General features: G+C 40.1%; 8 protein-coding genes across 23 annotated transcripts; 4 read left to right on the forward strand and 4 right to left on the reverse strand.

The window, feature by feature from the left end:
• Positions 1–16,263: 16,263 nt before the first annotated feature.
• On the forward strand, positions 16,264–20,920 carry MPEG1 (macrophage expressed 1). The gene has a single exon (XM_077116162.1). It carries the CDS (start codon positions 16,661–16,663, stop codon positions 18,815–18,817), a length of 2,157 nt encoding a protein of 718 aa, XP_076972277.1. The 5' UTR covers positions 16,264–16,660; the 3' UTR covers positions 18,818–20,920.
• On the reverse strand, positions 20,302–51,803 carry DTX4 (deltex E3 ubiquitin ligase 4). The gene is made up of 9 exons (XM_077116163.1): positions 51,585–51,803; positions 42,862–43,585; positions 36,709–36,770; positions 36,210–36,371; positions 34,516–34,577; positions 33,311–33,463; positions 31,705–31,866; positions 27,671–27,760; positions 20,302–24,970 (listed from the first exon to the last, which is right to left on the reverse strand). The coding sequence occupies exons 1-9, from the start codon at positions 51,793–51,795 to the stop codon at positions 24,737–24,739; spliced, it is 1,860 nt and encodes a 619-aa protein (XP_076972278.1). The 5' UTR covers positions 51,796–51,803; the 3' UTR covers positions 20,302–24,736.
• Positions 51,804–83,995: 32,192 nt separating this feature from the next.
• FAM111A (FAM111 trypsin like peptidase A) lies at positions 83,996–96,729 on the reverse strand. 5 transcript variants are annotated; one of them, XM_077116165.1, is made up of 5 exons: positions 96,581–96,729; positions 94,522–94,651; positions 90,797–90,826; positions 88,508–88,615; positions 83,996–86,303 (listed from the first exon to the last, which is right to left on the reverse strand). In XM_077116165.1, exons 4-5 carry the CDS (start codon positions 88,586–88,588, stop codon positions 84,561–84,563), a joined length of 1,824 nt encoding a protein of 607 aa, XP_076972280.1. In that variant the 5' UTR covers positions 88,589–88,615; positions 90,797–90,826; positions 94,522–94,651; positions 96,581–96,729; the 3' UTR covers positions 83,996–84,560. The 5 variants fall into 5 exon arrangements, with proteins under 5 accessions (XP_076972280.1, XP_076972281.1, XP_076972284.1 ...); XM_077116166.1 differs by lacking the exon at positions 90,797–90,826; XM_077116169.1 differs by lacking the exons at positions 94,522–94,651; positions 96,581–96,729 and adding an exon at positions 91,555–94,515.
• Positions 91,497–179,422, forward strand: LOC143646813 (uncharacterized). Of its 6 annotated transcripts, none has more exons than XR_013157651.1 (3): positions 91,497–93,221; positions 94,601–94,691; positions 178,990–179,422. XR_013157651.1 is itself a non-coding variant. In XM_077116181.1 (3 exons), exons 1-3 carry the CDS (start codon positions 93,126–93,128, stop codon positions 96,733–96,735), a joined length of 372 nt encoding a protein of 123 aa, XP_076972296.1. In that variant the 5' UTR covers positions 91,497–93,125; the 3' UTR covers positions 96,736–98,926. The 6 variants fall into 6 exon arrangements, 1 of the variants encoding a protein (XP_076972296.1); XR_013157650.1 differs by lacking the exon at positions 178,990–179,422 and adding an exon at positions 175,371–177,450; XR_013157652.1 differs by lacking the exon at positions 178,990–179,422 and adding an exon at positions 112,716–114,188.
• On the reverse strand, positions 138,248–156,881 carry LOC143646811 (glycine N-acyltransferase-like). The gene is made up of 5 exons (XM_077116179.1): positions 156,606–156,881; positions 151,105–151,212; positions 144,192–144,318; positions 142,218–142,389; positions 138,248–141,764 (listed from the first exon to the last, which is right to left on the reverse strand). Exons 1-5 carry the CDS (start codon positions 156,681–156,683, stop codon positions 141,362–141,364), a joined length of 888 nt encoding a protein of 295 aa, XP_076972294.1. The 5' UTR covers positions 156,684–156,881; the 3' UTR covers positions 138,248–141,361.
• LOC143646809 (glycine N-phenylacetyltransferase-like) lies at positions 163,878–200,785 on the reverse strand. Of its 6 annotated transcripts, none has more exons than XM_077116170.1 (6): positions 200,589–200,785; positions 179,033–179,128; positions 174,402–174,509; positions 168,816–168,951; positions 167,810–167,981; positions 163,878–164,895 (listed from the first exon to the last, which is right to left on the reverse strand). In XM_077116170.1, exons 2-6 carry the CDS (start codon positions 179,108–179,110, stop codon positions 164,493–164,495), a joined length of 897 nt encoding a protein of 298 aa, XP_076972285.1. In that variant the 5' UTR covers positions 179,111–179,128; positions 200,589–200,785; the 3' UTR covers positions 163,878–164,492. The 6 variants fall into 6 exon arrangements, with proteins under 6 accessions (XP_076972285.1, XP_076972287.1, XP_076972286.1 ...); XM_077116172.1 differs by lacking the exon at positions 200,589–200,785 and adding an exon at positions 199,271–199,499; XM_077116171.1 differs by lacking the exon at positions 200,589–200,785 and adding an exon at positions 184,537–184,873.
• A 21,165-nt stretch (positions 200,786–221,950) lies between these two features.
• Positions 221,951–242,177, forward strand: LOC143646810 (glycine N-phenylacetyltransferase-like). 2 transcript variants are annotated; one of them, XM_077116177.1, is made up of 6 exons: positions 221,951–222,007; positions 227,429–227,524; positions 232,050–232,157; positions 237,602–237,737; positions 238,572–238,743; positions 241,590–242,176. In XM_077116177.1, the coding sequence occupies exons 2-6, from the start codon at positions 227,447–227,449 to the stop codon at positions 241,990–241,992; spliced, it is 897 nt and encodes a 298-aa protein (XP_076972292.1). In that variant the 5' UTR covers positions 221,951–222,007; positions 227,429–227,446; the 3' UTR covers positions 241,993–242,176. The 2 variants fall into 2 exon arrangements, with proteins under 2 accessions (XP_076972292.1, XP_076972293.1); XM_077116178.1 differs by lacking the exon at positions 221,951–222,007 and having other exon boundaries at positions 227,466–227,578; positions 241,590–242,177.
• Positions 242,178–249,428: 7,251 nt separating this feature from the next.
• LOC143646812 (glycine N-acyltransferase-like) lies at positions 249,429–266,427 on the forward strand. Its single transcript, XM_077116180.1, has 5 exons — positions 249,429–249,678; positions 254,942–255,049; positions 260,961–261,087; positions 262,890–263,061; positions 263,516–266,427. The coding sequence occupies exons 1-5, from the start codon at positions 249,601–249,603 to the stop codon at positions 263,916–263,918; spliced, it is 888 nt and encodes a 295-aa protein (XP_076972295.1). The 5' UTR covers positions 249,429–249,600; the 3' UTR covers positions 263,919–266,427.
• The last annotated feature ends 21,931 nt before the right edge of the window (positions 266,428–288,358 follow it).

A 288,358-nucleotide genomic window follows, 5' to 3' on the forward strand; every position in this document is an offset into this window, starting at 1 on the left:
TCCATGGAGATGTGTCTCCACCCATTCGAGGTGGGATTGCTTACCAAAGCCCTTTTAGAGGGAACCATTGTGGTGCATGGGTAGCTCAGTGTTAGAATGCTCACCTTCCATGCAGGAGACCTGAATTCAATTCCCAGACCGTGCACCTACCCACCCCCACCCCCCAAAAATAGTGTCCCAGAACTTTTAAACCTTGCCAACACGGAATCCCCTGATACTGTGTCAAACTTTAAGGACACTCAAATCAATAGGCCAAAACCTTGATCTTGAGGCTTACTCTTGTGAAGCTTATGTAGGAACTGGAGAAGCTTAGCTTATGTATAGGAATGCTTAAGAGTTACTTCTGGAGGACCTCTTTTGTTGCTCAGATGTGGCCTCACTCTCTGTAAGCCCAACTATACAAGGGAAATCATTGTCCTCACCCGTATGTGGGACATGACATCCAAGGGTGAAAATCTCCATGGCAGCATGGGAGATGACTTCTAGAGATGAGCCCGGCCTTGACACCATGGGGTCAACAATTCCATCCTGACCAAAAGGAGAAAAAGAAGTGTAACTAATAAATTATCAGTGGCAAAGAGTTCAAATACTCTACTCTGGAGGTTGCTCTTACAAAAGCTTCAGGTAGACATTACTACCTATTGTAACCTGCTAAACCCCAACCAGAACCATTCCAGCCAATCCTAAAGAACTCATAAGGCAATATATAAGATTCCACAAGGGTTCCATGTACTAGAGTAACTTTCCAGAAACCTGAAACCTCCAGATGGGTCCCTGGACAAGATAAGTCCTGAAATCTAGATAGCCCACCCTCTCCAGAGCATCAGCTAGTTCCATCCCCCTACTCCATGTTATTGACAGCCCCTTCCAACATGAAAAAGTTAGAAATGCCATAGCCCAAACACTCCTAAAGAGAGGGATATAAAGATCAAAGGTGATGGTGGAGTTACACAGAGGAGATAGTATTTAACAAATGAATGTGATTACTGAATCATTAAATTGAGACATCTTTTAGTCTCTAGTATCTTAGAGCAGATAGAAATAAAAACCTAAAACTGTGGAATTATAGCCCATGCCAAACTCTGAAATATGTTCTACAACTAATTGTGGTGCTGTGCTTTGAAATTTGTTGCTGTTTTGTATATATGTCTTTTCTCACAATAAAGAAAAAAAAGTTGATTGTGATGATAAAAAATGTGTGTTCCTTCTAGCCTCCTGTATTCTGGAGCAGCTAGACAGAAAAATCTGAGGGGATTGTATGGTAGTTCATGACAAACTCTGGGATCTGTCCTGTGACTACTTATTGAAGAGTGCTTTGAAAACTACTGCTGTTTTCTTTCTTTGCTTTGTATATATGTTATATTATACAATTAAAAAGCTAAAAATAAAAAGAGGGTACCATTTTGGAAAAAGTTTTAGTGCCTACGCAGCCAGAGACTCTTGGAGATGAAGAAGGAAAATGCCCCCGGGGAGAGCTTCATAAACGAGAAGCTGGAAGAGAAAGCTAGCAGACATTGCCATGTGCCTTTCCACCCTGAATTCCATTAGCTTCTCTTGAGTTAAGGTAACCTCTTATTGGTGCCTTGATTTGAACATTTTCATGGGTTTAGAAGTGAAAACTTGCAACTCAATAAATTTATCTTTTTAAAAGCCATTCTGTTTCTGGTATAACACATTCCAGCAGCTAGCAAACTAGAACAACAGGGTAATGGTCTTCCAAAGATGCTCACATCCTAATCCTTGGAACCTGTGATTTTCTGACTATGCAGATGTGATTAAAGTATCTTGAGATAGAGAGATTATCCTAGATTATCCAGGTGGGCCCAGTGTAACCACAAGGGAGGCAGTAGGATCAGAATAAGTAGTAGGAGATGTGATGATGGAAGCAAGAGGATGGAGTGAGGCAAATAGAAGCGGCTTCTAGAGGCTAAAAAAAAAAACAGGAAATGGATTCACCCTCAAACCCTTAGAAGGAACACAGTCCTACTAACATCTTGATTTTAGACTTTTTGAATTTTAGATACTTTAAAATGTTAGATTTTAGAACTCTAAGACAATAAATCTTTATGGTTTTAAGCTACTAAATTTGTGTTCATTTGTTATAGCAGCTGCAGGAAACTAATACAATGGCATACACAATGACCCCGAGCCATTCCCCATGGATCAACGTGAAGGATCTTTAAAAACAGAAATTGTATCATTTACTCCTGAAGGTAAAGTCCTTCGTTAATGTACCATTTTCCTTAGGATGAAGTTTACAACCCTTATCATAGGTCATACATCATTTCTGACCTCACTAACCTCTGCTCATGCCACACCCACCACCCTAATCTATAATCAACCTAGGCTTCTCCAGTCTCGTTCTTATTCTCTTTCTTTTGGTTTCTCTTCCTCTGGATAGATGACTCTGACCCCTAGACAAAATTAAGGCCCTCCTTCATATTTTCATAGAACCCTGTACTTCCCTTTTCACATAATGCATCGTAGTTCAATATCTGTCTCCCATTAAACTACAATCTCCATGAGAAGCAAAGTAAGTGGTGACTGACACAAAGCATTTGCTCAATAAATACTTGTTGAGTTAATTAATAATTTACTTATATCTCAGAACGTTTTTTACAAAAGAAATATAAATTATTTTATGCTTAACGTTTGCATATGGAGACACCATATACACAATACCATGTGTTTTTTTTTCTTCGATTGATCCAACTCTAATTTTTATTGTAACTGGAAGACAATACATTACAGAAACTTTATAGCAGGTCTGGGGGAAAAGTGTTATTTACACTAAATAATTAAATAGTTTGACTTTGGCAATATGATTATGTGTGAAGAATGCAGAATGCAAGTTTGGATATCACCAAAGCAACACTATCAAGTCCCTAAAGTTCAGCCAATTACACCTGTCCTCACACTGCTTCTTTAGGTAACACAAACACAACTGGGCAGCAATTTCCTTCTCCTTTATAGTTATCTCAGAACGTTCTTAGAGCTGTAAGTGATTTTCTAGAGATTAGTCTACTCCACTCCCCTCATTTTACAAATAAAGAGTTAAGACGCCAAGTGGTGAAATAATTTGCTAATGACTCACAGCTGGCTAAAGAAAACTCCTCTAACTCAACCCAACACTCTTCCCAACAGCTGGCCATTGTATAGCAACAACTTATCCAAAAGGAGGTGAAAGATTCTAGAAGTAAAAATGCAGCACAGTCTGAAAACTCTTGCTTCACAGTTCAGCAAATCTGGTTTCCTGTTTTGGGGGAAATCATGCACCTCTAGCTCTGCCCTATGAATTTGATGTCTGAGAAACTTTTCTCCTTCTCATCATAATTATATTGCCTCAACTGGAAGAAACTGTTGAGAATATAAATGGACTGGCAGTTTCAAACAGCATTCCAGGAGTGTCCATGGTTCTGTGTAGGCCTCCTGCAGAGGATGTGATGCAGTCATCCTTTATATGTTTTATATATTTGTTTCATGTAAGTTTATATTTGAAAATAAAGATTCTACTTCTAAATAATGCTTATAATCCACAAACTTAATACAATTCTCTAATTTTATGAATGAGGAAATTAAAATCCAGAGAAGGTAAGCATTTTGCAAAGAAGTGGCAAAAATAGGATTAAACTGGGTTCTGCAGACTCCCAGCATCCTGGCCATGCACTTTACTCTTCATTCATTCATTCATTCATTCATACCATACACACACTCATATACACCATGAAAATGAAGGAGGAGGGGAGAAGAATCGACTCTTGTTAGCATCTGACTGCCAGTAAAGTTAGTCTCTAGACCTTTCTCCAACCCAAGACCTTAGTTTTCTTTATCTTTCTGTCTCTCCATCTCACTTATTTAGTAACCACCTACTCTCTTTCCCTCATCTTGCTATCAGGAAAATTTCGGTTCTTGTCACTCATTGAGAATAGCTGTTCTTCACCTCCTTCTTTGGGGTGCAGGGAGAGGGAAAGAGATTATGTTTGAAGTCTGAGCCCTCCCTGTGGAAAGAGAGTTGTTACCTCTGGAAAAAGGATTTTGAACTTCAGTGAAGGGGATGCTTTATTTGGGGGAGAGTTAGGGGAGGGCTGATAGCAGGAAAGTTTATTTCCCAAAGACCTGATACTATACTACCTATGTGACCACCCATAATGAAGCAGATAAATAGAGAAGGAGGTGGGGGAAGTGATCCCAATCCCTGTAATAAAAAGTTCCTTTTGCACACCCAGCCCCCACACACCCAGCCTTTATACACTCAGCCCCACACACTTAGCCCTCACTCAGATCGACACCTGAAAATAACCAGTGAAAAGTGTAGCTCATCAGTCCCTTAATAGCATAGCCAGAGGGGGGGAGTGCCCTGCAAGTCCTTACAATACAAGGATCCTGACCTAAGACTGTTTCTCTTCCTTTGGAGAATACCTACACACCCACACTCATCTTGGAACATGTACTTCACTGCGCATTGAACTTTTGAACTGTACACATTGGCTAGTCTTTGGATTCTTCAGCTGCCACACTGACTACTCCTCAAGTTGTTTCCTACAGCTGAAGTTCCTACGACTGAGCCAAGAACTTTCACAGCATCAGCCCCTGGTCAGGGTCTAGACTTTGAGAATTCCCACAGCTCTCTGGCATCCAACCTAGAACTCCTAGGATTCTCGGGCATTGAACTTATTAAACTGCTTGGCTGTATACACTGACTAGTCCTTGAATTCTTTCTTGAGGCTGAGTCAAGAACACTCATGGGGTCAGCCCTTGGTTGAGGTCTCAATTTCTCCAAGAACTCCCAGTGCTGTCCAGCTTCAGTTAGAGTTATTAAGAAGTTAACACAACAAAATAAATGGCTGAAGAGAATTTGGCTGGCTGAGCTGACACATGGAAGCTGCACCCCTTAGACAGATAGGAACAGACACATTTATCCAAATGCAGTGATTCAAGCCCAAAAATCAGAAAAGGGAAATTTGAGTGCTGGAGGAAAGAAAGGAAAGCTCAAAATCAGGGCAGTGAGTGGGAGCTGAAGGGGTTTTCTGAGTCAGCTATAGACCTAACAACAGGGTACTGGGGCTTTAAGGGATGTGGGAGGGGATCCATGTCTTCCCACTCTCCCATTATCCTGTGTGCGAAGTGTAAAGATAGTTAGAACTGGGCTGGAAGTCAGGAAGGGCTTGCCTCAGTCATGAGTTGGAATTGAGAAAGTGTCCACCCACTTGACTGTGGAAAATCTCTAGGATGATTGCCGTCTTTCAAGAAATATCAGACATATGTTCATATAGGTGTGAAGTCTTAGTTCAGAAAAATTATGATAACCAAAAAATTATCCTAAATACAGGTTCAATCTGAGCGTAATCAGCAGAGGCAAAGCTAAAACCACCCTGGAGGGACAATTTCACAAACCAGAAAAAAGAAGCCTCCCACAGCAAATAATCCCAGGAGAAAGGCGCTCAAGAGTCATAAATTACAAACCACAATAAGAAAACAAATCTTCAAGAGGAAGTTTCAGCAGGAAGAACAAACGGGAACAGTTGCACATGACCTGCATATAACAGAATATTTTTTAGAAATGTAGCCAAAGACCACAGTCATAGCTTTCAGTTGAAGCAGGCAGTTGCAACTGCATTGCAGACTCATGAACCATGCCTCACGCTGGAAAGAACCATGACAAACCCTCTCATTTTTGAGATAGGGAAACAGAGACTGAGAGAGGGAAGTGACTTGCCCAATGCCACCAGGAAGTTAGTGGCAGAATTAGGAATAGAATCTAGGTCTCCAGATTCTCTGGGCTACTTTTACTATCCCATGATGCATTAACTTTTCATGGTAGAAACTAAAGATCTAGCTTCAAGGGAGGACCAGGAGAAACAAAAGCAGAAAGACCTCTCTAGGACTTGGGAAAACGTCTCTGGTTTTTATAAACAAAGCTCAGATTTAGCTCTCTAATAACTGGGAATTGTAAATACCCCCCTCCCATCTTTGTTTTGCATTTTGCTAGCCTGTTCATCTTTCCTATTCTCCCTACACTTTTCTTAGTCTTTCTCCTGACTGTCACAATGATGGAAGTGTCATCCAAATTGGGGCAGGTCTGGTAATGTCATAGTTGCTTCTTCTTCTTCAACCTCTGTCCCACCCTCCAGTTAAGCCTTGCTTGTCCACCTGTGTAAAAGGGTTGGGAAGAGGGAAAGCAGAAGGGATAAGAGTGGGTGGGAGGGGGCAGCTGTAGGCGAGCCTCATTAGCTGCACATATCTGGCAAGGACAGGAATCAAGGTAGAGGACAGAAGTGCATATGAGTTTAATACTGTTGGCCAGAGCCTGATTTCAGATCACCCAGAGGGGAAAAGACAGGGCAAAATCTCTTGGTATTTAATAGCACTTCCTCTGGGCTTTTTTATTTATTTTTTATGTAAGACAGTAGATTCATATCAACCCAATGTCATCAAGGATACAATTATAAACCAGAAAGTCATATTTCTTTTGCAATATGAAATAAAAATAGTAAAACATAGACTGAGGATAAATGTTCAAAAATATCGAAGTAAATTAAAATGAAATTCCCATAATAATGTTGCTTAGGCTTGACTATTCACTCTCAACCAGCCATGGCCAGCTTTTCCAGGGAAGCATTTGGGAAATATTTATCTACATGCTTACTCACTCAATATTAAACATTGATTGAAAATCGACTCTGTACCATACACTGTGCAAGATCCCAGGAATACAATGATGAACCATAAAGACACAGTCCTCACTTTAAGAATTGGGGAGTTTACTAGAGGAAGGAGTCAAAGAAAAAGTCAGTATACAGAGTAATAAATTCAAATAACACATAAGAGGGGGATTATAATTTATATTATATATGCTCTACATTAATTAAGTCTTCTCTGAGAAATGCAATACCAAGGCAGCAAAATGTGAGGCAGAGAAGGAGACAAAGCAAACTCAAAAGGTGTATTGCCGAAGTGATCACAGCCTAACGAAAAGACACAGGAACTTGCTTGGTCATGCAGATGTCTCCATTCAGACCACATGAAACCTTCAGGTCTCAGAGGAGCCCACTGCTCTGAAAGGATAAGAAGATTATCTGCCAGATCCTTCCTATCTTCGTCTCTCATTCATTAATATTCATCACTATGTGGCATTAAGACCTCAACACTTCGGGATTGTGAAATCCAACTCCTCCATCCAGCCACTGGAGAAGCCATATCAGCATCTTGTGCCCCAGAGCTTCATCTGAGCCTACAAGTGCAGGTGGAGCCAGAGTCTCCTTGGGTCCAATCGAGTTTAGGGTCATGAGATAAAATATATGGTGCCCAGTTACATTTGAATTTTAGATGAATAATGTGGTAGTCAGATTCATTTGTCAACTTGGCCAGGTGAAGGTGCCTAGTTCTGTTGCTGCAGACATGACCAATGGTGTGTGAACCTTATCTGTTGCTCATTACATCTGCAGCCGGCTAGGAGGTATGCCTGCTGCAATGAATGATGTTTGACTTAATTGGCTGGTGCTTAAATGAGAGAGCACAACGTAGCACAGCCCAAGCAGCTTGGCATTCCTCATCCCAGCACTCGCAGCTCAGCCCAGGCCTTTGGAGATGCAGAAAGGAATCACCCCAGGGAAAGTTGTTGGAACCCAGAGGCCTGGAGAGAAGGCCAGCAGAGATTGTTCTGTGCCTTCCCACGTAAGAAAGAACCTCAGATGAAAGTTAGCTGCCTTTCCTCTGAAGAACTAATGAAATAATCCCCTTTTATTGAAAGCCAATTCGTCTCTGATGTGTTGCATTCCAGCAGCTAGCAAACGAGAACAAATAACAAATACTATTTTAGTATAAGTATGTCCCAAATATGTCCCAAATATTTGGGGCAAACTTATACTAAAAATATATATATATTCATTGTTTATCTGAAATGCAAATTTAACTGGGTATCCTATATTAGTATTTGCTAAATCTGGAAACCCTACTCATGTTGGGCCTGGGTACTGGAGCTACTAGGAACTCGGAGCCTATGCCAGAACACAGGCTTCTTCCTGGGGGCAGCCAAGTGGTGCTTGGACATGAGGGGATGTGGGCAGCACACAGGGGTCTTCACTGAAGAAGCAGGGCAGGGCTTGGGAGGCACGTGTCACTGCAGGTTTCTAGGGAGACACAGAAATTGGTCTGATACGGTCACCAAACCTAGACTTGTGGGCTCAGGTCCAAGGTAGAAATAATATTTAAACAGAAATATGAAGGACAAGAAGGAATTAGCCTGGAGAATTTGGGGACTGGCCCAATAGGAACAACCAACATACACTGACCAGTACCTTGAGAAAGCACTACAGGTTCAAGTAACTGCCTGCTACTATCTTTTTGCCTCCATCTCACAAGGCAACTTTTGTATTTGAATTTTCCTCTGCCATGCCCCCTAATGCACATTGTCAAATTTTTCTTATATGCAACACAATCCCCAAGGTTGTAAATATTTCCTACTCATATTGGGTTGAAATTGAGGAAAGTCCAATAATTATCCCCATAACTATCCCAGGAGGCTAGGAGTTTCCTGCCCCGTGTTACCATATTGAATGGGATTCTTCTGCTTTTATTTATTTATTTATTTATTTACTTTATTTTGATTCTTCTGCTTTTATAAGAACTCTCCAGAAAAAATCCCCACACATGGGGCCTGAAAAACAGTGACAACTTCTTACAACCATTTCTTTACAAGAAGCGGGTGGGATATACTATCTATTAAATACTGTTCTTAGTCAAGGTAGCCAGAGGTGCGTGTGCCCCTTCCCAGAAGAGAGGCTGCAGAGCTGCAACAAAGAAAGAGAATCTGTAATGACTCCAAAGGTCCTGCTCAAAGTTCCTATTAGTTTAGAAAGTTTTCCAAGCTGTCTACTTTTATATATCTGCCCATTCATTAAAAATAGAAAAAAATATTACCCCTCATTATCACCAAAGAGGTAAGTAATCAGCAAGGTCAGAATATCTGCCCTCTTGGATGACGGCCCAGTTGTGCCCGCAGAAACTCAGCAGCTCTGGCTGGATGGCCAGAGAATCCCAGCTACTCTGAGAGAGCAGCACTTTTTAAGCAATTTAGGGAGTCTATTCTAGGAAAAGGGCTGGAGAAGCTAGGGAGAGCAGAGATGAGGGCCCTTAACATCACTTGACTTCACATTTGGTGGGGAGTAAAGGAAGGCCTAAACTCTTCAAAGGGTCCCTGGCTCCTTGTGTCTCACAATTTCTATCTCATTGTAATAATTTTAACAAGCCTGAGATTACTGGCATAAAATAATTTCTGGGATGTGGATCCTGTCAAACAAAAACCAACGCCCCTCTTAAATGAAATGTCATGTCCTTTTGCTCTTATCACCTTATGCCTGTAAGTCTCTGCTATGACTATTTCAGAATCTCATTAATAGAGTTCAAATATGGTAAAGTTCTTACATTCATTCCTTTGATCGATCCAACAAACATGTATGATCACCCACTGTGTGTTAAGCTGTCTACTAGGGAAGACTGGTATTCAGTCAATTCACCCTAGCCCATGTAGAGATTTTTAAAGTATTGAAATATTTTCTTCTTGTAGGCTAACATGTGCTTCTGTACCCTGCCGTATCTACTCTGGCCCTTTCATTGGAGACCTCTGGATCTCCCCATGATTCGGTAATAAAGGGTTAATTGATCCAGCAGGAAGCTTCTGTGACCCTGTTTCACACTATTATTATTGTTCTTTTAAGTCAGTGAACAAGATTGACATAGTCACATCTTCATAGGACTTGTAGGCTGGTGAATGTCTTAGCCAGCCACTTTCTCTGGCTTCGACTATAGAATCACTGGCAAGATGGCCAACAATACAGAAGAGTCTTATCGATCTCCAGAGGATCAAACAGATGATTTAGGCTCCACAGAAAGCAAGAATGTTTTAAGGATTAGAACTTCCCCAGATAGGAGAGAGGGAGCCACCCATCACTGGAGGCATACAAGCAGAGGCTAGTGACCACTTTGTTAGACAGTATTAGAAGAGGCTCATGCAATGGCTAGGAGGGGTGTGTCCTTTCCCAATATGGGATTTTAGAATTCTATTATTCTTAATTGAGGACCAGCAAACTATAGTCCCAACACCAAATCCAGACCACCCACTCCTGACTTTGTAAATAAAGTTTTATTGGAACACAGCCATGTCCATTAATTTGCATTTCATCTACTTTTGCACTGCAGTGGCAGAGTCAAGTGGTCATGACAGAGACCACCGTTTGGACACAAAGTCTAAAATGTAAATAGCCAGCCATTTAGAGAAAAAAACGTTTGATGACCCATTCTAAAGAAATCTAGGACGAATTCTTTGAGAAAGCAAACAATTGCTCCTAATTTACCTATGTCATTAATCCAGATGATATTATTACCAGAATTTTTTCTTAAAGAGATGCATGTCTTTGCTTAGGATATTAGAACATAATACTCTGATAGTCCTTTTGAATCAATATGTCTTCCCACTCTGCCAAATGAACTATCAGGGGGAAATCCTGAGATCTCTAAACTACCCTTTCTCTTTTCATCATTCCCATACTGAAAGGGTTAAACTACAGAGTTATTCTGAAGCCTGCAGCCATAAGTTTAGAAATCCCTATGTTTTCTTTTAGGAGTTTTATTCATCATGGGATCCTCAGATGAATTTTGAGCTAAGACAAACGAAAAATTATCCCTGTTTTTCTTTGTACTTGACATAACCATAAATAAGTTAAGGTGAAAGCAAGTTTATCAGGTGAAGTGGTTCTCCCCTCACAAAATTATGTGGACTAGGTAGCTTCCTGGCCTCCACTGAGATGTTGCTATTGTCTCTTCTTTTTCTTGGTGATATGACTATGAGATTAAGTGCAAATTTGTAGACCTAGAATTTCTGAAACATGCATTGGGTTGTATGTCTATTCCATCTCTAGACTTTGGTTTTGCTTTATGCAGAATAACCCAAAATATCTCAACTACTAGACTGATGCAAATGGACGTGAGATAGAGATCTCAGAATTGAAATATAGGGAACTCCTTGCCTCTATATTGGATTTCAAGCAAGTTCTGATGCCAGCCTGAGTCTCCATCTCTTCAACCAAGAAACATGTATAATAACAAATACTTCTATGTAGCAGATGAGGTTGTTAAGAGGGTTGATTGTACTCATCCATGTAAAGGTCTACAGGAGAGTTCAATGCCCCTCAGTCACTTCTTTTGGTCATATCCTCCTCAAAAAGGAAGCCACACAGCAAGAAAGAAGAGGTGGGTTATGAGAAATTAGGGCATAAGAGAAATTTCAGTGTTTCCCCATCCTGTTGTGTACAAAACCCTCTGTGTTAACCCATTTTCAGCAGAAGGAGCATGCAAGAGGCACTTTTCATAGCTGGCTGATATAACTGGGAAACTTGAAGAAAGATGAGGAGAGAGAATGAGTCATTCCCTACTCTTCAGTCCTTGTGAGTTTAGTTTGGTGAGTAAATGAGAAAAAAAGGCAGGGGAGCTACCTTGAGGGCTAGCTCTGTCTCCCAGGGCCTCTTGAAACACCATTAAAGTTGACAGCTGACTCCTTCAAAAATGACATGTATAACTGTGCCTGCAAATAATAGATGCTCGATCAATGGATGGATGAAATGGGTTTCAATTAGAATGTTTTAGAGAACTGTGTTGTGAGAGATACTGAGGCAGCTTCAGAGCTCAGTGATTGATTAGTAATGTCTACCATAGCATGGAATGGGAGAAGGTTGTCTAAATACTGTCTTTCCTTCAGGGATTTCCTTCTTTAGTGTAGGGGAAGCAGCACCTTAAATAGCAGATTTGTGCACCCCAAAGTAAATATGGAAATGGATTAAAAAGGAAAAAAAGAGAACAAAAAAGCAATAGTTGGTGAAGAGAAAACAGTAGAGGAAAATTGGGAGGGAAGAGAGGAAGGAAAAAAAGTGCTGCTAGAGAAAAGAAAACGGCTTAGGGCTGCCAAACTCTGGCCTAGTTTTCAATGAGAATATATAGCACTTCACAAGGGATTTCTGTATTTGCCCTCAAGGTTAACAGGAATCAAGAAACCACTATGTTCTTATTTTGTGGCCAGGACACAAACATTCCTGATGGGAAGAATAGTCTCTGAGTGGAAGGAGCTTCTGACAAAGCAACTCTCAAAGCATCATGTTATGAATCAAGTGTTCAGAAACGAACCTAATATTCCATCATTAACTGATATCTTCTAGTTTTACACAGTAAAGTTTGTTCCCAAGCCCATAAAAGTCATAGTTCTCTGAACCATTAATCACTTATGTGTCAGTTTTCACACTGGGTCTCCTGGATTCCCCTGAAACAGCAGCCAGACTTTCCTCTCCTTTTTAGGCTGCAGGTGAAATGTAGAAACAGGAAACACCTGGGCTAACTCCAAGTCTACACAGAACTAAATCTCAGCCATTAATCATGGTCTGTTCTGGCTCTGCATGATTTGGTGTCAGAAGGTGACATATGCTCAAACTGAGAAAGCAAGCTGGCACGTGACTTCCCTCTCGCCTCTTTTTTGAGGAAGTGAGATTGCTTTCTGCAATGCAATGCATACCTTTCTGGAAAAGTGGTTTTTCTTTTTGAGACCGATAGTTTAATTTCTATATTCTGGGCCTTGCTTGTCGAGTTTGGCCATCTAGAGAGTTTATGTGCTTGCATAAGTATTTCAGTTAAACATAATAATAGACAAAATTACTGGTGAGCAGCATAAAGTGGGAACGGTGAAGGTGAAGTGCACCGGTCAACCTCTTGCCATGACTTCCTCCTGCTTGACCTTTAGGAGCAGCTTTTCCTGCTCTTGGCATGCAAATTTAAGTTGAGCCAGAATTCCTATTGCTCGTACTTCTCGTTTCATTGTTTCCCTGTGAACTGAAAAGAGAACTTTCTTGAGCACAGCAATCTCAAAAGTGTACAGAATTGGTTTTGGCATGTGAAAATGTGTTTCTTTAGTTTTACTAAGTGTATATCTGCTGGTTATATTCTGTCGTTCAAAAGTGATGATTACCCTGTACCTGTCCCTATTAAGAATATAGGAGACTACCAATAAAACTCTGTTAAATAAATAAAGACATGCTCCTTATTGAAAATCCAGAAAAAAATGTAAATGATTCATAAAACAACTACCGAGATATAAACACTGCCAATGTGTAGGAGTATATTCCTCTAGACATATATATTTGTACATAGTTGAGGTCATGTTGAATATATGTCTTGCTTTTTTCACTTTATGACATGAGAATTTTTCATGTTATTAAAGTTATTTGAAAATATAATGGCTGTAAAATATTTTGTTATATGGATACAGTATAGTTTTACTATTGTTGGGTCTTTAGGTGTTTTCAATTTTTCACTTTGATGAAATTGAAGATGAAGGCCATAGCAAACATGAAAACTAAACAAACAAAAGAGATGTTCTGGGATACAGGAACACCCTATGTCTGTATTCACCTTTCTTGTATCCTCACTGCAAAAGGTGAGGTCTCAACAGGGTCTAGTGAGGGAAAAGTAAAAAGTTAGAAATTGTCAGTATGTCTTCAAAATAGTGCAGTTAAGAGAATGTTCTTATTCTGATGAACCAGCGCTGAAAAGGTTTAAAGAGAATAATGTGGATATTTCAACAGGCTCATTGGAAGTACTCAAGGGCATTTCAACTTCAATTTTTCTAATTCTGGGCCCACTCTACTGAGCTATAAATTTATAATCAACTGATTTATAAATTAACCAGAAGTTAATTTCCTGGGCAGAAGTTTGGTTCTTGATCCAAGTATAGCCTCCATTGTGAATTAATAATTTGAACACGTGGCTCATAAATTAATCCCTCTCGGCTGTATGGTGTATATCAGTTCCTTGAAGCATGATAACTGTGGCATGAATAGACAAATTTTACAGAATACCCTGAAAGTTTTAATAATAACCAGTGAAGCTAGGCAACTGGCCCCATTCTTTCTAATGACACTCTTCAGCTGCATCAGTGACAGAGGTAATTCAATTCCCTGGAACCTTTTTCCAGGATGTATCTAGGTGTTGTGATACCTGTGAAATGAAACGTGACACTTTTTAGTCTCAGCATCCAATTGGTTTATAAAATGATCTTGGGAGCCATTAGAGTACAATTCGAAGCTTCCTAACTTCTCTGGATTCTATAGCTACCACTAAACATATTAAGATGCATTCTAATTGTCCCAAAGAATTAGAAGAGCTAAACTTCAGTTAATTTTGGCACTAGACCAACGGACCTGGAATTATTTCTAAAGTATAGGATCTAACACACTTGGAATTGGCACCAGAAGGAAATTCATGAAATTATCTTTTCCTAGAGATATAAAATAAATGAATTTTCATTAGAAAAAAAATTGAGTTATGAAGAGCCCAGCCACATTCTTTTTTCTGCAGCTGTACTGATTGCGACACTTGACCATGCAATGAAAAATTAAACATATAACAGCAAATCGATTGACAGCTATACACGCAAGTATATTATTTATATAAACAGACTAATCTATCGTCTTTGTCTTTTGACAATCAATTTTTCTTAACTTTTTTTATTGTATCAATATAACATATATACAAAGCAAAGAAAGAAAAAAGCAATAGTTTTCAAAGTACTCTTCAGCAAGTATTACAGGATAGATCCCAGAGTTTGTCATGGGGTACCATACCATCCTCTCAGATGCTCCAAAATATAGAAGGCTAGAAGGAATGAATATTTTTTTATCATCACAATTGACCTTTTCTTCTTTTTTATGAAAAATAACATATACACAAAAAAGCAATACATTTCAAAGCACAGCACAATAATTAGTTGTAGAACAGATTTTTGAGAATTTGGTATGGATTACAATTCCACAATTTTAACTCTTTACTTCTAGATGCTCTAAGATACTAGAGACTGAAAGAAATCGCAATTTCATGATTCAGCAGTCATATTCATTTGTTAAGACCTACCTTCTCTGCATAACTCTACCATCATCTTTGATCTTTCTATCCCTCTCTTTAGGGGTATTTGGGTTATGCCATTCTAACTTTTTCATGTTAGAAGGGGCTGTCAGTAATATGGGAGATGGAACTAGCTGATGTTCTGGAGAAGCTGGACCCTCTAGGTTTCAGGACTTATCTGGTCCAGGGACCCATCTGGAGGTTGTAGGTTTCTGGAAAGTTACAGTAGTGCGTGGAACCTTTGTAGATTCTTATATATTGCCCTAGGTGTTCTTTAGGATCTGCTGGAACGGTTCTGCTTGGGGTTTGGCAAATTATGATAGGTAGCAATGTCTAACTGAAGCTTGCATAATAGTGACCTCCAGAGTAGCCTCTTAACTCTATACTTTATTAGTTACACTTCTTTTCCCCCTTTTGGTCAGGATGGAATTGCTGATCCCACGGTGCCAGGGCTGGCTTGATCCCTGGGAGTCATCTCCCATGTTTGGCAACTAATTTTGATAACTCAAAATCTAGATTATAAATTAGGTAGATGGAAATACTAGTGGTCAATGAGAGTATGCTATGTATGAGTTTTTTTCTTTTCTCTTGTTGTTTCTTTTTCTAGAATGAGGCAAATGTTCTAAAAAGTGATCATGGTGGTGATACATAACTATGTGATGATATTGTGAGCCACTGATTGCACACCAAGTATAGAATGCTTGTGTGTTAAGATTTATCAATAAAAATATATATTTTGCTTTGTTTTTTTTTGCATGGGCAGGCACCAGGAATCGAACCCGGGTCTCCGGCATAGAAGGCAAGAACTTTGCCACTGAGCCACCGTGGCCCATCCTATATTTTTTTAATGTGGATTATAGCATGGGCTTTCTCCTTGCTTGAACAGTTTAATTTTAAAGTAAGCAATGGCACAGGATGGGGGCACCTTGCCCTCATTTTGAATAATAAGAATATAACAAACAGAATCCTCCAGGTCCTACCAGCTCTGCCCCAGATAACAAATCTCCAAAGTCATGACTAGTAGGACTTAGTAATGAAATCCAAGAGGACTCACGCACAAAATTTTCACCCTTTTCTTATGTGGGAACAACCTTCACTTCAGATGAACGGGAAATCCAAGCCCTTGGCCTGCATCTACAGTTAGCCTCGTGAGGCAGGGGCAGCAGTGAATCAGCCAGGGAGACTGGCATTCAACCCTGAGCTTCCAGTAAAAGGGAACTGATACCCGAGCCCCAGGCTAGAACACTCAGGCAAATTTTGAAATCATCAAGGCAGCAAACAAAAAGCAAAACAAGAGTGCACAGAGGTGAAGTTGTCAGGGTTTAGGCAGCCCAGAGCAGCTGAAGTTGCTTCAGCTGGTGGAAATCAGAGAGCTCCCATGGGGTGAATGGTAAGGTATGTGATAGCACGTTTTTGATTGTCCACCACTGCTGCAGAGTGACTGGCATGGGGCTGGGGCAATGGCAGTTAAGGTTTATTAACGATTCAGGGCATAGGGTTGTTTGCATATTGAATATGCAAACATTCAATGGACCTTGGATCCTAATGGACCTTGAAATTCCAACTGACTCTTACTTCCCCATTTTGCAATAGCCTATAAAGAGGAACTGGTGGCTGTAGGAGAACTGATGAATTTTCTGTGTCAGCAGCTGCTTTCTTTCCTGCCCATTCAGTTTGCACCCAGTTCACTTGGCATTGGTGTGTGACTGGGAGCGTCTGAGCCATGAGCAGTTTCAGGGGTGCCCTCCTCTTCTGGGCAGTGGCAGCATGTGCTACAATGGACAAGTTTCTGGACGTGAAGACAGATGAGACTGGATTTCAAAAATGCAAAAGTGCCTTGACCGTACCTGTTCTGGAAGTCTTACCTGGAGGAGGCTGGGATAATCTGCGGAATGTGGACATGGGAAGGGTGATGGCCATGACCTACACCAACTGCAGGACCACAGAGGATGGACAGTACATCATCCCTGATGCCATCTTCACCATTCCTCAGAAACAGAGTAACCTGGAGATGAACTCAGAAATCATAGAATCCTGGGAGAACTACCAGAGCAGCAGCTCCAACTCCATCAACATGGAGCTCACCCTTTTTTCCAAGGTCAATGGCAAGTTCTCCTCTGAATTCCAGAGGATGAAGACCCTTCAAGTGAAGGACCAAGCTATAACTACCCGGGCTCAGGTAAGAAACCTGGTCTACACAGTTAAACTCAACCCAACTTCAGAACTAAGCTCAGGGTTCAGGAAGGAGCTCATGGACATCTCTGAACGCCTGGAGAACAACCAGACACACATGGCCACCTACCTAGCAGAACTTCTGGTCCTCAACTATGGCACCCACGTCATTACCAGTGTGGACGCTGGGGCTGCTCTCATTCAGGAGGACCACATCAGAGCCTCCTTCCTGCAGGACAGTGAGAGCAGCCACAGTGCTGTGACAGCATCCGCTGGACTTGCCTTCCTAAACATCATCAACTTCAAATTGGAGGATCACTATACCTCACAGAATGCTCTTACCAAAAGCTACCTCTCAAACCGAACCAACTCCAGGGTGCAAAGCCTGGGAGGGCTTCCTTTTTACCCAGGTATCACCCTCCAAACCTGGCAGCAGGGCATCACCAACCAACTCGTGGCTATAGACCGAGCTGGCCTGCCTCTCCATTTCTTTATTAATCCAGACATGCTGCCTGGTTTGCCAGGGCCCTTGGTGAAGAAGCTGTCTAAGACGGTAGAAGCAGCTGTGAGGCGTTATTACACCTTCAACACCTATCCTGGATGCACGGACCTCAGTTCCCCCAACTTCAATTTTCAGGCCAACACCGATGATGGCTCCTGTGAGGGGAAAATGACCAACTTCTCCTTTGGAGGGGTTTACCAGGAATGTACTCAGTTCTCAGGGAATGGGGTTATTCTCCTCTGCCAAAACCTGGAACAGAGGAATCCGCTCACTGGAGACTTTTCCTGCCCCTCTGGCTACTCCCCCATCCACCTGCTCTCCCAGATCCACGAGGAGGGATACAACCACCTGGAATGCCTTCGGAAGTGCACCCTCCTTATCTTCTGCAAGACAGTGTGCGAAGATGTGTTCCGGGTGGCAAAGGCTGAATTTAGGGCTTTTTGGTGTGCGGCCAGCAGTCAAGTACCCAAAAACTCAGGAATGCTTTTTGGAGGCCTCTTCAGTGGGAAAAGCATAAACCCTTTGACAAATGCACAGTCATGCCCGGCCGGCTATTTTCCATTGAGACTCTTTGAAACCCTTAAGGTATGTGCCTCTCAGGACTATGAGTTGGGGTACAGGTTTTCAGTCCCCTTCGGTGGGTTCTTCAGCTGTGTGGTTGGGAACCCACTGGTGGATCCTGCCATATCCAAAGATATAGGGGCACCTTCCCTGAAAAAGTGTCCCGGGGGCTTCAGCCAACACCTAGCACTCATCAGTGATGGGTGCCTAGTATCCTACTGTGTCAAAGCCGGGCTCTTCACTGGAGGGTCTCTGCCCCCTGTCAGGCTCCCGCCTTACACTCGACCACCCCTCATGAGTCAGGCTGCCACCAACACTGTCATGGTGACCAACACTGAGACCACCAGCTCCTGGATTAAAGACTACAAGACCCACCAGTGGAGGCTGGGAGAGCCCTTGGAGCTACGCAGAGCCATGAAGGACATTCACGGGGACAGTGGTGGTCTGTCAGGAGGGGCAGCAGCTGGGGTCACATTGGGCGTCACCGCTCTCCTGGTAGCTGTCACCGCCCTGGCCATGTATGGCAGACGAAAGTACAGGAAGAGAGAATACCAAGCGTTAGAAGACGATACGCAGAGTTTGCCTCCAGGCATTGCAGTGGCAGGGGACATCCCTGACGGAGAGCAGGTCCAGAGTCCAGCCTAAATCTCTGTTGGGAAGCCGTTTTCTCCCACCTCTGACCAGGACTGCAAGTGTGTCTTTCATTTCTCCATTCTCTACTTGCGCCTTCCTAATTTCTGAAGCAGCAAGCGCGGCAGAAAGCAGGTATAACATTGGGACTTCTTTAGGTCTCTAGCCCAGGAAATTACTGGAGCTACACAGACCAGGTTGGGCGTGCTGGGAAGCAACTGTGACTATTTAAGCAAAAATCAGCACAGGTGCTAAACCATAAAGGGGGAAGTGTCTTTTCTCTGTGTTCATCACAAGCTGTGTTCACCTGACTGGGACATCCATGTAATGAGAGGGGGGAGAATGTTGACGTTTTGATTTGGAGACTAGGCATTTAATAATCAGGTCTGGAGTGGTCCGTGAGCTGTGTTCATTCATGAGCTGTAAGAAATTTTGCCTTTAAGCATTACTCCCTCACTGTTTTGTTTAAAAAGCTGTGAGGGACCTGGAGGCTGACAGAGCCTCCCAAAGACCGGGGCAGTCCTGCACTACTTATGAAGCATTTTCGTTTTCAGAGCCTCATGCTGATGGACTGTGTCATCTGCTCTGGATCATCTCAGGGTCTCCTATCTGAAAAAAAGATGCTGTCTATACCAAGTCCACTTCTTCCAACTTCCCCACAGTTAAGAATTACTTAGTAGGTCAAACCACTCCTGGATTCCTAACCATTGTCACAAGTGCCCTGAAAAATATTTTAACTCAAAAATTTCCATTAGGAGGTTAGGGGAGGAGGGACAGTTGGGAGACAAGGAGTAAGTGAAGAAAAGATTCAGATGCTCGGGGAAAGGAAGGGCAGTAGAGGGGAGGGGATTGGGATTTTTAGCCCCAACTAACCACATGGTTTATTTTTCTCAGCTCAATATGAATAGGAAACCTAGATTTGGATAGATCAAGTATTACAGTTTCATGTGCTAATGTATGAAAGCACAACCCCTTCCTCTTAGACAAAAGGCCTGTGATCTTCCTGTCCTCTCATAGCATGCACATCCACACATCCACACCCACCATAACAAACATGCACCTCACATGCACACATCAACACACATGTACTTATTTGCACACACTAATACACACACACACACACCATGAACAACACACACCCCTCCCATGCACACATACATAACCCCACCCACTAATGCACATACATCTCACATGCATACACTAACACATCCATACTCCATAGTCCCCCAAGAAATTTGCATTTTCCAGCAGGAGGAGGCAAGAAGTCAGAGTAGACCCCCCAGCTAAGCATTACTTCCTCTCCAAAATCAAAATAGTAGAAAGCATCAGTTATGCACCCTACCTTTTTTTTCTGCCCAGCAGAAAGGGGGCCAACAGCATCAGTTAATTCCTTCTTTTTAAATGAAATGAAAAGGCATCCAGCACCACTTATAAAGCATTTATTTCAGTTCTAGGCTGACTTCCCTGGGGCACCCAGCAGGAGGCCTGATACTACTCACCTGGCAGTGTTTTAGGCGTTGCCTTAGTTTAATACCATCTCACCTAATTGTAATTACCAAGGCAAATCTATTAACATCGCACCACAGCATTTTTTAAAATTGCACCTTTCCTCCCCAAATCAAAGGCCATTAGCGAGTTATTTTCTATGTAGGATAACTTGTTCTTTTCTCATTAATATTCACAATCAAGAGCTTATGCTTACAGCAGCCCCTTCTTCTGAGCAGCCCTTGGGAAGATGGGATGAAGGGTCCTCATTCACCTCCTAGCGAGAGGCAGAGAGAAGTGAGTAAAAGAACGTGAGGCCCTTTTCCCCTGAGTACCCAGCCAGAGACACTGATTTCTACAGCCTCAGCACTTAACCCTGCCTCTTCTAAAGCTTTCGAGAAAGGCACCAAATCACTCTCCAAAGCCTCTGGGTGTCTTGTGATTTAAGCTTTAGCCAGGCTAACCACTGTTCTGCAAATACCAAGTTTCCCGTGAATTCTTTGAAAAGTTAACAAGTGAGGCCCCCAGACTTTGAATGCACTAACTGCCTACTGAAATAAAAGTTCTCTGTAAACCTATGTATCTACTAACAAAATTGCACCTAAATATGTATTAAAATATGTACTAAAGAAACCCTCTGCCCAACTGCTCATCCATATGACATCAGAATGGGGGTGTGTACTTTACATTCAGCCAGTCATTTTTGCAGAGTCTGAACCTCGAAGGGGGAATACACAGGCTTTTTGCTTCCCGAGGCTGGTACCTGAGTCTGTGCCTTCCCAGTTCCGTAATTGGGGATCTTAGGTTGGGATCTGTGGAAAATGAATCCTGGCTTCCAAGAAAACCATATTCCGTGAACTATCAGAAAAAGTGAAGGATTTGAGTGATGGGCACTGCTCTGCATTGGCACTTTATTTAGTGATCTCATTTGTACTGGGATGCTTAAAGCTAAGCATTTATTTGCAAAACCAGCAACCTGTTAACTACTAAAATATATACTATATTGGAGTCAGGTGAAAGGACCTTTAAGATGTGACCATTCACTTCTCCCACAGGTAGCTTTGCTTCTCCCACGGGTTCTGCTAAAGAAACAAACAAGTCAAGTCAGGTCCTTTGGTCAAATATGTGGGTGGTCAAGATGGGATAAAAAGAGAGAAGGGATTTTCCCCTCACCCAGTGCAACGGCTTGTGGTTGCTTGGAAGCTCACCCAAATGCCTAAAGTCAGGTGCATGATCGACCAAAAAGCAGAAGTTGAACAAAAATTTGTGGTTGTTCATTTGCCATTTATTGTTCTGCACATACACGTCATAAGCACCAGGTGGCGATATCCTCTCACTGAGCAAGACTAAGGACTTGAGAACGCACCAGCTACAGAGAACAGTTTACATTAGGACATCCACCTGCCCTCTCCCCAAAGCCCCTATTCATATGCCAGTGCCCACAGACAAGGAAAGGGGGAAAGGGCCCCTTCCTGTACAAGACAGGTTTTCCTCAACTATTTCATGCACATGTCAGTGCGATACCAGGACGAGTACTTTTGACCAAGTAATAAAACCACAGAGAAGTCCAAATTTTACAAAAAAGCGAAGAATGAAAAACACAAAGGCACACGCAACCACATATACACAAGTCACCTCTTACACAGGATGAGCTTCCGACAAGGTTTGTCTCTAATCTCATCTGTCATGCCTGGAGACTCGGGAAGGGAGAAACAAGGCTGCTGGTGCTGAGACGATGGAAAGAAAGGCATGTCACTCCCTCAAGGGCCAGGGGAACGCGGCAGGGCATCTGTCAGGGACAATGCTCCCGGCATGCAAGCAGGCAGCCCACAAAGTCTCTGCTTGCCCGGTCCCTGCTCAACCCGAGACTGAACCTTTCCAGGTTGGCTGGAGAGAAAGGAAAGAAAAAAAAATGCACCGCTTTGGCTGGCACAGTGTTAGAGGAAAAATTCAACATCCCTTCCGGCCAGAAAGTTCTACAAGAGCAGCGTGAGAATGAGATGGCCCCTTCCGAACATCCTCAGAGAAGAGGAGAAATTGAGCAAAGACACCATTGAAATCCTACCAGGGGAAGGCTGTGGAGACTAACGCTCAGAGTGGTAAATTGTTCCTGGTGTCCAGCCCCCCTTAAACAGTCTCAGGGTCCTCCTTTTCTGTGCTGGTCCTTTCCCTCCCCCAGCTCCACTTTCTCCCAGCTCATGCAGAAAAATCACTCTCTCCTACACTGCCCATTTCCAGTGCCAGTGCCCTACCCACTGACCCTCAGTCTGTCTCCTTGTCCCTGTGGTTGAGAAGCCCAGGAGGATGCTGAAGGCAGAGATGGTACGAGTCCTCCGATGAGGTCCAAAGGACTCCAAGGAAACTCCTGACTCCCCTGGATTATGGTAGCCCAGCAAAGGGAATGGGACACAGCATTAAACACTGTAGAGATGTCTCCTCCATCTAGTTCAGATGCTGAACCTGGTGCTAGAAACTGCCCCATTGTTCAGTGAACTCAGGACAAATCTCTTGGTCTGCTGGTGAGCTGAGATGGCTGCCCAGTGATAGGAGAAACTGGAACTAATGTCCTTATAGCCATTTGGAAAGTGAGAAAAAGCTCAGCACCAGCATATCACAAGGGACTAGGTGATACTCATCAGGAGAACCCAATGACCACACCAATATCAAAAAAGGCTGCAGGCTTAACAAGTAACTCTGGGGCTGGCTATCATGAAAGTCTGGCCTCCAGTTCTAACTTAAGTACCATTTTTGAAGATTCTTTTGTTTCCTTTTTTCTAGCATCAAAGACCTTCCAAATATTATGAAACATATATGCATATATTATGACATGTATATATGTATATACATGTCAAACCCCCCAAACTTGAGGTATACAAATTCAAATTAGAATCCAGAGGAACTTCCCCCAAACATACAGTTCGAAGAACCCACTTTCAAAGGGGGAAGTGGGTTTCCCTTTTTGATCCCCATTCTCTCCTCCCTGACACCAATTCATTCCTTAATGGGAGCCAAAGGCAAGAATATTGGGGAGGAGATAGAAGGGGTCTTAAGACATAACCCAGAAGCAGGTTGGACCTGACCATAATGTGGTCCCAACCCTACTTGAAATGAATTAAAGGCGCTCCATCCATGTTCTCAGCCGATCTGTATTAGATGAGGGGGATGAAGGGCCCTACACCTTCTCTGGGCTCTGATTAGCATAGAAACAGGTTAAATCCCTCATAAAAACAAGACTGGATGGCGATGGGCTCTGATCTGATCTTGAAAGAGCTATGAAAAAGGGACAATCCAGCCCTGACTTCATCACATCTCCCCAGGCACAGTTCTCTCTACTTCACGGTCCAAGTTTGCTACAAGATGGATTGGCAAAGGAAATGTGGCAAACCACAGTCTAGATGTTTGATTCCCCATCAGAACCAGGGTTTGACATCTTGTGAAACAGAGCACAGGAACATAGGACTTCCCACCAGCCTTGTCCAGTGGTACACACACACACACACACACACACGCGCACTCACGCACACACGCACGCACACACGCACATACACAGATGCACAGAGCCTGGAGGTGGCTCTACTCACAGTGATGTAATGATAGTCATGGAATCTTTGAGCTGGTCTGGGATGAGTCTGGAAGAAGGCTATAGGCTCCTCTCCCTGAGGACAGTTCAGATGCTAAGTGGGATGCAGACTCTGGTTTGATCAGAGAGCAGCTGGAAACAGCATCACGGGATGCCACCTCAGAGAGGAATCCCAGAGTCCACCCATTGGCACAACAGGGCCAGGTGTCTCTTTGGGACAGGTCAAAAGTGTGAGGAGCAAGGGAGGTTCCTCGAGAAGCTAAGGCCTACTAGGAGAGCTGAATGTGCTCCCAGAGACCTTTGTCTCCCTGGCCCTCTCAGCAAGAAATGCTTCCTTACCATACACAAAGGCATCTTATTATTGATGTCACAGCAGTTGAGCGGTTCTTCCCTTTTGTCCCCCAACCTTGCACAGTGAGAGCTCCCTGCCTCCAGCGGAGGAGAGAAAAGTGGAAACTCCACTCTCAAAGCAGAGTGGAAGCAGCAAGAAGCCAGCTGAGGCAATGAACCTCAGGCTTCATAAGGTCAGGGTATGGAGTGCCCATGCACCATCCGTACCCCAAGTGTGCTAACCCCCTGCTCTGGGGGTAGAGCGGGGGTTCCTGCCTACCCAGCACCGAAAACTCCATGCGAACAGACCAAGGACGGCCCTCAGCTCACATCCCCGTTCTGTTGGATGAGGTTTATGAATGATGTCATCTTATGCTATCTGGCTCCTTATGTGATTGGGAGAGATAGTGGGAAATGGAGATAGGAAAAGAGGGAAGATGACGGAGTCAGGAAGGCATGGCATGAACTTCCACCTTGACTCTTCCCACTTCCCACCTTGTGGTCCCCTCAGTCTCTCCCACTCCAAAGCTTCTTGAGCCTCAGTCCTTCTCCTGGGCAGCACTTTCCTCAGAGATGCCCTGGGCGGCCAGTTCAGCTAGCACGTTATCCAGGTAATTGGCATCTGGGTAGCCATGGCCAGTGAGATTGGAGCCAAACTCTGTCTTGTGATGGACCTCATTCCAGATGACCGTGTCTGACTCGCCTGTGGTGCTGGAAGTACCAATGGCAAAGATGAGACGGCGATCCCAGGCCACAAGCAGGAGCTTCAGAACCTAGGAGAGCAAATGTAGGAGAACAAAGACACAATCAATGCTGGCCAAAGACTATTCATTAGATAGTAAAAAGACGAAGAGTCTTCCCAAGTCTCCCACTCCGTCTTGAATCACGATGCCTGTGATGGTGTCCAGTTGCTTGGGCAAACACTGACCTAGTTGATACTGTAAAAGTCTTTTGAAGATGGGATTCACACCTACAACCAGTTGCCGCATCTACAATCAGTTGTCTGCATCTACAATCAACAACAGACACTGCCCTCAGCAATGTGGGCAAACTCCTCATCCAATCAGTTAGAGTCTTAAAAGTAAAAGCTTAGGGTTTCAGGGGGTCAAAGAATTTCTGTCCCAACTTCAATATTGGCTGTGGCCAGAATTTCCAGCCAGCCAGCTTCCCTGGGGGAATATGGAATAAGCATGTCAGCATCCGTTCATAGGAGTTTCCAGCCTACGGGCCTGCCCTACGAAATTTGGACTTTTTAGCCCTCCCATATGGGAGCCAATTCACTAGATAGATAGACAGACAGATACACAGATAGATAGGTAGAAAGATAGATATAGATATAGATAGATGATAAGATAAATGGATAGATAATAGAAATAGATATATACATATACACATACATATATGCATATACCCATATACATATCCTATTGGTTTTGTTTCTCTAGAGAACACTTACTCTAATATAATACCCTAAGTAGCACAGTAGAATAGAAAGAGAATTGGATTTGGAGATAGGCACCTTAAAGGTTGAGTTTTGGCTCTGTCAGTACCTGTGTTACCTTAGACACGTTATTTCACCTCTCTGAGTTTCAACTCCCTTATTTATAAAATGGCAATGGTATAATCTGCCTCTAAAGGCTGTAAGCATTTTATGGGATACTTTCAAAACGGTGCCTGGGACACACTATGCAATAAGTGCTAGCTGCCAACATAATACCTGCATTGTCAAAGATATGATCTAGGAGATCAAAGTGTGTAAAATCTGAAGTATTATGATGCTATAACCCCCTATCAACCACCACTTGAATGTGCTATTAATTTACCAACAGCTGAAGTTGTGGAATATTTCTCCAGTGACACAGATGAAGTGCTTTGATCTCTTTTAAACTCATATTTCATATTTATTTGCTCATCTGGTCCTCACAACCACACTTTGAGCCAGGTATGGCAGGTGCTATTATTGTCCCTATTTCATAGAGGAGGAAACTGAGGCCCAGAGAGATGTTGTAGTTTGAAGAATGTTTTGTCTGATTCAGCTAAATTAAAAAAAAAAATCTTTGTTGAACTAAACTATTGCCTGAGCTGCTGTTACAGCCTTTGGTTAGCACAAGGTCTAGCATGAAATAGACGCTTGATAAAAATGCGCTGGCTTAATAAACGAGTCAAAGGTGAAACTGTAAAAATGACATGGTCTGAAACTAGGGAATTATAGTAGTAGCAGTTGTAATATAAAGGCAGAAGTTAAAAATATGAGCTGCCATTTCTTGAGTGTACGCGAAGTGCCAGGCACTGGGCCAGGTAATGATTGCAATAATCAGAGGCAGGTGCTCTCATCATCCTCTTTTGGCTGATGAAGAAACAGAAACTCAGAGGATAGAAAACTCGCCTTGGTCATACAGCCTTGTAATTGGCAGGAGTATGAGACTGGACTTCAGGGGGTCCTGATGCAAAGCCCATGGACTGCATCGTGACTCTGCTAAGTCTCACACGGGGTTCAGAAAAGATCTCATGAGAAGGCTGCCTTGGGGCTGAGTCTTGAAGAAAGGGGAGCATTTGAGGTGTATCAACAGGGAAACACTTTCAGACACAGGAACTAACTATGAGCCAAAACATGGGTAATTACGATAGTTGCCACCACACCGGGCATTTCAAACACTACCTTCACTGGATATGGAGTCAGGCACCTACAGATTGATGGTGAGGTCGGTTGTTATGACGCATGACTTGAGAAGCTGATTAAAACAGGTCTCTGGTCCAACATTTTCCCTGGCATCCCCATAGGAAAGGGGGAAAACACTCTTCTTACGTCAACAGTCCCAATGGTCTTATTCTCTACATCAGAGAAGATTTTGAAAATCTAGTGATTTTTCTGGTCTAATCCCCAGAAAAATGAATGTACAATTTTTATTCTAAGTTTAGAAAGTTCATAGAACTACTGAAGCCTGACCGTGAATCATCAGGAGTCCAGAAACCCTATGATTGCTCCCCTCTGCCCTTTTGGGAAAAGTCAAAGATGACAACGATACATAAATAAAGAATGAAGAACAGCACCCCAGAGTAGAATTTCTCAAGCTTTCCTGTGCTCTCAGATCACCTAGGGATTCTACTGAAATAAAAGAGGTCTGAGGGTCTGCATTTCTAATTAGCTGCTAGATGATACCGCTGACATTAGTCCCAGGACCAGGCTGTAAGCAGAAGACATAGAGGAAGGATGCTGAAACCGACAGATTACTGCCAGTAATATCCTAGGAAAGGGAAAATTCAAAAGCAACTCCTTTCACCAAACTAAAAAATGATCATTTCCATCACATCCACCACAACCTATGGTTGGCGCATTATGGCCTCGTTACCATGTGCATCTAGAATTAAGGGAAACCCAGTTCTCTGTGGCCCACGCATCACAGGGAGCAAAACCTTGGGCCCTAAGAAAAGAAGAAAGTTCTCTGGCCCCACCCTGATGCCCCCTCTCTTACTTTTCTCCCTTTCTCACTGTCTGGAAGATAACAGTGTCGCGGGAAGCCACGGGCGCTGAAACTCTTCCCAGGATTTGGGTGTTCTGGCCCCTGAAAGCAGAAAGAAAGAAAGTTCAGGGTATTCTTTCAAAATATTCCGGCCACAGAGCCTAGACCAAGGACAGATCCAAAAAGAAAAAGCAGTGTATTTTCAACACACGAGCTTTGTGAAGTCCTTAGACCTAGTCTGGATGCAGAGCTGCCTCCTCCCAGCTGTTTTAGCTGGAATCTTCTCTTGGGACTTTGGTTTCCCCTCTGTTAAGTGGGGACAAGTTGCAATGCTTACCTTGTATTGCACAGTGAGAGAGCATGATGCACGGGGAGAGCTCAGTATATTTTTACCATTCTCCTTCTAGCTGTATTCTGTCTCTTATGTTTTAGAAAAGAAGAAAACTGCAGCCCAGAGATGTTAAACGACTTCTGCATTAATGGCTTTGCAGAACTGGAGCCCAGGCTTCACTCAGGACTATTTATCTCTAAACCTTTGGGAGGGACTAAAGGGTCTCCAACTAAGGGCTAGGCAATCAGAATTTTCTGAATGATTCCTGGGGCACCTCTCCTTTATCCTCATGGGTTTTTTGATTGTTTTCTTGCTTAACAATACGAATTGTGATATTCTCAATTCAAAATCTCCTCACAACATGTAAACTGCTATCATCCAACCCCCCTATCAAGCAAGTAGTCTCAGGCCACTGCGTAAGAAAGAAACTGAGGTGGAATTTAGCCAGAAACCAGTCTTCCCAATCAGCATGCTGAAAGGATTCCCCAGTCCCTTTGAAAATCTGATGAAAACAAAGGATTTTCTTCCGGTAACAATGTGCACATGCTCCCCTCCACTGCCCAGAAAAATGTTTGCCTACAATTTCTGAGCATCTGTGTCCTTTCCAGGATCAGTGGAATCCTGATTTAAGCCCCCTTCTAGATGAAACCAATACAATATTGACAATTCCAGGCATCTGCTGACACAGGTTCTCACAAAGATGATCAGTGAAGCTGTCCGGGCTGAATAAATGAATGAGTGAAAAAAAATGAATGAATGATAAAACTACAAGAGAACACAGATTTTTCATACGATGATGGACAATGGTTCCAAATGATGAAAAGCTCAGTTATTTTTATTTAAAAAATTATGATCCGAGATCCCCTATAGGCAGCAAATTGAACAGCATGAGAAATGGAATGGAATGGGATCTCAGAAGGGAAAGATCATGGCGAGGTAGAAGAAGCAACATCTTCTTGGAGACGGAGGACATGAAAATTCTGAATTTCATACTCATATGAAATCAGTACAAATTTACAACATCTCCATGGCCATGGCTGTATCTAAGCCAGGCTGCTTGACTGGAGGGCCAGTTCCAACCACGGAATTGCTGACTGCTCCTCTTCTGCCAACTCAGATGTCTGCCTGGCAATGACCCAGCGAAGCTGTGTGCTTCCTCCTGGGACATCACTGAGCAGAGCTGTCACGACTCTGCCTCAGCCCAGCTCGGAGCTTCTTCCCCAGGCATTTTGTTTTCTGCAGTGACGGCAGAGCTTAAAGGTCTCAACTCATCATGGAGCTCAAGGAATGTGGCATTGAGTGTCCCGCTACTAACACTTGGGAGTCAGTCTACGGAGTAACTGTGCTGGTCCTAGAGCAAAGAGGTGCATGCCCCTTAATGCGAGTCAGTTTTCCTGTAGAAGCTGTGGCATCCTCAGAGGCAGATGAAGAAATGGAGGGGAGAATTTTTAATTGGAGGAGACAGCAGAGTTGTAGGTTCCGTACCCTACTGCAGGCTAGAAAATTAACCTACTGCAAACTGGTTGCCCCACCAAGATTTTTGCACACTTCAGGCTGTTCTATTTCCCGCCAATGCCATCGTCTCTTCTTCTGATGCCTATATTTTAATTCACGTTCCTATTGTCCCAACTGGCTGCCACAGGATCACTCCAGATGTCTCAGCTGCTCCCATCCAACTAAATCCCCACCCACCCCCTCTTTAGCTCTTTTCTCATTCAGGCCCCATTACATGAGCCTGGACCAATGCAATTGTCTCCTAGTTGGTCTTCTTTCCTTTTGCCAGACCGGCCTTCCTGAAACATAATCCTAATCACATATCCAGCAACCTTCAGGGAGTCCACACAGCACAAGAAGTAAAGTCCATGCTTCTGGCCCTAGCATCCAAGGCTCTCTATGACCTGGCTACAACCCTCCTCCAAACCTTGTCTTCTACATCTCCCTCACATTCCCTTGCACCCACCTTTTGTAAGTCCCAGGTCCCAAGTTAAACTCTTCCTAATTGCCCTTCACCATCCTCATTTTCCTCTACAACTCTGCTGTGTTCTCCAATTAAAAAATCCCCCCTCCATTTCTTCATGTCTTTCAAAGCTCAACTAGGGAGCCCCCTGTGTGCAAAAATCGCAGTGGGGCAACCAGTTTGTAGGAGATGAATTTTCCAGCTTGCAGGATTGGAGAGCCTACAGTAGGGTATAGAGGTGCCTGAATATTGTGTGTGAGGATGCCACAGATCCCACAGGAAAATGGACTCACATCAAAGGGCATGCGTCTTTCTGCTCTAGAGTCAACACAAGAACTCCACAGACTGACCCCCAAGTGTCAAAGTTTCTTCTGACCCTCCTACACAGACCAATATAAGTCCTCCTTATTTTTCCCCAGCAATAAGATACTCAAATAATGATGGCAACCAAGTATTGAGCAACTTGGGAGACACTTAAAATTTATCTCCCATCCTAACAAAACCCCTCCTGTTTGGTGTTCAGCTCTACAGATGAAGAAATTGAGCTCAGAAAGGTTGAGTGATCATCCAAAATCACGGGCAAAAAAGTAGTCAACCTGGCTTGGCATCCAGTGCCATCAGACTCTGAAGACCATGCGTTGCCCATTTTTGTCCATCCTGCCTCTCACTGTTCTTTATCAACACCACTGTTGGTGCACACTATTTTTTGCTCTGTAGCTTAATGAATGATGTCAATTTACTTTTTTGACTGATTAGTAAGTCCCTAGAGGAATGGCAATGTTTTATTCAATTATTTTGAAGGCTATCAACACTTCCCTGTTTTATTTCTTCCAAAGCACTTATCTCTATTTGGAATTACGTGTTTATTTGCTTTCTTTATTATCATCCTGCTCCCACTAGAATAGGGACTCCAGAGAAAGGAGGACTTTGTTTCGCTCACCAGCAAAATGTCTCTCTAACACCTCCAATATGCCTGGCTTGTAACTCATACTCAAACGTTTGTTAAATAAAAGACAATGGAAGAAGGAAAGGAGCGAGGTGTGAACTAATAAATACAATTTAAAAAAATGAATCCAGTAAGCGCCCTAGAACTTGAGACTATAGAAAAAGCTTATATGTGTGAAGGAAGGGTCACATTTGCATTTACTATCAGAGACATTGTTCAACTTTGTTTCTTGGGCCTGTTTCTCCAAGAATCCTCAGAGGAAAGAAATGGCCCCAGAAATCAAAGCCAAGGAGTATCCATCAAACTACAAATGCAAATAACCATTGGACCAAGAAATTCACTTCTAGAAAATTATTCTATGGATCTGCTCACATCAATACAAGGTTATTCATTACAGCATTATTTTTTGTAACAAAAGACTGGAAACAATCCATATGCCCATCAGAGACCGCTGCACATAAATTATGGTCCATTTATACAATGACAGATATAAGAAAGAATGAGGAAGCTCTCTATATTGACATGGAGAGATCTATTAGGCTATATTGTTAATCGAAAAATGCAGGGTACAGTACAGAACAATGTATCTAGTGTGTCACCCTTTGTGCAAAAATAGGAGGGCAGATGTAATCGTTATGTGGTATATGCACAAAGATTCTTGGAAAGATATATAAGAAAGTTAGAACAGTGGCAGTGGTGGGGAGGGTAAGAGTGCAAAGATGTGGACAAGAGTGGGAAGATTTTCCATAGCAGAGCATTTCACTCGCACACATTTAAACTTCATCCCAGCCAGAGGTCAAGGGGAGGTTCACCTGAATCCCAGGGGGGATGCTGTAGATGATGCGAATGGTTTTGCAATCTGGATGGCCAGGCAAGGAGTGGGGGATGAGATGGTACTCCATCTTCCCCGGAGGCTGGGTGCCCGTCTTCACCCCATAAATGGTCTTACAGGTAGGACACTGCAAACTCCCATCCTGAGGAGACAAAGCCAGAAAAGCTGGTTTGAGGAACAGTTTTGGTAATGACCTCCCCACCCGGCCCCCAAAGCTACCAAAGACAAAGGGGGTCAAAATGTACCCAAACCACAGACAGTTATTGGGGCCTTCCTGCTCAACTCCCTAGCTCATTTCTGCATTCTCCAAAGTAGCAGGAGGTAAATTCCACAGACTGTAGGTAAATTCCACAGACTGTACTGTGGGGGCTTGGAGTTAGGTACCCCAGAAAAACATGTTCTAGAGTTTAATTCATTCCTGCGGCTGTGAACCCACTGTTAAGAAGATCTTTTGATGAGGTGACTTCAGCTAAGGTGTGGTGCAACTGAGATCAGGATGGGCCTTAATCCTATTACTGGAGTCTTTAAGGAGAAGGCCACAGAGAGAGAAGCCATAGGAAGCAACCAGAAGCTGGAAGCCAATAGAACCCAAAGGAGGAAGAAAAGAATGACATCATTGTCACATTGCCAAGTAACAGAAAAGCCAAGGAACCCCAAAGCTTGTCCGCCAGCCAGAAGATATGGGCCCCAGGATGCCACAAGCCTTCTAACCTCTGAAACTGTGAGCAAATAAGTTCCTCTTGTTAAAGTGACCATTATATGGCATTTGTTTTAGCTGCTGGAAAATTAAAGCATGTCCCCAAGGTCCATGCTAAGGGGGATATGAGAGAGAAGAGAGTCCCTGTCCCTTGACAAGAAAACCATCTCATCAGGGCAGGGGTACATAAGGAGTCATAATTTAACCACTAAGTACTAAATGAGTGGAACGGAAAGCAAGCACTCTAGAGCAGTGATTTCCCAAACTGACTGAGCATCACAATTCCCTGGAGAGCCTGTTAAAACGAAAAGGGCTGGGTCCCACACTGGACCTATTAAGCTACAATTGAGAGGTTGCAAAGCAGAGTAGTAAAGAATGTGAACTCTAAAATTAAACTGGATTTGATTCCCAGCTCTGGCACTCACCTTGGCTAACTGTGTGACTTTAGGACAGGGATTCCCTGTCCTTTGCTTTGGCAACAGCGTCTGATGCCCCTGAAAGGTTAATCATGGGTGTTTTGAAATTGTCTAAAGAAAATTATAACTGAAAATCGCTGGATACCAGGAAACCCTGGAGACAGGGTGATTGAGGAATTCATCTATGGTGGTATGAGTGCGTGCTCACCAGGGGCCCGACACCAGGCACGTCCTTCGCCATCATTGATGGGGACCCACCAGCAGTAGTCCATGACAAATGGACAAATCCCTTCAGAATCATCATGAGCCAAAGTCTGTACTCCTCAGACCACCCATGCAGGATGGAGATCGGGGGCTTGGGTAGCCTCTTGGACCCCCCCAGATTTCCTGGACGCAGCCCTTCAAGGCCCTCATGCTCACCCCCTCCAGACCCAGAGGGGGAGGCAGCGGCAGCCCCAGGACCTGGCACTTACCTTGTTCCCATTGTTATACATGGCAACCAGGCAGTAGATGTGGTAGATGTGGCCACACCTGGACAGCTTTCCCACCAGGTCAGGCTTGACCGTGGGCTGTGGGCCCTTGTAGCCCGACGGGGCCATAAGACGTTCCATACAGATAGTGCAGTCCTAGGGGTGAGAGCGGACAAAGCAGAGAGGTCTTCAGATCTCACCAAGCCATAGAGGGCTGGGACATCTCCATGATGATTTCCCACACGGTCTCAGCAGTCGAAAGAGCTGTTGTCACGCCTCTTCTCAAAAGCCCACAAATCATGTGTCCTTGAGAGTCTAAATACAGCTTTGTCTCACTTTACACAACACAGAAATTCCTAAATTATTCCTGGAAGTTTTCCACGTTAACTTGGGCTTGCCAACTAAATCATAATCTCCTTGAAGGCTGTGACAATGCATTGTCCTTCCTTTGTTGTTCTCCAAGGACTAGTGGAGGACATAAATGATTATTGATAGACCACTGACAAGTTTTATTTAAACTGAACTTTTATTAAGGGAATTGTACTTTGAATGTACTGAAGAGGCTGCTATTTAAATAAATCTAAGATGGTGTTTTCTCAACCTCAGCACTATTGACATTTGGGGCAGGATAATTCTTTGCTCCGGGGAGCTGTCCGGCGCACTTAGGATATTTAGAAGCATCCCTGTCTTTACCTGGTAGATGTACCCCCCCCACACACACACAGCTCTAACAACCAAAAATATCTGCAGACATTGCCAAATGAACCTTAGGGGCAAAATCGCCCCACGTTGAGAACCACTGATAGACATCACAACCATTTTTTTTTTTTTTTTTTTTTTTTTGCACGGGCAGGCACTGGGAACTGAACCTGGGTCTCCAGCATAGCAGGCAAGAATTCCGCCACTAAGCCACTGTCACACTGCCCCATCAAACCCATTTTAAAGTGAGCCTCTTTGGCTCATCATACTATTTTTCTTAAATCCAGACCATCACGTCAAGGTACCTAAGAACCAATGAATGGCATGCTGAACCGGGAGCAGGAGGTTAAGTCACAGCAGCAACTCAGGAGGCACGTACGTCAGCTCTGTCAGTTCTGTCTCAGCCAGGACTTAGAAGGCAGTTCCTGCCATGTCCTGGAAACTATGGCAGAGGAAATGTTCATAGGAGAAGGAGAAACTCAACCGTGCCCTGCCTCCTCCACACTTACCTCATCTGGAGGGTGCCGAACTTTCTGCAGATACTTCTTTAGCACTTCTTCTGGGGTCTTGTCTGTAGGGATGAGAGGATCCATGAGCCACCAGAGCAGAGATAAGGGATCAAGCAGCCTCACCAAGGGAGGCATGCCGGAGAGGGGAGTGAGAGCCAAACTCAAGGCAGGAGAGGGGAGAACCCTGAATTCAAAGACACTTAGGAATTCATTCTTCAGATTTAAGAATTTGAATGGGCATACAGAGAATGGAAGAGCAGCAGAGGTAGTCTGAGTGGGTACAAGGTGTTCAGATCTGTCCTTCCCGCCTGCAGCCACTTTCCTGGCATATCCCTCTTTGGTCAACAAACTTTTTAACTAAAATAGGCTGAGAGGGGTTCCCTCCTTCTAATCAAGGAGGCTGGACTAGCCCAGAAGACCCAATAAGATGTCAGAAATGAAAGCACCTTGTCAACTGTGAAATGTAAAATAAACATTAGGTATTCTCACTGCACTCCTTAACAATCTCTTAGGTACTGTCTCAATCTATAATGTGACATTAGACACGAGTTGTTTATTTTTAATGGGAAACCAGGAAGTTAGGATCCACAGTTTCAGGACAGTCTTCCTTGGCTTACCTGGGGCCATGCTCTAAACCTCTCTAGGCCTCAGTTTTCTCATCTGTAAAATGGGGAATAATAGCATCACATGCCTCAAGGGTTGCTGTGATGACTACATGAGTCAACGGACGTACAGCCCTTTAGCAATTTGCCAGATAAGGGACCAATAGGTGCTATTAATACTAATATAACAATGAGGGTGGGAAGGCAATTTCCTACCAGACTATGAGCCAGGCAATCTAGTTCATTATAAGCAGGGACATTTCAGTAGATGAGAAAAGCAGGACAAGCATTTGGGGAAATAGATCATGCAGTATCTGAAAGATGGGATGCAGGCTCTCCTTCCACTGTCCCACGTCTAAAAAGGAAGCTTCTATTAATTGAGGGACTATTACCTGTCTGGACCCAGGCGAAGGAGACTAGACATATGATCGGATTTAAACATCACAATAAGCTTGCAAAGTTGGGGTTTTAGGGTTGATGGTCAAAACATTTACCCACAAATACCAGTGATTAGAAGGAAGAGAGGCAGTGCTGAGGGGTTCTGCAATGCTAGGGAAGATTCAGGCACTGACCCCTCAGCGGTTGGATCTTGGAGAGGTATGGCGGAGTTCCTGAAAGATGGTTCTATGGGCAGGGGGTCTGGAGGCTTTAGAAGGGCACAAGGCAGTGGCTATTTCCCAACTGTCATGGAAGCATTCCGAGACATACCTACAGGATACTGGTCATAACCCATTTTAACCCCATTGCAAAGATGAGAAAACAGAGGCTCCATGAAGTTCCACAAACTGTAAGTGACAAAGTCGAGACCCGAATCCAGTCTCTCTGGGTTCCAAAGCCAAAGGGATCTTTCTCTCCTAACATGTGTTTACATGTGTGCTACATTTTACATTTTTATGTGTTTCGGTATTTTTGCATTACATATTCTTATCTCTTAAAGTGTTTCCATTCAATCCATACACAACCCACTTCGGTATAATCATCAGAACAGGTGTTAGTACGAGGCTCACATGCACAGTTTAAGGCACTGGGTGGGAGAGGCAGGGCCAAAGCTGAGAGCAGGTCTTTACTTCCTTAAGTGAGGGGGGCCGATACCTTTCTTGGCTTGTTTTTTGGTAGTCTTGCGGCTTGTGTTGGAAACTCCTGGGATGGATTTTATTTCACTCTTGCTGACAGGGGGCGGGTGTAGGACCAGCTTTGGCGGCCTGGTGAGACACACAGGCAATCCGGCTGCGCTCATGAGGATCCCAGTGATTCCTGGAAGGGGCAGAGTGGCGTGAGCAAGGACTGAAGAATTAGCTCCCCACTGCCCAGATTCTTCCCTCCTCATCATCCCACTCTCCATTCCAGCAGAGTTCTCGTACCCTCTACATTTCCCAGAGATTTACCCATCCAATCACCTTCAACAGCATGCTTGGCTTTATGCCATCAGTTCTCCCCAAACTTCTTCTCTTGCCCTTCCAAGGCAGCTCCTGAAATCCCCATTTGTTCTCATTAATGTCCAAATTCTCTTGCTTTGACGCATACCATCACCTATTTTATGACTTTCACTTTTATTACAACTGCAGCAAGTCTAGCCCTGTGTTTCTCTTACCTGCCAAGGCAGGATTGACAGGACTGGATCCATTTAAGTTCTTCACTGGGACAGTGGGGACCCTGTAAAAGGAAATAGCAGCTATATTATGGTTTTGACAGGCAGGGGGAAACGGGCCAGTGTTGGACTCTCAAACTTAACCCATGAAGAAATTTCATCTTTCTTACAGAAACTACTTAAGGAAGTAGTAAGTTCTTATCACAGCAGTCAGCAGTGATACCTTCAAAACCTAAGTTAGACCGTGTCACTCTCCCACTCTGAAACCTTCTATGGTTCCCTAGTTCGCTTAGAGTCAACTCAGAGTCCTAAGTAAGACCTACACAGCCCTATACCACCGACCTTCCACTCCAGTCTCCTTAGCTCTCTGGCTCCCTCTTATAACTTGCCCCAGCTCTTCCTCATTCACATCGAGCATGTTCCTGCCACAGAGCCTTTGCATATGCTGTTCCCTTTGCCTGAAATTCTTTTCCAGCTGGTACCTGCTTGACTCCTTCCTCAACTCCTTCAGTCTTGGCTCACATCTTACCTACATATTGCTACCTACTCCTCCACCCCACCCTTTTACTCTGCTCTATTTTAATTTCTCCCCCCACGGATCTGATGGTTTTGCAGCCATAAGTTGTTTATTCTCTCACCTTCTAGCATTTCAGCTCTACAAGAGTATATATTTTTGTCTGTCTTGTTCTTAGCCTGGCACTATGAGGCACTCAATAAATATTTGTTGAGTGAATGAAAAAAAAGAAGCAGGTCCAAACTTGCATGTCCAGGACAAGCATCTAAGCAACTTCTAAAAAGACACAGTACTCAGTGTGTGCCACAACTTCCACTGGTGGCGCGTAAGAATTTGTATTTTTACACAAAAAGGACAATGCTGTGTTAAGCCTCTGTCCAACATTTGGAAACCACTGCTCTACCAGCTGTCATTTCTTTTCATTGAGAAATATGATATCAAGAAAAGCTGCTTCTACTTTCACCCCTCTCTCAGCAACTTAGGCCAGGCTGCAGAGGTGTGGGGTGGGGCTGGGGGGTCAACACAGCTGCCTGGGAGAGGCGAAGCCTAACTAGAGAAACTATGGGAGGTGTAGAGCTGGGCCTTGCACCATCCCCTCTGCAACACTGATTCCCACAGTTGGGCTTGGAGTGGATACATGGGCATGGAAAGATCAATGGACTGGGTCAAAGAGGACTCTGGAGTCCAGACAGCTTGAGAAGCCAGCAGGTCAGCTAAAGGGGGTGGCATTGCACTGTAGAAAGCAGGAAGAGAGCAAAAGGTCATTTATTTATTTATTTGCTTTGTGTGTCATTCCGAAAAGTTTTTATCGATCCCTAGTTTGGATTGGACACTATGCTAGATGGTAGGAAAACAACAATGAATAAGAAAGACCCAAGCCAGGGCCTCAAAGAACTTTGCCACGTGAAAATCATTATAATCATTCACACAGAACTCCCCTTGTGTGAGGCACCGGTAGAACTGTTCACAACACACCAACCCATCCACTCCTCTCAGCACCATGCGCAGTAGATATGAATGACTGCGAACCCTATTTCCTAGACAAGGAAGCCGAGGCACAGAAAGGTTAAGCAAACTTGTCAAGGTCACACAGCAATGTATCTGAACCCAGAAAATATGGCTCTGGAGTCCACTGCCATAACCAGCACGAGGGTGGCACTCTTAAGGTTTTATGCAATACCTGTAACATCGTAGGTGGCTGAACATGAAGCTCAGAGAGTGCAACGGATAAACCTCGTACAGGGAAGAGCTGCACTGGAAACCCGTATCAGTCTCTGTGAAATGAACTTGGCACCTCTCGAGGATGAACAGGAGGGACAACCAGAGGCTAATTTTCTTCAGGAACTGCAGAAGTCAAACCCAGATGAGGTGAAAGGGCAGCTGAATTCAAAACAAGGAAACCTGGACCAAGAAAAGGGGTATGGACACGAATCTGGGCTCAGTGACCTGCCCCATGCAGCCAGGCATGGCAGGATGGATGGCAAGTTAGGAAAACCAGGTTCGCTTCCCAACGCTAGCTGTAACTCCTCACTTAGTCAGCGGACTCTTCTGAGCCTCCATTTCCTTATCGGTGAAACTGTGAAGGAGCTGGGTTAGAAGGCACCAGGGAGATTCCTTGATGAACTCCCACCCCAGTATCTAAGAATGAGGAGGTGGCAGCCATAGCCCTGCTGGACACAGCACCTTTGTCCCCCAACTCAACCCCGAGAAGCTGGGAAGGAGGCGTTTCCTCCAATCGCCACCAGGGGGGGCAGTGTACCCGGTCAGCCCTGCACCTGCATTTTCCCCCCCCCCCCGCCCCCCCCCCCACACCAACTCCAAGGCCCCCCACTTCAGCTGATAAGTAGCTGTGATCTGGATGACAAAAGCTACCTTTGTTCTCACAAACAGGACTGGCAGGTTTCCACACCCACCCAATCTGGTCAACCAGGAAATAATCCAATCCCCAGAGCATGCTTCCCAGGCAGCCTGCCATCCAAGACAAGTGGGCCCTGCAAACCCATAACTATTGGGGTGCCAACACAAGGGAGAGGTGCCTGGCCCTTGCATCTCAGCAAAGAGACAATGTGGTGAACGCTGGTCATTAGGATCTGGGTGGCAGCAGGTGTTGGGGAAGGGGGTACTATTCATTTGAGAAACACAGAAGGACATAGTGGAAGGAGAACTGAGCAGGGAGTCAGGGAATCTGCAGTGGAGCCCAGTTCAGTAGCCTCTGACTTGCCTTGTGCCTTTGGGAGAGCCAGGCAGCCAACCTTCATCAAAAAAACAAAAACGGGGCAGGCCACGGTGGCTCAGCAGGCAAGAATGCTGCTTGCCTGCCATGCCAGAGGACCCGGGTTCGATTCACGGTGCCTGCCTATGTAAAAAGAAAAAAAAAAATGTTTGCATTGCGGGACCCCTGAGAGGATTTAGGATCTAGGTTAAATACTTTGTAAGTAGTCCAGCCTTGTGAAATTTGGGTGACTGTTTACCTCTTCACTTTCCTACTATAAGAGAAGGCTGAGTTTGATAAAGCCTTTTTCTGCTTTAATGTTCCATCTTCTCAGATTCTTGCAGATACGGGAATCAAGTGTCCAGTCGAGTGCCAGGCAGTACTTAGAATTCTTGAGTTCACAATATCTGAAGCCCCACCATTACCAACTAAAATGAAAAATCCTTAAAGAGCAAGCCACACTGTCTACACTGGCCACACAGTGTCGGGACTCAGCAAACCATGCACGAGCCCTCCTTCTAGAAGACACCAAATCTAGTAACATGCTTGCCTCTCACTTCCTCCAGGCAGCTCAACTCAGCCAAAGCTGTCTGGCCAATCCGAAGACCCCCCTCCTCTATTCCAGTGGGCTGTTCCCATTCCAGCTGGCGTGGAGAAGCCAAATTTTCATTTTCATCCCTAAAATATAAAACTAAAAAAAAAAGAGAAGAGCTGACAAGATGGCAGGGAAAGCGGGTCGGGGGGGGGGGGGGGTGGGAACTGCAGAGAGAATATCTCGGGAGACACCACAGCGAGAAGCAGTGCTTTTGTGGGAGTTCAGTGCTGCCAACCCATGAATCCTCAGGCCGTACAATGGTCTTGTCTGTAAAATAACTAAGGCTGAGCTGAAGATAGAGAAGCCTCTACTCTAAAGAAGAGGGACAGAGGGGTAACTCCTGTCCTGCAAGGCATAGCCCCTCCTTTGGCTTCACTTTAGCAACCCCCTGCTCCTGTCTCTGAATAAGTCACAGGATCTTTTGTCCTTCCCCACCCCCAAACCGTTCTCTTCATCCCACTTGTACCGCCCTCCCTGGTCTTCCTTTTTTCCGTGGGAAAGTTGCTTGAAGAGGTCATGGGCAGAGAGAGGAGGGGGAAGGGGGCATGCAACCACAGAAGGTCGATGGCAGTGCCAGACAAAAGGAATAAACACGCTAATTAAATGTCCAAGAAAGGCTCCAGAAGATGGGAGTAGGGGTGAGGGAGGTGGTAAGAGGTGAAAAGGAATGGGCTGGAAGATACAGAGGGGTGGGGAGGGGCCTCCCTTGTCAGGAAAACAGAGCAGGGCGGGGGGGGGGAAAGACTTTGTTTCTATAGCCCTTTTGAAACTGCACTGCTCAGACCTCCAGTCCATTCTCTAGCTCCAATTCTATCGGCAGGCAGAGGGAATAAAGAGAGATAAAGAGCTGCTGACTCCCTCACTGAGATTCAAAGTGATCTGAGGTGTCTCTCTCCCTTGATTATGGCACGGGGTCACTTGGCATTTGTCAAGAGCCCCAGAAATGAGGTGGGGTATTTGACCCTACTCAGCTTGGACTTCAGTTCAACAGCTACACAGTGTGTTTATTCAGTAGATAACTGTTAATAATAAAAAGAAGAACAGCAGTTCAGACTCACTGAAGTCTTATTGTGCAGCCAAGCATTGGGCTAAATCTCTACACTGACTATCTATCTCATTTAATCCTTACAACAGCCCTTTAAGGGAGGTACTATTAGCACCCTCATTTTACAGATGAGGAAACTGAAGGCAGAGTTTGCAAAACTGGCCCCTAGTCTCAGAGCAAAGAACTTGGACTCAAGCCCAGGCAGTCAAATTCTGAAGGCTGAGTTCTCATCACCATAGGAGCCTCCTTTTTTCTCCCAGCAACCACTCTGGGAGCTGTTAGAGACCCCAGAATGCTGCTGCATGACAGCATGGACAAAGGAGAGCTGCTCCCCTAAACACTCCTGCCAGCTGATATAAAATCTCGCACATCTGTCCAGCCTTTTACCATGATAAATTATCTTGACAAGGAAGGAGCTAGCTGGGCTTTGGCCAAAAAGTCTGGGCAAGGAGACCAAAACTCGGGTTCCAGCCCCCACTTGGTAGCACACAAACCAAGTGGCTCTCAATGCGAAGTAAATTCTGAGCTTAACTAGCCCAGGCTTAAAATTTAGATCACAGGATAAGGATGGGACAATGCAGGCAAGCACATCTGGTTCCCTCAGTGGATACCGCAGGGTAGGGAAGACAAGTTCTATGAGTGCCATCTCACAAACAGGGAAGTCAAATGTGGTAAAGACACTGTGGCAGAGGGAGGAGAAGTGGGACCTCCAGACACTCGGTCTAGTCCTCTCCCTGCTAAGCTCTGGCCCCACTCTGCTCTACCCTGCCTTCGTCTCCCCTCATGGACAGATCTTCCTACATTCCAAGATTAAGCTAAGTACTATCACACCTCCGCTGGGCAGCCTGGATTTTCAAACTCGGGTGCCTGTTCTAACCATAAATTCATCCTTTCCATTTGGGGTTTGGGGGTGCAGACAGGGCCAGGTCCTGCTAGAGAAAGGGATGACTGGGCAAATGTCAGAGGTAGACAAGAAAGAGACTGGTAGGCAAAGGAAAATGTGTGGCCGTCATGTGGATCTGGGTCTCTCCCACTTTATGGTAAAAAAATCTAGAAAATCATAAAATGCAATCATCACTGAGCTCACCAAATTACCAGGGTGTCATAGGAACACTCACTAAATTTGAGCTGCTATTCCAATCTGGAGTCACCTCTCCAGCTTCCAAAGAAAAGACCAGAAAAAAAGAGACTAACCCTCATTTGGCGCCTACTGCATGCTGGGCACTGTGACATGTGTTTGTCTAAGGAAGCTGACAGGTAGAGTCGGAGAGAGCATGGGCTCTAGAGTCACACTTCCTAAAATTTGAATCCCAGTCTGCCAATACTTAGTGATGTGGCCCTTGGGCGAGTGAACCTCTATTTTCCTCATTTGTAAAATGGGATAAAAATGTCTATTTCATAGACTTATAAGGATTAAAAAAGACTACAACATAGCAGGAGCCCAATTCATGCCGCCTACAATTACTTAGTATTTATAAACTTCTCTATTCTTTGCAGCCACCCAAACAGGCATATTATTGTTAACATTTTAAGAAACTGGGACTCTAAGGTGCTAAGAAACTGGGTCTCTAAGTGTCCCAGATCACTTCACTACTAAGAGGCTAAGTCTCAGGTTGGCTCCATACCTGCTGGACCCCAAAGATCAAATCCTCCTTCATCTACCACCCCATGGTGCCTTCCACTTGCAGCCAGGTGTCAGGACGAGATGAGCAGCTCAAACCCTGGCAGACCCTCCTTAACCTTTGACCCAGGCAGACACTTGGCTCTGAGGCAGCCACCGAAGCACCTACCCAGAGGCGATCAGCACCCGGGACTGGGCGATGGCCAGTCGCTGCAGGCTGGTACGATTCAAGGTTGCCAGGGCCACCCTTCCCGTCTTGCCATTGACTCCTGGGGGGCTGGCAGGAGAACCCACAGTAGCACCAGCCGGTATACTGGAGGCTGGTCGCCGACTCGTCTGTGATGGGACAATTTTCACCGGGCCCCGAACGGCGCCCGTGCTGTCCAGTGGCTTGGTCCCCGGGCCCGGCGGTAGGGGCAGCTTGACCGCTCCGGATGGAGGCACGTTCTTGCGGGCCACTGGCGGCTGCAGGGGCCCAGTGCTCCCGTTGACCACGGCTGCCTTAACACTCATCACCAGGACACACTGTGGGCAGGAGCAGGGTGGGGCGGGGGGCGAGGCAGCGGACCCGGGGCTGGCCGGCCAGGACTGAGCCTTGGGCAAGGTGCTGGTGACCATGGGGTAGACGAGGTCAAGACGCCGGCGGACGCGGCGCTGGCGCTGGGTCTGCCGGTTGATCTGGCCCATCGTGCTGAAGTCAATGATGTAGCTGAAGCCGATGGAGGTGAGGTCGATCCAGGGGTGCTGCTTCTCATAGGCATGCTGGATGGTGATACCCACTTCCATGTCATACGGTGTCCAAAAGCCATTGTCGTTCTCCCACTCCCACACCACGCCTTTCCCGGGGGCTGAGGATGGGTCATAGTAGTTGCGTCGAACTGGACGGAGAGTCCCTGACAGAGTGGGTCAGAAGAGAGGGTCTGGGTTAGCATAGAAAGAAATGTAACTGTGTTCCAAAAATAGGCAAACATCCAGCAAGCCCTACTGTGTGCTAGGTACTGCGCTGCCTTTTGAGGGATCAGCTTTGAAGGGGACTCGGTTCAGCACTTAAGGAGTCTATAGCCAAACAAGGGTGGAAGCGGATGAGTTACAGGGTGAAGGCTACAGGGGAAAAGTGTCTCCTGGTTTGGACTCAGGAGACTTTGGTCTCCAGCCAAACCAGTTTATTTATTAGCTAATATAGAATGTCCTGGTCTCCTCTACTTCCCTGGGAAATGGGATAATGACTGCTTAACAGGGTTTCTGTGAAGATTAAATGTGCCTCCCTTATTCATTCAACTAATACATAAGCAACAACGTGTAAACCAGGTCCCAGATTTCGTGTATACCTGTAACTTGCACTAAGAGGTGTATATAAAGTCCCTGACACATACTATGTGGTCTTAAATATATTCCTTTCACCCTGCCCCTTCTAAATGCAGCTCCCCCCCTGCCCTGAAGGACCCATAGACGTGTAGGGGAAGTCAAGGAAAATTTTGCTTCCATTCGGGATGACTTCCCAGAGACAGCAGCCAGGGGTAGCTTTATAGGTGAAGGAAACATGATACTTTACTATGAAGGGACAAAGGGACACTGGGCTTGAGAAAAACCCTCTCATTTTCCCCAGCAATGAATCCTATATTCACAACAAGATTTATATCATGATGACAATTTCATTTTTATATAACATCTTTCAAGAAGCTCAAAGCCTCCTTACTTTTTCTAGTTTTTTATAAGTAGCCTGGGTTGTTATAGGAGGTGGGTGTGAAGAAATGAATGAGCAGCACTGTTGCCTCTTTCTCCTCCCACCCCCACAGAACCTGAATCCAGCCCCCTCCCCAACCAGAGCCCATTTCCTGGGCATCAACATTAAGGCTAAAAATGCTTGGCTCAAAGGACGAGGCAGGAGGCTGGGGAGGGTTCCAAGGATGCTGGAATGCCTGCATCAGTAGATTGAAGCTTCATCCAGCAAAATGGTGGGAAAAGGCTTCCTTCCCCCGGCCTCTGACCCACCCTTTCCTCCAACCCAGAGGGAGACACCAAGACTGGGGACAGAATCCTATTCAAGAAGGGAAAAAAGGAAACAATGGCCATTCAAGCTTTTGCCAGGGTCATAACCCACCCCTCACTCCATCTCCAAGCCCCTTAATGACCCAAAACATCAACTTTAGGAGGCACAGAGGGAGAAGCAGAACAATCTCCTTTTCAACACCAGGACTTCTGCTGGGGGGGCATGGGGTGGTGGCATGGGAGGAGGGGAGAAAGAAGAAGGGGGGTGGGTTGCGGCTGCCTCCTCCTTTGCATCCATTTCCTTTCCAAGTAGCCAGTCTTCTGAGGAACAAAGAGCAGGGGCTTTCAGTTCCAGGGCGGAGGTGCTGCCCCTTCCAGCTGTGTGATGAAGCCTCAGTTTGCTCATCTGCTTCACAGGGTGGATATAAGGAGTGAACGCATGCACAAATATAAAGCATTAAAAAAACATCTGTTTTATACGCAGTCTTGTTCATAATCATCAAACAACCCAGGTGCCTTCACCGACAATTGTATGAATAAACTGTTGTACCTTTACATAGTAGAATACTGATTTAAATAAAAATAAACTGATAGATACATATGAACGAAAAAGCACCTGTTACATGACAACAGCTCAGTAATAACAAAGATTATTAATATAATTTGTTTTCTATTATATGTCTAATCAGGATTGAGAGGTCATGGGGAAAGTTTAGGATGTGTGTGTGATTGTGTGTGTGTGCCATTTTCACAATCTTTATTACTTAGAAAGGACATTCGCATATCCCATCACATATGATTGTCACCTTTTACAGATGAGAAAATTAGGTTTAGAGGGGCCTAAGTGACACTACTTGACCAATTCTCAGAAGTGTGATTAAAAAGGGATTTTTTCCAATAGTGATAGTCAATCCTGGGGATGCCCAAGAATGCCCCAGGAGTCTCCACAAGCTGTGCCCTGACTCTCATACACCTTTCCAATTTATCTTCCTGGGTCCCCTGTAATTTCTTCTATTTCTGGCAGAGAACCCTTTTATCCTCCTGCATTCCCTCATTCTCCTCTGAGCCCCAACCCCAGACACTATTCATCAGGTCCCTTTTACCGAATGCCGTCCTTTGCCTCTTTTGCCTATTGACATGCTCCTAGGCATTCAAGTTCTACGCCATTTGTCATCCATTCCTTGCACCCCCAGCAGGTTTAATTTGCTGAGTCTGGAGTGCATATCTTGACTATACAGTACCTGACCTGAGAAGCACCCTCTCTGCACTCCTGTTTCTGCACTTTGGGTGCCGCCCATGGGGGCAGGGATACCACTGTATTCCTCTTTATATTCATTCTAGTGCCTCACACAGAATCTGGTAGTGATGAGACAATGTGCTATGACTGATTGAAAACATCCTGCTACTCTGCCACGTAATCATCTATCCCATACTGTTGAGAACCCTTTTGCTGCTAGGACGAAAGCTAGAATCCACTCATTCCTTGAGTAGACTAGAAGGGAGCCAGAAGGTAAGTGTGCAAATATCTATTTATGGGGCATGGCATGAAGAAGGATGCCACACAAAATGATATGGGGGCTCGGTTGGCTGGAAACTGACCACATAGCCTCTCTGCTCACATATCATCCATGGCTCACCCTTAAGACCAAATTATTTCCCATACACCAGCCTCTGAAGCCCCCTCACCTGCATCACAGTCCCCCCTCACCCTCGCAATGCACTCTGCCCTCATTTCTACTACGCACGCCTTCTTCAGTCTCTCCCCTTTGCCTGTTTCTCCAGGGCTAGGTCTTTTCACAGTGCTGGTGGAACACTTGGGTATCCTCTTCACTGAGCAACTTCAGATACCAGCTCATTTCTCAAGAAAGCGTCCCATTCCTGTTCTTTATGGCACATATCTCAATGTGCGGCTACATATTTATTTATGTGGCTAGTTCCACGAATGTCTGTCTTTCTCACTAGCTTCCTAAAACCCCTGAGAGCAGGCATCGATGCTTTGCCTCCGCTATACCCCCTGTACCTGGTGTGTCTACAGGCTCAATAAACATCAAATGAACAAATAAAGTAATGAAGATTTGGAGAACATCTCAAGGAACAGATGACAAATGGCATAGAACTTGAATGCTCACGAGAATGCTAATAGGCAAAAATGTCAAGGGAAGGCATTTAGTAGAAGGACCTGGTGAGAACTGGGGGTGTGGGTGGGGTGGGAAGAAAAGAAAACTATGAGGGAAGGCAGGAGGATAAAAGGGTTATCTGTTTGGCAGGAGGAGAGGTAATTACAGGTGTGGGAGAAGATAAAACTAGGAAGGTATGTGAGAACTAGGGTGTGGAAGGTCTGGAAAGCCAGGCTGTAGGGGGTTTGATTTATAGGCAATGAGGAGCTGATAAAGTTTGTTAAGCAGAGATGCAATGGACCAGAGCTATCCCGTTAATTGTTCCCAGGTGATAAGCAATGAAGGTGCTGGCAGTGCAAATGGAAAGGTGAGAGAATGGAGAGACTTGACTGAGAGGAAACGGGTAGGGCCTTGACAAAGAGTAGCTGAGGGCTTTCCATGTGAGGTTCGAGGTTCCATCCTGCTTCAGAATCTTCTCAGATATGGGTCAGCAAAACCCCTCAGTGGGTCAGAGCTCCAGGACCTGGGACTGTCAGTAACACTTCTGGGTTTTTATCACCCATGCTTACGTTTGAACTACTGGGACACATGGTCTACGTGCCTGGAAATATTAGGCCAATTAAGACTCTGCATGGTGGAATGGGTCAAAGAATTCTGAAACTTTGACCATGAACAAGCAGGAAAGCAGAGGCGCCATGAGCAGGCAGAGGGGTATCAGGAAGAAGAACTGGTTTGAGGAGGGAAAGCTGCTGAGTTCAGTTCAGCCCTACCGGAGCTGGAGCATGCTCAGAAGGGAGGTAGAGACAGTGGGCGGACGTCAGGACCAAAGTTTCGGGACAAAGAGGAACGATGGGATTTCCTTCTCTGATTATTTCCAGGAACCTATTTGAATAGGCTAGTTTCAGCCCTTTCTAGAATCAGGATTATGAACTAGATGATCTAAGGAAATCCCATCTGATCCCAGGGTACAGTGACCCAAGGAAAGGCCTCTAAAAGGACAAGGGAAGAGGATGTTTACAAACCAAGGAGAAAGAAAGTAAAAGAAAATCTTCCCAACTCACGCCTGGAACCCCCAAGCACCCAGGATGTTTTGGTCCCTGGGAACCCAGAGGTAATATCTGAGGTTGCTAAGGGCATCTCTCCCACACCTGCCCATGTGACTCACCGCTTTTAAGCTTCCATGCAGAAAATCACATGCCTCTCTCACCTCACCCCCACTCCCACCTCAACTAGCGTGTTCCACAAGGGCAAAAACTTGGATGTTTTATTATTGCTATAGCCCATGTGCCTGGAGCAGTGCCTCCAGAAACAGAGTCTCTACCAGCCTTAAACAAGTGAATAAAGGAGTAGAGCTCCAGGCATTCGATTTTGAACTCAGGTCTATCATTTACTAGCTGTAAAACCTTGAGCCACTTAAGTTTCCTTTCCCATAAAATGGAAATAACTCTAGGTTCTTCCTAAGGTTGTTGTACAGATGAAACACGTGTGCAGCGTGCTTGGGACGAGGGCACCGGGCACCTCCCTGGGGACTGTAATTCTCTGTGCCCATCATGACACCTGCCTCCTCTACTCCTGTGCTCAGACCGCAGAGGGTAATCTATGAGGAGCCTGAAAATCAGCTCAGTCAAATTCTTTAAATCAGACCCACTCTCTCTCCATTAGACCCTTCTCACCACATAAAAGCAGCAAAACTTGCACAGAAAACTCTGGAATGGATCCTTCCTTTCCCTCACACCATGATGCTTCTTATCAACAACAACGCTGGTACAGGGCCAAATCCATTCACCTGCTGATCTGCAGGATGGGAAGGGAAGCCTGAACAGCTAAAGGACTTGTTCAGGGTCACAACGACGAGACAGTGAATACAAGAGGAGAGTCCAAGCCATGCCTCCCAACTCCCAGCCTTATGCATCCCCTATTCTGCAGCTGTGGCCTTGGAAATGTCAGCGATCAGGCACACTGGAAGCTGCAAGGTAAGTGAGGCTAAAGTAAAACTTCTCAGCCACCACCACCCTACGAGAGAAAAAGGGCAGCCCAGTCAAGGTAAGTGACTATGGGCAGACAGGACCTGAGCAAGGTTTTTGGAAGCAGCCAAGACCCTGTCTCCTCTAACCCACCTTATTCCTTTCCTTTTTCCAGACCCTCAGATCCCAATTGCCTAGAGACCAGCATAAGAATGCAAATGAGCTCAGACCCTGAGATGATCTAGGAAGGCTCAAGGCATACAGGGGTGGGCAGACACGGTGCCTGCAGCATCCCAGCCATCTCCCAGGAGACTGGCTGGATGAGGTCAGGAGCCCAGGGTAGTAGAGGGACTGAGAACTCTGCAGTCAGGCGGGCAAGACAAAGCTCCCATGTCAGGAAACGTCCCCAGATAGACAAGGCAACAAAAAGAGAGAGGAATCGCCTCTGGGCAGGGGACTTCCAGCTCTCCTTTGTTTATGGGGACGTTTCTGGTTCCCAGCTTTAAATTGTGGCTTGGGACGGCGGGTAATTTAATTAAACATTGCCAGGGCTTGGCGGAGGTTGCCTGGGAGCTGGTGGGTTTAAAGTTCCTAGCCTGTCACGGCCTCCTCAATTGAACTATATTGAGAGGAACTGAGGAGAGGAGGGGGTTCAGAGCCCAGTAATCTAGAGATAGGCCTATTTTAATGTGACAAGCTCCGACAGACCCAGCATTCCTGGGAATTCAGGACAGGGCCCGGCACCCAGCGGGGAGGTGCCAGCTCGGTACCCATACATACCAGCCAACCCACCAATGGAGGGGGTGAATGAAACCAAAGCAGCCTGAACCACACACACCTCAAGGAAAGACAGAAAAGCAAAGCACACCCTGAGGCAGTCTTTAAAACGTTGATGGGGAGGCTTTCTGCCTCAATTTTAAAATCTAAGGCTCCCCTAGCCTCTAAACTGTTAACCACCAGAGAGTGGTCAGCCTGCCAGGAAGCTAGCTTCTATGTCCTTCAGCCCAGGGTTCTCCAGAACTTCACTTCCTTGAAAAGGGACCTTTGGAGGATGGCCCTTTTTGGTGCCCTCAAGCAAAAGGCTGAAAAAATCCAGTCCTTGCTTTTCCCAAATGTGGGAGAGGAGCACACACCTTTACGTCAGTCAGGTGGGTCTCCATATGCTGCCCAGGTAATATCTGAAATAGAAAAGCTAACACCCGCCTATTTTGGGCAGAACTGGAATTCCCTATCAGATGTCCTAACTGCTGGCCTGGGTGCCAGGGCTGCACCTTACACACATACACACACACACACACCAGCACACCCTCCCCCATCCGACACCCCCTCCCTTCCCCAACCTCTATCCCAATTGCACAATTCTACTCTCCTCCTCTCTTTTCAGCCACACTTAATCCTCTTTCTCACCCTCCCCCACTCCTCCTTATTCTCTCCTCCTCCCAGTCTCTCTCTCTCAGTCCCACCTCCCTCCCTTTTCCCACCAAGCTTTAAGCCCCTCCGGATGCTTACACTTCTGGAATCCTTTCCCCAGAAAGCCCTTGACAAAGGAAGAGGTTATTGGGAGTTATGACTAAAGGATGGGACATGACGGGGTTGGGGGGAGAGATACTCCTTTCCCATGACAATCCCAATTAGCACACAGGATGTGGGGGCTTTCCAAGGAATCTGAGATGCCTGCTCAAACAGCTGTTCTCCAACCCGCTGGGACTCTGCCCCCTCCCCTCCCCAGGAGCCTGTCCAGGCTCCTCAGCTGCGTTCTGCCTCCGCTTAGAGCTAGCTGGAATTCCAGAATTCTCCTTCCCTGCTCTCCTCACCCCTCACTGGAGAGAGGGAGACAGTGGACCCTTGTCCCAGGTCGCCAATTACCCCTCCATATACCGGGCCAAGCAAAGACATGCAGCTCTGCCCTGCTCCTTCCTCTGAGGACCCGTGTGACCAGCACCCCCACCCTCTAACCCCCACCCTTCCCCCCCTCAGGCCTGGAAAAGCTGGTCAGCTGGGAGATGGGGTTGCGGTGTCCACAGTGGTAACTTGATTCTCAAGATAGTTTAGCTCTCTGGGAGGCCAAGATGCCCGTCCCTCATGGGCTGTGGTTTCAGGGGGAAGCTCAGGGACAGTTTCTGCTCAGGAATCTGCCTCCTTCGTGGACAAAGGGAGCGGCTTCCCCGCCTGGCATTCCCCAGCCCCTCCCTCCCTTGCCTCTCCCCATCTGCTGGGGCCTGTTGCTTCAGCACTGGAGAACACACAGCAGCACTCACCAGTGCCACGGCATCCAGGGGGTTTCATCCCCTGGAATCCCAGGACTCCAGCCTCTGCTCCCAGGGGCGGCCCTTCACCTGCTAAACTACAAGTACGGCCTCCAGGGATGGCGTGGGAAGGCAGGAGAGGGGACAGAGGTAGTAAGATCGAGAGCAGCGGCAGGCCTGACCGTGCCTGTGGCAAAAGTAGGGTCAGTGGAGGTGTAAGGGATGACACAAGGAAGCCTTTGCTGGCAGGTGTGACAGGCTGGGATTGTTCGTGGGCTGGAGCTTGAGTTTGTACAGGGGAGAATATAGGGCCAGTAAGCATTGAAAAGGGGGTGTGGAAAAGGGTTTCTTAGGGACCGGATTGCACCTGGGTTTGTATAGTCAGAACGCTGATACTACTTGGATGGACCTTTATTGGGGGGAAAGGGTCTTAAGATCACGGGGGAGTAAAGGAGCCCACCACCAAGACCTCCTGGTGACACCACTGCATGGCGTTAGTCAGTGGGCAAGTGAGGCGAGAAATCCCGGGGCAGGGAGAAGACACGGTCGCGAGCGGGGCAGGGGTGGCCAGCTCACCGGTGTCCTGGCGGAACTGGTTCATGGACTGCAGGTCGATGATGTAGGGCGCGAGACGGCTGTCCACCTGGCCCAGCACCACGCTGCCCCCCGCGCGGGGGCCGGCGCGGACCACCGCCTCGATGTGGTGGCTCACGGCCGGGCTGTAGGGTCGCCAGCGGCCGTGCTCGTTCAGCCATTCCCAGACAACCACGGCCGAGGCCAGGAGCATGGCGAGCCCGGGGCTGTGGCGGCGGCGCTGCGCTGCCTGCCTCCGGGGCCGGGCGCGTCCGCCCTCCTCCGCTTCCTCCTGCGCCGCCGCCTCCGGGCCTCGACCGCGCCCCCCGCCCCGCGCCTGGACGCCCAGGGCAGCCTCAGCTCCGGCCCATCGGCCCCTCCCCAGCCGCGCATCCAAGGGGGCCCGGAGACCCGGGCCGCCCGGTTCGGACTGCGAGCCGCCGCCGCCGCCGCCGCTGCCGCCGGGGTCCGCCGCTGCTGCCGCTGCTCCGTGGGGTCGAGTCGCTTCATGCAAATGTCCGGCTCTCGGCAAACAGACCCCCGCCTTGCAAAGCCACCCGGCGGGCGCGCGGCCGGATGCCCGGCGGCCGCGAGCTCGGGCTGACCACGCGGCTAGGACCGAGCCCTCGCACCAGTTGCGCCTCGGGCTCTGCAGAAGCCGGGGTGGGATCTCGCTGCACAATCGCGCTCAGAATGGCCCGCTCGGTTCTCCTCCCCTCCCTTCCCTCCTCCCCTCCCTCCCCACCCTCTCCCCGCACGAAATGCAGTCGCCGCCTCGGCGAGGGCGCCCCCTCCCGGTGGCTCTGCTCAGTCGCTTCCAGAATGAGTCGCCCCTCCCAAACGCGGCGCTAAGGCAAACCCGCGCCGCGGGGATTTCCCCGGTCCGGGGCTGCTGCAAAACCACCCGCCGCGGCTCGGTCTCGCCGAGCCCGGCTCAGCAGGCGGCAATTTCACAGCTCCCTCCCAGGAAAAAATATATATATATATTTTAATACATCGCGATCAGCGTCCGCAGCGCGAGCTCCAAGACACGCAGTGCCTCCGCTGACGTGCACGCACTTGCACACTCACACCCGCACACACGCGCGCGCACACGCCTACGCCCCCCACGCTCGGGCTCTCTTTAGCTTACCCCCGCGGGCATCCTTAGCTGTCCGTCAAGGATGCAGAAGCCACGCCCCCTTGCTCCTCCTGCGGGCGCCCTGGAACTCATACGCCCCCTACTGGTGCAAAGCGGCTCAGGCCCGCCGAGGGCTGAACATAAATTTCTGCTCTTCACTAACCTCTGCTGAGACCAGTACAAAGGGACGCAGCAATTTGGAGAATGGTGAATTTATGTCATCTATTTAGAGAGCAAAGTGTTCTGACCTGCTTGACGCAAACTAGACTGAAGAAGACGCATGCCGAACGCATTTATTCTGCAACCTTTTTACGTCCCAAAGTACTGGGACGCTAGGATAGACACGGACTACTCTTGGTTATTTTGGTCATTCGTACTTATTGTCGAGGGTGAATCTAAATGGGTGATTGAAATCAGGTTTACAGGTTGATCAGCCAGAAAACACAAACGTTGTTTGGCGGAGGCTGCAAACACATTACTTACCCCCGACCCCCACCCCCTTTAATTCATACGGTATAGATACAGGAGATAATGTAGAAAAATAAATAGAGTATGTGTTAGAGAGGGGGGTTGTGATTCTTATTAAAATAATCGTTTTCTTTCATAATGTCATGCGATCTTTTTCATGTTTTGGAAGATTCGGTTTCTTCATTGATTTAAATTCTTCATTCCTTGTTCCCAGATGTTCCTTCTATCATCATAAGTATCTTCCAACCCTTTTTCATCCTTTTATCCTTACTGCTCCTCCACTGAAGAGTGTTAAATACGAACAAATGAAAGCATAATCGTTCTGCTCTTCTTCAAGCCTCCCATGGCTACCTCTGAGCTTTCTCCTTACTGGTCCCGGTGCCTCAAGACCTCCTCTGCATTAACTCCAGAATCTCAAATCAGCCACTCCCTTAAGGCCAATCTCCCAATCGAACTCAATCAACAGCATTCATTAAAATGCTGGAGTTTGATGGATGAAAGAAAAAGGAGACATGGATACCTCAATTAACCCAACCCTAAGCCATTATTATTCCCATTTTGGAAATGACAAGACTTAGGGAATTTAAGCGATTTGTCCAAGTTGCACATCTAGTCGTAGGGGGAGCTTAGTTGGGCTGGCTCCAGTAAAATGTTTAATCCATTACACATATCATATGACTCAGAAGTGGAATGATAGGAGGCAAGGAATGTGGCAATATAAAAAGTGCCTCGGGATGAAAGAAAGAAAAGGAGAACATGAGAATATAGTTCTGGAAGAGAAATGAGAGTAGAACTGATGAAAAGGCCATCTAAAATTTTAGTGAGCAACTTTCTACTTCAAATCATGCAACCAAGAGTATGAAGATTAGAAAAATTTCCTATGGTTTTGGTAAGTGTGCCAGTTTACAAGGATTATGTACCCTAGAAAAGCCATATTTAAATCCTGATCCATCTTGTGAAGGCAGCCCTTTCTTTTAATCCCCTTCTTTTTTTTTTTTTTTTTTTTTTTTTAATATGCAATTATGTGATGATATTGTGAATTGCTGAGTGTATGTATTGGGAATGTTTGTGTTTCTTTCTTGTAATTTTTAAAATTAATACAATTAATTAATAAAAAATTAAAAATATATATCTGGAAATCATGCATTGGAAAAAAAAAAGTAGCAGAAACCTACTTTTGTTCTTAATCCCCTTCTTAACACTATAGGTTGGGCTATTGTTAGGTTATCTCCACAGAGATGTGACACACCCAATTGTGGGTATTAACCTTTGATTAGAGGGAGATGTAACTACAGGAGGTGCATCTGGATTAGTTTACTGGAATACTTTTAAAAAGGAAACATTTTGGAAAAAGCTTCAGAGCTACAAGAACCACGAGAGCTGGTGCAGTCAGAGACCTTAGGAGATGAAGAAGGAAAATGCCTCTGGAAGAGCTTCACGAAACAAGAAGCCTGGAGAAAAAGCTAGCAGATCTCACCATGTCCACCCTGTGCCTCTCCAGTTAAGAGAGAAACCTTGACTGTCATCGGCCTTCCTGAAGCAAGGTATCTTTTCCTGGATGCCTTAGATTGGACATTTCTATATCCTTGCTTTAATTTGGCCATTTTCATGACTTTAGAACTGTAAACTTGCAATTTAATAAATTGCCGTTTTAAAAAGCCATTCTGTTTCTGGTATATTACATTCTGGCAGCTAGCAAACTAGAGCAGTAAGCATACCTGCAGAAACTAAGAAGTGATTGAGAAAGATACTAAAAGTAGTTGGGAGAAGACAGCACTGACCAGCTAAACCAGGAATTCCCAGGTGGAAAAAGCCGAAGCCAGATAAGAGGGCTTTTAACAAATGCTAGATGGGCTGTCTGAAAGACAAGTGGGAAGCAGAAGAAGCTGGTACCTATCTGTTTCCAGCCTGATTTTGAATCTGGTCTCCTTGTACCTGCCACGTTGAATATGGCAGAGTATCACAGGAGAACAAAAATGCCTGATGACACATGATATGGTTTGAATATAGTCTGATTTATTTGCAAGAAAAAGTGAATATATCGATGACATTAGTAATCAAGTATAGTCATAAAATATGTATTTTGGTAAACATTTGTCTGCGATAATTTATAATTCATCAAAACTCATTTGGCAATAATTACTTATGATTATATATTAATAATAATTATTATATATACATATACATAAATTTCTTAGCTTTCCCAAGACCATCCTAATTTCAAATAATCTGCATCGTACACCCTTGAAAAATTCAGAGATTCAATTTGTCTCATGTACCCATAAGTGGCATGAAAATCTTTGATCAAATGATGTGCCCTGATTTGTAATGTGAACCATGTGGCAGCCATAACAAAATCTCAATAATTAAGACAAATTGAAAGAGGCCAGTGTGAATTGTTCAAAAGATAATTGGATAATGCTCTATAAAAATGTACTTATTGCTTCAAAAGTATATAAGGTAACTACACAATTACAAAATACTGCTTAATAGAGGCCCATGGGAGTCATTCTTTCTGTTTACCAAAGCAGATTTTTTTAAATTATAATTTTCGATGTGGATTAGTTATCTACTGCTGCCTAACAAATTACCCCAAACTTTGGGCTTAACACAGCAAACATTTACCATCTTACAGTTTCTGTGGGTCAGGAAGCCTCTGCCTTGAGGTCTCTCATCTCAAGGTGACAGGGCTGTGATCTCACCTGAGGACAACTAAGAGAGAATGAGGGTCCAAGCTCACTCAAGAAGTGAAATTGTCGACAGGATTCAAGGTCTTATGGGCTGAGGGCTTAGGTGCTTACTGACTGCTGCCCAGAAACATCAGTTCCTTGCCACATGGCCTCTCCATGGACTAGCTCATAATATGGCAGCTGGCTTCCATCAGAGCAAGCAGGCAAGACAGCAAAAGAAGGCAAAAAAGACAGAAGCCAGTGCCTTTTTGTAATCTAATCTTACACATGACATCCATCACTTTTGCTGGAGAAGTTACACAAGCACACAAACACTAGGAGACTCTAGATACTGCCCACGATAGAACAGTAATGAACTTTTGAAATAAGTCGCTCTATTAGATAGCTCAAACACTTGCTTTCAATTGCGTGACCTATGCATTTAGCAAATTGCCATTTTTTAACTTTTTATATATTTTTATTAGGAATGCATGGCATATAACTAATGAAAAAGCTATTAAAAAGATAGAAAGATTCTTAACTTGAATCAGTTTAGCAGTATAGCCTGTAAATAAATGACACAAAGTTAACAGATAAGGAGAAACTCACGCAATCTCGTGGAAGATTTTTAAACACATATCAGATACTGATAAAGCATGTCTCCAATCAATAAGGGTATATTATCTGAAACTTACAAATTAACAAATCTAATTTTATGAAAATAAATAGCACCTGCATTTATAATAAGAGAAGACATGATCTTCTCAAGCACATATAGTACATTTAACACCACAGAATCAATATCTTACAAAACTCTGATTAAATCCACTGAAATTGAAAATCAACAACTAAAGGGTAACCAAAAAGCCCAATATGTTCGGAAATTCAAAAGCAAATGTGCATTTCTAAAGAATTTTTACGTCAAAGAAAGAAATGTCTTATGGCATTCAGAATATATAACCTATCACCAGTGATTTTGGGGTAATATAACTTCGGCTTGAGGTCATGTCAAACTAAGCATTTGGCTTGCCAGTAAAGAGTCACTTTACTCTGTGGCTTTTTTAATAGACTTTTTGTTCTTTTAGCAGTTTTAGGTTCACAGAAAAATTGCACAACAAATACACAGGGTTCCCATATAACTCATACACCCTCACTCATATCTTCCCTATTACTAACATCTTGCATGAATAATATGGTACATTTATTAAAATTGATTTACCAAGATTAATAAATTATTAATTTATACAGTTGACAATAGGGTTCACTCTTTGTGTTGTATCCTTCTAGGAGTTTTGACAAATGCTTAATGTCATATAATCACCATTACAGTATCAGACAGAATAGTTTTACTGCCCTAAAAATGCCCTGTGCTCCACCTGAACCCCTGGCAACTACTGATTTTTGTACTGTCTTATAGTTTTGCCTTTTCCAGAAAGTCACATAGTTGGATCTATGATACGTAGCCTTTTCAGACTGGCTTCTTTCATGTAACAATATGTATTTAGGGTTTCTCCATGTCCTTTCCTGGTTTGATAACTCATTTCTTTTTATACATGAATTATTCTATTATAGTGGTGTACACACACAGTTAGCTTATCCACTCACCAATTGAAGGATATCATGTTTGCTTCCAATTAAGCAGAATTATGAGTAAAGCTGCTATAAGCATTTGAATAGGTTTTAGTATGGACACAAGTTTTAACTTATTTGGGTAAATATTTTGGAGTACAATTGCTGGATTGTCTTGCAAACCTGTTTAGCCCTCTAAGAAATCGCCAAACGGATTTCCAAAGTATCTTCTCATCAGCAATGAATGGAAATCCCTGTTTCTCTACATCCTCACCAGCATTTGGTTTTGTCATTATTTTGGATTGGAGCCATTCTAATAGATGTGCAGTGGTCTCATATTGTTTAATTGTTCTAATTTGCAATTCCACAATGACCTATGATGTGGAGCATATTTTTATAAGCTTATTTGCTATCTGTATATCTTCGTTAATGAGGGGTCTATTCATATCTTTCATCCATTTTTAAATTTGGTTGTTTTTATTATTTTGAGTTGTACGAATTCATATATTTTGGATACAAATCCATTGTCAGATAGAGGTTTTGCACATATTTTCTTCCAGTCGGTGGTCTGTCTTTCCACTCTCCTAGCAAAGTCTTTAGCAGAGCAGAAGTTTTTGATTTTAATGACGTCCAATTTATCAGTTTTTCTTTCACAGATCATGCTTTTGGTGTTGTATTTAAAAATACATTGCCAAGTGCAAAGTCACCTAGATGTTCTCCTATGTAGTCTTGTAGAAATTTTATAGTTTTGCCTTTTACACTTCGGTCTAATAACACTTTGAGTTAATTTTATTAAAAATGTAAGGTCTGTGCCTAGGTTCTTTTTTTGTTTCATGTGGATGTCCAGCTGTTTCAACATCATTTGTTGCAAGACTATCCTTTCTCTGTTGAGTTGCCTTTGCTTCATTGTCAAAAGTCAGTTGAATGTATTTTATGTGGATCTGTTTCTGGTATATCCATTCTGTTCCATTGATCTATTTGTCTATTTTTTTGCTAATATCACACTGCTTTCCTCACTGTAGCTTTATTATAAGTCTTGAAATCAGGTAGTGTCAGTCCTGTCACTTTGTCCTTTAGCATTGTGTAGGTTATCCTGGCTCTTTTCCTTTTCTATAAAAACTTTAGCATCGGTCTGTCAATATCCACAAAACATCTTGCTGTGATTTAATTGGGGAATAAATGACATCTTAATTATATTGAGTTTTCCTATCTGTGAACATAAATATCTCCTCATTTATTTAGATCTTTTATTTCATCATTAGAGTTTTGTAATTTTCTTCATATAGGTTTTTTTTTTTTTCATGGGTAGGCACCAGGAAACGAACCCAAGTCTCCAGCCTGGCACGCAAGAGCTCTACCTGCTGAGCCACGGTGAACTGCCACCTATAGATTTTTAATATATGATTTATACCTAAATATTTCTTTCTCTTTCTCTGGTGCTGATGTAAATCGTGGTGTGCTTTTAATTTCATATCCCAATCGTTCATTGCTTGACAACCGGAAAGCTATTAGTGTTTGTATATGAACTATATCCTGCAACCTTGCTATAATCACTTATTACTTCCAGGAGTTGTAATTTTGTGTGTGTGTGTCAATTCTTTGTGATTACATAGACAATCATGCATCTATAAACAAAGGCAGTTTTATTTCTTCCTTTGCAATTTGTATCTTTCCTTTTTTTGTTTTATTGCAGTTGAGAGGACTTCCAGTAAGAGTGGTACAAGGGGGCAGCCTAGTCTTGCTCCCAATCGTAGCATCAGTTTTTACTCCATTAAGTATGAAGCTGGCTGTAGGGTTTTTGAAGATGTTCTCTGCCAAGTTAAGGAAGTTCCCTTCTATTCGTAGTTTGCTGAGAGTTTTTGTTATGAATGAATCATTGGATTTTGTCAAATGCTTTTCCTGAATATTTTGATAAGAATATGATTTTTCTTCTTTAGCCTCTTGGGCATTTTCCCCAAAATTTGCTCACATATTTTCCAAGTCCCTGCTCTCTGTGTATCGGACACCTGAGATAACAAGGTGGAACCAGCAGGCCCTTTTCTTGAGGAACTCAACTTGCTTGGAAGGGTTGGGAAACAAAACCCTAGATGGTAGATGGTGAAAAAGAGAAAGAGAGACAAAGAAAGAGAGAAAGAAAGGTGGATAGAAAGAAAGAAAGGAAGAAAGATGGATAGATATATATAGATAGATGAAAGAAAGAAGGAAGGCAGGAAGAAAGGAAGGAAGAAAAGAGAAAAGAAAGCAAGCAAATCTTGCTCCTTATTGATAAAAAGGTTATAGTTCCCATTAGGAACGGAAACCACTTAGAACATTATGAGAAACAGAGGAGCTCAACAAACATGAGCTAAGTTGTCAAATTTATGTTCATAGAGTTGTTCATTGCCTTCCCTTATTATCCTTCTGGCATTTGCAACAGCATTGAAATCCCCTGTTTCATCCCTGATATTGGTCATTCATGTCTCATCCCTCCCCTTCTCATCATTGGTATGTATGTGTGTATCTGTGTGTGCCTCATTCTCTCTGTCAGTTGTGCTAGAGGTTGGTCAATTTTATTGATTTTTTCAAAGAACCAGGTCTTCCTTTCATTGATTTTTCTCTGTTGTTTTTTGTTTTATTTATTTCTGCTCTCATCCTTATTATTTCCTCAGCTATCTTTCAGTTTATTTTGTGCTTCTTTTTTCTAGATTCTTGAGTGGGTGCTTAGAAGGTTGAGTTGAGGCTTTCCTCCTTCTTCTTGTAAGCACTTGCTATAAATTTCACTCTCAGCACCACTTTACCATTTTCCTCCAAATTTTGATATGTTTGCTTTCATTTTTATTCAATTAAGGTACTTTTTATTTGCCTGGAGATTTTCTCTTTGACACATGAATTGTTTAGTTTCCAAATGTTTGGAGATTGTTATTTTTCTGTTATTGATTTCTAATTTGATTCCATTGTGGTCAGAGAACACATTCTTTACAATTTCAATTACTTTAAACTTGTTGAGGTTTATTTTATGGCCCAGGATATGGTCTAATCTTGGGACATATTCTGTGGGTTCTTGTTGGGTAGAATTTTCTATAAATGTCAAGTAAAACCTACTGACTCATGCTATTGCTTAGTTCTATATCCCTGCTGATTTTCTGTATATTTGTTCTATAAATTGTTTGAGAGAGGGGTGCTAAAGTCTCCAACTACAATTGTGGATTGGCCTACTTCTCTTTTTATTTCTATCAGTTTTTGCTCAAATAGTATAGCACTCTGTTTGGTACATACATCCTCAAGATTGCTATGCCTTCTTTGTGTATTGACCCTTTTGTAATTATATGATATCTCTCTCTGTCTCTGGTAATTTTCTTTGCTCTGAAGCCTATTTTATCTCGTATCAATGTAGCCACTTCCATGTCCCTTTCATTGTTTGCATGATATGTCTCTTTTCTATTTTTCTACTTCCAACCAATTATTATTCCTATAATAATAAAGGACTATTACAACTGAGTTTCTTGTAGACAACAAATATTGGGTCATGTTTTTCATCTACCCTGCCAACTCAATCTCTTAATTGGTATATTTAGACCATTTACATTTAATATAATTATTCATATGTTATGTTTTATTGCAGGTTTGAGAGTATTATGAACCCAGAAAAGCCATGCTTTAATCCTGATCTTGTGGAGACAGCCATATCTTTTAATCCTAATGCAATATTGTAGGGCAGAAACTTCTGATTAGATTATCTCCACAGAGATGTGACATGCCCAATTTTGGGTGTGTCCTTTTGATTAGACAGAGCTGTGATTCCACACATTCCAAGTGGGTCTTGATTAGTTTCCTGGAGTCCTTTAAAAGAGGAAACATTTTGGAGAGAGCTCAGAGCAGAACCAATGTAGACATCTGGAGATTGAGACAGAAATAGCTTGGGTGCTAAACAAAGACTGACAGAAATAGCCAGAATCTGAAGAAAAGAAATCTCTGGCCCCAGCAGATGCTATGTTAAGAGATAAAACCCAGAGATGTGTCCTGGAGACACTAAGTGAATGACCATAGACACTTAAGGAGGAAACCACTGGCATCAGAAGCTGGGAGCAATCGAACCAAGGAACAAAAACCAGCAAATGCCAACACATACCTTCCCATATCATCCTTCCTTGAGCCAAAGTTTTTTTCCCTGGATGCATTCGTTAGGACATATTTATGGCCTTAGAACTGAAAAACTTGCAACTTGTTAAATTCCCTTTTTAAAAGCCATTCCTTTTCTAGTATATTGCATCCTGACACTTAAACAAACTAATACAACTTAAGTTTGCCATTTTATATTTTCTGTTTGTTTTCCCTTTCCTGCCTTTATGTGGGTTACTTGCATCTTTTTTAACAAAAAAAATCCATTTTGATTTATCTATAGTTTTAATTTTTTCCTTTATTAGAGATGTTGTAGGTTTATAGAAAAATCGTGCAGAAAATGCTGAGCTCCCATATACCCCTCAAACACACACACACACACACACACACACACACACACACGCTAATTTTTCCCTATATTAACACTTTGAACCAGTGTGGTGGTAACTTTGTTACAATTGATGAAACAATATTGTTATAACTAAGCTATTAACTATAGTCTATAGTTTACATTTGGGTTCACTGTTTGTATTGTACATTCCTATGTGGGTTTTTTTTGGAATTTTTATTCTAGTAACATATATAAAACCTAAAATTTCCCCCTTTTAACCACATTCATTCAAATGTATAATTCTGTGTTGTTAATTACATTTATAGTGTTGTGCTAACATCACCATTATCTGTCACCAAAACTTTTCCATCAACCCAAACAGAAACTCTGTACCACTTGAGCATTAACTCTCCATTCCCTACCCACACCTCAGCTCCTGATAACTTGTATTCTAGTTTCTGACTCCATGAAATTGCTTATTCTAATTATTTCATACCAGTGAAATCATACAATAATTGTCCTTTTGTATTTGGCTTATTTTGGTTCTTATATAGATTTTTTTTACTAGTTCCTCTAAATATTATATTATATATATTTAACATCACAGTCTATAGTGTTACCATTTTACTAATTCAAGTGAGGTATTGAAACCTTACCTCCTTTTAATCCCTTTACTCTTCCCAATTTATAATTGTTCTAGTTTTCTAGCTGCTGGAATGCTTCATACCAGAAATGGATTGACTTGTAATAAAAGGGGATTTATTGTGTTAGTTCTTCAGAAGAAAGGCAGCTAACTTTCATCTGAGGTTCTTTCTTACATGGGAAGGCACAGGATGGTCTCTGCTGGCCTTCTCTCCAGGCCTCTGGGTTCCAACAACTTTCCCAGGGGTGATTTCTTTCTGCATCTCCAAAGGCCTGGGCTGAGCTGTGAGTGCTGAAATGAGGTATACCAAGCTGCTTGGGCTGTGCTAAGTTGCGCTCTCTCATTTAAGCACTAGTCAATTAAGTCAAAGATCATTCATTGCAGCAGGCACGCCTCCTAGCGGACTGCAGATATAATTAGCAACAGATGAGGTTCAGGTTCCATTGGCTCATGTCCACAGCAACAAAACAAGGAGCTTTCCCCTGGCCAAGTTGACAACTACATCTAACTACCACAGTAATATTAATTGTCTTAAATATTACCTCTATATGCATTCAGAACCACATCAGACAATGTTATAACATTTGTTTTAACCATTAAACATAATTTATAAACTCAAGGGTAGAAAGAAAGTCTATTGGCACTTATCCATATTTTTGCTTACCATGTTCTTTCTTCCTTTCTGATGTTCCAAGTTTCCTTCTCTTATCATTTTTCTTTCTGTTTAGAGAACCTCCTTTAGTCATTCTTTAGGATAGATGTGCTGGAAAAAAATTTCTTTTATAAGTTTTTTTTTTTCATCTGAGAAGGCCTTGATTTCCTTTGCATTCCAGAAGAATGATTTTACTGGATATAGAATTTTGGGTTCCCATTTCTTTTCTTTCAGCACTTGAAAATTTTTGGTCCATTTTCTCCTGTCCTCCATGGTTTTTTGGTGAGAAATTCACTATCATTTGAATTGCTTTTAGTCTATAGGTAAAGTTCCTTTTCTTCCTTGCTGCTCTTAAGACTTTCCTTTATCTTTGGTTTTCAGAAGTTAGTATTTTAATTGGTCTTTTCTTGTCTGTACCCACTGGTGTTTCCGAGTTGCAATCTCTTTCAGATCCCATCTCTGGGATATTTGAAGCAAAAACAAACAAACAATAAAACTAAAGAACTCCCTGCCATGCTATTTCTTAGGTCTTGTGGTCCCTAGCAGGTCTGCCTTCTTTGGTCTGCCTTTCAGAGTTTCCTTAACATTTGTCCAGAAGTCTTAGCAACTTGGAGGAATAAGTTAAAGTATGTCTACTCCCTTGCAAAAGTGGAAGCCCTGTATTGATTTCCTGCTGTACGGCCTCTTATGACATAGCCTGAAAAGTCACATAGTGTTATTTCCATAGCACTCCATCAGGCAAGGCAGCTATACACCCTACAGATTGCACTTCTTCATGGGGGAGTGATAACATCTGTGTTCTAGTTTGCTGGCTGCAGAATGCAATGTGCCAAAAACAGAACAGCTTTTTTTAAAAAAGAGAATTTATCAAGTTGCAAGTTTACTGTTCTAATGCCATGAAAATTTCCAAATTAAAGCAAGTCTATAAAAATGTCCAAATTAAGGCACCAACAAGAGGTTATCTTCACTTGGAAAAGGCCGATGAAGTTCAGGGTTTCTCTCTCAACTAGGAAGGTACATGGCAAACGTGGCGACATCTGCTAGCTTTCTCTCCAAGCTCCCCCTAGGGTGTTTTCCTTCTTCATCTCCAAGGGTCTCTGGCTGCATGGCCTCTCATGGTTCTCATGGTTCTGTTGCTTTCTCCAAAATGCTTCCTTTTTCAAAGGATTCCAGGTGGGTCTATCATTCCAGACCCACCTGGAATGGGTAGAGTCACATCTCCCGCTCACCAAAGGGTAATACCCACAGTTGGAGTTGTCACATCATCCTGGAAATATTCTAATCAAGTTTCCAACCTACAGGGAGTGCTGAATAAGGATTGAAAAAATGGCTGCCTTACAAAATGGATCAGGATTAAAATATAGCTTTCTTAGGGTACATAATCTTTTCAAACCAGCACAATCTGGAACAGCACATGGGACCAGAAAATGTCAAGGCCATCTTTTAAAAATGTAATCATCTGTCATATCTTTGCATGTTGACTAACCATTTCTTTCCAGTTACTTGGCTCTATTTCTTATCCTAAAATATTATTTATTATATGCCGACAGTGATAATCCCCTACACTTAGAGGAAATCAGATGGAAGAGCCCCTGTTTGATTGCTTTCCCAAAACATGTACTCAGCTGAATCACTGAGTTGAGAAAGAAGTTTGTGTAAGTTAACTATAGTACAGATTTTTGTCAGTTTCTTGGAATTTTTTTTGTGTTAGTTAAGCAGCCAAGATATTGTTTTTCCTTGTTTTGAAATTCTTTGATCTTTCCAATTTTCACATAAGACTACTGATCCAAGAGGAGCTTTGTCAAGCCGTAAATTTTTTTCCTCTCCCCTAGTATTTTCTTCCTCTGATTCAGAACACTGAGAGACCATTGCTTTAGGGTATCCTTTCCCTTATATTTTATTCAAAGAGGTTGCCCTCCAAATCATCAATAGGCTGTGTGCTTTCTAAACTGGAGGCCAAGTTTCTTATGAGTTTTCAATCATCATTTACCAAAAAGGGAAGAGTGCCACCACCCTTACATAAAGCATCTTTGACAGCTTCTCCTTTGAAAGCAGCAATTCAAAGTTTGCATCTCTCTTTGTCAAGTTCCTTGCATTTAACATTTTTTTTCTTCTCAATTTCATGAAGATAAAAGTTGGCATAGTCAGTGGCTGTCTTGTCATACAGGCCAGATACCTAATTACCGTTTTTTTCTGGTTACCTTTTTATCGTGCTTACTCTGAGACTGAGAAATTCAGGCAACTACCTGAGAGGTATTCTGAGGTTTAACATATTCCTTAATTCCTTCTTTCTTACTTGACTTGCTGATTTTCTTTCTGTGTTTTGAGAGCTGTGACAGAGTTGAGTACCATTTACACGTTTTAACTTTCCTCACTTTCAAGCTTGTGTTCATTTTCCTGCATTTGTTGTGACTTTCATCCAAAGTAATGGTAAATTTCTCATTTTAAGAACTTGTCTAGCATTTGGGATGTTCCTCAGATGAATATAGTCCTTGAAACTGGGTGCCAGTCATCTTTATTAGGCTCTTCCTAAAGTCTCTCTGACCAGAAGATGATTTATTTTTCATATTCATCCTAATTGTCTTTGGGGTCTTGAAAATAAATAATTTACAGATCTAAAAATTCCTAAAGCAACTTAAAATGTTTGCTTTCCCTTTGTTGCATCATTTGCAATTTTTCGATAGAAATTCCAGAATAAATCTCAAAAGCCTTTTGAATCAAGTCTGATCAGAATTGAGCTTGGGAGCTATGCTAATTTGAAAGTATTATGCACCCCAGAAAAGCCATGCTTTAGTCCTAATCCAGTCTTGTGGAGGCAACCATTTCTTTTAATTCCTATTCAGCACTGGAAATTGGAAACTTGATCACATCATCTCTGCAGAGATGTGACACGCCCAATCGAAGGTGTGACATTTTGATTACATGGAGCTGTGACTCCACCCTTTCCAGGTGGATCTTGATAATTTTACTGGAATCCTTTAAAGAGGAAACATTTTGGAGAGAGTCAGAAATGAAAGCGCCTACAGAAGCGACAGAAGCCTCAGAGCTGACAGAAAGTTTATAGCAGAGCTGACAGAGATCCGGACATGTGGAGAACAGACACACAGATGTTTGTAGAAGCCTGGCGCCCACCAGATACTGTCATAAGATGTTAAGCAAACCAGAATCTGGAGAGAAGCAAGAGAGCTCATGAGATGAAAGCCAGCCCTGGAGAAGTAAAGTGAGGTACCCTTATAGGACAGAAGCTGCAAGCACGAACCCCAGGGGCAAGAGACCAGCATGCCTTCCCAGCTGACAGAAGTTTCCAGAAGCATCAGCCTTCTTTAATTAAAGTATCTTTCCCTGGATGCCTTAGTTCGTACGTTTCCATAGGCTTCAAACTGGAAACTTATAATTTATTAAGTTCCCCTTTATAAAAGCTGTTCCAGTTCTGGTATATTGCATCTGGTATTCCAGCAGCTTACAGACTAGCACAAACTACAGACTGATCATATCAGTCATTTCAAGAGGCAGAGATTCAAACCAAGTAATCCTGAGGATTTTAGCCAGTCAGCACCAGGATGCTGCCACTTCAGGGTGAAAGCATGGTCTTGTCAATACCTTGACTTGGGTCTCTAAAACTGTGAGCCAATAAATTATTTGTGTTTAAGTCACATTGTATGGTATTTGTCATAGCAGTGTAGTGAACATGATTTTGTGAAACTCAAGAAGCAAGTTACCTGCCAACAAAATACAATGATGGGACAGGCTGGGCGAACTTCTTTTGCTTTAAAAGCCTGATAAGAATCCTCTGGGGCTCAAAGCTCTGCCCTCTGGGCTTGAGGAGGTTCCAACTTCCAGACTTGAGGCTCTGTCACCTGGGTCATCTTTTCTTTTTCGTGGATGGTTTGCAGCTGAGCAGTTTTGTCAGCCTGTATCCTACCTGCAGAGTTTTGGAGGTTTGGCAGACTTTTTTCATTTTCATATCTTCTCTGCCCTTTTCGGTCCACGCTGGCAGTGACTCTGCTGATACAAAATGTCTTCAAGTGTGTCATGGGGATTTACCCCTTTAAAAACAAAAAGCTCCTTTACAGATCTTTCCCAGATAACTTCATCTCTATTTTGGGCTTCTGTTGACATGGCTGAGGATATATGTGAGTCACATATTTAATCACTTAAAAGAGCTCTTTGTGTGACTGAACATTCTGAGATTTTGATCATTTTGAGGTTTTAGCAAAAGGTTGTCCAGCCACCCCTTTGGCCCTTTCTCTACAGTGTGTTTTCCTAACAGTGATTATCTTAATTTTAGTGTCTTTTGCAATCTGGATAGGCTGAGATTTTCTAAATTATTAAGTTATGGTTCATTTTGGTAAAACAGTTCTTCCCTCAATGTATCTCTTTCCTCTCAGATGTTCCTACAAGCAGCAAGAAGACATGAAACCACATCCTCAGCACTTTGCTTGGATACATCCTCAACTAAATATCCAACTTCGTTGCTTACAAATTCCGCTTTCCACAGGAATGCAGGAGACAATTCTGCAAAGCTTTCTGCAATGATATAACAAGAATCCCCTTTCTTCTACTTCAATAACATCTTCCTCATTTCCTTCTGAGCCTCCTCTAGCAGCACTTTTAGTGTTTATATTCCTACCAACAGTCTGTTTGTGGATTTTAGATATTCTTTAGGTAATATATCCTTTATCTGCCATGCTTCTCACTACCTTCTGAGTCTTCATAGACAGATTTTTTAATATTCTTGTGTTTTAGGCAGAATGCAATATACCAGAAATGAAATGGCTTTTAAAAAGGAATTTACTGTTACAAGTTTACAGTTTTAAGGTCATAAAAATGTCCAAACTAAGGCATCCAGAGAAAGATACTTTGACTAAAGAAAAGCCAATGTCTACCACAAAGCACAATACTGGTATCTGCTGGTCCTTGTTCCAGGATCTGTTGCTTCCTGTCTCTGATGCCAGTGGGTTTCCTCTCTAAGCATCTGTGGGCTTTCACTTAGCTCCTCCAGGATCCAGCTCTGGGTTCTGACTTGCTTAACATCTCAAGGCAACATCTGCTGGGCTCTGTATCTGCAAATGCCCTTGTCTAGCTGTTTGCTTTCTTTGTCATCACTCCAAGCATCTCCAAATATCTGCAGCTCTGTTGGCTTTGAAGCAACTCTGTTTGCTCCAAAATGTCTCCCCTTTTAAAGGACTCCAGTGAACTTATCAAAACCAACCTTGAATTGACAGAGTCACATCTCCATCTAATCAAAATGTCACACCCACAGCTGGTGTGTCATATCTCCATGGAAACAATCCAGTCGAAGTTTCCATCCTAAGTAATAGGTCTGCCTGCACAAGATTGAATTAAGAAAGAAAACACAGCTTTTCTGGGTTATGTAACACTTTCAAACCAGCATACCACATTTCTACCAATAGTTGGTTCAAGACAATCTAGTTTTTTTCTATCACGGTCCTCAAAAGTCTTCCAGCCTCTACTCACTGATCTATTCCAAAGCCACTTTACATTTTTTAGGTATTTATTGCAGCCACCCCCTTCTTCCTGGTCTTAATTTTTCTTGCTCCTGCAACAAATTAACAGAAACTTAAAACAACACAAATTTAGGGTCTTGCAATTCTGTAAGTCAGAAGTCCAATATGGGTCTCGATTGTTTAAACCTCAAGGTGTCATTATGGCTGAGCTCCCTTCTGGAAGCTCTAGAGGAAAATCCATTTCCTTGTGCCTTGTTAAATCCTGTGTCTCAGGAAGTTGCTCCCAAATCAACCGTTTCTTCCTTATTCCATATTATAATCCGCACCCACTCCCCTTTATCAAATGCCCTCAAAATCCAGCACCATTCCTGTTTCATGAAGCTCCCCAGGAGACATTTTCCTTCTTCATCTCCAAAGGTCGCTGGCTGATGGACTCTGCTTCTCATGGCTATGCCATTCTGCTCTGCTGTCTCTGAATCTCTTTCTCCAAGATGTTTCCTCTTTATAAGACTCCAGAAACTTCTCAAGACCCACCCAAATTAGTGGAGACATGTCGTCACCTAATCCATCTTAACAACCACTCTTGATTAAATCACATCTCCAGGGAGATGATTTGATTACAGATTCAAACATACAGTATTGAATAGGGATTATTCTGCCTTTACAAAATGGGATTTTGATTAAAACATGGCTTTTCTAGGGGACATACATCCTTTCAAACCAGCACAGAGGTTAAAACATGGGAATGCATAACACAGTGAATCTTGTGGTGGTCAATGCTCATGATTAACTGTACAATATAAAAAAAATTATTTCATAAACTGGAACAAATATATGACACTATTAGGAGTTAATAATAGAGAGGTAGATAGGAAAAAATGTACCTATTGCAAACTATAGACTACAGTCAGCAGTAATACTTCAATACTCTTATCAACAGTAACAAATGTACCACATCAATACTATGGGTCAACAATAGGAGGAGCTAAGGGGTATGGGAGGTGTTCTAATTTGCTAGCTGCCAGAATGCAATATACCAGAAATGGAATGGCTTTTTAAAAAGGAGAATTTAATAAGTTATAAAATTTCAGTTCTAAAGCTATGAAAATGTCCCAATTAAAGCAAGTCTATAGAAATACCCAATCTAAGGCATCCAGGGAAAGATACCTTGATTCAAGAAAGCCAATGAAAAAACTCAACTTCCCCAAGTTGAATTCTTGATATTCTCACAAGCAGTGTGGACAACCAAAGCTATAGGCTGAGCCCCCAGTCTTGGGGTTTGTTCATATGAAACTTAACCCCGCAAAGGATAGGTCAAGTCTACTTAAAATTTAGGCCTAAGAGTCACCCCCAAGAGAGCCTCTTTTGTTGCTCAGATGTGGCCTCTTTCTCCAGCCAACATGACGAACAGTCTCACCACCCTACCCCTCTCTGCGTGGGACATGACTCCCAGGGGTGTGGACCTTCCTGGCAACGTGGGACAGAGATCCTGGAATGAGCTGAGACTCAGCATCAAGGGACTGAGAAAAACCCTAGAATGAGCTGAGAATTAACGTCAAGGGATTGAGAGAACCTTCTCGACCAAAGGGGGAAGAGGGAAATGAGACTAAGTGTCAATGCCTGAGAAATTCCAAACAGAGTCAAGAGGTTATCCTGGAGGTTATTCTTATGCATTAAGTAGATATCACTTGTTCAAGATGTAGCGGAGAGGCTGAAGGGAATTACCTGAAAATGTAGAGCTGTGTTCCAGTAGCCATGTTTCTTGATGATGATTGAACAATGATATAGCTTTCACAATGAGACTCTGTGAATCTGAAAACCTTGTGTCTGATGCTCCTTTTAGTTACTATATCAGCAGAAGAGTAGAGAACATATGGAATAAAAATAAATAATAGGGGGAAAAATGTTAAAATAAATTTAGTTTGAAATGCTAGTGGTAAATGAAAGTGAGGGATAAGGGGTATGGTATGTATAATCTTTTTTTCTCTATTATCGTTTTATTTCTTTTTCTGTTGTCTTTTTATTTCTTTTTCTAAATCGATGCAAATGTTCTAAGAAATGATGAATATGCAACTATGTGATGATATTAAGAATTACTGATTGTATATGTAGAATGGAATGATATCTTAATGTTTTGTTTGTTAATTTTTTTTTAATTAATTAAAAAAAAAAGAAAAAAAAATCCAGCACCATGCATAATCCCCTGGATTTGGTCAGGGAATGCTGGCTAAATTTTGCAGTTCCTTCCCTTCTGTATCAAGCCCAACCCATCATCAACTGGGCTATGCTGTGATTAAGCCCTAAGTATAGGCATTGTGACTAAGAGGAGTGGTGGAAGCACCTGTTGTCTTGTGATCTAGAAGTCACTCTATTCTCAACAAGCAAAGAGAGAGTGCTAACTCTTAATGGGGAAAGGGTAAGGTGGACCACTTCTGCAGTTTCAAAGAATTTGAGGAAAACTGGGAATTCAAGATATCCAGTGACATCAAGCCAAATGTTCCTATCCTGTATTTCAGAGCCCTATTCTTTCCCAGTCATGGCCAAGACCTGCCTGTGTTGAAAATTTAGCCTTGTATGGCTGGAGCTCAGCTACACTGACAATTGACTCCTCTTCCTACATCTCAATTTTCTCTGCCTTCTGGTTTGGGGAGAGGTGAGCCTATTTTCAGCTACCAAAGAATCCTCTGGCTTTCACTTTGTTTTCAGTGGCCTGTTAACTGCTGTCAGCACTTATTCATCCTGGTCTAAAACCTCACTCAAGTTTAGCAATAACAACCCAATTTGTTGTTTTTGTTTTTGGATGCATTGTCTGGGAATTGAACCTGAGTCTCCTACATGGAAGGTGACGATTCTACCACTGAACCCAATTTTTTTTTTTTGGTATGCTGTATGACGGGATCACATTTCATTATTTGTCCATGTGAGTATCCCATTATTACAGCACCATTTGTTGAATTTTTGTTTGTTTGCTTATTTTTGTTTGTTTGTTTTGCTTATTTGTTTGTTTTTAGGGGAAGTGCATGGACCAGGAATTGAACCTGCCTTTCTATTTTATTTTATTTATTTTGCATGGGCGGGCACCGTGAATTGAACCCAGGTCCCTGGCATGGCAGGCAAGAACTCAGCCTGCTGGGCCACTATGGCCAGCCCACAATTTGTTTTTAAAATTACTTTTTCCCCATAGTTTTAAAGCAGCAGATGCATCACATCAGCTAGTGTATGTCCTTCTACTGGTATACCATCCCAATTTACCACTGGTGAATGTTTTCATAATTGGACTGCAATATTGTGGCCAGAGGCAGTCTGTGTACCATCAGCCACCAATGATGGGGTCCTTACTGCCAGCTGAGTAGTGCTGGTCTAGCTCCAAATCCCCATCTTATAACTTGCTTTCCTAGACCACTCCTGGAATCAGCTGTAACCATTTGGGTCCTCATGGAAGAAGACTCTAAGATAAAGCTTCCTGCGCAAACATGTATTCAGGGGTCTGGGAGCGCTTGTGGCGTTAACACTGGTAGAAGGGAGAAGTAGTAGGATTGGGCAAAGGGAGAAATCAAACTGACAGTCAGATGCAAGACAGCCTTGGAGGACTAGGGAATGGAGAAGCTCAAATGGCCCATCAAAACCTAATTCCAATTTAAAACAAAATGGCCAGGGCTTTATAAAGTAATCACCGGGTGTGGACTGCCATGGAAAAGATGTAACCTTGGGTGAGGCAACTTTCCATCTCTGGGACAATCCCTAAAAGGCCTGGGAGCTAAAGCATGGGTTCTGACAGCACACCCAGCGTCTGGGGAAACAAGCTCTCCTTCGAGGGGGACACCAGGGGTTCATTCCCATGCTTACCACAGCAATCATAGCAAGTTAATCCTTGACATATCTACCATGTGACAGTTGGGGTAAGGGAGGAATACAACTCTTTTCCAAGTCACGAAAAAATAAATAAATAAAAATGCCTAAGAATCTACCAGTTCTCCTGTGCTGCTTTCTCATTTTATATCTCTTTTACTGTTTTCACTTAATAATTAATATTTGCTTTTCATGGCATAATGTTGGTCCCCAGCTGAGTTTTTTAATCTTAAAATGCATTTCAGCAAGAAAAATATATTATGATGTGTTATCAGTCACTAAATCATTATAGTTAAAAATTACTTAGCTAGAGGGCGTGCAAACTTAGTTCAGAGGTAGAATTCTCACCTGCTCTGCGGGAGACCCGGGTCCATGTGGGATACTCACATCGAAAAATAGGGAAATGTGACCCTGCCACACAGCATGCAAAAACAAAATTTACTTCACTAGGGCTTCAAATTCAAGCTATGATTGACCACTTTCTACAGAACAAAGTTCCCGAGGGAAACTAGAATATCCAGGTAAAATACAAAACAACACCCTTGAAGAAATATGAATGCTGCTAAGACAATGACTCACGTAGATGAGATATCAGAGAGAAAGCAACTGCAGCGAGGTGAGCTGACAGTTTAAAGCCACTGATACCCACGGGGCATTTGCTATTTCTTGACACAGAGGCCAAGAATCCGAGTAATGGCATGGGATGATGGCTTCTGTTACAGGACAAAGAGGCCAGAAGAACTTTTGGCAATCTCCTGGGGCTGGAAATTTGTGTCCAGATCTGGGGAGAAATTTGAAACTTAAATTCTCAATGAAAAGAAAGGTTCAGAAAAGTGAGCTTAATACTGGGATGGTCTCCTCTGAAATTGCTTGGTGCCAGAGGCTAGGAACTAGGTAGTAGGTCAAAGAAAAGTGGAGCAGAGTTTCCCCATAGACTCACAGTGCTGAAGACATAAAAGTTGGAGGTCAATATTTGATATAGTAGGTGTGGTAGTTAGATTCAGTTGTCAACTTGGCCAGGTGAAGGCACCTGGTTCTGTTGCTGTGGACATGAGCCAATGGTACGTGAACCTCCTCTGTTGCTCATTACATCTGCAGTCAGCTAGGAGGCGTGCCTGCTGCAATGAATGACGTTTGACTTAATTGGCTGGTGCTTAAATGAGAGAGCACAACGTAGCACAGCCTAAGCAGATCGGCATTCCTCATTTCAGCACTAGCAGCTCAGCCCAGGCCTTTGGAGATGCAGAAAGAAGTCACCCCAGGGAAAGTTGTTGCAACTCAGGGGCCTCGAGAGAAAGCCAGCAGAGACCATCCTGTGCCTTTCCTCAGTGGAAAGTTAGCTGCCTTTCCTCTGAAGAACTAACAAAATAAATCCCCTTTATTAAAAGCCAGTCCATCTCTGGTGTGTTGCATTCTGGCAGCTAGCAAACTAGAACAGTAGGGATCCCTAATAATCACCCCAATGACTCAGCTGGGTTCCCAGAGGACACTTTACAAGGGAAAATAACAAGAGGCATTCAGAGCCTTAAAATTCTTCCATCTGTTTCAAATCAATTTAGTTCCTGCCTGGATTAAGTGATCTGATTTCACACGTTCTGACTTTCAGAGGATAGGGTGAGCCCTCCTTGGAGAAAAATAATAAAATCCTTTTCCCGAGAAAAGCAGCTGCCCCCTTTTCATATAAAACTAAGTTGATGCCAGGGCCAAGCTCGCTGAGTTGTCATACCATTTGTATTTGAACATGGATGCCTCTGGGGCCCTTCCTTTAGTAGTCAATGAATCTGAATTTAAACACCCCACGATGGGGATGCGCCCGGCCAAAGAGGTAACAAGAGCTTGGTAACAGGTGCTGCTTTGGAGGGGAGTGTGCTCAGATGCTGCATCCGGCAGGTGGCGCTGAAGTTCTAGGAAATAGCCTAAGTACACCGGCAGCCCTGGAGGCTTCCATCAAAGCTGGGATTTCCCTTGTCCTTTTGGAACTGTATATTGTTTCTGCTGGACAACCCAGAGGGGACAGGGAAGTGGGTTGGGGAATACGATCCAGGTCCCACATGAAGCAGTACCCAAAAAACAGAATCCCCTCTGACACTCCGGAGATGGGGAAATGCAGGCAGATAGCACAAAAGTACATTGAATCTGCCCAAAAGGCCCCATCCACACTTTCGCTTTTTTTCCCTCTGCAAATCTTGCCTAAACCCCATCAATTAAATTTGGGTGTCTTTCCTCCTACAAGAGCACAGGACACATCAAGGACTGCAGCAGCTCCTGCAGGCCAGTGCCACTGGAAGTTCAGGGTGAGAGGGGAGTCTAGCAAGGGTAGAGAGGAAGGACAGTAGAGGCAGAGGGGAGAAAACTTAAATGACAGCCTCTTTCCCTCTTTCAGCCCCTTGCTCCAGGCCAGCGCTTGTCCCTGTTCTATATATTTATCAGTGTCTGGTGAGCACCTAGGTTGATTCCCCTTGTGCCGGTTTGAATCTGTTGTGTACCCCAGAAAAGCCAAGTTCTTTAAATCCTCGTTCAGTATTGCTGGGTGAGCTCTTTTTGACTGTTTCCATGAAGATGTGACCTACCCATTCAAGGTGGGGTTGATTACTGGAGCCCTTTAAGAGGGAACATTTTGGAACAAGCTTTAGAGCCACCAGAACCGACAGAGCCAACAGAATGGACAGAGCCCCAGGGAAGCAGTGGAAAATTCCGTGAGAGATAGTGAGCAGACGTCACCATGTGCCTCTCCAGCTGAGAGAGAGAAACCCTGAATATCATCGGCCTTTTTGAACATAGGCATCTTTCCCTAGATGCCTTAATTTGGACATTTCTATAGCCTTGCCTTAGAACTGTAAACTTGCAATTTAATAAATTCCCCTAATACCTCTCTATAATCTACACACACCTCCTCAGCTGCAACCCACTGTCTTTGGTGTCTTGGCCATGCCTTGCCAGGTAGTTTGCAGGGTAAGGTAGGATAGTGATTTTGGTGCTTGTATCCAACACAGCCATAACAGTTTGAACCCTCCCTTCCCTGAAGTTCACCACCAATCACACATAGGTGCATATGGCTTTTGACCTCCCACCCCCCACCCCCAGTTTGAGGGCAGGAAGGTCTCAGCCCCACCCATACTCATCTTTCTCCTAAAGATTTGGGAAGAAGGGATTAGTGGTTTCAGAGGGAGATGGCTTCATGTGTTTATTTTCAGTTTTGAGTGTCCTGTGATGATTTGGCTTCAACCAAATGGATATCTAATGTTTTTATTCCACCCAGAGCTATATATCAAATAGCAAGGTCCTTATCACTGGCACCATTTATTTCAGCTTTGGGAATTCCTTTACTGAGTAGATGCATGCTCCATTGCTTTTCTGCATTGTTTGTACAACCATCAAAACGTGTTGGCACACAAGAGACCCTGCGAGGACTTTCTCCTCCAACAATGACTAGATAGTCATAATATTTTATGATACTTGCTGCCCCATTGGCAGGACAGCATTTCTTCTTGTTCATGCCCTAAGGAGCGTGAGTAGCAAGGAACCATTTGGGTAGCTGGTTTCAATCTTACCTTTGAATGGCTTCTTTCAATTCTGTCTCTTGCCACTCAGCTTCATGAACAGAGAGGCAAATTGAGAGTATTTGCTGTGGGATCCCAGGGAATCTCCTAGACTGAACCTGTCCCACTCGGTCCTTGTCCTTCCTATTCCATAAAGCCACATCTCTGTCAGTATCCCATACTCATTGTCTAAACTGCCATGTCTGTTATTAGATTTTACTCTGCTTACTAGCTAACAAGTCAGCCTTGTTATTGCTTCATGGATGCCAGTAGAAAGCATGGACCTGGGTCACAAACATTCATTCAGCATGAGCATCCTTAATTTTGCATTGCTTCCTTTTGCAGCCTAAGTCCCAGGGATGACATGGACAGGTCAAACGGTTGCCTAAACATGCATGGGGTTGTATTACAGAAGAGGAATACTGACCGTAGAGAATCTACCTTTCTTATAATGAGCAGTGTATACTCTTCTTCATTTCTGAGAAGCATTACCACATCCCCACTGGTTACTCACTGCAAATGCCACCCTGGGGAATGGCCCAGGTTAAGAAAAGTCAGAGCTCTGCATTCTTTTTTATTATTATTTTTTTTTTGAGGGAGGTGTGTGCAGTGCATGGTCTGGGAATTGAACCCGGGTCTCCGGCATAGCTCTGCATTGTTTATACAACCATCAAAACATGTCAGCACTCAAGAAACCCTGCGAGGACTTTCTCCTCCAACAATGACTAGATAGTCATAACATTTTATAATACTACAATAATTAAGATGGAGTGTGTTGGCGCAAGGATAGAGAAACTTACCAATGCATTAAGAACGTTCATAAATATTATCTACTCATATCCAGTTAATATCTAGAAAAAATGATACAGGAGTGCTGTGGAAAAAAGATAGTCTTTTAAAATAAGTTGTGCCAAGTCATTTGGATATACTTACAGAAAAAAAAATTTTACTCCCTAGTCCAAACCATATGCAAAAATCTACTCCATATGAAACAGGAATTAGTATACGTAAAATATAAAATAGCGAAGAGTCTAGAAGAAAACACTGGATAAAATATTTATGACTTTGGAGTTGCCAAAGATTTCTTAGAAAGGACACACAAAAAATTAATCATGAATGAAAAAAAAGATAAATTGGAATACATTTTAAAAACATGAACTTATTAAAAGAGTAAAAAGGCAAGGGGAAGAAGATAATCTGCACTATTTATGTCTGAAAAAGAACTTGTGTCCAAATAATCACAACTCAATAACAAAAAAAAGCATTCAAGGCATTTAAAAAATAGGTAAACATTTGAAGAAGCACTTCACAAAAGAGATATCCCAATGGTAAACATACAAAATGATGATTGATTTTATTAGTCATCAGGAAAATGCAGATTAAAGCCACTAAGAGATACCACTATTCACCCACAAAATTTGCTAACTTTTTCTTCTTTAAATAAATAAGTTTTTTTTTTTTTTTTTTTTTTTAAAGGAAAGACAGAAGGAAGGAAGGATAGAAGGAAGGAAGGAAGGAAGAAAGGGAAACATTTTTAAACATTTTCTTGTTTTATTGTATTCTGTTTCTCCGTTTTTGTTACATGGGCTGGGGCCGGGAATCGAACCGAGGTCCTCCGGCATAGCAGGCAAGCACTTTGCCCGCTGAGCCACCGCGGCCCGCCCCTAAATAAATAAGTTTTAGGAGCAACTCCTGGTGACAGTGTAAGATAGTATACAAATACTTTTGAAAACTTGTTTGGCAGTACCTATTAAGGATAATTGTATAGACACACTATAACCAGCAATTCCATTCCCAGCAGGAATACATACAAATGTCCATCAAAAATAATGTACAAAAAATGTTCTTAGCACTATTTGTAATAGTCAAAAACGAGAAATAATCCAAATGTCTATCAATATCAGAATAGATAAATCAATAGTGTATTCATGTAATGGAATTCTTTCCAGCGGTGAGAGAATGAACTATTGCTACATGCAATCACATGGGGGAATCACACAAACATAAAGATCAGCAAATGAAGCTAGACACTAGAGAGTATGTACGTTATGATTTCATTTTTTTTTTTTTAAAGGTCACAAACAGGCAAAACAATCTATGGTGTTAAAAGTTAGAATGTTAGTTATCTGAGGGGTGGGTAGTGACTACAAAGAGATACCAGGTGGCTTCAGTGAACTGGCAACATTTAGTTTACTAATCTAGGTGCTAAACAGATGGGTTCATTCTTTGAAAGCCTATCAGACTGCACACCTAAGATTTGTGCAGACTTCTATGTGTTTATTATATATTAATAAAACATTTACTGTGAAAAAGTACTTAGCTAGTCATTAAGCATTATATTGTGTTATTTCTAATAATAAATAACTTGAATTTACCTAGCACTTTTCATTCTCATAACGCAGTAGAAAGAAGACAGACAAATATGGCTTCTACTGGTTGAAGGGGAAACTGAGGCATGAAAGGTTTTTCTTGTACTGAGGTTACTTATTGTCAATGAGTTAAGTGAGAAACAAAACTCAAATGCTTTATTTATTTAATTTTCCCATTGCGTTATGTGATTTTGTTTGGATTTTGTCTTAATATTCCCATTTGTGAAAAAAATTAACTAGGGGAGGAAGTTTAAACAATGGAAACCAAAGGAAGAGAGAACATCTTATCCCTGAATCTGGAAGGTATATTTTCCTAGGTTTTCCTCATCATCGTATGTGTGGTAGGCTAAATAATGGCCCACAAAGATATATCCACATCATAATCCTCAGAACCTTTGAATGTTATCTTATATGGAAAAGACCTTACAGATGTAATTAAATTAAGGATCTCGAGATAAGGAGATTATCCTGGATGATATGGGTGTGCCTTAAAAGCAATCATAAGCGATCTTATAAGAGAGAGGCAGAGAAAGACAAAAGAGAAGAAGGCAATGTGACCCCGGAGTCAGAGACGAGAGTGATGTGGCCACAAGCCAAGGAATGCAGGCCATCAGCAGCTAGAAGATGTAACCAGTTCTCTCCTAGAGCTTCTGAATGGAGCACGGCCCTACTGACTTCTTGATCTAGTCTCAGTGATACTGACTTTGGACTTCTGGCCTCCAAATCTGTGAAAGAATAAACTCCTATTGTTTTAAGCCACAAAGTTTGTGGCAATTTGTTTCAGCGGCTGTAGGAAACTAACACAGTATGGAAGTCACACAAATATGCTTCATATTTTAGCTCTGCCACCTTCTGGTTGTATTACCTTGGACAACTTATTTAAATGCCTAAAGCTCTTCTAAAAGACAAAGTGCCAGGATTGTTGTGAACATTACATAAAATAATATATGTGATTTCGCCTGACACAGCAAATGGCACCTGATAGGTGCTTAATGCCCCCCCCCTTTATAAATATAGAATTGGAAAAGTAAAAGTAAATAGAATTAATGCAAAATAAAACAAAGCAAATTTATTCTTGACCTTTACACAAAATCTCTCACAGAACACTCCTTTCCACCTACTAATCCAGAAACATCTTTATCATTTCAAAGAGAGAGCTGGAGAGATGTGAGATTGTAGGTTGGCTCAATAATGGGAGGGGATGGAGACATGCAAAAAAAAATGGTGCCAGGACCAGCTTGGATTTTCTAGCTAGGTTTTCAGAGCTAGGACAAAATAAAATCAGAAAAGGGGATTTGTCACATTCTTATAAGTTTACAATGGGCGGGCCACAGTGGCTCAGCAGGCAAGAATGCTTGCCTGCCATGCCAGAGGACCCGGGTTCGATTCCCGTTGCATGCCCATGTTAAAAAAAAAAAAAATTTACAATGCTTTTCCTTAAGTGGTCTGAGATACATGAATTTAGATGCAGGAATGGACACAGCAGTGTCTTGGTCTGCTGAACCAACTAAGCAAACTATTTATCAGGACCTTGGTTTAAGTCATGCCAAAATCTACCAGGAATTTGAGCATCCACTCAGTTATCCTCCTTTCTCCTCACTCAGGAGACAGGAATAATAAAATGTGCCCGAGCCTATCTAATAGGATTGTGTTGCGATAATACATCAGAACTTATGTAATAAGCAGTAAAGCCTACATAAATGCAAGTGACCATGCTGAGAGATGACATTCGTTTTGTTCCATTTTATATACCATAACTTACTTCAACGATCACACTCTATTTGAATTTTTTTTTGCAAAGCTCAAATGTGATATCGTATTCAAAATTTCACCACGGTACCTGGCAAATATGAAGCACCACATAAATGTCAGCTACAGTGATAATACTGCTGATGGAAGAGATGAAAGAGAAAGGAAGGAAAATGAAGAGCTGGAGAACAGGTATCATGTTTAAGGAAAGCCAAGGATTCAGAAAGGCTTGCTGGCAGTGTCGATATAGGATAAGAGTGAAAATGAGTGATCACAAGTGCTTCCAAAGATTTTGGGCTGGAAGGCTGCGTAGCTGGTGAGGCTGCGAAAAGAATGAGGAAGCCAGGAAAGGGGCAGATCTGGATTGGAGATTGGGAGAGAAGTCACAATGTTTTGGTTTTTAACAAATTGGGTTTGAGGGGACGGTGTCAAGCAATTTGACTCGGAGATTTGTGCTCCAGAGAGATGCTACAGCTAGAAAGAATAATCATGGAATGGTCCAGAAAGAGGAAACGGGGATACTTAAACAATGGTTGGGAAGAGTAGAGTAAGCGGAGGGGGTTGAAGAGGTCAGAAGATGGAGTTCTAAAAGAACTTTGACATTTAGATAGTAAGCAAAGAAAGGGGTAAGAGGGGTGTGGTCTGAGTTGTGGAAAAAGAATCAGGATGTCACTAAAAAAGCTAAGAAAAAGAAAGACTTTTTAGGACAGATCAACTAGTTGTCAAAGATTAAGGGCATGAGAAGGGTACAACTGCAAAGGGTTAGCATGAGGGGATTCTTTGGAGATGTTTCAATTGCTCTGTAACCTATTAGTGGTGGTGGTGACAAGAATGGATGCGTGTGTTAAAACTGCATAGGAAAGGAGAAGCTAAACCTACTCATAAACATGCCCAAGAACCTCTTCTGTTGCTCAGAGGTGGCCTTTAAGCCAACTCTGCAAATAAACTGACTATTCTACCCATCCCCCCACCCAACATGAGACATGACACCCAGAGGTGTAAGTTTTCCTGGCAACGTGGGGCGTGACTCCAGGGGATGAGCCTGACCTTGGCATTGTGGGATTGAGACAGGCTTCTTGACAAAAAAAGAGGGGAAAGAAATGAAACAAAGTTTCAAATAGAATCAAGAGGTCATTCTGGATGTTATTCTTATGCATTAAATAGATACCTCTTTTTAGTTTCTAGAATATTAGAATAGCTAGAAGGAGAGACCAGAAACTGTTCCACTGTAATCCCATAGCCTTGATTCTTTCTTTTACATTTATTTATGAAATATAATCACATACAAATACAAACATTCTTACCCTATGATCATTCCATTCTTGTTATTTAATCAATAACTCACAATATCATCACATAGTTGTATATTCATCATCATGGTCATTTCTGTTTGCATCAACTCAGAAAAAGAAATAAAAAGAAAACATAAAAAAATTCATACATACCATACCCCTTACCCCTCCTTTTCATTGATCACTAGCATTTCAATCTACTCAATTTATTTTCACATTTGTTCCACTTATTATTTATTTATTTTAAATCCACGTTTTACTCGTCTGTCGATAATGTAGATAAAAGGAGCATCAGACATAAGGTTTTCACAACCACACAGTCACATTGTGAGAGCTGTATCATTAGTAAACTTGATTCTTGATGATTTTACAACCATATAACTTTTCTGATGTGACCACGTGGTTGCAAACACCCTGTGAAGCTTTTGTGAGCTCACTTGGAATTCCCATGCAGAAAATAGAGAATGCAGAAAAGAAGTGGCTGGATGAAAGATCAACAGGAACAAGAAGAAACTGTTTTTTCTTACCCGAACCTGATTTCACCCTAATTTCTAACCTGATTCTTCCCTATAATGGCATCAGATAGTAAACATGGCAAACTATATCAGCTATAAATAAAACACCCGATGATAAGATTTGCTTACAACAATTTATTTTTAGGGCAAAGTGAATGGACAGACAGCAATATCGGTAGTCAAAGTTGCAAGATACATACATTGTGCATTACAAGCTAGCATTATTATATTATTATAGGTGTGTGAGTATAGCGTGTGTGCACACGTCAATTTATTAGCAATACCACTTACTTATAGAGCTAGTAGACATTTCTACAGGACCCTTCTACATTCTGGGCTAGCATTTGCCAATAAGAAAACCACTTAAGAAACTGGAAGGTGGAAATAAAGCACAGTATAGTCATTCTATCTTGGACGGTCATGACAGTCAGACAGGACTTCGTAATATCTCTGCAAGCTTCCCCTTGTAGGTCTGCATCCTAATGCAGCAATTTTGCAACCTTTTGGTAAGTACTATTCACCTTCACGCTGACAAGACATGGAGGCTTCTCAGACTTCCCCACACTCAACTAGAACTTTCCTCCCCCTTCCAATATTTTAGGCTGACGATAAATCTAGGAAGGGTGGAAATGGCCCTCTGAATCTCAGAACACATATACCCTGATTGTTTTAGCAATACGAAGATTTTTGAAAATACTAAAAGATATTATTTGAGATCATTTTCAACCAAGTATTCTAACTGGAGCCCTGAAGTTTTGCTACCCATCAACCTTCACTATCTAAGCACTTCCTTTCTATGTGTTAGACATTGGGGAAAATAAGGTGAACAAAGTGTTGGATCCTGCCCTCCAGGAACCGAATTTAGGGGATGTTTTGGTTTGCTGATACTGCCGAAATGCATTATACCAAAATCATACTGACTTTTACAAAGGGGATTTAATACATTGCAAATTTACAGTTCTAAGGCCATGAAAATGTCCAAATTCAGGAATCCGGAGAAAGATGCCTTAACTTTGAAGAAAGGCCACCAGGATCCGAACACCTCTGTCAGCTGGGAAAGCACCTGGCTGGTGTCTGCTGGTCCTTGTTCCTGATTCATTTTTTTCAGCTTCTGATTCCAATGGCTCTCTCTCTAAGCACCTGTAGTTCCTCACTTAGCGTCTCAGGAGCAAACTTTGGATTTCATCTTTTAGCTTAGCATCTCCAAACATCTGTGTCTGGTTTCATCTCTCTGCTCTTTGGGTATGCTCTCAGCTTTCCAGGTCAGCTCTTCTAAGGATTCCAGTAAACTAATGAAAATCCACCTCGGATGGCGGTGTCACCTGTGGGCAGTGTCACATTTCCATGGAAATAACATAATCAAAAGGTCCCACCCAAACAATAGGGGTGCCCCCACAAGATTGCATTAGGAGTAAAAGAACATGGCTTTTCTGGGGTTATGTAACAGTTTCAAACCAGCACATTCCACCCTTTAGACCCCACCAAAGGCATGTTCTTTCCGTATACAAAATACATTCATTGCATTAAAATATCACCAAAGCCTTAATCCATTTCAATAGCAATACAAATACAATACAAATTCAAAAACAGTACAAAGTCTCATCAAAGTGAGTCAGTTGGGCGTGGTCTATCTACTAAGGTAAAATTCTCTGACTCTGGACCTGTAAAACTCAGAACAAGTTATCTGTTGCCAATAAACAATGGAAGGACAGTCATAGGATAAACATTCCCATCGCCATAGGAAGAAATTGAAAACCAGCAGGGCAAACACCATTAGATTTTAAGATCTGAGAATCATTTACAGAATGACAGTTCATCTTTGGGGCTTGTGAAAGCAGTAGTCCTACCCTCCGGAGGGGCTTACATAGTAGGTCCTTCTCTCCAAACGCTGGGGTGGGGGTTTTAACATATCCAAGCATGGGGGAAACCCCCTTATTCTCAGCTCCACGCTCTCCAAGCATCGGGGCAGCACCCAGGCTCTGCCATCTTCAGGGCACACCCGCAACCTCTTCAGAACAATGGGGTGGTCACCAGGCTCCCCTCAATTCCCAAGGAATGTGCCTCACTCTCTCTGAGGCCTGAGGCCTTAAAACTTCATGAACAACAAAGCGGATGGCCTTCTCTCTGCTTCTGGGCCAAACTCATCCTCTCCATATGCATGGGAAGACCTGCTCTCCTGGCCCAAGATTTCCTGGTTCCAAACTTTAGTTTCCATGGTTCTGCCTTTGAAGTCATTTTTCCTTCAATTTGCCCCTTTTCTGTCCTCTTTAGTTCATACTGGCAGTGGTTCCGTTCATACAGATCTTGCAAAAAAAATTTATTGACGTGGCATGCTGCTTACAGGGGATATACTACTTTTTAACGCCATAGAATAGATTATTTCTTAGTCTTACTCCTCATATTACTTGACTTTAAAATGGAAAGAGAAATCAACCTCATGGAATTGTTAGGAGGATTAGATTAGTATCACCATGTACTTAGAAAAATACTTGGCACGTTGGAAGCGACCAATAATGTTAACCATTATTATTTTCATTGATGCTAACCATTTTGGATTAAAACCAAAAAAATCATCATGGCCTATGGAATAGCAACACCTAAGGCAATTCCCCCTTAAAGCCATTACATAGACTGACTCTCACTAGTCTTCAATATTCTTCACTCAACATTTCTACATCCTGCTGGTTTACACATACTTCGTTATACCACGTTCCATATCTTTGTTTAATATCATTGAGGATGGCTTCCATGGACGAACCAAACTCAATGATGTTGTGAAACTTTCTGTAGTTATAAGTGAAGCCAGCAGTATGCATAGCCACCAAGTGACCTTTTGAATCAAACACTGGGGAGCCAGAGGCCCCAAAGAAAAACGTGGTATCATAGGTGATCACACTAGGGTTAAGAACTATTTCCTGGAAACTTCTTTGTGTGTACATATGGAGATACGGCGTAAAACCATGGCCGATCTCTGCTTCTGCAGCCTGAAGAAACTGCTGGTATTTATCTTCTCGCTGGCCCTGAGCGATAACAGTACAAGCATCAGTAGACTTTGCCTCTCCATCTGGATGGCCAATAATGTATATCAACCCACTAAGTGGTATAGGAGTGATGCTGTAATAGAGTCCCAAAGGCACTGGTTGCTCCTTTTCTTTCAGTTTCAGAACAGCATAATCAAGAGCGGTATCAGCTATCTCAAACCAAGGTTCAATGAAAAAGCAGTTTTCTTCTTTTCCTGCAGACTCTTCATAAACAAATGTCACTTTTGCACACTGACTGATTATGTCTGCCCACTTACTTGGCTCTATTCCTTCACCCACAATATGACTTATTACATGCCGACAAGTAAAGATGAATAACCCTCTAAAAACGAAGCAGGTGGCAGAACCCACTGCACCGTTGTTGTCCCAGGATATGTACCCAACTGAGTCACTCAGATGAGAAAGAAGCTTGTGCACTATAACCCGAGTAGAGTTTTTTGTCAGTTTTCCAAAGTCCGTTTTATGCAACTCAAACATTGACTTGTGCATTTCCTTCTGGAAGTATTCTTTGATTTTTTCCGTTTCTATTTTCAAACTGGGGTACTGGTCTACAATATATGTGTTCATCAGTTGCTTTTCTCTTTCTCCTGATTCTGAATTCTGAGGGGGTGCGGCCACGGAGCTACCTTTTTTCTCAACCTGTACCTCAAAGAGCTTTCCCTCCAAGTCATCAACCGGCAGTGTGCTTTCTAAGGTGGTGTCCAAGTTTTTAATAAGTTTCCAATCAGTAGTCTCCAGAAAAGGAAGAAATCTGCCATCCTTGCACAGTGCATCCTTGATAGTTTCTCCTTTGAAAGCATAGACACAGAGTTTGGACCCTGGTCGGTGAAATGTCAGATATTTAACAATTCTTTTTCCCCTCTTCCCAATTGCATTAATATAAAATTTGACATAGTCAGTAGATGTCACATCATGCTGGCGAAATACCTGGTTATATTCTTTTTGCTCACTTTTACGTTGGACAAATGTAATTTCCAGGTGGGATTTCTCAGGAAGACAACTCAGCGGCATTCCGAGGTTTATGTACCCTTGAATTCCTTCCACCTCTTGCACCAGCATTTCTTTGCCTTGTTGATTTTGAATCTCTTTTTTGACAACTGTAAGAGTGTTGAGCGCCCCGTATAAACTATCCCTCTCATTATGTGCTAGCTCATGTTTCATGTTTTTGCCTTTCCTTTTTAACTGTAAGGAAATATAAATTATCTTTTTGGGGGGTATAGTCTCCTCTTTTTTATTTTTCTTGGGTAAAGGAGATCCTTGAGCCCCAGTGTTAGTTATATTTCTTGCACGTTTTCTAGATCTTGACTTCATTTTGGGAGTATCAGAATTATTCTCTCCTCCTCCAGGGATCTAAAAATTCAAAACATTGAATACTTTAAAACTCTGACTGAAATTCTAGTCTTTTGCTTCCCTTTTAGTATCCAATTCACAAAATTCCTATGGGAAACTCATTACCAATCTCAAAAGGTCAGTGAATGGAATCTGAGCAGAATTTAACTTGAAATCTAAAATACAAACAGAGCTTCCTGTCACATCAGTCAGAAAACATGTATATACTACTACACTGGTTCATTTTTATGAGAAATATGGGGAAAGAAACACAACTCCTTTTCCAAGTTCATCAAAAACAGAGATGTTTAAATGTCTATCAGCTCTCTTATAACGCTATTTCAGGTATTGTTTACTACTGTCAGCTATGTAATAGTTACTTTGGCTATAGTGATGGATCACACCAAAAATTTTGGTCTTAAAATACTGAATTCAGTGTTCTCAGAGCTTGCCCATGCATTAAAAAAAAATACTGAATTCAGTAAGAATAATATCACAGTTTGTTATTAGGCATTAAATGTTTAATAAAACAATCATTAGCTAACTAAATCATGTATTCATCATAATATATTTATTTCTAATAATAAATTCCTCAATACAGCCATCATCATTCTGCAAAGAACTCACATTCTTTCCTCAATTACATCAGTCAATCATGAAATCTTATGAAATGGGGAGGAACAAATGGGGTGCCTCTATGTTTTTGGTGGAGAAAATGAGGCACAGAAAGTTTTTCTTGTGAGTGCCTTTTCTAAGTCACTTAGCAACCAATAAATGAAGCATCAGAACTCCAATACCTAGTCCAATATTTTCCCCAGTAATCTACATATTCTTTTTTGTAAATTCTGTATCCAACATCCTCATTTTTATAAGGCATTGCCTTAAACATCAGGGTGCAGGAGGACAGAGGAATTAAATAAAAAGGATTAATCAAACAGCAGAAACTCAATGAAAATGAAGAGCACCTGATTCCTATTTCTAAAAGATTCATTTTACAAAAATGATATTTATTATGGTGTGAATGTCAACAGATTTGGGTTCATATGGCAGCAATGGCACTTACTGAGAAGAGACATAACAATGCCAAGATGGCCAGAAAGAGAAAATGGAGTTTCACGTGTGATGATGCTTTTAGCACAATAATGGGCATATATTAAGTTAATATTTTCTTTTCTTCTTTGTAACAGTACTAATATTTTGGATCCAACAAACAAGAGGAACACAAGTAATATCAACTTACTCTGGGCATATATACAAACTCTCAAAAAGTATCTGCTCAGCTTATTGCTGCCAGGGACATCCTTGTCATACCCCATAGGAGTGGCAAAATGTACTTCCAACCATGCAAAGGATTCTTGGACAGATCTAGAACCTTTCCAAAGGGGATGTGAGAGTACTACATGCTTAGTAGTTCACTCTGCCGTGGAGTAAAACAGAGAGAAACAGAACCAGTCCTGCCTTGGATTATCTAGATACTTAGATGTTCTAGTTTTCTAGGACAAGAACAAAAGAAAATGAGTTAAAGGCTTTTAGGTTGCATTTTCAAATGCTTATTATTTCTCAGCCTTCTTTGTGATAAATCCAAGGAAGGTTTTAGACTCAGGAAAGGACGTGATGAGGGAGTCCAGTTAGTAGAATGAGCCCTGACTTAATGTCCATACATGTAAGTCCAAGCTTTCATTCCACTCCTGCTTTAAGCAACAACTTATCTACCCTCTCTCCTCCTCATTAATGAATTTGGGAGGGTAAACTCTGCCCTGCCGACTTGAAAAGTCTGCAGTAGGAGTTAATATATCAAAAATTGTCTTATAAACTGTGAAGCACTATATAAATATAGGTTATTATTATGATTGAATAGATCTATCACATTTGGAATGACGCATTTTCCATACTATGAATCAATGTTTCACACTATGAAATTAATTTTATTGATTAATACTTACCTATAGAGTAATAACTGTATTTACATTGTGTTTCTTATTTTCTTCAGGAAGTGTTACAATAGTTTGGCTAAAAGCTGGTTTGACATGGCCAAGATTTGAATTACAACTCCACTCAACCACTCCCTCCAAAATAAATAATAAAATTCATGAGAAAGTTTTTGACATTTAATATTCCCAACATACAACAAAGTGATTTCTTGGCAAGAAGAGCTAGGAAACCCAGTGGCAAGGATGGGTAAGTCTGTTAATAGCATATTTCATAAGTAGCATTTATAAGCATACCTGAGGGAAATAGTGATAAATTTTCAAGTTCTTCTTTTCATCCAATAAGATCTTTTGCGACCTGCGATTCTTAGAGCTCATGATGGCTTGAGGATGACTACAGTTCAGCTGAAACACCAGTTTCAAAAAAATTAGAGTCAAAGCAGTATCTTTATGGTTACAATTAATAATATAGACAGTAAGATTAGCCAGAGTCCCATGTCACACCTGTCCTTTCCAGCTCTAGTCTTGCTCTAACCTCACTGTACCCAGTGAGGCTATTTTAGCAGGTGGGTATTTATCTACCAACTATAATCACCCCAACAAAAAATTTCTCTTTACTGAGCACTGCATGTCTATACTAAACACCTTACAAATACTTACCCCTAGTTGCCAATCCCCACAGCTACCATACAAGTAGATTTATCTGCATTTTGCAGATGGGGAAAACAAAACTCAGATGGTGCCTGGTGACCTGCCCAAGGCCAGAGCTATGTGGCAAAGATGAGATTGCAATGCGGGTATAAATACTCTACATCTGAAATCTGTTCTATGACTAATACTTTCAGTGTGCTTGGAACTGTATTGCTTTTTTGTATGTATTTCATTTCTCACAATAAAAAAAATACATGTAAGAAAAGTCAGGTTTTCAAAGCTGGTACATGTCACAAAATAAAGTGCACTTTCCTCTTCTCCGTTAAAAAAAATGAAATGATGCAAACACCTCAATGATTTTCTCTGTTAAAAAAAAGAAACGCTGCAAAAACAATACCATCTCACACGGTGCAGCAAAGTGAAATGCAGAAATTCCAAAGCACTCCTTCCATGTTAAAATTTAAATTAATTAACACTAAATTTAATTTAAAAGCCCTACGTGAGGATTTGCAGTTTTAGAATTCAGGTGTGTTCTGGTTATTCTAATGTTAAAATTTTGTCTCCATTTAAAGGGGCGCTGGCACAGGAATGGTAAAATTACAGGAAACTGGGTGGGAAAAGAACTTGAAGACAAAAGAAACTCAGATTGAGAGTTTGCCTGGGAAGATAGGCAGGGACCTTAGTTGCTTCTTCAGCTTTTTTATTGAAAGAGGTATTTTTCTTAGTATTTTTTTCTCTGATGTTTCCCCAGAACAGAATGTACAATGTAAATACAAGTGAATAGCTTCAACAGTAATAAATACCACTAGAAAGAAAGCCGCTGGATAGCAGCCAAGGTTGTCTTCAGTATCTCAACAACATCTAATGCAATGCCTGACAAATAGCATTAAAAATATGTTCAGTGATGGAGAATGTATAAGGAACTATGCCCTATTCTATTTATTTTTCATATACAACCTCACAGAATTCTTATTATTAGTCCCATTTGACCTATCAGGAAGCTAAAAGCCCAGGGAAGTTACACTATTTACTCAAGGTCACAAAGCTCCACAGAGTACATTTTTAAACAACTTATTATGAACATTTGCAAACAGGAAAAAGTAGAAAATAATATGATGCCCCATAAACCCATCAACTAAAGTTACTAATTATTAATTTTTTTTACAAATTTAAATCTCTTTATTTTACTTGACCATTTCAATGTTCAGACACCATAACATTTACACTTTATTGCTTCTCATCTCTAAAAATTAAGACTTTTTCTTATATAACAACAATACTTATTCAAATGAAGAGCTAGTTCAGGTCCACAAGTTGCCTTTGAATTTTACATCTCTGAAGCCACTTCCTTATACCCTGCAAAAGCTTTGATTTTTTTCAAGAATATAGAGCACTTGAGTATAGAATGGTCACTTCTTGAGTTGCTTCCTCATGTTAAATTATGCTTGAATCCCTGTATTCCCGATCATGCTGAAGTTATCTAAAAGCTGTGCTTTTTCTCTTAACTATCTACTATGCAGCAGAAATCTCGGTTTTCTCATTTACTAGTGGGCTATTGACAAAACCCACTTGAGCCTCTTTGAGTTGTGGTAGTTTCCTGTTTGGAACGTAAGGCAATGATTCTAAATGAGGAAAATGAAAATGAAAGTGCTATCAACGTTAGCCTCTATAAGACAATCTGGGTTCCAAGCATCAGGTCTTTACTTATTAACTACACGACATAGGCATATTAATTAACTACTCTCTGCTTCCTTTTCTTCGCCCCTAGGACAGGTGTAGCACAACCTCTGTCATAGTGCAGATCAAATAATATAAAGCATGTGAAGTCTTTGTAAAAATGCATGGCACATAATGAGTAACCCAATAAATAATTATTGACAATTACTATTAATAATTCATTACTGTTTTTAATATCACCCGCATCAATACACTTACCACAAGGATACTTCTTAAACAGCAGAGAATCTGGAAGAACAAACAAAAATGGCTATGCATAATTCAACAGGCAGATCATGTTCTAGAGCCTTGAAGGCAGGAGCTTACTGCCCCACAAATGACAGAGATTGAGGCCTCTGAGATGATGACTGCATCTTTTAAAATTCAAGGCAGGGCCCAGGTGCTTTAGGGGTGTCTATGAGCCATGGAACATAAAGGGGCAAAAAGAAAACAAAGATTTTGCAGTCCACTGGTATGAACTTGTGCGATCACAGTGGAAAGGGGCAAGAAGATAAGAGAACACTCCAATATCCCAGCCCCAAATCCAATTTCCAGGACACTGACCAAACCGTTTGTTACACTAAAATGTGACATGCCTTCTGCTATCCCACCCTAGCTCCTCTTGTACGGTTGGAGAAGTCAAACTTCTGTTGGCCTAAGGGACTTACCCGATGTCCTACAGCAAAGGGAGAGCACAGCCTGTCATGCGTCCCATCTCCAGCTCACCAGAACGACCCCTCGCCTTCAGACTGGGGACGGGCAGGGGGCACTGGCTAACCCTTAGCCTCCTCCAAGGTCCCCTCCTCCTTCTCTCTTCCCCCCAAATCCACAAAAGGCACAAGAAGCAGCCCCTGAAATAAAACCCGTCCCCTCGCGCCCCCCAGGTGGGCGGTGCCAGCTTGACGCTCCCCACGGGAGGCGCACCCCGCGCGGCGAACGCAGGAGCGCCCAACCCCTCGACCTCCGGTTTTCCTCACCCAGCTGCGCCCTTTGCCACCCGCGAACACCCCCGACTCCAAAAGAAACGGCCCCCGGAGTTATGCCCAGAGACGAGCGGCGTGGGGAGGAGCCGGGCCAGACCCGATCGCCCGCCTTCGGGGGAAATGCAATTTGGTTAGTTTGCTTTCGCTTTCACATCCTGCAGCCGTCTTCAGGTTTGGAATTCCTACCCGCCCAACCCCCACAGCCTCTTTACTTCTTTGGACAGCTGGGAAAGCGGAGTGCAGGGCTGTTCGTGGGCTCACATAGTTCCACAGGAGTCCTCGCCTTGCCCTGTGCTTCCCGTAAGAGCCTGGAAATTAAAGACCCCGTAGTAGATTTACAAGAATGCTGGAGAGGAGTTGAAGCGTTGCTGGGGCTTTAGAGAGAGATGCCAGCCCGGCATACCAGTTCCCAAACACTTAGGAAGGAACACACAGGAAAGTTAACCTCCGACTGCCTTCGTTTTCCTATCAGATTTCGAGAGGACTGTGGCGAGCTTTAAGAGAGATAATATATATAAAGCTCTTACACGGTGCCTGGCACATATTAAACACACCATCAATTTGGGCAATGATGCTAAATAAAGAGAAAGAAAATTTGGGCAGCATTGAAAAGAGGGATAAAGAAGAAGTAGACGCATTAGAGGAACTTCACAGAATCCACATGATCTGCTGACTCCAATATTCAGTATAGCTCTGGCCTTCCTGTTCCTCAAATATTGCAAGCTCCTTCCCGCCTTAAGGCTGTGTTCTAGCTTTTCCTTCTGCCTGGAATGCAGTTTCTCCAGAGCTGCGCCTGGTGGCTCCTTCTCTTCATTCTGGTCTCAGCTCAAATGTCACCTCCTCAGAGAAGCCTTCCCTGAATGCCTCATCAGCTTTCCAAGCAGGGCCATAAGCATTACCTTGTATTATTTACTTAATAATGCTTACGCCCACCTGAAATCATTTCTTTTGTTCTTGACCATTTGTTTTTTCTTCTCCCAGATAGAATGTGAGCCCCACTGGAAGAAACCTGCTCCTGCAATGTAAAAATGTAGGGGACCTATGCCTGGAACCATGCTTAACATACACTTGGCTGTCAGTAAATATTTCTTGATCATCTGAATGAAGAGAGAGAGCAGACTGTTATTAAAGAAGGATGAACTTGCTGGGGGCAATTAACAAAGCAAAGTCAGGAAGTCTGTGCAGGGATGGGACCAGCCTCATAGTTCCATAATCTGGTTCTGAACTCTGCAGCTCAGTTACCCTGCAACAATCAAGTAGTGAAGAACCACGTAAGACTAAGTTGACATTAGCAACTAAACAAATTCATGTTTTCTTGGAGGCTAGGGAAGAATGACTAGGTTTAGTCCATCTTTAGTTTCTGATTTAAGAGGGTATTTATTACATGAGTTTAGGTAGAAGTTTCAATGGACCAATCTGAATGTTAATATGCTCGGTTCTAATAATCCTGTCTATACCTTAGAAATGTTTGCCCATAAGAGTTTGACACCTCCTTGAGATCTTCACTTGGGGTTTGATCAAGACACAAGGATACCTGTCAGTCAATACCACGCTATGATCTCGTTATGAATGGAGGAATCCTACAAGGATTTCAAGGAACAGACCATAAGAAGGCATATAATCTGACAACTTCATCTGCATGGCAGATCCCTCCATTTCAGGTAAGCAGAAGTGGTATCACAGAGAGAAGAATGCTCCTTGTGGCCATGGAGAATGTCTGAAGAGTATTAGAGATGCTCACTACCTAAATAGTTTGCTGATGCCCCAGGAGAAGATACGTAATAGTAGTAGGGTTTATGATTGATAGCAACAGGATTTTGCAAGGTGTTGTTTTCTACCTACTTTAGGTTGCTTCTCCATGCTTCCTGATGCCTGGTGTTCATACACAAGTATAAGCCCCTCTCTTGTCTAGGGGTAGACCTATGCCAATAGAATTAGGCAAAGCTTAGGGGATGCCACTTCTGTGATTATGCTGTATTGTTAGTATCTCGAGCCCCTCTTGCTGGCTTGATGAAGTAAGCAGCCCATAAGGTAACGTCGAGGTGTCAATAAACCACAGTGTCCTCTAGGAAGTCTGGGCAGCCTCTGGGCAACAGCCAGCAAAGATGCAGAGGGTTAGACCCCAGCATCTCAACAAAAGGAGTTCTGCCAACAACCTGAATGAGCATGGAAGCTCATTTTTCCCTAGACAAAAATGCAATCTTCCCAACACCTCCACTGCAGCCTTGTGAGACCTTAAGCACGGGAACCAGCTAATCTATCCTGACCCACATAAACTGAGATAATAAATGTATGTTCTTTTAAGCTGCTAAATTTGTGGTAATCTGTTATGCAACAATGTATAACTAACATAGTCCTTTATTATTTAACAAGACGTCTTCTAAGATTAGGGATAAAAGAGGAAATTGTGCTCTTGACTCCTCCTCAAAGCATCTTCGTTGACTACTTACTTAATTTCTTTCCTTTAGTTGATTAGCTAATTCTGGACAATCTTTTTCAATGTCCTTTATATTTTACAGTATCTACAAGTCTCTTTGTCAAGAATCTATCTCTTTCAGGGTTACTGACTGGAATGGGAATGTTTAATTGTTTATCTGTGAAGTCTTCAATTTATTCTGAGTTTTGTCTTAGTTTTTATTCTAAAGCTCTTTCAAACTGTTCAGCAAAGCACTGGAGGTCTGGCAATGGGACACTGTTCTAGTTTTTTATTGGGTGTTATATTCTTTATTTCTGGCCTAAGGCTGTTTAGGAAAAGTGAGAAGAGAAACGGGAACCAAACCTGCTTCAGTATCTACTCAAGGACAGTCAGAGAAAAACTGTAGTGTTCTAGTAAAAGGGCAGCTTTTCAATTTGATCAGATAACCCAAAGGATTCCTAAAAGAAAAAGTCTATCTATTTCTCTCAACCTTGAGGTCGGAGAGTCCCTGAATAGAAGGCAGAAGGTGCCACAGAGGAACTCACTGGTTCCTAGTCCAGGGACTTGAGTTGTAGCAGCAGAAGTCAAGCCTTGAGGAAAGAGCTTCTTGTCTCCTTCTTGTAGGGGCTGTCAAGATCGTCAAATGCCGGCTCCACAAGATTTCGCCAGAACAACCTGTTGAGAAGACAGCGCGAAGTTTATTGCCCAACACAAGGTAAGGGAGAAAAATAACTTGACAGAATTTTATTAACATCTCAGAGGGAAAGATCAAAGTTGTGCTATTTATTGAGATTTGACGCTTGATTGAAATTGGGTCTTTCAATGGGAAGGCCTGGTTAGCATTGGGTCAACATCATGATTTAATGGTTTAGGACTGGTAGACATAGCAAAGTGAGGAACTTGAGACAAGAGCTAAAGAAGTCAAGATTGAAACTGTCCTTTGACGCTTTCTCTTGACGAGTGGATGGATTGGGGTCTTTCGAGAAGTTCCAAGAATAAGCAATAAAAGCTTGTGCAACTTTCATGTCCCTGGGCAAAAGTGTCCTGGAATATTAAGGTTATGTTGATGAAACTTGTGGATTTTAAGTCATGTTAATGTAGTTAAGAAGTTATGTGAGAGTAGATGGCTTCAATTTTCACTGTGGTGATCATGCCTGAGCGTAGAACACACGTTTATCACATATGAAGAGTATTTTATCCTGGAAACAAACTCAGGAAAACACATTTGCGATGGACCATGTTTTGTTTGTCAGCAACAGAATTCAGACACAGAGAGGCTGATCTTCTTAGGGGACATTTTCAGGAAGTGAACATTGTGTCTTAGTGACGTTGGATTTTGAAAATTAGAACACCACCTCCCTTGGGCAAAGCAAAAGAAAATTCTTACACATTCTTTCACTTTGGCTCTGCTTTTTCACAAAATTGTATAGAAATGGCACATCTTGAGGACAGTATTTCCACTGACTCCCTACCCTAACAAGATACATATAGAACAACTGATTAGTTTACCATTCTTCCTTCTACCAGCTGTATTACAGTGAGGTTTCGAAAGCTTCATGTTATATTTCCTGTTTGAGATTGCGAGAGATTCTGCATGGTTAAAACCGATTCTTCCACTCTTCTAGGAACTGATAAAGGCAAGCTTATTCCTGCAGCTGACAGATACCCAGAACTTATATCTAACCATCCACTTCCAACAACAGATGTGGTTCTGACCCATACACTATTTCCCAATTGCCACTCTACTCCTGCCTTTAAATTTGGTGCTTGCTTCTATTCTCTTTGTCTTTATTTAACTATCACAAATCCTACAGAAAATTTAGGTGGGACTTGTTCTGTAAGCAAACATTCATTTTTAAATTATTGTAACAGTTTCATAGCTGTATAATTATGCCAAAACTCATCAAATTGTACACTGTATACATCTGCAGTATATTGTATTTTGATTAGACCCCAAAAACCTACAACATAAAACAGAGCAAAACAAATGGGACTTAGAGTTTTATATTTTACTCTGTGTAAATTATACTCTGATGGAAAAAAAATATATGTAGTGTAGCTACTATTAGGTCCCCATTTTACAGAGAAACAACAGGTTTAAACAACCTGCCCACAGTTCCAGGGAGAGCTGGGATTCGAATCCAGGCAACTAAGCTATATGATAAGCTCTGTTTCTCACACTATGAGTACCTTCAAGTAGCATCCTTTTATATTTGTAAAAATTGTAATGTATATTATGACAAATTCCTTACACATGAGTATAAATTCCTAGCGATGTAATATTTTCTTGAGGAGTATGCACCTTAAAATTTTCCATAGCTGTATGCCCTCCTATGCGGCTTTTGTGTCCTATAAACCCACTCCCACCAGCAATATCTAGTAGTCCAAAGGCCCCATTTCACTCTCAGTTCTCTATGAAAACGATCTGATAGAGATTTCCAGGGACACACCCAGCCCCCTTTTCAGTAACAATGAATCAAAGTGTGCGTTTTTGCGCCGCCCCCCCCCCCCCACCGCCACCAGCCTGAGGCTTCTCTGCAGATACCCCTGCCATCAAGTTCCCCCCAAATTCAGGCCAGCCCCAGGACCAAAAGGCTGACTCACCTAAGAAGAGGGCCCGTCCCAAACGTTGCCACCGCTCGTTCGTACTTGCGACTTCGGAGGAAACGTTCCCTCACTCTAGAAGGGAAATTCCGCGCTCTGGAGAAAAGACTGTAAACTGTCACCGTCTGGCACCAATGGACCAAGAGATACTGTAGTTCCTTCTCTCTATTGGGTAGCAACCCGCCCTCTGGGGAAGCTGATTGGAGCAGACGAAGAGCCGAGAGAGCGCGTGTGGACCAACCCTGCTCGCGGGTGGAGGGAAAGGCGGGACCCGGGGACCTTGGCTCACGACGCGGCTGCCCACTACGCAGTCAATGACGCAGTTTAACTTTCCTCTGCTCCCTTCTTCCCGCGTATCCGCGAAGGCACCAGCTTGGGCTCCGCAACGCCTCCTGCGCTCCAGCACCAGCGCGCAGGAGGCGCCGCGACTCTGCTGAGTGGGGTTTGTGGAATTCAAGAGCCTCTTCCCGGCGGCACCTGGAGCAGATGCGACGAAGTGCCTCTGGACGATGGGAATCAGGAAGACGCGGCGAATGCAGAGAGAGGGAACTCTCTTGTGATAAATCTATTCTCCAGACTTGTGCATCGATACGTGAAGTTTACAATCCTGATGAAGAAGACGATATCACTCCGGGAATATGCATCTTAGAGGTGATGGTCAGACAGCTCGATTGGAAAAGACTTGCAAAGCAGCCTGCTGTTGAGGATCTGCATTGAGAGCAGGTGTGCAAGTATTCCATGCCTGCGTTTGAGAGGGGGAGTATCTAATGGATGTAGAGTACAACGGTGACAGCTTTAATGCAATTAAGAACGGAACATATGATGTGTATAAACTGGACATTTTTGTAATTACAATACAACTTTGTATTGTTGGGAAGTTGTAATTACAAAGAAAATGTGGAAAGTGGCGGGAATTGGCCTGAAGACACACATATTACACCCGGAACTGCTAAAATTACCTCTTCCTCTTCTCGGTTCTCAGGGGTTTGGGTAGCAAATAATTGTTAAAAAGAATAACGAATTTTATGAAAGTTTTATCACTCACTGCCATTCTTTGACTCTTTTAGATGTTTCTGCACCCTTGAAAGTAGTTCCTGTGATAATAACCAAAGAATCAGAATTTGGCTGATTCTTGTTTCATTATGGATTCTAGAGCAGTAAAAATTTCAATGGCAAGCAAACAGTGGTAGAGAATACTGTCGTTGGAAATAACCAACAATCTGAGGAAATTGCTTTGGAGAGCTATCTTGGTCAACCCAAAAGAATATCCTGCCATTTGAGCTGACTTGTTAGCATTTGATAGGCTTTTGAGATTTTGTCTGAAAATCAAGAAAAGGCCTTTAGAGAACTATGAACAAAAGTGAAGTTGCCCCGTTTGGAACAAAACCCCGCCACTAACAAATGTTAAAATAAATTTAGATTGAAATGCTGGTGATCGGTGAGGGGGAGGGGTGGGGGTATGGTATGTATGATTTTTTTTCTGTTTCCTTTTTATTTCTTTTTCTGAATAGATGCAAATGTTCCAAGAAATGATCATGATGATGAATATGCAACTATGTGATGATATTGTGAATTACTGATTATATATGTAGAAAGGAATGATCAAAAGTTAGAACGTTTGTGTTCGTGTTTTTTTTTTTTTTTTAGTATTTTTAAAAAAATTTTTAAAAAAACCTGCCACTGCATGTACCAATTCTATGGAGTAAGAAACCCTGACACAAGAGAATAACAACAAAAGTGGTTCCACTGAGAATATTTGTGCACATGTGCATTTTCCATGCCTACATTTCCTTCCACCCTCCCTCCTTATCTTTCTCCTTTCCACTCTCACAACTCTCCTTTATCTTTCTTTTTCTGTGTGTTTAAGATGTCATTATAGAAACAATTTAATGATTTAAAAACCAATAGTCTAATGACACACTCTAAAACATGGATATTAAGAATGCAAGAGACCAGTAAATTCGATTTCTAATCTGCAAAATGAAGATTTACTGGGAAGCTTATTCAAATGATTTTAATAGGTTGAGATATTTGTGCATAAATTATAATAAATTACTATTATGGAGGATATAAATATGTCACTCTAATTCGTTAACATCTGTGCAATTAATCTTATTATGCAGCAAGATATCTATCACAGTCATTCTAAATCTTTATATATAATCTCGTTTATTTTTAAAACAATTTTGTTTTGTTATTACAGTTCCCCACTTGTTTTATACCCCATTTGTCTTTTATCCCCACTTGTTTTATACCCATGGGGAAAAGGTATAAAACAATATAATCTTAAAACCTTATATGTTGTTGCAATAACATACATTTTGATTTAATTTAATAGGACAGTAAGTTTTTTTTTTTTTTTTTTTTTTTTTTTTTAAAGGAAAGACAGAGAGAAGGAAGGAAGGATAGAAGGAAGGAAGGAAGGAAGAAAGGGAAACATTTTTAAACATTTTCTTGTTTTATTGTATTCTGTTTCTCCGTTTTTGTTACATGGGCTGGGGCCGGGAATCGAACCGAGGTCCTCCGGCATAGCAGGCAAGCACTTTGCCCGCTGAGCCACCGCGGCCCACCCTGGACAGTAAGTTTTTGGATGAAAGATTACTGTTACATTTTTTCTTATCAGCCTTACTACTCTGACATTTTCTTGATTTATATTACCAAAGTTACTTACTTTAAAAAAAGTGTATGAGATTGACATTATTTTTTCCAGAACAAATTTTGGCTACTGTTTTTCCTTGAAATTTCAGACCAAATGAAGTCTTAATTTCAATGTTACAAATATGCCTAGTAATACCTAAAACAAATAAATATCAAATTCTCAAGACAATAAACCAAACAAGCTTTGAAAAGTTATTTTGACAATTAAACTTATTCATGAAATCTAACATTTTTGTCTCCTAAAGACCAACATTCATATAAGTACTATGAAATTCCTATTCTAAAAAATTAAATTGGGTTCTTGACAAAGATTTATCAAATAGACTATTTATGCTTAGACTAGGTCTACAGAGAAGTCTTTTCCAACTTAAGCCCCCAGAGGATTTTGTTCCTCCATTTTTAATCCCCATGTAGGAGTAGCTTTTTGGGGGGTTGGGGGATGCTAGGTTTGGGGATGGATTTCTTCCTTGATGGGAAGAAATTAACTTTTATATGCAAGTTCAAATATAAAGGTAACCAGTCAAATGTAAACATTACAATATGAAATGAATTTTATTCCATTTTAGTTCTTGCTTCTTGCTTTTATGTAGTTGCATAGTTAAAAGCAGAACAGACTTAGCACAGTATCATTCTTGATATAGTTCCTGTGTTTCCCACTGTGCTACAGAAATGCATCATTATTGCACATGAATTATTAGCATACTCAAAACTTACACCTCATTTGACTTCTTGGAAAATACGTTAAAAATATCATCGCTTTTCATAGGTTCATATGACACCATAGTCCAAAAATAGTCATTTCAATCTACCATTCACATATTCTATGATTAATTTCCTTATGGGAAGCAGATATCAACAATAATATACATGGGTATATGTTTTACTTTCCTAGGCTGCTCAAGCAAGTATCATGAAATAGGTTGGCTTAAAACAATGGGAAGTTATTATTTTACAGTTTCAAAGCTAAACAAATTCCAAGTCAAGGCATCATCAAGGTGCTGCTTTTTTTCCGTAGACTGGCATTCTGGGGCTGGTTGCCAGCAGACTTTGGTTGCTCTGTCACATGACAAGGCACGCGGCAGTATCTGCTGGTCTCACCCTTCTCTTCTGGCTTTCTACCCTCTGTCTGAATTTCATACTCTCATAAAAAAACTCTTGCAATAGGATTAAGACCCATGTGGATTGTGGTGGGTCACACCTTAACTGAAGTAGCCTCATCAGAAGGTCCTACTTACAATGGGTTCATACCCACAGAAATGGATTAACTTTAAGAGCATGTTTTTAGTAACGCTGTAGTATGCTTCCACTGAATGTAACAAAGGCATTATGCCAAAACATAATGTCAGCAAGCAGGGGACAGAGGAGAGGGGTATGGATTCTATGCAGAAGAAAAGGAAATGTCTTCAGAGAGATTATGTTGGGGAAGGCACGTGTACTTACTTCGGTTGGATTGTATGATGTACGAATAAAATTGTTAGAAAATGAACAGAGAGAAACAAGTGTTAGAGAAAATGTGGAGAAAGAGATACTCCTATTCACTACTGGTAGGGAAGTGGAGAGGTGCAGTCCCTCCTGAGGGTAGTGTGATAGCTCCACAGGAGGCTAGGGGTGGGGTTGCCATATGATTTTGCAACCCTGTTGCTAGATGTATCCTCAAGGAAGTGAGAGTGGAGGTACGAATGGACACTTGCACACAAGAGTTTATGGTGGCACCATTTGCAATGGATGAAGGTGGCCTAAGGGTATAGTGACCCACGAATGGAAGGGGGAACTCTGTTTATATGCAACCGATTATGAGTGACTGAAAGAATGAAGCTGTGAGTCTTAAAACTAGGTGAATCAACCTTAAGGACAGTATGCTGAATAAACTGGCAGACACAAAAAACAACCGTTATCATGCCTCACTCATATGGATTAACTAAAATATACAGACTCAGAGAACTGAAATCAAGAGAGCATGGGTTATCAGGTTGGGGCCTATTGTAAAAATTCCTAGATTGTAAGCTCTTATGGCAGTCACATATATTCAGGAGTTGTAACTGATATTTCTAAAACTGATATACTGAGCTATTTGTGTACCTGAAACTTCAGGTAATTACGTGACACCTGAGATTCATATTTAGAGCACTGATGCTATGAAAGTCAGCAGTACCCCATTTCACAACTATTAAAAAAAGCCAAAAAAGTGACCAGACTTCATCTAGAGATATGAATGAAACTGATATGAATAGGACTAAGGTTAATCAGAATACTGCATAAAGAATGATATGGCTCATATTTTCAAACTTCAACCTCTGTGCAAGATCAAAGGGGGAGATGTTTATTTAATGCAAAATTTACATTATCTGCTTCAACTTGTATTACTTGAACACCATAATTACATGGAATCTTAAATATGGCGTGAGATCTTATTGGCTTGTCCAATTTAGTGTGATGCCCCAATATAGCCCATAGTAATTTGGGTAGAGAATAAAAAGTATTTGCAATGTCCCCTTGGGATACTGAGGAGAAGGGAAGAAATATTAAACTTCCTCATCTGGGGAATTCCTGATATTCTTGCAAGTAGTGGGGACAATCATTTCAATAGGCTGAGCCCTCAATCTTGGATTTTACCCCTGTGCAGGTTTGAAGCTATTGTGTACCCCAGAAAAGCTATGTCCTTTAATCTTCACTGAATATTGCTAGGTGGGATCTTTTTGATTGTTTCCATTGAGGTGTGACCCACCCAACTGTGGGTGGTAATTTTTTGTTAGATGGTTTCCATGGAGATGTGTCTCCACCCATTCAAGGTGGGTTGCTTACTAGAGCCCTTTAAGAGGGAACCATTGTGGAAAAAGCTTGAGAGCCAACAGAACTAACAGAATGAAAAGAACCCCAGGGAAGCCATTGCAGAAGCCAGGAGAGAAAGCTAGCAGACATCGCCATGTGCCCTTCCAGTTGAGAAAAAAAACTTGAACATTATCGGCCTTCTTGAACCAAGGTATTTTTCCCTAGATGTCTTAATTTGGACATTTTTATAGGCTTGCCTTAATTTGGACATTTTCACCGCCTTAGAACTGGAAAGTTACAACTTAATAAATTCTTGTTTTTTAAAAGTCATTCCGTTTCTGGTATATTGTATTCCAGAGCTTCAGCAAACTAAAACAGCCCCTATGAAGTTTATTCCTGCAAAGGATAGGCTAAGCCTAGTGATAATTATGCCTAGACGTCACTCCCAGAGGACTCCTTTTCTGCTCAGATGTGGCCTCTCTCTCTCAAAGCCACTTAGCAGGTAAATTCACTGCCTTCCTCCCCCTACGTGGGACATGACTCCCAGGCTTGTAAATCTCCCTGGAAACATGAGACCTGACTCTCAGGGATGAGTCAGGACCCGGCATCATGGGATGAGAAAGATTTCTTGACTAAAAGGGGGAAGAGAGAAATGAGACAAAATAATTTCTCAGTGGTTGAGATTTGAAACAGAGCTGGGAGGTTATGCTGGAGGTTATTCTTATGCATTATATAGATATCCCTTTTTAGTTTATGTATGTTGGAGTAGCTAGAGGGAAGTATCTGAAACTGGTGAACTGTGTTCCAGTAGCCTTGATTCTTGAAGAAGACTATATAACTATTTAGCTTTTACAGTGTGACTGTGTGATCATGAAAATCTTGTGCCTGAGGCTCCTTTATCCAGGGTATGGACAGATGAGTTTTAAAAAAAGGATAAAAATAAATAAATAATAGGAGGAATTAAAGGGTAAAAATTGGGTAGATTGAAATACTGTGGGTCAATGAGAGGCAGGTGTATGGGGGGGAAATGGGATAGATGAGTTTGTTTTTTGTTGGGAGTGATGTAAATGTTCTAAAAATTATCATGATGATGAATACACATCTATGTGATGATATTGTGAGCCACTGATTGTATAATATAGTTGGAATTACATGTGTGGCTATTTCTCAATAAAAATATTTGGGGGGGGCGATGGTGATGCAGTGGCATAGTTCTTATCTGTCATGCTGGAGACCCCGGTTCAATTCCCGGTGCCTGCCCATGCAAAAAAAGAAAAAAAAGAGCCACCTTGAGTGGGTGGAGAAAAGAAAACAAAAGGGCATGTTTTTCTGGGCTATATACAACTTCAAACTACTACACTACAATTATTCTATGGGGCTAGTCTGTTTGGAGTATGTTTACTGTGTCTTTCAAATACGAAGTCCTGTTTAGAAAAATCTTAATTAGATACTACACTTATAAGAAATTGTCTAAAAATTCACATTTTTACTGTCTTTTTTTACGAGGCCTTCTTATAGAAAAAGATAATACATGAGAATGCTTTTTTCCCATTTTTAATACAGAATTTATTTAAAAATCCATGACTGTTCTATAATTTAAAAAACAACAACTAAGTAACTGTTTTAGCTTGCTAATGCTGCAGGAATGCAATAGACCAGAAATGGGTTGGCTTTTATAAAAAGGACTTCTAAGTTACAAGTTTAAAGCTCTAAGGACAGAAAAATGACCAAACTAAGGCATCCAGAAAAAGATACCTTGATTCAAGAAGGGTAGAATGCATCCAGAATACCTCTGTTCTGGCTCAGAGCTGCTGGTCCTTTGGCTTCTGGTTTCAAATAGCTTTCCCAGGGGTGTTTTCTTTCTGCATCTCCAAACGTCTCTGTCTGTTTCAGTCTGAGCTTTTACCACAGTGGTTCCCTCTTAAATGATTCCAGTAATCAGATTAATACCCATCTTGAATGGGCAGAGTCACATCTCCATGGGGACAACCTACTCAAAAGGTCCTGCCCACGCACAAATGAAATCAGAAGGAAAGATAGATGATAAAGACTGAGATGGTATAATCTAGGAATGCCTAGAGTGTATAACGATAGTGACTAAATGTACAAATTTTTAAATGTTTTTCATGAGGAAGAACGCAGGAATGTCAATAATGCAGGGTGTTGAAAATAGATGGTAATTAATATTTTAAACTTTTAACTTATGTGTGAGACTAAAGCAAAAAATGTTATTTGGTACAAAATTTATATTTCGACTAGTGCATTTCCTAATATAACTTATGTGGATAGCTTAATTGAACTCCATAAGTACATGGAACCTTGAATAGGGCACGAGATTTTGTAGGTTTGTCCAGAGTGATGATGCCTCGATAAATCCCAGAGTGACTTGAACAGTGAATTGAAAAGTATTTGCAAAGTCCCCTTGGTGAGAAACGGGAAATTTCAACTTCCCCAAGTGGAGAATTCTTGATATTCTCACAAGCAGTGGGGATGACCAAAGCAATACGCCGAGGCCCCAATCTTGGGGTATGTTCATATGAACTTAACCCTGCAAAGGATAGGCTAAGCCTACTTAAAATTAGGCCCAAGAGTCACCCCCAAGAGAACCTCTTTTGTTGCTCAGATGTGGCCAACATGACAGCAAACTTGTCTCTACATGGGACTTGACTCCCAGGGGTGTGGACCTTCCTGGCAACATGGGACAGAAATCCTAGAATGAGCTGGGACTCAGCACCAAGGGATTGAGAAAACCTTCTTGACCGAAAGGGGGACGATAGAAATGAGACAAAATAAAGTGTCAATGGCTGAAAGATTCCAAACAGAGTTGAGAGGTTATCCTGGAAGTTATTCTTACGCATTAAGTAGATATCACCTTGTTATCCAAGATGTAATGGAGAGGCTGGAGGGAACTGCCTGAAAATGTACAGCTGTGTTCCAGTAGCCATGTTTCTTGAAGATGATTGTATAATGATATAGTTTTTGCAATGTGACTGTGTGATTGTGAAAACCTTGTGTCTGATGCCTCTTTTATCTACCTTATGGACAAATGAGTAAAACATATGGATTAAAAATAAGTAAATAATAGGGGGAACAAATGTTAAAATAAATTTAGTAGATTGAAATGCTAGTGATCAATGAAAGGGAGCGGTAAGGGGTATGGTATGTATGAATTTTTTTCTGTTTTCTTTTTATTTCTTTTTTTGAATTGATGCAAGTGTTCTACAAAATTATCACGATGATGAATATACAGCTATGTGATGAAAAAAAGAACATTCATATTGTATGTTGATTGGTTTTATTAATAAAAATTTTTTTAAAAAAGGTCCCACCCACAATTAGGTGTGCCACATATCCATGGAAACAACTTAATCAATAACATCCCATGCAAACAATAGGTCTGCCTCCACAAGATTGGGTTAGGAAAAAGAGCATGGCTTTTCTGGGGTACATAACAGTTTCAAGCCATCACAGTAACCAAAAAGGTTTTGTTGCCCTAACTCATTCTTAGTTATTCATAGTAATGCCTGTGTGACTTGCTAAGGTATTACCTGTTAGATAAAGTAAGATTTGCGATAAAGGTAAAAATGCTATTGTTGTTGGTATATAAAATTCTCTTATGATTATACTTTTGCAGGATTTTTTAAAATGGGGCAAGAAGGGGATTTGTCAGTCAATGAAAAGCTTGGCTGCTTTCATTGGCCAGCTAACACATGGAAGGAATCTTGAGGATATTCAAAGAAATAACATTTTCTGAGAAATTGCTTTGAGTTCCTTTTCATGCTGGATATTGGGAACACAGAGGTGAATAAATGTAATATTCACATTCATGGATTCACTACAGTTTAGTGCCACAAGATTTTAGGCAGAGTGCTTTCCCAGGATATACCTCATATTCTATCAAATATTCTAATATGTATGCATACTTCACAAATACATTTTGCTGTTTAGAGATTTGTAAAGCTTTATTAATTCTGCTTTTGAAAAAAATTATTTTGACTTTCTGGAAATTTGGGAAATCCGATTTCTGCTTTCCCTATTTGTTTTTGAAAGTCCTTAGAGAACTGGAAGAACTAGACTTTGAGTGTGGGAGATAATTCTCAAATCTCCTTGCTTCCCTTTTCAGTGTGATTTTGCAGATCTACCCCACTGGATGGAGATTGGTCTTGGCCAGGCAGCTTGCTTGGACAGAGGAATTTAAGTGGTAGCAACATTGTGCTGAGCTCAGCTTTCAAAGTCACGACCTCTTTTTTTTGTTTGTTTCCTCCCTTATGCTTCTGCCATCACCACGAAAAACATGCCTCTTCTAGTACTCCTTCATAAGCCTATAGAGTTTTTTAAATGGAGATAATCTATTGTGACCATTTGTCTGATTGTGAACCCATGGAATAGGTTCTGCCAAAGTTTGATGGGCACTTGAGACCAAAAACTGAAACAGGCCACTCCATATGGCAAAATAATTTATTAGGGCACTTACAACTGGGAAGCTCGTCTTGGGTAGCTGCAGGATGTTCACAGTAGCACTCCACATTGCCTGGCAGATTATGGGAGTTAAATCAGGCAAGAGCAAAGAAGGCAGAGAGCCCAAGTTGGGATGTACAAGATCATAAATATGTCTCTTTGAAGTAACTGATATGTAGCAGGAGTGGTTCCAGTACAGGCAGTCAGAGTTCTTAGGAATATGTGCATACATTTTAAGATGCACTTACGGGGGCTGGAGGTTGTCTCATCTAGAAATCCGTGGCTTCTCTGGTTTATGGCCTCAAATTCCATCCCTCAAAAACCCCACTCTTACATTCTACACACCCTGCCACCACGAATACCTCTAAGCAGCAACTGAGGGGCACATCTTGAGGCAGAATCCATAACAAGAATATAAGGCACCTATACTAATACCTCTACCTGCTGATCAAGAGGAAAATTATTAAGCAGATTCCCAAACTTAGTTACATTAAAAGGCAGTACTGTCGAAGGCATTCCATCTCCAGTAGAAGTTGGCAACCGTCCACACATCTAACAGTCATTCTGGTGATGGGAAGCCACTTCAGTTGCCCATTTCAGGAATTCATTTCTTCCTGTTGTAAAAATTAGAAACATTAGCCTAAGGACAAAATACAGGTTGTTTTGGTTTGAAACTGTTGTATACCCCAGAAAGCCATGTTCTTTCGATCTTGATCCAGTTTTGTGGGGGCAGCCATGTTCTATAATCCTGATTCAATATTTTAGGGTGGAAACTTTGATTAGATTGTTTCCATGGAGGTATGACCAATTGTGGGAGTGACTTTTTGATTAGATGGAGATGTGACCCCACCCATTTAAAGTGGGTCTTGATTAGTTTACTAGAGTCCTTTAAAAGGGGAAACATTTTGGAGAAACCTTAGACACAGAAGTTTGGAAAGGCAGAAGTCTCTGGAGACACCAGGAGCTCAGAGCTGACATAGACACAGACATTTGGAAATGCCTGGAGTGCCAACAGAGAGAGCAGATGTCTAGAAACAGAAGTTTGAAGATGCAGAGCCCAGAAGATGTTGCCTTGTCCCTTCCCATGAGATGCTAAGCGAGCCAGAACTTAGAGTTTTGCCCAAGAGAAGCCTAGAGATGCTTAGAGAAGAAGCCACTGGAACTAGAAGCTAGAAGCAATGGAACTGAGAAAAAGGGCCAGCAGATGCCAGCATGTACCTTCCCATGTGATAGACACTGGCCTTTCTTTGGAGTTAAGGTATCTCTTTCTGGATGCCTTAGTTTAAACATTTTTTATGGCCTTAGAACTCCAAACTTGTAACTTAATAAATCCCCTTTATAAAAGCCAACCCTCTTCTAGTATATTGTATCCTAGCAGCATTAACAAATTAAAACAAAGATGTTTAGTAGGAACTAACACAGAGAGGTCATGACACATCTTCATAATATGCAAGTTACAGGCACATCTTCTGACAATACAGTTCCCAACATCGGTTTCTTCCTGGGGAGGTATATCAATCTTTATCCTGCAAGGTTCCATGGCATCAGATAGGACTTTTTTTTTTTTTTTTTTTTTTGCATAGGAATCAAATCCAGGTATCTGGTATGGCAGGCAAGAAATCTGCCTGCTGAGCCACCATGGTCCGCTCCAGATAGGGCATTTTATAAAGGAACCTGTGTGTTAAGCCATAATAGGAGTATGACTTCTGCCTAGCTTCTGTAGGGGAGGCCATCTGTAAACTGCAGCCTTGGGAACCTCCTATGTGTAAAATAGAAGGTAGAGGGTGGATAAAGGTGGTTCAGTGGCAGAACTTTCGCCTGCCATGCCAGAGACCCAGGTTCAAATACCAGAGCTTGCCCATGCCAAAAAAAAAATAGAGGGTATAGTTTTTCCTAATCCTTTTCCCTGTCCCCAGGGAATAAGAATATCTATCCACTTTGGTGGTATATTCCAGTGTAAGCCCCACCAAATTTGGTAGATGCCTCTGGGCATGGTCTGTGGCAATCTCAATACGAGTCCCTGTTCTAATTGGTGGAATACTTCTATTCTCATTGCTGATAGAGTGGACATCAGGATCCTGAAATGTTCATATGCTGAGGTTTGTCCAGTCTTTGGTGCAGTATTTATTAGCCTAATTGCTTCCTGTAAAGGAGTCCCAACCATGCAAATGAGTGGTGGGAAGATAACTGTTGTAGCTGTTGTTTTAAAAATATCATTTACCCTTTCTTTCAGTCCTACAGCCTAGACGTTGTATGGTGGGTGAAAACGCCAGGCAATCTCTCTTTCATGCACTTAGTCTTGGACTTGGTGACCTGTAAGATGGGTGCCTTGGTCACCGTCAGTGTGTTGTGGGTACCCACACGTATTAGCTATGGTTCTCTAGAGAAACAGAATCAGCAAGAGATATCTGTAAGCATAAAATTTATAAAAGTGTCTCACATAACCATGGGGATGTAGAGTCCAAGGTCTGTAAGGCAGGCCACAAGCTGGCAGCTCCAATGAAGGTCCTCAACGAACTCTCAGGAGAGGCTGGCTGGACAAACATGGACATGTAAGAGTCCAAGATCTGTAAGGAAGGCCATGAGCTGGCAACTCCAATGAAGGTCCTCAAAGAACTCAGGAGAGGCTGGCTGCTGGCTGAAGCAGGAAGAGTGTTTGTCTCTTCAGAATCCTCCTGAAAAGCCTTCTGGTGATTAGATTAAGCATCATTCACTGCCAAAGACACTCCTCTTAGCTGACTGTAAATGCAATCAGCTGTGGATGCAGCCAACACAGTCAGGATTTAAGTCCAAGAAATGTCCTCATAGCAACAGACAGGCCAGCACTTGCCCAACCAGACAACCAGAGACCACCACTTGGCCAAGCTGGCAAATGAACCTGACCATGACACTTCCCATACAAGAAAGTTTCTTGACCCTAGTATCATTGAAGTTTGATTTGCTTGTCGACATCCAAAGGCCTGTAGAATAACTGAGGCAGTATCAATACAGGTTAATGCATACTTTTGCCCACCTGACAGAGGAAGAAGTCTTATATAGTCTATCTTCCAGCATTGCTTAGCCTGCATTCCTTGTGGTACTTGCCCCATATTATGGGGCAGGGATTCCTCCATCGAGCACATGTTGGACAAGACTCACAGGCTGTAAGTACTTTGCTATGTTTCAAAGGGAGATGTAACATTTTACATAATCCCCATATGGTTCTTAGGGCTACAATTTAATGAAGCCAATCTGCTTGGTCATGGTTTTCATCTACCCATCTAATTTTAGCTAAGGTGTCAGCTTCCAAATTTCCCAGAGGAATGCATGAAGTATATGGTGGCACATACCAGATTGTTATTTTGGCATAGAAGCTTTTGTGCTCAAACCCAGACATGTTCCGGAAAGGCTTTTACTCCTAGGTCCTTACCAGCTGTGTTCCACTTCTCCTGTTGCACTGAGCATCAGATCACAGTACATAGCCCATCTGTCAGTGCTTGTGGAACTCTGCACAGGTTCATGGACTATAACCATACAGATAGCTTGTATCTCAGCCCACTGCTTGCATATGGATGAAGAAGAATGTCAGTTGGTATCCCTAATTATTTTAATTGCTCTTGTGTGCCACAGGGGTTGTCTTCTACTGGAACCATCAAGATACCAGGCATACTCTGATGGGTCTCCTACACCCTCTTTTATTGTTGCTACTTTCTCTACTGATGACATGGGTGGTGTAGGGGAGTTTGGATACTCTACCTATTGCCCCAATAGTTTATGTATTTCCCTTGATAGTGGACTAATGTTTTGGTTTGCTAAAGCTGCTGGAATGCAACATACCAGAAATGGATTGGGTTTTACAATGTGGATTTATTAACTTACAATTTACAGCTTTTAGGCCATGACAATCTGCTAGTTACGGCATCCAGGATGATACCTGGATTCTGAAGAAAGGCTTCCAGCATCTAGGACATCCCTGTCATGGCCCACATCTGCTGGTCCTTTGCTCCTGGGTTCTGTTGCTTTCAGCTTCTGATTCCAGTGGCTTTTTCTCTGAGTGTCTGTAGGTCGTCTCTTAGCTCCTCCTAAGTTTGTCTCTCTTAGCTCTTTCTGGGTGTTTCTCTTTGAGCTTTATGGACTTTTTCTGCCCTTTATCTTCTCATAAAGGACTCCAGTAAAAAATATTAAGACCCACCTTGAATGGGGCGGGTGATAGCTCAATTGGAACAACCTAATCAGAAGGTCCCACCCACAATAGGTCTACACCCACAGGAATGGATGAAAAGAACATAGCTTTTTCTGGGATACATAACAGCTTCAAACCAACACATATAGTACAGAGAGAATTCTATTGTGAATAAGCATGCCATTTTTAGTGTACTTGCCTGTACACAAGTATTTTGGGGTCACGTACAAGTATCTTTGACCCATTCACTTATTGAGAATGATATTCACACAGTTGTTGGCAAAATCCCTGTTGCAGCCTAAGTTTGCATAAGAGCAAGATATACTGCTAACAGTTGTTTTTTCAATAGGATTATATTGTTGTCCTGTTCCCTTCCATAGCTGGGACCAGATTATGGGCGGTATTCACTTCACATTTTGCTTTTGCCACACGCCCCACCTGAACACTCTGGGTAGCTGACAGCATCCAATTCATAAGCCTGCCCTGCAATTAAAGTACCCAGAGACTGTATCTGTTTTACAGCTATTTTTATTTATTGGAATATTTTCTCAGCGTCAGTATCGCAATACCAGTGAGCCACCCCAATTTTTGGGGGGATGGGGTGGGGTGAATGGGCCAGGAATTGAACCTAGGTCTCCCACATTCCCCCATTTCTTTTAATCAATCTATATAATGGTTGATGAATTTGAGTTAGATAAGAGTATACAGTCTCTAGTAATTTAATAAAACAATAAAGCCTTGTAGTTCCTTTATAGTATGGGGAGTTGGACACATTTAAACTGCTGCCATCACAACATTTGTCTTATCTGACCCCCTAGGAATTTTACAGACTGCCAACACTGTGGGTCTTGGTATTGCTGATGGCCCATCCTTAGCTCATTAAAAGGTGCTGTAATGATGGGGCTGCCATTTGTAGAGATGTAATGCTATCAGAAGTAAGCACATGTTGTCAATATAGTGAAACAAAGCAACATATTCTGGCCTTTTCCATCTTGCTAATACAGCTGCCACCATCCTGTGACAGATAGGGGGGCTATGTAGGTACCTTTGTGACAAAACCTGGGAAGTCTACTGCTACCCTCCCTGTGTAAATGCAAACTGAGCATGGCTATTTTCAGCTAGTAGTATACTAAAAAAGGATTTAGCTAAATCTAATACTTAATGGAGCTCTCTCGATTGGGTTGATAAATTATTGAGAAGCATTGTGATACAATATTAGGCACTGCTGTGTGAATAGGAGGAACATCTTATTCAATATTTGATAATTGACTGCCATTCTCCAATTATCATCAGGCTTTATCACCAACCAGACAGAACTATTAAATAGGCTCTATGTTGGTTGTATGATCCCCACTCTGGCCACTTTTGTGACACCTCACTGATTTTAGCATGTTCAGCCAGGAGGCAACATTGTTTGATATGGGTAACCCTTCTGGGTGGAGCCAGGTACACTGGGGTTGATTTAATTTCACTGGGGGTGAAATAATTGATTTCACTATGTGGAAGTAAAGGTAAAATTCACCAGTGGTGGTGGTAAAGTCTGGGTCTTGTAACACATCCACCCCTAATACATATTTGGGAATGGGAGAAATATATACAACACACTTTGGGGGTGGGGGTGGGGTTTCCATGGAAATTTGCAATGTTAGAGTAGTTTTCACAAACTCATATGGCTTTTCCCCCATACCCATTTATCACCTTTAGGAGCTCATTAAATCTCCAGAAATTCCCATAGATGAGTGTGCATTCTGCTCCAGCATCAATAAGGGCTAAAGTGAACAGTTTGTGGGGGACCAGTGAATATTTAGCTCTACTGAGGCCACCCGTCATGTGCTGTCACCCGTATTGCAAGCGAATTACCGTGTAATTCTGTTTTGGTGTATTCCTGTCTAAAACTAGGTAAAGATTGTTCACATTTTATTTGGGAAGGGGCGGTCCATGGGCGGGAAGGGAACTGGGGTCTTCGGCATGGCAGATGAGCATTCTACCACTCAACCACCAGTGTATATCTGTGCACATTTTTAAGGTCTGGGGTAAGAATTGCCAAATTACACTAGAGAAGGTTGTAACCAATTACTTTTACTCCAGTAGGAAGAGAGATTGTTCATTTCAGCTTGAGTTTGAAAGTACGGAATTCCTATGTTCAGAGCCAAATCAGAGACTTCAGGTCCACCCAAGATCAGGAAGGAAAAGCATCTACATAAGGAGGGTCACACCTTTATAAGGGGCCTCTGCTCACACCTCAGGAGGGCTGCTTGCCCCACTTGGAGGCCAGATGATCCAAGAAGAAGACTGCCAGAGAAGTGGGGGTTCCCTCTCTTTAGGAAGAGAAATCGCCTCCCCACCTGGCATAGATGCAGCGAGAACCCTCACCTTGCTGATGCCCCCGTATGGGTTTAAATCTGTGGTGGACCCCAGAAAAAAACATGTCCTTTAATTCTAATTTAATATTTCTGGGTGGGAGGTTTTTGATTGTTTCCCTTGAAATGCGACCCGCTCAATTGTGAGTAATAATTTATGATTAGATGGTTTTTAACCCCTGGAGCCTTACGACCTTACAGGACCCTGCAGGGAGATGCTGGGAAGTCTCTTCCTTTTTCCCAGGTTTCAGTTCCTTCACCATCTATCAAAGAGAGTGGCCTAGGTCAGGGGTTCCCCATGTTTAGTAACAAGAGAAATACTTGGGGTGGTGTAGCATATTATTTGGGATTGGAACCTAGCAGTCCTTAAAAAATTTTAATAGTTCACTCCCTTCTCTTCTCTTCTCACTCATAGTCCTCTCCACAGTCTGTCGTAGACCGCTCATTTCCTTAGCCAACCACAAAACCTCAGTCCTTCCTGTTATGTTCAACTCTGTCCCTAACCTAACTTCTGCTCTAAGCCTAGCAACTGCTCCCATGCGTGTGTGATTGGCTCCCCTCCCCTGAAGTCCATGCCCTAACTCCACCCCTCCCCAAACTGTATATAACCCGTGGCTCAGCGAGCCTCGGGGTCTTTAGCCATTGAGCAGTCATGGCATAAGCTTTACCATGCAATAAAACTGCCTTGCTTTATGCCTTAATTGACTCTGACTCAGTCCTTCAGACCCGCGGCACAACCTCCCGCGTGCGCCCCTTGGACCCAAACCTCCGGCTCGAGCCCCCTCCCTGCGCGCGGAGTGGTCGTCTCAACTCCCGGTGGACAACGGAACTAGGGAAGGGAGGAACCCAAAAGCGGGGTACACCCCGCAGGGTGGTCGTTAAAAAAATGCGGATTCTTAGACCCAAATCAATAGGTCTGAAATGAGGCCCAGCGATCTGCACCTTTCAACTCATCCAACACTACCAGAACTGGTCCGAAAATATGATTTAGTCCATTTTAAAGCCAACTGTTAATTTCACTTAAACATATGGCACTCACTCTACGCCTCGAACTGTTCTATGCATTTAACAAATATTCAGTCGTTTATCACAAGACATTAAGGCGGTGGGGACAATTCTTATCATCCCCATTAAACAGATGATGATCCCAGCCAGTGCCTTTAGTCTCTAGGACTTGCTTCCTCTCTATTGCTCCAATCAGCCTCTGTGACCCCGCCCCCCCGCCACTGCCTCACCCCCACCCCACCCCCGGCACTTCCAGCTCGGTTTCCCACGGCCCCACCTGTCGCTCCGTGACTCTCCTGCGGCGCGCGCGGGCTCCTTTTACTCCCTCTCGGGAATGCGTTCAGAGCAGCAGTTCCCCTCCAGGACCACCCGGACTCAAATGGGAAGCTAAGAAGCACCTTGAGCCTTCTTAGGGCAGGCACTCGCCGTAGCAAAGGCGTTTCTCCCAGGCGGATGGAGTCCCACGGTGTGCCTGCAGGTGGCGCTGGCGGAGGAGAGTGAGGGAACTGGAGGTATAGCCTGGATGGGGGGGGGGGGGGGCGTGGGAAGGAGAGCGAGCTCCCTGCTGAGCTTAAAACAATGCAAATGTCTTAGCTTATGGTTTTGAGGTTAAAGAAAGTTCAAATCAAGGCATCATCAAGGCGATCCTTTTTCGCTAGAGACTGTGGCATTCTGGGGCTGGCTGCCAGCAAATCTTGGTTTTTATTTTGTCATATGGCACAGAGTGGCCTCTCCTGGTCTCTCCCTTCCCTTCCTGGTTTTGTTGATGTTTGGCTTCTGGCTGCACCGTCTGAGGCTTTCTCTCTGTAACTGGAACTCACACTCTTAGAAAGGACTACAGTAACAGTATTAAGACCAATCTTGATTGAGGTGGGTCACAGCTTAACTGAAGTAGCCTCATTACAAGGTCCTACTTACAATGGGTTCACACTCCCAGGAATGGACTAACTTTAAGAACATGTCCTTCTGGGGTACTTATAGTTCCAAACCATCACAGGTACCTTTAACGACAAATTTTTTTTCCAGAAATGTCCATTTCTAAGACTTTTACCTGATACTTCATCCACCGAAAACTGTTTTCCATGAGTTTTATTATGGAAATAAATCTGATGGAAACTTCCATTAGTTTCCATCAGATTCATCTAGGTCACATCACAATCTGTCACCCTTCAAAGGGTTCTTTGATAGTCTCTCACTTTAAGACATAGCTATAAAGTGTATTTCCTTGTGGGTTAAGTTCCTAGATCTTAAGGAACTTCTTTATCATTTTCTCCATCGCGACAACATGTAAAAGAATGCATTTGGTATTTGGGGCTTCACACTGTAAGACTAAAATTAAGTTTAGCTTTCATACAAAATGGTGTGGGATGCGAGAAATGAAACGAAGGACAAGGCTGCAAAACCAGCTCAGACCAGTCTTGCAGGTAGGGAAAGAAGACTTCTGGCATAAGCCTAGAATTGGAGCCAGATCCTTACATGGGTAAAAACAAGTTTAAACAAGTTAACAACCAGGGTCACTGGAATGTAGAACATAATCCAAAGCAGGAAATTTTGGTGGGAGATTTGAACTAGGATAGGCTGTAATCTCTGGAGTATCCAATCAGGGCAGAAACAGGGGAGGGACTGCATGATAGGCTTAGGGAATGTTCTAGTTTGCTAGCTGCCAGAATGCAATAGCAGAAACAGAATGGCTTTTGAAAAGGGGAATTTAACAAGCTGCTAATTTACAGGTCTAAGGCTGAGAAAATATCCCAATTGAAACAATTGGAATAAATATTGCTGCTTCCTGTCACTTGGTGTGCTAACCACTACATTTTGGTTGTGCACCTGTTCTTGCAAGATGGTAAATAAATTCTATTCTCCTCCACAGTTAGGTGAGTATTTATTCCCTTTCAGGTATGGCTTTCTTTCTGACAACTCTGATGTAATATCTGACCATCTTCTTTATTACTCGTTCTTTGACCAAATGTTATTTTATAATCAGAATATGTAGGCAGACACTTGAGAGGCTTTCCTACATTTGCATATCCACTTAATTCTTTTTCTTCATAAACAATAATGTTCTTAGTAGGATGATTTTCCATCTGCGTTAGTTTTGCAAGCTGCCAGAATGCAATATACAAGAACTGAAATGGTTTTTACAAAGGGGAATTTAATAAGTTACAAGTTCACAGTTCTAAGCCTATAAAATTATTCAAACTAATCCAGGGCAAGATACCTTAATTCAAGGAAGGCCAATGGGTCAGGAACACCTATAGCTGGGAAGACACGTGGCTGGCATCTGCTGATCCCTTACTTCTGGGCTCTGTTGCTTTCATCTTCTCTTCCTGTGGGGGTTCCTCACTTTGCATCTCTGGGACTGCCTTTCCTCTCTTGGTTTCCCTTGGCTCTCTCCAGGTTCTGGCTTCTTTCATATCTCATGGCAACATCTGCAGGATTCCAAGCTTCTCCAAGCATCCATGTCTCTGCTCTCTCTCTGTCAGCTCTGAGGGTTCTGTCATTTTCTACTCTCTCCAAAATGTTTCCTCTTTCAAAGGATTTCAGAAAACTAATCAAGACCCACTGGAACGGGTGGAACCAATCTCCATCTAATCAAAGGTCCCACCCACAATTAGGCGCGCCACATCTTTGCGGAGATAATCTAATCAAATGTTTCCAACCTACAATATTGAATCAGAATTCAATCAAATAGCCACCACCACAACATTGAATCAGGACTAAAACAGAGCTTTTCATAATATTTTTTAACCAGTGCAGCATCCTTTCACTGAAAGAGTCACTAGCTGTCAGAGTTGAGTAGATAGTCTCATTGGGTTCACCATATGCTGTGAACACATTACATTCTAATTTCCTGGAGCTCCCATCCAAATAAAGTGGAAATACCAGTGGTCAATGAAAGGGAGGGGTAAGGGGTATGGTATGTATTTTTTCTTTTTATTTCTTTTTTCTGGAGTGATGCAAATGTTCTAAAAAATGATCATGGTGATAAATATACAACTATATGATGATATTGTGAGCCATTGATTGTACACCATGTATGGAATATTTGTATGTAAAGAATGTATGTGCTTGTGCATTGTTGTATCAATAAAAATTTTTAAAAAACCAAGATCCTACTATATTATGCTTTCAAGAAACATTCTTCAAACATAAAAACACAAGTAGGTTAAAAGTAAAACATTAAAAAAACACCCTACAACAATCCATTCTAATACTATTCTAAAGAATGGCAGAGAGGCTACATGAATATCAGACAAAGTGGATTCAGAACAAAGAATATTACTAGATCTAAAGAAAGACATTTCATAATGATAAATGGTTAATTCATCAAGAAGACATAACAAGAGCCAAATGTTTCAGAGCTTCAAATTATATTAAGAAAAAAAAAAACAGAATTGAAAGGAGAAACAGACATAGCCACAATTAGACTCAGAGATTTCACTTCCTCTCTTTCTATAATTGATGAAAGAAATACACAGAAAATTCATAAGGCTACAAAAGCTTTGAATGACACTGTGACCCAACTTGACCTAACCGACATTTATAGAACACTCATTCAACAAAGGCAGAATACATATTATTTTCAAGTGCATGTGGAACACTTACCAAGAGAGCCTATATTATGGGTCATAAAACAAGTTTCAAAAATTCAAAAGGAGTCAAATTATATAAAGTATGTTCTCTGAGCTCATTGGAATTAAACTAGAAGCCAATAAGAGAAATATATCTGAAAAATCTTCAACTATTTGATAACTAAATGGGATACTTTTAAATATCTTTGGATCAAAGAAGAAATCAAAAGAGAAATTGGAAATTATTATGAATTGAGTACAAATGAAAACTTATCAATTTTTCAAAATTTATGGGATGATGTTAAGGTATTTCTTAAGAAGAAAGATAAAAGAAGAAAGATTTCAAGTCACAACCTCAGTTTCCTCCTTAAGAAACTAAAGAAAAAGATGACCAATAAGTAGAAGATGTAGAGAAGTAAGTAGAAGAAAGCAAAAAAGAAATATCACATTTAAAATCAATAAAGTATTCCCAGAGCCTGCCATGTCACACACACACACACACACACAAATCAGCAAATAAAAAACTGGAAAGCAACAGATAAAATCAATAAAACCAAAGTCTTGTGTCTGAAAAATTTAATTCATATTGATAGACTCCTAATCAGAATGATTAGGAAAAAAAAAAGGAAGGCACAAATTATCTTATCAGGATTAAGAGAGATGCCTTACTATACATCCCAAAAGCAATAAAAAGAAACTAAAAGAATATTATGAACCACCTTTTATCAATAAATTGGACTACTCGGGTAAAATGGACAAATTGTGTAGAAGACAAAAACTTCACAAAGTTCATTCTAGAAGAAACAAATACTCAAAATACCCATAGCCATTAAACACATTGATTTATTTTCTTAACTTAAAACATTCCCACAAAAACTATAGCCCTAGGTGGCTTCCTTGGTGAATTTTATGAAACATTTAAGGACAAAATAATATTGATTCTATTCAAACTCTTCTAGAAAACTGAAGAAAAAGAAATACTTTCCACCTCATTCTAAGAGACTAACATTACAAAACAACTAAAGATCCGATTCCTCATGAATATGCATGCAATATTTTAAATGTCTTCAGCAAAGAAAATTAGTCATATTCACATACTGATGACAATGTGGGGCTTATTTCAAAAATGAAATGTTGGTTTATATTTTGGAATTCACCATGTTAACAGGCTAAAACAGAGAAACTATAACGCCCATCTTAAAAGCATTTGACAAATTCCAACATTCATTCTTCACAAAACCCTCAGCTAATGAGGCTTAAAGGAGACTTCCTCAATCTAATAATGGACGTCTATGAAAGCTACAGCTAACATCTTACTTAATGGTGATTTAGGGAAACCCCTAAGATTGGAAACAAGACCAGGTTATTCACTGCTACCTCTTCTGTCCAACATCATACAAAAGACATCTGGATTTGAAAGAAAGAGGAAAAACCATCTTTGTTCTAGTTTGCTAGCTGCCTAAATGCAATAGACCAGAAACAGAATGGCTTTTAAAAAGGGGAGTTTAACGAGTTGCTAGTTTACAGTTCTAAGGCTGAGACAATGTCCCAATTACAAGCCTATAGAAATGTTCAATCAAAGGCATCCAGGGAAAGATATCTTGGTTCAAGAAGGCCGATGAAGTTCAGGGTCTCTCTCGCATTCGAGAAGGCACATGGTGAACACAGTCATGGTTTCTCTCTCAAGTACAAGGGCACATGGCAAGCAAGGCATCATCTGCTAGCTTTCTCTCCTGGCTTCCTGTTTCATGAAGCTTCCCGGGAGGCATTTTCCTTCTTCATCTCCAAAGGTCGCTGGCTTGTGGACTCTCTGCTTCTTGTGGGTATGTCGTTCTTCTCTGCTCTCTCTGAATCTCTTATTCTCCAGAACGTTTCCTCTTTTATAGGACTCTAGAAACTTATCAAGACCCACCCCAATGGGTGGAGACATGTCATCACCTAATCCAGTTTAACAACCACTCTTGACTAAATCACATCTCCAGGGAGATGATCTGATTACAGTTTCAAACACACCGTATTGAATAGGGATTATTCTGTCTTTATGAAATGGGATTTTGATTAAAACATGGCTTTTCTAGGGTCCATACATCTTTTCAAATAAGCACAATCTTTACTTGTAGACAACATGTTTGTCTATGTAGAAAATCCTAAGGAATCTTAAAAAAAAAAAGATATTAGAACCAATTTGAAAACTTAGCAAAGTGGTAAGACCGTGCTCAATTATACAAAAATTAACTGGTGTAATAGATTGGGTTATGTATACCAACAAAGACATATTCTTGATCTTAATTTGTGTTCCCGTGGGTATGAACCTCTTTGTAAACAAGACCCTCAGAAGGTATATTATCAGTTAAAGTGTACTAATTTGTGAATAGTATCTTCTAAGATCCTAGTTGGATGTGGCAAAACTGAATGAGGCTGGGCCTTCGTCCCTTTGATTGGAGGCCATCGTAAAGGAGGCTATTCCAACACAGCCAGAGGAACGAGAAGTCAGCAGGAACTGGAAACACAGACAGAAGAAGAGAGATTACCACGTGTTCTAGTTTGCTAGCTGCCGGAATACAACACACCAGAGACGGATTGACTTTTGAGTCAAAGTTGGTTGTTCATGTCTTTCCAGGAACCCGTCCATTTCATCTAAATTGTTGTATTTATTAGCGTAAAGTTGTTCATGGTATCCTGTTATTACCTCCTTTATTTCTGTGAGGTCAGTAGTTATGTCTCCTCTTCCATTTCTGATCTTATTTATTTGCATCCTCTCTCTTCTTCTTTTTGTCAATCTTGATAAGGGCCCATCAATCTTATTGATTTTCTCATAGAACCAACTTCTGGTCTTATTGATTTTCTCTATTGTTTTCATGTTTTCAATTTCATTTATTTCTGCTCTAATCTTTGTTATTTCTTTCTTTTTGCTTGCTTTGGGATTAGTTTGCTGTTCTTTCTCCAGTTCTTCCAAGTGGACAGTTAATTCCCGAATTTTTGCCTTTTCTTCTTTTCTGATATAGGCATTTAGGGCAATAAATTTCCCTCTTAGCACTGCCTTTGCTGCGTCCCATAAGTTTTGATATGTTGTGTTTTCATTTTCATTCACCTCGAGGTATTTACTAATTTCTCTTGCAATTTCTTCTTTGACCCACTCGTTGTTTAAGAGTGTGTTGTTGAGCCTCCATGTATTTGTGAATTTTCTGGCACTCCACCTATTATTGATTTCCAACTTCATTCCTTTATGATCCGAGAAAGTGTTGTGTATGATTTCAATCTTTTTAAATTTGTTAAGACTTGCTTTGTGACCCAGCATATGGTCTATCTTTGAGAATGATCCATGAGCACTTGAGAAAAAGGTGTATTCTGCTGTTGTGGGATGTAATGTCCTATAAATGTCTGTTAAGTCTAGCTCATTTATAGTAATATTCAGATTCTCTATTTCTTTATTGATCCTCTGTCTAGATGTTCTGTCCATTGATGAGAGTGGGGAATTGAAGTCTCCAACTATTATGGTATATGTGTCTATTTCCCTTTTCAGTGTTTGCAGTGTATTCCTCACGTATTTTGGGGCATTCTGGTTCGGTGCATAAATATTTATGATTGTTATGTCTTCTTGTTTAATTGTTCCTTTTATTAGTATATAGTGTCCTTCTTTGTCTCTTCTAACTGTTTTACATTTGAAGTCTAAATGTTGGATATTAGTATAGCCACTCCTGCTCTTTTCTGGTTGTTATTTGCATGAAATGTCTTTTCCCAACCTTTCACTTTCAACCTATGTTTATCTTTGGGTCTAAGACGTGTTTCCTGTAGACAGCATATAGAAGGATCCTGTTTTTTAATCCATTCTGCCAGTCTATGTCTTTTGATTGGGTAATTCAGTCCATTGACATTTAGTGTTATTACTGTTTGGATAATATTTTCCTCTAACATTTTGCCTTTTGTATTATATATATCATATCTGACTTTCCTTCCTTCTACACTGTTCTCCATACCTCTCTCTTCTGTCTTTTCGTATCTGACTCTAGTGCTCCCTTTAGTATTTCTTGCAGAGCTGGTCTCTTGGTCACAAATTCTCTCAGTGACTTTTTGTCTGAGAATGTTTTAATTTCTCCCTCATTTTTGAAGGACAATTTTGCTGGATATAGGAGTCTTGGTTGGCAGTTTTTCTCTTTTAGTAATTTAAATATATCATCCCACTGTCTTCTAGCTTCCATGGTTTCTGCTGAGAAATCTACACATAGTCTTATTGGGTTTCCCTTGTATGTGATGGATTGTTTTTCTCTTGCTGCTTTCAAGATCCTCTCTTTCTCTTTGACCTCTGACATTCTAACTAGTAAGTGTCTTGGAGAATGCCTATTTGGGTCTAATCTCTTTGGGGTGTGCTGCACTTCTTGGATCTGTAATTTTAGGTCTTTCATAAGAGTTGGGAAATTTTCAGTGATAATTTCTTCCATTAGTTTTTCTCCTCCTTTTCCCTTCTCTTCTCCTTCTGGGACACCCACAACACGTATATTTGTGCGGTTCATATTGTCCTTGAGTTCCCTGATACCCTGTTCAAATTTTTCCATTCTTTTCCCGATAGTTTCTGTTTCTTTTTGGAATTCAGATGTTCCATCCTCCAAATAGCTAATTCTATCTTCTGTCTCTTTAAATCTATCATTGTAGGTATCCATTATTTTTTCCATCTTTTTTACTTTATCCTTCACTCCCGTAAGTTCTGTGATTTGTTTTTTCAGTTTTTCTATTTCTTCTTTTTGTTCAGCCCATGTCTTCTTCATGTCCTCCCTCAATTTATCGATTTTGTTTTTGAAGAGGTTTTCCATTTCTGTTCGTATATTCAGCATTAGTTGTCTCAGCTCCTGTATCTCATTTGAACTATTGGTTTGTTCGTTTGACTGGGCCATATGTTCAATTTTCTGAGCGTGATCCGTTATCTTCTGCTGGCATCTGGGCATTTAGTCAGATTTCCCTGGGTGTTGGACCCAACAGGTTGAAAGATTTTTCTGTGAAATCTCTGGGTTCTGTCTTTCTTATCCTGCCCAGTAGGTGGTGCTCGTGACACACGTTTGTCTGCGGGTCCCACCAGTAAAAGGTGCTGTGGGTCCTTTAACTTTGGAAAACTCTCGCCGTGGGGGAGATTCGCCAGCCGAAGCAGCTTGGAAGAGTGCCGGCCGGCCCGGGCGTCCAAACACGGGGAGGGTCGCCGGCCGCCGCAGCCCGTGAGAGCGCCCGTCCGAATTTCCTAGTCGGCCCGGGGTGCCAAGCGTGGCGGGAGGGCGCCAGCCGCCGCGGTCCGGGAGAGTGCCCCATTCCCAGCTGGACCGGGGAGTCACGTGTTTGGAAGGGACCCCCCCCCCAGTCACCATTCTCCGTGGCCTAGGGATTTCCGATCCAATTCTCTCAGTTGGTCCGGGGGGTCGCGTGTGGTGGGGGTGCCAGCCACCGCGGCTTGAGGGGACCGCCTGCCCAATTGTCCCAACTGGCCCGGGAAGGAGGAAGGGAGGGACTCCGGCCGCTTGCTGCCCCACCTGGGAAAGCCCGCGCCCCTCGGCGATCTCACCGGAGCGGGTTCTCTCAGCCAGTCAGCCATTCCAGGATGGGGTACGCTGTCTTTTTGATGTCTGTCGTGGCTCCGGGAGCTGTTCTGTATCGTTTCTACTCCCCTAGTAGCTGTTCTGGAGGAGGAACTAAGATCTGCGCATCTTACTAAGCTGCCATCTTCTCTGGAAGTCGACGGATTGGCTTTTAATAAAAGGGGATTTATTTCGTTAGTTCTTCAGAGGAAAGGCAGCTAACTTTTGACTGAGGTTCTTTCTTACGTGGAAAGCCACGGGATGATCTCTGCTGGCCTTCTCTCCAGACCTCTGGGTTCCAACCACTTTCCCTGGGGTGATTCCTTTCTGTATCTCCAAAGGCCTGGGCTGAGCTGCGAGTGCTGAGATGAGGTATGCTGAGTTGCTTGGGCTGTGCTATGTTGAGCTCTCTCATTTAAGCACCAGCCAATTAAGTCAAACATCATTCATTGCAGCAGGCACACCTCCTAACCGACTGCAGATGTAATGAGCAGCAGATGAAGTTCGCGTACCACTGGCTCATGTCCACAGCAAAAGAACTAGGTGCCTTCACTTGGCCAAGTTGACAACTGAATCTAACTACCACACCATGTGAACTAGGCAGAGATGCAAGCCAAGCGATCCCAAGGAATGCGGCAAGGGAGTACCAGAATACTACACACTTGGGGGAAGAGCTAGGTCCTTTGCCCACGTCTTCATTTCGGAGCTCTAGACTCTGAAACCGTGAGATAACAAATTCTTATGGTTTGAGCCACCCGTTGCAAGGTGTTTGCCATAGAAGCCTGTCAACTGCCTTAGATCGATTGGAAATTGGGGGAAAAAAAAGAAATATTTTTTATAAATCATAAAAAATATGATCTTTTTAGGGATAAGTCTGGCAAAAGATATGCAAGACCCATACCTTGGAAACAAATGTAATAAGATCTAAATAAATCTAGAGATGCTCCATGTTCATGAATTGAAAAATTTAATATGAAGATGTCAATTCTTCTCAAATTCATTCATACATCCTATACAATGCCAATCAAAATTTCAGCAAGCATATTTTTTCTTTTGTAGAAATTGAAAAGTGCATTTTAAAATTTATATGGAAATGTGAAAGACCTAGAATAGCCTCAAAAAAGAACAAAGTCAGAGGACTTACACCCTCTGTTTTCAGATCGCATTATAAAGCTACTATAATTAGGGCAGGGTGATAGCATGATTATAGACAAATAGATCACTGGAACAGTAAAGAACCCAAAAATAGACCCACACACACATGGTCAACTGATTTTCAACAAATGTACCAAGGCTATTCATTTGGGAAAGGATAATCTTTTCAACAATGGTGGAACAATTGAATAGCCATATGGAAACAAATAAAGCGTGAACCTCTTTCCTTACACCATTGTTGAAAGACAAATCAGAGTTGAGTTGCAGTTTATAGCATTTTATTCAGGACACCAAGAATCCTTCAGCAGCAAGGAAATGGTTAGCCTGCAAAAGGAAAGCAGATTCAAAGACCTGTGGTTTATGGTCAGTTTCATAAATAGAAAGTATGATGGGTTTCATTGATTGGAACAGGAATCTGTTAGTTCTATAGGGGTGGGTTCAGTGTAAGCAGGGCTTTATTTTTAATTGTGCAAGGCGTGCATAACTAGGGGCCTAATTGACTTTATGAGGTCCGTCCTGGTAGGGACTTTTCAAAGATGTTTGGCACAGAATTCTATGCTGGTTCTGGGAATTTAACTTTTGTGTTGTTTCTAAAAAACTGAGGAGCTATGTTTGATTATAATTGTTACTATACTGAAAGTAGATTAAATGGATCGGACATTTAAATATCAGAGCTAAAATATGAACTTTTAGAAGAAAATATAGGAGAAAACTTAGTACTTCCTGTGTTTGGCAGAGATTTCTTAAATACAACATAAAGAGCATGATATAAATTAAAAGAAAGCTCAGTAAATCGGAGTTCATTAAAATTAGTTTATTTGCCATAAAAAAAGCCAATTGGGAAAAACATTTGTGCAATGTATATGTGACACAGGGCTTCTATCTAGAATATATTTAGAAATCTGACAACTCAATAATGACAAAAACCTATAAAAAATGAACAAAATAGTATATCACCACAAAAGATAAACGGGTTGCAAATTAGCACATGAAATGATTTTCAACATCATCAGTCATTAAAGAATGAGATGAAAATACACGCTAAGGAGAAATGTCAAAATTAAAAAGGCATGTTCTTGAGGATTTGAGTTTGAAACCATATGATTGAACATTTCAATAACGGAGACACTAGCCACATGGAGCTTAGTGTCTGAAATACGGCAAGTCCAAACTGACATGCGGTAAGTGTAAAACACAAACTAGTTTTTAAAGTCACCACGAAAAAAATGTAAAGTATATCTCAGTTTTTTGTACTGATTAAGGTTCAAATGATATTTCTTAAATACTGGATTGAATAAAAGGCAATTTACTTGGTTCTTTCTACTTTTTTAAAAATGTGGCTATATAGAAATTTAAAAGTACGTGCACAGCTTGCATTATATTTCTTTTGGACAGCGCTGTCTTAAGTTTTACAACCTGCAGATAATTTCCCTTTAGTCCTCTCACTACACCCTCCCCTCAGAGATCTGTTTCATTTGTAAATTAGGGAGTTTAGCTCAGATCAAAAGCCCATTGTTCCAGTGAAATGCCCCTTCTGAGCTTGTGGAAAAAAAAAAGAAGATTCCAGGACTAGCTTTCCAAAAATCTGATTCGGTAGTTCTAGTGTACGGTTAGAGTTTGCACTTTTAACACAATCACCCCTTCTCCTCTACAAATGCACACTTGTAGGTTAGAACAGCTGCCTAGATTATCTGGAAGGGTCTTTTTAGCGGTAAGACTCTGTTACTCCAGTCGACCCCTGAAGCTGGACGGTGGGGAGGGGGTTGTGGTCACCAGAATGGGCTGCAACCCAGCCTCTACCCAGAACCTCCTTGATTCTGAGGTCCTTCTACTAGTACCCTTGGCAACAATCTCATCCACATTCCACGTCTGTGTCAGGACCAGAAGAACCCCATACAAAAGAGGAAGGAGTCAGCCTCAAACGGTGCGGCACCGGGATGCACCAAGATTCAAAACAAAAGCGAAATCGGACCTCAGTCGGCTTTTCAGCAGGATCTTGCCCCCAGCCGGGGGAATTCAGCGCTTCGGAAAACCTTCTTCGGGATTGACATCGCGTCTGGCCAATAACGGGAGAGATCTGGAGACGGTCCGCCTCTTTGAACTGCAATCATCCAATGCGGAAGCCGGTTGGCCGCGCCCGCGCCAATGAGGGGAGCGGGAGAAAGCCTGGACCCTGGCATACCTTTGCCCGCCCGATGTGCCCACCCGGGTGAAGACCGAGTCCCGGCCCATCCACACTCGGTCTGCCCGGGTCGTTCCCCGGTTGAACTTTGAGCAACCGCCTCCCTCGGCATGGCTATCCCCTGCCGCCGTGGAGGCCTCGCCGGCCCGGACAGGAACTGACCCACCGCTGGGCGGGAGTGGGCGTTGCCGGGCATTTCCCGCTTTCCCCGCGCTGGGATTCCGCGGCGGCTGCGCCGAGCGGGAGCAGCGCACCCTGGAGCCGGATAGGGAAAAGACAAACATCGATCACGAAAAGGGACATTGTGATAAAGAGAGAGACGCTTGGATTTAGGGTGGTAATGACCACGAGCTGAGCCGTGTCATTGATATACAGTGAAAATTGAAATTAAAAAGCCCATGGGAGTTGTCTCGGCAGGAAATAAAGAAAAAACCTGTCTTTTTTAGTTCCCCTGTTCCTTAGGTGATGTGTGTATTCTTATTTTTCCTAGTTCACCCTTGTTCATTTGTAATGCATTTGAACCAGTACACGCTTTCTGCCAATCCCACAGTTTCCCTGCTCCCTAAACCTAGCTCATGATGCTTGTACTCCCTCTTCATTGAAATTTTATTTCAGTAGTCATTGAAATAGCAACTGACCTACTGTATGCTCGGAATTATTAACCTGATGCCACTTTAGGTGGCAGTCATTATTTTCTACCTTAAATATAAAATTCCCACAGAGAAACTGCCTAGAGCTTCCTGGCTTAAGGCACTGTGTCTGGAGTAGTTTTAGCTTTGCTTTCCCTTTCCTGGCTGTGCTAGGATGCTAGGGGAGGTTTGATGCAAATCTGTTGCATCTTGGCAGCAGTGACAGAATAGGCAGTGCTCAAGGAAGACTTCCCTTCAACTGATATTGATGTCATACTATTCAACTTACCCAGCAGCCCTGGAGACTGCCCTGGAATAGAATTTGACTGCACATTCCATTGGGACTCATCACCTGGTTTCTTGTAGTAAAGAGTGTGAATTTTATTACAAATGTGACAAGAATTCTTGTAGCCGAGTGGCAGATGGATGGTTGGGATTATTTTGCTGTTATCAAACCCATAAAGAGGGAAAGAGCACGTAAATGGTTGGCAAGTGGGACTGGGTCAAATACTAAGGCCAGGCCTGGTGGAGTCAGGGATGCTTTCGGATAACGACTCCACAAAATCCTTGAAGATGCCTCTTCCCTCAGATCTTAACAGAGCAGCTGATTTTTGCATCTAGAATTGCGAACGATATGTTCTGGGAACAGAGAGGAAGGCCCATTACCTCCCCCTCAAGAGTATATCTCAGAGAAAGAGCTTCAGTTTGGGTCTCGATGGAAAAGTTTGATAAAGGAGAAGAGGGGAACTGTCATCAGCTGTACAAAGGTTAAAGTATCAGGCAGACCTGAGGAGCACTGGCCACTGAAGACAGGTTAGGGATGAGAACCTGGACATGTTATCCCAGAGTTTACATTGAGATCTGCAAAAACCTGGAAGTGATTGGCTGTTCCTTCTTCCCTGGCTTCCATGAGTTCGTAGAGGGCCTGAGCCATTCCTGCTTAGACGCTGCCTCTATTTGGATAACCTCCCACCCCCACCCCATGAAGGAATGGACCCTTAGCAAAAATTCCAAGAAACTCCCCCTACCCATAACTTCCAGGAGGCCCTTGCAAAACCAAATCAGCCTTCGCAAAACCAAACCTGTCTGCTTACATAGCAGCCCCATGATTGTCCTTGCATCTACCATCTGGCAGCTGCATTCCTGTGATAGATCACCTTATCTAATCTCCACTCTCTGGCATTTACAGCCCTGGCAGCTACAGTCTTGTAATAGCTCCCCTTTTCCAACACCCTCTTTCCCACATCTACAACCCTGGCAGCTACAAGCTTGCCATAGCTTCCTGCTTAGCCTCCCAATTTCTCACTCCCAAGTTAGACAAAGAAAATCTACCACTTCCCTCTCCCTACCCCTACCAACCATCCCATACAAGTTGTATATATTAGGCGTCAGCCTGCCTGTTCATAGCCTCACAGTAAAGCTCCTTTAATTGAGTTTTGATCTTTTCTCCTCCCTCCTATTTCAGAAACTTGTCAGCCTCCATTTGAGAGAAGGCTGGAGTGGGGTAAGCTTCTAGCAAGAGCCGGAGCGCATCCCTGAAGCTTAGGCAGCTAAATCTTCCTATAGAGATCCAGAGATTCATGCTGTTTTAGGAAGGCGACACCTTCTTGGGGAAGGTAAATTCTTCCCTGCGGGAAGCAGACGGGAAGTTTTCTCTCTACAGGAAGAGAATTGCCCATTGGCCAAGAATGTGGCCTGGGGCCAAACGCAGCTGGGGTGGTGGTGGTGAGCTGGAAGTTTCCCCCGTTGCTCTCCTGCATCAGAACACAGAAATCCCAGGGCAGCGCACATCTCGCCTGGTCCAGAGAACATCTGAGCTCTCAGCCCAAGCCAAGAGGTACTGAGATCGACCCTCTCTGAAATTCCTCCCTTTCCCTCCCCACCGACTCCCCACCTCCAGCAGTGACTCTCATTTGCGTGATGTCTTATTATTAGTAAGGACTCCTGGAGGGAAACTGGCTCTGCAGGTTTCAGGGGCCTGCAGGCATTTCAGGCTAAGAGGACCAAATATTTGTTTTCCCTTGTTCACAGTGGAGCCATGGGTGGTAACTGACTCATTTTGGTTTCAATTAGTATTCATGGCCACCTCTAGGGTTAGGAATGACTTTTGCCCTTTCACAGGTTTGGAAATGGATAGTTTGCCCGAGGCCACAGCACTAGTTAGGTAGAAGGGAGGATTTTAATCTTAAAGGCTTATAACTTCTTTAGGTTTAAGGAGACGCCTTGGGCATGTCTCTTCACTCTTGGGGGATCTTACCTCCCTACCTGTAAATTAAAGAGATTTGCGTTTATTATCCTCCAGTGTGCCTGGCTGGCAGTGCTGCCAGCTAAGCCCCGATCTAGGTTCAGGGGTCTGGAAAATAAAGAAAGTAGAGATAAGAAGGCCAGTAAGAAAAAATAGTAAAGTTTATTTAAAAAGAGAGGTTACACAGGAAAAAGTTAATGTGGATATGCCCAAGGATGGGACATGTGCTGATTGGGTTGGGCTTAGCTGGTTTTATAGTAAGTGTTATAGGTAGCAGGTTTCCCTAGTGACCTTTGAGCACCACGCTGTCTCTTTTGTGCAGGTTCCCTGGGTGGTCTTTGGGCTCCAGGCATTATCTTTGTTCTAGGAGAAGATAGCCAAATTCATAGTTTCTTGTCATATACCTAAAATTTGTCATTGGGCAGATGGTTAACAATCTTTATGACCCTATGCTTCTTATATTAAAAATTTGTTTGGGGCCTAGAATTTTACAAGCTTTACTGGTTTCAGGAGGTTTCACTGGTTTAGGGAGATTTCAGGGCTTTAGGGAAAATTTCCCTCCCAAGAAGTTTGCAGCCCTGTATTAACTCTTGAAGGTGAATAGAAGACCAGGGACCACAGCCTTGAAGCCCTATTCTATCCTGCCTCACCATCAATAGTGTTCAAACTTACCAGGTAGGTAGCTTTTTAAAAACTGTGAGACCCAACCCCAATATATAAGTTTTATTAGAGAATATAAAGGTTTACAGAAGAATCATGAATAAAATACAGAATTAGCATATACTGTACTATTATAAATGCTTTGCATCAGTGTCAATCCCATATATTTTGGTTCAGTACAGCTGGGCTAAGGCTGGTAGTCTGCATCTTTAAATAAGCACCCTGCATCAACAGAACTGACTAAGAAACTCTACCCTAAACCAGTGCTTTGCCCATTTATCAGCTTGTCAAAACAGGCCTTCCTGGTCTCTACTCCCAGAGGCCTGATTTGATATGGCTGGAGCTCATAATTTCCATTTTTCAGGAGGTGCTGCTAGTCTGCTGCCCATTTTAAGCCAGTTTTAAATTTCTTTGAATAAAAATTATACTAAATACTTTAGAAATTTTAGCTAATTTTTTCCATACAACAATCATAGGAGACTGTGCCGGTTTGGAAGGATTTATGTACCCTAGAAAAGACATGTTTGAATCCTAATCAATCTTGTGGGAACAACTGTTTCTTCTAATCCCTATTCAGTACTATAGCTTGGAAACTAAATTAGGTTATCTCCATGGAGATGTGACTCCCTCAATTGTGGGTTTTGACTTTTGAGTTGAGAGAGGTGTAACTTCACCCATTCCAGGTGGGTCTTGATTACTTTACTGGAATCCTTTAAAAGAGGAAGCATTTTGGAGAAAGCTTGGGGATGACAAGAGCAGCAGAGACACCAGAACTACAGAGTCACCAGCCAATAACCTTTGGAGATAAAGGAGAATGCCCCTGGGGGAGCTTCATGAAGCAAGAGGCCTGGAGAGGAAATTTCATGAAGCAAGAGGCCTGGAAAGGAAATGGAATAACTTCAGAGTTATTCACCATGTTCACTATTTACTTTCCAGTTGAGAGAAAAACCTATGTAGCAACCAAGGATCATGCCCATCAGACAGCTGGAGTTTCCACAAATCCTTCCTCAGATAATTCCATCTCTAATCCTGACTTTTTCTGAAATGGCCGACTGGTTCCGCATTTGGGTAAATCCTCACATAGGGCATGATTCTCTGGGGTCTCCCTTCCTGGAAACCCAGAACTTTCCAGAACATCAATTTCTGGTTTCTTTGCACCTTCATCAGCCTTCCTTGAGTGAAGGCAACCTCTTGTTGGTGCCTTAATTTGGACATTTTTAGAGTTGCTTTAATTGGGACATTTTCTCAGCCTTAGAACTGTAGACTAGCACCTTATTAAATTCCCCCTTTTAAAAGCCATTCCATTCCTGGTATATTGCATTCTGACAGTTAGCAAACTAGTACAGATTTTGGTACCAGGGAGATGGGTTGCTGCTGTGGTTTGCAAATGCCAAACATGTTGGAATGGCTTTTTAAATGGATAAGGGGAAGAATTTGAAAGAGTCCTGAGGAGTTTGACAGAGAAAGCCTAGGATGTTTGAAGAGACTGTTGTTAGAAATGTAGACTCTAAGATACCTTTGATGAGGCTCTAGGCAGAAGTGAGGCATGTGTTGTTGTAAACTGGAGGGAAGGTGATCCTTGTTTTAAAATGGCAGCTAATCTGGCAAAACTGACTAGTGGCTTTGGCTGGAAGGCAGATTTTAAAAGCCATGAACTTCAACATTTAGCAGAAGAGATTTCCAAATTAAATGTGGAAAGTGCAGCCTGGTTTCTCATCACAGCTTATAGTGAAAGGCGACAGGAAAGAGATATGCTGAAACTGAACGCTTAGGTGCAAAGAAACCAGAAATTGATGTTCTGGAAAGTTCTGGGTTTCCAGGAAGGGAGACCCCAGAGAATCATGCCCTATGTGAGGATTTACCCAAATGCGGAACCAGTCGGCCATTTCAGAAAAAGTCAGGATTAGAGATGGAATTATCTGAGGAAGGATTTGTGGAAACTCCAGCTGTCTGATGGGCATGATCCTTGGTTGCTACATAGAAAGCCAACAAATGTGCTGCAGGACCTATATAAAAGGAACCATTACCAGCCTGGACTTGGGGGCTCAGAAAAGAAACAATGTGGGGGTAAAATAACTTCAGAGGCAGAACTATGGAAGCTAAAGTCAAGAAATCTTGAGCCAAGAGTATGGATCCACCTGAGTACTTGGAAAGGTGAGTTTGCCCCAAAGGCAGAGAATGGACCTTCCACCTCGTTGCAGTGGAAGAGTTGTGCCTCACACCTTGAAGAGGGTGCAGCTCATTCCTTGGGGTTTGGAGAGAGCCTAGCTGCCACCATATGGAGGTGTTGAACATGTTCCCCAGAGATATCAGAGAGCCCCAGTGCAGCCCCAGTGTTTGGAGAGGGTGGAGCTGAGAAAAGGGTGGTATCCTCAATGTCTGCGTTTGGAGAGAGGTGGGCTGCTGCACAGGCCCTTGGAAAGGGTGGGAGTGCCACCTTCTAAAGCCCTGAAGATAAATGACTCTCAGACTTTGAAATCTAATGGAGTTTGCCCCACAGGTGTTTGAGACTGCTTGGGTCCTGTGGCCCATGTTCCTTCCAATTTCTCCCTACGGAAATGGGTAAAAGTGTACTATGACTGTTCCTCCTTTGTATGTTGGCAGTAAATAACTTGTTCTGAGTTTTACAGGCCCAGAGCCAGAGAATAATTTTGCTTTCAGGCAGAACATGCCTGTAACTGATTTTGATGAGACTTTGTTCTGACTTTACCTTGTATTGTATTTGTATTGTTAATGAAATGGCTTAATGATTTTTGATATTGTGATGGAATTAATGTATCTTGTGTATGGGAAAAATACCTCTTTTTTAGGGTCCAGAGGGTGAAATGTGCTAGTTTGAAAGGATTTATGCACCTTAGAAAAGACATGTTTTAATCCTAATCAGTCTAGAGGGAGCAACTGTTTCTTCTAATCCTTATTCAGCACTATAGGCTGGAAACTTGATTAGGTTATCTCCACGTAGAGGTGACTCACCCAATTAGGGTTTCTTTGCATGGGCAGGGTCTGGGAATTGAACTCAGGTCTCCAGCACAGCAGGCAAGAATTCTGCCACTGAGCCACCGGTGCACATCCCAGATTTTAACTTTTGAATTGAGGGAGATTGATTCCATCCATTCCAGGTGGGTCGTGATTACTTTACTGGAATCCTTTAAAAGAGGAAGACTTTGGAGAAAGCTTGGGAATGACAAGAGCAGCAGAAACACCAGAACTAGAGTCCACCAGCCAGTGACCTTTGGAGATGAAGGAGCATGCCCCTGGGGGGCTTAACGAAGCAATAGCCCTGGAGAAGAAGCTGGAATACATCACAGTATTCATCATGTGCCTTTCCAGTTGAGAGAGAAACCCTGAACTTCATCGGCCTCTCTTGAGTGAAGGTAACCACTTGTTGGTGCCTTAATTTGGACATTTTTAGAGTTGCTTTAATTGGGACATTTTCTGGCCCTTAATACTGTAAACTAGCACCTTATTAAATTCCTCTTTTTAAAAGCCATTTCATTCATGGTATATTGCATTCCGGCAGCTAGCAAACTAGAACAGATTTTGGTACCAGAGAAGTGGAGTGCTGCTGTGGCTTGCAAATAGCAAACATGTTGGAACGGCTTTTTAAATGGATAAGGGGAAGATTTTGAAAGAGTTGTGAGGATTTTGATAGAGAAGGCCTGAATTGCTTTGAAAAGACTGTTGGTAGAAATGTGGAAAATGTAGTCAGGCCGCTCCTTGAAGCTTATAGTAAAATGTGAGAGGAAAGAGATAAGTTGAGAACAGGACTCTTGGGTAGAAAGAAAACAAATTGGTGTTCTGGGAAATACTGGGCTTCAAGAAAGGAGGCCCCAGAGAGTAGTGCCCCATGTGAATATTTGACTAAACATGGAAGTAGTCAGATGTTACAGGACAAGCAAGGATTTGAGATGGAGTTATCCAGGAAGGATTTGTGGAAAGTCTTGATCCCAGCATATTGCATAGAAAAGCAGCAAGAGTGTCATGAAATGTACAAATGGAATTCTGCTAGTCTGGACAAAACTGACAGAAAAGGGGAAAATTGGAGGAAAAGTAACTTCAGAGGCAGAACCATGGAAGGTAAGGTCTGGAGCCAGAAAACCTCGGGCCAGGAGAGCTGACTGACCCATATGCATGGAGAGGGTGAGTTTACCCTGCAAGCAGATGGTCCTTCTGCTTCATTGCTAAGGAAGTGCTGTGCCACCTCAGGCCTCAGAGAGGCTGGAGCGCATCAATAGGAGATTGGGGAGAGCCTGGGTGCCACCACATTGTTCTGGAGGTTTCGAGCATGTGCCCCAGAGGTGGCAGAGAGCCCAGGTGCAGCCCTGATGTTTGGAGAGGGTAGAGCCTAGAAAATGGTGGTCTCCCCAATGTCCTCCAAAGTTGCAGAATTCAGAGAGAGGTGGGCTGCTGTGTAGGCCCTTGGAGAGATTGAGATGGTCACTTTCTAAAGCCCCAAAGATAAATGGCTCTCAGACTTTGAAATCTAATGGATTTTTTCTTGCAGTTTTCCAGAACTGTTTAGGTCCAGTGATCCCTGTGTTCCTTCCAATTTCTCCCTATGGAAATGGAAACATGCATCCTATGACTGTCCCTCGTTGTATATTAACAGCAGATAACTTGTTCTGAGTTTTACAGGTCCAGAGCTAGGCGAGAATTTTTGCCTTAGAACTGACCATCCCTGTAGTGGATTTTGAGGACATTTTGTACTGATCTTAACTTTTTATTGTATTTGTATTGTTACTGAAATGTGTTAAGGCTTTGTGGTGTTGTAATGGAGTGAATGTATGTTTTATACGGAAAAAACATGTCTTTTCAAGGGTCCACAGGGTGGTATGTGCCGATTTGAAATTATCATGTACCCCAGAAAAGCCATGTTTTAGTCCTGATCTAATATTGCAAAAGCAGCCATTTCTTTTAATCCTGATTCAATACCGTAGGTTGGAATCTTTTGATTGGATTTTCTCCAGGGAGATGTGACAACCCTATTGTGCGTATTAACTTTGATTCGATAGAAATGTAACCCCACTCATTCCAGGTGGGTCTCGATTGGTTTACTGGAATCCTTTAAAAGAGGAAACTTTTTTGAGAGAGAGCCAGAAATGATAGAAAGGACAGCGCCTAGAGAAATGACAGAAGTCTCAGAACTGACAGAAACTTCACAGCTGAGCTGCCACAGATGTGGACACTTGGAGAACCGAGGCATGTATATTTGGAGATGCTTGGAGCCCAGCAAATGTTGCCATGAGATGTTAAGCAAGCCAGAAACTGGAGAGAGCCAAGGGAAGCCAGGCACTGAAAGCCAGCCCTGGAGATGTTAAGTGAAGAACCTCCACAGGAACTGAGGCTGAAAGCAACAGAATCCAGGAGCGGACCAGTGTACCTTCCCAGCTGACAGAGGTGTCGCATATGCATCAGCCTTCCTTCAATGAATGGATCTTTACATGGATGCTTTTATGTGGACACTTTCACTTTCTTGGAACTGTAAACTTGTAACTAATTAAATTCCCCTTTTTGAGAGCCATTCCAGTTCTGATATACTGCATTCTAGCTGCTAGCAAACTAGAACAGCTATCATGCATAATAATTGCTTTTTTAATATATTTTCCTGGCAACTAAGAAGTTCAGGTGCATTAAGAGTTGTTGATCTGTCTGATATATAAAGTTTTACCTTTAATATATTTCTCATGAATAATTTTCAGGAGCTCAGAGAAGATGTTTGTTCTAGTTTGTTAGCTGCTGGAATGCAATGTACCAGAAATGGAATGGCTTTTAAAAAGGGGAATTTAATAAGTTGCTAGTTTAAATTCTAAGGCCAAGAAAATGTCCCAATAAAACAAGTCTATAGAAATGTCCAATGAAAGGCATCCATCCAGGGAAAGGTACCTTGGCTCAAGAAGGCCGATGAAGTTCACAGTTTCTCTCTCAAGTGAGAAGTCACATGGTGAACACAGTCAGGGCTTCTCTCTCAGCTGGAAGGGCACATGGCGAACATGGCGTCATCTGCTAGCTTTCTCTCCTGGCTTCCTGTTTCATGAAGCTCCCCAGGAGGCATTTTCTTTCTTCATCTCCAAAGGTCACTGGCTGGTTCTCTGCTTCTCATGGCTATGTCGTTCTTCTCTGCTCTTTCTGAATCTCCCATTCTCCAAAATGTTTCCTCTTTTATAAGACTCCAGAAACTAATCAAGACCCACCCAAATGGGTGGAAACATGTTGTCACTTAATCCAGCTTACCAACCACTCTTGATTGAGTCATATCTCCAAGGAGATGATCTGATTACAGTTTCAGACATATAATACTGAACAGGGACTAGAAGAAAGAGCTGCCTTTACAAAATGGGATTAGGATTAAAACATGGCTTTTCTAGGGTACATACATCATTTCAAACCAGCACAATGCTCAAAAGCAAATTCCCAAAAGCTCAACAACATATGAGTTTAGGGGCACAGATACATAAAAAAATTTAAGACTAAAGTTAGAAGAGGTCAGGAGCCAAAGAAGACAGCAGAGGTAGATACATATGTGTGTGTGTGCAATCATATTTGTGCATGCATGCATGTGTGTGTGTGTGTTTGTGTGCACGTGTTGGGGTGGAGCAAGTGGGTAGCCTTTGGGGGTTGCCTGAAGCTGCTAGTGAAGTGCCATGATCTCCGATTCTGAAGTAGGCTGTTGGGAAGACACTGTTCTGGCAGGCTGCTGCCTTTACTGTTTTCTTTTCTTTTCTTTTTTATTCATTATCCATACACACCACTGTTAAATTTTTAAAATCTTACCCTGGGCACACAAGCTACTCTTCTCATGGTGACAATATTAGGCATGGTTTCCAACCACATCTATTGGACTGACCCTGATTTCTCCCTGAGAGAACAGGAGCTCCTGCAGGGTGAAGAAGGAAGGAGGGAGGAGTCCCTCCTAAGGTACTCCCTCTTCCCATTCAAAAGATCCTAAAAAGATGCAGCCGGATAGCCCTCATGGACAGTCCATTGGGATCAGTGGGATTTTAGTGCTGCCCCTACTCCTGAGTATATGCTTTTAATGAAAGTAAAAGAAAAGGCTGCTTGCTTTTGAAGGGGCCCAAGACTCAGGTAATATTTCAGAGTGAATTAGGGTCTATTTTAGTTTGCTGGAATGCAAATATACCAGAAATGGAACAGCTTTTAAAAAGAGAATTCCTTAAGTTGCAAGTTTGCAGTTCTAAGGCCATGAAAATGTCCAGATTAAGGCATCCAGAGAAAGAAACCTTAACTCCAAAGAAAGGTTGATGAAATTCAACCTCAGCTGGGAGGGCACATAGCTACATCTGCTAGCTTCCTCTCCTCATTTCAAAAGGCTTCCCCAGGGGCATTTTCCTTCTGGATCTCCAAAGGTCTCTGGCTGTGTGGGCTTTTTCATAACGTGAAAAATGCGTGTGTCTGGGAGGCAGGACCCTGATATGCACGTGTGCACAGCTCAGGAGAAGACGGGTAGGATTGTGCCTGTGTGGGCTGGGAGTAGGTATGGCCTGGATGCGCAGGTCAATACTTGCCCAGAGCTGATGGGCTATGGGGTGAGTGGGTGTGTGCGCGTGCTCAGAGCTCAAGGAGGGGCCCAGAGGGGGTTGAGCAACTGTATGGGCTGGGGGCAGGTGTGCCCCAGGTATGCAGGGAAACGAGGGGGGGGGGGCGGTTGAGGGGCCAGTAGGAGGATCTCAGGAGGGATGGAGCAAGTGTGCTTTCACTGGTTAAGGTGGGTCAGGCTGGGACAGGCTCGCACACATGAGCAGGGCTGGGGGTCAGGGCAGGGGTGCTTAGAGCGCAGGTGGGGGGATGATGACGGGGTTCAGGTGTGTGGGGTGTGGGGGGAGTTGCGGCACACGTGAGGGTAGCTCATTCAAGGGATGCGGCTTGTCTTAACTCCTAGTCCCATCTCCCTGACCATACATTCCTGACGGCTCCACGCCTCATCTGGAAATGGACGCTCTAGGCTGTTTGCACTAGCTGGCCGGTCTCCAGTTCTCTGCATCTCAAATCTTCTGTTTCTTTCAACCAGGACCTCACTATGTGGTATAGAAGACCCTCCCAGATAACTTACACCCTGGAACTGCTCTCCTGGTCTTTTCTCTGGAGCAGGGATGAACTCAGCCTATCCCATTCTCCCATCTTCTCGAAAGTCCTGGGTACATACACATTTTTATGGTTAAATATTCTTGTTTAATTGACTCTTTTATCAGTGTATAGTATCCTTGTCATCTCTTGTAACAGTTTTTCAAATTTTTTTATTGATATATATTATATATTCATATAGCATGTAATCATCCAAAGTGTACAATCAGTAGTTCACAATATCATCACATTGCTGTGCATTTACCATCACAATTGACTTTTTTCCTTTTTTGTGAAAAAATATATACATTTATACATACATATATATACATACATATATGCATATGTAAAACATATATGCAAAAAAAGCGATACATTTCAAAACACATCGCAACAATTGGTTTTAGAACCAATTTCAGAGTTTGGTATGGGTTACAATTCCACAATTTTAGGTTTTTACTTCTAGCTGCTCTAAGGTACTGGAGGCTAAAAGAAATATCAATATAATGATTCAGCATTCATACTCATTTGCTAAACCCGACTTTCTCTGTATAACTCCACCATCGCCTTTGATCTTTCTCCCACTCTTTAGGGGTATCTGGGCTAAGGCTATTCTAACTTTTTCATGTTGAAAGGGGTGTTGGTAACATGGGGTAGGAGAATTGAACTAGTTGATATTCTGCAAAGGCTGGTCCCTCTGTGTTTCAGGAGTTTTCTGGAGGTTGTAGGTTTCTAGAAAATTACCCTAACACATAGATGATGTCTTTCTTACCCCTGTATTCTGAGTTTACCTTAATCCCAGCCTGATTAGCTTCATTCTTATTTCTAAATACCAGGTTATATATATATATAACAGCCTCTCAAAGTCCAGAAATATCAATTCCTGCTCTGGACTAAATGTGACTGCTATAAGAGCTTACAATCCAGACCCCAGTTTTCTTCCAAGTTTTTTCTAAATGAGATCATCTTGTAACAGTGTTTGACTCAGTCTATTTATCTTTTGTTCACTACCTGCCTGAAATATTTTTTCCATTGTTCAACTTTTGACTTGTTTGTATCTATGGATCTAATATGGGTCACTTACGTATAATTTTAAAATACTGTTTTATTGTAATAATAATAATTACCAAGTATTTAATAATATTTCATTCATTGCTAGAAATTGAAGTCCTTAACAGAGAAATAAAATCTACACATACAACTTAAAATAGTTTTAAGTGTTTAATTATATTTATTAATTGAAAAAAATGTTATTTATAAACTACTTAAATATGAGTGTTAGAAATGGAAATTTCTCAAATTCATTTATTAATTAAAAAAATTAAGAACAAACAAAAACATGAATGTATCATTCCGTTCTACATATATAATCAGTAATTCTCAACATCATCACCTAGTTGCATATTCATCATTTCTTAGAACATTTGCATCAATTCAGAAAAAGAAATCAAAGGACAACTGAAATAGAAATGACAACAGAAAAAAAAAAGATTATACATACCATATCCCTTACCCTCACTTTCATTTATCACTAGCATTTCAAACTAAATTTATTTTAAAATTTGTTCCCCCTATTATTTATTTTTATTCCGTATGTTCTACTCGTCTGCTGACATGGTAGATAAAAACAGCATCAGACACAAGGTTTTCACAATCACACAGTCACATTGTGAAAGTTGTATCATTATGCAAACATCTTCAAGAAACATGGCTACTGGAACACAGCTCTACATTTTCAGGCAGTTCCCTCCAGCCTCTCCATTACATCTTGACTAACAAGGTGATATCTACTTAATGCGTAAGAATAAGCTCCAGGATAACCTCTCGACTCTGTTTGGAGTCTCTCAGCCACTGACACTTTATTTTGTCTAATATCATTCTTCACCCTTTTGGTTGAGAAAGTTTTCTCAATTCCTTGATGCTGAGTCTCAGCTCATTCTAGGATTTTCCTCAGTCCCTTGATGCTGAGTCTCAGCTCATTCCAGGAAGAAATGGAAATTTTTAAATGGCTTGAAAGTAGAATAATGTAATTTAGAAACTGAATGCATTGGTATAATGCTTGGCTGTTTGCCATTTTTCTTAGCTTTGGGCCACAGCAGAAGTGATAGCCCTGCATCATCCACTGAAGAAGAAAGTTCTCCAAGGGTCCTTAATTAACATATGGAGATGTAGGATTGATAACCTTAGGATTTATGATATAATAATAGCAACAGCAAAAACTCTCCTCCTCCCTACTTCTCAGACTAAACTGGACCATTAAAGGAACAGGTTCTAATCTGGGAGGTCACTTTCCTTCTAGTGCTCTCTTTTCTGGCCAGCTCTGCTGTTGAAAGCTGTTTCTCAAGTAGTGTTGGGAAGGGAAACTATTGCAACCAGCCTGTGCCAACCAAGATGAATATCCCTCCTGATATATTGGACCAATAAGCAGACTTTCCCTTGAGATGATTGTCTAAATAGCACAGAATTTAGGCATGCTGAATAGTGTGCTGAGATCAGGAAGAACAGGAGTTTACCATGCTGTAATCACCTTCCCCATAACCACTACTTCTTCTCAATAAATATCTGTCATCCTGATCCCTCCATTTTCCCCTCTCCATATACTCACCTGATGCCCTCACCTTCATGGACCACTTAGCTTAAACTTGTACAGTCAAACACAAAATGTCTTTATTGTTTGGGGACTGGGCTTAAGAAGCTCGGGCGTTAAAAACAATATTGGATCCTTTTCCATGGAATGAGAGTGGGAAAAGGGCATGTTAATATTTGTCTTACCTAAATAACACTTCCTGTTGTATCATAAATATGCTTATAAATATATATATTTACAGTAATATCTCATGTACATTTGTGTGGTGTATTTAATGTATCCATAAAACAGCAATCAAAGAGGAAAGGCTAATCTCTAAAGACCTATGGAGGAGAGTTCACCCTCTGATCACTAAAAAAAGAAGTTGATAGAAGAAAGAAGAAGCCATAGTGTCCAGAAAATATTACCACCTCCTGGCAACCTTGGCAAGTTTCTACCCATCATGCACTAGTAATTTTAGGAGAAGAAATATAGAACAACATGTAATTGATGAAAGAAAATCACAGAAATCTGGAATGATCAGGAGCAATTTGAAGACAGAGATAGTTGTGGTTCCGTTCAGCTATCATTATTGCTTCTCCAGAGCCCAAATAGTTCCCTCTCCTTTACCAGTGATTACAGTTTATTCTCTCTGGATCCCCTGTCAGATCTCCAACCACATACTCAGGACTGCCTGACGCTGTCCTGGTCTCAGGATCAACTTCACAGAGGCTCACAGTTCCACTGGTTCCAGTCACAGGGCATGGGGATGTGCTGCAGACGGTGAGACATTTTTTGCATAATTTTGTTGCTCTTGTCTACATGAGAATACATGGGGAAGCCAAGTTCATGCAGAGCCTGGGACTGAGAATAGATGACATGGGAGATAAGGCCCTGTGCCCGGTACTCAGGCAAGGTGCCTGCCATCCGCACCTCTCCAGCCTGGTCCATCAAGTTCCAGGACACAGGGGTCCCCTCAGGCCCCAGCAGACAGAAGGTGGGGAAGGTCCGGATACAGCGCTCAATGAATCTCTGGCTCCTCTCATTTCCACCAAAATGCCAAAATTTGTTCACCAAGGCAGCATGGGTGACATCCAGGGATGAGAGTTTAAACGTCTCATGATTGCTGTGGAGGGGCCAAGAGAAAAGCAGAATCCATGAATATGGAGCCTCAAGTTTGTTCTTACCTCTATTTGCTCGAGAGACAGAGTAGGCAGAGGAAATAGCATATGCAAAGTCCCTGAGTGTGGATAAGCCTGTGATGATAGAGGAAGAGAGAGAGGGCCATTTGCATTGGAGAAACTGAGAAGGAAAGATAAGTCAGATCAGAGAGTTAGACAGACACCTGATTAGAGCCTTGAGGTGTTTGGATTTTATTCAAGATGGGAAGTGAAATGGCAAAGTCTCTTAAGCTGGTAAGGAACATAGTATAAATTACATTGTTAAAATATATTATTCTGGTTGCTTTGCAGAGAAAATGTGTTGTAGGGAGATCAGAGTCAAAGTAGGGAGAGAAGTTAGGAGACAATTTGATTAGGAAAAGATGTAGGTGGTACAGAGTGGCTTTTATCAAACTCACATGGCTTTGGGTTTAATGCTTGTGGACTTTAAATTCTTTTCATCCAACAGGGAAGGAGCCAGTTTCTTTGTTGTTTCAGCCGTCATATAGAGAAAGCTTTGTGTGTGCTTGACCTTGAAGGATTTAGTGAAAGCAAGATTTTGTATCACCTCATTCAGGGTGGTTTGTGAACCTAGATGGGATTAAAATGAGAGCAGAAATAGTTTAAGTGTATCCTATGGAGTAGCTCTCTATGGGAGTAAAAAGGGTCTGGGATTCAGAGTCAGAAAACCTCAGTTCCAGGCTTGCAGTAGCACTGCTGTGAGGCCAAAGTCATGTAGTGGGATTTGTGCATTTCTCCTATTTTACATAAAGGAAAACATGCCAGGGATTGATTCTGCAATGCCCACAGCCTTGGTAGCAATATCAACACCAGGACCAAGTTTTCCAGATTACATACCAAGCAATTATGAGAATCAAGAACATGAGTCATAAAATATGGTAGCCACCATTTATGACCACTGAATATGATCCAGGAATGGCAAATTGTTACGGTAATGGCTCACACCTCCTTATATCCATTCCTAGCTTTGGGGATTAAACCATGTAACCTCCAGTCCTATGGGAGTGGATCCACTTGTAAATAGGATCTTTGGTTATGTTATCACTTAATATGTAGCCAAACTGAATGAAGGTAATGCTTAATCCAATATGGCTGAAGTCCATATAAGCAAAGGAAATTGGACAGGGAAGTAGAAAGCTGCAGGGAGAGGCCAAGGAAACAGATGATCATGTCATGAACAAATAGATTGATTGCCGACAAACCACCAAGGGAATGCTAAATTTCAAAGAGAAGGCATGGCTTGCTGATACCTTGATTTGGGACTTTTAACATCGAAATTGTACGCCAATAAATTCCTACTGTTTAAAAAAAAACAGTTTTGTGCAATTTGTCATCGCAGTGTTGGTCAACTAAGACCCTTGGGATGGTCCCATCCTACCATGAATGTAACCTTGGCCAGGTGTCTTGGCGTCTATCCATGAAACAAGAGCAAATATGATACAAGGAGAGGTTTAACGGTGCTTGCACACTGGTGCTTGCCCTCTCTTTCTAGTTCGCTGCCATTTGGATAGGCCTAGGCTAGCCTGTCGCCCTAACATCCTCCACAGCCAACAGCATTCACTGTCAGTGAGAACATCGTTCATACACATGAGTGAGGTCATTATGGAACAGACAACCTCCGTAGTCCACCTGCCAGCCGACTGCAGCTGCATGAGTAAACTGAGGCAAAGCCGTCAAAAGAACTTGTCTTGCAAAGCCCAACACTACCTGCTGATTCACAGAATTATGAGCTAATAGATGTTTATCGTTTTAACTTCTGGTTTACTATGCAGCAAACACTAACTGATACATTCAGGTATTGTGATAAGCTATTTCCATTCAGGATTTCATTTAATCTTTTCAGAGTTTTAGATATTACTACTAGTCTCATTTTTATGGATGAAGAACATGAGTCTCAGAAAGGATAAGTCAGTTGGCCACGATCATGTAACACGCAATATTAGGCAAAACAAAGTCACTGTACTAGTTAGTCTGACCCCGGAGGTCATGCACAGAACTACAATTATCCGTGTGTGACCTGGAAGGTACTCTATGCAGAATAAGTTCTCTTTCTTATTCCAGAACTGGAAAGCCCCAAAGGGAAGCTCTGCTTCTATACAGAGTCATCTTAAGGGATCCTGTATATGTCTACAAAACGTATCGTTAACTTATTGGCTACCAAGAAATTTTATTATAGTTCCCTGTATGAAATCCTTTCTTTCAGGCACTGAGGTTTTTTTTCATTTGTAGATATAGTTGCAGGTGAGTCAGAAAACAGACATATAATGGACAGAAGGCTCAGTGTCTGGAGCTTGGAGGAAGGAGGTATAGGTATTAGGGGGATGGAAGAACAGGTCCGTCTCAGGACACAGCACGTAGCCCACTCTTCTTACTTTGGATCTGCAAATGTTGTTTCCAATTGATGACATCTGATGATCCAAGCAATTTCTGACAGTTCTTGGGGTCCTTGGAGTAGATTTGGTAAGTATTGGTGTAATGATCAAGGTCATCTGTCATCTCCTAATTGCATTAGGAAAGGGGAAATAAAATTCCTTATATTTCATGATGGCAATGCTGATTTTTAGGATTATATTATACTGTGATATTTTTAAGTACTAAAATATTGGTATTTTTATTAGTATATATCATTATTTCTAAATCATTTGAATCAGAGATCAAGATCAGAGATTCAAGAGTTCAATTTACATTGGAAAACTGCAAAACGATACTATTTTCTAGCCATATATTGCATTAAAATTTCAAGTCAAATGAAGAAACATTTAGGAATCTTTTGACTACTGTCCCATAATCTTAGCAAGAAGAAAATAAAAGCAATTTACAAGGGAAAATTTTACTACCTGAACAAATTTTGCTACAATTCAAATAATTGCAGAACATATAAACCATGAACATGATGGGATTAAATTCTGTACAGATAACTGGACTAAAATTTCCTTCTATACATAATGAAATCAAGGTAAAAGAAGACCCAAATTAAAAATACTTCATTTAAACATTAAAATATTTAAATTGTAATTCCAGAAAAATAAACAAATCACTTACTCAGAAACCTCCCCTCAAATTATTGATTAATAGATTATTTGGAGGAAAAGAGGCAGAAGAAAATATTACCCCAATTAGGACAGAATCAGCAAAGTTATTTTAAAACATGGAAAATGTTGTACAAAATGCGCAATTGTCAGCAATAACACTGATCACATTTAAAACATAAAAATACATCATTTGATTTCATTTTCAGTTTTTATCATTAACAAAAATGTCTTATAGTAAATATTGTTTAATTTAGTCACTTAACATTCAGTTGAATTTGTATGATATTTGTGTTTTTCTAATTTGTTTCACTGAATGTTTTAAAGCAATAATGTGAATTGTGTCTTGAAAGGTATTATCTTATATATTTAGCTTGAATATTTTTTAAGGACATTATCTAAAATATGCACAGAAATTCTAGCATAATGATGTTGTTCATTATGGTCACTCTAACTCACTGAGCTGATTCATACTTCCACATCTTTGGCCTTGATATATTGTTTGGCGAGAATGCCCTTTCTTCCTTGTCATTTTTTTTTTTTTTAAACATGGGCAGGCACCAGGAATCGAACCTGGGTCTCTGGCATGGCAGGTGAGAACTCTGCCTGCTGAGCCACTATGGCCCGCCCTCATTCTTATCATTTTGACAAAAATAAATTTATCTTAAAAATAATTTCAGATGGAAGACTTCCCTGTAAATTTCTATCAGCATCTCCCATAATCTCTACCACATCTAGAATGAATGTATGATGTATGTATTTTTATGAGAGCAGTTGTAAGTTTACAGTAAAATCGTAAGATAGTACAGAGTTCATCCACATGGCTGCATTCATCAAAACTGCATTCATGTTTAGAGCCAAATATTCCATTATATTTCTATATAACATTTTTTATCCATTCATCTCTTTTTTTTTTTTTTTTTTTTTTTTTTTTTTTTTTTTTTTAAAGACAGAGAGAAGGAAGGAAGGATAGAAGGAAGGAAGGAAGGAAGAAAGGGAAACATTTTTAAACATTTTCTTGTTTTATTGTATTCTGTTTCTCCGTTTTTGTTACATGGGCTGGGGCCGGGAATCGAACCGAGGTCCTCCGGCATAGCAGGCAAGCACTTTGCCCGCTGAGCCACCGCGGCCCGCCCCCCATTCATCTCTTGATGGACATTTAGATTGCTTTCAGCTCTGGGCAATTGTGAATAATACCTCTATGAGCATCAGTATGCAAATATCAGTTCGAGTTCCTGCTTTCAATTATTTGGGGCATATTCCTAGAAGCGGATGGTTGAGTCATAGGGTAATTCTATATTTAACTTTCTGAGGAACTGTTAAATTGTTTTCCAGAAGGGAAGAATCATTTTATATTCCCACCAACAATGTATGAGAGTTCTTATTTCTCTACATCCTCTCCAAACATATTACATTTTCCTTAATGGCCCATGACGTTGAGCATCTTTTCACCTGCTTCTTGGTCATTTGCATGTCTTTTGTGTAGTAATATCTATTCAAGTCTTTTGGCCATTTCTTAAGTTGTTTGTTGGTGACTTGGAAACGTTCTTCATACTTAATCTTAAACCCTATGAGACATATGGTTTCCAACAGTTTTCTGCCTTCTGTAGTTTGTCTTTTTACTTTCTTGATACAGTTATTTGATAACAAATTTTAAATTTTTCAGAAGTCAAAATTGTCTGTTTTTCTTTGCTGCTTGTGGTTTTGGTATTAAGTCTAAGAAATCATTGCCTCACACACAGCTTTTAGAGAAGTTGTTCCTCTATGTTTTTTTCTAGGAACTTTGTAGTTTTGGTTTTTATATTTAGGTCTTTGCTCCATTTTGAGTGGATTCCTGTATATGGCATAATGGAGGGACCCACCTTCATTCTCTTGCCTACAGTATCCAGTATTTCTAGCAGCATTTGTTGAAGAGACTATTCTTTCTCCATTAATTGGACTTGGCATCCTTGTCAAATATCAGTTGGCCAGAGATGACGGTTCATTTCTGAATACCCAGTTTGATTCCATTATTCTCTATGTCTGACTATGTGTCATACCATGCTATTTTGATTACTGTGCTTTTCTTTGTGTAAGTTTTAAAATCAGGATATATGAGTCCTCCTACTTATCAAGAGGGCTTGGCTGTTTGGGGCCCCCATCCTTCCATATGGGTTTGGTGATTGGCTTTTCCATTTCTGCAAAGAAGACTAGTGATATTTTATTGGAATTACAATGATTATGTAAATCACTCTAGGTAGAATTGACATCACAACTGTATTTAGTCTTCAATCCATAAACACAGAGTTACTTATTTATTCAGGTCATCTTTAATTTCTTTCAGCAAATGCTATGCATTTTTCTGTGTTCAAGTCCTTAACATTCTTGGTTAAATTTACCCATAAACAGTTGATTCTATTGCTTCTTATTGCAAATGGATTTTTTCCCTTGATTTCCCCTTCAGATTGTTCATGACCAGTGAATGGAAACACCACTGAATTTTGAGTGTTGCTCTTGTACTCTGCAACTTTGTTTAATCCATTTATTAGCACTAGTAGCTTTCTTGTTGATTCTCAGGATTTTCTATGTATACACTCATGTCATCTGCAAAGAGAGAAAATTTGACTTCTTCCTTTCCAATTTGGATGGGTTTTTTCTTTTTCTTGCCTAATTGCTCTGGCTAGAACTTCCAGGAAAATGTTGAATAAGATTGGTGCTAGTCCTTATCTCGTTTTACTCTTAGCTTTCAGTCTTTCACTATTGAGTATTTTTTTAGTGGTTGGTATTTCATATATACACTGATATTTCCTTCTATTCCTTGTTTAATGAGGATTTTTATCAAGAAAAGGTGCTGTATTTCGTAAATGTTTAATCTGCACCAACTGGGATGCTCATTTTTTTTTCTATTTCTGCAGTGTACTACATTATTTGATTTTCATATGTCGAACCATTTTTGCATTCCTGGGACACATTTGATCATGGTGTATAATTTTCTTAATCTGTGTTCCATTTGGCTTGCTAAAATTTTGTTTAGGATTCTGCAGCCATATTCTTTAGAGATTTGGTATGTAATTTTCTTTTCTCGTCATATCTTTACCTGGTTTTGGTATAAGGGTGATGTTCTCCTTGAACGAGTTTGGAAGTGTTACACAACCTTTTCATCTTTAATAAGAGTTTCTAGCTCGATTGGTGTTAATTCTTATTGGAATGTTTTGCAAAATTCACCAGTGCAGCCATCTGTTCCTGGGCTTTTCTTTGTTGTCAGGTTTTTGATTACTGATTCTATCACTTTACTTGTTATTAGTCTGCTTATATATTCTATCTCCTCTTGAGTCAGGATTGGTAGTTTGGGTGTTTCTAAGACTTTTTTCATTTTATCTATGGTTTCTAATTTGTTGGTGTACATTTGTCAATAATATACTCTTAAAATCCTTTTCGTTTCTGATTTTAGTTTTTTGTATCCTCTCTCTTTTTTTCTTTCTCAACCTAGCTAATGGTTTGTCAATTTTATTGATCTTTTCAAAGGACCAAGTTTTGGTTTTGTTGATTAGCCTTATTGTTTATTTTTAATTATCAATTTCATTTTTCTCCTTTCTAATATTTATAGTTCCATCCTTGTGCTTGTGTTAGGTATACTTTGACCCTGTTTTTTAGATCCTCCAGTTGTTTCTGTCTCTGAAATGAGATCTTTCTTCTTTTTTAATGTAAACACCTAGAGATATACATTTCCCTCTCAGCATGGCTTTAACCGCAAACCATATATTTTGGTATGTTGTACTGTCAAAATATTTCCTAATTTCTCTTGTGTTTTCTATTTTGCCACAAAAAAAAAACCATTTTTGTTCTTCAGTTCTATTATTGCCTACTTTCATACTTACTGGATTCTTTGTTGTGAAACATTTTGAGTATTCTCATTTTCTTCCCTTTGTATTTTTCAGTTTTCTTTGCGGTTACTATGGGGCTTGAATTTAACGTCATAAATTTATGACAATCATGTTAGATTTGATACCAACTTAACTGTGTTCCTACACACAAGCTATATTCCTGTTCCATTCTATTCCCTTCCCTTTTGTTGCACTTGTCTCAAATTATGTCTTTATACGTTGTGTGTACAAAAACATGTATTTGTCACTACTTTTTCTATTTTGCATTTTAGGACCCCAAAGAAGTAAAAAGTGGAATCATACATCAAAATACCATACAACAATACTACTGGTATTTATAGGTACCCGTAAGATTATTACCTTTACCAGAGACCTTTATATCTTTATGCCACTTCAAACCACTGTCTCATGTCTTTTCCTTTCAGCTTGAAGACCTTCCTTTATCATTGCTTATAGGGCAATCTAGTAGTGACAAATTTCTCAGCTTTTGTTTGTCTGGACATGTCTTAATCTCTGTCTTATTTTTTAAAGTGTCTTCTGAAATATAAAATCATTGGTTGCCAATTATTTTCTTTCAGCACTTGAAATATTTCACTCCCCTGCCTCCATGGTTTCTTCTAAGACACTGACACAATTCTTTTGGAGCTACCTTATTCATGACATACTGGTTTTTCTCATAGCTTTCAGAGCACGCTCCTTGTACTTGGCATTTCACTGTTGAACCACAATCTGTTGGAGCATGGTTCTCTTTGAGTTTATCATGTTTGAGATTTTCTAGGAATCTTGAATGTGTATATTTATGTCTTTCATTAAGTTTGGCAACCGCTCTGGCATTATTTATTGGAATATTCTTTCCTACAGCTTCTTTCTTACTTTCTGTCATATTTTTCTGGGTCTCCCATAAGATGTATATCTAAATACTTAATGGTGTCTCACAGGTCTCAGGCTTTATACACTTTTCTTCATTTTCTTTTCTTTCTGATCCTTAGCCTGAATCATTTCAATTATTTTATCTTAGAATTCACTAATTCTTTCTTCTGTCAGCTCCAATATGCTGTTGAAATCCTCCTGGGAATTGCTTATTTTGAATATTGTGTTTTTCAATTGCAGTATTTCTGTTTGGTTTCTTTGTATAATTTATCTCTATTTATTTATATTCTCTTATTTTTTTTCATTCAACATTTCCCTCATACCTTAGTTCTTTCTCTGTATTTCTTTTTATCTTCTTGAGCATATTGAAGATTACTTCTAAACCTCTTTTCTGATACATTCTAAGTCTTGTCTCTATTGTTGGCTTTCAAAATTTTGTCTGGTTCCTTTGCATATACCATCATTTTCTGCTTCTTTGTTTATTTTGTAGTCTTTGGTTGCACACTGTACATTTTAATATATTAATATAGTCACTCTAGAATTTGGTCCCTGATCTGTCTGGGACTAAATTTCAAGTCAGTCATGTGACAGAGTTTTTTTTTTAGTGCAAGTAGCTAACAAATAAAATAATCCAGAGGATTTTCATAGTCTTTGAAAACTGGCATATTGTTGGCTTGTGTTTTTCAGTGTTCAGCCTTCAGATCAAGGTGAAATCTATTCTGAATGTGCTTCCTGGTCTGGGCATGAACTCTTGATTTCAGGAATTCCCTTTTACAGGTATCTACATGCCCTGAAATCTCTGTGAAATAGATTTCTCTCCTTTTCCAGGTGTTGATGCTAGCAACTCCATGTGTTGAGGCTAGCAATCCTTTAGTTTTCAGGATTTGCCTCTTTACCTATGTAAGGTGTCTTCAAGATACTTCTGCCTGTATGGCAAGTTCTAGGAAGGTAAGCCAGAGGTGAATGACCTGGTTTGGTCCTTCAGGTTTCCACCTGATACACTGACCACTATTTATAGGCGTCCCACGATAAAAGCAGAGGCCAGCTATACACACTGCAGGGGAAAGCTGAAGTAAGAGGAACAGGGCATACCAATTCTTCTAATGATTTTAAGCTGCATTTTTTTTTTGTTTGTTTGTTGCAGTGCTTGCCCTGTAACTGCAATATTCTATCTTTTCTTTAGTATAGAGGAAGATGGTGATGCCAATTTTGCTAGTTGTTCACAGATTCTATCGGGGTATAGAACCTTGGTGCATTGATACTGCTGTCTTGGGCAACCAGATAATTTTAATCAGATTATGCTTGAGCTATTTTTGTATCTTGTAAATCTTCTGTTTTTGCATACTTCGCACCAGATTATGCATTGTTTATCTATCATCTCCTCCAGGCCATGAGCTTTTTGAAAACAGGGACTTATTCATCACCCCCATGATTCATTTTTGATTCCTCAGTCTCTACCACACTGCAGGGCACACAGCAAATATGAGCATAAAAGCATCATCATTTACCCACTGACATCTTACCTGCTCCTGAGGTCGGACGACGACTGTGTTAAAATCAGGCCAGTTGTCCACCAGCACCTTTAAACTGAATGGGTTTCCTTGGTTTATGTGGAAGATGGTCCCATAAACCTGTAACATGCCAAGAAACAGGAAGTTTGGCTTATCAGGAAGTGACAGCCACGTGTCTTTTGTTTGATCATGATAAGGCTTATTTCTATGAAAACACAAATTTTATTTCCAAAAAAGTATTTAGATCAAACAAACTTCATATAATATTTTTGCCATAAATCGAAAAAGTTTTGTTTATAGCAAAGTATAAAATCATACATGTATATACCAGAATATATAACACAATTAACAATGTAAAAAGCACCACTCTTTCTTGCAGTATTTAATATTACCTTTCCTAGATATTCTCTTATTCATACACACAGAGACACACAATTTTACAAACATAAAAATCCCGGATACATACTATTTTTAAATTTGATTTACTCCCCCTGAATACAATGAGGGCCTATTTCTATGTTGATAACTTCACTAATTTTCTAATGCCTGCATAGGATTTTACCATGTACATGTGATTTTTTCATTGGCCTAATGTTTGAAATTGAGTCACAGCCCTCAAAAGACATGTTCAGGTCTTAGTCTGCATTCCAGAGTATGTGTACCCATATTTTAATTGGACCTTTGAAGATGAGTTCTTATTATTTAAGGTGAGGATTTATTTGTGAATAGAGTATTTGAAGATCCTATTTAGATGGACGAAATTGAATCAGACTGGGTCTTAATTTATATGGCTAAATCTAGCTAGAGGCATAGACAACTGATCCAGAGAAGTACAAGGCAGAAGAAGCAATGTGACAGAGACAAGCCAAGGAACCCTAGAGATTATTGCAATCCAGCATCAGAATGCTGCTGTCAGGAAAAAAGCTGTTGATACCTTGGTTTTTGGATTTCTATCCTCCAAACCCATGCGGCAGCAACTTCCCATTATTTTAATCAACCCATCGTGTGGTAATTGTCGTAGCATCCACAACAAACTAAGGCCACATTGATGACCATTTCAGTGATTTCCAACTTTTCGCTTTGACAATAGATATCAAAGCGATATCTAATTGCTTTGATATCTATTGCAAACCTAATTGCATAGGCACCTGCGATTTATTTAGAAAATCTAGAAGGGCAATTACTCTTCCAAAGGGTATAAACTCATTTAAAACTTTTTAATATCTACTCCCACATTACACTCTGGAAAGATAATTAATCTCCCACCAACAGCAGAGACTGCAGGCTAACCTCATGAGAAAGGGCTTTGAGGTGCCATGTACTAGGTAAAGGCTTGGATTCCCACTCCCACCAGGTTCGACTGATTGTTTAATATTTAAGGTATCAGTTTAAGACCCTCTTTCCTCATGAGCAATAACATGTTAGGGGAGAGAGGAGAGAGGGAGAGAGAGAGGGAGGAATAAAGGAAGAGACCCATCCATATGGGTATCCTTGAGGTTTTGAAGTTGGGGAATGCAGCAATTGATTCCATTGTGGACCTCATGACAATTGTGAACGTGAGGCAGCAGCAGATGCCAGCATGGAAATATACCAATGATTAGTGCCTAAGCTAAATGACCTACACTTTAAGGGGTGCTGCCATGGATAGATGATAACTTATTTTTACACTTATATCCATCACGTGTGCCACCACTCATCCCATATGAAGTATTGATATTAGACCTTGGAGAAAGAGAAGGAAACACCTCTCTAGATTCGCTGAATTTATTATATTTCCTGCCATGAATGGAAGCGTTATATGGAAACTCCATTCTGTTATGGGCAAAATGCAGAGGCTACCTTTTTGCCCATTTGCATTTGGGGCCTGTAATTTATTTACACTGTAATGATAAATACCACACCATGGGTTGACTTAAACAACAAAGTTTTATTGTCTCAGGGTTTCAGAGACTAGAAGTCCAAAACGGAGGTGTCAGGAAGGCCATGCTACCTCCCCACTCGAACATCCTTCTGCTGGCTTAGCCACAATCTTTGGGATCCTTCACTAGCACGTCTGCCTCCCATCACACAATGTTCTCTTTCTGTCTCTTGTGTCCGCTCTTGCATTTTCTGTTGACTTCCATCCAACATCTGACACCTCTTTGACTGACTGTGTCCAAATTTCTTTTTCTTATAAAGCCTCCATTAAAATAGATTAAGACCTACCTTGATTCAGTTGGGCCACACCTAGACGAAAAACAATATTTTCAAAAGGTCCTATTCACAAATGGGTTCATGCCCACAGTAATATGGATGGAGATTAAGAACACGTCTTTGTTGCAGTACATAATTTATTCTATCTTGCCAGCCTAAAAACGAATTTAGAGAACAACCTGAGCAAACATGTAATGTCCTCCCCAGTTGTTTTCTGTGCATGTCTCTTGTCTTGTGCACACACATGGCCCTAAGAATTTCCCTTTTTGCATGGATCTCAGTGTCCCCTTTCTCAAAAATCAAAATAGTGTTTCCTTAAGATTCTAGGTGCTACACTGTATATCCCATAGCCAGCAATCTTTTGTCCTAGGCAGCTAGGAAAATAATTTTCCTATTTTCTTACAGCATTTTATACAAAGGTTCTAGGAGTTATTTCTACTTACAGGCAAGTTCTTAGACTGTGGTCTGTGATGAGTGTGCTGGGTCCGTCCTTCAGGCCTCCTCTGGACAGTGTTACAAAAACATGTGCACTTAGGTATGCATAGGAGGGTTACTCTGATTCCTCTAAAACCAGAACTCAGAACTGGGAACCTCGGCCAGGATCATACCAAAGTGGCACAAGGATAGGGGGAGGTCAGCAAGGGTGCCATGACAGCCTAATGTTGTTGTTTTTTTTTTTTTTTTGGTGCATGGTCCGGGAAGCGAACCTGGGTCTCCTTCATGGAAGGCGAGATTCTACCACTGAACCACCTGTGCACCCGAGAGCTTACTATTTTTAAGTTGCATTTTTTCATGATTCGGCATTTACTGTGTCACTGCAAACTTTTAACATTTTTTTTTTTTTTTTGATATTTGAGAATGATGGTTCTCTCAGTTCTTATTTGGTGCTGAAATTTTCTGTGAGAGGACAGAGTCCTGGTTCATCTCATACAACCGTCTTGACAATGTCACTCCTGACATATATTTTTTCTAAGCAATAAACTTTATATGCTGCTATATGACTCTTTAATTCTTACATGTACGTATGTATGTTTTTATACTTGTATGAATTTTTCCTCTATGAATATCTAGACCTTAAAGATTTGACTTTCGCAAATACTTTCTGAAATCAGTATGATGAAACTACTTTAGAAAACAAACAATATTAATATTGTTCTCTCTTATTTTACATGTTGTCATTATTGAAATAATTTTAATTCTTCTCTAGTGGGAGTGGATGCCTCGAACTGAATAGAGAAAAGTTACTTATAAGGAAATAGAAAAGTCCATGCATGGATTTTGTTCAACATTCAATACCTATTTATTGAGTACCTATTAAGTGCCAAGGACTAAGAGCTTCGAATAGCTTGAGAACAAAACATAAATCCTTGTCCCTTCATAAGGCTTACATTCTGATGCTACAAAATAATTCAGCAGTGGATAAATTAATTTTATAATTATAAATTTTATAGTTTTCAGATATCCTTTAATTGTGTGCATGTCCCTCAAAGATTAGCATGTCTGGAAGTGTTAGACTAGACTATATGAGGGAGGCCAAAAGACAGTGGCCAAGGGCAAGGATTGTGTATTGGATTGAGACTTATTGTCATCATCATTTTCCCCTATGAAAAAGATAATCATAGGCCATACTTAAGTTCAGAGCCAGATAGTTTGATTTGGCTGAATGTATATCATAGATCACTGACAATTATATATTCATCAGTATGACCAGAGTAGAGAAATGTCTACATTTGTTCTCTTATTAAGTTTGTCTCCTCAAGTCAGATAAAGATGTTAAAACAATAGGATCTAGACCCTCATAGCTCCACCTGAATAACAGAAGGAAACATGTACACAAAAGACTCATTTTTCAACTTCTGAAATAATTGCTTTGGGAATGTGGCCAAGAAACTCAACTTACCATGAAAGACAAGGATGTTGATGGGGGCTCAACAAAAGTTTTAAGCTCTGGTCTCATACATGGAATATTTATATACCCTTTGGGGGGGGGCATAAGCAGGCTCCAGGAATCAAACCCGGGTTTCTGGAAGGACAGGCGAGAATTCTGCTACTGACTCACCATCACACCACCCTATTTATATACTTTTAAGCACAACTCAACCCCTTAGGAATTCTCCCTAAAAATATGAAAACCTGAAAACTGGGAGATCACCTCATAGTCTACCTCCAGGATAAGAAAACCAGTAACGTTTATAATAAAGGAAATGTCCAGACCAAGACAACCCCCTGGTCTGGGGTTGGTGCCATTTCTATCTGTTTCTGTTGACCATCCACTCCAACAGTAAGTGTTTACAAATTTCTAGGTCCTGATGTTGATTCTTGTATTTTGGAAATAGCAAGATGGTCAAAGAGTTGAAATGGAGTTTCGAGTTTATATTCTGGAGCCAGCAATGAGCAACTGGTCAATTTACTCAAGTTTTTAAAATCTTGACTCCATCATTTATAACATAGAACGTGTAGTAGTACCTTCTTTGTAGAATTTGATATTATATAAGCTAATGAACATAAGCCACTTAGCAGTGTCTGAAACAGCATATTACAAGTAAATGTTGGCCATCGCTACTCCTTCATAGCTTCCATGCCTGGACCTGAAGATGGTTGGTATTGGAGCCGGGTATTTGGTTGGGGAAAGTCATCTATTTTCAATAGCTGAAGCAGAAGCTTCAAATAAGCTGGTCATCCCCTGAGTAATAACACACACAAACACTCCACACACACACACATATACCACCTGTGCATGAATTGAGTCCCTTTGCAATTCACGTAAGTGCAATGAAGAGAACTATTTTATAATCATTTCTAAGTGTCTTTAAGTGACATATTTACAAAGCACAATCCTTTTGAAATTTGATGAAATAGAATTTGACCCGTCACCATGTTTCTAGAAGGCTCATGACGGTTAACCTCTTACCAGGAAAGTGTTCTTTTAGGTGAAATAAGTTAAACATTAATATGTACCCTCAGGCAACTTTGAGCTCTGGGCAAACTTCGAAGTTCATTATGAAATATTTCTCACAAAGACACGGGGAATTGTTTTTGAGTCAGCACATTGCAAAACACAGTGTTCTGTCCCAACCATGCCCCTATCCACAGCAGAGCATTGCAGTTTAATATTTGTGGAATTCTGGGCAAATCACTCAATGATATTCATTTTCCCCATATTCTGCAAATATCTTACAGAGAGATAATGCAAATTACATGAGAGAAAACATGAAACAGTACCTGGGACAGAAAAGATTCTCAAGAAATATTAGACTCTTTTCCTCCTTTTACACAGGAAGTTGCTATTCCTTATTTCCATCAGTATTTTCCATTCTCACCTTTAAGGATTCAGGAAGGCATTTCCTCAAGGAGTTCTCCAGCATCTGCAGCATCCTTGCACCTTGCAATGGGAACATTGTGGAGGATACTTTGCCTAGATGCAATCAGTTCAGCAAGACTTAACAGAAAATTTTGGTATATCTTCTCCAGGAATTGCTGAGCTGAGGCTATAATGGGAACTTATACTAAGCTGAAAAAAGTTCTGAATGTCAGCTCTACTGGAATTCAGGTCTTCACCTTTGAACTCCGTGTTCAGGAAGCTTGTTTTGCAAATTTGAGAGATTGGCCGTGTGCCCTCTTCTCTCCTCCCTCTCAAAGGCCAGTCTGCTTTTGTTCCCATTGGCTCTGCCAATTCTATATAAACAGGAGCCCTGTGACACCAGTAGACCCCAGAGTGGGAAGGAGGGCCATATTGTATAGGCAATACCCCTTTCCTCCCGGTCCTATTCTCAAGTTCCGACAATGAAAGAAACAGGGTGGCTATATTCAGATGCCATCTGAATTGGAGAATCGGATCTCTTTTCTTACACATATGGAATTTGGTCCCATAGAGTGATGGAAGCTGTTAGGATCCTCCTTCTTTAGGAAAACCTGCATCCTTTCTTGCCCATCCTGCGGCTGCAGTTAAAGAACTCAAAAATTATTCAATGAGAGCCTTTGTAGTGTCACTTCTATAGATGAGGAAACTGAGGCTCGACGTGGCTGAATAGGAACAAATTTTAACCCAGAATCTTTTCATTCCAAAAGTCCCCACTATCTTAATACTTGCTATACCATTCTCAGACCAAAAAGAAAAAAAAAAAACCCAGAGGATCAGATAAAAAAGAAATTTTGAGTCCCAACTCCACTGTGGGGGTGTGGGGGGGAACAAGGAAGGAAGTCTGTTACTCTCTAGGTCCTTGATCTTTCCATCAAGTCCTTTTTGTTTACCAGGTTAGTCTGTAAGTCCATTTTGGAGGGAAGAAGTAACCCCAAAACCAGATATGGGCAGCTAACATACAGATGGAAAGCTGAAAAAGCTTGTGTGTTTCTCCAATCAATGGACAAGCACAGAAAGGTTTGCACATTTTGTTCATGTCTTCTCTTAGGGTTCTAAGCCCACCTAGAACGTTAATGCTCAATCTTATCGTCTGAGGTTGAAGTTGTCGTGGTTCTCTATTACCCTTTCTTCAAATCCAAAGGCCATGGGGGTTGTTCTATGACTGGAGTAGATCCCTTTATCCCAAAAGGGTTCATATCTCCCAAAAGATGACTGCAACAAAAAGAGAATTCTCCTATGCCCTGATTGCAGAGACAAAACCCCTACTCCCCTCTTTTCTTCAATCCCCACATTTACTCAGCCCCAATACGGTATACTGGACTCAGGTCTCAGAGTCAGGAGATCTGGATTCAAGTGTCTCTGCCTCCCTTTTATCTTGGAGTCGTCTCTTCACCTCTGTGGATTTTCTCCCCAACTTTAAAAAGAGAGCATCTTATGAGATATGCAAGGACTTTTCTTGTTCTTCCTTGACTCTGTGGTTATTATTCTTGCTGTTTTATATGAGATAAAATTAAAGTTTCTAGAACACTTTCGGATCAGATACAAGAGAAAAGGTCCAGATACATTGGTATCAGTCTTTATTCTAAGTGTTGTCCTCCAGAGTATAGGTTGAAGTCTTGGTAACGACGATGGAGACCACATACAATTTTGACTCAGAGTGTGAACAAGACAGCCAAACTAATAGAGTTAAGATCCTGAATATACACCTTCCCGACATTTCATCTTCCCTTGCCTCAGTTTCTGTGCCTATAAGGTAGGACAGATAATAGTACTTACTTGGCAATGTTTTGAGGAAAATTGAGTTATTATGTTTGAATTGCTTAGTTAATTTCCTGGTACATAATGAGTGTATATAGACATTTCATTAAACAAATCAAGAATTATCTTATATAGGGCATTCTGTGCCAAAAAATGTGCATGTAAGAAATATCTGATGGGAATTTATTTTTCCCAAGATTTTAGGTCCAATCTCTTTCCATAAGGCTCATACTCATGAAATGATGGAATAATTTCTTTAAAATTATGACCTCTTGTTTTACTGCATGTCGTTTCAATCCCCAACATGTCTGAAGTGAACTCCATACAAATTTACTAAGATCCATGACACCTACAACATGCAGATAAGCTAGAGAGATTCCACCCAGAAACAGATTATCTCAGATGCTTGGAACCACTGATTGCCATAGCCTCCTTTACACACTTCTGGTTTTCATTCTTTAAGTCTTTTTCTCTTTATGGGTTTAACATTAGGCAATTCTGATTTGTCTGTAACGTTACTTTTGCTAATATGAATGACATGGATAGAGGCGGTCTATAATTTAGATATCCAAAGCTATTGCCGTTAAAGTGAATTTAGAGAATTACAGGATAGGTAAAAACCTGTATTAATGACCAATCTGAAAAAGATCCTTCTAAAATGAATTTTGATCAAGGATATTCTAATCAAACATTGCCTTTGGATAATTATGGGTAAAGATTCTGGGTAGGGTTGCTACTACTCCACATTGTAAAGACTGACTCAACGTTATTATTTGAATGAGTCCAACTTCAAGGCATATTTCCCTTTTGTCAGTTTTCGATAATACTTTCTTTGTAGTAATACTATACCTCAAATAACAAGGAGAGTCAAACATTTGAAACCATAAAATATGACTAACATCATCTTATCCTCTGTTTTCTCTGTACCTTAATGTTGAAGAAAAAGAAGTTCAACATTTTAGGTATAGAGAAAACTGAGGATCAGATGATGGTGTAGTACTCCAACTTTATCAACAAAATCACCTCTTGTACTTAACTTATAAATGAAACAAGTCCTTGTGCTGAAATTGGGAGATACACATATTGGGGGGATATAACAAACTGTTATCATGTCTAAACCCAGATGAAATAAACCTCACTTACAAGTCCACTAAAATCACATCACTTGGGGAGCTCCCTGGCTTCCTATCCTTTGTGGGAATATGACACTTTTGCACAAATCAAAGATAAAGGCTACTTGTCTTTGGAGATTTTAGTTAGACCATTCTAAGTCTTTGGCTTTAGTGGACTATTTGTCCTTACAAAGAATCTGAAGTAAGAATCCCTCCTGGGGTTATGCATTAAACCTGGTGGAAGCGATTATTCGCAATGGGTGGTGCTACCCATCGGAGGTGGACATGTAAGATGGTCGTGTCATATTTATCTTTCAATTTAACTGTCATAATAAATAACCCAAACCATACCCTGGGGGCTAAGAAATAAGTTTAACTTATTCGGTGCAAGTAGTTACGTAAAGGAACTGTCTTGAATTTTCTTTTGACTGACCATTGCTAACACTTCCTGTTGTATCTAGGATAGCACCAGCAGTGAGGCAGAACAGTGTATACCTAAATTAGGAAAAGGCAATCTTAGTTTTTCTTTTGTCGACAGTTTAGAAACCTGGAAGAAGCATCACTCCAACTGTAAGGATGAGGAAAAGCTGGATTAATGACAAAATCATAAATCTTCTTGCACTCATTAGGAATCTGAGGTTACAGAGCAACCAAGAACGCTGAATTCTAAGAACAGACAGGCCTTTTCAAGGGAAGGAAGTACACATGAGCTTTTCACCTGTAGCACAGCACAGAAGGAATAAGGTGGTCCCCAGGCAAGCAAGTGAGAAGAAATGTTTACATGTGATAGAATTGATAAAGGTTGAATGTGACCTAGCATGACAATATAGAATCTCTGAGAACCCCAGAAATAAAAGGAGTTCAACTCACTCACAGGCTTTTTTCCTTGGGCTGTTCCCTCGTGCTCACAATAAAGACTGGGGACAGGGCAGAGGCCAGAAAGTGCCACTGTTGGTTATGGGGAGAATGTGAAGGCAGAAGACATGAAACCCCACCCCTGCCTGGACTCTTTTCTCCTGTGGAGCAAAACCTTTAGGCTGTTGGGAAGGAGGCAAAAATCCTAGTACCTTCCTGGCACAAGGAAAGAGTTATTGTTGCAAGGAAAGGGTAAGATTTTAAAAACCCTCTATTACTGCAAAGGGGCAGGAAACTGCCCTGAGTCCAGGATCCTATTTCATTGTTACTAAATGAATGTAATCACTGCTGGAGGGGTAGCTAACACTCCTTCATACAAAACCTGCTGTAGAGACAAGACTGAGATTGGCTGTCATGGGGAGCAGAAGCAGAGATGCTGAGAAAGCCCCATTCCTAAGTCACATGGCGCCCGCCTAAGAGAGAGCTAACATCAGGACAAGAGAGAATTGTACGTTTCCCACACCATCGGCCTGATAAGCATGAAGTAACAAGTAACAAATAAGTTTTTATTTCAGATACTAATTTGTGACCACTGCCTCCAACAAGTCTCCAAGGAAAAAGAATTTTGGAAACTCATTGTTTTCACTTTCAAGGTTCAGAACTCTCTTCTCCCCAGCATAGAAGGGAAAACTTTTTTTTTAACATTTGAAGAAGTAAATCTATTCTATTTTTTCATTTCTGTTCATTTCCATTGATATTAATGGCTTGTACAATAAACACCTTTCTTCCACTCCAAAATCTAATTCCTGAGAAGTTGGAGGTGATTTGACATAATCCCTTTCCCCAACACTGTCAAGGTATGTGTCGGTAGTTAGTTATCCTGCTACTATATTTTGATAGTTTTATCATGTATTTACTTTGGCTAGTAGAAGTCCCAAAATGAGGCAAGCTTCACCTAACATTATGACATAGGTATGTACATGATGATCGTCTTTCTTTTAGTGCCTGTTTTAGTCTGTAAGCTGCTGGAATGCAACATATCAGGAACAGAATGGCTTTTATAAAGGGAAATTATTAAATTGCAAGTTTACAGTTCTAAGGCCATGAACTTGCCCAAATTAATGAATTCAGAGAAAGACACCTTAATTCCAAAGAAAGGGTTCAAGAAGTTCTAGGGTTTCTCTCTCAGCTGGGAGGGCACATGGCGATGTCCACTAGCTTTCTCTCCTCATTTCATGAAACTTTCCTGGTAACTTTTCATTCTGGTTCTCCCAAAGTGTCTGTGCTCTGTGGGCTCTGTAGACATGGATGGCTCTTTGTTAGATGATCCCCTCTTAAAGGGCTCCAGTAAGCAATGCCACCTTGAACGAGTGGAGACACATCTCCATCTAATTCAAGGGTCACACCCACAATTGGGGTGCCACATCTCTGTGGAGATAATGTAATCAAAAGTTTCTGCCCTATAGTATTGAACTAGGATTAAAAGAAAACAGCTGCCTCCACAAGATTGAATCAGGATTAAAACATGATTTTTCTGGAGTACATAAAATTTTCAAACTGACACAGTGCCACTATCTGGACTTTCTATGGCTAAATATGAGAGGTAGATGTTAAGCTGATACCAGAGTATTTTAGAGCTAATTTGTAAAACATACTCTGGAAATTTTATTGATCTCAGTTTACTAACCATTTACTGCCTCCTTTACATATACATTATATAATGGCAGATTTTAGTCCATATCCCAACATACCTGTACTTAATAATAAAAATTATAACCAATGTTTATGGAGTGCTGGCTGTATGCCAGACATTGTTCTTATTTTACTCATATTTTCTCCTTTACTTGATTCTCTCAATAAAGCTACAATTTGCAACTAAACTTTACCCATTTTATTAAATGAGGAAGCTGAGGTACAGAGTTAAATAATTAGTTCCAAGTTATAGAATTGATAAAGGTAGATCTGAAATTTTCACCTAAGCAATAGTAAGCACTTCTAATCACTGTTTTATACTTCCCCACCCCTCACTGTTGATATATCATTGATATATTTAATGTTATGTCAATAAGTGATCACTAGAATGTAGGTTCCACAAGGTATCTTTTTTTGTTCAGTTTGCGTCCAAATGCCTCGGCAATGTCTAGCACACAGTAGGAAATCAATTAATATTTATTGTTGCTGTTAAATGAGGGAACTGTAGAGAATTTGACACATTAATTTTGTGCTGAATATAATCAGAATTTGAATATTACTTATATTAGTCATTGGAAGTATTTCTGGTATTATTGAGTTCCTTGTGTACTCTTTGTTACTGGGAATAAGTCCAGTCACAGGAATTCCAATCCTCCCTTATCTTCTAGGGATAAGTCTTTCTTAACAATACAGCACAGAGAAAGGGTATGAGAAATTTGTATCAATAGGCAAAACTCTGGGTCGTTTTTAGCTCACTGCTTCCAGTCCCTGGAATTTTCCTCAAGAAAATACATTTTCAAAAAGGAAAGAAGAAATGAATATAGGAAAGAAGGATAGAAAAGAAAGTTCAATATACAACAATGATTAAAAGTTATATAAAAGTGCTGTATCAGTATAATGGAATATTTTTGCTCTTTGTATTAGGGTTCTTCAGAAAGAATATGTATAATTGTATTAATATTATATACTTATATAATTAAGATATTTATTACACGAATTGGTTTGGGATTGGCAAGTTCAAACTCTGTAGGGCAGGCCACAAATTCCAATGATGGTGAAGTTGAAACCCCTAACAGAAGTTGCCTGGCTGAAGTAGAGGCAGAAATTCTTCTTTCTGACTTCTAAAGTCCTCAGTTCTGGCTTTTAAGACCTCCAACAGATTGGATGAGGAGACTCTACACATTACTGAGCCATTCTCCTTTGTTGATTGTAGATGCAATACCCATAGATTAAATCAACTGACATAGATGCAAAGCCAGTTATGATATACCCTCATAGTAACAAACAAATGGATACCATAATATAGCCAAGATGACGCATGAAATTATCCACCACACCCTCCAACTCATGGACCCTCTAGCTTAACTTCTACCATCAAAAATAATTTCTTTATCCTGTGGGATTTAAGGGAGGTGGAGATTAAGGACACGTCAGATTTTACAAAAAACAGTGCCAGTCTCACTTTCCTGGGGTGGCAATGGAAAAAAAATCGAACACTAGTTAATCTCACCCTTAATAAGTCTTCCAGTTATCACATACATTTATTACACCTAATATTGTACACTAATGTGAGCGATGGTAACACAATTATTAAAAAGGGATCACAGGACGGCCAGGGAAATATTAACTTCAGATACCTACTAAAGGGATAGGATAATCTCAGGATACTAAATGGAAGGAGGTCATAGAAAGAGAGAAGGGAAATTATACTATCTAAAAGATAGTACCTCATCTTGGCAAGCTGGTAAATTCTGACCATTTCAATTTCAGGCTGAGGTACAGACCCAAAAGAATTGAAAACAGAGACTCAAACAGATATTTGTACACCAGTGTTTATAGCAGGGTTATTCACAATAGCTGAAAGATGAAAAACCCAAGTGTCTATCAACAGAAGAATGGATGAGCAAAATGTACTACATACAGACCCTAGAATGTTACTCAGACATCGAAAGGAATTTGCTAAGTTGTGGCTAAACCTTGAAAACATGCTAAGTAAAATAAGCCAGACACAAAGGGACAAATACTGTATGATTCCACTTATATGAAATATCTAGAATAAACAAATTCACAGAGAGAAAGAATAGATTAGAGGTTACCTGGGGCCACCCAGGGAGAGTGATTGGGGAGTTATTGCCTAATGAGTACAGAGTTTCTGTTTTGCAGTGATGACAAAGTTTTAGTAAGGGATGGTGGTGATATTGGCACCAAAACTGAAAATGTCATTAATTCCACTGAATTGCATGCTTTAAAATCTATAAAGGGAAGTCCATGGATGACTTGAGGACAGGAGCAGTGGCGGTCCTGTGTCACACTCTTTCCCCAGAGCCCAAACAGGCCCCACTCCTCTAACACGGATGACATTTTATTATCTCCGTCTACCCATCAGTTCCTCCAACAACACGCCGACACTCTTCATTTCAGGGCTGGCTTCACAGAGGCTCACAGTTCCACTGGTTCCAGTCACAGGGCATGGGGACGTGCTGCAGCGTGTCACTCATCTTCTGTATGATTTTGTTGGCTCTGTCTGTATGGTTGTATGTCAGAAAGCCAAGCTTTTCCATAGCCTGAACCTGGGAATAGAGGAGATGGGAAATAAGGCCCTGTGCCCGGTACTCGGGCATGGTACATCCCATCCGTATCTCTCCAGTCTGGTCCATCAGACTCCAGGACACAGGAGTCCCCTCGGGGCCCAGCAGGCAGAAGGTAGGGAAGGTCCGGATACAGCGCTCAATGAATCTCTGGCTCCAATCATTTCCACCAAAATGCCAAAATTTATTCACCAAGGCAGCATGGGTGACATCCAGAGATGAGAGTTTAAACATTTCTTGGTTGCTGCATAGGAAATCAAGAGAAAAGAAGCGCCCAAAGTATCAATCGTATGTGGAGTATTACATCCGTTTTCCCCCAAATTGTCTTCAGAGGCAAAATAGGAGAATAGGTGAGAATATAGACCTGGGGCCCCACTGCCTGGATTCATGACCCGATCAGTTGTGTGATCTTCAATAGGTACCTTAATGTCTGCTTCCGTGTCTTCTTCATAAAATGGAGATATTGATTGGCACCTCCCTCCGAGACAGAGATGGATAATATAAGAGCGATTGCTTAGCCAGTCTCTAGGACAGTGACCCACAAAAGAACTCCTTAAAAATTAAGTCATATTCGTGAGATTTTGTTGGTTTGTCCAGAGTGATGCCCCAATGAATCCCAGAGTGATTCAATCAGTAAGTGGAAAGTATTTGCAAAGTTCCCTTAGGGGAATGGTGAGAACGAGGAGAAATTCAACTTCCCCAAGTTGAATTCTTGATATTCTCACAAGCAGTGTGGACAAACAAAGCTATAGGCTGAGCCCCCAGTCTTGGGGTTTGTTCCTATGAAACTTAATCCCACAAAGGATAGGTCAAGCCTACTTAAAATTAGGTCTAAGAGTCACCCCCAAGAGAACCTCTTTTGTTGCTCAGATGTGGCCTCTCTCTCCAGCCAACACAACAAGCAATCTCACCACCCTCCCACTGTCTACATGGGACATGACTCCCAGGGGTGTGGACCTTCCTGGCAACATGGGACCGAAATCCTAGAAAGAGCTGAGACTCAGCATCAAGGGATTGAGAAAACCCCTAGAATGAGCTGAGACTCAGAATCAAGGGATTGAGAAAAGTTTCTTGACCAAAAGGGGAAGAGGGAAATGAGACAAAGTGGCAATGGCTGAGAGATTCCCAACAGAGTCGAGAGGTTATCCTGGAGGTTACTCTTACATATTAAGTAGATATCACCTTGTTATTCAAGATGTAATGGAGAGGCTGGAGGGAACTGCCTGAAAATGTAGAGCTGTGTTCCAGTAGCCATGTTTCTTGATGATGATTGAATAATGATAGAGCTTTCACAATGTGACTGTGTGATTGTGAAAACCTTGTGTCTGATGTTCCTTTTATCTACCTTGTCAACAGATGAGTAGAACACATGGAATAAAAATAAATAATAGGGGGAACAAATGTTAAAATAAATTTAGTTTGAAATGCTAGTGATCAATGAAAGCGAGGGGTAAGGGGTATGGTAGGTATAATCTTTTTTTTTTTCTGTTTTCATTTTACTTCTTTTTCTGTTCTCCTTTTTATCTCTTTTTTATTTCCTTTTCTGAACTGATGCAAATGTTCTAAGAAATGAGGAATATGCAACTAAGTGATGATATTGTGAATTACTGATTATATATGTAGAATGGAATGATCACATGTTAATGTTTTAGTTCGTTTGTTGTTAAAATTTTCTTAAATAAATAAATAAATGAAAAAAATGAACTCATATTGTTCTCAAAATTTCTGTGACATTCCACATAAGGCAGTGCAGATGATATCATTCCTATTTCAGACATAAGAAGATGGGTAGACACGTGACTCAAAGCTTACACTAGCAAATTAGGAAAGCCAGAGCTTAGAGTCATGGAATCTTAGAACACTGGTGTCAGAAGGAGCTTTAGCCACCATGTTGAATGAATGAGAAAGCTCAAGTCCAGAGAACGGTGGTGACATGGAGAGCAGAGGCCCCCCGGGACACAGAGCACTGGAGTCTGAAGACTTCTTCAATGGTGTGAATGGGCTCTGGGGAGTATCCTGGACAGAGCCCAGGATGTGGAACTAGAAGATCCAGTCTCGGGCCCCAGTTATGCCATGAACTGTCATCTGACCTTGAACAAGCCACTGTGTTGTTTAAGTCTGCTTTCTGTCAAAAAAATGAGGATGATGCTGCCTACCTTGTCTATCTCACACGGTGGACAAGAGGATAAAATGAGATTATAGACATGGGGGTATTTTTGGGTTGTAACATGCTATGCAATGGGAATAAAGTTCTTCAGGGAGTAGAATATCCAAAGGGTCATGGCATTGAGTGTCTCCAGATCAAATACCCACCACTGGTTTTAGAGTGGAAATTGTATATATACATACATAGGTTAGTCTGCGTATAGGTAGGTGCATATGCATGTATATATATGTATATACATATATGTATGTATAATTTATTTACATTTGCTTTCCTGGAAACCTGTTGTTCTGTGAATTGTATTAATTACTTAATATTAACACCTACTATGTGCCAGACATCATTCTAGCTGCTGAGGATATATCAGTGAACAAGAGAGAGAAGCTCCCTTCTCCTGTGGAATTCGCAGTATTGTGGGAGAGGATTAAAACAACAAATGGGTAGAAAAATACACACATAAACTGACTACAGATAATGATCATCACAAAAAAGAAAATAAAAACTGGGTGGTATGATGAAGAATCACGGGTGGGGTGGTTTTAATAGGTGCTTTCTGAGTAAATGACATTTGAAAGGTCAAATGGCAAAGAGGGAAGGGTGTGAAGATCAGAGGAAAGGGTATTTTAGGCAGATTAACAGGAAATGCAAAAACCTAAAATCATGAGCCAGTGAGTATGAATCAAGTAACAGAATAAAGACCCAAGCTACCAAAGGGAATGAGCAAAAGGGAAAAGAAGGAGTGACTGCCTGGTCATGTACGGCCTTCAATGCTTATAAAGACATTTGGATTTTATTCAAAGTGAGCTGAGGAACACTGGTGGCTTTTAAGCAGGCAAATACCAAAATCCAAATTATATACTAAAATAAAGCATTTTGGCCAATGTGTAAAAAAAGGATTAAAGAGAGGCAGGAGGTGAAAGCAAGGAGAGAAGGTTGAGGGTCATTTCAGTAGTGAAACATGTGAATAATGCAAAGCATCCCTTCTCAAACTCACATGGCTTTGGGTTTCACAGATTTAGGAGATAAGTTCTTTGCCTCCAACAGAGAGGGGACCAGTTTCTTTGCTGTTTCAGGCATCATATAGAGAATGCATTGGGTTCGCTTGACCTTGACCAATTTAGTGGCTGCAAGATTTTGTATCACCTCATCCAGGCTTGACTGTGAACCTAGAGAGGGGTAAGTAAGGCGAGATGTTATTGTCCATTTAGAAGCTACAAGAAATTGCCCAAAGAAGAATGTGATATATAAAGTCAGAAAACCTTGTTTTCAGCTGCTGCTGCTACAACTAACCATGTATCCTCAGCAGGGTTCCTCCCTGGGCATATTTTCTCTTTTGCAAAACAGAGATAATACTAGAAATCCTCAGTATATCTCTGGGAAATCAAAAGAGACATGGTATTTAAAAATCAGTAGCCAACCTTAATTGTGCACATATTACATGCCTAAGTATATGGTCTAGGATCTCATTTAAGCAGGTACTTTTATTACACCCAGTTTTATATGTGGGGGAACTGGGTAATAGATGAACTAAATCATTTGCTCAAGATCACCCAAGGAAAAGGCAGAGTAAGGATGCCATCCTATGCAGTCTGACTCCATGGGACATGCTTATAACCATGACAGCTGTTCTTGGTGGCCTACAAGGTATTCTATGCAGAATGAGCTGCAATTTTTACTCCAGGAGTGGAAGGCCAGAGGGAAGCTCTGTTCTCACACACAATCACCCTAAGGGGCACCAAAAAGGTCTGCAAAAATATATCATGAACCCTCAGCTCCCAAGAAACTATATAACTCACAGTTCTTTATAACAACCCCATGATTTGCAGTCTTTGAGTTCTGTTCCATTGAATACGTGGTAGAAACTATTACAAGGAACAGACAGTGGGATGAGAGTGAGGGGGTTGTCAGAAAGAAGCAAAAATTGTAGGGGAATCTTTGGGATGAAAAGTGAGTCATAGAAGAGAGGTCCCAGCTGCCAGCATATATCCTAGTCTTCTTACTCTGGATCTGTAAATGTTGCTTCCAGTTGATGACTTCTGACGAGCCAAGGAGTTCGTGACAGTTCTTGGGATCCTTAGGATCCTTAGAATAAATGTGATAGGTATTGGTGTAGTGATCAAAGTCATCAGTCATCTCCTGTATGTTTGGGCAAAGGGAATAAATGAAATTGCTTATACCCAGTGATTGCAGTACTGGTGTTTAATATTCCACTATGGTATGCTATTTTCACAAACTTTAATATTGATATTTTCCTTGATGTACTATCATTATGCCTGAATCATTTACATCATGAGAAAAGTTACGCACTCAATTATTCAATTTATGTTTTAAAAATTGCTGAAAAAGATATTTATATATTACATATCAATTTCAAATCAACCAAAGGTGCACCCTTTCTCTATAGTTTGATAATCCCTACAGGAACGATGAAACTTATTATTGACAAAGGCAAGCTTTTGTTGCAAGAGAAAATATTGCTTTATTTCAGAGAGTATTAGAACAAATTGATTATGAACAGGACAGTATTGAAATTAATATAAGTAATCTTGTATTAAAATCTTCATCTACATACAAAGAAACTAAACAAAATGAAGACACATATTGTTTTAAACTTAAAGCTGTGGTGCACTTTTTATTTTTTTTAAGTTTTCGGAGACAGATGTGGGGCTGATAGGTCATCTGGTCTCCTGCTACACACCAGTAATAAACTTTTTCTCTCTTTGAAATCCTGGTATCTCAGGAATTGGTCATTTGAGTGCATTGGGCAAAAGAATCCACCACAGGAGGAAAGACAGATGATAAAGACTGAGATGGTATAATCTAGGAATGCCTGGAGTATACAATGATAGTGATCAAGTATACAAATTAAGAAATGTGTTTACATAAGGAAGAACAAAGGAATGTCAATATTGCAGGGTGTTGAAAATAGATGGTCATTCATACTTTGAAACTTCAATTTCTGTAAGAGACTAACGCAAGAAATGTTTATTTGCTACAAAACTTATATTTTGACTAGCACATTTCCTCATTTAACTCATATGGACAGTTTAATTGAATTGGAACCTTGAATAGGACATGAGATTTTGTTTGTTTGTCCAGGTTAGTGGGATACCCCAATAAATTCCAGAGTGATTTGAACAGTAAATAAAGAGGTATTTGCAGGGTCTCTTTGAGGGAATGGGGAGAAAGGGGGAAAAAATTCAACTTCCCCATTTGGAGAATTCCTGATATTCTTGCAGGCAGTGGGGACAACCAAATCAATAGGCTGAGCCCTCAATCTTGGGGCTTGCCCCTGTGAGACTTATCCCAGCAAGGGACAGGCTAAGCCTACTTAAAATTAGGCCTAATAGTCACCCCCAGGGAGCCTATTGTGCTGCTGAGATGCGGCCTCTCTCAGTTTCTCAGCTGACACAGCAAGCAAACTCACTGCCCTCCCCCTCTCTACATGGGACATGACTCCTAAGGGTGTAAACCTCCCTGGCAATATGGGACAGAAATCCTAGAATGGGCTGGGACTGAACATCAAGGGATCGAGAAAACCTTCTCGACCAAAAGGGGGAGGAGAGAAATGAAACAAAATAAAGTGTCAGTGGCTGAAAGATTTCAAACAGAGTCAAGAGGTTGTCCTGGATGTTGTTCTTACACATTATATAGGTATCCCGTTTTTAGTTTTTGGTATATTAGAGTAGCTAGAGGGAAGTACCTGAAACTGGAGAACTGTGTTCCAGTAGCCATGTTTCCTGGAGATGATTGTATAATGATATAGCTTTCAAAATGTGACTATGTGATTGTGAAAATCTTGTGTCTGATGCCCCTTTTACTACGGTATGGATAGATGAGTAAAGATATGGATAAGAAATAAATTAGAGGGGGAACAAGGGTTAAAATAAATTGAGTAGACTGAAATACTAGTGGTCAATGAGAGGGAGGGGAAAGGGGTATGGCATGTATGAGTTTTTTCTTTCTTCGTTCTTTCGCTGGAGAGATGCAAATGTTCAAAAAGATGATCATGGTGATGAATACACAAGTATGTGATGATATTGTGAGCCATTGATTGTAACCATGTCAAGAATGTTTGTATGTCAAGAATGTTTGCGTGCTTGTTTGTTGTTTATAATAAAAAAAAGAATTAAAAAAAAAAGAATCAATCACTTTTGCCCTGAAACCATTCGGCAACCATGAAGGGACAATGCCTGAGGCTCTGAAGCCCCAGCAGAGCAGGTAAGCCAGGTAATTGAGCCTCTTATGGCAGCTGAACTATACTTAGTCTAGAGGCTCGGCAATCAGGCAATATGTTGGCACTCCAGAGACGTCTGGCACTTTAAAAAACTTCAAAGAGAGAAATTGTTTCCAGTTCCACGTCTGGACATCTGACTGGGTTAAAGCTGCCTTCCCTCAACATGTTACTGACAGCCTTTTCATGAACTCCAAGCAAGAGACTTCATCTATTGGAAGATAAATTAGAGAAAAACCGATCTTGAACCTCATCAGAAGAGCTCCTATCAGGTACTGTTAAAAGCTAACAGCCATGCTACTCCAGGGAATCAATCTTTGGGTTCATGTTTTACCAATAAAGGAGGATTTCAGATATTCCATACAATTGAAAGGCTATTCTAGTAGAAGACCTCAAAGCTGAGGCTTTTCAGAGATTCACGAAAAACAGCCAATCTTTGAAAGTAGACTCTGACCCAAAACCTTAGGAGCAGGCTGATGACCTTCGGTAGAGGATTGCTTCTTCCCAAGACATTGGACCAAGACTCTTGTTTGGTCCCATTGATCCCAAACAGTAGCCTCTGCCCTAAATCTGGATATGCCATTTATCTGCACATTTCCATGACAGAAGCCTCGGGGCCATTCCAGTCTCATCAAACAAGACCGTAGAAAATTACAGCTGATGTATTTCCACTTTCACCTCCATGGACAAATTACCTTAAAACTAATCAACCTGTGACTTTGCTAGTGTCCTCCTAGAAACAGGGCCAATTATTACAATCTACTGCTTAGATACTAGGTAATTCTAAATTTGAATTCAACAGCTTTTAGGGAGGAATGACCCAATTATTTGACACCTGGAAGACACCAAATAGCGATTCAAATACGTAACCCAACTGAGATAAGACCTTGGTGCCAATAACATTTGTGACAATTCATGCATATTTTAATATCTGTGTGTTCCTCCTGGATACTAACCACTTTGCAACCAGGATGCCCGGTTCCATTTGTCTCAGACTAATCTCTGAGGTACTTTCGGCATTGTCCCAAAACTTGCCTCCAAACAGAGACCCTGATTCTGTAAGTTACTCAGGCTGGGAATTCTGACTCAGGCCCATGCTTCAAAGCAAGGCCACCCTTGATTATCCACACACTCTACAGAGGAGAATTATTTACTAATTGTTCTTGTGAATAATCCCAGGGAGTGCGCCTAACATGGGAATTATACAAATAACAAGGACTTAAGAAGCTTATCACGAACTCTATCAGAAACTTACTAATGATCCACTTCTGTCTTCGGTGAAACACAAATCAACCTCAACTCATTGGCATGAGTAGTGATGGACAGTCACATTGCTCTAGATTTCTTATTGGCCACCCATAGTGGGGTATTTCTAATACTTCTTGATGTACTTGGATCCAAGAAACAGTCAAGGTAGAACAGGCTATATGTCACCAAAAGGAAAAAGCTATCTGTCTCCTTAAGGCTGAGCCACGTGGACTATAACACTTGTTCTCTTGGCCTGAGTTGGGCTATTGAGGTCTTGGTTCTGAAACATTTTGCAGGGACTAGTAATTGTTCTGGTTTTATTACCCGTGGTCATGGCATCGGCCCACTGCATTCTACCCTAACTGCTTCTGCACAGTCACAATCTTGTTAGTGGATCACAATGATGCAACAACAAACAGGTTAAGAGGAGTTCCCTCTTTCCAACATGAATAAGTTAGAGTGGGCATAATACCCCCAAAGATTGGGAGAAGGATCAAAGGAGAAGGAGGAGTTACAACAGAGAAGATAGGAGCTAACAAATGGTATGACTGCTGAATCATATTGATATTTCTTTCAGTTTCCAATGTCTTGGAGTAGCTAGAAAATAAAACCTAAAATTGTGGAACTGCAACTCATACCAAACTCTGAAATCCGTTCTATAACAACCTGTAACAATGTACTTTGAAATGTATTGCTTTTTTGTATGTGTACGTCACAATAAAAATGTTTAAAAGGTAATAATATACACTATATATATTATAGTAGGCTAATCATTAATTGTAATAGTACAGGCATTTGTTGTAGAGCACTAAAAATGAACATAAGTGTAGTAAAAAATTCAACATGATGAATCTCACAAGCATAAAAACTGAGTGAAAGAAAAAAGTACTGTATCATTCTACTTAAAGTTCAAAAAATTGGGTGAAACAATTACTTGGTTTAGGGATGTATAGATAGGGGATAAAATTATGAAGAAACACAAGGAAATCATTATCATGTCAGGATAGCATTACCATGGGGAAGAAAGGAGTTGGCATTAGGGAAGGGGCCAGACTAGATAGAATTCTCCATGATACTGGCAACATTTGATTTCTTCATTTGGGTGGTGGTTGCACACATGTTTACTTTAGAGCTTTTCATTCAACTGTATTTAAATCTTTTTTAAAAAAGTTTTCATTGCCAGCAAGATAAAAATTAAAAACAAATAAAGATCTTCTCAAAGTTATCAAACAAGAGATTGGAGTATTTTGAGATGAAGGAAGGAAGCAAGGAACAACTACCCAACTAAAGAAGAATGACCAGAAAATTTTGTACAGAAATTCACTCACAGCTCAACAACGATACTACTATCAATTCCTAATTTCAAAAATCACATTATAAATGCAAATATATAATTCCAGTTTTAACTTTTAATCACTAACTGAAATTTCTCCCTTTTTGTATTGTTTCGTTTGATAATTTTTAAAAACACTATATATTTTAATTTTATTAGTAATTAACATATCGAATTGATATTATATGATTGCCATTTACACTTTTGCATATATGGATTTTTACTTTCCATTTTTCAGTGTGCTTAGGATATATTTATATTTGAAATGCATTAACCACTTAGTTTCAATGATTTCTAAAAGTTTGACATTGAAAATATATTCCCATACATATCCACTGCAATTTGTTCTTTATCTTTTCCCTTGCACTCTGTACTGTTTCACACTTTCACATCTTGGCACTTGTGATTTTCTCTGCTTTTAGTGTACCCCCTGCCCTTTTAAGCTTGTCAAAAACTATCTTCAAATTCCAGTTTTGGTGAAGCATCTACCAGGAAAACTCTCTGATCCTTTTCCTTCCATCTCTAATTTTAAATGGTTTTCTGCCAGGGCTACTTCCATTATCTCGTACCCTCATGTACTTGCCCATTTTCATCTCATGGTGTAATTTATTGACTCCTCTGTGTTCTCCTCTAGGCTGTGAGCTGTTGAGAACAACGGCGTGTTAACCATACCTGTCTGTTCCCCCACAGTATACCACATTGCCAAGCTCAGGATAGGCACACAGCAAATATAACCATAAAAGTATACTTGTTTCACATCTGGTACTTCACCTGCTCCTGAGGGCGGACAACCACTGTATTAAAATCAGGCCATTTGTCCACCAGGGCCTTCAGTTTGAACGGGTTTCCCAGGTTCATGTGGAAGACGGTCCCATAAACCTGTAACATCCAAGGAGGGTTGTCCTATTAGGAAAGCATGGAAACATGCCCTGTGTTTGATGAGAAGGAGGCACAAGCCTGTGAAATCAGGGAAGGGAGCTGATAGGGCAACTAATTTAACTGTGTTCAGGTTCTATTTTAATACCTGAAATGGAATCAACTTTTTGGTTCAAACGTGAGGATATCATTACTACCCCATGAGGCAGTTACCCCCATTTTGAATGAGGAAACAGAAGCATGTAGAGTTTGGATGATATTCCCAAAGAACATATCTGTCAGCAAAGGAGGCAAGCATACCCAGGCTGGCTGTTTCCTGGGTCTATGTGTTAACCACATAATCAATAAGACGTCAATGTCATCAACTTAATGCTTATGATAGGATTCAGGTATAGGTTCTAGATAAGTGTAAAGAATAAAATTAGAAATATCTAATATTTACTGGGCAACGTATTGGACATGGTGCCAAGTGGGTAAGTTTAAATGGTCAGAATTTTACTATTATGTTGTTGTGGTGAAACTAGTGAAATCCAGGTTCTGCCACTTATTGTGACATCGGTGTGTCACTTCGAGTTTCTCTGCCTCAATTTCTTTATGCACAAAATGGGTTTAACTATAGAACTTCCCTCCAAATGCTGGTATGAGTGTTAGTTAAATGAGATGATATGTATAAAGAACTTAGCATAATTCCTGATACAAAGTAAGTGCTCAGGAAATGTTGGTTGTTTTAATTTTATTATTTTCATTTCATTTAAGCACAACTCTGTGAGGTCAGGATAATCCTGATAAAGATTGGGAAATATCTTATGAAAATATTTATTTTCTGGCTTTACATCTTTTTTTTTTTTTTTTTGCATGGGCAAGCATCAGGAAATGAACCCGGATCTCTGGCGTGGCAGGCAAGAGCTCTGCCTGCTGAGTCACCGTAGCCCGCCTTATACCTATTTTAGATGCAAAAACACTGAGATTCAGAGAAGACATCTAACTTTTGTGATGTTACCCAGCAAATGGAAAAGTTGTTGGACCAAAGCTATTTCACTGTAGAGCCTGCTCTTTTGACTGCTGCACCTCTCCACCTCAGTGAGGACAGGGACTCAGTGTTACCTAAGGTTCATGTAGCTTAGTCCATAATGATACCTTTACAAGGAGTTAGAGCACCAAGAATACATAACAAAAGAAAGAATAGTATGTCATTACTAATAGATTTCCCATCAAAGGGATCAGTATGAAAGCTACATGAAATCATGTGCTCCTTAGGCTGCCTTGAGAAGTCCACATATGAGACTCATCAACAAGACAAAATGGCATACATTTTAGAGAAAAGTCTCAAAGATTAACAAGAATATATACCTAAATATTTCTTTGTTTATGTGGGAAAAGGTGCAATTGTAACTGGTACTGATGTTTAATTTTTAATTTCAAATGTTGATTGTTGTATATATATACATACAAGTTATTTCTATATTTTTCATGCAGGCCTTGGATAATTCAACTTTGCTAAACTCACTTATTATATCTAAGAGTTTTTTTGTAGGGTCCTTAGGATTTCCTATGTTAGATAATTGTGCTGTCTGTGAATTGACAGTTTAAAATTTATTTCTAATCTGCATGCCTTTTGTTCTAGTTTGCAAGTTGCTGGAATGCGATATACCGGAAACAGAAGGACTTATATAAAAGGGGAACTGATTAAGCTGCAAATTTACATGTCCTAAGGCCACGGAAATATCCAAATTAAGGCAAGGCTTTAGAAATGTCCAATCTCAGGCATCCAAGCATACCTTGGTTCAAGAAGGCTGATGACGTTCAGGTTTCTCTCTCTGCTGGAAAGGCACATGGTAAAGTCTCCTAGCTTTCTCCCCTGGATTCTTGTTTCACGAAGCTCTCCTGGGGGTATTTTTCCTTCTTCCTCTCTAAAGGTCTCTGGCTGTGTGGACTCTACAGCTTTTTCCAAAATGGTTCTCTCTTAAAGGGCTCCAGTAAGCAACCCCACCTTGAATGGATGGACACATATCTGCACGGAAACCATCTCATCAAAAGTTACCACCCACAATTGGGTGGGGCACATCTCCACGGAAAGAATCAAAAAGCTCCCAGCCAGCAATATTGAATGACGATGAAAGAACTTGGCTTTTCTGGGGGTACACAACAGATTCAAACCAGCACAACTTTTATTTCTTTTTATTGCCTTATTGCACTGGTTGGGATACTTAATACCACATTAGAACGTGGTACTCATTCAGTGACTGTGACTGTAGGAGTAGTGACAGCAGAACATCCGTGCCTTGTTACAGATCTTAGGGGTAATATTTATTCTCTCACTGTTTTTTATGATGTTAGCTGTAGATTTTTCTTATATGCTCTTTATTAGGTTGAAGAAATTTCTTTCTATCTCCAGTTTGTTGAGAATTTTTATTAGGAATGTATGTGAATTTTTGTCAAACGCTTTTTCTACATCTATTGACACAATCATACTATTTTTCTTCCTTAAACTATTGACATGATGAACTACAGTGATTTATATTCAAATGTTGACCCTGCCTTGCATTCCCAGGATAAATTCCACCTAATAATGATATGTACCCTTTTATGTATTGCTGGATTCTATTTAACAGTATTTTGTGAGGACTTTACATCTATGTTAATGAGAGATATTGCTCTGTAGAGTTTCGTTTCTTCTTGTAATATCCCTTTCTGGTTTTGATATCAGGGTATTTCTGGCCTCATAAAATAAGTTGGGACGAGGTGTCTGTTTTGCTATATTCTGAAAGAGTTTGTGTAGAATTGGAATTATCTTGTCGAAATGTGTTGTCAAAATCACCAAAAAAAATATCTGGTAATAGTGTTTCCTGTATTGAAAAGTTTTAAATTATAAAAACAACTTCTCTAACAGATATAGGACAATTTAGGTTCTCTATTTCTTCTTGAGTGATCTGTGGTAGTCTGTGCTTTTCATGGGATTTGTCTGTTTCATCTAAATTTCATTTATGGGCATTGAATTATTCAAAGTATTTCCTTATTATCCATATTTTGTCTATAAGGTCGGTAGTAATGTCCCCTCTTTTGTTCCTGATTTTGATAAGTTGAGTGTTCTCTCTTTATTTCTTCGTCAGTTTGGTTAGACATTGATCAACATTATTGATCTTTTCAAAGAAAAAATTTTGGATTCCTGATTTTCTTTGTTGTTTTGCTCATCTCAGATGCATTAACTTCTACTCTTATTTTTTATTATCTCCTCTTTATACTTGCTTTTTTCTTTTCCTAATTTCTTAAAGTTGAAAGATAAAATCATTCACTTGAGACTGTTCTTCTCTTCTAGTATAAGCATTTACGTGTTATGGATTTTCCACTTACCCTTGCTAAAGCTGCATCCCACAAATTTTAATATGATGTATTTTCATTTTCACTCACTTCAAATATTTTCCAACTTTTCTTGTAAGTTTGAATCATGGGTTGCTAAGAAGCATGTTCCTAATATATAGTTCCTAAATATTTGAGGATTTTCCAGGTAGCTTTCAGTTTTGATTTTAAGTTTAACTCCACTATTGTCTAAGAACACACTTTGTATGATTTAGATTATTTTAAAATCTTAAAGTAGGATCTATATTGGAAAATGTTCCATGTGCACTTGAAAAGAATGTGCATTCTGCTGCTTGGGGCAGAGTATTATATAAATGTAAATTAGGTCAAGTTAGTTGACAGGGTTATTCAGGTTGTCTACATTTTTATAGATTTTCTGTCTACTTTTTCTATCTTTACTGAGAGAAGAGTATTGAAGTATTTATATTATGGGTTGCTCTATTTCTTATTTCATTTCTATCAGTTTTTACCTCATGTGCTTGAATCTCTGCTGCTATATCCATACACTTTCAGCCTTTTTTTAACCACTTCTTGGCAAGCTGACACCTTTATCACATGGCAATGGAACTCTACCCCATTAATATTCCAGTACCACTGCAACATATAATATTGCAAAGCAAACTCTATGTTCTGAGATCATTGATCCATTTCTCAAACAAAATTTCCATTTCATATAACTACTTTTCTTCCCCACAAATAACCAAATTCTTTGGGATTTTACAAAATAGAATTTGATCTATTTTCAATTTCAAAGAGAAATCATGATAGTTAACCTCTAAATCAGGAACAAGATTGTTTAGGGAGAATAAAATAAATAATATGCTAGTTTCAATCAAATTTGCAATTCTGGAAAAGTGTTCATTGTTATTAGGACACATTTCTTGGAATGGTTCAACAGGGATATTTTGAGTCATTAGAGAGCAAAGAATATAAGTGGATTCATATTATATCATTACTACTTACTATTTGTACTTTCTTGGTCAAGTTATATACCTGAGCCTCCATTTCCTTTTCTGTGACATGGGGATAATGTACCTTCTTTGAAGAGAAGTTGCAACATAAGTGAGTGCCTGGCACTGGAAATACGTTCAGTGAATGTCCATTCTCTTTCTCACCTCTTTCATAGCAGGTTGCCATGCCCTGTTTCTCTAAGAATGCTCCATCCTCACCTTTAAGGATTCAGGGAGGCTCTTCCTCAAGGATTTCTCTAGCATCTGGAGCATCTGTGGGCCCTGCAAGTGGAGCATCTTGGCAGACGACTTGGCCTAGAGACAGAACCAAAAATCATTAAGGAATGAGAAGACCTTAAGACACACAAACACAAGCAGGTCATCAACCCTGCCACTTCACTGGTGCTATTTACTAAACCCCTCACCAATTCCAAGGAAGGCAAGACTGACAGAAAGTACAAGAGTCCATTTTCCTAAAACATTTTTAAGATAAAAATCCTTAAATTTCTAAAAATCTCTCTGAAATTTTCACTTCAAATTTTTAATACCACTCCGAACTCCAATAATTAAAGATGCATTAAGATTAGTAAGTATATTCTATGGACATAAATGAACATCTTTTGGGATTAAGTTTTTATCCATGACAAGCCTGACTCTGCCACTTAGAAGCTGCCTAACTTTGGACAAGTTACTTATACTCTCAGAGTCTTGGTTACTTCATCGATAAATGCAGTAATTATAAGAGCTGACACACAGAGTAATTCTGAGAACTGAAGAAGTTAGTAAATGAAAAGTGCTAGAGCTGAATCTGGGTGATGTCTTCAATACATGGTTATGATTATTTATGACTCTTTTTATTATTATAAACAGAAGCAATTGTCAATCCACATTGCTATGCAGAGCAATCCATTAGGTGAGTTTTCTTGTTTGTAACAACTGGCTAAGGATTAAATGGGTTAATCCATGTTAATGACCCGTGGTAAATGATATGATGAATGTTTAGTCTTCAGCAGACTGCCAAACATAAAACAGAACTCAATATGCATTAACCCTTTTAATTACTGCTATCAGTATTACTTAAGTGAAGCACGTCTCTTCATGCTACCAAATCCAAAAAAAAAGAAACAACTTTTCCTGTAGACCCTTATATAGAGGACACATAACTGATGTACAATATTTTCTGAACTTGATTGTGTTAGAACCACCCGAGAATTAAAAAATATATCTTCTTTAACTCCATCGCTATTATTTTTGTATTTAGAAAGTCTTAAGGGAGTGTGGAATCCAGAAATCTACAATTTAAAACACTCTTCAGATTCATTTTCTTGTTGTTGTTCAGCTTTATTGAGGCACAATTTACACACAATAAAGCTCACTTATTTTAAGTGGATAATTTCATGAGTTTTAACGAATATATGCAGTTGTACAACTAGCACAATAATCATGATATAAACCATTTCCAACATCCAAAGACATTCACTTGTGTCCATTTGTTATTGATTCTCTTCTCTGACTCCCACTCTCTGAAATCACATTTATTTTTTGGCCCTTTAGTTTTTCCTTTTACAGAATGTCAAGTAAATGGAATTATTTTGTATATAACTTTTTGAGATTGGCTTCTTTCACCCAGAATAATCCTTCTGAGATCAATTCAAGTTGTTCTGTGTATTGGTAATTTATTTCTTTTTATTGCTGAACAATATTCCATTGCATGGACATACCAGCGCTTGTCTAACCATTCCCCTGTGAAGGACATTGGGTTCTCTCCAGTTTTGAGTGATTATGAATAAAACTGCTATGAAGACTCATGTACAAATCTTTTTGTAGATATATGTTCTATTTCTCTTAGGTTAATATCTAAGCGTGCAATTGCCAGGTCATATGGTAAGTGTAAGATATAAGAAATTGCCAAACTGTTTTCCAAAGTAGTTGCCCTATTCTATTTATATTCCCACCAACACTGTATGAGAACTCCATTTGTTGCATACCCTCTGCAACACTTTTCCAGGTGATTTTCTTAAGCAGCCATATTCAGGAATTATTGATATCGTAGGCAATATCTTCAATAATACCCTCAAATCAGGAAGCCAGGAAGATTCAGAGAGCTACTTCTGCAAACAGGGCAAAAGGCTGAGGCCAAAGTGTATTTCAATAAGTTTAATTCTCGGAAGGACTGTTAATATTGGCAAAATGTTGAACTTTACCCAAACCTCATAATCCTGAAACATAGCAATTGATAAAGAAATCCCTCCACCCTTTGTGTTCCATAAACTGCTTACATAAGGGACATTCTTCCGCATTTGACTTAGATTACCCTCATGGATAGCCTCCTCGTGTTTATTTACCTAAGATCAGGCCAGAGTCAGACCCTTAAATTCCCACTGGTTGTCTCATAAATGATTAACTGAGCTACTCGTCCCCATTAATCAACTGAAACAAAATGCTTGTTAACTGAACTTTGGTTAAGCTTCTCTCCTTCTCCCCACCTCCCTTGGACTTAGGCCCACCCTCGACCTGAGTTAGCATGCAAACTCTCCTTAACACCCTCTCTCTGGCCTCAGGGTGAAAGATTCCTTGATGTAAAATCCTATCATGCCACCTTTTCATCCCATTTCTCCCACTTCCAGTTCTTTCTAGCCTTGTTTACTCCTCCTTATAAAAGAAAACTCTTTTGACCTAAACCTTGAGCTGCTTTCAGATCTCATGGTCCGAGCACTGTCATAGTCCCCTCCTCCTATCACCATATAACCTTTTCTCCTTTCGTAATAATCCTTTCACATAAAATGTATTTACCTAAATCTGGAGATGTTTATTTGAAAATACTTTGGTGCAGCTTTATTATATGTTAAATTGATTTTTGTGACTAGCCTGGAAACCTGAGTATTATTGTACTCATTCATTCACTCATTCAATAATTTATTTATTGAGAACTTACTATAGTAGCTATGTAATGTGTCAATTTGGCTAAACTATAAATTTCCAAGAATTCCTTTTCCTGCATGATTCTGGTTATGCTGGGCACAAGAGAAATTTTCATGGGAGATTTGGAGGGCAGATATGAAATAGCAGCCACTTTTAAAGCATTTCTGGTGGGAAAGCAGTGGCTGGTCTTGAAGGTGATTCACCATCCCCTGTATCCACTTCAGATTCTCTGAAATCTGTGCCAATTGTGCACAGCTAGTTCTAAGAGGAGAGAACCTGGCTTTTGCAGGACACCTGTAATACCAAGGTCAGAGACAAGACCTGACATCATTTCTGTCTGTCTTCCTGGGACCCAGCTATCCTTGTAGCTTTCAACTTGTTCTTATTCTTGCCTACTTAAAACCCATGTTTGCTTCCCAACAGTCTTCCCTGTATACTTCAACCTATAGCATCAAACTTAAAGAAACCAGGAACTGTTTACCTAGCACAAGCAATTGCATAAAATCAAATCCCTATAACAAATCTTGTACTTCTGCTTCTCTGATTGGATCCTGGCTGCCACTTACTCTGATGAATTCCCCGAGCAACTCTGACCTTAGAATAAAATATAATAGATGTTGCCTGCTGTCTAGAACTCATAACCTCATAAAGGAAACAAAACATACAAAACTAAACATTACCACGCAGAAAAAACTAACTTATTTTATATGTGTGCAGTTAGAGTGCTGTAGATTTCATGATGCTTCGAAGCAGCTATTTTGCTGTGGGACATTTCCATGTGCTCTAAAATATAAATCAGTAACTGTTTCACTTTTATTGCAAAGTGCTATTTAAAACATCCTACCACTGAATGTCATCTCTTCTAGAGACTCATTTCTAAACATCATTTGAGGATCAGATGCATATTGATTTTACTAGGTAAAACAAAGGAAACTTACTAAATTTTAACTCACTGAATCAAATTAGGATTATCAAAAAGAACTGACTAAAAATGTCAGGCGAAAAGCTCTGGCAAATGACCACAACAGGTTTTCTTCCTGAGCACCATAAGATTTCAGAAGAGTGAGACAGTACTTTTAAATGGATTTATATTTCTTAAATGAGGCTGCATTAGAAACAGCCAATAAAGAGAAATTAGTGTCAGATGGCCTCCTGGGCAGCACTGGGCAACTCTTTGCTTTAGGAACTACGGAGAAAGGTCTTGATACATGCACTTGGTTAAACTTGGGATCTGAAAAAACTTGTAGATGTCAGGTGAATGTCATCTTGCAAACACCACATTATATTTTTCCATCCCAATGTCTGCTTTTGAGCCTTTGGCCTTTCTTCATTTTATTTATCCCCTATTTCCATGCTACCTTCAAAGCCCAGCTTTTCCACCTCTGTCAAAGTCCTATTCAAATGTCAGTTTCCCCCCACTGAGTCCTTATTCAAGGCCTATTATGTGCTGGGTATTGGCAATTTATTACTTTGGGGGAGGAAAAAAAACCAGGATAGACATACTTGTGGCTATTTTTGAAAACCTCAAGACAGAGGAAGCATAAGGTTTCTGAAGGTTAATCTGGCATTTTATATAGATGCATCTCACAAGAAAGTTACATGAAAATAAGAGGCATGGTAGCATTTGATACCAGATCACAGGACATAGAACGTTACATGCTGCCAGGAAACTACATTTTGGTGCAGCCTCCATCATATGCACACACTCGTATCGAAGACACAACTAAGATTTTCAATAAATGGAGTTGATTAAAATCTGAGGAGACTCAAGGGAGTTGAAACTGCTGTCAGTATTGACAATGGGCAAAGTTCTTGTAACGGGAATTCTGAAACCTTTGACACAGCATTCCAGTAGTTGATCTTTAGCCAAAGGAAAAAAATTCAAATAAAGAAAAATGCTCTATAAAAATTGTTATAAAGTCATATTAACTTATAGAGGAATAGGGACAATTTCAGGGTCTACCTATAAAGATACTTTATATAAATAATGGCATCATTATTTCATTACTTTTAAAACCATTAATATGAAAACTATAATATAAGTGATGACAACTGGGATAGTAAAGTACAATGTGAAAAAGGTAGAGCTTAAAACAATACGTAAATTTGAATTAGAGGAGCAAGTTCTCATTGTGTGCAGATTTATATATCACATATATACAAGGATAAAATTTAGAAGGAATTGCCAAAAACCACTGTAGTGCCGCTGTAGCGGAAATGTTTTAAATTACATTTTCTTTTATATGCTTTTAAGTTAACAAAGAAACTCAGCTGTATTTTAGTCCCTGTACTAGAATCTAACTTTATTCCCATGTAACTCTAACCTGAGCACTTACTTTCCTTTGTCATCCCTTACCAAAAGAAGGAGTTTCCAATCTTAGAATGTTGGCAGAGAATTAAATGCAATGTTTACATAGTAAATATGCAGGAAAATGCTAAATAGTCACCTGAAGGAGCATGCTCTTTTTCAAAGGCTGATACATTTTCTGCTACCCTCCTACCAATAATAAACTCCCAAATCTCTCTGTATTTATTTACCTATTAAGAACAAAATCTTGTTTTAGCCAACTAAGAATTCATCACATTTCTAGCATATTGCTTTGTACACTGTAGGTGCCTGATACTGGTTTCTCAAATGGAAAAACTTCCTTTGCTTCTGACATGATTCTCAGCATAAATGAGCTAAAAATCTCTTGTCCATTTCCAACAGGAGCATTTTCATACATTCCACTTCAGGGGAAGAGGAAAAGGAGATGAGAGGCCCCCAAACAGTTATTCTCTTTTATGAGATTTGTTCTCACCTGCAAAACTGTCTTCTCACTCTCTGCAGAGGTCCCCAGGAACAGACAGCAGGTAGTACGTTACTTCAGAAGATGAAATTTCCCTTTGACCCAGTGGGTAGAGTGGTTTTGAAGGCTGTACTTTTGCTTATTTTCCTCAAAAACTGTCGAATAAAGGTTTTTAGTTGAACCTATGTACCAAACTGGCACAAATTTGTGGTTGCTTCTTGGAAGTGAAGTCCCTCCCTCTGGGCTTCAGGGAGTGGCTCTGTAACATTAAGAACTTGGTAGTGTGCCCGTCCAGGCTCTTCTCCCAGAGTGCTTACCTGCTTTCTGTCCCCCAAAAGCCATTACTCAGCAGCTCTAAGCTGTGGAATCAGCTGGGTAAGCGTGGGGGAGGTCAGTGAAACTCAATAAGCAATGTCCTTAACCCCCTCTAATCCCTTAACAATTTTGCAGCAAAACCAAGAGTCAGCTATTGCTCAGATTTGATGTACAGAATCAGATTTCTTTCTTACATATCATTAAAGAGAACCAGTTTTTTTACGTGAGTGTGCCTGTTTGAATCTTTTGTGTACCCCAGAAAATCCAAGTTCTTTAATCCTCATGAAATATTGCTTGGTGGGAGCTTTTTTTACATTTGTTTTCGATGTTTAAAAACATTTTTAGTGTCAAACCTCAGCAAACAAGCATGCAACCATTCCTGACACGCAAACATTCCATACATGGTATACAATCAGTGGCTCACAATAACATCACATAGTTGTGCATTCATCACCATGACCATTTTTTTAAATATCTGTATCACTCCAGAAAAAGAAAGAAAAAAGATAAAAGGAAAAACTCATACATATCATAACCCTTATCCCTCCCTTTCATTGACCACTAGTATTTCAATCTACTCAATTTATTTTAACCATTGTTCCCCCTATTATTTGTCTATTTTTATCCATAGTTTTGACTCATCTGTCCATACCTTAGATATAAGGAGCAGCCTTAGATATAAGGTTTTCACAACCACACAGTCACATTGTAAAAGCTATATCATTTTACAGTCATCTTCAAGAATCAAGGCTATTGGGACACAATTCTACAGTTCCAGGTACTTCCTACCAGTCACTCTAATACACTATATACTATAAAAGGAATATCTATATAATGCATAAGAATAACTTCCCAGATAACCTCTCAACTCTGTTTAAAATCTCTCAGCCCCTGACACTTTATCTCATTTCTCTCTTCCCCCTTTTGGTTGAGAAGGTTTTCTCAATTTGGAAGGGAAATTTTTAGTTGTTTCCATGGAGATGTGACCCACCCAATTGTGGGTGGTAACTTTTGATTAGATGGTTTCCATGGAGATGTATCTCCACCCAACCAAGGTGGGGGTCGCTTACTAGAGCCCTTTAAGTAGAAACCATTTTGGAAAAAGCTTTAGAGCCATAAGAACCCACACAGCCAGAGATGTTTGGAGATGAAGAAGGAAAACGTCCCCAGGGGAACTTCATGAAACGAGAAGCCAGCAGAGAAAGCTAGCAGACTTTGCCATGTGCCCTTCTAGCTGAGAGAGAAACCCTGAACTTCATCAACCTTCTTGAACCAAGGTGTCTTTCCCCGGCTGCCTTAACCCGGACATTTTTTGTTCTGTTTTTTTTTTTAACTTTTTTTTATTTGGACATTTTTATAGCCGTGCCTTAATTTGAACATTTTCACAGCCTTAGGACTGTAAGCTTGTAACTTATTAAATTCCCTTTTTTTAAAAGCCATCCCATTTCTGGTACATTACATTCTGGCAGCTTTCAAACTAGAACAGAGAGTAAAGGATTTAAGAGTCTCCCCCTTTAGAATAAGCTCAGTGAATTCCGAAAGAAACCTACATCTCCAAACAACATAGTTAAACTACTGACAACATTCTATGAGGGGAAAAATCTCTAGAACAACCAGAGTAAAAAAAATGCATTATATATTAGGGGATAATACTTCAAAAAACGTATGACTCCTAAAAGACATATGAGGTCCAAAAGATAATACAACGCATTATCAAATGCTAATAGAAAAATAACATCCTAAAATTCTCTATCAAACTAAATATCCTTTCAGAATGGAGGCAAAATGTAAATATTTTCTGATAAATGAAACGGACCTACCCTACAAGGAAGAAGGTCTGTAGGGGAAAAAGAAATGCCACTCAATGGAATTTGGGGATCGACAGTTAATAAGGAAGAGGTTTGAATATATTCAGTAGATTAAAAACCTATCTTTCTTTCTTTTCTTAAATTCCTTTAAAAAATAGACTAGAACACACTAAAGAAGTATTATTTATCTGAAATTCAAATTTAACTGGACTTTTTATTAATACTGAGCAAATTTTAGTTGCTAAATCCAGCAAAAAGAACTCAATAGACTAATTCAAATATAACCGTGGTACAGAGTATAGCATAAGTAGTAGTGAAATAAGAGAACAATGGGGGTGTTCTAGTTTGCTAGCTGGCAGAATGCAATATACCAGTAACGGAATGGCTTTGAACAAGGGGAATTTAATAAGTTGCTAGTTTACAATTCTAAGGCTGAGAAAATGTCACAATTAAAAAAAAGTCTGTAAAATGTCCAATTTAAGGCATGCAGGGAAAGATACCTTGGTTCAAGAAGGCCGATAAAGTTCAGGGTTTCTCCCTCAAGTGAGAAGGCACATGGCGAACACAGTCAGGGCTTCTCTCTCAGCTAGAAAGGCACACGGTGAACACAGTCAGGGTTCCTCTCTCATCTGTCGTCACCTAATCCAGTTTAACAACCACTCTTGACTAAATCACATCATCCAGGGAGATGATCTGATTACAGTTTCAAACATACAGTATAGGGATTATTCTACATTCATGAAATGGGATTTTGATTAAAATATGGCTTTTCTAGGGGGCATGCTTTCTTTCAAACCAGCACGTTCTACCCTCTGACCCCTAAAAAAGACATGTTTTTCCCATGTACAAAATACATTAATTTCATAACAATATCAGAAATCCTTAAACCATTTCAGTAGCAATACAAATGAAATACAAAGTTAGAAACAGTACAAACTCCTATCAAAGTTAGTTACAGGCATGGTCTGTTCTAAGGCAAAGTTCCCTGGCTCTGGACCTTTCAAAACTTATAACAAGTTATTTGCTGCCAACATACAAAGGAGGACCAGTCAGGGGATACATATACATGTTTCCATAGGGAGGAAAGAACACAGGGGTCACCTGACCCATACAGTTTCAAAAACTCACAGGGTAAAGTCCACTAGATTTCAAAGTCGTATAAAGCCCTGATTTATCCTCAGGGCTTCTCAAAGTGGCAGTCCCACCCTTTCCAAGCCCCTAAGGAGAGGTCTACCTCTCTCCGAACACAACCTTGGGGGACATTGGGGAGACCACCTTTTTCTCGGCTCCATTCTCTCTAAGCATTGGGTCTGCACTGGGGATCTCTGCCTTCTCTGGGGCACACACTCAACCTCTCCACATGGTGGCAGCCAGGCTTTCCCCAAACACCAAGGAATGTGCTTCACCCTCTCCAAGACCTGAGGCGGCACAACTCTTCCACTGCAATGAGGTGGAAGGCCCATCCTCTGCCTTCGGGGCAAACTCACCCTCTCCACGGGCTTGGGTGGGTCCACTCTCCTCAACCAAGGCTTCTTGACTTCAGACCTCAGTCTCCAAGGTTTTGCCTCTGAAGTTATTTTTCCTCCAATGTGTCCCTTCTCTGAACCCCCCAGTCCAGACTGGCAGCGGCTCTGTTTATACAGGTCCCACAGCACTCTCGTTGGCTTTCTATGCAGTAGCCTTTGATCATGCCCATCAGACAGAAGGATTTTCCACAAATTCTTCCTGGATATCTCTATGTCTGGTCCTGGCTTTCTCTGAGATGGCTGACTGGTCCCATATCTGGTCACATCCTCACATGGAGCAGTATTCTCTGGTGTCTCCATTTCTAGAGGCCCAGAATTTTCCAGGACATCAATTTCTGGTTTCTTTGTACTCAAGAGTTCAGTCTTCAGCTTATCTCTCTCCTGTCACATTTCACTATAAGCTGTAAGGAGAAACCAGGTTGTACTTTCTACATTTAATTTGGAGATCTCTTCTGCTAAATATCCAAGTTCATGGCTTTTAAAATCTGCCTTCCAGCCAAATCCACTAGTCAATTTTGCCAGATTATCTGCCACTTTAAAACAAGGATTGCCTTCCTTCCAGTTTGCAATAAGACATGCCTCATTTCTGCCAAAGGCCTCGTCAGAGGTATCTTCAGAGTCCACATTTCTACCAACAGTCTCTTCAAAACTTTCTAGGCCTTCACTATCAAGCTTCTCACAACTCTTCCAGAATCTTCCCCTTATCCATTTAAAAAGCTGTTCCAACATGTTTGGTATTTGCAAGCCCCACTCCCTGTTACCAAAATCTGTTCTAGTTTGCTAGCTGCCGGAATGCAATATACCAGAAACGGAATGGCTTTTAACAAGGGGAATTTAATAAGTTGCTAGTTTACAGTTCTAAGGCAGAGAAAATGTCCCAATTTTAAGAAGTCTATAGAAATGTCCAATTTAAGGCATCCAGGGAAAGATACCTTGGTTCAGGAAGGCCGATGAAGTTCAGGGTTTCTCTCTCAAGTGAGAAAGCATGTGGCAAACACAGTCAGAGTTACTCTCTCAGCTAGAATGGCATATGGTGAGCACAGTCAGGGTTCCTGTCTCATCTGGAAGGACACATGGCAAACACCGCATCATCTGCTAGCTTCTTCTCTTGGCTTCTTGTTTCATGAAGCTCCCCAGGAGACATTTTCCTTCTTCATCTCCAAAGGTCGATGGCTGCTGGACTCTGCCTCTCGTGGTTATTTTGTTCTGCTATGCTCTCTCTGAATCTGTCTGTGAATCTCCTATTCTCCAAACTGTTTCCTCTTTTGTAGGACTCCAATAAACCAGTCAAGACCCACCCAAATGGGTGGAGACATGTCATAACCTAATCCAGTTTAACAACCACTCTTGACTATATCACATCATCCAGGGAGATGATCTGATTACTGTTTCAAACATACGGTATTGAATAGGGATTAGTCTACCTTTATGAAATGGGATTTTGATTAAAATATGGTTTTTCAAGGCATACTTCCTTTCAAACCAGCACAGGAGGCAAAGGAAATAACACTGTTGTAAATTTCTTTCATTTTATGTGAAGTGGTGTAACATTAATTCAAAATAAAATGAGCTAAATTAAGAACATATACTGCAATTACTAGATTAACTACTAAAAACAATTGTGAAGAGATATAATTTAAAAGCCAGGAGTGACATTTTCTGGTGCCTGTCCATGACAAAAAATAAAAATAAATAAATAAATAAAAGCCAGAGGCGGGCCGTGGTGGCTCGCAATGGCAGAGTTCTTGCTTGCCATACTGGAGACCTGGCTTTGATTCCCAGTGCCTGCACATGCCAAAAAAATAAAATCCAGTTCAGGAGAGAGAATGTATCAATCACTCCAAAAGGAAGCAGGAAAAGAGGACCAAATAAACAAAGAACAAACAGAAAGTAAATGCAAAAGTCATATACTTAAACCTAATCATATTGATAGTTTCATTTCATATATAACAGCTTAACCTTTCGGTGAAATGTTTTACTATTTGGAATAGCACACTGAGTTTCCAACTGAGGAGAAGTTGAGTCATACAATCAATAATCCCACAGTCCTTGATCCTAGAATATGGATTTAGCAAAATTGCTTTCTTTCATAATTTTATAAAGTCTGATTGAAGTACCCAAGGAGAATTTGACCAATTTCTTCTGTATGAGTTATTCACCTTATAACAGAGCTCAGGGCTGGCTGGGCACGGAATTTTGTTTGACCTGGGCCTCCATTCATTCCCTGGGGAGCACTCTGTCATAATATTTAAGAGATACTAGACAATTAGGGACAAAATACTAACGAATACACAGGGGTGAAAATACTCCATACTAATAGACAAAAGCAAAGTGAAGAGAACAGCTTTTAATTTTCTCAGCCAACAAATGAGCTGACCAATGGCAAGAGTATTTACCAAATACAGCATCTTTAAAAGAGTAGGTTTATCTTATATAAACATCTTTGCTTACAAATTCTAGAACAAAAAAAAATTAATTCAGTGATAAGAGCCCAAGAAAACAAGTCAGTGCTAAAACTATTGTTGACATTGACATCTGGCAGGGAATCAAAGAGAGACTGGAGTTAAGGGTTGAAGAATACGTCTATTTGTCCGAGAGCCCCATAGAATATCGAGAAGCACATTTTCAAAATCGTATCAGTGGAAATAAAACTGTTGAAGGTGCATGGATGCCTCAGTGGTAGATGCTCACCTTCCATGTGGGAGACCCAGGTTCGATTCCCAGACCATACACACAAAAGAAAAAAAAATTGTTGAAGGAGAAGACCACCACTTAATATTAGAAATAAATAGTTACATTTATTGTTTACTCAGCAAGAGAGAACAGAATTTTTACGGTTATTCTCTGAGCAAAGCAAACTACTGATTTTATATAGAGTTCAGGAAATCAGAGATTTGCAGACACTAAGAAGCAGGCTTGTTTAGGGATTCATCAATCATGAACTCAGCAAGTATGCTTACTGGATTTTTGCTAATTGGCTAGCTTTCAAAAATGTGTACTGATGAGAGGTACAGTGTTTTATTGGGACTAATTTAAAACTGACTCTGGGCCTTTACTTGTTCACAATTTGGTACCATAACCAAATAATAGTTGGCCTTTTCCTTTCTTGGATCAGAAGTATAGAAATCTTTTATTTTCAAATATTTCAGAAAAAGCCAACACATTAAAATATTGGCTTTTAGATCCCAGCCTCTCACTTTCCAGAATTCAAAACTGAGGAGAGACAGTGTATTTTAAAGTAAACACATGAATCAGCTTCATCAGTATTCCTTGGTGATAGATCTTTAAAACATTGGTCAGAAAGTCACCCCCTCCTTAGCCACATGAAGGGAATCCTGATTAGTCTAAGTCAGTGGTTCTTAGCATGGTTCACAAATCCCTGGGGGTCTCCTTCCAGAAGTTTGCAAGGTCAAAACCATTTGCACTAAAATACCTGCTGGGATTTTGATTTGAATTGCATATGATGTTAGCTATAAGATCTTTAAAGATGCCTTTTTGTCAAGGTAAGGAATTTCCCTTTTATTCCTACTTGGCTAAGAGATTTTAGCAGGAATAGTTTGCTGCATTTTGCCAAATACTCTCTTGTTTGGGGAATGATTATACAATCTTTCATTTTAGTCTTCATATTGTAATTCCAGTGACTCTCATTAAATGTTAAAAAACCTTGCATTTCTAGGATAAATCACACTTGGTGAGATGTATTATTCCTCTTAAATATGGGTAGATTTCATTTCCTAGAACTTGGTTATATTCTATCCCAATAAAAAAGTTACAGCAAGATTTTTTGAAGCTGATTCTAAAATTCGCATGGAAATGCAAAGGACCTAAAGTACAAATAATTGAAATTGAACAAAATTGTAAGACCAGTTTTATTTAGTCGTATGACCTGTCCTAAAGGTAAAATAACCAAGAGTGTGATACTGGTGTCAAGACAGACAAGTAAATCATAGAACAAAATGCAGAGGCCAGAAATAAACTCACACATCTATGGGCAACTGATTTTTTGAAATGCTTTATTCATATACCATACAATCCATTCGAGGTGGCTCTTGGAATAATCACAGAGTTGTTCATTCATCACCCAATCAATTTGAGAATGTTAACAGTGCTCAAAAAAAAAAAAAAAAAACTCCCACACCTTTTATATTCCCCTATTACTGACACTTGGTATACTATCTCTTCTAGTTTCTACTATTACTGACACTTGGTATAGTATCTGTTCCAGTTTGCTAGCTGCCGGAATGTAATATACCAGAAACAGAATGGCTTTTTAAAAGGAGAATTTAATGAGTTGCTAGTTTACAGTTCTAAGGCCAAGAAATTGTCCTAATTAAAACAAGTCTATAGAAATATCCAATCTAAGGCATCCAGGGTAAGAAACCTTGGTTCAAGAAAGCAAGTGAAGTTCAGGGTTTCTCTCTCTAGTGGTAGGGGCACATGGCAAACACAGTCAGAGTTTCTCTCTCATCTGGAAAAGCACATGGTGAACATGGTCAGGGTTCCTCTCTCATTTGGAAGGGAACATGGCAAACACGGGGTCATCTGCTAGATTCTTCTCCTGGCTTCCTGGTTCATGAAGCTCCCCAGAAGGCATTTCCCTTCTTCATCTCCAAAGGTCAGTGGCTGGTGGACTCTGCTTCTCGTGGCTATGTTGTTCTGCTTTGCTCTCTCTGAATCTCTCTCCAAAATGTTTCCTTTTTTATAGGATTTCAGTAAACTAATCAAGACCCACCCAAATGGGTGGAGACACGCCTTCACCTAATCCAGTTTAACAACCCCTCTTGATCAAATCACATCTCCAGCCAGAGGATCTGATTACAGTTTCAAACATACAATACTGAATAAGGATTAGAAGAAACAGCTACCTTTACAGAATGGGATTAGGATTAAAACATGGCTTTTCTAGGGTACATACATCCTTTCAAACTAGCACAGTATCTTCAATACTTGATGTTAGAATATTACAATGTTACTGCTGATTTAAGTCCATAGTTTGTTTGCATTAGTTGTATTTCTCCCATACCACCTTATTATCCACACCTTGTAATTGTGAGGTACATTTGTCCTAGTTCATGTAAGAACAAAAGCATCCACGTCAGAGTTCACTATGTATACAGTTATGGGCAACTGATTTTTTACAATAATGCCAAACAACTTGCCCTTTTCAACAAATGATACGAGAATAATTGAATATCCACATGCAAAAACACTGAACTTACTTCCATACCTTGGACCATATATAAAAATTAACTCCAAATCATAAATCTAAATGCAAAACCTGAAACTATAAAACTTGTAGAAGAAAACATAAAAGTAAGTGTAACACTGAGTTGGGCAAAGATTTTAGATCGGTAGTCAAATGTATGATCTACAAACGATATATTCACAAATTGGCCTTCACAAAAATTAAAAACTTGTGCTTTTCAAAATACATTATTAAGAGAATGAAAACATAAAATTTATAAAATGGGATTAGGATTAAAACATGGCTTTCCTAGGGTACAAAAAAAAAAAAGAGAGAGAGAATGAAAACACAAGCCAAAGACAGAAATAAAATGTTTAAAAAGCATATATTTGAGGGCGGGCAATGTTGGCTCAGTGGCAGAGTTCTCGCCTGCCATGCTGGAGACCCGGGTGCCTACCCATAAAAATGAAATTTAAAAAAGCATATTTTGATAAAGGACTTGTACACAGAATATATACAAAATTACGAAAATTCAATAATAAAAGAAAAAAATCACCTGAATTTAAAAATGGGCAAAAGATTTGACAAGAACATCACCAAAGCAATATAAGGATGTGAAATAATTATATGAAAAAATACTTAGCATCATTAGTCAATAGGGGAATACCAATTAAATCATGAGCTTATACCACACACACACAAAAATGTATATGGTTAAATGACTGATCATACTAAGTGTAGGTAAGTATTTAGAGGACCTGGGACTCTCATGTACTGCTTGGGGGGATGCAAAATGATACAACCACTTTGAAAAATAGTTCGTCCGTCTTTAAAAGTTAAATACACACCCACCACATGATCAAGTCATTCTTCTCCTGTGCATTTATCCAAGAGAAAAGACTTATGTATCTATACTAAAAAGTGTCAGAAATGTTCACGGTAACTTTATTTGTAATAGCCAAAACTGGAAAATATACCAAATGACCATCAAGAGATGAATGGATAAACAAATTGCTATACATCCATATAATGGAATACTACCCAGCAATAAAAAGGAATGAACTGATACATACAACTACGTGGATAAATCTCAAAATAATGATGGCCAAGTGAAAAAAGTAGATACTGTATGATTCCATTTATTTAAAACTCTAGAAAGTGCAAAATTGTGCAGGAATGGGGAGAGGTGAACAGGTACGTGGAGGGGGTGGGAGGGAGGGGTTACCATGGTATCTGAGGAAACTTTGGTGGATGATGGATATGTTCACTATATGGATAGTGTTAAACAGTTTCACAAGTGCAAACATATATCAAAACTCACCAAACATTAAATATGTGCTGTTTATTGCATGCAATTATATCACAAGCTGTTACAAAGGGGAAAACTATTTTCAGAATAATACTAAGATATTACTGGTTCTCTTCATTGTGTTGACATTTGCAATCATCACGCATCAAGGGTGCAAAAGCAAACTCAGTAAACTCTGGTGCCTTAGGCAGTGACAACAAACTGTAGTAGTAATCATCATATTTTTCACTGTCATTCATTGCAATAAAAAAAAAAAGCAATTCTAGGGGGTGCAAGGGTAGTTCAGTGGTAGAATTCTCGCTTGCATGCGGGAGACCCCAATTTGATTCCAAGCCCATGCACTTGCCAAAAACAAACAAATAAGAAAACAAATAAAAAACAAAAAATCCATCAAATGGTGCTGCAATAAAGGGAAACTCACATGGAAAAAGAATGAAACGGGAGCCCCACCTCAGAGCATACAAGAAAAAAGGCAATTTCACTTAAGAATGTGCTTAGTGAAGCAGCAAAAATTATTAACTTCATTAAATTTCAAATCTTCAAGTTTCAATATTCAGTGTGATAAATTCAGAAGTTCACATAGACACTTCTCTTCCATTCTGGAGTACGATTGCCTCCAGGAAAAGCACACAGGATCTTATGAGTGGTAAGCTAAACTAGACTTTGTGTTTATGAAACTTCATTTTAACTTGAAAGAATGGCTGGAAAACTGGGGTTAACATATAGTTTCTAAACCATGAACAATTTGAACCTGACACTTCAATGAAAACAACTGACAGATTCATTGACAATGATAAAATTGGAACTGTCAAGTAAAAATTTGAATTTTGAAAAATTTGTAGATAACTCCATGAGCTTAAAACTTTCCCAGGAATCAAATATTTTCCACTGAGATTGGTACTGATATTAACAACTATGATTTTTTGATGTTGCAGAACAAAATGTATAAACATTTGAAAGATGTGCAAAAGTCACTGAACTAATATTATATAGGATGTTATATAGAAGCATACATAGATAAAAGGTACATCGTGAAAGATAATTCACTGGGTTTTAATATAATATAATTTCATATAAATTCACGGATAATGGTTTCAAATTCCATATTGCAACTGACCTCTAAGACACTACCACTTCTTGAGTTCTGATGTAGTATCAAAGAAGATTATAAACAATTACGTGAAATTTCTACTAAAATATTCCTCACTTTTCCAACTACATGTCTGTATGAGTCTGAATTCTAAAGTCCTCAGTTTTATTTACTAATAGTGTAAATTTGGATAGATATAAAATTTCTTTGAGATCCTCAATAACATCTAAGGACACTAAAGGGGTCCTGACAACCACTGGTTTAAGTCATCACAATGTGACATCCCCTGGCAAGCATAGGTCCAGACTGAAATTTCTTTCTACATGTAGCTTTCTGGCTGCATGCTACACAAGGCCTTGTAGTGGGATCCAGGTCACAACCTTGAATGGAACCAACCTTAACATGAAACCAAGATCGACAAAAGAAACAGAAAGGACTCGACCCTTCCTTAACAATATCACTGCCCTGCTGATAGGCCCCACCCTCGATCCTGACCTCCACGTTAACTCTCAGTTTTAATGAGACTGAATAACTTTCCTTATGACTAAATCCATTTTGAATCAGGGATATTTTCTCACTTAAAGCCAACAGCATCCAAACCAATATACCATGGGACAATATCATAGAGGTATTTAAATTGTGTTTGTTAAAGGATTTCAATAATATGGGAAATACATAAGTTGTAACATTAAGTGTAGAACAGTTGACTACCAAAAGGTGATACCTTCCTTCAAGAGTTTGAGTAACCAAGGGATTTAATGTTATTTGATAAGTGTCTAATATGTACCAAGCATTATGCATACTAGGTTTTCATGTATGCTTTCTCACTTCATCTTCACAACTACCTAAGATTTATTCATTCATTCAGCAAGTACTGACTGACCAACTACTATGAATAAATCTCGGGCTGGGCCTTTGGATTAAAATTTCAATATGGTCTTCGTCTTCATGGAACTTACTCTATAGTGTTGGGTGACAAGGCATTACATAATTGTACAAGTATTTAATTGCTATTGGGACAAGTCATAAAAAGGAGAAATACAGTGAGCTAAAAGACCACAAATCAGGGAAAACCAGTCTATGGTAGGTGAATCATAGAAAGCTTCCCTTTGGAAGTCATCTGTAAGTTCCAAAGATTGAAACCTCAACAGGAATTATCTGGTGTGTTAGTTAGGGTTCCCTAGACAGACAGAATCAACAGAGAACACTTGCCAATATAAAATTTATAGAAGTGTCTCATGTGACCGCGGGAACACAGAGTCCAAAATCCTCAGGGCGGGCTATGAAGCTGACGATTCCTATGCAGGGTTTGGACGAAACCCACAGGAGAGGCTCACCAGCTGAGACAGGAAGAGCCTGTCTCTTCTGAATCCTCCTTGAAAAGCATCCAGTGATCAGACAAAGCATTACTCATTGCAGAAGACACTCCCCTTTGGCTGATTACAAATGTAATCAGCTGTGCATGTAGCTGACATGATCATGATTTCATTCTATGAAATGTCCTCATCGCAACAGACAGGCCAGTACTTGCCCAACCAAACGAACAGATACAACCACTTGGCCAAGTTGACACATGAACGTAACCATGACATCTGGGATAGGGTAGGGGTAGGCATAGAAAGCCTGAGGAAAAACCTGCGGGGAATGGACAAGATAGTTTCAAATTTCATTCCAGTTCAAACACCCAAAGAGGTGTTTTAAGCGCTTGTCAGTTTGACCTGTACCTAAAAGGTCTCATTAACTTGCCAAACAAAAGTACTGGGCACGTCTGATAGTGAGTGCATGATAAACATGCTTAGCATTGATTACAATGGACTAGGATGATTTGGAGTCACCAATGAAGACCACATGAGTTTAGGGACACCTCCACTGATGTCAGCCACAGAAAGCAATTTGAAAGGTCCAGCATTTTTGCCATCTTTAAGTCTTGTGCATTTTCTTATTTCACATCCCCATAAAATGGGATGGCCTGCTCAACAGAATATTTCACCATGTATCCAAGGACGGGCCCTGATAAACCCTGGGAATGGAAGCCTAACTGGGTATAAGCCATTCTCATTTTGCAGGGTTGCTCCATCACACACCAGGAGACTGAGAGTCCCTCTGGACTCAGTAGGCAGCATGCTGGGAAATCCCAGATGCAGCGCTGGTTGTACCTCAGACTCCTCTCATTCTGACCAAATTTCCAGTAGCTGTTCACCAACTCTGCACGGGAGACCTTCAGCAAACACATCTTGAAGCCTAGGTTTGCTCTGCAAAGGAAAATTCCCAGACCAGAATCATGTGATCTAGAGATTAAGGAAAGGCAATTGGGTTCTGGCTCTTTCTACAATATATCCTGCCCCATAGCTTATTCCTTCACCCCAATCATCTGTATCTGAATCCAGTCACAGTCCCCTAATTCATGTCTCAAACTAGCCAACCATAGATACGTCACCCCAAACCATTATATTCCCCTATGCCCATCCTCCATACCAAACTCTAACCAACTCTACCCTCAGTGCAATTTTACCGCCTTGGGCTACTGTAAGAGTCATTTACAGTAATCAGAAGTGACAAGGTCTGTTCTCATCTCTTTTGTTTTCCATCATCTGTGCATGGTACGCAAGAGAAAATTCCAAACTCAATTTCCTTGGACTCCCTGAATTGGTTTGACCACTCTCCCACAAACAACAGGTTTCTCACATTAACTTGAAAGCTGCAATCCTCCTTATCACCTGACCCAACTCCACTGATAACCCTGATGGGCAATGATAACAATAGACAAAAACATGAATCACATTGAGCATTTGCCGTGTTCTACACACTGTGATAAGCACCTTTCATGCATTCTCTCTTTCAATAATCATTATAACTCTATAAGGAAGACCCAGGATTCAAAATAAGGTCCACCTAACTTCAAAACTTCATAGCCCCATGCTCTACTGACCCTCAGAAAGAGAAGAAATGTAGACAGGAAGCATAGCACAAAAATTGAAGACCCTCCCTGCCCTACCTCCAGCCCTGCAATTATTTTATTGGCCAAGACTTTAGTTTTAACATAGAAAGAAACTGTAAAAAATAAAGTCCAATTCTGCCCGGTTACTATAACCTTTTCTCTCCCACCCTACTCTGCCCTGGCCCAACACACACTTCATTGTTTTTTGTGTCTCTCCTTGTCTTAATTAACTCAAGACAAAGTTAAGTATGTGTCCTATACGGCAGAAAGTTTTTCTGTGAACTAAAAAGATGGAGCTGATACCAAGCAAAAATTCAAATACTTTAATTTCAATGTTCTTCTAACCAATTTCTGATAGGCCATCCTTGCCCTTCTTACCTTTTTTTATACATTTTCTTGTCCTGTCAATCTAAACCCCTCATAATCATATCCCATCATGGTTCACAGTATCCCATACTCCAAATTTTTCATTATTAACCCAAATCCTCCTTTTGTAGCAGATGTTAGGAGTGCAAACTGATTATATAATACTAATACAGATAATGCTATTGTTTATATCTTACTGATTGGCTCACCTGTGCTCTTCCAATTTCTTGTTTTGTTCCCACCAGCTGCCACTTCTAACTATGACTTTAAATGTTATTATAGGCAAATGTTTGGTTTGGTTTGGCCACTTCTAACCACGACTCTAAATGTTCTTTAGGCAAATGTTTCGTCTGGCCACTTCTAACCATGACTTTAAATATTTGTATAGGCAAATGTTTGGTTTAGTTTGGCTATTTGTCTATTTTCCTTTTCTTGGATGAGCCCATATAGTTTCAATAGTTTTAAGCCTTTGGCTACCGGGCACACCTAGCTTGTTTGCAAAGTAGAATTAATAAGGTGGGAGGCACTGGAATGATTCTTAGGCGTCTCTATTTCTTCCATTTCCTCTTACCATAAACACCTATTTAAATAACTTTTCTTTTCTTTTTTTTGCACGGGCAGGCTACTGGGAATTGAACCTGTGTCTCTGGCATGACAGGTGAGAACTCTGCTTGCTGAGCCACTGTGGCCCATAAAAATCTACTTAAAGCTTCACCCATAAATACCTGGGCTGGCTTAGCCAAGATGATATTCATGACCTTTACAAGCAGAAATTAATATTTATGCCAAATTACCAAGACATACTTTTAAATGAATGTCATGTTCACTTTTGCAGATTTTATTTCAACATTAAACTGTGCATAATATCAGCCTTTACAATCTGCAGCACATAGTGATCCATGCACAACCCATAAACATTTGAACAAGCACTGAGATGCATGGCTTTTTTTTCATTCTTCTCTCCCTGATTACGTTGGATTTGGAAGACTTGTTCCCAATTCATGACCCCATGAGAATCTAGGATTTCTTGGAGTTTCTGAAATGCCCTAGAAAAGACGTGTTAAGTGTTGACACAGCGGTTCAAGTTTTCTTTCATCTTTTGTGTGCCGTGCGGAAATGGTAAGGAAGACAGTCTCTGCTGCTTGTCTTCTGTTCCCATGTCTATGCATCCAAGTCAATCCTTGACTCACGCAGTTAGAGAGAAGATTTTAAGCAAATGAGCTTAAGAAGACAATACAGAAAGAGCTCTGTATTCCCACATCGTAAAACGTAGCAGACACCTAGCAAACACGCATCAAATATTTGTCAAATGAACTTAAAGCACTAATACTAATAAAAGTGTGATTTAGCTAGTGCTTGTCATGTTCCAGGTACTATACTGAGAAACTTCTACATCAAACAATAACCCTAGCAGTATGATTCTCACTTCATACTTGATAAAATTGTGGCATAAAAATGATAAAAAAAAATAAAAAGACTTGCTCAAGGCCAAACACCTAGCAAATATATTTGACTTGAAGAACTCACCTCAATGCTGCTGTCTCCAAGAAATATTTCTTTCCCTTCCTCTTCTTTTGTTTTTGCATGGGCAGGCACCGAGAATCCAGCCCCGGCGGCGAGAACTCCGAGAACTCTGCCTGCTGAACACCGGGGCCAGCCCACTTCATCCTCTGAAGGGAATTCTTTCAAGGTCCCTAAAAATCACAGCTTCCGGGAAGTTTACTCCTTTTTCACACTCTACTGGCTCCTCCTCCTCCCCTCCCCCTCCTCTCCTCCCTTTTCTCCCCCTCCCCCTCCCCCTCCTCCCCTTTCTCCCCTCCCCCTCCTCCCCTTTCTCCCCCCTCCCCCTCTTCCTCCCCCTCCTTCCTTTTCTTCTTCTTTTTTTTTTTTTAGCGTTCTCAATTAATCCTGACAAAAAAATCTTCCTTTAGCGTTGTGTCCCTTTCTAGATACTTTAAAATCTCAAAGTCCTTAATGGTTGAAGCACTTGCTCCTTAATGCAAATTCTGCAGATTGGCTTCTGTCCCTTTTATTTCACTAAAACTTCTTTCTCTGGACTACTAACCAGTAAAACTTTTTTCACAAGCTTATGTATTTTACACTTTTGCCGATTGGTCCGAGAGACACAAATTCCCCTTTAAAAGTCTAAATCATTCTGGCAACTTTTTGTATATTTAATGATGTTTTCTTTCTTTTTTTTTTGAAAACAATGGAAATAGTAAATGTAGTAATAATAAATTGGGGGCCGCGGGGCACAGCGCGGATCGCCCTTCCCCCGGGTGCGCAGAGGGGCTGCTGGCTGGGGTACCCGGAATATGAGGAGCAGAGGCCGGCAGATACAATTCCGGGGGTAGGGCGCGCTGCTGGCTTGCTCCAAGCCGGCGAGGTGCGCTCTGGCCGCGCTCCCTCCCGGCTTCCCGAGATAGCTCGCTCGCTCCTCCCTCGACAGCCGCGGTGGGGGGCGGGGGGGTGTGCAACAGCAGTACAGGGCAGTGGCAGCCGCAGGGATCAGACAAGGCGCCCATCTGAACCTAGAGTGGATCTGCTCGCTGCCTGGGTCCTGGGCTTACGGGACCACTACGGGCAGTCAAGACTTCTTCAACGAGGAGGCTAAGAGCACCACCTGGCTGCACCCTCTTAACAGTGAGACCAAGCTTACCAGACACCAGCGGCAGAGCACACATTTGTCTACTGGCTGGGAAGAAGCATATACTTTTGAAGGTGCAAGATACTATAAAAAAAAACACCTATAACTAGATTAAAGTCTCAATAGGCCCCGAAAGTGAGGTACAAAGTATGACCCATGAGGAGGTAGGCTATACTCCAAAGGAATTGCATGAGTTTTCCAATTTAAATAGACAGAAATCAGGGGACTATATATGGGAATGGATACTAAGGGTGTGGGATAATGGTGGAAAGAAAATTAGGTTGGATCATGCTGAATTTATCGACCTGGGCCCATTAAGTAGAGATTCTGCATTCAGTGTTGTAACTCATGGGATTAGAAACCACATTAACAATTTGTCTGGAACATGGAACAAAAGGTGGCCGACATTACCTGAGGTAGAAACGCCAGAACTGCCCTGGTATAATGTATGCAGATGAGGGGACCCAAAAGCATAGAGAGATGGGAATATTAGAGTGGATTTATCATGGGAGACCTGCTTACCCACCCCAGAGGACATACCTTTCACCAGAACAGTGAGGAATACATTATGAGACTAGTTCCATCATCTGTGAAGAGCTCAGTAGCCACCCTTTTCTGTAGGTCAGATATTACTGTAGGAACTGCTGTCACTGAGCTGGAATCCTTAAACACAATGGGATGATCAGATCCTGACTTGGCAGGAGCCGGGTGGCAGCACTTAATTGCCAAAGACAAAGTGGGTATGGCCACCATAATGGACAGCAGACTTAAAGCAACAGTCAAATAATTTGACTCGCAAAGACTTGTGGCATTTGCTAATAGATCATGGGGTATGAGTCAAATAGATGGGCAGTATACTAAATTCCTACTTGATCTGTATAAGCAGAAAAGTTCTTGGCCAAGTGAACAAAAGTCTAACTTAAATAACAGAAATAGAGAATTTTGGCCCCTTAATCAATTTCCAGATGAGAAAGTTTACAGACCCAGAGCCCCTTGAATGACGGAAAGGCCAGTTCCCCTTGAGAAAGGAGCCTGTTAAGCCGCCCAAACTGTACCCTGTTAATCTTCCTTTCAGCCTTCCTCAAGGAGCCCTACTGCCTTTTACCATGGTAACTGCATCGGGGAAAAGGAAATGATTAGACATTTTGGGGATTATTAGACTGGCTCAAAAGGGACATTTATTCCAAGAGACCCAAAACATAACTCTGGTCCACCAGTCAGAATAGGGTCAGGTAATTAATGGAGTTTTAGCTCAGGTCCATCTCAAACTGGGTTCAGAAAGTCCCTGAACCCATTCTGTCTTTATCTCTCCAGTTCCAGCGTGCGTAATTGGAAGAGACATACTCAGCAAGTGTCAGAATCCCCACACTGCTTTCATGAATTGTGGAGTGAAGGCTATTACGGAAGGAAAGGTCATATTGCCCAGTGGGCTTATGATCAAAGTGGTCATGGTGGTAGGGATGGAGGTTATGCATGAGCTCATAACATGGAATTCCATTCACCAAATTTGGCCTGGCCGCAGACACTGCTCGGTGCCCAATCTGCCAGCCGCAGAGATCCACACTCAGTTCCCAATATGGCACCATCCCTTGAGATGGTCAGCCTGCTATCTGGCTGTACTACAGTCATGTAAGACACAGTGATTTGTTCTGACTGAAGTAGACACATACTCCAGATATAGGTTTTTCCTCCCAGCACACAATGCTTCTGCCAGCACTACCATCCATGGACATACAGAATGCCTCATTCACTGCCATGGGATTCTACACAGCATTGTTTCTGATCAAGGAACCCACTTCATAGCAAATTAAGTGTGGGAATGGGCACATGCGCATAGAATTCTCTGATTTTACCATGTTCCCCATTATCCTGAAGCAGAGAACTGTGGAATGACTTTTTGAAGACTCAATTATGGTGCCAAGTAGGTAACAATACCTTGCAGGGCTGGGGCAATGTTGTCTAGGACCTGTATCTGCCCCGAAACAGCACCCAATCTATGGTGCTCTTTCTCTGATAGTCAGAATTCAGGGGTCCAGGAACCAAGGGGGCAGAAATGGGAGTGGTACCACCCACTTTTACCGACAGTGCTCCAGTAGAAAAATTTTTGCTTCTTGTCTCTGCAACCTTAAACTCTGCTGGTCTGCTGGTCTTAATTTTAAAAGGAGGAGTGCTTCCACCAGGAGACACAATGATTCCACTGAACTGGAAGTTAAGACTGCCACCTGGCCACTTTGGGCTCCTCATGCTTCTGAATCAACGGGCAAGGAAGGGGATTACTGTACTGGCTGGGGTGACTGATCCTGACTATCAGGAAGAAATAGGACTGCAACTCCACAATAGAGGTAAAGAAGAGTTTGCCTGCAATTCAGGAGATCCCCAGGTAGTCTCTTAGTACTACCATGTCTTGTGATTAAAATCAATGGAAAACTGCAACAACCCAATCCAAGCAGGGATACCAGCTGCCCTGATCTTCAGGAATGAAGGTTTCTACCCTACCAGACAAAGAACCACGGCCAGCCGAGGTACCTGTTGAGATTAAAGGGGACATGGAATGGGTAGTGGAAGAAGGTAGTGATAAATATGAACTGCGACCATGTGATCAGTTGCAGAAATGAAGACTGTAATGATATGAATATTTCCTCCTTGTTTTTTTAAAACTATGTTTGTATTTGTATAAAGCAAATACCTTTCTTTTCTTCTCTATCTTATCCCCTTTTATGACATAAGTTGTGCTGTCCATGTCATAGTATTTAAGTTATAGGATATCAAGTTTAAGAGTGACTATTACCCAAGGACTTGCACCCTATTCTGGAAAGATTTTAGCGCCTTTCCAATTGTATGCAGGATAGCTGAGGATTGTTAGGTGAAAAATATGTCTGTTATTGTTTTCTATTTGGAGATTAAGTATGGTTTAAGGTGGTGTGTATAGCTGCCAAATTGACAAGGGGTGGACTGTGATGGTTAGGTTTATGTGTCAACTTGGCCAGGTAATGGTGCCTAATTGTTTGGTCAAGCTAACAAACAAACAAAAAATATTAATAATGACAATAATGCTGTTGTTACATGCTGTAACATGTAACTCACACCAAGTTCTTTCATGCCCCTTCTTTCATGCTACTGAGACCGATTGAACAAGTAGCCCTCATAAATTACTAGTGAAAAATCTTTATCTAAATTGTTTCAGCTTGCTATTTAAAATTGATACTAAAGAAAAAGGGAACAGAGTACTGAATCGTCTTCCTATGATATAATAGATTAATGATCAAATGTCATAATTCTCATTGCCAATTATATACACTTCAATAGAGATTAGAAAATAATCTAATCACAACCAACTCTCCTTTCATACAGATATTTCCTGTCGCTGCTCCATCCCTACCCTACCCCTAGAACCCCACAACAAACAAACAAAAAATCATATGATGAGTTGGTAATTTATCTGTCATTTCCTCTTATTTAATTAGGTATAGCCATATGACTGAATTCAGATCAATGAATTGTGGGTATAAACGATGTATACTATTCCCACACCTGACCCATGAGAAACCCCCTGTGCTTGTTTGAATCTGTTGTGTGCCCCAGAAAAGCCAAATTCTTTAATCTTTATTCAATGTTGCTGGGTGGGAGCTTTTTTACTGTTTCCATGGAAATGTGACCCATCCAATTGTGGATGGTAACTTTTGATTAGATGATTTTCATGGAGATGTATCTCTACCCGTTCAAGGTGGGGTTGCAAACTGGAGCCCTTTAAGAGGGAACCATTTTGGAAAATGCTTTATATCCCACGCAGCCAGAATCCTTTGGAGATGAGGAAGGAAAACAGCCCTAGGGGAGTATCATGAAACAAGAAGCCTGGAGAGAAAGCTAGCAGGTGTCGCCATGTTCGCCATGTACCTTTCCAGTTGAGAGAGAAACCCTGAACATGATCTGCCTTCTTGACCAAGGTATCTTTCCCTGGATGCCTTAGATTGGACATTTTCATAAGTTTGCCTTAATTTGGACACTTTCACAGCCTTAGAACCATAAACTTGCAACCTATTAAAATCCCTTTTTAAAAAGCCTCTCCATTTCTGGTAGATTGCATTCTGTCAGTTTTCAAACTGGAACACCCCATGTGGTAGTTAGGTTCAGGTGTCAACTTGGTCAGGTGATGGTGCCTATTTCTGCGGACATGAGCCAATGGTGTGTGAACCTCATCTGTTGCTCATTACATCTGCAGTCGGCAAAGAGGTGTGCCTACTGCAATGAATGAATGATATCTGATTTAATTGGCTGGAAGCTTAAATGAGAGAGCTCAATGTAGCACAGCCCAAGAAGCTCAGCCCAAACAGCCCAGCACTCACAGCTCACCCCAGGCCTTTGGAGATGCAGAAAGGAATCACCCTGGGGAAAGTTGTTGGAACCCAGAGGCCTGGAAAGAAGGCTAACATAGATTGCCCTGTGTCTTCCCATGTAAGAAAGAACCTCAGTTGAAAGTTAGCTGCCTTTCCTCTGAAGAACACTTTTAACGAAATAAATCCCCTTGTATTAAAAGCCAATCCATCTCTGGTGTGTTGCACTCCAGCAGCTAGCAAACTAGAACACCCCACATGTAGTTTTCCCCTTGCTGAAAGGAAACAACTTTGGTTTCAGAGAGAGACAGAGCCAAAAGAGGAAGTATCCTGGGTTTCTGAAAGAATACATGGAGCAGACTCTTCTACCTGTTATTTTTTCCCTCCTTTTCCATTGCCACAACTTCTAAATAAATTCTAATCACAACTCTCTTAAATTACCTCATTCTTTCATTCAAGAAATATTTATTAATTAGCTACTGTATGCCAAGTGCTGGGACTATAATAGCAAAAATACAGATATTCTCTCTGCCCTCTTGGAGCTTAATGTGTAGCAAAGAAGACAGATGATGTAAGTACCAAAAGGAAAAGAACAGGTGCTTAAACTGGGAAGAGCTAACTGAGAATCAAAGAAAATCTTCCCTTCCTAAGAAAGTGATGATTGGGGTGACATCTGAAGATATTATAGGATATTCTTTATGCACCCACTTTTATCTGAAAACTGCTTGATAGCAGTACTTCCATGATGAAGGGGTTTCCATTGTTGATATGGAAAATGGAGTCAAATACATATAGAAAGGGGAGAGTGAACCAGAGTTCATTAGAGTAGTTCAGAAAAGGAAGTTAAGGATGAGAAAGGATTGTAGTGGCAGATTCCAGGCACAGGCAGCCCAAGATTAAAGGATTCTTGTGATTTAGGGGATTATAAGAATGGACTCTTGAAAAATAAAAGTACATTATCCCATGTTGGTTAGAAATCTACACGGGGGGCTGTCATGATCAGGTTCATGTGTCAACTTGGCCAAGTGGTGGTACCTGTTTGTCTGGTTGGGCAAGTGCTGGCCTGTCTGTTGCGATGAGGACATTTCATAGAATTAGATCATGATCGTGTCAGCTGCGTCCACAGCTGATTACATTCGTAATCAGGCAAAAGAGAGTGTCTTCTGCAATGAGTGATGCTTAATCTGATCACTGGAAACTTTTTAAGGAGGATTCAGAAGAGACAGGCTCTTCCTGTCTCAGCTGGTGAGCCTCTCCTGTGGAGTTTGTCCAGACCCTCCATCAGAATCGTCGGCTTCACAGCCTGCCCTGCGGATTTTGGACTCTGTGTTCCCACAGTCACGTGAGACACTTTTATAAATATTATATTTGTGAGTGTTCCCTGTTGATTCTGTTTCTCTAGAGAACCCTAACTAATACAGGGGTCGAAGGGAATCACGACCTAAAATAGAACTGCCACCAGAGACCTCACCTAAAAACCTTGGATGAGCCAAAGACAGCCCAGGGTGGAGCAAGTCTACTTCCAAATAGAGAAATACTGTCTAATTTCTCACAATTGTCCCAAACATATCTTTATAATTAGTTTATCCATTCAATACTATACTTAATGACACGCTATTTTCACTGTATGCATGGACTCTGGAGCATAGCTCCCACATAAACTGCAATTCTGAGATAGAGATATTCACTCAACTTCTACTTTACTGACAGAATCATATTTGTTCTCCAGAGAAGCAATGTGCCTACCCTCTTTTTTACACACCCACAATACTTAAATTGTTGACTTAAGACACATAAATCAGACTTCCGGGAAGATAGCAAGTAGGGAGCTTCAGGATTCAGTCCTTCCACCAAAACAGCTGCTGAATAGGAAAGACTTGTCTGAGACAATTGTTCTCAAGGCCGGAAGAGCACTGTACAGCATCCAGGGAACAGTGGGAAGAAGAGGCTGATAAACTATTGTGGACAACAGTGAGTTGCTTTCTCCATGCAGTGGCTGCATATGCCCATCCCCCACCCTCATGACAGGGTGACATGGAGTCCAGTCCCTAGCTAGCTTGCTCATGACAGGAAGGGCCATAGAAATCATCTTCCTAGGGAAAAGGGGTGGGAATGGCTGATCACTGATCCTGGCTTTTGATTGGTGAGGCTGACTCACTGAGTCCAGGCTTTGAGCTACTCTTTCAATCTGCCACAAGCAAAGGCAGTGGAAGCAATGGTTTCAATCTCACCACAAACAGGGGCCCAGTCAGTGAAAATTTAAAAATGCAGTGCTTCTCTCAGAGCTGTGGAGAGCAGTTAGCTGAAGGGCTGCATTTATTTACCGGGCAGGCCAGGAAGACACAGCTTTGGGAAGCCATCAAAGAGGCTTTTGGCACCCTTCCTGATCTCCTCCACAGAGCATGTTGGAGCCAGTTTCCACCCCAAATTTTGTGGGTCCTGGCCCTGCTTCGGTTGGGAAATACTAACTCAAAAGTCCTCTCTTGGGTGATCTTCCTCCCTGAGTTTGCCCTCCAGGCATAAGCAACTAGAGACAACAAAAGGAGTTTTTAAAAAAAATTATAGAGGCAAAACAAACAGAACAGATCAATCAAAATTCCCAGAGAAGGAACAGAGGAAAAAGAAGCTTTCTCCTGAAGATGAAAAACATAAAACATGGAATCCTAAAAATTGTACTGCATACCCAGGGCAAGAAGCAGATGAAAAAGAACTGAAAATGTTTGATCAATTAAACATAGACTATTCTAAAGATATAGGATATGTTGAACCAAACATCAAGGAAGAGCTTTAACACAAAGCCAATCAACAATAAAACTCTAGGCAAGAATAACTGATCTTCATAGTAAACTCATCATGATAATCAAATGCCTAGATATCAGCAGATATTACAAGCCAAACTAAGAAACAGGAAAATACGGCCCAGTCAAGGGAAGAAATAAAAACTTCAGAGGAGACAGAATTTGGAAAAACTAATCAAAGATATTCAAGCAAATCTCCTAATTTTCCTAAAGGATATGAAGGGAAATATGACTAAAAAGATAAAGGATGTTAAGAAGACAATCTTCAAGCATAAAAAAGAATTTGAAAGTATAAAAACAAATAAAGCAGAAATTAGGGGATAAAAGGCACAATAGAAGAGATTAAAAATACTCTAGAGGCATACACAGGAGATTTGAGCAGGCATAAGTAAGAATTAGTGAACTAGAATTCTTCTGAAAAATCAGTCTGAAAAATTCCTTTTTGCATTACTTGTAGACCAGCTCTAATGGTGAAGAATTCCCTCTGCTTTAGTTTATCTGTAGATGTCTTAATCTCTCCCTAATTTGTGAAAGGAAGCTTCATCAGATATAAAATTCTTGGTTAGAAGAAGTTCTAGGAAGGTGATGGAATAGGATAGGTCGAGTTGATATCTGTTCCAAGGAACAGCTAGAAAAGGAACAGGAAGGTGACTGAGAAGGCAATTCCAGGATGTAAGTGGCCTGACAGGGTCTTCTATACCACATAGGGAGGTCCTGGCTGCAAAGCTGAAGAACAGAGAGGCAGAGAACTGGAGACCATTCTGGCTGCTGTGAACAGCCTAACATGCCCCTTTCCAAAAGGAAGCCCAGAGCCCTCAGGAGCACATGGATGGGAAGATGGGGACTAGAAAGTCTGATGAGCTGCATCCATACCCTTGGTTCCCACACTGCACCTCCACAATCCTGAGACCGACACCCCATGCTCACAGGCACCCATGTAGCATGCCCAACCTGCACCTCTACCTGCATTGCAATGCACCACCCGACGGTTGTGCCCTGCTCCATGACCTGCATCCTGCCTCACATCCATCATGCAGATACAAAGCTTTAGACTACTGAAGGAAATTAACTTCCAAAGTAAACCTATCAAGATGTTTACATGCTTCAAAGATAACAGCTCACTAAACATATCATGATGCAGACAAATATAGCCCAGCCTAGTGACCAAATTAAAATACCAGAGGAGAGACAAACTTTGGAACAACTAATCAGAGATGTTCATATAACTCTACTAAATAAAAAAAGTGGTATGGCTAATGACATAAAGGAGATAAGAAAGAAACTAGAAGAGCATAAAAAAGAATTTGAAAGAATAAATAGGAAAACATCAGATATCACAGAGATTAAAGATGCTGTAGACCAAATAAAAAGCACACTTGTGGGGGGTGCAAGGATAGTTCAGTGATAGAATTCTCCCCTGCCATGCAGGAGACCAGGTTCAATTACTGGTCCATGCACTTCCCAAAAGACAAATAAGCAAGCAAAAACAAACAAAAGGCCAACCAACTAAACAAAAGTTCAACAAATGGTGCTGCAATAATGGGATACTCACATGGAAAAATAGTGAAAGGTGACCCCACCATACAGCGTACAAAAAAAAAATACTCAAGACACGCAACAGCAGATTTGAAGAGGCAGAAGAAAGAATAAGGGAACTAGAGGATAAGACAACTGATTTTGAACACTCAAAACAGCAAATGGCAAAAAAAGATGAAAATTTTGAATTAGATCTCAAGGAAATGATAGACAAAACAAAGCACATAAACATAAGAATCATTGGTGTTTCAGAAGGAGAAGAGAAGAATAAAAGTATAGAAAGATTAATTGATGATACAGTGGGAGAAAATGTCTCAACCCTTATAAAGGACATAAATATGCAAATCAAAGAAGCCCAATGAACTCCAAATAGAATAAATTCAAATAGGCCTTCCCCAAAACACATATTATCAGCCTGTCAAATGTTGAAGAGAAGCAGAAAATCCAGAAAGAGACAAGATAAAAACAATCTACTACATACAAGGGAAAACACATAGGAGTGAGTTCAGTCAACTCAACTGGTACTATGGCAGTGAGAAGGCAGTGGTATGATATATTTAAGATCCTGAAAGAGAAAGACTTCCAGCTAAGAATTCTAAACGCAGCCAAAGTGTCCTTCAAAACTGAGGGAGAGGTTAAATTTTTCACACACAAACAAATCCTGAAAGAATTGCACATCTTTCAAAGGTTTATACATTTTGTTCTGCAACATCAAAAAGTCACATTTATTAATATCACTACCAATCTCAATGAAAAAGTCTTTGATTCCTGGGAAAGTTTTTAAGCTCATGGAGTTATCTACAAATTTTTCAAAATTCAAATTTTTACTTGACAGTTCCAATTTTATCATTGTCTATGAATCTGTCAGTTGTTTTCATTGAAGTGGCAGGTTCAAATTGTTCATGGTTTAGAAACTATATATTAACCACAGTTTCCCAGCCGTTATTTCAAGTTAAAGTGAAGTTTCATAAACACAAAGTCTAATTTAGCTTACCGCTCATAACATCCTGTGTGCTTTTCCTGGAGGCAATCGTACTCCAGAATGGAAGAGAAGTGTCTATGTGAACTTCTGAATTTATCACACTGAATATTAAAACTTGAATTTTTGATATTCAATGAAGCTAATATTTTTTTACTGCTTTATTAAGCACATTCTTAAGTGAAATTGCCTTTTTTTTTGTATGCTCTATGATGGGGCTCACGTTTCATTGTTTTTTCCATGTGAGCTTCCCATTATTGCAGCACCATTTGATGGATTTTTGTTTTTCATTTGTTTTCTTGTGTGTTTGTTTTTGGCAAGTGCATGGGCTTGGAATCAAATTGGGGTCTCCCGCATGCAAGCAAGAATTCTACCACTGAACTACCCTTGCACCCCCTAGAAATTGCTTTTTTTTTATTGCAATGAATGACAGTGAAAAATATGATGATTACTACTACAGTTTGTTGTCACTGCCTAAGGCACCAGAGTTTGCTGAGTTTGCTTTTGCACCCTTGATGCGTGATGATTGCAAATGTCAACACAGTGAAGACGACCAGGAATATCTTAGTATTATTCTGAAAATAGTTTTCCCCTTTGTAACAGCTTGTAATATAATTGCTTACAATAAACAGCACATATTTAATGTTTGATGAGTTTTGATATATGTTTGCACTTGTGAAACTGTTTAATACTATCCATATAGTGAACATATCCATCATCCACCAAAGTTTCCTCAGATACCATGGTAACCCCTCCCTCCCACCCCCTCCACGTACCTGTTCACCTCTCCCCATTCCCGCGCAATTTTGCATTTTCTAGAGTTTTAAATAAATGGAATCATACAGTATCTACTTTTTTTCACTTGCCATCATTATTTTGAGGTTTATCCATGCAGTTGCATGTATCAGTTCATTCCTTTTTATTGCTGGGCAGTATTCCATTATATGGATGTACAGCAATTTGTTTATCCATTTATCTCTTGATGGTCATTTAGTGTATTTTCCAGTTTTGGCTTTTTACAAATAAAGTTACCGTGAACATTTCTGAGACTTTTTGGTATGAATACATAAGTCCTTTTCTCTTGGATAAATACATAGACGAAGAATGACTTGATCATGTGGTGGGTGTGTATTTAACTTTTAAAGATGGACGAACTATTTTTCAAAGTGGTTGTATCATTTTGCATCCCCCCAAGCAGTACATGAGAGTCCCAGGCCCTCTAAATCCTTACCAACACTTAGTATGATCAGTCATTTAACCATATACATTTTTTTTGTGTGTGTGATATTAGCTCATGATTTAATTGACTGATGATGGTAAGTATTTTTTCATATAATTATTTGACATCCCTATATTGATTTGGTGGTGTTTTTGTCAAATCTTTTGCCCATTTTTAAATTCAGGTGATTTTTTCTTTTTACTATTGAATTTGGGTTATTTTGTATATATTCTGTGTACAAGTCCTTTATCAAATACATGCTTTTAAAATTTTTTTTTCGTGGGTAGGCACCCGGGTTTCCAGCATGGCAGGCGAGAACTCTGCCACTGAGCCAACATTGCCTGCCCTCAAATATATGCTTTTTAAACATTTTGTTTCTGTCTTTGGTTTGTGTTTTCATTCTTTTAATAATGTATTTTGAAAAGCACAAGTTTTTAATTTTTGTGAAGGCCAATTTGTTAATATGTTGTTTGTAGATCATACATTTGGTTACTGATCTAAAATCTTTGCCCAACTCAGTGTTACCCTTGCTTTTAGTTTTACCCTTGTAGAACTTTCTTCTACAAGTTTTATAGTTTCAGGTTTTGCATTTAGATTTATGATTTGGAGTTAATTTTTATATATGGTCCAAGGTATGGAAGTAAGTTCAGTGTTTTTGCATGTGGATATTCAATTATTCTCATATCATTTGTTGAAAAGGGCAAGTTGTTTGGCACTATTGTAAAAAATAAGTTGCCCATAACTATATACATAGTGAACTCTGGTGTGGATGATTTCTATGGTTAATTATATAAATATAAGAATGTTCTTACATGAACTAAAAGAAATGTACCTCACAATTACATGGTGTGGGTAATAAGGTGGTATGGGGGAAATACAACTAATGCAAACTATGGACTTAAATCAGCAGTAACATTGTAATATCCTAATATCAACTATTGAAAAGACACTGTGCTGGTTTGAAAGGATATATGTACTCTAGAAAAGCCATATTTTAATCCTAATCCCATTTTGTAAAGGTAGCTGTTTCTTCTAATTCTTGTTCAGTATTGTATGTTTGTAATCAGATTATCTCCCTGGAGGAGTGATTTAATCAAGAGTGGTTAAACTGAATTAGGTGGAGGCATGTCTCCACCCATTTGGGTTGGTCTTGATTAGTTTACTGGAATCCTACAAAAAAGGGAGCATTTTGAAGAAAGAGAGATTCAGAGAGAGCAGAGTAGAACAGCATAGCCACGAGAATCAGAGTCCACCAGCCACTGACCTTTGGAGATGAAGAAGGAAAATGCCTCCCAGGGAGCTTCATGAAACAGGAAGCCAGGAGAAGAAGCTAGCAGATGACGCCATGTTTGCTATGTGCCCTTCAGATGAGAGAGGAACCCTGACCATGTTCACCATGTGCCTTTTCAGATGAGAGAGAAACTCTGACTGTGTTCGCCATGTGCCCTTCCACTTGAGAGAGAAACCCTGAACTTCATCAGCCTTCTTGAACCAAGGTATATTTCCCTGGATGCCTTAGATTGGAGATTTCTATAGACTTGTTTTAATTGGGACAATTTCTTGGCCTTAGAACTGTAAAGTAGCAACTCATTAAATTCCCTTTGTTAAAAGCCATTCTATTTCTGGTATATTGCATTCTGGCAGCTAGCAAACTAGAACAGATACTATACCAAGTTCAGTAATAGGGGAATATAAAAGGTGTAGGATTTTTTTTTTTTTTGAGCAATGTTAATGCTCTCAAATTGATTGTGGTGATGAATGAACAACTCTGTGATTATACCAAGAGCCAATGATTGTACACTTTGGATGGATTGTATGGCATATGAATAAAGCTTTTTTAAAAAATCAATTGCCCATAGATATGTGGGTTTATTTCTGGCCTCTGCATTCTGTTCTGTTGATTTACTTGTCTATCTTGACATCAGTATCACACTCTTGGTTATTTTAGCTTTAGGACAGGTCGTAAGATTAAATAAAACTAGTCCGGCAATTTTTTTCAATTTCAGTTATTTTGTACTTTAGGTCCTTTGCATTTCCATGCGAATTTTAGAATCAGCTTCAAAAAATCTTGCTGTAATTTTTTATTGGGATAGAATATAACCAAATTCTAGGAAATAAAATCTACCCATATTTAAGAGGAATAATACATCTCACCAAGTGTGATTTATCCTAGAAATGCAAGGTTTTTTAACATTTAATGACCAATTATTATAATTACAATATTAAAACTAAAATGAAAGATCGTATAATCATACCCCAAACAAGATAGTATTTGACAAAATGCAGCAAATTATTCCTGCTAAAATCTCTTAGCAAACTGGGAATAAAAGGGAACTTCCTTACCTTGACAAAAAGGCATCTTTAAAGATCTTATAGCTAACATCATATGCAATTCAAATCAAAATCCCAGCAGGTATTTTAGTGCAAATGGCTTTGACCTTGCAAACTTCTGGAAGGAGACCCCCAGGAATTTGTGAACCATGCTGAGAACCACTGACTTAGACTAATCAGGATTCCCTTCATGTGGCTAAGGAGGGGGTGACTTTCTGACCAACGTTTTAAAGATCTATCACCAAGGAATACTGATGAAGGTGATTCATGTGTTTACTTTAAAATACACTGTCTCTCCTCAGTTTTGAATTCTGGAAAGTGAGAGGCTGGGATCTAAAAACCAATATTTTAATGTGTTGGCTTTTTCTGAAATATTTGAAAATAAAAGATTTCTATACTTCTGATCCAAGAAAGGAAAAGGCCAACTATTATTTGGTTATGGTACCAAATTGTGAACAAGTAAAGGCCCAGAGTCAGTTTTAAATTAGTCCCAATAAAACACTGTACCTCTCATCAGTACACATTTTTGAAAGCTAGCCAATTAGCAAAAATCCAGTAAGCATACTTGCTGAGTTCATGATAGATGAATCCCTAAACAAGCCTGCTTCTTAGTGTCTGCAAGTCTCTGATTTCCTGAATCCTATATAAAATCAGCAGTTTGCTTTGTTCAGAGAATAACCGTAAAAATTCTGTTCTCTCTTGCTGAGTAAACAATAAATGTAACTATTTATTTCTAATATTAAGTGGTGGTCTTCTCCTTCAACAATTTTTTTTTCTTTTGTGTGTATGGTCTGGGAATCGAACCTGGGTCTCCCACATGGAAGGTGAGCATCTACCACTGAGGCATCCATGCACCTTCAACAGTTTTATTTCCACCGATACGATTTTGAAAATGTGCTTCTCGATATTCTATGGGGCTCTCGGACAAATAGACTTATTCTTCGACCCTTAACTCCAGTCTCTCTTTGATTCCCTGCCAGATGTCAATGTCAACAATAGTTTTAGCGCTGACTTGTTTTCTTGGGCTCTTACCACTGAATTATTTTTTTTTTGTTCTAGAATTTGTAAGCAAAAAGATGTTTATATAAGATAAACCTACTCTTTTAAAGATGCTGTATTTGGTAAATACTCTTGCCATTGGTCAGCTCATTTGTTGGCTGAGAAAACTAAAAACTGTTCTCTTCACTTTTGCTTTTGTCTATTAGTATGGAGTGTTTTCACCTCTGTGTATTCGTTAGTATTTTGTCCCTAATTGTCTAGTATCTCTTAAATATTATGACAGAGTGCTCCCCAGGGAATGAATGGAGGCCCAGGTCAAACAACATTCCGTGCCCAGCCAGCCCTGAGCTCTAAGGTGAATAACTCATACAGAAGAAATTGGTCAAATTCTCCTTGGGTACTTCAATCAGACTTTATAAAATTATGAAAGAAAGCAATTTTGCTAAATCCATATTCTAGGATCAAGGACTGTGGGATTATTGATTGTATGACTCAACTTCTCCTCAGTTGGAAACTCAGTGTGCTATTCCAAATAGTAAACATTTCATCGAAAGGTTAAGCCGTTGTATATTAAATGAAACTGTCGATATGATTAGGTTTAAGTATATGACTTTTGCATTTACTTTCTGTTTGTTCTTTGTTTATTTGGTCCTCTTTTCCTGCTTCCTTTTGGAGTAATTGATACATTCTCTCTCCTGAACTGGATTTTATTTTTTTGGCATGTGCAGGCACTGGGAATCAAAGCCAGGTCTCCAGTATGGCAAGCAAGAACTCTGCCATTGCGAGCCACCACGGCCCGCCTCTGGCTTTTATTTATTTATTTATTTTTATTTTTTTGTCATGGGCAGGCACCAGAAAATGTCACTCCTGGCTTTTAAATTATATCTCTTCACAATTGTTTTTAGTAGTATATCTAATAATTGCAGTATATGTTCTTAATTTATCTCATTTTATTTTGAGTTAATGTTACACCACTTCACATAAAATGAAAGAAATTTACAACAGTGTTATTTCCTTTGCGTCCTGTGCTGGTTTGAAAGGAAGTATGCCTTGAAAAGCCGTGTTTTTAATCAAAATCCCATTTCATAAAGGTAGAATAATCCCTATTCGATACTGTATGTTTGAAACTGTAATCAGATCATCTCCCTGGATGATGTGATATAGTCAAGAGTGGTTGTTAAACTGGATTAGGTGATGACATGTCTCCACCCATTTTGGTGGGTCTTGATTGTTTTATTGGAGTCCTATAAAAGAGGAAACAGTTTGGAGAATGGGAGATTCAGAGAGAGATTCAGAGAGAGTAGAGCAGAACGACATAACCATGAGAGGCAGAGTCCAGCAGCCATCGACCTTTGAAGATGAAGAAGGAAAATGTCTCCCGGGGAGCTTCATGAAACAGGAAGCCAGGAGAAGAAGCTAGCAGATGATGCGGTGTTCACCATGTGCCATTCTAGCTGAGAGAGAAACTCTGACTGTGTTTGCCACATGCTTTCTCACTTGAGAGAAAAACCCTGAACTTCATCGGCCTTCTTGAACCAAGGTATCTTTCCCTGGATGCCTTAAATTGGACATTTCTATAGACTTTTTAAAATTGGGACATTTTCTCTGCCTTAGAACTGTAAACTAGCAACTTATTAAATTCCCCTTGTTAAAAGCCATTCTGTTTCTGGTATATTCCACTCCAGCAGCTAGGAAACTAGAACAGATTTTGGTAACAGGGAGTGAGGCTTGCAAATACCAAACATGTTGGAACAGCTTTTTAAATGGATAAGGGGAAGATTCTGGAAGAGTTGTGAGAAGCTTGATAGTGAAGGCCTAGAAAGTTTTGAAGAGACTGTTGGTAGAAATGTGGACTCTGAAGATACCTCTGACGAGGCCTTTGGCAGAAATGAGGCACGTCTTATTGCAAACTGGAAGGAAGGCAATCCTTGTTTTAAAGTGGCAGATAATCTGGCAAAATTGACTAGTGGCTTTGGCTGGAAGGCAGATTTTAAAAGCCATGAACTTGGATATTTAGCAGAAGAGATCTCCAAATTAAATGTAGAAAGTGCAACCTGCTTTCTCCTTACAGCTTATAGTGAAATGTGACAGGAGAGAGATAAGCTGAAGACTGAACTCTTGAGTACAAAGAAACCAGAAATTGATGTCCTGGAAAATTCTGGGCCTCCAGAAATGGAGACACCAGAGAATAATGCTCCATGTGAGGATTTGACCAGATATGGGACCAGTCAGCCATCTCAGAGAAAGCCAGGACCAGACATGGAGTTATCCAGGAAGGATTTGTGGAAAATCCTTCTGTCTGATGGGCATGATCCGAGGCTACTGCATAGAAAGCCAACGAGAGTGCTGTGGGACCTGTATAAACAGAGCTGCTGCCAGTCTGGACTGGGGGGTTCAGAAAAGGGACACATTGGAGGAAAAATAACTTCAGAGGCAAAACCTTGGAGACTGAGGTCTGAAGTCAAGAAGCCTTGGTTGAGGAGAGTGGACCCACCCAAGCCCGTGGAGAGGGTGAGTTTGCCCCGAAGGCAGAGGATGGGCCTTCCACCTCATTGCAGTGGAAGAGTTGTGCCGCCTCAGGTCTTGGAGAGGGTGAAGCACATTCCTTGGTGTTTGGGGAAAGCCTGGCTGCCACCATGTGGAGAGGTTGAGTGTGTGCCCCAGAGAAGGCAGAGATCCCCGGTGCAGACCCAATGCTTAGAGAGAATGGAGCCGAGAAAAAGGTGGTCTCCCCAATGTCCCCCAAGGTTGTGTTCGGAGAGAGGTAGACCTCTGCTTAGGGGCTTGGAAAGGGTGGGACTGCCACTTTGAGAAGCCCTGAGGATAAATCAGGGCTTTATATGACTTTGAAATCTAGTGGACTTTACCCTGTGAGTTTTTGAAACTGTATGGGTCTGGTGACCCCTGTGTTCTTTCCTCCCTATGGAAACATGTATATGTATCCCCTGACTGGTCCTCCTTTGTATGTTGGCAGCAAATTACTTGTTATAAGTTTTGAAAGGTCCAGAGCCAGAGAACTTTGCCTTAGAACAGACCATGCCTGTAACTAACTTTGATAGGAGTTTGTACTGTTTCTAACTTTGTATTTCATTTGTATTGCTACTGAAATGGTTTAAGGATTTCTGATATTGTTATGAAATTAATGTATTTTGTACATGGGAAAAACATGTCTTTTTTAGGGGTCAGAGGGTAGAACGTGCTGGTTTGAAAGAAAGCATGCCCCCTAGAAAAGCTATATTTTAATCAAAATCCCATTTCATGAATGTAGAATAATCCCTATACTGTATGTTTGAAACTGTAATCAGATCATCTCCCTGGATGATGTGATTTAGTCAAGAGTGGTTGTTAAACTGGATTAGGTGACGACAGATGAGAGAGGAACCCTGACTGTGTTCACCATGTGCCTTTCTAGCTGAGAGAGAAGCCCTGACTGTGTTCGCCATGTGCCTTCTCACTTGAGAGAGAAACCCTGAACTTTATCGGCCTTCTTGAACCAAGGTATCTTTCTCTGCATGCCTTAAATTGGACAATTTTACAGACTTTTTTTTTAATTGGGACATTTTCTCAGCCTTAGAATTGTAAACTAGCAACTTATTAAATTCCCCTTGTTCAAAGCCATTCCGTTACTGGTATATTGCATTCTGCCAGCTAGCAAACTAGAACACCCCCATTGTTCTCTTATTTCACTACTACTTATGCTATACTCTGTACCATAGTTATATTTGAATTAGTCTATTGAGCTCTTTTTGCCGGATTAACAGCTAAAATTTGCTCAGTATTAATAAAAAGTCCAGTTAAATTTGAATTTCAGATAAATAATACTTCTTTAGTGTGTTCTAGTCTATTTTTTAAAGAAATTTAAGAAAAGAAAGATAGGTTTTTAATCTACTGAATATATTCAAACCTCTTCCTTATTAACTGTCGATCCCCAAATTCCATTGAGTGGCATTTCTTTTTCCCCTACAGACCTTCTTCCTTGTAGGGTAGGTCCGTTTCATTTATCAGAAAATACTTACATTTTGCCTCCATTCTGAAAGAATATTTAGTTTGATATAGAATTTTAGTATGTTATTTTTCTATTAGCATTTGATAATGCGTTGTATTATCTTTTGGACCTCATAATGACTTTTAGGAGTCATACATTTTTTGAAGTATTATCCCCTAATATATAATGCATTTTTTTTACTCTGGTTGTTCTAGAGATTTTTCTCTTCATAGAAAGTTGTCAGTAGTTTAACTATGTTGTTTGGAGATGTAGGTTTCTTTCGGAATTCACTGAGCTTATTCTAAAGGGGCAGACTCCTAAATCCTTTGCTCTCTGTTCTAGTTTGAAAGCTGCCAGAGTGTAATGTACCAGAAATGGGATGGCTTTTAAAAAAGGGAATTTAATAAGTTACAAGCTTACAGTCCTAAGGCTGTGAAAATGTTCAAATTAAGGCACGGCTATAAAAATGTCCAAATAAAAAAAAAGTTAAAAACAAAACAAAACAAAAAATGTCCGGGTTAAGGCAGCCGGGGAAAGACACCTTGGTTCAAGAAGGTTGATGAAGTTCAGGGTTTCTCTCTCAGCTAGAAGGGCACATGGCAAAGTTTGCTAGCTTTCTCTCCTGGCTTCTCGTTTCATGAAGTTCCCCTGGGGACGTTTTCCTTCTTCATCTCCAAACATCTCTGGCTGTGTGGGTTCTTATGGCTCTAAAGCTTTTTCCAAAATGGTTTCTACTTAAAGAGCTCTACTAAGCGACCCCCACCTTGGTTGGGTGGAGATACATCTCCATGGAAACCATCTAATCAAAAGTTACCACCCACAATTGGGTGGGTCACATCTCCATGGAAACAACTAAAAATTTCCCTTCCAAATTGAGAAAACCTTCTCAACCAGAAGGGGGAAGAGAGAAATGAGACAAAGTGTCAGTGGCTGAGAGATTTTAAACAGAGTTGAGAGGTTATCTGGGAAGTTATTCTTACACATTATATAGATATTCCTATTATAGTTTATAGTGTATTAGAGTGACTGGTGGGAAGTACCTGGAACTGTAGAATTGTGTCCCAATAGCCTTGATTCTTGAAGATGATTGTATAATGATCTAGCTTTTACAATGTGACTGTGTGGTTGTGAAAACCTTATATCTAAGGTTGCTCCTTATATCTAAGGTATGGACAGATGAGTCAAAAATATGGATAAAAATAGACAAATAATAGGGGGAACAATGGTTAAAATAAATTGAGTAGATTGAAATACTAGTGGTCAATGAAAGCGAGGGGTAAGGGTTATGATATGTATGAGTTTTTCCTTTTATCTTTTTTCTTTCTTTTGCTGGAGTGATACAGATATTTAAAACAATGGTCATGGTGATGAATGCACAACTCTATGATGTTATTGTGAGCCACTGATTGTACACCATGTATGGAATGTTTGCGTGTCAGGAATGGTTGCATGCTTGTTTGCTGAGGTTTGACACTAAAAATATTTTTAAAAATCGAAAATAAATGCAAAAAAAGCTCCCACCAAGCAATATTTCATGAGGATTAAAGAACTTGGATTTTCTGGGGTACACAAAAGATTCAAACAGGTACACTCACGTTAAAAAACTGGTTCTCTTTAATGATATGTAAGAAAGAACACTGGTTCTGTACGTCAAATCTGAGCAATAGCTGACTCTTGGTTTTGCTGCAAAATTGTTAAGGGATTAGAGGGGGTTAAGGACATTGCTTATTGAGTTTCACTGACCTCCCCCACACTTACCCAGCTGATTCCACAGTTTAGAGCTGCTGAGTAATGGCTTTTGGGGGACAGAAAGCAGGCAAGCACTCTGGGAGAAGAGCCTGGGAGGGCACACTACCAAGTTCTTAATGTTACAGAGCCACTCCCTGAAGCCCAGAGGGAGGGACTTCACTTCCAAGAAGCAACCACAAATTTGTGCCAGTTTGGTACATAGGTTCAACTAAAAACCTTTATTCGACAGTTTTTGAGGAAAATAAACAAAAGTACAGCCTTCAAAACCACTCTACCCACTGTGTCAAAGGGAAATTTCATCTTCCTAAATAACGTACTACCAGCTGTCTGTTCCTGGGGACCTCTGCAGAGACTGAGAAGACAGTTTTGCAGGTGAGAACAAATCTCATAAAAGAGAATAACTGTTTGGGGGCCCCTCATCTCCTTTTCCTCTTCCCCTGAAGTGGAATGTATGAAAATGCTCCTGTTGGAAGTGGACAAGAGATTTTTAGCTCATTTATGCTGAGAATCATGTCAGAAGCAAAGGAAGTTTTTCCATTTGAGAAACCAGTATCAGGCACCTACAGTGTACAAAGCAATATGCTAGAAATGTGATGAATTCTTAGCTGGCTAAAACAATGTTTTGTTCTGAATGGGTAAATAAATACAGAGAGATTTGGAAGTTTACAATTGGTAGGAGGGTAGTAGAAAATGTATCAGCCTTTGAAAAAGACTATGCTCCTTCAGGTGACTATTTAGCATTTTCCTGCATATTTACTATGTAAACATTGCATTTAATTCTCTGCCAACATTCTAAGATTGGAAACTCCTTCTTTTGGTAAGGGATGACCAAGAAAACTAAGTGCTCAGCTTAGAGTTACATGGGAAAAAAGTTAGATTCTAGTACAAGGACTAAAATACAGCTGAGTTTCACTGTTAGCTTAAAAGTATATAAAAGGAAATGTAATTTAAAACATTTCCGCTACAGCGGCACTACAGTGGTTTTTGGCAATTCCTTCTAAATTTTATCCTTGTATATATGTGATATATAAATCTGCACACAATGAGAACTTGCTTCTCTAATTCAAATTTACATATTGTTTTAAGCTCTGCCTTTTTCACATTGTACTCTACTATCCCAGTTGTCATCACTTATATTATAGTTTTCATATTAATGGTTTTGAAAGTAATGAAATAATGATGTCATTATTTATATAAAGTATCTTTATAGGTAGACTCTGAAATTCTCCCTAGTCCTTCTCTATAAGTTAATATGACTTTATAACAATTTTTATAGAGCATTTTCCTTTATTTGAATTTTTTTCCTTTGGCTAAAGATCAACTACTGGAATGCTGTGTCAAAGGTTTCAGAATTCCCGTTACAAGAACTTTGCCCATTGTCAATACTGGCAGCAGTTTCAACTCCCTTGAGTCTCCTCAGATTTTAATCAACTCCATTTATTGAAAATCTTAGTTGTGTCTTCGATACGAGTGTGTGCATATGATGGAGGCTGCACCAAAATGTAGTTTCTTGGCAGCATGTTAATATTCTATCTCCTGTGATCTGGTATCAAATGCTACCATGCCTTATTTTCATGTAACTTTCTTGTGAGATGCATCTATATAAAATGCCAGATTAACCTTCAGAAACCTTATGCTTCCTCTGTCTTGAGGTTCTCAAAAATAGCCACAAGTATGTCTATCCTGGTTTTTTTTCCTCCCCCAAAGTAATAAATTGCCAATACCCAGCACATAATGGGCCTTGAATAAGGACTCAGTGGGGGGAAACTGACATTTGAATAGGACTTTGACAGAGGTGTAAAAGCTGGGCTTTGAAGGCAGCATGGAAATAGGGGATAAATAAAATGAAGAAAGGCCAGAGGTTCAAAAGCAGACATTGGGATGGAAAAATATAATGTGGTGTTTGCAAGATGACTTTCACCTGACATCTGACAAGTTTTATCAGATCCCAAGTTTAATGCCAAGGGCATGTATCAAGACCTTTCTCCATAGTTCCTAAAGCAAAGAGTTGCCCAGTGCTGCCCAGGAGGCCATCTGACACTAATTTCTCTTTATTGGCTGTTTCTAATGCAGCCTCATTTAAGAAATCTAAATCCATTTAAAAGTACTGTCTCACTCTTCTGAAATCTTATGGTGCTCAGGAAGAAAACCTGTTGTGGTCATTTGCCAGAGCTTTTCGCCTGACATTTTTAGTCAGTTCTTTTTGATAATCCTAATTCGATTCAGTGAGTTAAAATTTAGTAAGTTTGCTTTGTTTTACCTAGTAAAATCAATATGCGTCTGATCCTCAAATGAGGATTAGAAATGAGTCTCTAGAAGAGATGAGATTCAGTGGTAGGATGTTTTAAATAGCACTTTGCAATAAAAGTGAAACAGTTACTGATTTATATTTTAGAGCACATGGAAATGTCCCACAGCAAAATAGCTGCTTCGAAGCATCATGAAATCTACAGCACTCTAACTGCACACATATAAAATAAGTTAGTTTTTTCTACGTGGTAATGTTTAGTTTTGTACGTTTTGTTTCCTTTATGAGGTTATGAGTTCTAGACAGCAGGCAACATCTATTATATTTTATTCTAAGGTCAAAGTTGCTCAGGGAATTCATCAGAGTAAGTGGCAGCCAGGATCCAATCAGAGAAGCAGAAGTACAAGATTTGTTATAGGGATTTGATTTTATGCAATTGCTAGTGCTAGGTAAACCGTTCCTGGTTTCTTTAAGTTTGATGCTATAGGTTGAAGTATACAGGGAAGACTGTTGGGAAGCAAACATGGGTTTTAAGTAGGCAAGAATAAGAACAAGTTGAAAGCTACAAGGATAGCTGGGTCCCATGAAGACAGACAGAAATGATGTCAGTTCTTGTCTCTGACCTTGGTATGACAGGTGTCCTGCAAAAGCCAGGTTCTCTCCTCTTAGAACTAGCTGTGCACAATTGGCACAGATTTCAGAGCATCTGAAGTGGATACAGGGGATGGTGAATCACCTTCAAGACCAGCCACTGCTTTATGCCACCAGAAATGCTTTAAAAGTGGCTGCTATTTAATATCTGCCCTCCAAATCTCCCATGAAAATTTTTCTTGTGCCTAGCATAACCAGAATCATGCAGGAAAAGGAATTCTTGGAAATTTATAGTTTAACCAAATTGACACATTACATAGCTACTGTAGTAAGTTCTCAATAAATAAATTATTGAATGAGTGAATGAATGAGTATAATAATACTCAGGTTTCCAGGCTAGTCACAAAAATCAATTTAACATATAATAAAGCTGCACCAAAGTATTTTCAAATAAACATCTCCAGATTTAGGTAAATACATTTTATATGAAAGGATTATTATGAAAGGGGAAAAGGTTATATGGTGATAGGAGGAGGGGACTATGACAGTGCTCGGACCATGAGATCTGAAAGCAGCTCAAGGTTTAGGTCAAAAGAGTTTTCTTTTATAAGGAGGAGTAAACTAGAAAGAACTGGAAAGAACTGGAAGTGGGAGAAATGGGATGAAAAGGTGGCATGATAGGATTTTACATCAAGGAATCTTTCACCCTGAGGCCAGAGAGAGGGTGTTAAGGAGAGTTTGCATGCTAACTCAGGTCGAGGGTGGGCCTAAGTCCAAGGGAGGTGGGGAGAAGGAGAGAAGCTTAACCAAAGTTCAGTTAACAAGCATTTTGTTTCAGTTGATTAATGGGGACGAGTAGCTCAGTTAATCATTTATGAGACAACCAGTGGGAATTTAAGGGTCTGACTCTGGCCTGATCTTAGGTAAAATAAACACGAGGAGGCTATCCATGAGGGTAATCTAAGTCAAATGCGGAAGAATGTCCCTTATGTAAGCAGTTTATGGAACACAAAGGGTGGAGGGATTTCTTTAGCAATTGCTATGTTTCAGGATTATGAGGTTTGGGTAAAGTTCAACATTTTGCCAATATTAACAGTCCTTCAGAGAATTAAACTTATTGAAATACACTTTGGCCTCAGCCTTTTGCCCTGTTTGCAGAAGTAGCTCTCTGAATCTTCCTGGCTTCCTGATTTGAGGGTATTATTGAAGATATTGCCTACGATATCAATAATTCCTGAAATATGGCTGCTTAAGAAAATCACCTGGAAAAGTGTTGCAGAGGGTATGCAACAAATGGAGTTCTCATACAGTGTTGGTGGGAATATAAATAGAATAGGGCAACTACTTTGGAAAACAGTTTGGCAATTTCTTATTTCTTACACTTACCATATGACCTGGCAATTGCACTCTTAGATATTAACCTAAGAGAAATAGAACATATATCTACAAAAAGATTTGTACATGAGTCTTCATAGCAGTTTTATTCATAATCACTCAAAACTGGAGAGAACCCAATGTCCTTCACAGGGGAATGGTTAGACAAGCGCTGGTATGTCCATGCAATGGAATATTGTTCAGCAATAAAAAGAAATAAATTACCAATACACAGAACAACTTGATTGATCTCAGAAGGATTATTCTGGGTGAAAGAAGCCAATCTCAAAAAGTTATATACAAAATAATTCCATTTACTTGACATTCTGTAAAAGGAAAAACTAAAGGGCCAAAAAATAAATGTGATTTCAGAGAGTGGGAGTCAGAGAAGAGAATCAATAACAAATGGACACAAGTGAATGTCTTTGGATGTTGGAAATGGTTTATATCATGATTATTGTGCTAGTTGTACAACTGCATATATTCGTTAAAACTCATGAAATTATCCACTTAAAATAAGTGAGCTTTATTGTGTGTAAATTGTGCCTCAATAAAGCTGAACAACAACAAGAAAATGAATCTGGAGAGTATTTTAAATTGTAGATTTCTGGATTCCACACTCCCTTAAGACTTTCTAAATACAAAAATAATAGCGATGGAGTTAAAGAAGATATATTTTTTAATTCTCGGGTGGTTCTAACACAATCAAGTTCAGAAAATATTGTACATCAGTTATGTGTCCTCTATATAAGGGTCTACAGGAAAAGTTGTTTCTTTTTTTTTGGATTTGGTAGCATGAAGAGACGTGCTTCACTTAAGTAATACTGATAGCAGTAATTAAAAGGGTTAATGCATATTGAGTTCTGTTTTATGTTTGGCAGTCTGCTGAAGACTTAACATTCATCATATCATTTACCACGGGTCATTAACATGGATTAACCCATTTAATCCTTAGCCAGTTGTTACAAACAAGAAAACTCACCTAATGGATTGCTCTGCATAGCAATGTGGATTGACAATTGCTTCTGTTTATAATAATAAAAAGAGTCATAAATAATCATAACCATGTATTGAAGACATCACCCAGATTCAGCTCTAGCACTTTTCATTTACTAACTTCTTCAGTTCTCAGAATTACTCTGTGTGTCAGCTCTTATAATTACTGCATTTATCGATGAAGTAACCAAGACTCTGAGAGTATAAGTAACTTGTCCAAAGTTAGGCAGCTTCTAAGTGGCAGAGTCAGGCTTGTCATGGATAAAAACTTAATCCCAAAAGATGTTCATTTATGTCCATAGAATATACTTACTAATCTTAATGCATCTTTAATTATTGGAGTTCTGAGTGGTATTAAAAATTTGAAGTGAAAATTTCAGAGAGATTTTTAGAAATTTAAGGATTTTTATCTTAAAAATGTTTTAGGAAAATGGACTCTTGTACTTTCTGTCAGTCTTGCCTTCCTTGGAATTGGTGAGGGGTTTAGTAAATAGCACCAGTGAAGTGGCAGGGTTGATGACCTGCTTGTGTTTGTGTGTCTTAAGGTCTTCTCATTCCTTAATGATTTTTGGTTCTGTCTCTAGGCCAAGTCGTCTGCCAAGATGCTCCACTTGCAGGGCCCACAGATGCTCCAGATGCTAGAGAAATCCTTGAGGAAGAGCCTCCCTGAATCCTTAAAGGTGAGAATGGAACATTCTTAGAGAAACAGGGCATGGCAACCTGCTATGAAAGAGGTGAGAAAGAGAATGGACATTCACTGAACGTATTTCCAGTGCCAGGCACTCACTTATGTTGCAACTTCTCTTCAAAGAAGGTACATTGTCCCCATGTCACAGAAAAGGAAATGGAGGCTCAGGTATATAACTTGACCAAGAAAGTACAAATAGTAAGTAGTAATGATATAATATGAATCCACTTATATTCTTTGCTCTCTAATGACTCAAAATATCCCCGTTGAACCCTTCCAAGAAATGTGTCCTAATAACAATGAACACTTTTCCAGAATTGCAAATTTGATTGAAACTAGCATATTATTTATTTTATTCTCCCTAAACAATCTTGTTCCTGATTTAGAGGTTAACCATCATGATTTCTCTTTGAAATTGAAAATAGATCAAATTCTATTTTGTAAAATCCCAAAGAATTTGGTTATTTGTGGGGGAAGAAAAGTAGTTATATGAAATGGAAATGTTGTTTGAGAAATGGATCAATGATCTCAGAACATAGAATTTGCTTTGCAATATTATATGTTGCAGTGGTACTGGAATATTAATGGGGTAGAGTTCCATTGCCATGTGATAAAGGTGTCAGCTTGCCAAGAAGTGGTTAAAAAAAGGCTGAAAGTGTATGGATATAGCAGCAGAGATTCAAGCACATGAGGTAAAAACTGATAGAAATGAAATAAGAAATAGAGCAACCCATAATATAAATACTTCAATACTCTTCTCTCAGTAAAGATAGAAAAAGCAGGCAGAAAATCTATAAAAATGTAGACAACCTGAACAGCCCTGTCAACTAACTTGACCTAATTTACATTTATATAATACTCTGCCCCAAGCAGCAGAATGCACATTCTTTTCAAGTGCACATGGAACATTTTCCAATATAGATCCTACTTTAAGATTTTAAAACAATCTAAATCATACAAAGTGTGTTCTTAGACAATAGTGGAGTTAAACTTAAAATCAAAACTGAAAGCTACCTGGAAAATCCTCAAATATTTAGGAACTATATATTAGGAACATGCTTCTTAGCAACCCATGATTCAAACTTACAAGAAAAGTTGGAAAATATTTGAAGTGAGTGAAAATGAAAATACATCATATTAAAATTTGTGGGATGCAGCTTTAGCAAGGGTAAGTGGAAAATCCATAACACGTAAATGCTTATACTAGAAGAGAAGAACATCTCAAGTGAATGATTTTATCAACTTTAAGAAATTAGGAAAAGAAAAAAGCAAGTATAAAGAGGAGATAATAAAAAATAAGAGTAGAAGTTAACGCATCTGAGATGAGCAAAACAACAAAGAAAATCAGGAATCCAAAATTTTTTCTTTGAAAAGATCAATAATGTTGAGAAATGTCTAACTAAACTGACCAAGAAATAAAGAGAGAACACTCAACTTATCAAAATTAGGGACAAAAGAGGGGACATTACTACAGACCTTATAGACAAAATATGGATAATAAGGAAATACTATGAATAATTCAATGCCCATAAATTCAATTTAGATGAATCAGGCAAATCCCATGAAAAGCACAAACTACCATAGATCACTCAAGAAGAAATAGAGAACCTAAATTGTCCTATATCTGTTAGAGAAGTTGTTTTTATAATTTAAAACTTTTCAATACAGGAAACACTATTTACAGATATTTTTTTTGGTGATTTTGACAACACATTTCGACAAGATAATTCCAATTCTACACAAACTCTTTCAGAATATAGCAAAACAGACAACTCGTCCCAACTTATTTTATGAGGCCAGAAATACCCTGATATCAAAACCAGAAAGGGATATTACAAGAAGAAACGAAACTCTACAGAGCAATATCTCTCATTAACATAGATGTAAAGTCCTCACAAAATACTGTTAAATAGAATCCAGCAATACATAAAAGGGTACATATCATTATTAGGTGGAATTTATCCTGGGAATGCAAGGCAGGGTCAACATTTGAATATAAATCACTGTAGTTCATCATATCAATAGTTTAAGGAAGAAAAATAGTATGATTGTGTCAATAGATGTAGAAAAAGCGTTTGACAAAAATTCACATACATTCCTAATAAAAATTCTCAACAAACTGGAGATAGAAAGAAATTTCTTCAACCTAATAAAGAGCATATAAGAAAAATCTACAGCTAACATCATAAAAAACAGTGAGAGAATAAATATTACCCCTAAGATCTGTAACAAGGCACGGATGTTCTGCTGTCACTACTCCTACAGTCACAGTCACTGAATGAGTACCACGTTCTAATGTGGTATTAAGTATCCCAACCAGTGCAATAAGGCAATAAAAAGAAATAAAAGTTGTGCTGGTTTGAATCTGTTGTGTACCCCCAGAAAAGCCAAGTTCTTTCATCGTCATTCAATATTGCTGGCTGGGAGCTTTTTGATTCTTTCCGTGGAGATGTGCCCCACCCAATTGTGGGTGGTAACTTTTGATGAGATGGTTTCCGTGGAGATATGTGTCCATCCATTCAAGGTGGGGTTGCTTACTGGAGCCCTTTAAGAGAGAACCATTTTGGAAAAAGCTGTAGAGGCCACACAGCCAGAGACCTTTAGAGAGGAAGAAGGAAAAATACCCCCAGGAGAGCTTCGTGAAACAAGAATCCAGGGGAGAAAGCTAGGAGACTTTACCATGTGCCTTTCCAGCAGAGAGAGAAACCCTGAACGTCATCAGCCTTCTTGAACCAAGGTATGCTTGGATGCCTGAGATTGGACATTTCTAAAGCCTTGCCTTAATTTGGATATTTCCGTGGCCTTAGGACATGTAAATTTGCAGCTTAATCAGTTCCCCTTTTATATAAGTCCTTCTGTTTCTGGTATATCGCATTCCAGCAACTTGCAAACTACAACAAAAGGCATGCAGATTAGAAATAAATTTTAAACTTTCAATTCACAGACAGCACAATTATCTAACATAGGAAATCCTAAGTACCCTACAAAAAAACTCTTAGATATAATAAGTGAGTTTAGCAAAGTTGAATTATCCAAGGCCTGCATGAAAAATATAGAAATAACTTGTATGTATATATATACAACAATCAACATTTGAAATTAAAAATTAAACATCAGTACCAGTTACAATTGCACCTTTTCCCACATAAACAAAGAAATATTTAGGTATATATTCTTGTTAATCTTTGAGACTTTCCTCTAAAATGTATGCCATTTTGTCTTGTTGATGAGTCTCATATGTGGACTTCTCAAGGCAGCCTAAGGAGCACATGATTTCATGTAGCTTTCATACTGATCCCTTTGAGGGGAAATCTATTAGTAATGACATAATATTCTTTCTTTTGTTATGTATTCTTGGTGCTCTAACTCCTTGTAAAGGTATCATTATGGACTAAGCCACACGAACCTTAGGTAACACTGAGTCCCTGTCCTCACTGAGGTGGAGAGGTGCAGCAGTCAAAAGAGCAGGCTCTACAGTGAAATAGCTTTGGTCCAACAACCTTTCCATTTGCTGAGTAACATCACAAAAGTTAGATGTCTTCTCTGAATCTCAGTGTTTTTGCATCTAAAATAGGTATAAGGCGGGCTACAGTGACTCAGCAGGCAGAGCTCTTGCCTGCCATGCCAGAGATCCGGGTTCATTTCCTGATGCTTGCCCATGCAAAAAAAAAAAAAAAAAAAAAAGATGTAAAGCCAGAAAATAAATATTTTGATAAGATATTTCCCAATCTTTATCAGGGTTATCCTGACCTCACAGAGTTGTGCTTAAATGAAATGAAAATAATAAAATTAAAACAACCAACATTTCCTGAGCACTTACTTTGTGTCAGGAATTATGCTAAGTTCTTTATACATATCATCTCATTTAACTAACACTCACACCAGCATTTGGAGGGAAGTTCTATAGTTAAACCCATTTTGTGCATAAAGAAATTGAGGCAGAGAAACTCGAAGTGACACACCGATGTCACAATAAGTGGCAGAACCTGGATTTCACTAGTTTCACCACAACAACATAATAGTAAAATTCTGACCATTTAAACTTACCCACTTGGCACCATGTCCAATACGTTGCCCAGTAAATATTAGATATTTCTAATTTTATTCTTTACACTTATCTAGAACCTATACCTGAATCCTATCATAAGCATTAAGTTGATGACATTGGCGTCTTATTGATTATGTGGTTAACACATAGACCCAGGAAACAGCCAGCCTGGGTATGCTTGCCTCCTTTGCTGACAGATATGTTCTTTGGGAATATCATCCAAACTCTACATGCTTCTGTTTCCTCATTCAAAATGGGGGTAACTGCCTCATGGGGTAGTAATGATATCCTCACGTTTGAACCAAAAAGTTGATTCCATTTCAGGTATTAAAATAGAACCTGAACACAGTTAAATTAGTTGCCCTATCAGCTCCCTTCCCTGATTTCACAGGATTGTGCCTCCTTCTCATCAAACACAGGGCATGTTTCCATGCTTTCCTAATAGGACAACCCTCCTTGGATGTTACAGGTTTATGGGACCGTCTTCCACATGAACCTGGGAAACCCGTTCAAACTGAAGGCCCTGGTGGACAAATGGCCTGATTTTAATACAGTGGTTGTCCGCCCTCAGGAGCAGGTGAAGTACCAGATGTGAAACAAGTATACTTTTATGGTTATATTTGCTGTGTGCCTATCCTGAGCTTGGCAATGTGGTATACTGTGGGGGAACAGACGTGAACCACAGGTATGGTTAACACGCCGTTGTTCTCAACAGCTCACAGCCTAGAGGAGAACACAGAGGAGTCAATAAATTACACCATGAGATGAAAATGGGCAAGTACATGAGGGTACGAGATAATGGAAGTAGCCCTGGCAGAAAACCATTTAAAATTAGAGATGGAAGGAAAAGGATCAGAGAGTTTTCCTGGTAGATGCTTCACCAAAACTGGAATTTGAAGATAGTTTTTGACAAGCTTAAAAGGGCAGGGGGTACACTAAAAGCAGAGAAAATCACAAGTGCCAAGATGTGAAAGTGTGAAACAGTACAGAGTGCAAGGGAAAAGATAAAGAACAAATTGCAGTGGATATGTATGGGAATATATTTTCAGTGTCAAACTTTTAGAAATCATTGAAACTAAGTGGTTAATGCATTTCCAATACAAATATGTCCTAAGCACATTGAAAAATGGAAAGTAAAAATCCATATATGCAAAAGTGTAAATGGCAATCATATAATATCAATTCAATATGTTAGTTACTAATAAAATTAAAATATATAGTGTTTTTAAAAATTATTGAACGAAACACAATACAAAAAGGGAGAAATTTCAGTTAGTGATTAAAAGTTAAAACTGGAATTATATATTTGCATTTATAATGTGATTTTTGAAATTAGGAATTGATAGTAGTATCGTTGTTGAGCTGTGAGTGAATTTCTGTACAAAATTTTCTGGTCATTCTTCTTTAGTTGGGTAGTTGTTCCTTGCTTCCTTCCTTCATCTCAAAATACTCCAATCTCTTGTTTGATAACTTTGAGAAGATCTTTATTTGTTTTTAATTTTTATCTTGCTGGCAATGAAAACTTTTTTTAAAAAGATTTAAATACAGTTGAATGAAGAGCTCTAAAGTAAACATGTGTGCAACCACCACCCAAATGAAGAAATCAAATGTTGCCAGTATCATGGAGAATTCTATCTAGTCTGGCCCTTTCCCTAATGCCAACTCCTTTCTTCCCCAAGGTAATGCTATCCTGACATGATAATGATTTCCTTGTGTTTCTTCATAATTTTATCCCCTATCTATACATCCCTAAACCAAGTAATTGTTTCACCCAATTTTTTGAACTTTAAGTGGAATGATACAGTACTTTTTTTCTTTCACTCAGTTTTTATGCTTGTGAGATTCATCATGTTGAATTTTTTACTACACTTATGTTCATTTTTAGTGCTCTACAACAAATGCCTGTACTATTACAATTAATGATTAGCCTACTATAATATATATAGTGTATATTATTACCTTTTAAACATTTTTATTGTGACGTACACATACAAAAAAGCAATACATTTCAAAGTACATTGTTACAGGTTGTTATAGAACGGATTTCAGAGTTTGGTATGAGTTGCAGTTCCACAATTTTAGGTTTTATTTTCTAGCTATTCCAAGACATTGGAAACTGAAAGAAATATCAATATGATTCAGCAGTCATACCATTTGTTAGCTCCTATCTTCTCTGTTGTAACTCCTCCTTCTCCTTTGATCCTTCTCCCAATCTTTGGGGGTATTATGCCCACCCTAACTTATTCATGTTGGAAAGAGGGAACTCCTCTTACCCTGTTTGTTGTTGCATCATTGTGATCCACTAACAAGATTGTGACTGTGCAGAAGCAGTTAGGGTAGAATGCAGTGGGCCGATGCCATGACCACGGGTAATAAAACCAGAACAATTACTAGTCCCTGCAAAATGTTTCAGAACCAAGACCTCAATAGCCCAACTCAGGCCAAGAGAACAAGTGTTATAGTCCACGTGGCTCAGCCTTAAGGAGACAGATAGCTTTTTCCTTTTGGTGACATATAGCCTGTTCCACCTTGACTGTTTCTTGGATCCAAGTACATCAAGAAGTATTAGAAATACCCCACTATGGGTGGCCAATAAGAAATCTAGAGCAATGTGACTGTCCATCACTACTCATGCCAATGAGTTGAGGTTGATTTGTGTTTCACCTTAGACAGAAGTGGATCATTAGTAAGTTTCTGATAGAGTTCGTGATAAGCTTCTTAAGTCCTTGTTATTTGTATAATTCCCATGTTAGGCGCACTCCCTGGGATTATTCACAAGAACAATTAGTAAATAATTCTCCTCTGTAGAGTGTGTGGATAATCAAGGGTGGCCTTGCTTTGAAGCATGGGCCTGAGTCAGAATTCCCAGCCTGAGTAACTTACAGAATCAGGGTCTCTGTTTGGAGGCAAGTTTTGGGACAATGCCGAAAGTACCTCAGGGATTAGTCTGAGACAAACGGAACCAGGCATCCTGGTTGCAAAGTGGTTAGTATCCAGGAGGAACACACAGATATTAAAATATGAACGAATTGTCACAAATGAGATTTGCACCAAGGTCTTATCTCAGTTGGGTTACGTATTTGAATTGCTATTTGGCGTCTTCCAGGTGTCAAATAATTGGGTCATTCCTCCCTAAAAGCTGTTGAATTCAAATTTAGAATTACCTAGTATCTAAGCAGTAGATTGTAATAATTGGCCCTGTTTCTAGGAGGACACTAGCAAAGTCACAGGTTGATTAGTTTTAAGGTAATTTGTCCATGGAGGTGAAAGTGGAAATACATCAGCTGTAATTTTCTATGGTCTTGTTTGATGAGACTGGAATGGCCCCGAGGCTTCTGTCATGGAAATGTGCAGATAAATGGCATATCCAGATTTAGGGCAGAGGCTACTGTTTGGGATCATTGGGACCGAACAAGAGTCTTGGTCCAATGTCTTGGGAAGAAGCAATCCTCTACCGAAGGTCATCAGCCTGCTCCTAAGGTTTTGGGTCAGAGTCTACTTTCAAAGATTGGCTGTTTTTTAGTGAATCTCTGAAAAGCCTCAGCTTTGAGGTCTTCTACTAGAATAGCCTTTCAATTGTATGGAATATCTGAAATCCTCCTTTATTGGTAAAACATGAACCCAAAGATTGATTCCCTGGAGTAGCATGGCTGTTAGCTTTTAACAGTACCTGATAGGAGCTCTTCTGATGAGGTTCAAGATCAGTTTTTCTCTAATTTATCTTCCAATAGATGAAATCTCTTGCTTGGAGTTCATGAAAAGGCTGTCAGTAACATGTTGAGGGAAGGCAGCTTTAACCCAGTCAGATGTCCAGACGTGGAACTGGAAACAATTTCTCTCTTTGAAGTTTTTTAAAGTGCCAGAAGTCTCTGGAGTGCCAACATATTGCCTGATTGCCGAGCCTCTAGACTAAGTATAGTTCAGCTGCCATAAGAGGCTCAATTACCTGGCTTACCTGCTCTGCTGGGGCTTCAGAGCCTCAGGCATTGTCCCTTCATGGTTGCCGAATGGTTTCAGGGCAAAAGTGATTGATTCTTTTATTTTTTTAGTTCTTTTTTTATTATAAACAACAAACAAGCATACAAACATTCTTGACATGGTTACAATCAATGGCTCACAATATCATCACATACTTGTGTATTCATCACCATGATCATCTTTTTGAACATTTGCATCTCTCCAGCAAAAGAATGAAGAAAGAAAAACTCATACATGCCATACCCCTTTCCCCTCCCTCTCATTGACCACTAGTATTTCAGTCTACTCAATTTATTTTAACCCTTGTTCCCCCTCTAATTTATTTCTTATCCATATCTTTACTCATCTATCCATACCGTAGTAAAAGGGGCATCAGACACAAGATTTTCACAATCACATAGTCACATTTTGAAAGCTATATCATTATACAATCATCTCCAGGAAACATGGCTACTGGAACACAGCTCTCCAGTTTCAGGTACTTCCCTCTAGCCACTCTAATATACCAAAAACTAAAAAGGGGATACCTATATAATGTGTAAGAACAACATCCAGGACAACCTCTTGACTCTGTTTGAAATCTTTCAGCCACTGACACTTTATTTTGTTTCATTTCTCGCCTCCCCCTTTTGGTCGAGAAGGTTTTCTCAATCCCTTGATGTTCAGTCCCAGCCCATTCTAGGATTTCTGTCCCATATTGCCAGGGAGGTTTACACCCTTAGGAGTCATGTCCCATGTTGAGAGGGGGAGGGCAGTGAGTTTGCTTGCTGTGTCAGCTGAGAAACTGAGAGGCCACATCTGAGCAACAAGATAGGCTTCCTGGGGGTGACTCTTAGGCCTAATTTTAAGTAGGCTTAGCCTGTCCCTTGCTGGGATAAGTCTCACAGGGGCAAGCCCCAAGATTGAGGGCTCAGCCTATTGATTTGGTTGTCCCCACTGCCTGCAAGAATATCAGGAATTCTCCAAATGGGGAAGTTGAATTTTTTCCCCCTTTCTCCCCATTCCCTCAAAGAGACCCTGCAAATACCTCTTTATTTACTGTTCAAATCACTCTGGAATTTATTGGGGTATCCCACTAACCTGGACAAACAAACAAAATCTCATGTCCTATTCAAGGTTCCAATTCAATTAAACTGTCCATATGAGTTAAATGAGGAAATGTGCTAGTCAAAATATAAGTTTTGTAGCAAATAAACATTTCTTGCATCAGTCTCTTACAGAAATTGAAGTTTCAAAGTATGAATGACCATCTATTTTCAACATCCTGCAATATTGACATTCCTTTGTTCTTCCTTATGTAAACACATTTCTTAATTTGTATACTCGATCACTATCATTGTATACTCCAGGCATTCCTAGATTATACCATCTCAGTCTTTATCATCTGTCTTTCCTCCTGTGGTGGATTCTTTTGCCCAATGCACTCAAATGACCAATTCCTGAGATACCAGGATTTCGAAGAGAGAAAAAGTTTATTACTGGTGTGTAGCAGGAGACCAGATGACCTATCAGCCCCACATCTGTCTCCGAAAACTTAATAAAAATAAAAAGTGCACCACAGCTTTAAGTTTAAAACAATATGTGTCTTCATTTTGTTTAGTTTCTTTGTATGTAGATGAAGATTTTAATACAAGATTACTTATATTAATTTCAATACTGTCCTGTTCATAATCAATTTGTTCTAATACTCTCTGAAATAAAGCAATATTTTCTCTTGCAACAAAAGCTTGCCTTTGTCAATAATAAGTTTCATCGTTCCTGTAGGGATTATCAAACTATAGAGAAAGGGTGCACCTTTGGTTGATTTGAAATTGATATGTAATATATAAATATCTTTTTCAGCAATTTTTAAAACATAAATTGAATAATTGAGTGCCTAACTTTTCTCATGATGTAAATGATTCAGGCATAATGATAGTACATCAAGGAAAATATCAATATTAAAGTTTGTGAAAATAGCATACCATAGTGGAATATTAAACACCAGTACTGCAATCACTGGGTATAAGCAATTTCATTTATTCCCTTTGCCCAAACATACAGGAGATGACTGATGACTTTGATCACTACACCAATACCTATCACATTTATTCTAAGGATCCTAAGGATCCCAAGAACTGTCACGAACTCCTTGGCTCGTCAGAAGTCATCAACTGGAAGCAACATTTACAGATCCAGAGTAAGAAGACTAGGATATATGCTGGCAGCTGGGACCTCTCTTCTATGACTCACTTTTCATCCCAAAGATTCCCCTACAATTTTTGCTTCTTTCTGACAACCCCCTCACTCTCATCCCACTGTCTGTTCCTTGTAATAGTTTCTACCACGTATTCAATGGAACAGAACTCAAAGACTGCAAATCATGGGGTTGTTATAAAGAACTGTGAGTTATATAGTTTCTTGGGAGCTGAGGGTTCATGATATATTTTTGCAGACCTTTTTGGTGCCCCTTAGGGTGATTGTGTGTGAGAACAGAGCTTCCCTCTGGCCTTCCACTCCTGGAGTAAAAATTGCAGCTCATTCTGCATAGAATACCTTGTAGGCCACCAAGAACAGCTGTCATGGTTATAAGCATGTCCCATGGAGTCAGACTGCATAGGATGGCATCCTTACTCTGCCTTTTCCTTGGGTGATCTTGAGCAAATGATTTAGTTCATCTATTACCCAGTTCCCCCACATATAAAACTGGGTGTAATAAAAGTACCTGCTTAAATGAGATCCTAGACCATATACTTAGGCATGTAATATGTGCACAATTAAGGTTGGCTACTGATTTTTAAATACCATGTCTCTTTTGATTTCCCAGAGATATACTGAGGATTTCTAGTATTATCTCTGTTTTGCAAAAGAGAAAATATGCCCAGGGAGGAACCCTGCTGAGGATACATGGTTAGTTGTAGCAGCAGCACCTGAAAACAAGGTTTTCTGACTTTATATATCACATTCTTCTTTGGGCAATTTCTTGTAGCTTCTAAATGGACAATAACATCTCGCCTTACTTACCCCTCTCTAGGTTCACAGTCAAGCCTGGATGAGGTGATACAAAATCTTGCAGCCACTAAATTGGTCAAGGTCAAGCGAACCCAATGCATTCTCTATATGATGCCTGAGACAGCAAAGAAACTGGTCCCCTCTCTGCTGGAGGCAAAGAACTTATCTCCTAAATCTGTCAAACCCAAAGCCATGTGAGTTTGAGAAGGAATGCTTTGCATTATTCACATGTTTCACTACTGAAATGATCCTCAACCTTCTCTCCTTGCTTTCACCTTCTGCCTCTCTTTAATCCTTTTTTTACACATTGGCCAAAATGCTTTATTTTAGTATATAATTTAGATTTTGGTATTTGCCTGCTTAAAAGCCACCAGTGTTCCTCAGCTCACTTTGAATAAAATCCAAATGTCTTTATAAGCATTGAAGACCGTACATGACCAGGCAGTCACTCCTTCTTTTCCCTTTTGCTCATTCCCTTTGGTAGCTTGGGTCTTTATTCTGTTACTTGATTCATACTCACTGGCTCATGATTTTAGGTTTTGCATTTCCTATTAATCTGCCTAAAATATCCTTCCCTCTGATCTTCACACCCTTCCCTCTTTGCCTTTTGACCTCTCAAATGTCATTTACTCAGAAAGCACCTATTAAAACCACCCCACCCGTGATTCTTCATCATACCACCCAGTTTTTATTTTCTTTTTTGTGGTGATCATTATCTGAAGTCAGTTTATGTGTGTATTTTTCTTCCCATTTGTTGTTTTAATTCTCTCCCACAATACTGCGAATTCCACAGGAGAAGGGACCTTCTCTGTCTTGTTCACTGATATATCCTCAGCAGCTAGAATGATGTCTGGCACATAGTAGGTGTTAATATTAAGTAATTAATACAATTCACAGAACAACAGGTTTCCAGTAAAGCAAATGTAAATAAATTATACATACATATATGTATATACATATATATACATGCATATGCACCTACCTATACGCAGACTAACCTATGTATGTGTATATACAGTAGATTTCCACTCTAAAACCAGTGGTGGGTATTTGATCTGGAGACACTCAATGCCATGACCCTTTGGATATTCTACTCCCTGAAGAACTTTATTCCCATTGCATAGCATGTTACAACCCAAAAATACCCCCATGTCTATAATCTCATTTTATCCTCTTGTCCACCGTGTGAGATAGACAAGGTAGGCAGCATCATCCTCATTTTTTTGACAGAAAGCAGACTTAAACAACAAAGTGGCTTGTTCAAGGTCAGATGACAGTTCATGGCATAACTGGGGCCCGAGACTGGATCTTCTAGTTCCACATCCTGGGCTCTGTCCAGGATACTCCCCAGAGCCCATTCACACCATTGAAGAAGTCTTCAGACTCCAGTGCTCTGTGACTCAGGGGGCCTCTGCACTCCATGTCACCACCGTTCTCTGGACTTGAGCTTTCTCATTCATTCAACATGGTGGCTAAAGCTCCTTCTGACACCAGTGTTCTAAGATTCCATGACTCTAAGCTCTGGCTTTCCTAATTTGCTAGTGTAAGCTTTGAGTCACGTGTCTACCCATCTTCTTATGTCTGAAATAAGAATGATATCATCTGCACCACCTTATGTGGAATGTCACAGCAATTTTGAGAACAATATGAGTTCATTTTTTTCATTTATTTATTTATTTAAGAAAATTTTAACAACAAGCGAACTAAAACATTAACATGTGATCATTCCATTCTACATATAAAATCAGTAATTCACAATATCATCACTTAGTTGCATATTCGTCATTTCTTAGAACATTTGCGTCTATTCAGAAAAGGTAATAAAAAAGAGATAAAAAAGAGAACAAAAAAAGAAGTAAAATGAAAACAGAAAAAAAAAGATTATACATACCATACCCCTTACCCCTTGCTTTCATTGATCACTAGCATTTCAAATTAAATTTATTTTAACCTTTGTTTCCCCTATTATTTATTTTTATTCCATATGTTCTACCTGTCTGTTGACAAGGTAGATAAAAGGAGCATCAGACACAGGTTTTCACAATCACACAGTCACATTGTGAAAGCTATATCATTATACAATCATCATCAAGAAACATGGCTACTGGAACACAGCTCTACATTTTCAGGCAGTTCCCTCCAGCCTCTCGACTCTGTTGGGAATCTCTCAGCCATTGACACTTTGTCTCATTTCACTCTTCCCCTTTTGGTCAAGAAACTTTTCTCCATCCCTTGATTCTGAGTCTCAGCTCATTCTAGGGGTTTTCTTAATCCCTTGATGCTGTCTCAGCTCATTCTAGGATTTCGTTCCCACGTTGCCAGGAAGGTCCACACCCCTGGGAGTCATGTCCCATATAGACAGGGGGAGGGTGGTGAGATTGCTTGTTGTGTTGGCTGGAGAGAGAGGCCACATCTGAGCAACAAAAGAGGTTCTCTTGGGGGTGACTCTTAGGCCTAAATTTTAAGTAGACTTGACCTATCCTTTGTGGGGTTAAGTTTCATATGAACAAACCCCAAGACTGGGGGTTCAGCCTATATCTTTGTTTGCCCACACTGCTTGTGAGAATATCAAGAAATCAACTTGAGGAAGTTGAATTTCTCCCCGTTCTCAAATTCCTCGAAGGGGACCCCGCAAATACTTTCCACTCACTGATTGAATCACTCTGGGATTCATTGGGGCATCACTCTGGACAAACCAACAAAATGTCATGAATATAACTTAATTTTTAAGGAGTTCTTTTTTGGGTCACTGTCCTAGAGACTGGTTAAGCAATTGCTCTTATATTATCCATGCCTGTCTCTGAGGGAGGTGCCAATCAATATCTCCATTTTATGGAAGAAGACATGGAAGCAGACATTAAGGTACCTATTGAAGATCACACAGTCGATTGGGTCATGAATCCAGGCAGTGGGTCTCCAGGTCTATATTCTCACCTATTCTCCTATTTTGCCTCACAAGGCAATTTGGGGGAAAACAGATATAATACTCCACATACCATTGATACTTTGGGTGCTTCTTTTCTCTTGTTTTCCTATGCAGCAACCAAGAAATGTTTAAACTCTCATCTCTGGATGTCACCCATGCTGCCTTGGTGAATAAATTTTGGCATTTTGGTGGAAATGATTGGAGCCAGAGATTCATTGAGCGCTGTATCCGGACCTTCCCTACCTTCTGCCTGCTGGGCCCCGAGGGGACTCCTGTGTCCTGGAGTCTGATGGACCAGACTGGAGAGATACGGATGGGATGTACCATGCCCGAGTACCGGGCACAGGGCCTTATTTCCCATCTCCTCTATTCCCAGGTTCAGGCTATGGAAAAACTTGGCTTTCTGACATACAACCATACAGACAGAGCCAACAAAATCATACAGAAGATGAGTCACACGCTGCAGCACGTCCCCATGCCCTGTGACTGGAACCAGTGGAACTGTGAGCCTCTGTGAAGCCAGCCCTGAAATGAAGAGTGTCGGCATGTTGTTGGAGGAACTGATGGGTAGACGGAGATAATAAAATGTCATCCATGTTAGAGGAGTGGGGCCTGTTTGGGCTCTGGGGAAAGAGTGTGACACAGGACCGCCACTGCTCCTGTCCTCAAATCATCCAGGGACTTCCATTTATAGATTTTAAAGCATGCAATTCAGTGGAATTAATGACATTTTCAGTTTTGGTATCAATATCACCATCATCCCTTATTAAAACTTTGTCATCACTGCAAAACAGAAACTCTGTACTCATTAGGCAATAACTCCCCAATCACTCTCCCTGGGTGGCCCCAGGTAACCTCTAATCTATTCTTTCTCTCTGTGAATTTGCTTATTCTAGATATTTCATATAAGTGGAATCATACAGTATTTGTCCCTTTGTGTCTGGCTTATTTTACTTAGCATGTTTTCAAGGTTTAGCCACAACTTAGCAAATTCCTTTCGATGTCTGAGTAACATTCTAGGGTCTGTATGTAGTACATTTTGCTCATCCATTCTTCTGTTGATAGACACTTGGCTTTTTCATCTTTCAGCTATTGTGAATAACCCTGCTATAAATACTGGTGTACACATATCTGTTTGAGTCCCTGTTTTCAATTCTTTTGGGTCTATACCTCAGCCTGAAATTGAAATGGTCAGAATTTACCGGCTTGCCAAGATGAGGTACTATCTTTTAGATAGTATAATTTCCCTTCTCTCTTTCTATGACCTCCTTCCATTTAGTATTCTGAGATTATCCTATCCCTTTAGTAGGTATCTGAAGTTAATATTTCCCTGGCTGTCCTGTGATCTCTTTTTAATAATTGTGTTACCATCGCTCACATTAGTGTACAATATTAGGTGTAATAAATGTATGTGATAACTGGAAGACTTATTAAGGGTGAGATTAACTAGTGTTCAATTTTTTTTCCCATTGCCACCCCAGGAAAGTGAGACTGGCACTGTTTTTTGTAAAATCTGACGTGTCCTTAATCTCCACCTCCCTTAAATCCCACAGCATAAAGAAATTATTTTTGATGGTAGAAGTTAAGCTAGAGGGTCCATGAGTTGGAGGGTGTGGTGGATAATTTCATGCGTCATCTTGGCTATATTATGGTATCCATTTGTTTGTTACTGTGAGGGTATATCATAACTGGCTTTGCATCTATGTCAGTTGATTTAATCTATGGGTATTGCATCTACAATCAACAAAGGAGAATGGCTCAATAATGTGTAGAGTCTCCTCATCCAATCTGTTGGAGGTCTTAAAAGTCAGAACTGAGGACTTCAGAAGTCAGAAAGAAGAATTTCTGCCTCTACATCAGCCAGGCAATTTCTGTTAAGGATTTCAACTTCACCATCATTGGAATTTGTGGCCTGCCCTACAGAGTTTGGACTTACCAATCCCAAGCCAATTTGTGTAATAAAAATCTGGATTATATAAGCATATAATATTAATACAATTATACATATTCTTTCTGGAGAACCCTAATACAAAGAGCAAAAATATTCCATTATACTGATATAGCACTTCTATATAACTTTTAATCATTGTTGCATATTGAAATCTCTTTTCTATCCTTCTTTCCTGTATTCCTTTCTTCTTTCCTTTTTGAAAATGTATTTTCTTGAGGAAAATTCCAGAGACTGAAAGCAGTGAGATAAAAAAGACCCAACATTTTGCTATTGATACAAATTTCTCATGCCCTTTCTCTGTGTTGGCAGCACAATATTAATGTGTCAAATTCTCTATAGTTCCCTCATTTAACAGCAGCAATAAATATTAATTAATTTCCTATTGTGTAGTAGGCATTGCCGAGGCATTTGGAGGCATACTGAACAAAAAAAGATACCTTTTGGAGCCTACATTCTAATGATCACTTACTGATAAAACATTAAATATATCAATGATATTATATCAACACTGAGAGCTGGGGAAGTGTAAAACAGTGATTAGAAGCACATACTATTGCTTAGGTGAAAATCTCAGCTCTACCTTTATCAGTTCTGTAACTTGGCACTGATTATTTAACTCTCTGTACCTGAGCTTCCTCATCTAATAAAATGGGGAAAATTTAGTAACAAATTAATTGATTTATTGAGAGAATCAAGTAAAGGAGAAAATATGCGTAAAATAAGAACAATGTCTGACATTCAGCCAGCACTCCATAAACAAGAGTTATAATTTTTATTATTAAGTACAGGTGTATTTGGAATATGGACCAAAATCTGCCATTACATAGTGTATATGTAAAGGAAGCAGTAAATGGTGAGTAAATTGAGATCAATAAAATTTCCAGAGTATGTTTTACAAATTCACTCTAAAATACTCTGGTATCAGCTTAACATCTACCCCTCGTATTTAGCCATAGAAAGTCCAGACAGTGGCACTGTGTCAGTTTGAAAATTTTATGTACCCCAGAAAAGTCTAATTTTAATCCTGATTCAATCTTGTGGAGGCAGCTGTTTTCATTTAATCCTAATGCAATACTATAGGGCAGAAACTTTTGATTAGATTATCTCCACAGAGATGTGGCACCCCAATTGTGGGTGTGACCCTCTGATTAGATGGAGATGTGTCTCCATCCATTCAAAGTGGCATTGCTTACTGGAGCCCTTTAAGAGAGGATCATTTTGGAAAGAGCCAAGAGTGTCTACAGAGTCCACACAGCACAGACGCCTTGGGAGATCCAGAAAGAAAACGTTCCCAGGGAAGTCTCATGAAATGAGGAGAGGAAGCTAGTGGACACCGCCATGTGCCCTCCCAACTGAGAGAGAAACCCTAGAACTTCTTGAACTCTTTCTTTGGAATTAAGGTATCTTTCTCCGAATACCTTAATTTGGGCATCTTCATGGCCTTAGAACTGTAAACTTGCAATTTAATAATTTCCCTTTATAAAAGCCATTCTGTTCCTGATATGTTGCATTCCAGCAGCTTACAGACTAAAACAGGCACTAAAAGAAAGACAATCATCATGTACATACCTATGTCATAATGTTAGGTGAAGCTTGCCTCATTTTGGGACTTCTACTACCCAAAGTAAATACATGATAAAACTATCAAAATATAGTAGCAGGATAACTAACTACTGACACATACCTTGACAGTGTTGGGGAAAGAGATTATGTCAAATCACCTCCAACTTCTCAGGAATTAGATTTTGGAGTGGAAGAAAGGTGTTTATTGTACAAGCCATTAATATCAATGGAAATGAACAGAAATGAAAAAATAGAATAGATTTACTTCTTCAAATATTAAAAAAATGTTTTCCCTTCTATGCTGGGGAGAAAAGAGTTCTGAACCTTGAAAGTGAAAACAATGAGTTTCCAAAATTCTTTTTCCTTGGAGACTTGTTGGAGGCAGTGGTCACAAATTAGTATCTGAAATAAAAACTTATTTGTTACTTGTTACTTCGTGCTTATCAGGCCGATGGTGTGGGAAACGTACAATTCTCTCTTGTCCTGATGTTAGCTCTCTCTTAGGCGGGCGCCATGTGACTTAAGAGTGGGGCTTTCTCAGCATCTCTGCTTCTGCTCCCCATGACAGCCAATCTCAGTCTTGTCTCTACAGCAGGTTTTGTATGAAGGAGCGTTAGCTACCCCTCCAGCAGTGATTACATTCATTTAGTAACAATGAAATAGAATCCTGGACTCAGGGCAGTTTCCTGCCCCTTTGAAGAAATAGAGGGTTTTTAAAATCTTACCCTTTCCCTGCAACAATAACTGTTTCCTGTGCCAGGAAGGTACTAGGATTTTTGCCTCCTTCCCAACAGCCTAAAGGTTTTGCTCCACAGGAGAAAAGAGTCCAGGCAGGGGTGGGGTTTCATGTCTTTTCTGCCTTCACATTCTCCCCATAACCAACAGTGGCATTTTCTGGCCTCTGCCCTGTCCCCAGTCTTTATTGTGAGCACGAGGGAACAGCCCAAGGAAAAAAGCCTGTGAGTGAATTGAACTCCTTTTATTTCTGGGGTTCTCAGAGATTCTATATTGTCATGCTATGTCACATTCAACCTTTATCAATTCTATCACATGTAAACATTTCTTCTCACTTGCTTGCCTGGGGACCACCTTATTCCTTCTGTGCTGTGCTACAGGTGGAAAAGCTCATGTGTACTTCCTTCCCTTGAAAAGGCCTGTTTATTCTTAGAATTCAGCGTTCTTGGTTGCTCTGTAACCTCAGATTCCTAATGAGTGCAAGAAGATTTATGATTTTGTCATTAATCCAGCTTTTCCTCATCCTTACAGTTGGAGTGATGCTTCTTCCAGGTTTCCAAACTGTCGACAAAAGAAAAACTAAGATTGCCTTTTCCTAATTTAGGTATACACTGTTCTGCCTCACTGCTGGTGCTATCCTAGATACAACAGGAAGTGTTAGCAATGGTCAGTCAAAAAAAAATTCAAGACAGTTCCTTTATGTAACTACTTGCACCGAATAAGATAAACTTATTTCTTAGCCCCCAGGGTATGGTTTGGGTTATTTATTATGACAGTTAAATTGAAAGATAAATATGACACGACCATCTTACATGTCCACCTCTGATGGGTAGCACCACCCATTGCAAATAATCAGTTCCACCAGGTTTAATGCATAACCCCAGGAGGGAATCTTACCTCAGATCCTTTGTAAGGAGAAACAGTCCACTAAAGCAAAAGACTTAGAATGGCCTAACTAAAATCTCCAAAGACAAGTAGCCTTTATCTTTGATTTGTGCAAAAGTGTCATATTCCCACAAAGGATAGGAAGCCAGGGAGCTCCCCAAGCGATGTGATTTTAGTGGACTTGTAGGTTTATTTCATCTGGGTTTAGACATGATAACAGTCTGTTATATCCCCAAAATATTTGTATCTCCCAATTTCAGCGCAAGAACTTGCTTCATTTATATGTTAAGTACAAGAGGTGACTTTGTTGATAAAGTTAGAGTAATACACCATCGTCTTATCCTCAGTTTTCTCTGTACCTAAAATGTTGAACTTCTTTTTCTTTTGTTAGGAATACTTTATGGTTTCAAATGTTTGACTCTCTTTGCTATTTGAGGTATAGTATTACTAAGGAGAAAACATTATTGAAGACTGACAAAAGGGAAATATGTTTTGAAGTTGGACTGATTCAAATAATAATGCTGAATCAGTTTTTACATATGTGGAGTGGTAGAAACCCTACCCAGAATCTTATCCCATAATTATCCAAAGGCAATGTTTGATTAGAATATCCATGATCAAAATTCATTTTAGAAGGATCTTTTTCAGATTGGTCATTAATGCAGGTTTTTACATATCCAGTAATTCTCTAAATTCACTTTAATGGCAATAGCTATGGATATCTAAATTATAGACCGCCTGTATCCATGTCATTCATATTAGTAAAAGTAACATTACAGACAAATCAGAATTGCACAATGTTAAACCCATAAAGGGGAAAAAAAGACTTAAAGAATGAAAACCAGAAGTGTGTAAAGGAGGCTATTGCAATCAGTGGTTCCAAGCATCTGGGATAATCTGTTTCTGGGTGGAATCTCTCTAGCTAATCAGCATGTTGTAGGTGTCATGGATCTTAGTAAATTTGTATGGAGTTCACTTCAGATGTGTTGGGGATTGAAATGACATGCAGTAAAACAACAGGTTATAATTTTAAAGAAATTATTCCATCATTTCATGAGTATGAGCCTTATGGAAGGAGATTGGACCTAAAATCTTGGGAAAAATAAATTCTCATCAGATATTTTTTACACGCACATTTTTCGGTACAGAATACCCTATATAAGATAATTCTTGATTTGTTTAATGAAATGTCTATATATACTCACTATGTACCAGGAAATTAATTAAGCAATTCAAACGTAATAACTCAATTTTTCCTCAAAACACTGCCAAGTAAGTACTATTATCTGTCCTACCTTATAGACACAGAAACTGAGGCAAGGGAAGATGAAATGTCGGGAAGGTGTATATTCAGGGTCTTAACTCTATTAGTTCGGCTGTCTTGTTCACACTCTGAGTCAAAATTGTATGTGGTCTCCATCGTCGTTACCAAGACTTCAACCTATACTCTGGAGGACAACACTTAGAATAAAGACTGACACCAGTGTATCTGGACCTTTTCTCTTGTATCTGATCCCAAAGTGCTCTAGAAACTTTAATTTTATCTCATATAAAACAGCAAGAATAATAACCACAGAGTCAAGGAAGAACAAGAAAAGTCCTTGCATATCTCATAAGATGCTCTCTTTTTAAAGTTGGGGAGAAAATCCACAGAGGTGAAGAGACGACTCCAAGATAAAAGGGAGGCAGAGACACTTGAATCCAGATCTCCTGACTCTGAGACCTGAGTCCAGTATACCGTATTGGGGCTGAGTAAATGTGGGGATTGAAGAAAAGAGGGGAGTAGGGGTTTTGTCTCTGCAATCAGGGCATAGGAGAATTCTCTTTTTGTTGCAGTCATCTTTTGGGAGATATGAACCCTTTTGGGATAAAGGGATCCACTCCAGTCATAGAACAACCCCCATGGCCTTTGGGTTTGAAGAAAGGGTAATAGAGAACCACAACAACTTCAACCTCAGACGATAAGATTGAGCATTAACGTTCTAGGAGGGCTTAGACCCCTAAGAGAAGACATGAACAAAATGTGCAAACCTTTCTGTGCTTGTCCATTGATTGGAGAAACACACAAGCTTTTTCAGCTTTCCATCTGTATGTTAGCTGCCCATATCTGGTTTTGGGGTTACTTCTTCCCCCCAAAATGGACTTACAGACTAACCTGGTAAACAAAAGGACTTGATGGAAAGATCAAGGACCTAGAGAGTAGCAGACTTCCTTCCTTGTTCCCCCCCACACCCCCACAGTGGAGTTGGGACTTAAAATGTCTTTTTTATCTAATCCTCTGTTTTTTTTTTCTTTTTAGTCTGAGAATGGTATAGCAAGTGTTAAGATAGTGGGGACTTTTGGAATGAAAAGATTCTGGGTTAAAACATGTTCTTACTCAGCCACATTGAGCCTCAGTTTCCTCATCTATAGAAGTGACTCTACAAGGGCTCTCATTGAATAATTTTTGAGTTCTTTAACTGTAGCCTCAGGATGGGCAGGAAAAGATGCAGGTTTTCCTAAAGAAGGAGGATCCTAACAGCTTCCATCACTCTATGGGACCAAATTCCATATGTGTAAGAAAAGAGATCCGATTCTCCAAATCAGATCACATCTGAATATAGCCACCCTGTTTCTTGAGAATAGGTCCGGGAGGAAGAGGGTATTGCCTACACAATATGGCCCTCCTTCCCACTCTGGGGTCTACTGGTGTCACAGGGCTCCTGTTTATATAGAATTGGCAGAGCCAATGGGAACAAAAGCAGACTGGCCTTTGAGAGGGAGGAGAGAAGAGGGCACACGGCCAACCTCTCAAATTTGCAAAACCAGCTTCCCAAACACGGAGCTCAAAGGTGAAGAGCTGAATTCCAATAGAGCTGACATTCAGAACTTTTTTCAGCTTAGTACAAGTCCCCATTATAGCTTCAGCTCAGCAATTCCTGGAGAAGATATACCAAAATTTTCTGTTAAGTCCTGCTGAACTGATTGCATCTAGGCAAAGTATCCTCCACAATGTTCCCATTGCAAGGTGCAAGGATGCTGCAGATGCTGGAGAACTCCTTGAGGAAATGCCTTCCTGAATCCTTAAAGGTGAGAATGGAAAATACTGATGGGAGTAAGGAATAGCAACTTCCTGTGAAAAAGGAGGAAAAGAGTCTAATATTTCTTGAGTATCTTTTCTGTGCCAGGTACTACTTCCGGTTTTCTCTCATGTAATTTGCATTATCTCTCTGTAAGATATTTGCAGAATATGGGTAAAATGAATATCATTGAGTGATTTGCCCAGGATTCCACAAATATTAAGCTGCAATGCTCTGCTGTGGATAGGGGCATGGTTGGGACAGAACACTGTGTTTTGCAATGTACTGACTCAAAAGCAATTCTCCGTGTCTGTATGAGAAATATTTCATAATAAAGTTAGAAATTTGCCCAGAGCTCAAAGTTGACTGAGGTACATATGAATGTTTAACTTAAATAAGTTAAACATCTTCCCCTAAAATAACACTTTCCCTGTAAGGGGTTAACTGTGATGAGCCTTTTAGAAACATGGTAACGGGTCAAATTCTATTTTATCAAAGTTCAAAAGGATTGTGCTTTGTAAATATGTCACTTAAAGACACTTAGAAATGATTATAAAATAGTTCTCTTCATTGCAATTATGTGAATTGCAAAGGGACTAGATTCATGCACAGGTGGTGTATGTTGTGCGTGTGTGTATTAACATTACTCAGGGGATGACCAGCTTATTTGGAGCTTCTGCTTCAGCTATTGAAAATAGATGACTTTCCCCAACCAAATACCCGGCTCCAATACCAACCATCTTCAGGTCCAGGCATGGAAGCTATGAAGGAGTAGCGTTGGCCAACACTGATTTGTAATATGCTGTTTCAGACACTGCTAAGTGGCTTATGTTCATTAGCTTATATAATCATCAAATCCTACAAAGAAGGTACTACTACACGTTCTATGTTACAGATGATGGAGTTGAGATTTTAAAAACTTGAGTAAAATTGACCAGTTGCTCACTGCTGGGTCAAGAATATAAATTCAAAACTCCATTTCAACTCTTTGACCCTCTTGCTATTTCTAAAATACAAGAATCAATATCAGGACCTAGAAATGTGTAAACACTTACTGTTGGAGTGGATGGTCAACAGAAACAGATAGAAATGGCACCAACCCCAGACCAGGGGGTTCTCTTGGTCTGGACATTTCCTTTATTATAAATGTTACTGGTTTTCTTATCCTGGAGGTAGACTATGAGGTGATCTCCCAGTTTTCAGGTTTTCTTATTTTTAAGGAGAATTCCTAAGGGGTTGAGTTGTGCTTAAAAGTATATAAATAGGGTGGTGTGATGGTGAGTCAGTGGCAGAATTCTCGCCTGTCCTTCCAGAAACCCGGGTTTGATTCCTGGAGCCTGCCTATGCCCCCCCCAAAGAGTATATAAATATTCCATGTATGAGACCAGAGCTTAAAACTTTTGTTGAGCCCCCATGAACATCCTTGTCTTTCACAGTAAGTTGAGTTTCTTGGCCACATTCCCAAAGCAATTGTTTCAGAAGTGGAAAAGTGTGTCTTTTGTGTACATGTTTCCTTCTGCTATTCAGGTGGAGCTATGAGGGTCTAGATCCTATTGTTTTAACATCTTTATCTGACTTGAGGAGACAAACTTAATAAGAGAACAAATGTAGACATTTCTCTACTCTGGTCATACTGATGAATATATAATTGTCAGTGATCTATGATATACCTTCAGCCAAATCAAACTATCTGGCTCTGAACTTAAATATGGCCTATGATTATCTTTTTCATAGGGGAAAATGATGACGACAATAAGTCTCAATCCAATACACAATCCCTGCCCTTGGCCACTGTCTTTTGGCCTCCCTCATATAGTCTAGTCTAACACTTCCAGACATACTAATCTTTGAGGGACATGCACACAATTAAAGGATATCTGAAAACTATAAAATTTATAATTATAAAATTAATTTATCCACTGCTGAATTATTTTGTAGCATCATAATGTAAGCACTATGAGGGGACAAGGATTTATGTTTTGTTCTCAAGCTACTGGAAGCTCTTAGTCCTTGGCACATAGTAGGTGCTCATTAAATAGGTGTTGAATGTTGAATAAAATCCATGTATGGACTTTTCTATTTCCTTATAAGTAACTTTTCTCTATTCAGTTCGAGGCATCCACGCCCACTAGAGAAGAATTAAAATTATTATTTCAAGAATGACAACATGGGGTAGGCCACGGTGGCTCAGCAGGTAAGAGTGCTTGCCTGCAATGCCAGAGGACCCGGGTTCGATTCCCGGTGCCTGCCCATGTAAAGGAAAAAAAAAAAAAAGAATGACAACATGTAAAACATGAGAGAACAATATTAACATTGTTTGTTTTCTAAAATAGTTTCTGATTTCAGAAATTATTTGTGAAAATCCAATCTTTAAGGTCCAGATATTCATAGAGGATAAATTCATTCAATTATAAAAACATACATATTCACATAGAAATTCTTGTAAAGTAAGAATTAAAGAGTCATATAGCAGTATATAAAGTTTATTGCTAAGAAAAAATATATGTCAGGGGTGACATTGTCAAGACGGTTGTATGAGATGAACCAGGACTCTGTCCTCTCATAGAAAATTTCAGCAACAAGTAAGAACTGACAGAACGATCATTCTCAAATGTCAAAAAAAAAAATGTTAAAAGTTTGCAGTGACACAGTAAATGCCAAATCATGAAAAAATGCAACTTAAAAATAGAAGCTCTTGGGTACACAGGTGGTTCAGTGGTAGAATCTCGCCTTCCATGAGGGAGACCAGGGTTCACTTCCTGGACCATGCACCTAAAAAATAAAACAACATTAGGCTGTCATGGCACCCTTGCTGACCTCCCCCTATCCTTGCACCACTTTGGTATGATCCTGGCCGAGGTTCCCAGTACATGTTCTGAGTTCTGGTTCTAGAGGAATCAGAGTAACCCTCCTATGCATACCTAAGTGCACATGTTTTTGTAACACTGTCTAGAGGAGGCCTGAAGGACTGACCTGGCACGCTCACCACAGACCACACTCTAAGAACTTGCCTGCAAGTAGAGATAACTCATAGAACCTTTGTACAGAATGCTGTAAGAAATAAGAAAATCACAGCTGCCTACGACAAAAGATTGCTGGCTATGGGATATACAGTGCAGACCTAGGACCTTAAGGAAACACTATTTTGTTTTTTTGAGAAAGGGACACTGAGATCCATGCAAAAAGGGGAATTCCTGGGGCCATGTGTGTGCACAGGACAGAGACATGCACAGAAAACAACTGGGAGGGCATTACATGTTTGCTCAAATTGTTCTCTAAACTCAGATGTTGGATGGAAGTCAACGATAAATGGAAGAGCAGACACAAGAGACAGAGAGGGAACATAAAAATCCTGGATACATACTATTTTCTGCCTCCTCCAGAAGGCAGACGTGCTAGTGAAGGATCCCAAAGATTGTGGCTAAGCCAGCAGAAGGATGTTCGAGTGGGGAGGTAGCATGGCCTTCCTGACACCTCTGTTTTGGACTTCTAGTCTCTGAAACCCTGGGACAATAAAACTTTGTTGTTTAAGTCAACCCATGGTGTGGTATTTATCATTACAGTGTAAATAAATTACAGGCCCCAAATGCAAATGGGCAAAGAGGTAGCCTCTGCATTTAGCCCATAACAGAATGGAGTTTCCATATAACGCTTCCATTCATGGCAGGAAATATAATAAATTCAGCGAATCTAGAGAGGTGTTTCCTTCTCTTTCTCCAAGGTCTAATATCAATACTTCATATGGGATGAGTGGTGGCACACGTGATGGATATAAGTGTAAAAATAAGTTATCATCTATCCATGGCAGCACCCCTTAAAGTGTAGGTCATTTAGCTTAGGCACTAATCATTGGTATATTTCCATGCTGGCATCTGCTGCAGCCTCACGTTCACAATTGTCATGAGGTCCACAATGGAATCAATTGCTGCATTCCCCAACTTCAAAACCTCAAGGACACTCATATGGATGGGTCTCTTCCTTTCTTCTCCCCACCCTCTCTCCCCTCTCCCGTGACATGTTATTGCTCATGAGGAAAGAGGGTCTTAAACTGATACCTTAAATATTAAACAACCAGTTGAACCTGGTGAGAGTGAGACTCCAAGCCTTACCTAGTACATGGCACCTCAAAGCCCTTTCTCATGAGGCTAGCCTGCAGTCTCTGCTGTTGTTGGGAGATTATTATCCTTCCAGAGTGTAATGTGGGAGTAGATGTTAAAAGCTTTTAAATGAGTTTATACCCTTTGGAAGAGTAATTGCCCTTCTAGGTTTTCTAAATAAATCGCAGGTGCCTATGCAAGATATCTATTGTCAAAGTGAAAAGTTGAAAATGGCTGAAATGGTCATCAATGTGGCCTTAGTTTGTTGTGGATGCTACGACAATTACCACACGATGGGTTGATTAAAATAATGGGAATTTGCTGCCGCATGGCTTTGGAGGATAGAAATCCAAAAACCAAGGTATCAACAGCTTTTTTCCTGACAGCAGCATTCTGATGCTGGATTGCCATAATCTCTAGGATTCCTTGGCTTGTCTCTGTCACATTGCTTCTTCTGCCTTGTACTCTCTGGATCAGTTGTCTATGCCTCTAGCTAGATTTAGCCATATAAATTAAGACCCAGTCTGATTCAATTTCATCCATCTAAATAGGATCTTCAAATACTCTAATCACAAATAAATTCTCACCTTAGATAATAAGAACTCATCTTCAAAGGTCCAAGTAAAATATGGGTACACACCCTCTGGAATGCAGACTAAGACTTGAACATGTCTTTTGAGGGCCATGACTCAATTTCAAACAATAGGCAAATGAAAAAAATCACATGTACATAGTAAAATCATATGCAGACATTAGAAAATTAGTGAAGTTATCAACATAGAAATAGGCCCACATTGTATTCAGGGGGAGTAAATCAAATTTAAAAATAGTATGTATCCGGGATTTTTATGTTTGTAAAATTGTGTGTCTCTGTGTGTATGAATGAGAGAATATCTAGGAAAGGTAATATTAAATCCTGCAAGAAAGAGTGGTGCTTTTTACATTGTTAATTGTGTTATATATTCTGGTATATACATGTATGATTTTATACTTTGGTAGAAACAAAACTTTTTCGATTTATGGCAAAAATATTATATGAAGTTTGTTTGATCTAGATACTTTCTTTGGAAATAAAATTTGTGTTTTCATAGAGATAAGCCTTATCATGATCAAACAAAAGACACTTGGCTGTCACTTCCTGATAAGCCAATCTTCCTGTTTCTTGGCACGTTACAGGTTTATGGGACAATCTTCCACATAAACCAAGGAAACCCATTCAATTTAAAGGTGCTCGTGGACAATTGGCCTGATTTTAACACGGTCGTCGTCCGACCTCAGGAGCAGGTAAGATGTCAGTGGGTAAATGATGATGCTTTTATGTTTATATTTGCTGTGTGCCCTGTAATGTGGTAGAGACTGAGGAATCAGAAATGAATCATGGGAAAGATAAATAAGTCCCTGTTTTCAAAAAGCTCATGGCCTGGAGGAGATGATCAATAAACAATGTATAATCTGGTGTGAAGTATGCAAAAACAGAAGATTTACAAGATACAGAAATAGCTCAAGCATAATCTGATTAAAATTATCTGATTGCACAAGACAGCAGTTATCAATGCACCAAGGTTCTATATCCTGATAGAATCTGTGAACAACTAGCAAAATTGGCATCACCATCTTCCTCTGCACCCCAGAAACGTTAGAACGTTGCAGTTACAGGGCAAGCACTGCAGCAAACAAAAAAAAAAATGCAGCTTAAAATCATTAGAAGAATTGGTATGCCCTGTTCCCCTTACTTCAGCTTTCCCCTGCAGTGTGTGTACCTGGCCTCTGCTCTTATCGTGGGACGCCTATAAATAGTGGTCAGTGTATCAGGTGGAAACCTGAAGGACCAAACCAGGTCATTCACCTCTGGCTTATGTTCCTAGAACTTGCCATACAGGCAGAAGCATCCTGAAGACAGCTTACATAGTTTTAGACGCAAAGACTGAAAACTAAAGGATTGCTGGCCTCAACACTTAGAGTTGCTAGCATCAACACCTGGAAAGGGAGAGAAATCTATTTCACTGAGATTTCAGGGTCATGTAGATACCTGTAAAAAGGAATTCCTGAAGTCAAAAGTTCATGCCCAGACCAGGAAGCACATTCAGAATAGATTTCACCTTGATCTGATCTTTTGATCTGAAGGCTGAACGCTGAAAAACACAAGCCAACAATATGCCAGTTTTCAAGGACTATGAAAATCCTCTGGATTATTTTATTTGTTAGCTACTTGCACTAAAAAAAAACTCTGTCACATGACTAACTTGGAATTTAGTCCCAGACAGATCAGGGACCACATTCTAGAGTGAATATATAAGTATATTAAAATGTACAGTGTGCAACCAAAGATTACAAAATAAACAAAGAATCAGAAAATGATAGTATATGCAAAGGAACAAGACAAAACTTTGGAAGCCAACAATGGAGACAAGACTTAGAATGTATCAGAAAAGAGGTTTAGAAGTAATCTTCAATATGCTCAAGGAGATAAAAAAGAAATATAGAGAAAGAACTAAGGTATGAGGAAAATGCTGAATGAAAAAAATAGGAGAATAAAAATAAATAGAGATAAATTATAAAAAGAAACTAAACAGAAATACTGCAATTGGAAAACTCAATATTAAAATAAGCAATTCCCAGGAGGGTTTCAATAGCATATTGGAGCTGACAGAAGAAAGAATTAGTGAATTCTAAGATAAAATAATTGAAATGATTCAGGTTAAGGATCAGAAAGAAAAGAAAAATGAAGAAAAGTGTATAAAGCCTGAGACCTGTGGGACACCATTAATTATTTAAATATATGTCTTATGGGAGACCCAGAAAAGTATGAAAGAAAGAAGCAGTAGGAATGAATATTCCAAGAAATAATGCAAGAACAGTTGCCAAATTTAATGAAAGATATAAATATACACATTCAAGAATCCTAGCAAACCTCATACATGATAAACTCAAAGAGAACCATGCTCCAACAAATTGTGGTTCAACAGTCAAATGCCAAGTACAAGGAAGTGTGTTCTGAAAGCTACGAGAAAAACCAATATGTCATAAATAAGGTAGCTCCAAAAGAATTGTGTCAGTGTCTTAGAAGAAACCATGGAGGCAGGGGAGTGAAATATTTAAAGTGCTGAAAGAAAATAATTGGCAACCAATGATTTTATATTTGAGAAGACACTTTAAAAAATAAGACAGATTAAACACGTCCAGACAAACAAAAGCTGAGGAATTTGTCACTACTAGACTTGCCGTATAAGCAATGATAAAGGAAGGTCTTCAAGATGAAAGGAAAAGACATGAGACAGTGGTTTGAACTGGCATAAAGATATAAAGGTCTCTGGTAAAGGTAATAATCTTACGGGTACCTATAAATACCAGTAGTATTATTGTATTGCATTTTGATGTATAATTCCACTTTTTACTTCTTTGGGGTCCTAAAATGCAAATATATAAAAAGTAGTGACATACATGTTTTTGTACACACAATGTATAAAGACATAATTTGAGACAAGTGCAACAAAAGGGAAGGGGACAGACTGGAACAGGAATATAGTTTGTGTGTAGGAACACAGTTAAGTTGGTATCAGATCTAACATGATTGTCATAAATTTATGACGTTAAATTCAAGCCCCATAGTAACCGCAAAGAAAACTGAAAAATACAAAGGGAAGAAAATGAGAATACTCAAAATGTTTCACAACAAAGAATCCAGTAAGTATGAAAGTAGGCAATAATAGAACTGAAGAACAAAAATGGTTTTTTTTTGTGGCAAAATAGAAAACACAAGAGAAATTAGGAAATATTTTGACAGCACAACAAACCAAAATATATGGTTTGCAGTTAAAGTCATGCTGAGATGGAAATTTATATCTCTAAGTGCTTACATTAAAAAAGAAGAAAGATCTTATTTCAGAGATAGAACCTCACAACTGGAGGATCTAGAAAAACAGGGTCAAAGTATACCCAACACAAGCACAAGGAAGGAACTATAAATAGAGTGGAGAAAAATGAAATTGATAAATAAAAATAAACAATAAGGATAATCAACAAAACCAAAACTTGGTCCTTTGAAAAGATCAATAAAATTGACAAACCATTAGCTAGATTGAGAAAGAAAAAAAGAGAGAGGATACAAAAAACTAAAATCAGAAATGAAAAGGATTTTAAGAGGATATTAGTAACAAATGTACACCAACAAATTAGAAACCATAGCTAAAATGAAAAAAAGTCCTGGAAACACCCAAACTACCAACCCTGACTCAAGAGGAGATAGAATATATAAGCAGACTAATAAAAAGCAAAGTGATAGAATCAGTAACCAAAAACCTGACAACAAAGAAAAGCCCAGGAACAAATGGCTGCACTGGTGAATTTTGCCAAACATTCCAATAAGAATTAATAGCAATTGTGCTAGAAACTCTTCTAAAAGATGAACAGGTTGTGTAACACACAAAGTTGCAGAGTACAAGAGCAACACTTAAAATTTAGTGGTATTTCTATTCACTGATCATGAACAATCTGAAGGGGAAACCAAGGGAAAAAATCCATTTGCGATAAGAAGCAATAGAATCAACTGTTTATGGGTAAATTTAACCAAGAATGTTAAGGACTTGAACACAGAAAAATGCATAGCATTTGCTGAAAGAAATTAAAGATGACCTGAATAAATAAGTAACTCTGTGTTTATGGATTGAAGACTAAATACAGTTGTGATGTCAATTCTACCTAGAGTGATTTACATAATCACTGTAATTCCAATAAAATATCACTAGTCTTCTTTGCAGAAATGGAAAAGCCAATCACCAAACCCATATGGAAGGATGGGGGCCCCAAATAGCCAAGCCCTCTTTATAAGTAGGAGGACTCACATATCCTGATTTTAAAACTTATACAAACGCACAGTAATCAAAATAGCATGGTATGACACATAGTCAGACATAGAGAATAATGGAATCAAACTGGGTATTCAGAAATGAACCGTCATCTCTGGCCAACTGATATTTGACAAGGATGCCAAGTTCAATTAATGAAGAAAGAATAGTCTCTTCAACAAATGCTGCTGGAAATACTGGATACTGTAGGCAAAAGAATGAAGGTGGATCTCTCCATTATGCCATATACAGGAATCCACTCAAAATGGAGCAAAGACCTAAATATAAAAACCAAAACTACAAAGTTCCTAGAAAAAAACATAGGGGAACAACTTCTCTAAAAGCTGTGTGTTAGGCAATGATTTCTTAGACTTAATACCAAAACCACAAGAAACAAAGGAAAACACAATTTTGACTTCAGAAAAATTTAAAATTTGTTATCAAATAACTGTATCAGGAAAGTAAAAAGACAAACTACAGAAGGCAGAAAATTGTTGGAAACCATGTCTCATAGGGTTTAAGAGTAAGTATGAAGAACGTTTCCAAGTCACCAACAAACAACTTAAGAAATGGCCAAAAGACTTGAATAGATATTACTACAAAAAAGACATGCAAGTGGCCAATAAGCATGTGAAAACATGCTCAGCATCACGGGCCATTAAGGAAAATGTAATATGTTTGGAGAGGATGTAGAGAAATAAGAACTCTCATACATTGTTGGTGGGAATATAAAATGATTCTTCCCTTCTGGAAAACAATTTAACAGTTCCTCAGAAAGTTAAATATAGAATTACCCTATGACTCAACCATCCCACTTCTAGGAATATGCTCCAAATAATTGAAAGCAGGAACTTGAACTGATATTTGCATACTGATGCTCACAGAGGCGTTATTCACAGTTGTCCAGAGTTGAAAGCAACCTAAATGTCCATCAAGAGATGAATGGATAAAAAATGTTATATAGACATATAATGGAATATTTGGCTGTAAACATGAATGCAATTTTGATGAATGCAGCCATGTGGATGAACTCTGTACTACCTGTACGATTTTACCATAAACCTACAACTGCTCTCATAAAAATACATACATACATACATACATACGTTCTAGATGTGGCAGAGATTATGGGAGATGCTGATAGAAACTTACAGGTAAGTCTTCCATCTGAAATGATTTTTAAAATAAATTTATTTTTGTCAAAATGATAAGAATGAGGGCGGGCCATGGTGGCTCAGCAGGCAGAGATCTCGCCTGCCATGCCAGAGACCCAGGTTCGATTCCTGGTGCCTGCCCATGTTTAAAAAAAAATGAAAAGGAAGAGAGGGCATTCTCACCAAACAATATATTAAGGCCAAAGATGTGGAAGTATGAATCAGCTCAGTGAGTTAGAGTGACCATAATGAGCAAAACCATAATGCTAGAATTTCTGTACACATTTTAGATAACGCCCTTAAAAAATATTCATGCTAAATAGCTAATACCTTTCAAGACACAATTCACATTATTGTTTTAAAACATCCAGTGAAACAAATTAGAAAAACACAAATATCATACAAATTCAATTGAATGTTAAGTGACTAAACAATATTTACTATAAGACATTTTTATTAATGATAAAAACTGAAAATGAAATCAAATGATGTGTTTTTAAGTTTTAAATGTGATCAGTGTTATTGCTGACTTGAGCACATTTTGTACAACATTTCCCAAGTTTTAAAATAACTTTGCTGATTCTGTCCTAACTGGGGTAATATTACCCTCTGTCTCTTTTCCTCCAAATAATCAATAATTTGAGGAGAGGTTTCTGAGTAAGTGATTTGTTTATTTTTCTGGAATACAATTTAATTATTTTAATGTTTAAATGAAGCATTTTTAATTTGGGTCTTCTTTTACCTTGATTTCATTATGTATAGAAGGAAATTTTAGTCCAGTCATCTGTACAGAATTTAATCCCATCATGTTCATGGTATGTATGTTCTGCAATTCTTTGAATTATACAAATTTTTTCTGCTAGTAGAATTTTCCCTTGTAAATTGCTTTTATTTTCTTCTTGCTAAGATTATGGAACAATAGTCAAAAGATTCCTAAATGTTTCTACATTTGACTTGGAATTTTAATGCAATATATGGCTAGAAAATGGTATCGTTCTGCAGTTTTCCAATGTAAATTGAACTCTTGAATCTCTGATCTTGATCTCTGATTCAAATGATTTAGAAATAATGATATATACCAATAAAAATACCAATATTTTAGTACTTAAAAATATCACAGTATAATATAATCCTAAAAATCAGCATTGCCATCATGAAATATAAGGAATTTTATTTCCCCTTTCCTAATGCAATTAGGAGATGACAGATGACCTTGATCATTACACCAATACTTACCAAATCTACTCCAAGGACCCCAAGAACTGTCAGAAATTGCTTGGATCATCAGATGTCATCAATTGGAAACAACATTTGCAGATCCAAAGTAAGAAGAGTGGGCTACGTGCTGTGTCCTGAGACGGACCTGTTCTTCCATCCCCCTAATACCTATACCTCCTTCCTCCAAGCTCCAGACACTGAGCCTTCTGTCCATTATATGTCTGTTTTCTGACTCACTTGCAACTATATCTGTAAAGGGAAAAAAATCTCAATGCGTGGAAAGAAAGGATTTCATACAGGGAACCATAATAAAATTTCTGGGTAGCCAATAAGTTGACGATATATTTTGTAGACATATACAGGATCCCTTAAGATGATTCAGTATAGGCACAGAACTTCCCTTTGGGGCTTTCCAGTTCTGGAATAAGAAAGAGAACTTATTCTGCATAGAGTACCTTCCAGGTCACCACGGATAATTGTAGTTCTGTGCATGACCTCCGGGGTCAGACTAACTAGTACAGTGACTTTGTTTTGCCTAATATTGCGTGTTACATGATCGTGGCCAACTGACTTATCCTTTCTGAGACTCATGTTCTTCATCCATAAAAATGAGACTAGTAGTAATATCTAAAACTCTGAAAAGATTAAATGAAATCCTGAATGGAAATAGCTTATCACAGTACCTGAATGTATCAGTTAGTGTTTGCTGCATAGTAAACCAGAAGTTAAAACAATAAACATCTATTAGCTCGTAATTCTGTGAATCAGCAGGTAGCGTTGGGCTTTGCAAGACAAGTTCTTTTGACGGCTTTGCCTCAGTTTACTCATGCAGCTGCAGTCGGCTGGCAGGTGGACTACGGAGGTTGTCTGTTCCATAATGACCTCACTCATGTGTATGAACAATGTTCTCGCTGACAGTGAATGCTGTTGGCTGTGGAGGATGTTAGGGCGACAGGCTTGCCTAGGCCTATCCATATGGCAACGAACTAGAAAGAGAGGGCAAGCACCAGTGTGCAAGCACCGTTAAACCTCTCCTTGTATCATATTTGCTCTTGTTTCATGGATAGACGCCAAGACACCTGGCCAAGGTTACATTCATTGTAGGATGGGACTATCCCAAGGGTCTTAGTTGACCAACACTGCGATGACAAATTGCACAAAACTGTTTTGTTTTTAAACAACAGGAATTTATTGGCTTATAGTTTGGATGTTAAAAGTCCCAAATCAAGGTATCAGCAAGCCATGCCTTCTCTCTGAAATTTAGCATTCTAGTGGTGGTTTGTCGGCAATCAATCTATTTGTCCATGACATGACCATCTGTTTCCTTGGCCTCTCCCTGCAGCTTTCTACTTCCCTGTCCAATTTCCTTTGCTTGGAAGGACTTTGGCCATATTGGATTAAGCATTACCTTCATTCAGTTTGGCTGAATATTAAGTGATGACATAATCAAAGACCGTACTTATAAGTGGATCCACTCCCATAGGACTGGAGGTTACATGGTTTAATCTTCAAAGCTAGGAATGGGTATAAGGAGGTGTGAGCCATTACCGTAACAATTTGCCATTCCTGGGTCATATTCAGTGGTCATAAATGGTGGCTACCATATTTTATGACTCATATTCTTGATTATCATAATTGCTTGGTACGTAATCTGGAAAACTTGGTGCTGGTGTTGATATTGCTACCAGGGTATGGGCATTGCTGAATCAATCCCTGGCATGTTTTCTTTTATGTAAAATAGGAGAAATGCACAAATCCCACTACATGACTTTGGCCTCACAGCAGTGCTACTGCAAGCCTGGAACTGAGGTTTTCTGACTCTGAATCCCAGACCCTTTTTACTCCCATAGAGAGCTACTCCATAGGATACACTTAAACAATTACTGCTCTCATTTTAATTCCATCTAGGTTCACAAACCACCCTGAATGAGATGATACAAAGTCTTGCTTTCACTAAATCCTTCAAGGTCAAGCACACACAAAGCTTTCTCTATATGATGCCTGAAACAACAAAGAAACTGGTTCCTTCCCTGTTGGATGAAAAGAATTTAAAGCCCACAAGCATTAAACCCAAAGCCATGTGAGTTTGATAAAAGCCACTCTGTACCACCTACATCTTTTCCTAATCAAATCATCTCTTAACTTCTCTCCCTACTTTCACTCTGATCACCCTACAACACATTTTCTCTGCAAAGCAACCAGAATAATATATTTTAACAATGTAATTTATATTATGTTCCTTACCAGCTTAAGAGACTTTGCCATTTCACTTCTCATCTTGAATAAAATCCAAACACCTCAAGGCTCTAATCAGGTGTCTGTCTAACTCTCTGATCTAACTCATCTTTCCTTCTCAGTTCCTCCAATGCAAATGGCCCTCTCTCTCTTCCTCTATCATCACAGGCTTATCCAGACTCAGGGACTTTGCATATGCTGTTTCCTCTGCCTACTCTGTCTCTCGAGCAAATAGAGGTAAGAACAAACTTAAGGCTCCATATTCATGGATTCTGCTTTTTTTCTTGGCCCTTCCACAGCAATCATGAGATGTTTAAACTCTCATCCCTGGATGTCACCCATGCTGCCTTGGTGAACAAATTTTGGCATTTTGGCGGAAATGATTGGAGCCAGAGATTCATTGAGCGCTGTATCCGGACCTTCCCCACTTTCTGTCTGCTGGGGCCTGAGGGGACCCCTGTGTCCTGGGACTTGATGGACCAGACTGGAGAGACGCGGATGGCAGGCACCTTGCCTGAGTACCGGGCACAGGGCCTTATCTCCCATGTCATCTATTCCCATTCCCAGGCTCTGCATGAACTTGGCTTCCCCATATATTCTCATGTAGACAAGAGCAACAAAATTATGCAAAAAATGTCTCACCGTCTGCAGCACGTCCCCATGCCCTGTGACTGGAACCAGTGGAACTGTGAGCCTCTGTGAAGTTGATCCTGAGACCAGGACAGCGTCAGGCAGTCCTGAGTATGTGGTTGGAGATCTGACAGGGGATCCAGAGAAAGAATAAACTGTAGTCACTGGTAAAGGAGTGGGAACTATTTGGGCTCTGGAGAAGCAGTAATGATAGCTGAACGGAACCACAACTATCTCTGTCTTCAAATTGCTCCTGATCATTCCAGATTTCTGTGATTTTCTTTCATCAATTACATGTTGTTCTATATTGCTTCTCCTAAAATTACTAGTGAACAGTGGGTAGAAACTTGCCAAGGTTGCCAGGAGGTGGTAATATTTTCTGGACACTATGGCTTCTTCTTTCTTCTGTCTATCAACTTTTTTTTTAGTGATCAGAGGGTGAACTCTCTTCCACAGGTTTTTAGAGATTAGCCTTTCCTCTTTGATTGCTGCTTCAAGGATACATTAAATATATCATTCCAATGTACATGAGATATTACTGTAAATATATATATTTATAAGCATATTTATGATACAACAAGAAGAGTTATTTAGGTAAAGACAAATATTAACATGCCCTTTTCCCACCTCCATTCCATGGAAAAGGATCCAATATTGTTTTTAATGCCTGAGTTTCTTAAACCCAGTCCCCAAACAATAAAGACATTTTGTGTTTGACTGTACAAGTTTAAGCTAAGTGATCCATCAAGGTGAGGGCATTAGGTGAGGATATGGAGAGGGGAAAATGGGGGGACCAGGATGGCAGATATTTACTGAGAAGAGGCAGTGGTTATAGGGAAGGTGAGTATGGCATGGTTAACTCCTGTCCTTCCTGATCTCAGCACACTATCCAGTATGCCTAAATTCTGTGCTATTTAGACAATCATTTCAAGGGAAAGTCTGCTTATTGGTTCAATATATCAGGAGAGATATTCATCTTGGTTGGCACAGGTTGGCTGCAGTAGTTTCCCTTCCCAACACTACTTGAGAAAGAGCTTTCAACAGCAGAGCTGGCCAGAAAAGAGAGTATTAGAAGGAAAGTGACCTCCCAGATTAGAACCTGTTCCTTTATAGTCCAGTTTAGTCTGAGAAGTAGGGAGGAGGAGAGTTTTTGCTGTTGCTATTATTATATCATAAATCCTAAGGTTATCAATTCTACATCTCCATATGCTAATTAAGGACCCTTGGAGAACTTTCTTCTTCAGTGGATGATGCAGGGCTATCACTTCTGCTCTGGCCCAAAGCTAAGAAAAATGGCAAAAAGCCAAGTATTATACCAATGCATTCAGCTTCTAAATTATATTAGTCCACTTTCAAGGCATTAAAAAATTTCCATTTCTAACACTTACATTTAAGTAGTTTATAAATAATGTTTTTTTCAATTAATAAATATAATTAAACACTTTAAAATATTTTAAGTTGTATGTGTAGATTTTATTTCTCTGTTAAGGACTTCAATTTCTAGCAATGAATGAAATATTATTAAATACTTGGTAATTCTTATCATTACAATAAAACAGTATTATAAAATTATATATAAGTGACCCACATTAGATCCGTAGATACAAACAGCTAAAAAATTTACAATGGAAAAAATATTTCATGCAAATAGTGAACAAAAGATAAATAGACTGAGTCAAATACTGTTACAAGATGATCTCATTTAGGAAAAACTTGGAAGAAAACTGGGGTCTGGATTGTAAGCTCTTATAGCAGTCATATTTAGTCCAGAGCAGTAATTGCTATTTCTGGACTTTGAGAGGCTGTTATATATATATATAACCTGGTATTTAGAAATAAGAATGAAGCTAATCAGGCTGGGATTAAGGTAAACTCAGAATACAGGGGTAAGAAAGACATCATCTATGTGTTAGGGTAATTTTCTAGAAACCTACAACCTCCAGAAAACTCCTGAAACACAGAGGGACCAGCCTTTGCAGAACATCAACTAGTTCAATTCTCCTACCCCATGTTACCAACACCCCTTTCAACATGAAAAAGTTAGAATAGCCTTAGCCCAGATACCCCTAAAGAGTGGGAGAAAGATCAAAGGCGATGGTGGAGTTATACAGAGAAAGTCGGGTTTAACAAATGAGTATGAATGCTGAATCATTATATTGATATTTCTTTTAGCCTCCAGTACCTTAGAGCAGCTAGAAGTAAAAACCTAAAATTGTGGAATTGTAACCCATACCAAACTCTGAAATCGGTTCTGAAACCAATTGTTGCGATGTGTTTTGAAATTTATTGCTTTTTTTGCATATATGTTTTACGTATGCATATATGTATGTATATATATATGTATGTATAAATGTATACATTTTTGTCACAAAAAAAGAAAAACGTCAATTGTGATGGTAAATGCACGGCAAGTGATGATATTGTGAACTACTGATTGTACACTTTGGATGATTACATGCTATATGAATATATAATATATATCAATAAAAAAAATTTGAAAAACTGTTACAAGAAATGACAAGGATACTATATACTGATAAAAGAGTCAATTAAACAAGAATATTTAACCATAAAAATGTGTATGTACCCAGGACTTTCGGGAAGATGGGAGAATGGGATAGGCTGAGTTCATCCCTGCTCCAGAGAAAAGACCAGGAGAGCAGTTCCAGGGTGTAAGTTATCTGGGAGGGTCTTCTATACCACATAGCGAGGTCCTGGTTGAGAGAAACAGAAGATTTGAGATGCAGAGAACTGGAGACCGGCCAGCTAGTGCAAACAGCCTAGAGCGTCCATTTCCAGATGAAGCGTGGAGTCGTCAGGAGTGTATGGTCAGGGAGATGGGACTAGGAGTTAAGACAAGCCGCATCCTTTGAATGAGCTACCCTCACGTGTGCCGCAACTCCCCCCACACCCCACACACCTGAACCCTGTCATCCTCTCCCCACCTGCGCTCTAAGCACTCCTGCCCTGACCCCCAGCCCTGCTCATGTGTGCGAGCCTGTCCCAGCCTGACCCACCTTAACCAGTGAAAGCACACTTGCTCCATCCCTCCTGAGATCCTCCTACTGGCTCCTCAACCCCCACCTCGTTTCCCTGCATACCTGGGGCACACCTGCCCCCAGCCCATACAGTTGCTCAACCCCATCTGGGCCCCTCCTTGAGCTCTGAGCACATGTGCATAAGCATACAGCCCCCAGAAGTGTGCACGCGCACACACCCACTCACCCCATAGCCCATCAGCTCTGGGCAAGTATTGACCTGTGCACCAGGCCACACCTACTCCCAGCCCACACAGGCACAATCTTATCCATCTTCTCCTGAGCTGTGCGCACGTGCACATCAGGGTCCTGACCCCGAGACGCACGCACACTATGGCTCTGTCCCCAGATCCATACCTTGGCACAACCACATCCTCCCTGCTGGGCACCCATGTATCCATACACGGCCCTCTTGACCCCTGCATCCCATCCCCCTGTCCCGTACACGAGCACGTCCTTGTCCCATCGCACAGCACAAGTGCCCTTCTCCCACATCTGGCAGGTGTGCTTGGGGACATCTGTGCCACATAGCTTCTGCCCTGCATAACTGGGCACCCCTACCCCACCCCACCCCTGCACTTACAGATCACCCATCGTCACCCACCCTGACACACATCTCACAACGTCTCTGACCTATGCTCCACCCCTACACACTTGTGCATTCACATCCCAGCCCCCCTGGACCCCTCGTCCTGTGGAAGGACACATCTGCACATCAACTTCCCTGTGCCCCAACTCCTGTGCCCTACACCCCACACCCTGACACCTATGACCCACACGCTTCATGCACCACCTGCATCCTGCCCACACCTTAGCCCCAGCACATCTGCTCAGCACCCACATCCACCTCCTGACATGCCCTACCTCTGTGTCCTCCACACTGCAACCTGTTCCCGCGTGCCAATTCCTTTCTGAACTGCACCTTGCCCCCACAGCTCCCTCACTGCTCGCCCATAAACCCATGACCCTCACTCCATGCTCACAGGCAGCAGCATAGAGTCCCTGACCTGTGCATACACCTGCATTGCCACCTGTCACCGCACTATTGTACCCTTCTCCATGCCCCATATCCTGTTCCACACCCATCCCACAAATAACCCTAGTAAGATATTTGCATGCCATGAAGACAACAGAAGATCACTAACCTTATGAAGATGCAGGCAGATACAGTGTGGTCTAATGACCAAATGAAAACATCAGAGGAGATGTAGCCTTTGGAACAACTTATCAAAGATGTTCACACAACTCTACTAAATAAAATCAGTGGGATGGCTAATGACATATAGGAGATCAAGAAGACATGAGAAGAACATAAAGAAGAATTTGAAAGAATAAATAGAAAAACAGCAGATATCACAGAAATTGAAGATGCTGCATACCAAATAAACAATATACTAGAGACACACAACAGCATATTTGAAGAGGTAGGAGAAAGAATAACTGAACTCGAGGACAGGACAGTTGATTTTGAATACATCAAAGAGCAAATGACAAAACAGATGGACAAATTTGAATTGGATCTCAGGGAAATGATTGACAAAACAAAGTGCACAAATGTAAGAACCATCACTGTTTCAGAAGTAGAAGAGAAGCATAAAGGGCTAGGAAAATTAGTGGAGGATATAATGGGGAAAAACTTCCCAACCTGTATAAATGATAGAAATATGCAAATCAAAAAAGCCCAATGAACTCCAAATAGAATAAATCCAAATAGGCCTTCCCCAAGACACACACTAATCAATCTGTCAAATGTTGAAGAGAAGCAGAAAATCCTGAAAGTGGCAAAAGTAAAACAATATACTCCAGACTGAGTTTGGACTACTCAACTGGCACTATGGAGGCGAGAAGGCAGTGGTATGATCTATTTAAGATCCTGAAAGAGAAAGACTTCCAGCCAAGAATTCTGTACCCAATTACATTGTCTTTCAAAAAGTTTCACAGACAAAGGTTAAGAGAATATGTCAACAAGAGGTGACTTTACAGTTATAACTTTGAATGTTAGCAAACTAAACTTATCAATGAAAAGATGCATATTGGAAGAATGGATTAAGAAATATAATCTAGCTATATGCTGCTTACAAGAGACTCACGTTAGATGCAAGGATACATCACCCCCCTCCCTACTTAGAATATGACATTCATGGGTGAAAGTCCCCCTGGTGGCATGGGAGATGACCCCAAGGAATGGATCTGGCCCTGGCACTGTGGGATCAACCGTGCCACCCTGACAAGAAAGGGGGAAAAGAAATGTAACAAATAATGCATCAGTGGCTGAGAAAGTTCAAATAGAGTCGAGAGGCTACTCTGGATGTCACTCTTATGAAAGCTTTGGTTAGACATTGTTACCTATCATAACTTGCCAAACACCAACCAAAACCATTTCTACCAATCTAAAGAATAGCTAGGGTATTATATAAGATTCTACAACTGTCCCATGCACTAGGGTAACTTTCCAAAACCTATAAGCTCCAGATGTGTCCCTAGACCAGATAAGTGCTGAATGCAGAGGGGCCAGCCTCTCCAGAAAATCAACTAGTTCCATACCCCAACCCCATAGTATTGACGACTCCTTATAACATGAAAAAATTAGTATGGGCATAGCCCAAACACTCCTGAAGAGTGAGAGAAAGAGATCAAAGATGATGTTGGGGATACAGAGAATACAGAGAATGTTGGGTTTAACAAATAATATAAATGCTGAATCATTATATTGATATTTCTTTTAGCCTCCAGTATCTTAGAGCAGCTAGAAATAAAAGCCTAATGTAAATGTGTAACTTTTTTTTTTTTTTATAAAAAGCTAAAACTGTGGAATTGTAATAAGGGAAGTTTAAGATATTCTCATATGAACAAAAGCTGAGGGAGTTTATCACCTTTAGACCTGGCAAAGGAACATCTTCAGACTGAAAAGAAGATAACTAGAATATGAGTCAAAGTGGCATTGAAATAAATAAAGCCTTCCAGTAAAAGTAACTATAGGGGTGATTATAAATACCAATATTGGTGTACTGTGTTTTTAGTATGTAACTTTACTATTTACTACTTACCAGTTATGATATGCAAATGCATTAAAAGTATGATAAACCTATGGTATTGGACAACAATGTATAAAAATAAAATTTGTAAAATCAACATGTGAAGTGTAATAAACCAAGCATAAAAGGACAAATATTGCATGATCTCACTGATATGAAAGAATTAGATTAAGCAAATTATAGGGTCAGATACTAGAATAGAAGTTACCAGGGGCCAGCATGGAGGTATTACACTAATGCAAAATGGTAATAATGGGGAAAACTCCATGCATTGGGGGATATATGGGAACTCATCATTTTCTACATAATTGTTTGGTAATACTACGACTTTTTAAATAAAAAATAAATGAAATTAAAGAAGAATGATCTGAGCACTATTGAAGAAGTCATTCCAACACAAAGAGAAAGAGAGAGAGAGAGAGTGAGAGTGAGAGAAAGAGAGAATTTGACCTGAATCAAGTTCTAGACTAGCCATCAAATTTCAAAAGCTACCATGGACTGGGGTTAATTTAAATGATCCAATGGTGATACGGTTACAAAGACTCAGATTCTGGGAAACTTTAAGATGAAAAACCGGGTCTCTACAATCTAAAAAAAAAAGGAAGTGAAAAGAGATACAGAGGGACTTTCTATGAATTAAAAGAGATTTTAGAAACATAACAGCTAATTGGAATTATGGACCACACTTTTTCATTACTTCAAGAAATTGCTGTTAATATTTGCATGTAGGAATGGTATAGTAATCATGTTTTTTAAAAATAACAGTTCTTATCCTTTAGAGTTACTTACTGAAAGGTTTACTGATGAAATGGAATCGTATCTGAAATATGATTCAAACTAATATGGGTGAAGACGGAAAGAATATGGGGACAAAGATGAAGCAAGATTGGCCAAGTATTTAAAATTGTTGAAACTGAATGATGGATGCATCAAGATCATTATAGCAGTCTCTCTATTTTCATATAGACTTTTTCAAGTAAAAGGTTAAAATGTCTTATCATATTAATGTAATAAAGAAAAGAAAATAATATTTACAGTTAAAAAAAATGCACTCACCAAAGAAAAGCCAATACCAGATGACTTCATTAGTTAATTTTACCAAATATTCCAAGAAGAATTAACACCAATTCTTCTCAAACTTTTCTGAAGAATTCAAAAGGAGAGAACACTTCGTAACTCATACTATAAGACCAGCATTACTTTTATACCAAAGACATCATAAGAAAAGAAAATTATAAACCACTTTCCCTTATTGATACAGATTCAAAAATCTTCAACAAAATACCAGCAAACCAAATCCAATAGCACATTGGAAGAATTATACACCATGATCAAGTGGGATTATCCCAGTCATATAAGGGTGGTTCAATAAAAGAAAATCAATCCCTGAAATATACCACTTTAATAGAATGATGGGGAAAGGAAGCACATAATCAACTCAACTGATACAAAAAAGGCATTTAACAAAATCTACCACCTCTTCTTGATAAAAACACTTAGAAGGTTAGGAAAGGGAGAAAATGTCCTCAACATTATATGGGACATATATGAAAAACTCATGGCTGAGATCACAATTACTGGTAAAGGCTGAAAGCTTTATCCTGATCTTAGAGGTTAGATCAGGAAAACGACATGGCTGCCCACTGTCACCACTTTTATTCAATTTGTACTGGGTATTCTAGCTGAACAATTAGGCAAAGAAAAGAACGAATAGTCATCCAAATCAGAAAGGAAGAAGTAAAACTATCTCCATTTTCAGGTGACATGCCTTATATTTAGAAAATCAAAAGGAATCCACAAGAAAATTATTATAACTAACAAGTGCGTTCAGCAAAGCGGCAGGACACAAATTCAACATGCAAAAATCAATTGTGTTCCTATACAGTAAGCAATAAACAATACAAAGAAGAAATTAAGAAAGCAATTCCTCTTACAATAGCATACTAAAAATAAAAGAGCTAGAATTAATTTAACTAAGTTGCAAAAGACTTTTATACCAAAAATAACAAAACACTGGGGAAAGAAAAAACTAATGACTTAAATAAATGCCAAGAAATCCCATGTCCATGAATGGGAGGAGTTAATGTTGTTCATATGTTAATATTATCCAAAGCAATATACAAATTCAATGCAAATCTATCAAAATGCCAACAATCTATTTTTCAGATCCACAAATGTAGATGGAGCTGCAATGGGCCCTGAATAGAAAAAACTATTTTGAAACTGAATGATGTTGGAGGACTCACACTTCCTGATTTCAAATCTTACTACAAATCTACAGTAATAAAAAGAATGCAGTACTGACATAAAGATAGACAAATAGATCAAGGGAACAGAATTGAAAGTCCAGAAATAGATGCATGCATCTGTGGTCAATTCATTTTTGACAAGGGTGCTAAGTACATGCAGCAGGAAAAGAATAGTCTCTTCAACAAATCATGCAGTGAAAACTGGATATCTGCATGCAAAAGAATGAAGTTAGAACCCTGACTCACACAATATGCAAAAGTCAATGCCAAATTAATGAAGGACCTAAATATTAGAGCTAAAACTATAAAACCTTAAGGGATAACAAAGCGGAAAATCAGGACCTGGGATTCAGCAATGGATTCTTAGACATGATGCAAAAAGTACAAGCAACAAAAGAAAAAGGAGATGAATGTCATCAAAATTAAAAACTTTTGCTCATCAAAGGACATTATCAAGAAAATGAAAAAACACCCTACAGAATTGGAGAAAATTGTTGCAAAAACATATGGGATAAGGGCTTAATATCCTGAATATATAAAGAAATCCTACAACTCAACAACAAAAAGACAAACAACTCGATTCACAGGCTTTGAATAGACATTGCTCCAAAGAAGGTATACAAATGACGAATAAACATATGAAAAGATTCAGAACAGTATTAGCCATAGGAAAATGCAAGTCAAAACCACAATGAGATGCTGTTTCACGTCCATTAGGATGGAAATAACTTAAAAAATGGAAAACAAGTGATGAGGAAGATGCTGAGAAAGTGAATTTCTAGTGCATTATTGGTGGGAAGGTACAATGATACAGCCAGCGTGGAAAGCGATATGGTGGTACCAAGTTAAATATAGAATTATCATACGATCCAGCAATTCCACTTCTGGTATAAACCCAAAGAAAGTGAAAATAAGGTCTCAAATAGATACTTTGTATATGCATGTTGATAGCAGCATTATTTACAGTAGCTAACAGCTGGAAGCAACACAAGTATATAAACAAAATGTGTACATGCATTGTACACATAAGAAAAAACATGAAAGAAGTTTGAAAACATTATGCTAAGTGAAATAAGCAGGGAAAGTAAAGACAAATATTTATGGTATCACTTACAACAGGTGACTAAAAATAGAAAATTCACAGAAGATTTGAAGTTACTTAAGGATAGGAGGCAGGAAGAAGGGGAGGAGTACATTTGTAAACACTTTTAAATTACAAAACAGGGCTTATTGAGTAACTCATTAGTGTAGATCAGTTTAAAATCTAGTTATTATTACATTTTGGGGAGGAAAATTATTTTTTAAGAAGTTATTTCACATGTAAAATGCAAATTCGCATAGAATTCTCCAATTCTCTATTGAAATCCTTTCATAAGCCATGCTATGCACTCAATTTAAACTGGAATGGAACTTTGTGATCATTTAGCTTAAGCAAAACTCTAGACATTTTGAGCCTTCAAAAATGAAATATTTTTACTTTTTCATTCTTTTAGTACTGACTTTGAGTGTGTCTGTGCTCTGAAGAAGAAACTAGATCCTCTGAGAAGAAACAAAACAAAAACTACAGCAAATAGATAACATAAATTTTTATCAACTCTTCTAATATTGGGGGCAAAAACTTCTTAAGATTTCAAATTAAAATCACAAATCTAAATCAATTCCCCAATTATGCTTTTTAAGTTAGATTTGAAGGTTGTTATTTTAACAGGCAAATTATCTCACGTATTCCAAGTTAATTAAATTCTAAATAATCATAACTTTTTACTTAACTCATACATATTTGTACAATGAATATCTGGAGACCATTTTGTACCCCAAGGACATTTGCCAATGGGTAAAGACATTTGGGTTGTCATAACCAAAAGGAGGTGCTAATGGTGTTGCTAAAAATCCTACAAAGCACAAGGTAGTACTGATATTGAAAACCCTGCTCTATATTCAATTCTAAATCTTTCAAATGGTAAAAGATGTCTGTATTAGTTACAGTTCTCTAGAGAAACAGAATTGACAGGAAATATCCATAATATAAAATTTATAGTGTCTCATGTAACCATGGGAACACAGAGTCCAAAATCCGCAGGGCAGGCTGTGAAGCTGACAACCCCAATGGAGGGTCTGGATGAACTCCACAGGAGAGGCTCACCAGCCAAAGCAAGAAGAGAGCCTGTCTCTTCTGAAACCTCCTTAAAAGGCTTCCAGTGATTAGATTAAGCATCACTTAAGGCGGAAGACACTCCCCTTGGCTGATTATAAATGGAATCAACTGTGGATGCAGCTGACGTGATCATGATTTAATTCTATGAAATGTCCACATTGCAACAGACAGGCCAGCACTTGCCCAACCAGACAAACAGGAACCACCACCTGGCCAAGTTGACATGTGTACCTGCATGGTAATGCTTCTCCAGTTGAAGAAGATCTATATTATGCCAGGTTATATATAATTAACTATATAATTATAGTTATATAATTATATAGTTAATTATATATAGGTAACTATATAATTACTTACCATACAATTACTTAGGCTGACTAGATTCTTTTTCAGGAAGTTGATAAAAAATGGTGAACACTGTTTTTAATGTTATGTCAGTAATGTCATAACATCGTGGGGGAAGTGATCATTTAACCCTGGTTTGGTGTTATTTTCATGTCTTAATTTTTCTGTCTACCCAAGGAAGTCTATAATTCCTATCCTGGTTACTCAATTACTTCAATTCTATACTTTTCAAATTAAAACTATAAATCAGTAAACCTTTGGACTTGAGATATCCTAAGTCTTTGACAACTGAGGGCCACTTATTCTTTCATATCCTTAGAATCCTACAACTCGTAAGGATATTTGAAGTATATCAATTGAGTTTTCAAAATTTCATACAGCTTTGGGGCTTACAATTGCAACCTCTGAGTTTAAAAATGCTTCCTTAACCAGGTGATCAAAGTTAACATCACCAAAAATGGGGCCCATGATGCATCTTTGGACGTGATGCAGTGACAAAGAACAACACTGTCAATGTAATATTTTTTCCTAAAATGCATACCCTTAATTTGGTCAATGATGAAAAAGAAATAAAACACCAGAAATCAATAAAACAAACCAAATTTGGTGGATGTTCTACAATTGACCAGTACACACACACAAAAATGTATCATGAATATAAAGTTGAAGAACTGTTTCAGATAAAATAAATCTTTAAAAAATGACAACTAAAAGCAATCTGGTGTCTATATTGAATGCTGAATCTGAAAAGAAATCTACAAAGCTATTAGGATAATTGAAAAAGTTCTGTATAGTCTATATATTAGTTACTAATTGAAAATCAGTGTAAATTCTCTGAATTTTAACACTGTCAGTATTACCGCATGACATGTTGGGGATTTCATTTTAATTACTTTAAGTATCTTTATGGGTGTCACTACAGACTTCGGCTCTACTAAGACTCAGCACATTTCATTATAGTCATTGCTTTCCATTATTAAAACTTTGGCCAGTAGAAGCCCCTATTCAGTTGGCCTCTTTATTTTGGGACATGACCTCATTCATCTTTGAAATCTTTATTGCTTTTTGACACACAAAATGGCTTGATTTAACTTTATATCTCCCAGAGGAAACATGGTACCTGTCATCTCTTTAAGCCTTGGTTACTTTTAGTGAAAAATTTCTATTAGAAACCAGGATTATTGTGGCTTAAGATATATCTATGTGGAACGAGACGAGCAACAGTACCTATTTCAAATGAATTGTTAGGATTACATGAGATAATTAATTTAAAGTGCTGTGCATTATGTCTGACCCACAGTAGATAATAAATGTTACCTTCCATTGTTTCCATCACTAAAATGGAAAAATATATAGTGGGTTATCTGATTATCACAATTTGACTTCCAAAATTGGCAAGAGGTATGCTGAAATCTGGTTAATTTAGTAACTGTAGAGAAGGCTCAGGCCATTCATCTGCAGCTGTCATTTTTTATTCCCCTCCTAGCTCTTTTCACATTTCAAACATTTAAATGTTAATTTAGTCTTTCCTGAACTGGTGTTCCAGCAAAATTATCCATTTTATGTGTCTCACAGATACCAAAGATATGAAGGAGTTTCTTTAAAAGGAGCTGCCCTGTGTCCTTAAAGATGGAAATAAGATGTTTTATGAGAAATGAGAATTTCCAGACTTTGGTGAGTTTGTTTTTGAATCCTTTTAGCAGGTTGATATGCTTATTTTTAAATATATTTATTTCTATTAGAGAAGCTGTAGTTTTACAGAAAATCATGCAGGAAAACACAGCTCCCACCTGCCTCTATTATGAATACCTTGCCTTAATATGGTAATTCTGTTACAATTGATGATAGTATATTATTATAATTGTACTGTTAATGACAGTCCATAGTTTACATTAGGGTTTGTGTTTTGCCATTGTAAGGTTTTGGCTTTTATTTTTAACTTTAGAAACATATATGCAATCTAAAATTTACTTTTTAAACCACATTTGAATGTACAATCCAGTGCTTTTCATTATGTTCACCATGTTTTGCTACTATCACCACCATCCATTACCAAAATAGTTCATCACTCCAAAAAGAAACACTGTACTAATTAAGCACTAACTCCCCTTTCCTTACCCCATCCCAGTACCTGGTAACTTCTATTTTAGTTTCTGATTCTATAATTTGCTTATTCTAATTAGAATTTTGTATCAGTGAGATCATACAATATTTGTCATTTTATGCCTGACATATCACTCAACATGATGATTTCACAGTTCATCCATGTTGTCATGTTTCATAATTTCCTTCTTAATGTTGAAAAATATTCTATTTATAAATACCACATTTTGCTTATTCTTTCAACTGTTGCTGGGAACTTGGGTTACTTCCATGTTTTAACAATTGTGAATGATGCTGCTATGAACATCGGTGTGCAAATGTCTGTTCCAATCCCTGCTTTTGATTCTTTTGCGTATATACTTAAGGGGGGGTGCTGGGTCATATAGTTATCTTATACTTAACTTTCTGATGAACCATCAAACTACTTCCACAACAGCCCATCAACAAAGAGAAAATATTCCTATTTCTCCAATCTTATTCAACTTGTTATTTTTTGTTTAATAGTAGCCATTTTAGTGGGTTATCTCATTGTGGTTTTGATTTACATTTCCCTGATGGTTAATGATGTTGAGCATCTTTTCATGTGTTTTTTTTGCTTATTTTTAAAGTGGGATTGTGGCTCTTTTTGTTCTTGAATTGTAGAGCTTCATTATATATACTGGATATTACAGCCTTATTGGATATGCGGATTTCCAAATATTTTGTCCTGTTTTGTAGGTTGTGATTTTACTTTCAGGATGAAATCTCTTGACACAAACAAAGTTTTTAATTTTGACAGGGCCCCATTTATCTGTTAAGTTCCTTGCACTTTCAGTGTAAAGTTTAAGAAACCATCACCTAACACACGGTCCCGCAGGTGCTTTCCTATGTTTTCTTCTAGGAGCTCGTTCTAGTCTGCTAGCTGCCAGGATGCAATATACCAGAAATGAAATGGCTTTTAAAAAGGAATTTAATAAGTTTCATGTTAAGAGTTTTTAGACCATGGAGATGTCCCAATTAAAGCAAGTCTGTAGAAATGCCCAATCTAAGGCATCCAGGGAAAGATAAGGTTGATAAAGCTCAGAATTTCTCTTTCAAGTGGAAAAGCACATGGCGAACATGGTCAAAATTTCTTTCTCATCTGGGAAGGCACATGGAGAACACAGTCAGGGTTTCTCTCTTGGCTAGAAGGGCACATGGTTAACATGGCGTCATCTGTTAGCTTTCTCTCCTGGCTTCCTGTTTCATGAAGCTCCCTGGGAGGCATTTTCCTTCTTCAACTCCAAAGGTCGCTGGCTGGTGGACTCTCCGCTTCTCACAGCTATGTCATTATGCTCTGCTGTCTCTGAATCTCCAGCTTTCTCCAAAATGTTTCCTTTTTTATAGGACTCCAGTAAAGTAATCAAAACCCACCTGGAATAGGTGGAGACTACATCTTGACCTAATGAGGCTTAATACCCACACTGATTGAGTCACACCTCCATGGAGATATTCTAATTAAAGTTTCTGACATACAAACTGAATAAGGATTAGAAGAAATGGCTGCCTTTATAAAATGGGACTAGGATTAAAACATTGCTTTTCTAGGGCACGTAAATCATTTCAAACCAGCACAGAATTTTATAGTTTTGCTTTTTATAGTTAAGTCTTTGGTCCATTTTTATCTACTTTTAGTACATGGCATGAGGTAGACATCCACCTTTATTTCTTTGCGTATGGACAGCTAGTTTTCACAGCACCATTTGTTGAAGAGACTAATTTTTTCCTACTGGGTGGACTTGGCATACACATTGAAAATAAATTGGCTATAGAATAGATGAAGGTTTATTTCTGAACTCATGGTTCTGTTCCCTTGGACTATATGTCTGTTTTTATACCACTGCCATGCTGCTTTGGTTACTGTGTCTTTGAAATAAGTTATGAAATCAAGAAATGTGAGTCCTCCAATTTTTTATTCTTTTTCAGGTCTCTTTGGCTATACAGGTCCCTTTTATCCTTTCATATACATTTCATGATTGGTCTGCAAAAAAGACAATTGGAATTTCTTTGGGATTTCGTTGACTCTGTGAAAGTCTTTGGGTAGAACTGACATCTTATTTAGTCTTCCAATCCATGAACACAGACTAACCTTCCGTTTATTTAGCGTTTCTGTTATTTCTTTTAGCAATATCTTATAGTCTTCCATGTACAAATCCGTTACATCTTTGGCTAGGTTTATTCCTAGATATTTAATTCTTTTAGTTGCTATTGTAAATGGAATTTAATATTTCCTCTTTAGATTATTCATTACTAGTGTATATAAACATTACTCATTTTTTGTGTTAATCTCATACCCAGACACTTAGCTGAATTCTTTCATTAGCTCAACCTAAAATGTCAATCATCCCTAGACTGTGAAATCCTGGTTTATTCTAGAGTTTCTGTGGGGTTCTTCAGGGTCCAGGTGTATACCTGCTGATGCCTTGAGTTGGACGTTTTTGCAGTCTAAGAACTATCAATTGTAAGTTAATAAATCCCCATTGTAAAAGCAAACCCATTTCTGATAATATTGCATGTCATCAGCTTTAGCAAACCAAAGCAATGATGCATCAGGATTAACCCCACAGTTGAACTGGAAAAATCTATATTTAAAATAAATAAAAGGCAATCTATCCAACATATGGAATAAAAATAAATAATAGGGGGAACAAACGTTAAAATAAATTTAGTTTGAAATGCTAGTGGTCAATGAAAGCGAGGGGTAACGGGTATGGTATGTATAATCTTTTTTTCTCTATCATTTTATTTCTTTTTCTGTTGTCTTTTTATTTCTTTTTCTAAATCGATTCAAATGTTCTAAGAAATGATGAGTATGCAACTATATGATGATATTAAGAATTACTGATTGTATATGTAGAATGGAATGATAGCTTAATGTTTTGTTTGTTGTTAATTTTTTTAATTAATAAAAAAATTTTTTAAAAAGGCAATTTACCTAACTGATTTTTCACAACATGAACTTGTTTCTTCCACTTCTAAACTAGTTCCTTAATAAGATGGAGGCAACTTATCCTAGTATGTTTATCTTAAGAATATATTATCTGTGCTTGGCTGCTTGGCTACATTTTGATAATGTTTTAACATGCTTGTTCTTTTTCTTAAATAGAGGAATCCCATCTTAAGGCAAAGTTTTATCTAATAGTGTGGCTTAAATACGTCTACATATGTATAATGAACTAGTTAAGAATGACCATCTTGAGTCAACATGAGTGAAGATTTGAGTAGGGTATTTTTTTAAGAAGAGCACATCCCTAACTGAGTAAGACAGTGTGGCAACTTTTGAAAATTGTTCTTTCCTTTGTAGCTCATTACCAGTAACATATGGACAAGGTTGGGTCTAGATCTTTAGAAAAAAAATATTTCACTGAATAGCTTGAAAGATGCATTTACATATTCAGTTTACCCTGAATCAGGGTATTTTTTGGTTTTGTATCATTCAAGAAGCACTACTACACATTTACTATTTGTTAGGTACTTTTCTAAGCACTTCAAAATGTTAGTCCATTTATTTAAAAAAATAACCCTAGTAATAGTAGATACTGTTATTTATCCCACTTATAGACAAGAAAACTGAGGCACAGAGAGAATAGATAACTTGATCAAAGACATACCAATGGTTAGTCATATGTTCAGGATTCAAACCCTGGGAATTTGACCCAAGAATTCAACTCCAAAGCCACTATGCTGTGTTGCCACTGAGATCTCTGCCAGCACTGCAGTCGAGCCTCAGAGGATAACAACAATGGCAACAACTTAGAATAAAGATTCTTACTTCAGAAGTAAAAGGTCCCTCTAGGATACCTGTAGCTTCTTCTCTGTGTCTGAAACAAAAGAGTTATAGAAATTATACTTTCATCACCCTATATGTCACAAGAACAATAAAAATCATAAAAGCAAAGCATCTTAGACCACATAAAAAACTTAAACATTATTGTATTAGCTAGGGTTCTCTAGAGAAACAAAATCAATAGGAGATATCTGTAAATATAAAATTTATAAAAGTGTCTCACACAACCATGGGGATGTACAGTCTGTAGGGCAGGCAGTGAGCTGGCAGCTCCAATGAAGGTTCTCAACAAACTTTCAGGAGAGGCTGGCTGGCTGAAGTAGGAAGAGTGATTATCTCTTCTGAACCCTCTTTAAAAGCCTTCTGGTCATTAGATTAAGTGTCACTAATTGCAGAAGGCACTCCCCATAGCTGATTACAAATGCAATCAGCTATGGATGCAGCCAACATGATCATGATTTAAGTCCATGAAATGTCCTCGTAGCAACAGACAAGCAAGCACTTGCCTGACTAGACAACCAGGCACCACCAGCTGGCCAAGTTGACACATGAACCTGAACATGGCAAGTATCCAATACAACAATCTCTTCTTACAGATGGGATTCCATCATCAGAGGAGTTAAGTGTCTTGTTCAAGATGAGATGTGGGTAGAAACACTTCAATTCAAATCTTCACATTGAAAGGTCAGTGAGGGTTCTCCCATTTCATGATTGAGTGAGAGTGGGGGTTGAAGGAAAGGGTGATGGAGTGGTGGCTAGGTATCCACGATCAGGGGAGTAAGAGGACACCAGCCTATATATAGAATCAACCCTTTGCACGACATGAGCTCTGTCACGGAAAAGGGATTGTACAGATTACTGAGAGAGGCTTTCCTAGGTAAAGGAAAATGATTAATCCATATCAATGACTTAACCACAGAAGATAAGCTTGAGTGTTAATGTTCTAGAGGAGGAAAAGGTCATTTTTTTTCCTCAAAGGGTCATAATATCTCTGAGAAGTAGCCATAGACAATGTATATGGCCATGTTTCAATAAAACTTTATTGGCAAAAATAAGCTGTACTTTGCTGACCCCTGTTGTACAGATTCAGGGCTCCTTGGAAGGATAGAGCAAAACCTCTGCAAATTTATTCCAGTCCCCTGTGTGTAGGCATATATGAGATTCCCCCAGGGTTCCTTTTCTTGTAATTAAAGCACCTCTTCTTCAATGATATTATTAATTAATATGGAAAACAAGTAAATAATTGATGCATTCAAGGATCCGGATGGTGACAAATTTTCTTTCCTGGTTGTTTCACACAGTGGAGTTGGTACTGAAAATATTTTTCTATTAAGCTGCATCATTCATTCATTGCCTGTGGGAACAGAGGTCAGATTGGACTTTTGGAAACAAGGGCTCAGAAGAAATTTTGCAGAGCCGGTATTCTGAATATGGACCTAGAAGGAAGAACTGGATGCCCCTGTATCTCACCATGTGACCAAAAATTTTGCCAACTCAGAAGAGCAAAGTGCACATAAAGAGCTTCAATTCAGTGATTCCTGTGGAAAAATTACAAAAATATACTGTGCAGGACCTGCTGTACATGCGAGAATAGAAGGAATTTCAGATTCTAAAAGTCTGCTGCTTCTCATTTGTTCCTGGGGAAAACTCTGTGTGGAGACATCTTTCCAGGTAATGAATTTTCTCACAAGAAACAATCAATACTTTGTAATGCCCTTCCCCTGTTACTCACATGGTAAGGTGGGATAAAAACAAATTGTTCTTGTTGATTTTTCATAGGAGGTTGTATTAGTTTGTTAAGCTGCTGAAATGTAATATACCAGAAATGGAATGACTTATAAAAAGGGAATTTAAGAAGTTTCAAATTTACAATTCTAAAGCTATAAATGTGTCTAAAGCTATAAATAAAACTAAGGCATCCAACAAAAACCCTTAATTGGCTCAAGGAGGGATGATCTGAGAAGGCATGTGGTTGGCATCTGCTGGTCCTTGTTTCTGGCTCCATTGCTTCCAGATTCTCATGTCAGTGGTCTCCTCTCTAAGCATCTATGGGCTTTAACTTAGCTATTCCAGGACACAACTCCAGGTTTCATCTCTTAGCTTAGCATCTGCTGGGACCAGAGATTTCTTCTCTTCAAGTTCTGGCTATTTCTGTGAGTCCTTGCTTAACATCTAGGTTATTTTTTTCTTCATCTCCAAATGTCTACATGTGATCTGAGCTTTCTCCAAAATGTTTCCCTCTTTAAAGGACTCCAGTAAACTAACCAAGACCCACCTTGAATGGGTGAAGTCACGTCACCATTTAATCAAAAGGTCACATCCACAACTGAGCATTTCACATCTCTGTTGAGATAATTTAATCAAAAGTTTAACCTAACAGTACTGAATTAGGATGAAAAGAAATGGCTGCCCCACAAGATAAGATCAGGATTAAAACATGGCTTTTATGGGGAACATAATAGCTTACAACTAGAACATTCCACTGTCTGGACCCCCTAAAAGACATTCCTTCCATATACAAAATATATTAATTCCATTACAATATCATGAAAACCTTAAAACATTTCAGTAATAATACAAATACACTTTTATAAAGTAAAAAACAATACAAAAACTCATCAAAATCAGCTACCATCATGGTCTGTTCTAAAGCAAAAATTCTACTCTGGCTCTTGACCTGTAAAACTCAGAACAAGTTATCTGCTGCCAAAATACAAGGGGCAGTGGGGGGGGGGACTATCAGGATACATGTTTCCATTGCTGTGAGAACTTAAAAGGTACATCAGGGTCATTGGACCCAAACAATTCTGAAAGCCTGCAAGACAAACTCTATTAGATTTTAAAGTCTGAGAGTAATTTATCCTCAGGGCTTTAGAAAGCAGTAGTCCCATCCTTTCCAAAGGTCTACACAGTGATCTTGCTCTCCCTTCAAATGCTGGGGTGAGTCGCAACTCTGGAACATGTTGGGGGAGGGAACTACCTTTTACTTGGTTCCGCCAAGCTTTGGGGAAGCACCAAGATCTCTGCCCTCTCAGAGACCCATGCTCAACCCCTCTAGAACAATGAGGTGGCAGCCAGGCTCCCTCCAATCCCTGGTGTATGTTCTCCCTCCTCTCAGAGGTATGGGAAAGCATAATCTTCTTGAGCAATGAAGCAGAAGGCTTGCCCTCTGCTTCCAGGAAAAACTCATACTCTCCACAAGTATGGTAAGGTCCAATCTCCTGTTCTGAGATTTCCTGGCTCCAGACCTTAGCTTCCATGGTTCTGTCTCTGAAGCTGTCTTTCCTTCAATTTTTCCCTTTTGTGCCCCTTTTAGTCCAGACTTGCAGTGGGTTCATCCATACAAATCTCATGCAAAAAAAAAAAATGTTGATTTTCCATGTAGGACACAATAATCAAAGCCATCGGACAATAGGACTTTCCAAAAATCCTTTCTAGGCGACTCTATTTCCAATTCTGGCTTTTCATGAAATGGCTGACTATTTCCATGTTTGATTAAATCTTCATATGGGGCCCTATTCAATTTGGGCTTCACTTTCTGGAAGCCCAGAATTTTCCTGACCACTGATTTCTGTTTCCTTTGTATAGAAGAGTTCTGTTCTCAACTTATCTCTTTCCTCTAGCGTTTTACTCTAAATTGCAAGGAGCAGGCAGACTGCATTTTCCACATTTAGTTTGGAAATTTCTTCTGCTTAATAACCAAGTTCATCACTTGAAATTCTGCCTTCCATCCACAAAGAATGCCTTCCTTCCAATTTGCATTGACATGTTCATAATTTCTGACTAAAGCCTTAGAAATATCCTTAAAATCCAGAATTCTATCAGCAGTCTCTTCAAAGTATTCTACAGCATCTCTATCAAGCTTCTCACAACTTCTCCAGAATCTTTCCCTTATCCATTTAAAATGCTGTTCCAACATGTTTGATATTTACAAACCACAGCAGCACCCCACTCTCAGTACCAACATCTGTATTAGTTTGTTAAGCTGCCAGAATGCAATATATTAGAAATGGAATGGCTTTTCAAAAGGGAATTTAAGAAGTTACAAATTTACAGTTCCAAAGTCATAAGTATGTCCCAACTAAAGCATCAAAGAAACATACCTTGGCTCAAGGAAGGGTGATCTGGGAAGGCACGTGGCTGGTGACTGTTGGTCCTTGTTCCTGGTTTCATTGTTTCCAGCTTCTGGTACCAGTGGTTTCCTCTCTAAGCATCTGTGGGCCTTCACTTAGGTATTCCAGGACACAACTCTGGGTTTCATCTCTTAGCTTAGCATCTGCTGGGTCCTGAGATTTCTTCTCTTCAAGTTCTGGCTATTTCCATGATTCCTTGCTTAGCACCTTGGTTATTGTTGTCTTGATCTCCAAACGACTGCATGTGCTTTGAGCTTTCTCCAAAATGTTTCCTCTTTTAAAGGACTGCAGCAAACTAATCAAGACCCACCTTGAATGGGTGGAGTCATATATCCATCCAATTGAAAGGTCACACCCACAATTGGGCATGTCACAGCTCCATGGAGATAATTTAATCTGAAGTTTTGGCCCTACAGTATTGAATCAGGGTTAAAAGAAATGGCTGCCCCCACAAACAGATTAAAACATAGCTTTTCTAGTTTACCTAATAGCTTCAAACCAGCACTGAAGTGTTCAACTTGTTTATATTGATGCTTATGCCAGGGGAAAGGAAGTCTATTTAATATGAAAAACCTACTGTGTACACAACAGAACGTACTTTGGAAAACTTCTTGGAGAAACCAAGCCAGATTTCTATTCTGAACCGATAGAGGGATTTATGTGCTTTTTGGAAGCAGGTAGGTAAGCAGAGGTAAAGCATTTACAAAGAAAATTCTGATTCAAGTAACTTTAATAGGTTTTAGTACCTATTGTGTTGGCATGCTATGCAGACATTTATCTATTTCCTCCTTTGGGATCCATTCTAAAGGAGGCAGCTTTTTCCTTGGATAAATGATAATCAAGGAAGTGAAGTACCTTGTTCAAAGTGGGAGAAGAAAAAAGCCGAGCAATTCAGACTGGAATATAGGCCAGATATACTATTAACTTACACCTTATGTATGCAAAATTTAATTTAAGAGATTTTTCCTGTAATGCTATGAGCATAAAATAGTTTTTCTTTATAAACTTATCTTTATATATCCTTATGGAGTCTCATATATGTTGCATATTAAATATATAAAAACAAAGATTTACATATTCTAATTTAAAACTCTGTGTTGTTTTATGTTGTACATTTATTTTATACTCTTAGTTGTGTAAATGTGTCTGTGTCTGAGAGAGAGCTTTTTAAATGATTCCTTAGAATTGCAACATAGTACAGATACGTAATCTTACTCTAATGCTAGACATAGAGATTATGTCTTGTTTTTCCTGTTTGCTAACCTTGTTTTATGGAACCATTCTGAGTCCCTTTTCTTTGTTCAAATTGCTTCCATTTGGATACATTTCCAATCATGGCATGGCTGGGTATGCAGTGACCTCTATGTGGACTTAGCCCATTGTCAATCCTACAAACTTGCAGTGATTATGTCAGGTTTTCTGGCTTCTTCAGTTTTCAGTCTATACTATTAACAAAATTTTTCTTGTTATTTAAAAATTTTTCACTGTGTGTACATGGGCACATGCATCTTTATAGAGCAGTCTCAAATTATAAAGTTGGCAGGTTTTATAGTAATATTATAACCCCAAGGGTATGGCATCAAAATCACTTTGCCTCTTGTTCCATTGTCACATTCTTGTAAGTTGCCTCTAGCTGAAAGTCCAAATTTGCCTTTAGAAATTTTACGCATCTACTGTCTTGAGATTTTCAAGGACATGGTGCAAGTGCCATTTTCTTGAAGACTGTTCTAGTCTGCTAGCTGCCAGAATGCAATATACCAGAAATGGAATAGCTTTTAAAAAAGGGAACTTAATAAGTTGCTAGTTTACAGTTCTAAGGCTGAGAAAATGTCCCAATTAAAACAAGTCTATAGAAATGTCCAGTCAAAGGCATCCATCCAGGGAAAGATACCTTGGTTCAAGAAGGTCAATGAAGTTCAAGTGGAAGGGCACATAGCGAACACAGTCAGATTTTCTCTCTCATCTGGAAAGGCACATGGTGGACACAGTCAGCATTCCTCTCTCATTTGGAAGGGCACATAGCAAGCACAGCATCATCTGCTAGCTTCTTCTCCTGGCTTCCTGTTTCATGAAGCTCCCAGGGAGGCATTTTCCTTCTTCATCTTCAAAGGTTGCTGGCTGGTGGACTCTGCTTATCATGGCTGTGTCATTCTACTCGGCTCTCTCTGAATCTCCTTCATTCTCAAAAATGTTTCCTCTTTTATAGGACTCCAGAAACTAATAAAGACCCACTCAAATGGGTAGAGACCTGTCATCATCTAATCCAGCTTAACAACCATGCTTGATTAAATCACATCTCCAGGGAGATGATCTGATTACAGTTTCAAACATACAGTATTGAATAGGGATTATTCTGCCTTTATGAAATGGGATTTTGATTAAAACATGACTTTTCTAGGGGACATACATCCTTTCAAACCAACACAAAGACTTATCTTGGTATCCAGATGTTGAACACTATTCCTACATTCATCGTGAAATTTGTATGTAATTAACATGAGTTGAATGAATTAATGAGTCTATGCCCTTGTAAATTGTAATGAAATGTTTATATTAATATAAACATTTAGTTCATTCTACAATCATTCCATAGAAAGTTATTGAATGCCAACAATGTACGTAATAATGTGACAAACATTGAGGATAAGAAATTAAATAACATGAGGTTCCTATGCAAGGAAAAACCCAGTCTAGAAAGTGATATTACAATTTAATGTAGCAAGTTATATAACTTAGTTATGCATAATATTCTACAGGAGCACAGAAAAGAGGGTGCTTCATTTTGTCTGAAGAGAGAAGGATTGACATTTGAACTGGACTTTGAATAATGAGCAAATGTTATATTTTGAAGGCAGCATGGTAAAAAGATCGTGAATAAAGTGAAGAAATGCACTGAATGCAGACACTATGTTGAAAAGATGCCTTGAGGTCTTGATGATGAAAGTTGGCAAAAGATGAGGCTAGTAGGGGAGAGTTAAATGGTAAAAGATTATTTTATTTATATGAAATAAGTATAGCCCAACAGATACAGTAAACAACCCCAGCAAAAATGTAACCACCTCTAAGGCCTCCATTGAAAATTATTCAGAAATAACAAAAAAAATTGCAATAGAGGAATGAAAATGAAATACAGAAAAATTATTATTAACACAAAAGAAATCAGGAAAGGAGGTGTAGCATATATAACAAAACATATGGAAAGCAAGAGCAAAAATAGCAAGACCTAAATAGAATGATAATTTCATTAAATATACGTGGACTAAATACTGTAATCAAAAGTCAGAGATTGTCAGAATAGGTGGAAAAAATAAAAATCAACTAAATGTTTAAGACAAGAAAAGCAATTTAAATACAAAGACAAAAATAAATGGAAAATATATACCTGGAAAAACTAAGCATTCAAACATTAAGTATAAGAAATCTCCAGTGGCTATGTTAATATGAGACACAATAGATTTTGAAGCAAGGGGCACTAGTGGAGACACGAATTAGAAAATATTTTGATGTGAATGATCATGAAAAAACAGAAAACCAGAATTTATGGGAAACAGCTAAAGCAGTGTTTAGAAGGACATTTTTTACCTTTAAAAGTTGATTTTGCTAAAGAATAAGGTCTAAAATCAATTACCTATGTCCCACCATAGGAACT

The sequence above is a fragment of the Tamandua tetradactyla genome, chromosome 9 (assembly GCF_023851605.1).
Source record: "Tamandua tetradactyla isolate mTamTet1 chromosome 9, mTamTet1.pri, whole genome shotgun sequence".
Lineage (NCBI taxonomy): Eukaryota > Metazoa > Chordata > Mammalia > Pilosa > Myrmecophagidae > Tamandua > Tamandua tetradactyla.

Coding starts and splice junctions, on each gene's coding strand:
- LOC143646813 (XM_077116181.1), top strand. CDS start 93,126: ATGAATGGAGGAATCCTACAAGGATTTCAAGGAACAGACCATAAGAAG. Junction 93,222..94,600: donor GGCAGATCCCTCCATTTCAG/GTAAGCAGAAGT, acceptor TCCTTCTTGTAG/GGGCTGTCAAGATCGTCAAA. Junction 94,692..96,550: donor AGTTTATTGCCCAACACAAG/GTAAGGGAGAAA, acceptor CCCCAAATTCAG/GCCAGCCCCAGGACCAAAAG.
- LOC143646811 (XM_077116179.1), bottom strand. CDS start 156,683: ATGTTCCCATTGCAAGGTGCAAGGATGCTGCAGATGCTGGAGAACTCC. Junction 151,213..156,605: donor GCCTTCCTGAATCCTTAAAG/GTGAGAATGGAA, acceptor GGCATGTTACAG/GTTTATGGGACCATCTTCCA. Junction 144,319..151,104: donor TCGTCCGACCTCAGGAGCAG/GTAAGATGTCAG, acceptor TAATGCAATTAG/GAGATGACAGATGACCTTGA.
- FAM111A (XM_077116166.1), bottom strand. CDS start 88,588: ATGAGCTCTAAGAATCGCAGGTCGCAAAAGATCTTATTGGATGAAAAG. Junction 86,304..88,507: donor TTTATCACTATTTCCCTCAG/GTATGCTTATAA, acceptor TTGAATTTTTAG/ATCCCTGGAGGAGGAGAGAA.
- LOC143646809 (XM_077116170.1), bottom strand. CDS start 179,110: ATGCTCCACTTGCAGGGCCCACAGATGCTCCAGATGCTAGAGAAATCC. Junction 174,510..179,032: donor GCCTCCCTGAATCCTTAAAG/GTGAGGATGGAG, acceptor TGGATGTTACAG/GTTTATGGGACCGTCTTCCA. Junction 168,952..174,401: donor TTGTCCGCCCTCAGGAGCAG/GTGAAGTACCAG, acceptor CCAAACATACAG/GAGATGACTGATGACTTTGA.
- LOC143646810 (XM_077116177.1), top strand. CDS start 227,447: ATGCTCCACTTGCAGGGCCCACAGATGCTCCAGATGCTAGAGAAATCC. Junction 232,158..237,601: donor TTGTCCGCCCTCAGGAGCAG/GTGAAGTACCAG, acceptor CCAAACATACAG/GAGATGACTGATGACTTTGA. Junction 238,744..241,589: donor TCTGTCAAACCCAAAGCCAT/GTGAGTTTGAGA, acceptor TTTCCTATGCAG/CAACCAAGAAATGTTTAAAC.
- DTX4 (XM_077116163.1), bottom strand. CDS start 51,795: ATGCTCCTGGCCTCGGCCGTGGTTGTCTGGGAATGGCTGAACGAGCAC. Junction 36,771..42,861: donor CGGGTGCTGATCGCCTCTGG/GTAGGTGCTTCG, acceptor TTCCTTTTACAG/GGTCCCCACTGTCCCAGTGA. Junction 24,971..27,670: donor ACAGTGAGAAAGGGAGAAAA/GTAAGAGAGGGG, acceptor TTGCTCTCCTAG/GTTCTGAAGCTCCTGCTTGT.
- MPEG1 (XM_077116162.1), top strand. CDS start 16,661: ATGAGCAGTTTCAGGGGTGCCCTCCTCTTCTGGGCAGTGGCAGCATGT.
- LOC143646812 (XM_077116180.1), top strand. CDS start 249,601: ATGTTCCCATTGCAAGGTGCAAGGATGCTGCAGATGCTGGAGAACTCC. Junction 255,050..260,960: donor TCGTCCGACCTCAGGAGCAG/GTAAGATGTCAG, acceptor TAATGCAATTAG/GAGATGACAGATGACCTTGA. Junction 261,088..262,889: donor ACAACATTTGCAGATCCAAA/GTAAGAAGAGTG, acceptor AATTCCATCTAG/GTTCACAAACCACCCTGAAT.